Below are 288358 nucleotides of genomic sequence, written 5' to 3' on the forward strand. Positions count from 1 at the left end.
CTTTCGTTAATTTTAGTGGTGGTTTCACATGCCGAGTCCTAAGTTACTAAATGTCATGTGGCCTTATCTGACTGTGATATCACTCACTGCTCACGTGGTCTTTAATGTGGTTTGGATCAATATAAGCTTTCCAGAAAGAAACGTATATAAGGTACTGTCGTGGTTTAGGCCAAAATCCACTACTGGGGACCTGGGGGACCCCAGACGGGACCGACAGATGCTCCCCTCTACCCCTCTTCAAAGAGAGAGGCAGAGGAGGAAAAAGAGACTTATGAGTTTAGAAGGAACTCAACTACTTTAATGAAATATTAATAATAAAATAAAAAGAAATAATGAAAAAAATACAAAACCGTATCAAGCTCCCGAGATGACAATCACGTCACCGGCTGGCACTGGGGCAGTCCCAGGCTGGACTCAGTGACGGACGGGAACTGGATTCCAGATCTGCATTCAGGATGGGGATCACAGGCAGACGAACAGAGTCCTCCTCAGACGTCGGCCATTGAAGAAGGAGAGAGCTGACCCTTTGATCCCTCAGCTTTTATACTGAGCATGAGGCAGATGGGATGGAATACCCTGTTGGTCAGTTTTGGGTCACCTGTCCTGTCCGCCCCTCCCTGCAGGTGGGACCCCACTATGCTTTTCCGCTTCCGACCCTCCAACATGGCAAATAACCAAGTTGGTTGGCCTTGGGGGTTATGGCAATAAGTATAAGCAGAGCCTCTCTGCATCCCATGCCTGGGCATCAGCTCTAAACAATTATCACTCTGAGAGGGTGAACACTGTCTGCACAATATGCAGTTAATTGCAGTAGTTAGAAGAGGCCCAGCTAAGAAGCAAAGTTACTGAACAAAATTGGTTCTGTTTTACCTCAAACCAGGACAGGTACTTACGATGGTCAGGAGCAGTGGAAAAGTGGTAGATGCTAATAGATAAGGATGTGGAAGAATGGAAGGGGAGACTTACAAAGTCATGAGGAAAAATCACGTTACATGGTCATTTTCTCCTTGCCAACTGTTCTAAACCCAGAGTGTTAAAACCTTTCTAGCTGTGCTGAGTTCCTGATAATTGTCTTTAATAAAAAATGAAGAGTTGAATTGTATGCTGTCGTGACTAAGCTGTACCATTTAAACTTGAATTCTTTTCTTGGTGGGTAGCTGCAGAAACAAAAGAATCGCACACACACCCCCCCCCCCCACCCAATCTGGATAAAGCAGTAAAAGTTCAGAGGACAAAGGCTCTGTTCAGACCACAGAGATGGGAATCATTTGTTGCAGAGTGGGTTGGTCTGTACTCGCAGTGGGGGAGAACAACCCCAGCTACCTGCTGGGTTCCACCTTTCACTGGGGACTTGAACTCTGGTTCACGTTCAGCAGATGGCTTGACCCTTGCAAGGGGATTGTTGCTTGGTGAATAGTTTTGCATTAAATTCTCCCACTTTCAGAGCTGAAATTCAAAATGAAAAGCGAACTTTTGAGTCTCAGCCTTACTCTGCAGTCATGAGTGTTGTTTTTAGCTATATGCTGCCAAACAATAGGGCTGACACACCAGATATGTCAAATCCTGACTTTATCGTCTGTATCAGTGTTGTGTAAAATTTATTAAGCCCTGCAGGAAATAAAAATGCAGGTTTTTCGTTTGTATGCTTACCGTGTCCTTTGGAGCTGGAATGAGCAGAGTCAGGCAGCTGAGCAGTGTATTTGTTCCTAGGGGCTTACATGGATGGCAGGTCAAAAAGCCACTATGTCGCAGCTAATTCTGTAGATGCTTTCTGTAAATGTAAAAGTTTCATCTTGATAGGCATCCTAAGACAAAGTAATGAAAGCTAATTTCATGTTTATTACAGGTTTTTATGCTAAAATGCACCTTTGACACTTGCAGCAAAATTTTGACAGGTGGTTAAAATGGTTGAGTAATTATGTACAAATATCTCTGACTATCGCCATTTAATTTCACCGCAAAAAGCGTGCAGATATGTCAAAAAGTGTAATCCTTCAAAAGAAGCCTGTTGCAGTCACAAGAAAGGATAGCCTTGTAATTGAGGTGCCTCCTGGGATCGTAAAAGGTCTGTTTTGTCTTTTTTCCTGGCTCTGCATCCGCTTTGAGAGTGACCTTTTGGGGATGTTCCATAGTCTTTGTGCCACAGTTCTTCGCTTAAGGCTGCACGTAGTAAGTATCCTATGGAATTTTTATAGCATCCAAAATGCAGCTCATGTGGTCGTAGGGTGCAGGTCCAAAGTTTCACAACTGAAAATTGGGCTGAGTGCAGAGCAGCAGGAGGGATCGCAGGGAACGGGGAGCAATGGCTCCGCGTTCCTGCCTCGCCGTTCCTGCCTCTTCTCCCTTCCTTTCCTCCACTGCTGCTGCCCAGTTCCCTTTGTTCTTGTGCTCTGCTCTGTCAGGCCATGGATATCGCCGTTTTAGCACCCTGCGTTTTCAGGGGCATATTGACGGTCTTCAGTGGTGTTGAACCTGAACGAAGAGTCAAGAAATTCGTGCCGAGTCTTCCTAAAGCAGTTTGTAGTTCCGTGGATCAGCCTGTCTGTAGGAGAGTTGTGTAAGCAGTGTAACTGCTGCGGCTGGCTTAGAAACTGATTTCTCATCCTTAGCAACTTCTTTGCAATATGCGGTTGGGAAGCTAATTACATGAAGCTAATTACCGTTTTAAAACGGGGATGGTGGGATGTTTGTGCATTGCTAATGTAAGCAACAATTTGCAGGTATGAAGATTATCTAATCATTTAGTGATTTTGGAACTGTAAGTGTTAAAGGCTGATACAGAAACAGTAACAATTGGTTGTGCGCACAAGAATAATTTACAATAGCTCCTTTACTTGTTGTGCTACCTTAAGATGCTTTGTAATACTTCTGTGATATTTTGGATTGCACTACTGATGCAGAGCTTTTTGGCAATATCCCATATTCTGTTTCTGCCCTCACCTGAGTTCACCTGCATTTCTTTTAAGACCTGAGTGTTGGTGTGCTACTACCCAAAGGGATGTGAGACCTATCTATCTGCCTTCAAACGCTCTTTAGAGGTGGGTTTTTTTTACAGCAGTGCATGTAGTAAAAAGTTGAACTGGAAAGATTTGTCTTTACCATCATGATTAAAATCCAGAGGCCCCTGTCATTTGAGACACCTGTGGGCAGACGCAGACATCTGTCCATGTATTTAGCACTGTGTTGAAGAATGTGTTAAGGTAAAACAGAGCAGGCTCTAACGTGTGTAGCAGTGTACCAGGTGGCATCACTTCTGTGCTGCTGGGAGCAACCTCAGCCGGTGTGGTGGTCCCTCACTGTGTCCCACAACAAATCTGGGTGGAGTTCAGGACAAGAACAGTGGCAACTCCTGTCTGCTGGACACAGGCGTAGGTACTATTTAGAGACGTGTTACCCGTATGTTACTCCTGGCAGAAAGTATTATCCTTCCTATGAGGAACCTTCCTTGCAAATATTTTGTTAGTTTTGCCTGACCCTCAAAATAGTAGGAAAGAAGGAAACTCTCTCTTCTGCAAAACAAAAAATGTATTTTTCTTACAGAGCCTTTTCAGCAAGCTTTGAAGTACACTGTTTGAAGCTGGGGAAGATAAATTTGCTGAATATCAGATCTGCAAACTGGCCCTTTACTTAAAAGGTCCAGTTAATGTTGTACTATTTTTCTTTGAGGGCAGTGAATGGGCAGGAGGAAAAAGGGAGGGCTTACAAATACAGTTAAATCATGCTTGACTGATTCCATAATGGGGAAAAACGTTACTCTTTTGGGATCGGATGCATATTTACATTCTGTCTTTGATTAAATAAGCTATTTTGTAATGCCACACTCATAACCACAAGTAAATACTTCATGTTTTTGTTTTTCAAATGCTGACAGACGTGTTGGGGACCACAATTAGGAATATATAGATTGCAAAATAGTGAGAAAGACAATGAATGTTGATTTATTTTACTAGAATTTCTTCTTGGATTTATGTATGGGTTATAATTTGTGTAAGGCACTGACGTACTTTTACCTTCAAAAGGCTTCTGCTTTGGCCTGCATTAAGACAAATAGTACAAGTCTTGAATATTATTAATGCTAACAACAACAACAACAAATTAGTATGTATTGCTTGCAGAAGCTTTTCCAGTGTATTATCATTGTTGTTTAGCTCTTTTTAATGATCAGAACGATGCAACTTCTTCATTATACAGAAAATCTGTTTGTCTCTACATCAACTAATAAAGAAATGCATGGCTTTCCATCTGGTTCTAGCACCAGCCATCACCGTCTCCACCTTATGTTTCAAGCGTAAGAAAAAGTTCCCTCCGTACCTTGAAATGTGTTGCACGAGGAGAAATGACAGCCTAGTTCAGCTGCTCATAGCTAATGATTTGATTGCTTTCCTTGGATTTAGGCAGCACAACTTTGAATTTGATTCCTCAGTCAGAAGAGGGACGTATCGCTGAGTTTGCTGTTTCCTAGCAGAGCCCTCTCTTCAGCGAGGGCCAGACTTTCATGCCTTGGCAGAGGGGTATATTTACAAAGTCTTGCTCTCTTTTCAGTGTGGAATGAAATCATGTTCCCCAAACTCTAATCCTATTGTAAAAATAAGCTCTTGTTTCTAAACTGCCTTACTGCATTAAAAATTGGAGGAGAAGATTTAGCTTTTTATTGTACTTTGCAGCACAACCTTAACTGTGCCGTAGTACCAAAAGCCAATGTAGTAGGCAGATTGCCATATTATCTGGCAATGTCTCAATAATGAAATTTTCTGGTCTTCCAATATGAATCCTCAGGGCGCAAACCTGGAAATGAGCTTCATTCATACTATAGTGTTTAGACACTTTAAGCACCTATATACTGAGGCTAAAGGCTTTTTGTTCATATTTGAAAGTAAAGATATATCACAAACAAACCAACAAATATTTAAGGGTTATGTTTACATCCACTAGCTGTAAAAATGGGAAAAAAAAATCAATATCATTGTTTTCTTTTATTGAATTTTTCCTTAGGAGCTTAACAGAAGGATTTAAGGCAAACTAAATGTCTATTATTATTAAAGTCATTTAATATCCTAAGAACTAAAAGGTCTTCCACTGAGTGTGACTTTCTCATAGCTTGGTCACTGACAAAGCAAACTAGCCATCTTCTCCCTAATGTTGTGAAAGTAAATTGTCTGGCTTTCCTTTGTTCCTTTTTTTTTTTTTTTTTTTTTTTTTTTTTTTCTTCTCCTGTCCCCAGGTGAGGCTCCTTGCATAGTTGTATGTCTTAAGTTTCAACTTCTGCTGTTTCTACTACTGTGCTGGGAAACTTGCCAGTACACATAAATCAGGGTTATGTCTTCGATTGTTTCCTCATGCTGAACTCCCACAAAAGCTCTGCAATGCAAAAGCTATAAAATGTTCTAATTTCATGCCTTGTTTTTAGTAAGTTGGAATAGGGAAGCTTTAATCTGGATCATCTCTTCTTAATATGATACAACTGCTGGCATTGATGAAATTGTGGAGAATGCAGTCAGTTGTGTGTGAAGGGAAGAGAGAGGGATCTTTGTGTTGCTGTGAGTCCTATAAAATCACAAGTCCCACTGGCTGTAGTGCCATCCTTCTATAGAGATATGGGGACAGAAGAATCCATGCAGTTGAAGATTGCTCTGATACTGCCTCTGCTTTCCTTTAGTTCATCTCTTCTGGGAGGGAATCCTTGCAGAATGCTGGTGGCGGTTTCAGAGGTGACTCTTCCATGTCTTCCCTCATTTGCCCTATTCATCTTGCCCAGAAAGAAAAGGGCTGGAGCAGCCATTGGAATGGAGATAGGTGTTTATATTACTCCCTGGCGATCATGAGTCATTTACTCTAGTGCACATTTCATTCCTATTCTACCCTGAGGAGGAGAGAAAGATAAATGTTCTACTTGCCTGAGAAAACTAAAATGGAAAAAGTCACACTTACATTTCCTCATTTGTTCTGCCAGCGTGCCACCAGCTTGTGGAAGAGGGGATGAGCAGAAACATTTAGTTTTCTTACTAGGCTAATGGAAAGAGACATGAAAAAGTCAATTGACTAATTATTTACGGCCAAAAGCAAATTTAGTGACCTTGCCAGGTGAGGCTCAAAGAGCCTGAACTGTTATATATACATGACTTGGTGTATCTGCCTCTTTCTGGAGATTGCTTTGCTACAGCATTTTGAAAGAATCTATAGCAATGTTCTATCAATTTCTACCTTTAAATATCTGCATTGCCTAAATTAAAAGAAAAAAAGCCCGAACAACTGACTCTCACATGACCTGTAGCTGTAAGAAGTTAACAGTCACTGGAATTGGTTCTGGCTCGTGTAAATGCTCTTTCATCTCAAGGATTGAGACATTCAGACATTCTTTCTATTCCAAAAGACTTTTTTCTTTAGAAAAAGAATTCTTTAAGCAGCGTTTGACTGTTGGCAAAGATATTGCTTTGTTATTACTACCTTTACTCACTGGGATTTGCTGCATCTGTTTTAGCTAAAATCACATTTATATAAGTGATCTATCAGTCATGCTTCTCCCCTGTGCTCTCAGAAATGGAAATATTACTTCAAATAGTTTTGAAATAGTCTATGCCAGCCGCATTCATTTCATCAGATTATATAAAATCCAAGGATTACCCCGCTGTCAGGATATGTAATAAATACAGCAGGTCCGAAGATTTTCAGATTTTTTTTTTTTTTTTTTCCTGCTCCCCAGAGATTCCCCTCCTGAACCTAAACAGGAGAGAGAAAGGGGAAAATCATGGGCACTCTTGTGTCTGGAACTGGCAGATTAGGTGACACCAGTGGTCCATGAAGGTTATATGCACACCATATAGGCAATTTGAGGAAGTTGCAAGAAATTTGATGACCAGAACTTAACTGGGAGTCAGACTGCATAAAATTTTTGTACCTGGAGAATAATTTGTGCTCTGAACTGTAGTTTGAATGTTTGTACTGAAATTTGTCAAACTGTGGCTTTCGTATGGGTGAGAGGGGAAAACGAACGGTCTGAGTTCTGTTAAGCAGAGACAGTATTGCTTGTGTCTGGATTATGCATAGAACCCTCTATTTTATGTAAGCTGCTGATGTTGTAAGCAATATGTTACCCATATTTGCTTCAGATATTTACATCCCACTCATAATTAGGTTAATTTCATGTGTTGTGTCCAATGTAGCTCGTACTTTCTACCTATGCTTCATCTGTTTCATGAATGAAACTACACAACCCTTGCCTCGAATTGTGAGCGTAGAGCTGGATTTGAAATGCTCGTGGATACTTCGTTGTAGCTAATCTTCAGACATGGAAAGCTATTAGCACTGCTGAATAATAATTCAGAAGTGAGATCTTTCATTTTATCGGTATCCCTAATAGACTTTACTGCGGCAGAAAAAAGCATTCTCATTTTACTAGAGGAATCTTTTACAAGTTAATTTTATGAAAATGCTAATAACTGTGGGAAGGCTTGAAAGAATTTAGAGAAGTTCCTATTTTTCTTGTTAAACTCTGGAAACTACCTTTTTAGTGCTGCATTAAAAGCAATTTGTGCTAGTTGGTGTCTGTGGTTTGCTCTATTTTTATACGGCTTTCATAGTCCCAGAGCATTTTCACAATTTTTAGTGCTTTCAAAGCTACTAATGAAGAGCACTTTATTACATGTAGGTATTAATTACAATAGAGATGTAGACTATACAAAATTTACAAAGTTTATGTTGTGAAATAAACCCCAAAGGGTAAAGATAATTACCCTTCTGTATAAATTGCATATTTTCAAAGGTAAAAATAGATGTCTTAAAATGTCATAATTAAGTATTCTCTGAAATAAACCTTGAAGTGACATGCACATACTGCGCGAACAGATGTATTTACTATATAAGCAAGTGTTAAACTGTTGGAAGCAATACCTTGATATGCTGTCTTTAGTTTGCACAATTCTCATCTCAAAGTATTTAGGAATATTTAATGTAGTGCTTGTTAACGTTCCTCTGTTTTGAGAACTTGGTCTCTTGACCACCATTATTTGAGTTTTTTGGAGGTAAACAATATAGGGCGGTCTGTCATCTTCATCTCACTCACTATTTGGATTACCTCTAGTGTCTTCTTATCCTTTCGTCTTTAAATGAGATATCCTTCCTGTTGCATTCAAACGGGCTGAAGAAATGATGCAACTTCTTTATGCCAAATATTGTAAAAAAATAAGATATAACCTTTTTCAGCCTAACTACAGTATTTTGAACAATTTATCCCATGGGCTTATTTTTCTCATAGCCTCCTTGCAGGGGAAAAGGGGAAACAAGAAGAATAAGAACTTGTTAAGGGTGCTACGCCCATACCATAATCAGTTTCAGAAAGCCTAACTTGGTAGAAGGGAAATCTTTTGCTCACATAAACCTTTCTTGATTCTTAGTAAATAGAACATAATAAATTTGATATGCTCTATATAGGAAAATTTCAGATTGTGTTCTCAATATTTTCACTTCTTTCTACCTCCCAGTGGCATACAGGCACTCTGATTTGTAAGTCTTTGAAGGATCTTCTGCTACTGTCTTGGAATAGTAAATGCAATACAGCTCTTCAAAAACCCACAGAAAATTTAATGAGAAGCAGAGTGCAAAATATTTTGATTAATACTCCAATTCTCTGCCTGAGTGCCACAGTGGCATAAGACCTGATTTAGCGCTAGCAGAGAAATCCATTGTCTTGAAATATATGGATTTAACCCTAAATGTTTGTGATGATTCACTTTCTCAAATTTGAAATGCACTTGGCTGTCAGTGCTGTGTGTAACACAAATAGGCAGATTTGACTGCAAAAGATCTCATCTATTTCCTGCAAATATTCTTTCCTCTTGTTTTCCTTCCCCAAGCATGATAAAAGATCTGAGATCAGGGTTTGTATTTTCATTACAGAAGAAATGGTTATGCTGGAGGGAAAACACTGTATTCCCCTTCCCCTTCTCTCTCCCCTGTCACTCTGCAAACACCCGAATATGAGCTGTAGAGGAACTCCCTGGAGCCATGACATAGATATCTAAGTTCACATAGCTGAGGCTTCTTGCCCTCACCTTGTGTCGTTTCTCTCTAAAGGCAGTTGGAGTCTGTAGGAAATTGAGGTAAACCTGTATGGAAATCAATGATGAGATTCCGTGGAATACTGCTGGAGTTTCCTGTGGCTAAAGCCATGGGAGATATGAAGAAATGGGATTAGTAATTTTGCTGAAGGAAAAGCGCCAGCCTTGAGTTGTTTTGTAGATGCTCTGTTTATCTGTTCAGTTTTTAAACTTTGTATTCTGAATGTTTCAAAGGAACAAGAGCCCCCCCAGTACCTGTAGAAAGAAGAGTCTCTCTCCCTTATGCTTCGAAAGAGGATGTCTTTGGAGTATGCCGTTGTTTCTCCCTCGGTTTGGTGTGGAGCAATGCCCAGCTCTATCGAGAATACATTCAGGTCACTTGTTAAAGAGTCTAATCCTTTCCTAGCTTCTACATGATTGAAGTACAAAGTGCTGGGACTTTTTTCCCATTATTTCCTCTATCTCTAATGGGAGTTGCAGTTTTTTGTTTTTATATATGCTCGAGGTCCTTAAAATCATGGTGGGAATATGGATTTGTAGGATTTGACATCATTGTTTTGTTCAGTTTGACCAAAACAGACCATCTATCTCTTCCTGGAAGAGTGGAATTCTTTCCCTTGGTTGCTGTGGGCTACAAATTGAACATCTTTTTCTCTCGTGCGTTTTGTTTTGGTAAGCATTTAAAAAAAATCTTATTTTTTGCATTAATGAGGATTTGTATCATTGAAATTCCATGCTTGCTAAGGAACGATTAAAGAGATGACTAAACTTGATATTCTATATGAAGTGGAATAAATAAAAACCATAATCTTTTAATTTATCAATGCTAGAAATGTAGAGGATTATGACCTTAATTCTAGATGTTTTTTTAAAAGCAAGATAAAATGTTCACTGTTCAAATCAAATGAAAACATATTTTCATGAGATTTTTGTAAGACGGATATTATTTAAACGGTGAGTGACCTCACTGACCCCCATGTTAGCCAGGGATATCTGAAACTGTCAAATGACATGTCTTCCAAGTCCGTATTTGAAAGACAGATGCCAGCTTATATTTTAGTGTTTGTTTTATAGATCATCTCATGGAACAATTGCTATGTTGGGTTAAGCCATTTCCAGTTCTATAAATCAATTGTTTGTCAAATATTGAAGGTAAATCCTGAGGCCATAGTAAATATCTTCTTCACAGAGACACTTGTCATACTAGGTCTTTGTCTAAGAGTTTTCTTTAATAGAATAGTAAATATATAGAGAACTTCTTTGTGGGTATGTAAGAATACAACTTTGGCTTTTTAGAAGAGATGTTTCTGTGCTGGGATTCCAAATTTATGGTGTGGATCCAAGTCAACATCTGTTCAAATTGGGGAGAGTCTTTCTGTTGACTTCACTGGCATTTGAAGTGAATGTTAAAACTCTTCAATCATTGCCTAATTCAAAGTATATTTTGGAAGATATAAATATAAAACAAAAAGTGTGTTTTATAAAATATATAGATATGCCAACTACTTAACTTGCTACGTATCATATAAAGAAGTATCTCAATGTAACTATTGGGTATAAGGGGAACGGCCTTCGATTATAGTATGAAGGAGATAAGTGTAGTTATTTGATCAAGAAAATGGAATACTAAACACGCTTAAGGCTTTGAATAAGGAGAATTTTCTCATCTGTTCTATATTATAGTGGTATTGTTCTGCTGATGTCCCAAGGTTGGACTTGCAAAAGACTGTTGAATTTACAGAAGTGTGAGTTACTCCACAGTATATACTTGTTTTGTTATTAGTTATGCAAAAGTACTAAATGCTTCAGAATGCGGAGTAGATTTATTCAGAACAATTTCACGGAGTTACCAAATAGCTTGTATTTCTTTTGTGTAATTGAGCTTTGTATGAAGTAAAAAAAAAATAATTAGAAATAGTTCTGCATTTTATTCAGAAGTAGTTTATTTCTATTTTATAATATTGCAAAGTTTTCAGGGACTGGATTTTACTGCTTTCTGTAGTGACAAACTTATCATTACAAATATCTTTCTATGTTGAGTCAGAGTGCAGCTTTTCAGTGCACATATACTTAAGAACAGTGAATGCCAAAGAGGAGAAAATTCTTAATTTAAAAAATGTGAACAAATAATTGAAGAAAATCTTTTTTTTTTTTTTTCTTGAAATGTGTTGTCAGATGCGTGCACAGCTAGTTAATTGTCACCTATTAAGAGGGAAGATCTGTGTAAGAATACTCATTCTTCTATATTTTGAAGAATCCTAGTAGGGGGTGTTTGTGTATAAAGTGCCGTCAATTCACAAAAACTGTGTTTGGTGTCTTTGGGACCCAGATTGAAGTATATTTTGTTTAACCTAGCTGTCCACCAGATGGTCAAAGGCCATCCTGGTGTCTGCTGTGGTGTCTAGCATGTTGAATTGGTGGCATGGAAATCTAGGATTATTTGATTCAAATCTTAAAATTAGTGTAATAAATTAAACCTTGGCACAATGTTATATACACTTGCCAGGTCTCAGGAGTTACAATGTGGTGTGTGAGGGATGAAATCTCCTCTTCCCGTAGTGATGACAGTTATGAACTTTTCCATATTTATCTCCCTAATTTTATTTCTTATTTGTCAAGATCAGTGTTGTTGGGTTATTTTTTATTTCCTTTTACTATTAATAATTTAATTAGTCATGATAAGTCAACACAGTGATTTGTTGTGGGTTTTTTAATGTATCTTCATTTAATACCAAGACTGAATACAAATGCCTTTGAAGTATAATGTAATACTGTTCACACTGAAGGAATGGAAGGTCTGAATCAAAGGAGAAGAATTCTTTTGATCACCGGGCCAGCTGCTTTGTCACTTTGGTTAAGACTAAGATGCTGCGTTGTCCTGGTTTGAGGTATGACCTCAATTTCCATGTAAAAACTTCCATTTTAAAACTGTTTTTGCAGGTTTGCCAAATCTTGGTTTTCATTACTTTCTCCACTGTTCCAAGATTATTTCTCCATATTTCTCAGAGCTGCTCTAAAGATGTACCAAGTTTAGCCACGTTTTTGTCTTTTCTTGGAATAGAAGCTGCTGTGCACAGCAGAGATACAGGGATATTAATACAGTTTTTATTTGACAAGTGAGTGGTAGGATGAATAAAAATCCACTTACTTCATTGTGTAACAGTTATTTTAGTTGTTGTGTTGCCAGGTCTTTTCCAGGCTGATGATGTAGATATATATTTCTTTTTCCATTTGGAAGGTTTGCAGTCCTGAATATTTCCAATCTTGCTGTGGCTAAGACAGTGGTTCTGCTGTATTAGTAAATGCACAGGTCACCTTGCATGTATCTTCAGTGCTGGTGACATTATGCATTAAGGGTCAGAGATCTGTAGAACTGATCACCAACATCACTGTCAATACTGGAAATGTGCAAGGGGGTTCCTGCCTTCCATAACTCTACAGCGAGAAATGGGGATGGTGGCTTTCCTTAGTCTCATGGTTGGGCAAAATATCACAAAAACATAAAAAACATTGTCCCAGAAAAGAATCTGATCTACATGTTAACTTTGTAGTTTATGATATTTTGATGTCCTTGTTAACTTCACAGTTTGCGATACCTCGATGATACCAAACTACTCACGATGTCACTGGTGTGGCATATAGTAACTCTGGTAGTGGTCACTCTGTAGGAATGACATATTTCTTGACTGGTCAGATTTCTGACACTTTAAAAATAGCTACTGGCAGGATAAAACCTTGGTGTCTTAGTTTTATTGAATTAAAAACAACGAAGTGTATCAAAGTAAATGAGGAGCAACAAAGATTGTAATTGGCAGGTTTTTTTTTCCTGTGCCTCTTACTGTGTTCCTTAACCTTTATTTTGGGATTATTGTGATCTATTCAAGGGATAGAGAATCAGTATTTGTTCAAAGTAGAACAGAAATTCTATTAATTTTAGCACCGGAAAGAAATGACTTGGGGAAAATGTAATTTATTTGCTTTTTTTATTGAGCTTATAGATGTAGGGCTGATGTTTTAAGCAGTTACAATATGGCATTTGGGCTTAAAATTCTAACAGACAGTAACTGAAATAATAATTCTCAGCGCACATCACAGATCTTTTTGGTTTATGCTGACATGTATTGCTCCTGCCCTGGGCTTCAAATTGGTGCCCGGTAGGGAAGAAGCAGCAAGTCTTTGGGAGAAGCCAGGTCCTGTTGTTGCAGTCAATAGTAAATCACAGTTGCCTTTGATCAAGTTGAGATTTTGGCTGTTGTGTCTTAAATATTTGAGAGATGCTTCAGCACCGTGTTAGTCATCGGCTTAGCTGCTCAGCAAAGAGATCTTCATGATCTCAGCTGTTTGTGCTCTACCTTCCGCAGTGGCTTTTGGTTGAATACAGAATCTAATTTAAAATCTCTGACCATATCCTTGAAGTTCTCTATGGGACTGGCATTAGCAAAACCGATTAAATTGCTGTGTGCCAGACACGTCCAGTGACAGCAGATGTTCACTGTGAAAATGAGACTGCTATTCACAAAATAAGAATGATTTTTCATAAGTATGGGATACAAAGTCTTTATGGGAATTTAGTTAGTAATTAACGTATTATAAGACAAGTATTCATGAGGGTCTCTCTAGTTCTTTCTTTTTGAAACCCTTGAAAAATACACTTAAATTCAGCATTTTCCCAATTTTTTTTATCTGTTGGTGGGGAGATATCCACTCTTGAAACTTCATCTTCCTTAATTTCCTTGAAGTGCTACAATAGATTTTAAAAGCTGTTTCTGAAACAATTGTATTTTTTTTTCTTCTGAGAAAAAAAAAAATCAAAAAGAGAGAAGGAAGATATTTCACAAGGATTTTAGAATAGCAAGGAGACTTAATTTTTTTTGGTGAAAGGTATGAACCCATCTAGAATAAAATGTGAGGGTTTTCTTTAGATTGTCTTTGTCTCAAGCCATATGGAGGATATCACCAATGAAGCCTTCCTTTAAGCCTGAATTAGGTAATATGTAATAGAATATGGATGGGGAAAATGTTGCCAACAAAAGAGCTTTTACCCTCCTTCCTGGTCAACTGTCTGGGCTTGTTTTGTTCCTGTTACTATAGGCAAAATAGCAGTAAAACTTAATAGGAAAGCAATGACAAAATGGGAATGGGGAGGGTGTCCATAGCCAACTTCGTAAGCTGTGGGTAGCACTTGATTGACAGAGTCACTGTCCTTCTACAGCCACTGTCCCTACAAAACAGCGACAGTTCAGAACTGGTTCCAATAAAAAAAAATCACTTACAATAGCAACATAATAACACAGCTAAATGCCAAACTGTGACAGAATTTTACACAGACATAGTGAGCTCAGAAATAAATAAAATTGATCAAAGTGATTTCTTCTCCTTGCAGAACTGTAGCAAATGTGGAATTGGACTGGTTTGGGCACACCAGCATGAGATAGCACTTTAATAGCAACAATTCCTGTAAATTTGCTAGGGAAGCTTCTGTACAAGGCACGTCCGATTTCTTCTCTCTTCCTTGCAGAGACAACACTGAAAATACCAAGATTTGCTGTCTTTGAATTCACAGACAAATTTTCAAATATGAACTCACGTCAAGAAATTGGGGCCTGTGGCAATGGTTCTTCATCATGCAGTAGGAAATGTGCCATGTTGATGACACATTGCAAAGAAAACCTTGAACTGCTCTTAACTAGGATTCTTTCCATAGTGGTAGTTCATGAGAGTGAACTCGTGAATTTGGGGTTAGTCTCCAGGTGATGTAGATCAATACCAAAGAATGTTAGCTGCGGCCCCCAGGCCTTAAAATTTGGGGTGAAAGCTTCATGGATGAGACTTTTCCTTTCGACTACGTTAACATTTACAATGCACTTATTCCTTTGTTGTGAAATCATGCTTGTGCTTACTCTGCCCTTTGAATGGAAAATTGTGTGGCCCTGTGCGGTCCACATCTGAGTTCTGCTTTCCCAGTTGTTCTAAGCTGTCATCTCATGAACTGCCCGGGTTTATTTTCATGAGGAATCCTGTTCAGATTCATCATTCCTCCACCTGAGTGTATTGTTTGTGCAGGGATGACTCATTTTTGCAAATGTATCTGCAAATCTTTGGATCATTTTAGTTGCGAAAGTCAGCTTGAAGCACCAAGAAATAGCCATGAAATAATTTCTCTGATTTTTGACAACGCTACAGTGTTTTGGCTGACGCAGTATTAAGACTAAGACTAACCGATATGTGTATGGTTCACCCTTTTTTTTTTATTTTAATGGTAATGTGGTTGTGATGAGATGACTGACACACCTATTGTACATGAAAATGCAAGAATGCTATCTTAAGAAGTAGTGTTGAATGAAATTTAAGCCTTTTTTGTAACATTATGCAAGATTGACTACATATACGCAAAATAGGCTTCCACAAGGTGTTTAATCTGAGAAGGTCCTTATGTTAAAAAGGAAAGGGGCAAGAAGCATCACTTCTTTGCTAAAATATTTATAGAAATCTACAGCAAACTTCCAGAGGTTTTTGAAGATCAAGAATATATCTTATCTGCCTTTTTAGACCAAGGAATCAAAACTTAACTTTTCTATTAGTCCCTAAGAAAAGGAACATTTTCAATGTGGGAGTAAAGAAAAGAAATCGTTTCATGTCTATCAGCTCCCTGATGCACATCCACATCTGAAAGTCACCTGCATAAAGCCCATGTAATTTAACTTTTTGAAGCTCAAGTGTAAGGGGAAATTTGGCTTCAACAGAAGGCCAGATCTTGTGACACTGGTGTAACACGTGCAGTAGCTGATAGGTCTGGCTGCCACTAAATGAATATAAATAGCCTGTGAAGTGCTGCAGCGATGGATTCATTGCTCTAATAATTGGATATTTCTTCAGTGTATCTGATGACATTACATAGACAGTACATCTAATGTGCTGGGGACCTGGGAATCAGGGAAGTAAACTGGCGGCGAATGGCTAGTTTCCTTGGAGAATTTGGGCTCAGGTGAGCGATATACCCGAACTCCTTCAGCAAGCCGGAGTCTTGTTGATGACCTTCTACTGCAATGAACTGCCACCCCACCTTTACCTTGTTTACAATTTCAGCCAAACTTCACCAGAGTTTTAAATCTGTCCTACAAATTAGATAAATATAGGTGGATTGGTAGAGGAGGAAGACTTTATTAACCGTGGGTTCACATTATGTTGTACTTTAGAATATCAAGAGAAAGTAACCAATTTAAGAAAGCATCGGTTCAGTCTTGCTCTATATTAGACCCCGAAGAATCCAGCTGTGTGATACGAGCCTGTAAGAAACCAGTTTTCATCAATTCTGCTGTTTGTGGAACTGCTTGCTTTATTTGTGACACTTTAAGTACAGTCTGAAGTAATTTCCTAGTAGGACCTGGCTCTAGTAAATATGGAATGATACCTTCCAAAATAGATTATCAGTTTAACACTGTGCTTTGTGAAGCTATCACTTGATAGCTCTGAATTAGGATGCCAAGGAGTCATAGTGATACTCATATGAAGAAGAGCTCAGGGATTATTTTTCCCCTCATAACAACACTATCACTTAACGCTTCTATGTAGTGTTTGTGCACTCAGTCACAAGTTGCAGTGTACTACTCCATGAACAATTGTTTTTAGGAATTACTTATCTATCTAAATGAGAAAAAAAACTATTTATTTTCTGAAAAAAAAAAAAAAATACTACTAGCTTAACTCCTATAGTGTTAGTAAACCATGTGAATTGTGGCCCGTGTGAAAAAAGATCCTCAAATTTATGACTGAATCTGAAATTCTTTTACTATAAATGCCCAGTTTGTTAAATTTGTTCTAAGTTTGTTTTGCTATAAATGGTTGTATCTGCATATGACAGAAAGCAAGCAGATTCTTAAATTTGTCTGCCTTGTAACATGGTTTTATGGTAACCTACTGATGAATTTAATAGTCACTATGTAGTAAAAAGCCTCAGGATTAACTGCCCAGAAATAACTAACCTTGCTAGCACCGGTCTGTTGAGCCATAGGGGTACGTAATTTATTGCTGCTTGTATGGTGACATGACTATCACCTCTTCCAAAGTAGCGCTTTAGCTTGTGCGCTCCATCATTACATCACGTTGTACATGACTGTTAAGTAGCGGTGGGCTTGCAAGTATCCTACTTTGTGCGCAAAGTGGATTGACTACAAGATAGCATTTCTAAAAACAAGACAAAACAAAACAAATCTTATTAGTGACTCTTGGAGAAAATACTTGGGTTTGTGTTAGTTAGCTATGTGATACAGTTTACATAATGCTATTTGCAAAAGACTAAAAACTCTGCTGATCTTAAAATACAAAAAAGAGATACATGTTAAAACTTGCTCTGAAGCAACTGGCCTAATTAGGTATTGGTGAAAAACTGACTTGAGGAACACAAAAGCTCCTTTTAAACAATCTTACTTGTCAGGTAAAGTTCCTTGAAATACAATAATTTAAGGTTAAAATCATTTTACATTCTTGTATGCAAGTAACATGTCAAAGATGGATGTCAAAGTCCTATTGCTTTGGTAAGTCACGGAGTCATCTCTTTGGACAACCTGCTTTTTTTTTTTTTTCTGTGGAATCTCTAGGAGCTGTTCTTAAGTAAAATCCCTCAGACTCACTTTGTGCGTTTAAGGCAAAATTTTCTAGTGGGAATGAGGCATCTTCTATATCTGTTTTGTAAGCTGTGGCTTGTAACATTAGCATTGATTTTATTCGTATCTTTGGGCTAATCCAGAGCTGTTAATTCTGGCGTTCACTACTGATTTGACTTGTGGCAGAAAAAGGAGATGACAACTCACATTTTTCCTCCAGGGTTTCAAAACCAGACAATAGATATGAATATATGTAAGACGGCTATTTTTATTCTTGTGTGTTTATTACAGTCATGCATGTAGTAGAGACATCCACCAATTTCATAGCTAAATATATAGCCAAAAGCCGATCTGTCACCTTGCTTGATTAGATTTGTGTGAAGTGGCTAGGCTTTATTTTGCAATAAATGACCGAAACACACAATTGGCTTCTTTTGGAGGCGGTTATTGTCAGAACAACTGATTTGTCTCAGAGTACTTTCTTTTTTTTATGTTATCAGCAAGGATTACATTTTGTCCTTGTCTTTTTTTTGTGATCTTTTCTTCGCTTCACACAGTGGTAAACGTATACCTACCTTGATCTGAGCTTCTGACTCATTTGATTTGCTTTCAAAAAGACTTAGAAGGGAAGCAGAAATTAGGAACATATTCTTAAGCAAAACAAGCTTTCAGATAGTGAACTCATCGTCTGCTGAAGCCATAGAATGTGGCCCATAATGGATGGAGCTAGATGAAATGGGTTCTTCCCTCCCATGCCAGGCTACATCTGAACTTCATTACCTTCTCTGCCACCTACTGCCTTATGGTAGGGTCATGTCTTCCAGCTTTCCAAAATGAAAAAGGAATGGGTATATAAAAATGCTAAACAAACCTGTTCTTGTATGGCAAGGCCTTTCGCTCCATGCTTTGCACATCTTTGGCCACCGGTAAATACTGAGTGGTGGGGTAAATTTCAGTAAACCCTGTGGTGATAGTCTGGTGTTTCATGGTTTGACAATCAAGTATAATCTGTCCGCTGCTGAGTGTTCTGGTTCATTTTGGCTGACAAAGCCAAATGCGTGCTTTTAAATCAGTGGGGCAAAAGCTTCTGTCTCGAAACTCAGTAGTTACTGATGGCTGGTAGGGAATGGGTGTAGCTGAAGACGCTTAACATCAACACATTCATCTACAACAAAGGAGTCCAACAGCAGCATCAGGTACCGCTTTCCAATATATATGCACAGAAACTTTTCCCCTTCTCCTAGAATGCCTTTGATCACGAAATACAGCACAGGGCTTTGTCATGCTAGCAAAGTCTTTCTCATTACAAAGCGATCTCCATTGTGACACAAATAGGCCTGCAAATGAAAATCAGACCTGAAGATGATGATTTTTAGAGGAAGAAAGCATGTACTCCTGATCCAAATTGTCTACCTTTTCTCCTTGATACCATGTGGCAATAATAATATTGTTTTTCAAGTTGAATTACTGAGTAGCAAAACTTGAGGGGAAATTTATGTAATTTGCTTGTAAAAATAGGAACTGTTCTTTGGGAAGCCTGAAGTTTCAATTTCAGTCTGTTGCGAGCTCTGCATTTTGATATCTTGAGGCTGAAATGTCTTTGGAAGGGGTGAAGTTATGCCTGTGGGTGGGTGATTGGAGCTCATCTCTCCCAGTCTGTGGACTGACAGACCTGAGTATGTTTTTCATAACCATGATTTGCTGGATTCTGGCCCTACAGTGCCACCCTGACAGATGAAAAGGTTATGATTTTTCTAGTAAGTGTTGCCTTGCTACCGAAGGGTACGAATCCAGCAATATGAAGCATCGGAAATGACATCTCCTAGAAGGTAACCTCTAGCCAACCAGCAAATCTATCAACATTAAACACTAGAACCCATAAGACATCCATTTGTTTTTAAACTGTAAACCAAATTCCTGCGGTTGAAGGAACTGACAAGAGCAGGCGATATTTCTGACCAGTTTTTTTTTTTTTTTTCTTCTTACGTTAGGAAAAGTGGAGAGGGAGTTGTTAGCAGGGAGTGTAGCAATAGGATGAGGGGTAACAGTTTTAAACTGAAAGAGGGTAGATTTAGATCAGATGTTAGGAGGAAATTCTTTACTGTGAGGGTGGTGAGACACTGGAACTGGTTGCCCAGGGAAGTTGTGGCTGCCCCATCCCTGGAGGTGTTCAAGGCCAGGCTGGAGATGGGGCTTTGAGCAACCTGGGCTGGTGGGAGGTGTCCCTGCCCATGGCAGGGGGGTGGACTAGATGATTTTTAAGGTCCCTTCCAATTCTAACCATTTTATGATTCTGTGATTTACAGGAGACATTTTTCAATTTAAAATGTCGATTTATAACCCCTGAAAAAAAAGCCGAAAAAAAAAAAAAAGCCCGAAAAAGGTTTGGTGTGCAACACTGGGTGAAAAATCTGAAGTTAGCCATCAAAATTACTGTGGAGGTGGTTAAGAAGCATTCAATTCATGTATTGTAGGACTAGAAGGATCAACCATGCAGCCTCCAAATCTGTCTGGACTAGACCCATATCCTGAGTTTCTCAGCCAGTAGTCTATAAAATATCAGAAGGTATCTACAAAACTAATGGAAAAACACCACAGAGAGAGAGAGAAAATATTACATCCCCACAAAATTGCAGAAAATAAAATTAACACACTTTCAGGAGTTTGTACGCTATTTTTCCTTTTATAACGTCAAGACATTTGTGGATTTGATATACAGAGAGTCTGTGGATGACTTCTTCCTCTCCCACAACAAGTTGAGATATGTTTCTGCATTAAAAAAGCTTGAGAAACATGATTTTACTCCGGAGACTACAAACTTTTTGCTGCCATCTAGTTGCTACTATCCACTAACGAACTTTCACTCTGGTAAAAGAACAAATGCTGCACCCGTAGGTGACTTCTTTCCATCTACACCCTGGGTCTCAGGCAACTGAGACTCTAGAACAGAATTAGCTGACCAGTTCCACAAAATAAATCTGCACTGCTAATGCCGCTCCCAATGTCATTTGTGTCACTACCGTTGCTTTCTGCGGCAGTGCCAGCAGCAAAGGCCATGCTGTGACCGTGATGGTTTGTTGGCCCAAGCTCTAGGATCACGCTGTTTGAAAATTAGAAAACAGAATTTATTACTGGAAATGATTTAATCCTGAGCGAGAGCTTCTGATTCATGCACTCAGACGTGGTAGCCAGGCAGACCGGTGTAACCCACAGTAGTCTGCACAGATGCTGCTGCCAGCAACAGATCGTGCTTCTCTCATCCCGCTTGTTTCCTCTGCTTTAAAGTAAGAAAAATCTTGACTGTGGCTTGGGGCCAGTTTCTGCTCTGGCTCCCCCAGTTCCTCGTGTATTTGCCTCTGCTTCTCCTTCTGCAAATGTTTTAAAGTTTGGTCTGTAATTTTACAAAAGCATGGCTCTCCACACGCTTTTTGTTTATTATGATGCTGCCAGACTCAGCTGCAGAGAAGTTAGGATTTGCCACAGTGCCTGAGCTGTCCTGTGAAGTGCTCTGCTATAATAAAAATGGGATCTCAAATGACGAGATCTATGTCCATACCTTATTTTTCCTCCCTGTTCCCTTTTGCTGAAATTGATTAAACTTGTACAGCTTAATGGGATAGGATGGGGCCTACTGTCTCATTTTTAAGTGTACTTACTGAAGATAAACTAAGGGAAAGTACTCTGTTTATCTGATAAGCAATTAGGGGTTGGCACAGTGTAAGCATCAAGATCTGAAGATGGCCCATTGATCCTGTGGTTAGCTTGCAATTCAAGTGATGTGAAGTAAGAGGCTGTGTTTTTCTTTCTTCCATAAATATTTTGGTGTTACCTTAGAATTTTGCCTTCTACTCCAAACAAATAACGTGGTAATGACATCTCATTTAGGTGTGTTTGACTGGGAAGCTTTTTAATCAGAAATGAACCAGTATAGCCTGCAGAGATAGCTGCTTCCAGTATCAGTTTTCTCAGCTACCTCTCACTCTTAACGACCTCAGAAGACAACCGCATGTTAGAGATTATTCCTGTGGATTGCTTTCATCAGACCTGTAATACAGTTACTGTTTTGGTTGGTGGGCCAGTTCTTTAACAATTTAGCAAGACTTTGCCAAACCTTTCAAGATGAATTCAAGAAAGCAAGGTAGATCCTGTGAGCTATAGACCCTGTGTTTCTGATCTGATCACTGTGAGTCACGTGTGTACATCTGGTCCATAGAAGCAGCAGCTCCACTGAGGATTTGGGGTAGTCCATCTCAGAACTGGAAATCCTGGTTGCTCTGGTAAAACTGTGGAAAAACAGTTATTAATGCATTATCCAGTCTTTATGAATGAAAAAAGTTTACATAGATTGAAGGGAGACTGCAAAAGCTCAGAGAAGAGGAGTCCCAAAAAATAAAAATATATAGCTGAGTCTTTATCTGGCGTGGGGAGGTTTAGATTGGCTATCAGGAAAAACTTCTTCACCGAAAGGGTTATCAACCATTGGAACAGGCTGCCCAAGGAAGCGGTAGAATAACCATCCCTGGAGGTATTTAAAAGACAGGTAGACGTGGTGCTCGGGGATGTGGTTTAGTGGTGGTTTTGGCAGTGTTAGGTTGATGGTTGGACTTGGTGATCTTAAAGGTCCCTTCCAACCTAGACGATTCTATGTCAGTCTCCATTCTTCCATATTCTAAATGAATAGCAGTTATGCTATAATTTTATATGATGTGATTTTTTTTTTTTTTTTTAGGCTTGATTACAGTTATTTAAGAATGTGAAGTTTTAAGTAAATTGTAACTTTTTTCTGCATTGGCAGGGATTCTGAGGTTTAATCTTGCATTTTGCTCATAACCTCTATATAAGGGACTAACGCTAGGAGCTTATTTTATATTGTTTTGAATAGTAGGTCTGAGTCTGTTTGAGGTGAGCATGACAATGCAATTTTTCACATGCATTGCTATCCATAATTGTGTTCTTTGTTTTAAAGAAATGAACAGGCATTCATGTGTATGTGTGTTCTTATTTTTGCTTAAGAGAGAGGTTTAGTGTGTGTATGCCTAAAATAGAGCAGGTCCTCTCAACTTTTAGTAATATACTGTCCTACCTACCTACTTAAGAGAAACACTTTTTAAGGTCTGACTCTTTTCTGGGTAAGAACATTGTAGGCTTAATGCAGCTCTCCCACATACATCAATTGAATGGGGGTGGAGTGTGAATTAATTAAAAATAAGTCTTGTTCTATATTTTATTTTTAATCCTGTATTTTAGCTTCGGGTCATATCCATTGTAAAGTCCTCATCTTAATCAATCTCAATGAGAGGATTATTTGTGATATTATCTTTCTAAGCAGTATATGTATTTTATTTTTTTTTCTTACGGGACTATAAAGTTATGTATATATCGTTCTTTTATGGATACTTTAACAAAGTAAAATGCTTGATACAGAAAATTCCACCTCCTTCAGTATTCAGAAGGGTAGATCCATGGTATTCATTTAAAAGTTTTAAGTTTTGGCTTCATTAAAACATTCACCCCATATTGGCTTATGCTGCCCACTCCCCCCGCCCCTGCACCCCAGCCTGCCCCCAACAGGTAACTAGAGTTTAAGGAATCAGTGTAGAGGTTAGTCCTACTGTGTTCCTCTGACTAGATATCAATAATGTCCCTCACGTCTTTCCTTCTATACTCTTCTCCTTATTGCTGCTGTCAAGGCATGTAAGTTTTATTCTATATTTTGCGTTATTCTCCATTTCAGATTCGGTGAGCTGTATCTACATGTCATAAATCATGAAGATGTTACTTCAGTCTGTCTCTCTCCCCCTCCCCCCCCTCCCTCCCCCTTTCCCTTTAACTTACTCTATAATGGAAAGATTTTGGGGGTATAATTTGAAGCATCTCTTACTCATTCCACTTAATATTTTGAACATGTAAGGGAGAATAAAAACCCCTGTGTTGTCAGTCTTCCTTTCTCAGCAAGGTTGTCCCTCTTATTTTTGTACTGTAGTTCATATCTATTTGTGATAGCTGAGTTTATATTTGGTAAGACTTCAGCTGTGTTGTGTATTGTTGTGACTTTGTATTTTGCTGCGATGAGGTGAAGCTCTCACAACGAAATCTGCAGTATTTGGCTTGTTATGACTTTATTACTAGTTTTTCCTAGCAAGTAGAATATCGTCTCTTTACGACTGGAATGACTATTTTCAGATTTAGTTGTTTGCAGTGTGGTTTTTGAGGATATTCTTGTGCACTTGGGAGCAAAATGGGTAAAATCACTTTCAGAGACAAGAGTTGAGCTCCAGACCACTCCCCCACTAAAAACTGATTTAGATTTGGTCAGAAAGTTAAGCGCTTTATGCATCTGTTCGCTTACCTGGGTGGGAAAACCTGTGGTAAAAACAATTTTACATCAAAGCTAATTACATGGCAAAGACATATAGCAAAGTAAAAATTTATTAAATTATGTACTTTGAATCTATTTTATCAATCTGGTTTTGAATCGTGAAACTTGTATTAAATAGAAATTGGTGCTCAGATGGTTCTTTTTACAGAAGTTATGCTTAAAATAGAAATGAGTGGGTTGGCATTTTTTACAGAATATGGTTTCTTCCTCTCTCTCTCTCTCTCCCCCTTCCCACCCTGTTCAACAAAAGTAAGCCCACGGGACAACCTACATTCAAGCTTCTTCTTTTTATTTTATTATATAAGAAGATGAAGCTATCAAATACCTATGGGAATGCCTAATAACTGTGCTATGACATTATTTTACACGACAACTTGTCAAACTACAACCTAGGTAAGCTGCCATAGGTAAACTCTCATATCTTCTACCAAGTAATACTGTTCCTCTGTCACCTCCACTGAGTGAAGACTCTTAGGCCTCAGCTGTGGCATATGGCAGAGCTCTGTTCAGCACAGTGTGCTTTTTAGTTTCCAGAGAAAAATTACATTTTTATTTTTTGTTTAATCTGCAATAGTTGACTTGATCCCTTTACATGATTAGCGAGTAATAAGGCCTGGCAGCCAGAAGCAGCTCAGTCCTGCATTACCTCCGTCCGTCTGTTTTTTGAAAATTTCTTCAGAAGATGATTTCGGAAGGGATCATTCCTTTCCAAAGCTTTAATTTTTGTGGGGTTTTTGCTTTTTGATCTTGGCATAAGCGCTTGAGTCCTTTTTACTGTCCCCCTTCTCCTCCACCCCCCGCCCCCCCCATCTTTTGTAACTATTTAGTTGACTATCTGAAAATTAAGCTTTCATTGCCTTAAACTGAGAACCCCATACACCTGGGCTCTCCTGCAAATGTTCTTACCCTCCTGTTACTTATCTGAGCAACAAGGAAGAGCAGTCATTACTTTCTTCCTGGGGTGCTGCAAGGGTGATAATTCACTGCTTGTAAACTTCTTGGAGGGTAAAAAAGCTCCACCTTCTATTGGTCCTTCCATTTTAAAGGTCTAAGATAGAAGCAAACAGTGTGCCATAAATGAATACGTAATGTCCTCATTGGGAATTTTTCGGGAAGAAGTAAATATCCCCATAAGGAAAATGGTTCTTTTCAGTGTGTTAGTGGACTGCAGAGTGGTATTAAAACAGCTTTTTGGGTTCTGATAACTGTCACAAGCGTTGCCATTTATGAGGAGCAAACAGGAAAGTGATTTGGGAGTAAACATGAGCAGATGCTTTTCCTGTTGGGTCTGTTACGGTGAGAAGATACGCAAAAAGAACAGAATAGATCCATACTTTTGAATAGATGTCTGCTATTCGCTGTCAGCTCAATGCTGTACACGCGTTATTCGTTTATGCATTGCTTCCTCTTTAGGTTGGAAACCATATAGGTCTAGCAACCCAGTGTTGCTCCTGGAAATCTTGGTGATAAGGAAAAGCTTTGTCTTTGTTTCTTAAATGCAGAAATTGTATACTTTCTAGTGTTTCAAAGTACATCAGAACAATAAAGACTCGGTGTTTCCAGTGTTTCCATTTCCAGAGGGAAATGCACTCCAAATGGTGAATGGTAGCAAAGATGCCCGGTTCACGGAATCACGGAGTTTTCAGAGTTGGAAGGGACCTCTAGAGATCATCTAGTCCAACTCCCCTGCCAAAGCAGGATTGCCCAGAGCACATTACTCAGGACTGCATCCAGGCGGGTCTTGAAAACCTCCAGCGAAGGGGACTCCACAGCCTCCCTGGGCAGCCTGTGCCAGTGCTCTGTCACCCGGCTGGCTGTGGCACAAGTATCTGGACTCATTCTTTTTTGTTTTTTTTTTGTTTTTTTTTATTTGTTGATTTGAAAAAAAGCAAGCGTTCTTTTTCACAGTAGACAACTTGCTTGTTCAAACTGAAACCCTTCAAAACCAGAGAAAGTCAACATTCAATTACAGCTTTCGTTGACTCTTGTTTTTTTTCTTTTGAAGTAAACAACTACTTGCTGTATATCTGAAAATAAAGCAAGTGCTGTAAATGATTTTTTTTTTGTATTTTTAATATTAGCAGTTTGGTTAAATCATTGAGGCTAATTCTTTCAAGGTTTTGGTAAATATTAGCTGCATACTGCAAATTGTCCAGAAGTCCCTTTTCACCAGAATTCAAAAATCTTCTTACAGAGATCTCATCTCAGGACCTATGAGGCAGCACTTTAACAGCCCATTTTCAGCTTCCTCCTACTTCCTATATATTCATAGCAACACCAAGCAAGTCCCATGACTGTTTTTTACAGTAATTTTCTATAATGTCTCCTTTGTTGCAAAAAAAGTGTGCAAATTTTCTAATCCCTTGATAACACAGGACTGTGAGAGGCAACAGAAACTGGGTAACAACTCCTTGGCAGCTGTTTCAGCCCTGGAAATTTAATCTCTTTCTTGGTCTTTCGTATGGAGTATAAATAAAAACCTAACTAGCTGCGTTGCAACCTACCTAGACTGCCGGGATTTCCTGCATCTGTAGTCCACAGCTATTGCATCTAAATCATTTAAGGACCAACACACTGAAATATTCAAAAGTTGCCATGTACGAAGTATCTTCTGTAGGAAATCCTATTAAATACCAAGCTGCTAGAAGACATCTCTTACGCTTACTGATGTAGTGTTGTTTTTTCCCCCTCTACAATAGCTTTTATAACAAGCTGTTGACTTCATTGCATCACAAGGTTGGGGTTTTTTCTACATTAATTACATGACTTTTGAAGGTCCAAACCTTGGATGATGGAGAAAGGCCAAAAGTGATCAGTCTGCACATTATGTAGGCTCTAAGTGTTGTAACATTTAAACTGTGTAAAGCTTGACTTGAATTTGGTTTCACATACAAAATTATGAAATACAGATTTAGGAAAAAATTGAAGTTTTTGGGAAAGCTAATACCAGGTATATGTTTCTCTTTTGATGTTAAGCTGACTTATCAGTACACAGTTGTTCCCAATAGGAAAATTAATAGCAGGACTTTAACTTCACTTGGTGAATTAGATAAAAATGCATAGCAATAACTGTGTTGCTTGTGATGTCTGGCTGCAAGAAAACTACCAGTGCCAGTGGGTTGGTTTTGACTGGGTCAAGCAAGTCAAGAGCAAGTAATGGCTAGAACAGTCTAAAAATCCATTGAAGGTTATTTCAACATAAAAAAGCCCTATAAAAATTCCTTTCGGGGGGGGGGGGGGGGGGGGATCTGTATGCATCCACTTTCAGTTTTAAGTTCAAATATTCTTGTATCTTGTTATCTTTTTGTTGGCTCTATGAATAAGGGGTCTACTGTCAGAGACCATCCTCGTGTCAGTGCTCTAAGCTGTGATCAGTTCGCCTGCTGATTTCTTTGATAAATTAACTAACTTAATCTGTTTCCCATGTAATATTTCCATGTTTGAACGTACTCTTTGCTGTTCCAGAGCCTTCAGCCACTCTAAGTGTTGTGGTTTTTTTTAACCTGTAATAACAGTCTTAAGATTTTCTGTTTCAGTGATTGCTATAAACAAGATCTGTGAAGACTAGCTTAAAAAAATGCAACAAAGATGATATTCTAAGGAAAAATGTGGAGCAACTAGGATGTCAGTGATTTGGTAATACTCAGGTAGGAGTGCGCTCCTACTAACAGCTTATTGGCAATATTGCCTTACCCAACTATTGGATTCTTTGTATTGGTTGTTTTTTTCTGCCATTTGTTTTGGGATGATGGTACTTTTCTCTGTCTCACTGAATGGTTACATGGGTTACTTTGTTACCATTTGCATGATGCTGCAAGTATCAGACATTCTGTTAATTCTAGGAATTGTGATTTTTGTCGTGGCTCTCCTATTCTTAATTAGGGGATTTGGAACATGAATAAATAATTCCAGCATATGCAAAGGCTTCTGTGATGGCAGCAGATTAAGCACTTTGCGTTCAGCATGCAGACAACATGTGAATGGGTTTCAGAGGAATTTTTTCATCTTTGATGTTTGAATTAACTAAATTACAGTTAGTGCTCCGTACCACAGAGAGAAAACTTAATTTAGAAACTGAGTGCTTGCGACTCCAGGTGAGACAGTTTGTTATTCACCTATCCTCAAACAAGGAAAATGATCCCACTGTGGTAAGGGATTTAGTTGGTTACGTGTAGCTGAACATCTGTAATTGTTTGTCTTACAACCGTTGTTGAGATTGGAGTGCGGCTGAGCTAGTTTTGCTGCTATATTTAGTCATTTTGTTCAGCATTTGGGACATCGGTTCAACATCCGTAGTGCTCTGCAGCGCACAGAAGCAGCTCAGGTAGCTGTCAGCTGTACAGTTACCTGCCCACAGGCTCGGGAGTTGTGGTGTGGGAAGGCAGGCGTTTTAATACAGCGGGGGATTTTAAAGCCATCGTGTCAGGGCAGTTAGCTGATGGGTGAGGTTACGTTACTTTATTTACTTCTATGCAAGTAAATAAGGATCTACACACCCTTGATGGCATTTAAATATAAAATTATGAATTAGCTCATCCAACCAACACCCACCTGAATAACAGTGGCTGGGCAAGGAGAAAATTAACATTAACTTCTTGCAACCTTCTTCTCATTACCATAATCATGATTCTGCACCTTAAAATGCAGGAGGTGTATACGAGGCTTCTGCTGGAACAAAAGAATTGCCTCAGGAAAGTTATAGACCAGCTGAGACGTGTGCTTGTGCTTAAATATGACACTTGAGACATAGAGTAGCTGATGTTGCTTCAGTTTCCAGATAAGTTGGATGTAGTTAAATCCATTGTATGAAGTGCTGTATTGGCTTTACCTCAAGATCACAATTACACTGATGATTACAGAAGACACAGCAGATAATCTCTGGCCTCCTGCGGACAAAAAGAAAGCTGCCTTTTATATTGCTCCATCTTGATCATTCAGTAGCAGCTGGGAATCTAATGCTCAGAGCAGAAGGCCACCGCTCAAGGGAAAGTGCATCACCCTCACTGTTTCCTGTGTCGTTGCATTTGCCTTTTCGTGAAGCCTTCTAACGCCTCCTTATGCAGGCCTGGAACAGAGAGAGGTGATAAGCTGGAATTCTGCAGAATATTGAAGAGCTTCCCATCATCTCCTTTGAGGCTGTCGGTGTTAAAAGTTGAACCATCAGATATAAGGGAATGAAAAACAAATGTGCTGGTTATGGAGCTGTTGTTACTTTTTGGTAGCCTTAAGACTAGTTTGACAAGGGAGAGACTGATCTCTGTCACACAGAAGTGACTATAAATCATCAACTGTTATGGCCTACTTACTGGGTATGAGAAATGCATTCTGCCACCCAACTGGATCTATTAAGCAGCTTTCTGGTACACGTTGGATCTGACTGTCCATAAGCTAGATGAGATTCTGCTCTTCCAATCTGCAGGGTGTTGACATTTGCATTCTGAAGTGAGAAGAAACTGAGATCTTCTACATTTTTCATGAGAGTGAGTGAAAAAGCTACGCTTTAAAATAGAAGAAAACCTGGGTAAGGAACTTACAATCTCTAACCAAGCAGAGATTTGAATCTGGATCCCTCTTGTCCCAGGTAATTGATCCAGTGACAAGTCTATTGGTTAACGCAGTTGGGTTTTTTTCTTCTTTCTGCTGACAGAAAGGCTTTCTTACAAAAAAAAACCCTGCATCAGAACTAGGATGTGTCTATGAAAAGTCTGTTTCTTATCAATTCTTTGATCAAACTTCCTCTTTCTTTATTAAGTCGCCAAACTGTTCCACTGGGTTTTGCTTTACTAATACAGGCATAAGAAAAGTAGCTGCAGCCCAGTTGCTGACAAGACAGATGTTGGTGTCTTGTACTTGGAAGACCAGACTCTGAGGTTTCTTCCTCCTTCTTCAAGACGACGTGCATCTTTTCAGTCAGTGGTGCTGCTACATGTCATCGCTTTTATCACTAAATTTTGAATGAGAGAAGTAGGGTTAGAGAGTGGATGGCCCAAAAGTAGAACTGCAGCGCAAAAGAATGGTTGCTTTCGTCTCTTCCTTCTATTCCTCCCAAAGCACACTGCAATTAGGACAGGAAAATGTCTGGTCCAGCTGTCATGGAAGCCTGATTTATAAGTACAGTTTTGAAAATGAATATATTATGCTTTTTATAGCTACTGTCAACAGCTACCAGGACAGAACAACTTGTGCAGCTGGCATGGGAATCCAATGTCAAAGCTCAATTTAAGAAAACATTCTGCTTTCTTGGGCAACTGTCAGATGTAACAACTGAATTTGGCCTTGATTTAATCTTGCCTTTCCAAATTCAGAGAGACACAACTGTCTGGTTGGAACACAGGTGGAGGAAATAGATGGGGAAGAGTAAATTAAAGAGCAGCAGCACTGTGGGTTGTGTTCATGATACCGTCAGTGAGAGGCAGCGTGCTCTCCTGTGGGGGTTTTCAGCTGATAGGTTGACGTTTCTTCCCAAGCCAATTGAGAGGATAGTTTGGTAGAAAATGGTTTTCTTGACTCTTGAGATTCTTGAGACTTCAAACCCTTTTATTTGCTCTGAAAGGGAAAGATGAGACTTTTCAGCTTAAGAGAGCAAAACTAACCGAACAGAAAGAGTATAGATGCAAATATACCCAAGTGACTGGGGCACTCAGTGAAGATGTAGAAATGCATTTTATCACCTGTAATTATTTCTCTTAATATTTCAGCTAAAAGCATTGGATGCTCTGTGTGAGAGAGAAGAAAGATGGAGTAGTAACTTTTTAAGTGTTGTGGTAACTTTTTCATTAGAACAAATGTATTATCTATACCCTACGAAGTATTTGGTTAACCTGTCAGAACACATAAACAACCTGTACAGGATTCTTATTAATACATCCTTTTTCCATGGTAAATGTGAATGGGGTGTAATGTGTTGCCTTATTTTCAAACAGGATTTTCCGGCTGAAAAAGGTGAGAAATGTTAGCCTTTGGGGTGGGATGCCAGACTGAGGCTGGAAGCTGTGTGGCGTGGATTCCCTTCTTGGTGTGGTCAAAGCTCGTTGTGTGCTGGTAGCCTTACCTGGACATTTGCCCAGTATGTTGCATGTATATTGTCAGCACTGGTTTCAAATAAGTGTGAGGGTGACAACAGCCCTCAGCTTGAGGAACCACCTTTTTTAGCATAACAAATACATTTCAATTGCTAAAAATGTCTCAAGAGGCAGAGATAGACGATTTCATTAATATAGCTTATAACAGAAACTTTTCATCTGCTAGCAGGCAAGCAAATTACTGTCGTAGATGATGTGTGAGGAGATTGACAATGTGCCGCTTTGGAGCGGGAAAGGCAGGAAAATAGCCAAAATTACCATTACAGAACAAAATTGTTATGTAGTCATGTCATGCCTCCTCTCTGACCCATGGATTTTCAAAAAGAGAATCATTACTTTTATCATGGATATTTCTGACCTATAGTTCATACTAGAAAGGCACCTCATTAGATTGTTAGCAGTATGTGCTCAAAGCATGGGAAAAATATTGTCAAAAGCACTTCACCTGCCTGCCCTCTCCTTTGAAGTATATCAGGAACTTAACTTCCATTCTAAAAGTAATTATCCTTTTATTTTAGTATCCTGAAATAATAGCTATCACCGTACAAAAGCTTTTCTATTCATTTCTCCTCCTTTATGCAGTGGACATTTTTGTTGAAAATATTTTGCGTCAGTAGATGCTTAATATATCCTAAACCAAGATATATCCAAAGTACTCTGAATCCAGAAATAAAATAAAAGTATAGGTAATAGTTTCTTCTGATTTTTCCATGCTGATTTACAACAGTATTTGCAGTGAAACCTCTTTTGCTTTGCTGAAAGCTGGAAATGTCCAGCTTTTAGTGGATATTTCCCTTAATTTCAGTTATTCCAGGTTATCCAACCTGAGCATACACATACTTCAAAAGGCCTCATCCTGAAGTTGTCATACATGACCTCTGTGCCCACGTGAGCAGACATGTGGAATCGAAGCTTGCATCTCGAGAATTTGCAAGTGAAAATACTAAACAGGTGAATGTTTTGAAACTTGGAAAATTGATTTTGCATGTAATTAGGTTGTGAAATGGAATTTTTCACGAAAGGGAGATACTGGAAAAAAACACCAGTTTTTATACAACAAAATGTTTTATTGACATAATACCTAATTGAAATAAAATGTAAATGTCAACATTTCAGAAGGAAATGTCTTAAACTAGTCAAAATGGAACTATCAACATGTGTTTTGACACTTAGGATCATGTCTGTTTTGATGGCAATGAAATGTTTGTTTCGCTCTTTTAGCCAGCTCGAGAAATCACAAAAATACATCTGGTTTCATTTCATAAATTTAGAAATATCCTTTCTTTATCTTGTTTCCAGAAGGAGCAATCAGTGGCTGCTTGTCAAACCAATCCTGGGATGATTAGATTAGCTCTTAATCTTACCAGATCTAAGTCTGATTTATTTTTTTTTTCAACTTTTTTTTAAAGTGCACCTACCCCATAAATGGTATGTTTCTTATGATTTTGATTTACTGCAAACATCGAGTAGTTACTGTAACCTTTATCATTCAACACTAGGCTCTGACGATGTTTTTAATCGCTGTCTCTTTTGCTGCTGTCAGCACAATTGTTGGTATGTATGCTAAGTTGTGGCCCCCATGTGAAGTTAATTAATTTTCCTCTCTAGAAATATAGATAGCCTTGTGACTTAAAAGTCCTGTAACTTAATGAGCAAGTATACTAAGACTGCCTTCAACCCTGGGTTTAGCCGTGGGCAAAGCTTTTAACTATTCATCTGCATATTCTTTGTGATCGTGCTGCATTTGGCCTTGTTGTTGCTATTTCTGTGTCTTTGAGGTGCCCTGGTCATGGGCAGAAACTGTTGTGTTATTTAAAGAACTAAGAGATAATCCCTGCCCCAAGGAGATTAAAAATGTGTTCATGAAATGAGAGATATGAGATGATTATTGGCAGGTGGCAAGTGCAGAGATGAGTGAGGTGCTCCTGGAAAGCACAGTAGGCAGTAGGTTTGGTGGCTGCGGTCCCAGCCATTCTCAGTTGTCTTCTAGCTTCACATTGAACGTTTTAAAAAAGCCTGTAAAAGAATGATCTACTCAGGACACATTCACAAATAATGTCTACTCTAGCAGAAAAATATATGGATTTAGTTTCAGGTCATTATAGCAATGTAAATAATAAATAAGGTAACAATTAATCCATCCATATTTGAGTATGGGAAGAAGGGTGAAGCAGAAGATTGCTTACAAACATTGGCATTCTGCATTTTATATTAAGGCAATGTACATCTCCCCATTTCAACATAAGAAGGACATGGTCCTTCTGGAGCATGTCCAGAGGAGAACCACGAGGATGATCTGAGGGCTGGAGCACCTCTCCTATGAGGAGAGGCTGAGAGAGTTGGGGCTGTTCAGCCTGGAGAAGAAGAAGAAGCAGCTCTCTCTACAGGAGAGCTGGGGAAGGACTTTTTACTCAGGCATGTAGCGATAGGACGAGGGGGGAATGGCTTTAAACTGGAAGAGGGCAGGTTCAGATTGAACATTAGGAAGAAATTTTTCACTGTGAGGGTGGTGAGGCACTGGAACAGGTTGCCCAGAGAAGTTGTTGAGGCCCCATCCTTGGAGGTGTTCAAGGCCAGGCTGGACGTGGCCTTGGGCAACCTGCTCTAGTGGGAGGTGTCCCTGCCTATGGCAGGGGGATTGGAACTCGATGATCTTCAAGGTCCTTTCCAACCTAAACCATTCTATGATTTTTAACACATGTTAACTCAGATACTCTTACAGCATGTAAGAGTATGTATGTTGACAAGTAAAGTAATAACTGTAGCTGTCCGTAGTAGCTAGCACAGAGACTGCTGCTATATCTGGCTATGCAGTGTCCCATACGTACGCGTTAAGTCTTTTTCACGTTAGTGCGGTCACTGTATTATCCAGGCGGGGATGCATTGGCTACAGGTTACAGCTACCCAAGCCTATCAATTGCAGCATTTGTGTTCAGGAGTTTTTCCTGTTTTGTTTTTTACCCTGCATTTTTGAGTTGTGTGACGCTTTTCTTCCGATGTGGTCTGGCAAGCTCACAAATTTGTTCTTGGATTACGGGAGGTTCCTATTGGCACCTCGTTTTTTCCAGAGAAGGGTGCTTGGGGTTGCGAACAAAAGGAAACGTTCAATTGGTTTATGAAGCGGAGGCAGCACGTATTTCTGGGCTTTGAAGACCTGTTTTGACTGAAATCCTCAAAATAGTTGCCTTACTCTATTTAGGTAGTTTGGAATTCAAAAAGATGATTTGTGTTTTTCTTAAGCTTTTGTGTTGCCAGTTCTGCTTTTCATGCTTACTATTCTTGCAGTAGCATCTACAAAACCCTCCCACCAGCAGCCTTTCGCTGTTTAGATGCAAGGCACTCCCTGCCCCAAGGAATTTACAGTCAAAAGTCTGGGACAGACTGAAGGGAAAGAAAAGTCCCCCCCGAACTGAGGAACAGGAGCTTCTTTTCCTAGTGCAGGGCTCTATCCGTTAAGTCAGTGTGGGCCACTTGGGGGTACGTACGTGTGAACGTTACTGCACCATCAGTTAGGATGTGAATTTACAGCTCGCTGGCTCCTCTACACTGACCTCCCAGGTGGGCACTAACTGTGAAGGTTTTTATTCCGCTGGAGCAGCTAGTGAGGAGTACGCTGTAAATGACTCAGTGAAAGCTGCTTCTGGCGTAGGTTACAGCATCCCTGAGGCTGCTGTACCAGATGACCTAATTCTGTGCCCGCCTGCCGCCCTGCCGGTCCCACGGCAAGCGCTGATCGCCTGGGCACACAGCTTTAGCCCATCGTGCTCTGTGGCTCTGAGCCACAACAAAACCGCGTCCCTTTGGGGTAGTTTGTGAGGTTACGGTCCCTTCCAGTTTGCCCTTACCTGAACTGCGTGAACAGTAAAGGTGCTACTGAAAGAGCTGCTCTTCCAGCCTGATGTTTCAAAGTGAGTACTAGTTTACCTTAAAGCACTGGGCTGTACTTTGTAGTTCTCCTCAGCTGTCTGTACAGCAAGGCTGGGCATACATCTGGAGGCCATAACCCTATCAGTCATCCTTGACTTGCCAAACTTGGCATTGGAATACTTTTCTCCAGTGATGGCCTTATACAAGTCCACTCTCAAGCAATCATTTGAAAGTAGTATGCAACAATCAGAACACTGGCATTATAAATTGCCCGTAGCAATTCTTCAGCAAATAGAAGATGTATGTTCTGGAATCAAAAATGTTTTCTAATTGTGAAATTATTTGTTTTGATACTGTCTTTTCACATTTATCTGGGAGCTGTTTTCAGGAGCTTTGGTTATTTACCGCACAGCAATATGATTTATTTTCTTTCGGAAGAGTACACTAGCATTTGGGAGGAGCACCAAGAGGTGAAAATTGTGTGTGTTTATGAACACGCACATTAAGAGGGGAAAAAAATACTTTGGGCAAATTCTGGGATAATCTACAAGACTCATGCAGTTGAAATCTGTCACTCAGCTGTGCAGCAGGACAAAGCCTGCCGAGGTCCCTTTGCTTCCCTGTCCAGTGCCAAATGTCTGTCGGATGTGCCTGCTGAAGGAAAGAGGGGGAAGCATTTGGGCACGCCGCTATTTCCAACAAATGCTGAGCTACTGGTTGTATTCTGAAGGACGGGTAGTTGCGAACCACTGATATCCTCGCCTCATTGCTGCTGTCCAGTTGCCTGGGTGACCTGAGGGATTTACTGTCAGACCTGTAAAGATTTTGCATGGATCGAAGACTTTTTAGTCGGGCCTCGTTTCATTTTCCTCTGTCCAGCTCTGGGATAATTTGTGTGGAACAGATGTTGCTTGGCTATCTATGCTTGACTTTCAAGTTAGATGCTCTTTATCTATCATTATATATTGATTATATAAAGAACATCTCAACTTTCTGCACAATAAGCTGTGTCAAAATTGTTGCAAGTGGCAGTGATAGTACATTCTGTTGTCTAAGGAGTTGCTTGGTGTTCTTCCAGCTTTTATCCCCGGTATGTCCTGTTTGCATTTATCATCCTTTATGCGTTGTCTGGTCTACTACTTCTGCCTCCAGTGGCCAAACCTTCAGCTGGATGAATCAGCATAGACTTCAAACACAAGCCTTTTGGCACAATTTCCTTCCGTAAGTTCCAATTCCAGAAGTGAATTGCTATTTTAAGATAAACATTTTAACATTCTTAAATTTTACATTTGGACAGACCGTTACGAAACAAAAGCTTTGGCGGGGAGAACTGCTAGTTATGATTTCAGAACTGCTAGTTATGATTTGACTTTCTTAATGCGAGCAGCAAATGCGATTGAGGGAAAGCTCTTTCCGGGTAGAATAAAGTTGTCTGCTGTATTCTTTCAGCCTAGTTGTTCCGAGAGTACAGTCTGCCTGCCGGCACTGCTGCTTTCCTTCTCTTCATGCCAAGGCATTCCATGCTGCATTTCTTGTGCTTTGTATACCTAACGGTGAAGATGGAATCGGAACCTAAGGTTTAATGAAATGTAACGGTGCATATAATCTCCATTCTAGGAATGGACAGCTGCTCTATCTCATAGGATGGAACTCCTACCAACCCAACTTGGTGCAGCCCCAGAGCACTGCAGAAGTCGCTGCAGTGCCAAAAATGGAAGAGCCGCACTTAATTCTGTGCTGCTTCTGGGCTAATGCATTCAGGCATCTCTGCAATGCACCAGCGAGCATTTCGGCTTCGCAGCTTGATGAGTATTTGCCTGGGTGTCTCTGTGCCCAGCATGCACACGAGTACTGTTTTCCCTCTAGAAAACAGTTACTTGACGTTCCTGAAAGGTGGCTCTTAAATACTGCTTTTAATCAGACTAGTGACAAAAGATTGTACTGTTAGGTAGGGTCCTGTTTTACCACACAGTTAAAGATGGTGAAGATTGTGGGGTTTGTGAGTTCATTTAATTAATTAATTTAATAATTGAGAAAACGATCTTCAGTACCTTAAAATAATTAAAAAAAGGCAGTAATCTGGAAGTCTTTTAGCCACAGATATTTTAAAATTACTTAAGTCTTATCTAAGAAAATTGTTATATTACTTTTTCGCTGCTCTCATCCTCTCTGCAGGAAGTCTGCTGGAAATGAATCCTCCCAGCATACTGTTCAGTAACTTCCCCACGTAGACATCGCTTCTTTCAAGCAAAGCAGACACTGAGTTTTTGATTTAGCTGCTATGATTCCAGTCTTTATTGGAATTCTTAACATTTGTAATCAAGTATGCTAATAGAAATGTCTAGCTTTAGGTTGTGCATTCCCACACTGTAATACAATCCTAAGAAGATGTAGAAGTAATAGATAAATTCCAGGGCGTGTAATACAAGCTTGCCATTATCTCAAAAGAAAAAAAAACAACCACCAAACCTGACTGTTTTTCTGAGATACTGGATTCCTGATGAAAAGAGCTTTGTCACTTGTTTGTCATTTTAAATTGGAATATAAAATGAATGATCAGTCAGGTTCTTTGTTACAGTGGCAACAGAGGAATGAGCTGGTCATAGTTCCAGCCTAATTGTGAACTTTCACGGCTGAAATAAATTAGTTGGTATGTTTGGACCTGAACTGGAACCAGCCACACTACTTCCTTCGGTTTTGCTAGTGAAGGCTCTTACGCGCAGGGTCTAGTGCCTAATTGTATTGCTCTCTGTACCAGTGATGGATGAACAACAGAAAATGCTATGCTATTTGCATACATAATTGTTTGAGAATAAGTAAAGCACAAATTTGCTCTCACTGATTTATTGAAGCCATGAGCGCATCTTTTAGAAGCTTGTTCAGCTTGCTTGGCTTCCCCCTCACCCTGACACCCGGAGGTCAGGGCGCTCCGCTGGGCTGCGTGCTGCCTCATGAGCGATTTTGGGCGAAACGAGCAGGTTGGCAGTGAGCTGTGCTGGGAAAGGTGGTGTTGCCAATCCAGCCCCCGCTGAGCACTCCGAGCCGGCGCGCAGGAGCTTTAGGAAGGCAGCACAGGCTGGAGGTAGATAGTTGTTGCCCATCTTCAGATGTTCAGTAAGAGATAGTTTAACGTGTTCCACCTCCCTCTTTTTAAAGCGTGCTCATTCCATGACACTCGGTCCCAGTTAAGGTCCGTGCAGGCCCCTCTCTAAAACCCCGGCTTCATTTCCATTTTTGTGCCACTGTCCCTGCGGCAGTGCCCTCCCATCTCCCAGGCGCGTGCAGCCAGCGGGGGCACTGGAATCCTTTTTGCTGATGCAGTTGCATGCCTGTATTAAAAGGATTTGTCTGAAACTCACTTTGGAGATGGCTCTGCGCGGTTTCATTTTACACAATAAGGGGAATCTCTTTCCCTTGCATGAGGAGAAATGCATAATTCTGTAAACTCCCCTGATTCAGAATGAGAGAGGCCCATCCGCTGCATTTCTGTACTGAAGGCTGATTAAAAACTGCTTATTCGTACTTTTCGGTACAAACATTCGCTTTATCCACTGCCACGCAGGGCACGAGTGGTTGTTCCGGCTGCTACAATCATCGAAGAATGTCCCAGGATGATTTCAAAAAACTAGGTTTTACAAGAGTTTTAGTTTCTTTTATCTTATCTATCTCATGTTCTTTTTATATTCTATTCTGTCTTTTTGCGAGTTTCAGCAGAATTTTAGGCGCTGTGTCATGTCCAGCACCAAAGTAATTACACTGCGTTTTTGTTTCACTCTAGCGTTTTGCATCTTTAATTCATCGTTTGTACAGCAGGGATCTGCTGAAGACAGGACTGATACCAGTTTTGTTGGGGTTTTTGTTTGTTTGTTTGTTTTTCAGAAAAGCACCACTCCTGTGCTGGTGAAGAAATGTGCATCCCAGATATTCGTATGCTGCTCTATAAAAATCTGATTGTAAATATGATCAGGTGAATTGTAAAATATTTATAAGCACTCAGTGCTACAGGATGACTATGAATAAGGGGTGGTGGTCATTCTTCTCGGATAGAAAGATGTCTTTTTGACCAACTGTGCAAGGTGGAATGCTGAGAAAGGAGTTTTAAACATTTAATTCATTTCCTGTATATCTCTAGCATACCTGCTGTAATCCAGTATTATTGGTGAAAGGTTCCTACTATGGAGGAAGTTGTTAATAAGCTATATCTTAAAGCATTTAACCTTTGCCTTTCATTATATTTGGCAAGAAAGGAATGCCTCCAGCTCTCACCTGTCCAGTCAGGTATTATTTGTAACTTCATTGGAGAGAATGTCTAGTGGAAATTTCTCTTTTATCCCTGCATTTTCATTAATTTTACCCATGGGAAATAATTTTCATATCTGCTTGCATCCTATCTACAAACAAATGTCTTCATTTGCCCTAGATTTCATTAAAAAAACCAATTGATTTTTGGTCAGCTTCCTGTACGCTTCAGCCACCCCCCAAAACCAGCCCCATTTTAGGCTCTTTCTTAAATCGCTGCACTTCTGTCTTTGCACTACGTCTTAGACCTCTGTAGGCAAAATGCAAGCTCATGGTAAAGTGTTTCTAAATACAGTTTGTACTCTTTTCGTTTACTGATTTGACTTTTATCAGAAAGCAAATGACATATATGGATATTTTATGCTGTAAATTGAGTGAATCTTAAGGAGAAGGTTTTTGTTGTGTGTGCATTTTTCTAAAGCTTTGTGTAACCTCTTTCCCTTTGATTTCCTGCCCCCGCCATCTCTGCAATGAAAATATGAACACGCTGATAGCAACTGTAATTCGGCATTATTGACTAGTTTAAGGTAGATAATGGATGTAGAATTTGTAGACTGAAATAATAAGTGATCCTTTATGTTATTTTCATCTGAATTAGGCAATGGATTTGGGTTTACTGTAGGTTTTGAATAAGGTCCCTTTTTACTGTGATGGGAAGGGAAACAGCAAGGTACAATGCATATGCATATTCTGGTCCGTGTCTTGGGAAGAACGGGTAATGAAATGGTCAGATTTTTTTAATTGTGTTGTGTGGTGAAGTATGCCTCAGGAAAAAGATGTTTAAAAATGAATTTTCGTGGAAAATTAAAAGCAAAAGCCAAATTGAGGGGCAAGAGTTCAAACTGGTTAACGTGGTGCAGCAGGTCAGTGTTGAGCAGCCGTTAAGCCAGTTTATTCCATTAGTCCGGTCTGCTGTTATTTGACAATGCTAATGACAAGCTGCTGCTGCTTTGGTCTGTATAAAAAAAAAAAAAAAAGAGGTCTGTTTTTTGCTTACGACTATAATTTTGAAAAAACAAAACTGTCGATTTATGAACTTCATGATTATTTAACTATTTTTTCTTATACATTTTTAATAGTGCCTTTCATCCCTGATAAATGGTGGTAATACCTATGTTCTAGTTTCTTTTAGAACTTGATGGAGATACTTAAAATAGGTCACTGTTTGCACAGTCTCATATGGATTCTGCCTGGATTACGGTGAGGTAAATATAAAAATGTACTTTATTGTTTAACAGCATCACCACAAGGCTTGAAATACCTAAAATAGAATGAAGGCTTGTTAGAGAGTTCTGATACCATGAAGAACTCATTTATAAATCTTTTATCTCTGGAAAGCCTCCAAAAGAGGCTCAAATAAGACAAATAATTTTGTCTTTAGTGCAACACTAAGATATGTCACCACCTTTGTGAATTATCCAAGTGAAGATAAAAGCATTCACTGATACAATTCCAACTTACAAATAGTTTTAAAGGACTGCAGGACTGGGAACCCAGTCATCGCTGAGTTTAAAAAAAACCTGCTCCCCAGTCTTTTCAAGTTGCAGTCTGTATTGTTTTCTCAGCAAACGCTGCATCCCAGGCATACCTGGCTGGACTTTGCGAGGAGTATTTTGTTACATCCGAAATAGTATTCCTACGAAATATTGGTGAGGAACTTGGTGTTCTTGTAATCTTGGACATGTCAATAGATCTCTTTCCCTCATATTAAATATATACGGCGGCAAAGTTTATATAGGTATATGTTAATTCATCTCTATTTTAATGTTTTGCTTTGACATTAAAATTTCACACTCCTTCCATGCAACTTTAATCAGTGCTCTTTAAGTGAATACTGGCAAAGCTGCATGAGAAAAATGTCCAAGTAAGAAAGCTGAGTGGACATCTCATTTGCCTCTCCTCCAGCGCTGCAGACCCAGGCGTGCTGTTTCGGGCACAGTTAACCAGCAGTCCACCAGCTGCTGTCAGCTGTGGTGGCTGACTGGGGAATAGCGGATGCCAGTCCCCCAGGATCAGCAGTTAGACAGGCTAGCTGCAAAAAGCCAGTAAAGTACTCAAAAAAAAAAAAAAAAAAAAAAAAAAAAAAAAAAAATTGCTATAATTTCCATTGGGTATTTTGTCCAAATGGGACCAGATGTTTACCTTGTTCTGCGTAAGTGAATTTAGGGATATCCCTTTCTAAGTGAAATCAGCATGAGGAAGATTTGGAAAGCAACAGTCGTTTTTTTTTTCTGTGGAATTAATACTGGAATCTAGTGGAAATGGACTGTTATTTAATGATTTAAACCATGCAACAGTGATATGAATTATTATGAATTATTGATTACGGCAAACAGAGTTTTTCTTGCTTCATCCCAAACACTGTGCAGCGAGGCACACTAACGCAAAGAAAAAATATGGACATTTACTGAAACAAAAGTACAACAAAAGCAAGCTAATTGCTGCCTCAAAATATGTTAAAACGAGGATTTCAAGATCCTGCATAAAAGTTGAAAATGTTGGTATGGCCTCGTCTTTGCATTTCCTCCTCTCACAAGCCTTGGTACGTGCTTTTGAAGTGTGTCTGGCGTGGCACGCACAGCCCAGTTGGTCACTTCTTGTGTATGACAAGTGCTTTTGTGAGCCGTAGAACAGGGGCCGGTTCCCTGTAGATTCATGTCTCCTGTTCAGACAATCTCATGTCTAATATGTTGGAAACTTTGAAGCTTTTATTTCATTTGGGGCATTCATAATGCCTCTCTTATTTGTCAGTTTGCTGGGGCTTAATATTGTACCTGAGATCATACTTCAGACTTCTGGAGATGTGAATTTGAGTCCATTTCTTCTCCCCAGCACCTCTGTTTTGATATTGTTAGGAATTTAATGTTATCCAAGACTGTATCTTCCTGTCAAACTTTCAACCAGGACTTTTAAAAAACTTTTTAAACTCCGACAACCACGCAATCACAGCACTTTCATTGCTGGTGGAAAGAGGGTAAAAATTTGTAGTGACACTACCCTGCTATAGATACATGTTGAATAAAATTTTGCTCTCAGCTATTGTTCAATTCAATTTTAAACACTTGACACCAATGGCTATACTGTGCTTCTGTTTAATCTGTCTTTGCCATTGGGAGTTTTTATTTGCCTGGTGCTATCGTGATCATGGATCTGTTTCACCAACTCTTCTTGCTGTCCGCAGTCTTTTCATACCTGTAGACAGATGTTGGGTTCTGTTTTCAGTGATGTTAATCCGTAATCTCGAAATAGAAAGAAAGCAAAATTAAAAGAATAAAGGGGGTGATAAAAGTTTGTCGCAAATTTGAGATTAAAAAAATATATACTTGATTTGGTTTTTATGGGACGGAATTTCCAGGAAGCAAAAAAAAAAACCACACACACACACACCCGCCTCCCCCTCCCAATCCCACCCTCAATTTGCGAGCTGCCTGTCTGGCAAATGTTTTTTAATCTTCCCTTTTGCCTGCAGAAGTAAAGGATCGGATACCATTAAGTATTTGTCAAAAGAGAATGAAATGTTTCTAGTAAAACTATAACTTTCCTGTAAATTTCTATTTTGTGAAAAAGGCATTTCTGTGGGGAATCATTCTAATGAGAAATTCTTGAGTCACTTTATTCAGCATCTATGGAAGATAGGCCTATAATGCTCCATAATTTGAAACTGTGTCCTTAAGATTGAACTGTATAATCTGTATTCAAACAACTCGGAAGGGAAAGGATCAATACCGCAACAACGATTTTCACTCCTAACGCTTGTGGTCTTAGATTCCCTGTGTCTATAATTACAGCCAGAGGCTGGATGGACGGTCCATGAAGAGTCATAAATGACCATAGGAATGGTCACACATGGTTTTAGTGTTTAGCATGCTACACAGAGACTCCAGGAACTTAGGTTCAGTCCCTGCTTTTTGGTCTGTATGTATTTAAGTAAATGCAGTACTTTTGGGCTCATTTCCTACCTGTAAAATAATATTTAATCCTTTGTCTCAAAGGAGCAATGACAAGGTAAATTAAAAAAAAAAAATAAAGAAGAAGAAAAAAACATGAGGCTTTTGGCTCCTCTGGTAACGGGAGCAGCTGGAATAGTCTAAGAAAGTGAACCATGTCGGGAGGATGATATTTGCAGCAGAGTCTCTCCCCTACTTCTATTTTGCCTTTTCCTGAGCTGAATCTAATTCTGTTTCTCAACCGTGTTTCTTTCCTGATCAACTCCTTTTGCTTTCACTGTTTCTGAAGAGACAAATTCCAATTTTTCTACAGGGAAAATAAATGTGAAGTGCCAGTTCGCTCTTGTGTCACCTACCTAGTGTGTATATGAGGTGGCCAAATATATTTCTATAGTATGCCATGCAGTATTGTTTCTCCTTCAGTATCCCTCACCAGCTTGCCCTACTGCTGTTATTACTTACTGTTTGCTTCCCTTATCTGCACTGCATTCAAGACAAGTCATCCTGGATTTATATTTTCAAGTAACGTTTTGTGACAAGCTGTGTGAAGTGTGCTCCAGAAGTACAGACACAATTGCATTCATTGCTTTGTCTGTTACACTGAATTTTCTTATGCTGTTTTTTAAGGGGGAAAAATTCATCCTTCTGGGTATGATTCCACGTCCATCAGCTGAACCTGTGAACTGGATTTTTCATGCTACAGATTTTCTTTTTGCTACTGCTTTTTGTTATCTTTCTGAAAAAGATGCAGAAAGGAGCAGGGACCACTGTGCGTCATCATTGCGCTAAATGTCATTTGGTATTAATGGCAGACAAATGCAGTACACGTGTAACCATACATTACTGTTACAACACCCTATGGGCTGTGAAAAGCATCACAAAAGCAGATGTTCTAGGAAAAAAAAAAAAGAGAACGCTTAACCAATATAACTTTTTAAATGAAAATCCGATGTGTGTTTTCTGGGTGACACACAGTGAACACGGTCTCAGATTTTACAGGGCACTCCAAGCCCGTGAGAAATAGTTAAATGAGGTTGCGGACATGAGTGAGGAGGCTGCCTGAGCTATGACAGACCGTCTGGGTAGCCCTTTAAGTTCCTGTGCCTCGTAGCATCACAGGGGGTTGGGTAACGTGCTCCAGCTGATTAGTATCTTTCCCCAGGGGTTAATCCTGGACTGGCAGGGATTTAGTCTTGTCAGTGCACGGGCTGCTTGGCTGTCAAGGGCTTCTCTGCACCTCTCACTGTTGAAAGAGGGTAAATATGTGAAATCATCCATGATTTCCATCAGGTGGTTCACAAGGCTACGTACTTTGTTGGAAGCCAGGTTCTTCTTCATCTCTCTTACAGATCATGAAGTAGAAGAGAGGTTTGTATGGTCTGAAAGAGAATGTCTTCACCTATTTGAGGTGAAAACAAATGAGGCACTGGAATTGAATGCCTTCGGATAAATTATTTACTTCAGCTGTAGCACATACTATGGGATTAATTTTGTTCCAGATCTTGACTTTGTTACCCCAAACCATCAAAATTTACAGAAAACATCAAAATACTGTGTCTTTTTAAGTGATACGTAATACAAGTTTTGACTGACCTCAAATCAAAAGACTTTTTTCGTCATTGATCTCTGTTGAAAATGTTTTCCTTATTTAGAACAGAAAATGGTTAAGTCTCTTTAAAATGTTATAAGGAGGTATAGAAGTTATGTTAATCGGAGAGAATTAGTTTGTTTTAGTAAGGAGTTAGGGGAACAGAGTTGATCTATATCTCTGATACATCCCAAGTGTCAGACAGGCTGTGGCTGATACTGCAAACTGCAAGGGGGAGGCAGGAGTGGCTGAGTATATACTCAGGTCTTAATTCCTTTCCCTAACGTGGGAAAACTTCAGGTTTTAGCTTCTTTTCATAATGGAATTAAATGCATATGATTCTCTTCAGTGTGTATATGACTGTGTTCTAATAACTCTTTGACCTGTTGGCAGACTTCTGGTAAGCTTAAGCTGTTGAATGCTCTTAAAGATATTAAATACTCACGTCATACAAAATTAGTTGACTAGAAGAGGATGCCTTCTGTATTTTAATTGAGTAATGCGATAGCCCAATTTTCAGAGGGTCTAGACATTGTCTTTGACAGGAAGACTGCAATGTGAGATCACACTATATTTATTAGACATCAGAAAATCTAAATGGAAGAGAGCCACAACGTATGCCTCAACTTTTGGAAAAGTCTCACCAGAAGTCTACATATTAGTAGAGATCAGAAACCTAATCCTGGAAACCTCCAAACTGGAGACTACACAGTCTCTTGAAGACACCTATTCTAGGGCTCCATACCTTTACCGGTTTTGTAGATAGATGTTACATTTACTCTTTTATGTTTGTTTGTTTGTTTGTTTGTTTTTACTGTGTATACCCTTCACAAATTTTTAAAGGTGGTGGTGTCGGCTCTTTAAACGCTTTGGGATGGAGTTTTCCAGACCCAGGTGCTTTGAAAACTTTACAAAGAAAAAGACTGAGTAGAACTATACCTGGTTTCCTTCATGTACAACACATCGTTTATTTCTGAAGAGAGAGGTCAAATATTGGGAGACATATTAAGAAATCCAACTCTTAAAATATGGGATCCCAATGGAAAATGGTTCCTATGGGAATCGTCAAGTTAAGCTGACTAATCTTTGAGGCTTTAATTTTTTATTTTTTTTTTTTGCCCCTTGTTATAACTGGATATGGTTTAGTCAGCTTCTCTGAAGATGGAGAGCTTAAGACTTGTAGGATCATCAGTCCCTGAAGACTATAAAGGTAAATCCAGTCTGATTGAGTTAGCGAGGCAGTCAAGGATTCATAATGTCTGGGAGGAAAAAGGAGTGAACTCCTGGGATTGTTTAAGTCTCATCCAAAAGTCTGGAGCTTCACAGATATGAAGCATAGCAAAGGTAAATTGGTTCTCAAAATTCAGACCAGATCATTTTGCTCAAAGTGGAAGTGTTTAGGTTCTGCTGAAGCCTTAAGGGGAACGATGCTCACTTTGCTTGCCTTGTAGCGAGCTGCTGGTATCTGTATGTTAACATCTGCTGCACCCACCAAACTTAAGTGAGCTGTAAGTGAATGTAGAAAACACTAGAGTGATGAAGAAGTTAAGATGTTTAAATCTTCCAATGGATAGTCATTTATGCTGACAATGAAAAGTCAGATAATATGCCACAGGATATAGCATATATTCTGAATTGGCAGAATGAAATATGCCTGCTGCTCCATCCAGTTATAACATGAGAATTTCAAGTTTAAACTCAGACCAGGGTGCAAAAGAAATTAGGCTTAATGTAAAGGTAAGACATAAGAAGCGTAGTAGTTCTGAGTGGATTCCATGTTTGGCATATGTATACCTGGTGCTCTATAAGGCAGATGTTTTGCAATCAAATTATTTTTACTTAAAACATGAAAATATTTCTGTCAATGCTATGCTGTGAGGGTCATTTTGGTCTTCTACACCCAGGGAGCACAGAAGGCAGTTTTAAGCAAAATTGGTTATAATACATGAAAAGCATCCATGTAAGAGTGCATTTCCCATTACAAAGCGAGTTGCATTTTGGGGATACTAAGGTGATAATACTTGAAAGCCTCCGTACAGGGATGAAAATAATATTCTCCAATGCTTTGCACTCGTATTCATGTTGCCTTGCGTTTCAGTCCGGAGGCTGGCAGAGGAAGTGTGAGACATCATGGAGGTAGTGATCACCTTCAAAACTGGCATTGACTTTGCCTCCCCAGCAAAGGTGTGCGAGTGATGGGTAACAACAGATTTTGCTTCTTGGGAAGATCATGCAGTTGTAATACCTGCTGTTACCTTTAAGTCAGAAAAATGTAAGAATTATCAAAATGCAGTAGGCTGCTAAAAAGAAAACATTCGGTAACTTTTTCAGAATTAATTCTAATTTTATGTTTAACATGAAGTAGGAAGAACGTTTGCGGAAAGGAGCTGGACTTCTCAAAACCAAAATGGGACTGGATTCCAGGTCAGGCAAATGATGATGTTGAGGGGTGTTATTTAAAATAAGTGTCTGAAAGGCAGCTGAGAAGTGCTAGGAACATTCCGGTCAGATAATAGCAGATGTTGCTGATGTCGGTTACAGAAAGCTGGAGCTGTACCTCGAAACTGGGCCTAGATGTCACTGGGAAAGCTAGGAGGGATTTAAGCCTCCCCCCTAAATCTCTTCTGTTCTTCCCTTGCCCACAGTGCTGGCAGCTTGCAGGGTCCCTGGCTGCTGCCCAGCGCTACTGCTCCTCTGAAGCTGTGGAGATGTTTTGGCACTGCATTGTCCTCAGGCCAAAAAAAAAAAAGAAAAAAGGGTTTTCCTTGGCTGCAGTCCCATGCTGTGGGCCCACCTGCATCCCCTGGTGTGGCATGGAGGCAGGAGAGCAGGGAGAGGATGGAGAGGATGTCTGGGCAGACTGGGCAGACCCCTTTCCCTCTTCTCTGAACGCACCGGGGCTGTGCCTGCTGGAAGTAAGCCAAGCCCGAAGAGAAGCAGATGGAGTTTAGAAGCAATCTCTGGGAAGGAAGCTATTGCAAATAGCTCTTAGTCTACCACTGAAACTTAAAACTGCAAAATTTTCCTGCAAAAAGTTTAGCTTTGGCAGAAGACAAAGCAAAAGAAAACATAAAAGTCTTTTTCCACTTGGAAGTTATTTGGTTTGAGGTCTGTCAATAACTCTTGTAAAATCTTCGTGCTGCTGCTCTGGAGAACATTGTTCTTTATGCGCAGGCTGCTAAAACATCGTCCGCTACCTGGTCACTCGGGGTTCTCCTATCCTTCTTGGAAATATCTAGTATTAATTACAGTCAGAAACAGCATACTGGAGGAAACAGTACAGAGCTGTGAGATCTAGTTTAGCTGTTCTTAAATTTCACCAAATGAATAGCTGTGTCTGCAATTTGGCTAATGAGCAGCACAAGGTAAAGAATGCCCTTGCCTTTCCTTAGAGATACCGTGGGGTTTTCCAAGGAGAGCACAGAGCACTTTTTCCCAAGTGGTGAATTACCTAATTTCAGTAAATTGCCTCCTTTCCAAGTTGTACAAGCATCTCTCTTTTATAGCTCTACAAGGAGATACTGCCAGGTGTTACGCATAGTGCAGAAAAGACATTATGATGCCCGTTGCTCCCAGACTAAAAAAAAAAAAAAAACCTCGACTTTTTTCTCTTTTAAAAATAAGTAATTTCATTAATATTTTTCTAAGCTAATGAGCAAGCACAGAATATCTCCCTGCATACTGGTTTCAGGCACAGCTCATCCTTGGTATTGACTTCATACCAAAACATTAACAGCAGCTTTTAGTATTCATGTTTTCGATCTACTTTGTGGGGGCATAACAGCACTAATCACTTGATTTGGCTTCCTCTGAAGTAGCTGTTGTAAAGCTTATTTGGGAAGAAGATACGAAGTGAGATATCTTTGCATTGGAATGGGAAACAAAGAAAGGGTTGTATTGCAATAAAACACTGTTCTCTGTAATCTGTTTTATTTGGGGTTTTTTGGGTGGTGGTGGTGATATCAGTTAATAGTAAGAAAGAGGTGTAAGCTAAATTTCGTTCTTGTGCAAAAGATGGAGGGGAATGTACTCATCCAGAATGTTCCTGAGAGTTGATATTCTAGATACCTGCTCATACCTAGTGGTCTGATTCTTGAGAAATATTGCCGTCATGTGTAGGTGGTGGTTACGAGTGTTGCATATACAGAAAATGCTTTCCACCTAGTAGACAGGCTCCGGAAAAACTGGGATTGTGTAAGTAGGAGGGTAAGGCTCTGTACGGCAGCACCCGCCGGTCTAAGTCTTCCAAATACAATCTGCATCATTCTACCTCATCTCCAAATCTGTTAAACGTACAGGTATAAAGATGAGCTTTTTTGATATGAAATGATCCTGGACTTCTGTAGGAATCTGATCTGGACTCAAAGCTGTATTAGCTTCCTAAGACATTCATCACATAGTCTGTATGTCAAATAATTGCGTACCTCTGACATTCACATGATATTGCTCTTTTATTGCACTTCTGTCGTTTTCCACATTTGTTTCATGGGACTATTAAATGCTATTGGTTGTGAGATAAATAATTAATGGTTTCTGAAATATAAATAAGCGTGTGGTCATACTGTATGAAGGCATGGGTTTACCAGCTGTGTTTTAATTCATGCTTTGTTACCTTTATTATTATTGGTTGCTATTTTATTAAAAAGCTGCAGTTTGGAATCAGGATAGGTATGCTTTAATTTAAACTGAACTTGAGCTTGGTACTACCAGTATGTTTGTCCTTTCCAGAATTGCAACCCCACAAAAGGCTGCTATACAGTTAATCCATTCGTATGTTTGAATGGAAGGTAACACATGTATCGTCTTGAAAGTATTAAGTAAAATGAGTACCTGGAAGAACTGAGTAACTATTAATATGTACAGAAACCTTCCCCTTGAGTAATATACTATCTGAAGATCTCTGGAGATGATTTATTTTAATGCAGCTCGAATGTACTATTTCCATTTGCAAACAAATTTGATCAAATGCAATAAATATAGTGCTGGAGTCTTAGTGTAATTCTATTTCCTATAAGCCAGCACATAAAACAGTAATGCAGGTGCCCAACAAAAGGCAGAGTAGCTTCTTCAGCTTTGCTGATAAGTATCAGTGTAAGTCATGTAAGTCTAATAATCAAGCACAAAAGTAAGAGAAAGTAATATCCTTAGTCTTGTCAAAACATAAATGGAATATAGATTAAGGTTGATGCTTTGAGTAAAAATGCATGCTAGATTTAATGTAAGGAATAATGATGTAAAGCTGAAATTAAAAAACTCATAAAAATATCCTTTGATAGCCTGATATACAGCGTGCCTTGGGAAATACAAACTGCCCTGAAATAAAGATCAGACAAAACCAGATCTGCCATATATTTGGGTTTGGGTTTTGTCTTACCATACCTTTATTTAAACAAACTAGGGGCTGGAGGGTACTGGGGGGGCTTTTAGTACAAACAGCTACTAGGTGACAACTGCTGAAACACTGAATCTGACAGACTGAGGCAAAATTTGATTTTTTTTCCACTGATCTTTCACCTTGAGTTTAATCATGGATCTGTAAAACTTTTAATCTCTAAAATGGCAATGCTATTAGATAGCTGGGGAAAGTGTTGGAAGAGAGAAGGATTTTATCGCAGCTCTAAAGTTACCAAATGCTTTTATTTCTGCAGGGTGCTGTTGGTGGCATAACTTGTTAGCCAGTGCAGTGCAAGTCACATCTGCTGATGGCTCTGAAGGGAAGACGGGACAGCAAAGGTAAGACTGCAGTACTAATCCTGGGCTCTGTCTGCCACTGAAGGAAGCCCAATGAAGGTTGTCAGGTATGCATTGCAAGAATATTGGAATAAATAAGTGTGTGTGTGTAGGGGGAGCGTTTAGGAAAAAAAAAAAAAAAACGCCACCCAACCTGTAAAAGGAAATCGAGTCCATTGTCTCTACTGTTTCAATGAAGGGATCAGAATCTTGCTACGTTTTGATTAGAAGAAAATGAAATACTTTTCCTGTCTATCAGCTACGTGCTATTTTTGCAAACATGTCACTAAGAAGTTGTAATCAATGAGAATGAATCTATTTTGTGGAACATCTATTAAAAAAAAAAAGCAGTATTAATTTTTTTTTTTGTAATTAAAAGTGGAACACCTCCTGACTTAAAGGAATGATCTCAAATGAGCAGTATGAAGCCCGTTACTGTCACAGTAGAAATTCCTGTTGACTTTACTGACAGGAGAGTCCCACCCATTGTGAAATCAAAGGAGTAATCAAGTCAAGAGAGATTAAGTTTCTACCAGATCATGCTGGCAGGAGAGCTCCATTCTGCTTGAAGGAAACACAAATGAACAGAAACTTTTTCTCTTCTCCACCCCTCTTATCATGCACAGTTTCTCGGCTTTGGGAGCTCTTATTAGCTGCCTCTGATCAGGATGCAACAGCTCAAAGTAATTTCATGTTTATATTCTTCTTGAGGTGAGTTTTAGCAATATACTGGAATAAAAGGAAAGAGCATGAGTCTGACAAGGGTGGTGCTGGAACTTATTGCAACTTGCTTCTATCCTTCTCTATCATCTGTCTGCTTTCAAACATACCCCAGCCGTAGGTCTAACTTGGCACTGTCATGTGCCTCAGCAGCAAGGTCATTATCTTCTTCGAACGTGTATAACTACGTGTTTGTATTGTTGGGTTTGAACATTGGTACATACAAGACTAGAAAAGGGATCATCAGCTGCAGAAGTCCTATGTATAAAAATATTATTCACTTTTGGAGACATTTTTTTTCACTGTGTGTCCTTGTGGTTTTCTTTGAAGATTTTACATGCTTTGGCTCAAAAAATACCCATCTGTTCTCTAATCATCTTGGTTCTAGCTTTGGAGAAACTGCATGATATCAGCAACTAATCTGGTATGTTGTATCACAAATATTTTCAATTGAGTGTTGCAAGGTAAAGTGTACTGGTTACTTTTCAAATGAGAACTTGAGGAATGACTTACCTGGGGTAGTGCCCCAGAGTTAAGGGCATGATGTGCTACAACAGCACATAAAGCTGTTCCCCAGTCTATCCAGAATGATAATTTCTGTTATTATGTGCAAATCACCAAGTTACGCACTTTGAATAGACTGTGATTTGATAATGGATCTAGGACTCCTTGATTAGTCAAGGTCACGATACGGGAAGGGCCACTGAAAGCATACGAACTACTCAGTATTTACAAAGTGTATACGTATGAATGTGTGTATAAATGTGGGACTTGAATATGGGTAGGGATATCTTAGCCTGCTCTCAGTACAATGGAATAGATTGCGACCTACAGGCTGCCAGAAAGGAAAATCATTGCAAAGTAAAATATTCAACGGGATTACTCCCTCTGCTCAAATATCTAGCCAAACAGCCTCCCTTATGAAACAAACTTCCCCCTTTTTTTGTTGTTGTTTTTTGTTTGGGTTTTTGTTTGGGTTTTTGTTTGGGTTTTTGTTTGGGTTTTTGTTTGGGTTTTTGTTTGGGTTTTTGTTTGGGTTTTTGTTTGGGTTTTTGTTTGGGTTTTTGTTTGGGTTTTTGTTTGGGTTTTTGTTTGGGTTTTTGTTTGGGTTTTTGTTTGGGTTTTTGTTTGGGTTTTTGTTTGGGTTTTTGTTTGGGTTTTTGTTTGGGTTTTTGTTTGGGTTTTTGTTTGGGTTTTTGTTTGGGTTTTGTTTGGTTTTTGTTTGGTTTTTGTTTGGTTTTTGTTTGTTTGGTTTTTGTTTGGTTTTTGTTTGTTTGGTTTTTGTTTGGTTTTTGTTTGTTTGGTTTTTGTTTGTTTGTTGTTTGTTTGGTTTTTGTTTGTTTGTTGTTTGTTTTTTTTTTTTCAAAAGTAAAATATAACTTTACATAGCGGCTCTAGAAAATGGAGGAGCACAAATCCACATTTCAGAGAAGCATGTGATTATAGAATTTAATCTGATTAGGCCAAACCTCTCAGGAAGATTGCATCTGGGTCTGTAAGACTTGGCAAACCTCAGACTCAGAGAAATGTTTCTGCTTTTTCTATTAAAAGCAGAAATATTCTTCCATTTTTCTGTTGGCTGAGAAAATTAATCTAATTTCCAGTCAGAGAAAAATGAAAGAATAGCCTGGCCTAAAAAGATTGGTTTAGTGTGTTATATTTTATATCAAAAAAAAAAAAAAAAAAGAAGGACCTGAGAAGGTTTGTCTGTAACTCACCTTTTCCATTTTAGCCTTCTCACTGGCAAGTTTACCTGAAAATCAATATTCTACATTGAAAAAAATATGTTCTGTGTCAGGAATATTCTCAAGCAATACAAATCTTAAAGAAAAATGCCAACACTTGCCAGGTAAATATTTGTAATGAATAATCTGTCTGAACCCCAGGGGAACTGCAGATCTGGAAGCAATGGCCACCCTCTCCAGTGGAGGTCTCGAGCGGCTATTCTTCCCCTTCTCCCTTGGTTTTTTTGCTCATTGTGTTTACCCCAGGGCTGCGTCGTTACTCTTCCTTTGGCAGCTGTGGCTTTTCTCCTTGCAAATGTCAACCCTCAGCAAAAAAGCAGCTTGTAGGCAGTAATTACACAGGCTGCCCTGCAAGAACAGGGCACTTAGTACGGAGCAAAGCATGCCAGGTGCTCTGGCAGCTTTCTATTGGTCCCAGTTTGTCATGTGTAACTAGAAAGAGGTGATGGGATTTCACTCTAGCAGGGTAGGCATCCATAGAGCAGTGGGTGCTGGAGGCAGGCAATTGTTTCTCGTCTCTGCTGTCATTTTTTCTAGGGTATACGTCTTCTAAACTTTCTACGTTTCGAGCACTTCTGTCCAATAAAGGTGTTCCTATCTGCCTGTCTTGTAAAACAATTTAGGATCCATAATACATAAAGTCTTCTTGATCCTATATTCTGAGGAGGCAGCTAAATGATGACTGGATTCTTCGCGATCTTGAATAGGACTGCTGAAGGATGTAATCTTAAATAACTGGTTAGTTGTTCCCACTGCAAACCCGGACTGCCTCTTCCAGGGGCGTTGTGCCGGAAGCAAATCCTTAATTATTGTATTCTGCATCCATACCTGCCTTCTAGGTCTCAAAATATCCTGTTGTTACAGGAGTAATCTCTCCAGAGTTAGGCTGCCCACCAGTTCCCAGTATTTCAGCCCTGCATAAACCCTGGTTTGATATGAAAGTCACTGAAGTTATCATGAAGACAAAGTAGAATGATTCTCTTATGTCACGGTGGCAAATTGGAAAGTGGAAATTGGGTTTATATTTAAAATTGCAATATTCTCACTGTGTACTTAAAAACAAGTGCATTCACCTCTACGTGTAAAGTAACACAGAAGGCTTAATCTTCTGGAAAACCCGTGACAGCTATCATTTGAGAACATAAGTCAGAATCTACGTTAGTAGGGAGCTTTGCTGCAGATGCTTGAAGGTTCCAGCCAGATTTTATAAGGAGATATTATGTCTCATTTGGAAGAAAATGAAGAAAAGACAAAACCCCTGCCTCTGTCATCAGTAAGGGAAAACATTCAGGTTACATATTGCTTGTAAATGAAGTGTTTTGATTATCCTTGTGTTTTTGTGAATATTAGAGCTTTTCTGTAAAGTGTACACCTTGAGACTGATTTTTTGCATTGCAGTCTGGAAGCAAATGTTGAACAACGAGAACTTCAATACAGAGCACACCTACTTTTTTATTTGTGTATGGGTGTGTGTATATATGTGCATGTATAGTTTTAAGGGAAGCTGTTTGTAATGAAAATACTGTTCCCCCAGCCTAGTTAAATTGTCGTTGCACTCTTCAAATTCTTTTGGGATAAGGATCATCTTTTTGTACTGTGAGTTTACAGCCCCAGTGCAATACAGCCTTTATTATGACTGGTGACCATAGGGCTACCTCATCTTAAAGAATGACAATCAGGGGCCTTTTGGAATGTTAAAATAGCAGAAGGATGAGATTTATTTTTTTTAGTATGTCCAGTTTGCTCAGTGTTTTACACAGTAATGAAATTGCGAGAGGGGGCAATATGTCCTTTCACTCCCCAGTTATCCCCGTCCTTCTGCAAATCAGCCACCCCTAGCTTAATTTCTGAATTTCAGCTCTTCAGCCCTACCTGCCAGCTGCAGCTGCCGAGCCGCCGACTCTCCGTGTCGGCTCTGCGGGCGATCAGAGCAGGAGAAAAGCTGCCAGTGCCCCACAGCAGCAGTCGGAAGTGGGCGCTTTCTCTTAGCTATAATTTTTCAGCCTACCACTGCCCTTCCCCGTTCGGGCGGCCCAGTGTGAGCGCGCGTGCCTCTGTCCTTGCTGGATATCGGCAGGAAGGGGCGAGACCTGCCTGGGCCGTGTGCGATGGCTGCAGCTTGCAGTCCTACCGCTCTTCTCAGCGTGCGGTCCAAGCCACTGCTCCCCTCCCTCCTTCCTCAGGGTGTTGCAGCTCCCCCTCCCCTTATGGAAGGCTCTGATCACTGACTTCCACTTAATTAGGCCACAGGTTTTGAAACGCTTTCTTTCCTTTCCAAAAATTCACTGTGAGTCACGAGGCAAACAGAAAATTACACAGAAATGCACCGTAGCTTATCACAGCCTTATTAGAAAGCAGACTTTAAGCAGTAAACCAAGTTTGGAGTGGAAGTTGCGTGTTTTCCCAAGGAGAGAAAGAGAAGGAAGGGGACTGAGGCTGTCTGAAGCATTTTATGCACTTAATGATTCTACCATTGATAAGTAAATGTTATGAGGCATAGCGGAGATTTAGAGCTGTAATTGCTTGGCAAATAGAAGAGTCTATGCATAACAAGGACAAACAACTACATTTTACAAAATTAACATACCGTGTTTATGCTCTGTAATGATAATGCGCAGTGTATCCCGACCGACCCCGGATCGAGGGCTCAATGTCCAGGGTAGCGACCACCTTATGGTCCATTTCAGAAACAATTCAGCTTTATGCACAGATAGGAGAAGATCTGAGTTTGCCGTGGTGCTTTGCCGAGACTCCTAGTGAGGAATAAAGGAGATTTACTGGTGTCTTTAAGAAAACTCATTTTCACTTTGTGTAGCACAGAGTACTGCGTAGCTTAGTGGTTTCGTCAGTTCCCTTCAGCGCATGTTTTTCTCCCCTTTGTCAAGCAGACTGCTTACTCTAAAGAATTTAGAACCAGATTGTTTTCCAAGCAGGGACTAAATAATTTAGAAGGATACAGGAGCGAGCTTAGATACACACTTACATTGGGTAGTATTTCTCCACGTTACCAAAGGCAGTAGAGAAGGCCACCCATGCTGAAAGTCCAAGTACAGTGTCCAAAAGTCATAAACTGTCTTTACACTGCGAGGAAGTACACAAAAAGTTATTTTCATGTGTCTGTGGCACCACGGCTGCCTGTCAGGTACCTGCCACTTTATGATTTAAACTACAGCTGTGAGAAGCTGTGAAAAAAGTGTGTGTTGCCAGCAGAGCTGGTGAAAAGTGGTTTTCAGTCTGGTTAGAAAGAATTAATATATTGTGACAAGCCACTGGAGTGAAATGGTCCAGAACCAAAAGATTGGAAGGGGTTTGACAAAGTGGTTGAGTAGGTTTCCAAAGCAGATGTTCTCATCCTGATAAGCCAAGAGGCAACATGGGAGCAAAGAGAGCAGTCTTCAAAAAACAGGCTGAGAGGAATCTTGAGCATTGCAGACCTCTAGGCTTTATTTCACCAGATCGGTTGGCCAAAGCTATGACTTAAAGTAGAAAGTCTGTAAAATTGTATCTTGTGATTTCAAAGGATATGCATGCATGCATGTTTATGTACATACATAGGTATGTATGCATATACGCACACCGCCCCCTTCCAAACAAGACAAACAGCCCCCACCCACTTCTTTTCATCAAATACCAACTGTCCTTCATGGGACCTCACGTGGAGTACTCCGCCTGCTCTGATACTGGCCCTGCCACGAGCATCCATTGGAGGCAGAGCCTGGGGAGCATCTCTGCACAGGGTGAGGTCTGGGGTAGGATTGGATGGGGGAAGCAGTAAGATGACGGCGTTTGCAAGTGCAGAGGAGCATGGGTTTTTGGTTTTTGTTTTTATTTTACTGTCTTGTCCTAAAGATTCAAGATCACAGAATCACAGAATGGTCAGGGTCGGAAGGGACCTCTGGAGCTCATCTAGTCCAACCCCCCTGCCAGAGCAGGGACACCTACAACAGGTTGCACAGGACGGCGTCCGGGCGGGTTTTGAATGTTTCCAGAGTGGGAGACCCCACAACCTCTCTGGGCAGCCTGTGCCAGTGCTTTTCCTTTGTCATCCTGGTCACTTTACTGCCAGTCTGGAGAGAGAGGAACCCTGACTATTGCTGTTACAAGCTCTGAGGGTCTTCCAGCTATAATGATGGCCTTGCCTAGAACCCCAGGCAGAGCAGCCTGCTGGTCTTTGAGCTGAACCACTCTTAAAGTATGTTAAAGTATGTGGTATGGCCAGCACACCACCGAGGGAAGTACGGGAAGTAAGTTCCCACATCCACCTCGTACACAGTGACTGAGCAGTATTTTGTTGTATTCCTGAAAGGGTAGTCCTGTAATTGTGGCTGTTGCTGAACCAGCGTCCTACCTGAGCCATTCATATTTTACTGTAAACACATGCACTAAAACCAGCTCTATTTTTACTTACCTATGGTGAAGTCATCCGGGCTCCAGGCCAAGAGAAATTGAGATGGCTGGCCGTATTAAGGCAAGCAGGACTTGAATCTCTGTGATTAAATCATAGGTTTCCCTTGTCTCAGTGATTTACTGTTTCAGTGACTTGAACCACCTAATATTTCGGCAATTAAGTACTATCAGAAAAAAATGAGGAAAATATGGAAAACCACTTAGGCTATTGCTTCTGAGCTAAGTACTGATACCGCTAAAGGGACGTTATCCTTGCACAATCAGACCTGTGAATTGATAGCAGTAACAGCAATTTAAGAAGCTGTTCTATTTTTAAAGAGGTGAATCCAGACTGATTTTTACCTAATCACACTATATATAGTACAGCAGTAATTTTCTTACCTCAGTATGGCACGTTCTCCTTGCAGCACTCCTACAACTAAAGCTGAAGCAAGGGAGTTCTTTTTTTGTTTTAAAGGGACTTGTGTCATGACTGACTTCACCTTTTACCTTTTATTAAAAAGGAAAAAGAAAGATAAAAATAAAGGAGGGGACAGGCACTGATGCCCAGAGAACATAACAGGAATATTTCCTAGAGAAAAAACACCGAAATGCAGCAATCTATGTGCCAGAAGGATTTTCAAAGTGATCCACAGCTGTATGGTTGAAATCTTCTCTCATGTCTCCAGCAGAGATGGAAAAACAGACAGAGAATCCATCCTTCACGTTTTAGAGTTCTGCAACTCAAAAGGAAAGCTGCGAGATGCCCAATTCCAGCTTTCATAGCAGTCCAAGAGGGCAATTTAACATTCCTCAGTGTCATGGCAACAATAAAAAGAGCATAAGGAGAAAAGAAATAGACATTTAATACCTTAAAAAAATCATATTGACATTGGCACATACTTATTTTCCACAGTATTTTCTGAGATTCGTGCTGAAATGGAAGCCTTTTAATAAAACAGTTGATATCTTGCCATAAAAAAGGTATAAAGAAAAGCCATTTCAGAATCTGTCCAGCATGCTATGTATGTGAATGAAGGGAAGAGTGACGAACAAGTTTGCCAAGGCAAACTAGATAAAAAAATAAACAATAAAAACCAAAGCATTGTTAATAAGTAGCACAACATGCACTTTCTTTAGCTGTGTAATTCTTTTTTTGGCATAGATTCGAAAATATTTGTTGCAGCGGGAGTACGAGGCCCCTGTGCTTTCCATATAAGCCTCACACAGGTCGTTTCCAATTACTGAAGCCAAGTGCTTGGTGCTTTTCAGGAAAGGGATTGACCACTTACAGGAAGAGCAAGAATAGAATTGTGCAGCCATACAAATTGGAATTATAAAAGAGGATGTGGTTCAAAACTGTTAAAAGCCCCCATACTTCCTGTAAAAAGCCATTCTTCAACTAATTTGTGTGAGAGAGATTACCTGCAACACGTATGATTCTATTGGTTCAGGTTTATGCTGATTTTATAAGCCTTATTACTGATCTCTGTGGCTGATGCTCAGTTAAATCTATGGGCATTGTCCTAATCCAGCATATCATGTCCCATAATTCTGTCGTCTTAGATTTTCCTATCAAGCTTTTCATTAGGTCAGCTGGAGTTCACACACACAAAAAAAAACCCTCATAGGGTTGGATTGAAGGTGCTTTGTTTAATTTTGTTGGACGAATGGCTATCTCTATCACCAGGCACAACTAATCAAATATTTTGTGAGATTTCTAGTTAGGTTGTCAACTTGTGGTTCATAGCAGCTGCTGTGAATTAGTACCTTTCGCAGTAGGAAATATGGTAAATGCATAAATCAAAATATAATTACAGAGAAAATAACTTCCCTGTTTCAGTATTAATAACAAGGTGTGTGTTGGGTGGTGTTCTTGGTTTTTGGGGGCTTTTGGGGGCTTTTTTGTAACAATGTATGAGTTTTGTTATAACAAAGAAAATAAAGCTTTCCGTTCTACTCCAGAGCTGGAGCCCAGACATTTTGCTTTCAAATTGATAAAAAGCTATTATTTTAAATACCTTTTTATCTTACTCTGGCAAAGAAAACACTGTGGTTAGCATAGAAATCCTCCTCAGTGGGCAGTCTCCAAATGGACTCCATCCAAAAACCTCCTGAAGTCAATAGAAAAATGCTCATGCTCTTTATTTTATATTGGATCAAGTCTTATTTTAGCTATGACCAAGATTACTTTCACATTTCTGGTATGTATCTGGATAGTATAGATTTGTATGTAAATCCGTACTTGCTAAAATATTTGAAATCAGTAAATAAGTAGTCATGAGGTGAAGTTTCCCCCAAGTGAAGTAGAAGGAAAATTCCCACTGATTTTCAGAAGCCAACATTTCATTCTTGCTTTAGTTGATTGTGGGCAGGGTGGGATGGAGCTTTTTTTTTTTTTTTTTTTTTTTTTAAGGTTTGTCCTTTTTCTCCTCATGAACTGGCAAAATGAGCTACATTTGTATTACCACGTACAGGGAATTAAGGCACCCAGTTTCCATTAAGAATGATCTGTTACCTCGAAAAAATGTTAATGTTCTTATTTCTGCCTTATTATTCTTCATTACATTGTTAATAGTAATGGAGTTGCACGCCTAATTGCACCCTAATGAAAACTTGTCCTTTTATCTATGGTTAGGAACAGATCCATGGACTAGGTGTTAGGAAGAAAAGAACTTCCAAAGGAATGGTGGGATCTCTTCTGAGAGAGCTCTAAGGAGAGAAAACTAGAACATCTAGTTGTTTATCACAGCTTTTCTTTACTATCCTTTTCTCTAGCGACTTACAGATCAAAGTTGTTTCACAGCTTGCATTTAATGAACTAATTTGGATTGTGACTTGTATTAAAATGCTGTACAGAACAGTTTCTATTTTCTATTTGTGTTTTAGGTGTTCTGTACTGAAACCGTCCAGCAAACTTTAGATGCCTTTAATTACGTGCCGATTCCCAGCTCTGTATGCAGAATAGAACTGTATGTTCTTCAACCGTACGCACAGGACTGGCTGTCGTTTACTCCGACGTAGTTAACAAAAGAGCTAAGAGAGCTGTCATTTATTTTACAGCACTTTCAGATAACTGTCTCTTGTGGTGATAAAGTGTTGCAGGATGGAGAGATGAAACGTGTTACGTTTTTAAGAGGAAAGATGAATAGTTTCTCTTAAGGGGTGCAAGGACCAGGAAATAGAGAGTACTGCTCCTCTTGCAAAATAAAAAAATCAAGAGACTTGTAATGGTGTAGGGGAAGCTGAAGTATCAGTGCTCATGGTGGCACCTTGTAACGTGTCGCATGAAGGATGCAGGTAGCTGAAGATGTTAGTTTTGTATTTGTGAGGTTTTTTCTGTATCATGTTATGACTTCCTGTGGACTTTTAAGCGATAATCCTGTTATGTACATTCAGACAGGTTCTAAATATTCTTCCGTACAAGTAGCTATAGAAAAACTATGCATTTCAATAAGGACTGCAAAATGCTGTCCACAGTGAATGCTTCTCTGCCCCTGAAAATTGATTACTCCACTCTGTGTATTTTCCTAAGCCATTTATGTGTATCAGATAGTTATAGATATTTGACATGCTAAGTGCTGGTCTGGCTAGAGTAGCACTTGTGTGAGGTAAGTGAATTGTTTCCAGTAAACTTGGCACATCCATATTGTTAATATGCTACCACCTACCTTAAAAATGGTCAGGCAATTTGTTGCGTGACATTTTTGGACTAAGTGGGATGTATGGATTAATTGTGTTCATTCTAAATATGTGTCATTGATTAATATTTTTCTAAATGACGTGCCCTTTTATTTTTTTGCTTCTTCATAATTGATATTTAGTCTATAAAGCACTTACTGTTTAACGCTTATTGCAAAATGAAATGATAAAAAACAATAGATTGTGAAGATTTTTTTTCACTCTATCCTTCCTCATCATTCCTCATCATCAATTGTGAACAGTTGTGCCTTATCTGAAATAGTGATTATTGCCAAGCTATGTAGGAAGCCAGAAATAAGGACAACAATTTTTTTTTCCCTGGTAAATTTATTAATTAGCATTTTCAAAGCTCCAGTGGGACATCACTAAATCAGGTGGTGAGGTAATAAATATGAAATTCCTGATGAATAAGTGCTTTCCTTCTCAAAGTTGCAGTAAGCGTAGGGAAATAACTAGGAAGAGGAGTGGGGTTGACATAAAATTTTGGTTAAACTGTTGATCATATTACTCCATTTCTCTTGTTCTCATTCTGGTTCTCTTCGTTGAAAGATATTCTGGAGGCATACTGTTGTTGCAACAGATAATGGTGAGAAAAGAGTGACTTAGAAAGCTTGAAATACTTCAGCCTATCTGTCAGTGGCCAAAGATAGCTTGACAGAATTGTGTTCCTGCTTGGTCTGAGGGATAAGTCACAATTTCAAAATATCTCAAGAGCAGGACAAAGTGCTAGCGTTCGATTTTCCTGATGTAAGCCTAAAGCCTCTCAAGTCAGGTGAAGGTTGCTGAGCCTTCATGTAATAGCTAAGTGACAGGAGATTTGGGTTATCTTTTCCAGAGCTGAGAGAATATCCAAGAGGTATAAATATCTGTTCAGTCTGACAGTTTAAAGAAAATTTGTTACGTTGGAAGAGTCCTATTTTTTTTTTTTTTTTTTTTGTTTAGTTTTATACAAGTTTCTTAGCTTTTGTCATGTCTGATTCTCTCCTGTATTTAATCAGATTTGGGGTCAAAGGTTTCAGGAGCGAGCAACCTCCTGTTGACTTCCATGTAGGTTTTGCTGATGAGAAGACTCTAGGGTTTATGGCAGTACAGCTCCGTGTTGAAGGGCTAAAATCATTAGTGCTGAAGTCTATTGATCTAGCAACATGAGTTGCTGCTGCAATATAGAAATAATCAAAATATATATGACCAGAACTTTGGCATGTCCATCTGACTCACCCTGCTTTGCAGTGATATTTGACAACAGAAAACTTCTCCAATTTCTGAGGCATGTAACATTTTGTCCTGCAGCTCTGGTCCTTTATAAAAGGACTGAAGATATTTTCTTAATTTATTCTGGGTAACGGGAAGTTGCCATATCTTATGACATCTTTAAAAAGACCAGTCATACTTGTAATTGCTTAATTAATCACAGCATGAAAGGGTCACAGTCTTCAAGGACATTTACATTTTTTTCTTGCCTACAAAGTTTGGTTGGCTGCTTTCTTTATCAAAGCTAGCTGTTTAATAGTAGAGAATATACTTGAGGTGGTTGATCAAACAGCCACAAGATCATCATTGACACTCTTTAGTGTAAGATGACTGACCTTTAAAGCCTAGCTAGATATTTTAGCCCATTGGTGGGGGTGAGCGCATGCGATCTCTGCCCCAACTGTCAGAATATGCCCTTCTGTTTCAGCCAAGCACAGATTAAAAAAAAAAACCCACAAACCTAAAATATAACAGAAATCCTAAACGCAGAGATGAGTGTCTTGCCAAATGAGGGAGTGCCTCATTTGAGAACAGCCGAGAATTCAGGTTCTCTGTCCTGGTCAATGGACTCATTACTTCTCACCGCTGAGAAACATGCTGCTTTCTTTGGCACACAACCTGTCTCATCTCATTAGCACAATGACTTGAACATGTTGACAGCATGTAATGGTTTTCACTGCATATGCTAAGAAGTGATTTTAAACCAATTTGCTGTTTTCTTTGTAGACAGAGTGTGACTGCTGATTGTTGCTAAGGTCCCCTAAAAGTTATGCATTTGCCACGATTCCTATAGGTAAAATATGAAGCTGTGAAACAGATGATACAATGCACCAGCATGCTTGTTTCTTTCTCTGTATGTTAATGAACTCCCACTCATTCCCAACTGGTAGCTCCGTACATTGCGGTGAATGCATTCAGACTGAATCAATGTTCAGTGACTCAACAGACAGCTTCTACATTGGCTCACTGTTTCCCTGAATGCTATTAAAGCATAGCTAATTCTCAGAACTGAAAGTTTAAGATTTCCGAATGCGTTGTCTGCATCTGATAAACATATTTAAATGTTAGACTTCATTCTTCTCATTAAGTACCATCTACCTTACTTGATCACATTTGTATCTTTTCCCATAGCGTTAATGGGGAGATCAAAGCTTTCAAGAAAGGTCCTACCTGTCCGTTCTATGTATTTGCTATTACTAATAAGAAGCTCACCATTTAGGAACCTTAGACAATAAACTCCGTATTTAGTGGTGACCTAATGTTTGAGTTATAACCAACATTCAGAGAAGAAATGTTAAAAAAGAAATGTAAAAACATTTTTCAAATTGTCTCATCTCTGATAGCGAATTGCCTGTAAAGAGCTGCTTTAAGCAATGGTGCTGTTTTTTCACATTGTTGCTGCTAGATTTAACCTTCTGTCCCCTTTCTAGACTCTGTATGTAAGGGGAGACTGGCACATACTAGAAAGCTGTTAAAATTCTCAGGCTCATTGGTGGTGGGTGATGCTCTTTGCTCTGTTGCTCTAAGTATAAATCACGTGAGCAAAGTTAAGCAGAGACCTGCATTGATTTCAGGGAGGACTACGAATACTTGAGTTCTACCTGACTTAGCATATTTGGTTGGAGGACTGCTTGTATTTTTTTTTTTTTTCTCTGGATAACCCTAAAAAAAGATGTTCCTGTATCAGTATCCTTTTTTTAATGGAAGGTTTGGGGGGCCTTTTTGTTTGTTTGGTCGGTTGTTTTTTTGTTTAGTTTTGTGTTGGTTTTTTTTAAACAAACCGAGTTACACAAAATTTCTTCCTTCCTCACCAGTGACTTTGACTATTAGCAACTACAATGACAAATTAAATCTGTAAGTGTTCTCATGAAAATTGACATGAAGTAAGAGGAGTTTTTCAGGGCAAAGGAGAGACCAGTTGTAACTTTCTTGTATTCATTTCTGCTGGGAAAGGAATTCTTTATAAGATTCATAAGACCTTCCTTAGGTCGATGAATCCCACTTTAGTCAAACGCCTACCAGATACCTCCGGTTCTTGCTGTGGAGTTATTTTTGAGAAAGGGATTGAAGTGTTCTCCCAAAGCCTGTATTTGAAATGTTTTCATTATTCCTCTGAAGCATCTGGAAAGAGTCTGAATTTTATTTTCATTATGATGTAGGCATGTTTTTTGAGATGCAGACCTAAATGATTAACCTGCAAATAATAGGCAAGAAGTGCTTGAAAGGTTGAAAGTCCGTGCTGACAAATGATAACAGTACTTCTTATCTCCATAAAAGTTTGTGTGTATAAAATTAGACCTTTTATGTCTCTGATTTATTTTCTCATAAGTTAATTTTTTGAATTATGTTATGATCTGAGGTTGGCAAACCTACCAAGTTTGGAAAAGTAATGTTCGCTCACTTCCTTGGCAGATTGTCAAGTTCTAAAGGTAGAACGCAAATACCCCATTTGGATATGCGCACTCACAGCTCGCTCCTGTTCACTGAGCTTGCTGGAATCACAAGCACCTGCACAGCACCCGGGTAGACAAGTGGAGTCTCCTAGCTGGTGCCTGATTGCCTTGGATTTATTGGTATGCAGCCTTCAAACGTGCGTTTAAGTCTTCTGCTTAGTGCTGGTTAGAAAGCTTACAACCTTGGGTCGCAAACAGGGATTGTCATGTACGGGGACTCTGCTCTAGAGTGCCACTGGCTGCATTTTATTTTGCTGCTTCAACAGTTTTGATTCAGCTTCCTCCTGTTGTATCTAGCTCAGCTGGTAGCCTGTGGCTCCAAGCTGCTGTCATTTGATTTAACCACTCACAAATCACTTAAGTCAAAATTAATTAATGAATTCCTGTTCCCTTCCTCCTGAGCTCTCCTAAATAATTCGGTTTTAATTTACTCAAAGTACTAAAAACATTTGGCTTGGCATTATTTGTCCAAGGTGACTATGAAAATGGAATTGCTCAAAAAAACATCTGGAGAATGGTGCTTTGGAAAAACAAAAGTTGTTTTAAAATGTCTGGTTTTATTGTAGACAAGGGGAAAAATATAAGTCTTACTTTCAGAAGTGATGGAAGCTGAATAAGAAATAAATATGGCATATCTATTTTCCCATGTGGTAAAATAGCTCCTGGGACAAAAATAATTGGTAATAAAAGTTGTCTCTCCTGGAATTAAAGACACACTTGACAGCAGAAACTCATCAGAGCTGAAGTATATCGCTATACTTTTTTCTTCTGTGGCACACCATAGGTAGAGAATATGTGCGCTACACCATCATACAAAGCTAGTAATTGTAGGGTTACTACAATTTTTATTTTACTTTTATAGAATAATGTGTTTTTTTTTTTTTTTAAAGGAGAACAGAAGAAAGTCATGCAGAGCAGCAGGGGAGCCTGTAGCTGCTTGCTTCTTGGGTTTCCTAAAATGAACTTGACCTTTCAACAATGCCAGGGTGATTTCTGTGACACACCGGCAGCAGAAGAAAGAGGAACTCAAGAAATATTAAAGGAGTTTTCAACAATGAAGTAAATATGATCTTAGAGTAGCACTTGGCCCCTATTGATTTATTTTTTATTTAAGTGGTAGCTCAATCACAGTTGGTAACTGTGATTTTTCAAAGACAATTGACAGCTAAAGTTACTGAGAGATGAGTCAGATTTCCTAGGTAATTTGAAACCTGCGGGTTTTTTAAGAGGAAGGTTCCTATTCCAAGTCAGGTGAGCACTGCCAAATGCTATTGTCTGTGCAGGTTATGTTCTGCTTTGATTCTTGTCCCGTAGTTTGCTTTTTCACCTACCTGGAGGTATAGCTTTTTAATGCTCATGGTGGAAAGAAGAAAATGAGTGCAAAATATATTTAAATATGAACTAAAGGAGCACATTGTAGGATGGCGTTATTTCATAATGCTTATGTTGGAGTCCACTGGAATTCCTCTGCTGAGCTTGGTTCCCAGACATGTGGGATGATACGTATCATCAAATTTTGTGCAAGACCTTAGGAAACACCCACTTTTTGAACAATGTTTTCAGTTTTATTTCCTCTATGCCCCCCAGTGAGAGAGAGGTGGTGCGGTGAGGTACGGATTCCTGTGTCCATACGGGGAAATTCTGCAAAGCTGAATGTTAAGATTGTATGTTAGCTAAGATGCGTCAAACCTTTCCTGAATGAAGGGGAAAGATTTGCCTGTTTAGAAGTGAAGCAGCATTAGTTTGTTCCTGTTACAGTAAAAGAAAATAAGTCACTCAAATTTAAAGGATTTTTCTTAACCATCACACTTTTAGTAATGACAGCCTTTTTGTCTCTTTATTTAGACAATTCATTTAGAGGGATAACCTTGATAGATAGTTTAGATTGACCTCTTGAAATTCAGGGCACGCCACGATCATTGTTCCACATGACTTGTCAGATAGCTCGTCTAATCTTGCTTAGAAATTCTCAAAACATATTTTTGCACCTATTCACAAGCGCTTAAACATCTCTGCGTGGTTTTAGCCATGCAGACGTTTGCAGTGGAGGTGTAAATACTTGCTCTGGAGTCGTTTAAAGCACCATTGCTATAGCATAACACAGGAGATCTGTCTTCTGTAGAAGTGCTGTCAGTTTGATAGTGCTTGTAAAGAATATGTATTGATGAGAAGTGAGGCTGTATGTAATTAGCGTACAACGTCTGCAGGGAGGCATTTGACTTCGTTTCATTTTATTTTATTTTGGTTTTACGTGCAAAAAGGGTAAAGATATTCAGATAGTTGTTCAGAAGGAATAGCTTCCACTACTTCATAGGTACACTATGGCTCCTTCCCGTGAATAAGATGATCCTGTGGTTTTTCCAGATGTGGGCTCAGCCACTTTTGCTGTAGTTGTTGGCAAACCAAAAGGGAAAAAGTTAAGCTGTTCCTATCACACAATCCTATTCTGTGGTGTTTATCGTCAATAAAGAGAAGGTACGTCTGGCATCTTTGCTTTCTCAATCACTGCGGCCCAGCCCTTGAAAGAGGAGACTGGCACAGAGATGGGGATGAGAAGCCAGGCCTATGTACAAACAGTTTATCCCTCTGTAGCTACTCTAATATCCGTATGATTTCTCCCTGGAAAACAGAACATCTGCTCATTTGAAAGGCTGTAAGTCTACAAATTGCCCTCCAACCAAAGGCGTTAAAAATGACAGTTGTTTTGTAGGAAATTTCAAAAGATATACGTTTGCTTGTGTGCTAGAAGAAGAAAATTATGACACGGCAACGGAATATTTTTTGCATGTTACAGGTCTGCAAATATTGTGTTCTTTGGGTGTTTTGCAAATAGTTTTGAACAAAAATAAATATTTTTTCCCCGAAATTTTAGTTAACCTGAAACCTTTAAAAAAGTCTTGTTTTTTCCAACTGAAGATTCAGAAGGAAGGAAAATTTCATCAACATTATTAATTTCCTTCAAAAGCCTACTTCTCATGAAAAAAAAGATATAAAGAACCTTTGATCAGTTATCCGCACCCATTTTTCTTCCGCTTACGCCCATCTGAATCAAGAGTAATTTTCTCTCCCGTTTCTACTATCGAACTCGGGTTAAAAGATGGAGAATTTGACTTCTGGAACTGTGCTGAAATTGTGTTGCTTTTGTTCCGCGTGGTTAAGATGAGCTCTGCCTCCCTCTGTGTGTCTCCCGCTGCCAACCTGCCGCGTGTGTGCTGGGTTGCTTTATGAGCCACCCTTAGCGCAGAGCGGGCGCTGAGCAGGGAGGGAGCCGACTCCTAACCTCCTCCCCCGGCTGTTATATTTCTCGCCTGCCTTAGTGCTAAATGTTTTAAGGTCGGTTGCCAGACTTGGCATTCAAATGGATTTTGAGCCTGAGGCCTTGGAGCGGTTTTCTGCCGCCTTCCAGCAGCGCCCGCAGAGAGACGGCGCTCCTCGCCCCTGGCTCGCCGGAGGAGAGCTTGGTTCCGCCCCTGCGCGTCCTCCTGCCGTGACCTGGCAGCACCCCGGCGCCCGTGATGGCTCTGCTTTGCTCCCGCACTTGAGTATTTTGTGTGCAGCTGAGGTATATTCAGTATAATTTTGAGACTGCGGAAGTTTCTTAATTTTTCATTGCACATCCCTTTCCACTGTTCCGCCTGGACTTGCCAGAACAATTCTTTCCCCTCCTCGGTCCTTGCTTGCCTTCCTCAAGGAGGCCTGGAATCACCCACTGGCTTTACTACCTGAACAAGAAACGGGTAGCTCTTTGTCTTTATTCAAGAGATGCTGTTTTACTGATGCACTCATTTTTTAGAGTGGCTGCATAGGTAATATTTTAAAAACAAAATGGCAGTAATTGCGTGCGTTATTTATATTTTTGGAGTAAAAATAATTATAACTTTTACTAGGAATAGTTCTTAAATAAATATTTGTATTAATAATTAATTACTCAGTGGGAACTAATTGCCTGTCACAGTGATGTGCAGCATGAGACACTGCTTTGAGTGTAATAAATAGCAGGCTGTTCCCATAAACATATGTTGAAATCATAGGCACTGAGTAATGAAAATCGTGCATCATAAAGAGAACAGTATGGCAGAAGCGCTGCAAAACAACCTTAATGTATCACAGATTCTGACTTGGTAATTACAAAACACATAGCTGCAGTGGAGCGGATTCCCAGCTGGCATAACTTGCTGTAATGTCATCAAAGCGGATCACCACCCGTTTCGAATTTGGGTGATGATTATGAAGTTCAGGTCGCGTATGTAAAAGCGCTTTGGAGGTGCATTCTGCATTGGTTTCTAGGTTTGGATGCTCAGCTGTTTTCAGTGCTGTTGCTTTCAATGGTCACCTTTTGACTTCGCACTGAACTGGAATAGTTGCGTTATGCTCAGCTGCAGCTGGGGCGCAGTTTGGGCTTTGCTTATCAGCCCCTTTCTGCCAAGAGCAATACCTCTTTGCTTAGCACACGGGCCAAGACAGCAGTATGAATCTACCGGGAATCCCAGAACATGTTGGTGGAAGGCCTGAATTTCTTTCATAGTAGCTTGGTTATTGGCTTTGTCTGCTTCAGAACAGACTTCTCTTTACTTGGTATTTGGCATTCCTCCTGTTCTGCACAGGCAGAAATTAAGACTGAGAAGGTCCGACCGCCGGGTATTGCCATCCAGGACTGCTGCACTCAACAGAGCCTTCTTTCAATGACCGTTTGCGGAGTCAGACCTTAATTTAGACAGAACGCAGCCAGGGATGATGCAAAGAGGCGGAGGTAGCACTGAAAGACTGTGAAAAGTCATTGACGTTACTTGTTCATAATGTCTCTATATTTATAATCACAGGGTGCTGAGGGGTAGTGTGTGTATTGAGAATTTTTATGCTGAGTGAGGGCCAAAAACTTTTCTGTAGGAGGGTCATACTTGAGCAGCTATTCTTAAAACGGTGCTGGTTTAAGTGCTTACTGCTTGCACTGCACAGTTAACTGGAAGTGTGATACTTGTGGATTTAATGCTTTAGGGCTGAAAGTTCACACAGGAGTGCAGAACCAGGGGTTCGGTTATTCCAGTTAGTGTCTCTGAGCCTTTCCATGAATGGCCAGACAACCTGTGATTAATGATTTTTCTAGTCTCGTGGAGTGCTTACCAAGTTGGTTTTGGATATCAGTGAAAGATAAACCTGTAGCACAGCTCAGGTTTGAAATATATTCCCACCTGTGAAAGGGACTGGGTGCAAAGGACAAATAAATGCACGCTTAAGGATTTTATGTGTGAAAGGAGATAAAGCGGGACATGAACACTTGTAGACATATGAGTTGAGACAGCAATGAAAATATATCCGAAATCACCAAGATTAAGAAAATTGCTCAGTTACACCTTGGGGTCTGCAAACTCCCCGACTAATCGGGGACTGATGGCTCTCCCGTGCCGCAGCAGCACTCCCAGTCAGTCCTTATCTGCCTTTCAAGCCTTCCTTATGAGTTATCACTGCCGTCCTTTATTGCTTAGGCAAATGACAAATTGAGGCTTCTGTTTTTCTGCCAAACCCAATTTGTTTTGTTGTCTTTCACTTCTCCCACCCTGTCTCTCTTGAGTAGCTCTTGCTTTCAGTCTGTACTTAAGACCGTAGTGTTCTGGAGTAAAGGCTGTTGTTTCAAAGGGAATCTGGGGATGGCATTCCCAGATATGGCCATTATAGAAACCAAAAAAATTTTTTGCTTGGTTTGCATTGAGGTTAAAAGTCTATAGTCTCTTGGTTAAAATGAGCAAGGAAGACGATTTGGATAAGGGAAAAAAGCAATCAAAACCAAACCTTCTATATATGTCTGTGACTAAAACCAGGCCAAATTTCTATTCACTTTGGAAGGCAAAAGAATTTCACGCTGTGTTTGCATCTTGTATGGTGACAGCTTTCTCAGCTGTAAAGGCTGCAGCACACATTAACTTACATGGGTTCCTCTTGTATTACACCAGAAAGGACTTTATCTCTCTCCTTCACACCCCAACAGTTAATGAAGACTAGGTAGTGGATACGTGGGATTCTAACAGACTGGTCTGCATTCTGTAGGATTTTGAAATATTCCAGTTTTTCGTCCTTTCTCCTTTGAACTAATGGCTAAAAACAGTTTTGTTGGGGTTGTTTGTTTGTTTGTCTGTTTTTACATTTGAAGGTGTTTACTGGAGGAAGGCATCACTGATATGGGCCATCTTGAAAAAAATAGCTGGTTGGGTTTTTTAGATTTAAAGGATTCTAAGCACTAGTGTTTAGATTTTTTTTCCCCTAAAAATGAAAAAGGGTATTACTGAGAAGGAGCAATGTGACCAAATTTTGTATTAGCGACTCTTATTTAAACTTAATATTCGAAACTCCAAAATAACAAAAAAGTCATTTGTCAGTATTCTGTCAAGATTCAAAATTTCAAGGGATATCAATCCTAATGCTTCAGGGTATGAATGGATTTCTTGCTAGGATTATGAAGATATTCTGCAATGTAACTTAGTGCAACTGGCTAGATAAGCTGCTCTTTCCTCCTGATCATTAGAAGTTTTAAGTGCGGGCTGTTGCCAGAGGTAGGCTGCTAGATCTGATTAAGTAATTTTTTTCTCTCCGGCAAGGTAGTCTCTCAACTCTTGGAACACTAAAATTTTTACCAGATTATTAAAAACAAAGCAAGCCATTTTTTTAGGTTCTGTTCTGTAAAATAGTTTTAATTTTGAACTTTCACTTCTGCAAGCATGGGTTTATGCTTTATGAGTAAAAGATCTGTCTTTTTTGAGGAAAATGTTGAGTTATATTCAGAGCGCAGTGGGCAGAGGCCCCTGACTCTGGCCTTTGGCAGTGAGGATGCATGGGGTTGTTTCAGTTTAGACTATTTGCATCGAGTTTCTAGTTAAAATGCTTCAGTTGGGGAGCGAATGCAGGGTGGGAGTCACGTTGCCTTTTAAAGATGTCTGGAGACAGTCATTAGTGAATTCCCCAAAAAATCCTGGTAGGAATTGAAGCAAGTGGTGTTCATTAGCTAGATAAATCTCTGGTGATTTCAGCCAGAAACGACTGCTGCAGGCTGGAGGCAGAGCAGAAGCTGAACGAGGAAGGAGGGACACTCCAGAAGGGGATGGCTGGATCTGAGCCCTGCTGGTTGCCCTGGCTCTGGTCATGGACTCAGCCGGGGGGGTGGCGCCGTGGAAAAGGGCAGCACCCTAACGTGAAAGGAGACAGGGAGGCTATGGCAGCTGGAGAGCTTTGAGTGGAAAGGGAATAATATCTCAGCTATAATGAAAGAGGAGAGGAGCTGCTAAAGGAGAGAGTGGTCTCATTTGTGTGGAAAATCTACCGCATGAAAATGCCCAGGCATACCCAGAAAGCTACAGCCTATAATATATTTATGTGCATTTGTGTGTATATATACACACACACACGTACATACCTGTGTATACACCCTGTAAGCTTGAATCATTTCACTGGAAAGGAGACTAGTTCAGAAATGATACTCAGTTCATCACACCCACCTCAGTGTACGCGGATGCCCAGTTTGTACATATCGACAGGAGGAGAAAGCAGTGTTAGGTCCTCTCTGCGTGACTCATCTTTCCTCTTGAGTGCATTTAAACAACCTCTACAACTCTTTTCTGCCCCACTGGGGGAGAATTCTCTCCTTTCATTTTACAGCCACAAAAACATAGTTAAGGAACGCAGAGTGAATATGCTCAGCTGTATTAAGAACTGACATGTTGCCAATCTGTGACTTTGGTGTGTAAGCAATAATGTAATGAAATTAGTACTTCAGCTTAGTTAAAACAGCATAGTATAAGCCATGTGTCCCTCAATTTTGCTTATAATTTAGTTTTGTTTTCTGAATGAGTTGTGCACAGTGTTGTTTTCAACTTTGAAGTTTATTAACATTCTGATAAAATTCTTTCTTGAAAAACTTACATAAAAATTTAGGCTACTACAAGGGATGTTTTCTTTTAATTGTGAATTTGTAGAGCAGTATGGGGTTGTAAATGGGATTATGAAGCAACAGAGGATCTGGTAGTTTGGCAGTTAATTGGTTGTGACTTCTGATGAGCTTCCATTAAGCTCATTGGAAACACAGAGTTGCTTGTGCCTCAGTGAAGAAAGAGACCCTTACTGTGAGTTCATTCTAATATTCTACATATTTTAGCAAAAAATTAATTTTCATTAGATTTATTTTTGTTCTTGAAGATTTAAGGTTCTGGTTTCTTCAGCAGGCACCCCTGATAAATGTTTTTCAGTTGCAGCCATGTGTAAAAACAGATCTATCTGGAGTGAACTTCATCAGGGGGAGAAAGCGGGGGTTTAACTTTTTTAGTTCTCATTCCGTAAACCTGTGGTTGATTGGAAATTACTTTTCTTTGTAGGGATATTTTATTGTAATAATTCACTTTTTGAAGTAAATGGTAAATTTTTAATTTATTTTAAGGAAATGTGGTTGCACGTTCCCTATGGTTTCATTCCATTAAAATGGTCTTTTGGAATATGTAGATTTAGATCACATGAAAGAGTGAGTTATGACCTCTTCTTGTTGCCCTTAGTGTGAAGCATGCTTCAAAGTCCAAAAAATTTGTTGGGAAGGACTCTCACTGGTTTCAGACACTGAGAATGGTCTTGTGATGCTGGGCTTTTCCAGCATGCTGCTCTGCTTTAGTATTTTGTGCTAAGTATCTGGATGATATTCGCAGGGTTGGAATGTCCCGAGTTCAAATGGGTTGCGAGCTGCTTACTCAATTACTTTATTGTCAGTAGGTCAAGAGGTTAAAATCCCAAATCACAAATGAAAATACTGCGCAGGCTTAATACTTGGGGCAAACCCTTGAACTACATTCCTAAGTCTCTTTCTCTACAGAAAAATGGTAGGGACTTTGCTGGAAAAAAAAAAAAAAAAGAAAAAAGGAAAGTGCAGTTGGAACATTCAAAAATGCCCTTTATTCTATCTGCGGAGCAATATCTAGCTAGACTGAGCTCCAGAGTTCGTCTGTGCATAGTGATGCCCCATCAGAACCTTAGTGGGAACATAGATAAGCTCCTTGCTCTTGCAGTATTGTTAACTTCGTTCACCCTTGTTTAATCTTTTGTGTAAAACTACATTTTAAGCTTGACACTGAGCTAATAAAGGCATGAAAATAAACTTGTAATGCTGCATAGTAATAAGCTTTAATGGAAATATGCATCTTTTTACTTTTTAAATAAAAACCCCTATTGCCTGATGGGTGGTATAAGCTGACCTATTTAACTGTTCTGTCAGATAATGGATTTGGAATCAAAGAGAAATCATCCTCTAGGACAATCCTCTAAACTCTCTATGGGCGAAATTCTCTGCAAAACTGGGGCTTTGCAGGACTATGGCCTTAATCTTCCCATAGTTCTGTATTTTCTGACTAATGTCTGAAAGGTATTTAGATCATCTCCTGACAAATCTCATTTTTACATTAATGTATATTGCCCTTAACTGCTGTGGTCTATCTTCCATCATTGCCTGTCTCACATAAGTGTTCATATTTAATCAGAGAAAGAGCAGGAATAGGCAGGGATATTTTTTTTTTTTTTTTTTTTAAGCAGACGAGCCTAAATAATAATGCTACCTTAACTTACTTTAAAAAAATCTGTATGTCTTTTGTGACAAGCTATAAGATTATAGACTTAGAGAACAGTAGGTCTTGGCAGAATAAATGAAAGCCTAGTTAGGTTGATTTGTATTATGTTGTAAGATTGCAGAAGATACCTCCCATTTCCAGTCATATATCTGAGTTAAGTTTTAAAGGTAGGCCAAAGAAGCCACGTGGTTGTGTGTTTTTTTTTTTTTTTTTTTTTTCCTCAGACAGGATGCTTGATCCAAGCAACAAAAGCATCAGCGCCCTTTTTATCCACATGTTCAGCACTATGTCAATCACGGGAATGAAGTGCATCTTTTGTGAAGTGAGCCACAGTCTGCCTTACGGTTATCCTGTAACCTGTCCTAGCATGCTCTTGCTAAGGGCCTCTCTAATGATGGCACCCTATTCAGATACTTCCTCCAGTTCCTGATTGTGCTATGTATCAAATTCAACTTCCTTTAGAACTAAAAGCCTAACTGTATATTTGACCTTGCATCAGATCCTCCGCTGGTGAAAGTTTCCACAACTCCATTGAAATGAAAATAAAAAGAAAAAAGAAGAATAAAATTATATAAATATATATGGGGGAAAATCTGACATCCTATTAAAGAAACCACCCTAAATCTTATTTCTCAGTTACATTCAGGAAGTATAGTTCATAGCAACGATAAGAGCACTCTTCCTTGTTCTGCTGTTTGATTAAAATTCACAGAAATTTTCACGAGGAATCTCTTTGCTGTAAGCGATCCAGTAATTATTAACCACAGATTTTTTGCTTTTTCACTTTAATTTTTATCACTGAGTTATTGACTGAATCTATGGAATGCTGTTTATGGAAGTAGGTAAGTCGTAAGTAATGCAAAAACTTACTGTGCACGGGACTGGTGGTTTGTTCCGTACTGTAAGGAACTCACCCGGTGGAGGTGTGTCTAAGACACAGAGAGTCCAGGCAGTGTTTGATGGTACACAGTAGCGGGTGGGTAATCCGTAAGTGAAATACTGTAAGCTGTGTGAATACTCATATAATGTGAATACTCATATAATGGGAAAGAGGGGGGTTCTCTGTCATTATCTCCACATTTGGTTATGTAAACACTACACAAGTGCAAAAATATGATTAAACCCACCGGGCTTCTTGCCAGTACATTTACTATTTCCCTTTATGCGGTCTTGTATACCTTATTGCTCTGCCAGAACTCCCACTGTCATGTGTCTCACTGATAGGTGTTTGTGAAGGCAAGGAATATACTCTCGTGAAGGATAATTATTGTTAATACTCTGTTTTTCAGTACTCTTTCTCATAGGGTAGAATACAGTCCTGTAAAATGTTTTCACCCTTCATCATCTGAGCTTAGAAGCTGCTCAGGAAAGCTGTGTGAATTTGTCCTGTGGAACATAAAAATGGAGGTGTGTCTGTGCATTTTTTGCCGTTCTCTGTAATTTACTATTTCTGTTCAATTTGTACAAGTCACAAAATGTAAACCTAGAATAATGAAACTTCAAACATACATGATAAGAGACTGAAAGGATAGAAGTGTGTAGTTTTTCTCTATTCTTTCTCACTCCTGCTGGAGTAAAGTACTAGGAACTCCCAGGAACTGAATGTTTGTAAAGATACAGTCTTGACATATTCACATCAATAACAGAGGCAGTCATTTCCTTTCTACCAAAATCTTCAGACCATGACAAAACCAGAAGAATGCTGAGAAATACCTTGGGAGTGCAGAAGAGAACCTGGAGGAAGCTGCCTCTACTACATTGCAGGCTGAATTTAGGAGTGTCCTATTCTCTTAAAGGATATCGGATACAGTCTATTAGGTATACCTCCAGTGATTTTTTTATATATTTTTTTTTTGGTACCATATTCAAAATCATGAAATAGAGACAATATAGCACCTAATTGCAAGAGGAATTGCAGCAAAGTTATTTTTAAAAAAACGTTTTCACTGGTTTACAAGGACTTGGAATTTCACTCAAATTTGCACCTGGTGCGTTGAAGGACTACTACTGATTTCCTTCGTGTGTCGATAAAAATTTTGGTGATTTGTTTGTAGCTGTCAGGAATAACAGTGTAGACGAACACAACTGAAAATGCTTTAGTCACAAATTACCACTTTATACAGGTGCCAGTATGAAGTCACTGTCCTTTATACCAGGAGAAGGGTGGAGGGAATCTCCCGAGAGCTGTTGATGACCTTCAGTGTGAAATCATTCTTCTGTCAGTCTGCAGGAAACTGCCTAACAAAAGCTCTGAGATGTCTCTCTCAGGTCTCAAAAACCGTGTATGACTGAGTTTGTATCATTCTTGGCAATAACTTCTTTTTACAGTTTAATGGTGTAGGATGAAATGTCATTTGGAATAAACAATTTAGCCGACCGCTTTCTGCCAGAACTCGGATATAATGGAAGCTTCTCAACCTACATAGCCAGAATTCACAGCAAATAAGTAAATACTGCAAGTGGTTTTTTAAGTAACGCTTAGAAAGACTAACTTAACATTACACTCGCATGTGTTTCACACTCTCTTGAAACAATTTTTAACCGTGCTGTGATTTAAATAGTTGATATTAAACTTACACTGGGAAAATAATTTTGAAGAATAGAAGTGTGTCAATTAGAAATCCTTGATGATATGTTGGATGTTCAGAGGCTTGTAAATGGGTGGCAAGTCGCATTCTATAGCCTTACGTTATGAATAGCCCAATTGTAAGTAATCCAAATTTCAAAGCACAGACTGGCCTGAGGAGGTGTGTACAAGTGATTAGAATTTCAAAGAGCTCAGAATAAACACCAGCTCTTTGATGGGATAATTTATGCATGAAGTGGCAGGAAGAGCTGTCTGAGTTCTTGGAAAGTTCACACGGAGCAGTGTTAAGGCCTTAAAAATAAGTTTTGATATTTGATTACTGGCAATGTGAATGTGGTATGAGACCTTTACTGAATTAAGGCGCTGACCAAGGCTTCCCCGTGAAGAATGTACTGAAGGCTGTCAGTACTTTTAAGATTTGTACAAAAAGAAGAGGACGAGTAGTACCAAAGAATGCATTATTAGTTCAGTAGAATTTAAGTACGATCTTGCCCCTGAGGAAGAAAATTTCTTGTGCAACATTAAAACATTAGCTGTAAAAGGAATTTCTGTTTTTCTATTTGAATGGGGGAGAGAAAAGGTTGTGATGCTCTGTTCATCAGTCTGCTTTTGGGATATCTCCTGGTTTTCATTCATTTTCTGTCTGTATGTGATCTGAGGATACAAAAGGGTATGTCTGAGAATTACTTTCGGATCTGAGGATACAAAAGGGTATGTCTGAGAATTACAAAGCTCTGGCTAACCTGTTTTCAGCTGTTTGGTGTCTGCCTGGTATCATCCATGTTTTTATGATGTTGAACATAATATTGGAAAAGAAGTGCTTAGAAATCACTGTCATAGAAAATGTAGAACTTCAGTGAATGTGACCCCAAATTTTTAGTCAGTATGGGACTATGTTGTGTAACCAAGAGGAGAATAAGTTTTAGACAGGGCTGTATAGTGTTCTTACGGGGTTTGAAATACAATTTTGTGCTTCATCTCCCAAGAATACCAGTGATACAGGTTTGAGAGCTAAATGTACTGAGTGATGTTCACATCTTCCTTTTAAACTTTGGGGAGTAGATATTGTCAGAGACAACGCTACTTCTGCCAAAATAATGCTTTACTCCACTACTGTATCTTTTCTGTTCAGTGATTTTTAGTAAGATGGAAAGCTGCTCATTTGTCCCTGAAACACATTTACAAAACCAAGTAAAAATAATAATAACAGAATTTATCTTACTCATATATATTTATGTATTGAGCAGCATTTACACAGGTAATCTGTCAAGCCCAACCAGTGATCAAAGTACAACGGATTCAGTAGTTTAAACTGTCCTTAGAAGTGTATTTCCATTTCAAAAGGACATCATTGCTCCTGTTAGACACTACAAGCAGTATTGGAATCATTATATCTGTGTGAGCCTCAAAGCAGGTTGATATCAACGTAAGGGAACTGGTGCCCATCCAACAGAGAAGAAGAATATGTAGCCCCATAGGAAGGGATTTGAAACCATTGCCAGAGAAAGAGCAGAAAACCTGCGTTCAGAGTGACATTCATCCCTGGGAGTTACTCTGTGCTCCATTCCTGTCTCTTACAAGTTTCAGAGGATGAACAAGTGCAGTTACATCTGTGTGCTTTTTCAGTATGTTTTTTACCACAGCAAATGTGGTTTCCTGCTACCTAATGAAATTAATATACAGCGTATACATAAATATGGGTAATGGATGCAACGTGGCCAAACCCAGGACTGAAACAGCAGAGGTGGCTGTGGCTACTGTGCAGGCATCCAGTAAGATTTCTGTAGCGTAACATTTTAGAACATTTTATTTGAGAAAACTGGTGACTCTGTACGGCATCACAATTGCTGAAGAGTTGCTTTACTATGGTATCCAAGAGCGGTTACCAATCTCTCCTCCCATGGGCATTTCTGCAAGGCAAATGAATTCCAAAATGCTCTCTGGTTATATTTGATCTGTTATTTGTCACTGTAACAAAATTTTCTGAACTTTGAAATCTCATATCACTGTTCTGAACTTCAGGTTTCAACCCAGAAAAAGAGAAGTGTCATATTTTCTTTGGAGGAAGCTTGTATATCAGCACAAGCGAAAAGAAAGATTAACATTTTAGTAGGCAGTCTAAAAACTCGACTAATATACTTGCCTAATGGTGATAACGTTTTCTTATTTGTGAACCAGCCTTTGCCAGAATGCCAAAAAGAGAGCATCCATAGAAAACTAACAAGTTAAAGCAAACAAAATCTTTTCAGCTTGTGAGCTCACTGCTACAAGATATTATCCAAGTCGATAAGTTAATACTTTTATATATACATTAAACCCTAAATAACCGGAGCGCAGTAAAATAATATTTTTGAGTTTTTTCTGCTGTACTGATCTTTGTGATTTGCGATATGTGAGCAGGGCAGCCAAGAATTTTCTAGTGTAGAATTCTTTCTCTTTCCCTTTATGTTTCAAGAACCAAATCACGGAATCATTTAGGCTGGAAAAGACCTTTAAGAACATCGAGTCCAACCATAAACCTGACTCTGCCAAGTCCTCCACTGAACCATATCCTGAAGTGCCACACCTACACGTCTTTTAAATACCCCCAGGGCCTTTTTTCACCAGACACCTTTCCAGCCACGAATAATGGTCAAATAATGGGTCCATGGCCAAATAAGACTACTGATCTCATGCAATAAGACATCTGTGTTCCTGCATTAGAAGTAGGAATTTCCCTTACAGGAAAGACCAAACCTTTGAAGCCAAATTTACCATGGATATTAATCCCCTCAGTGAGGCTGACGTATGCTTTCTTACTTATAATAGGTAATTTGACCTTTTAATTTCTTATTTAGATTTCTTTCTTTTCATGCCAGTGTGTAGCAAAATTAAAACCATAAAGCTGACGAGATGACTAAGGTAGGTATCTTGGGTTTTTTAATTAATCAACATTTAAATCTAAGTATTATGCATAGACATACGTCAGAGGAATTCCAGAACACTCTTATGTTCACAAAGCAAGACCCGAGTGTCTTTGATGGAGATGAACCAACATGTGTTTTTGTCCTAATGAAATTCTTTTTGTCAGTTCACTGATGAATAATTTAGGCCTTGAAGAATACAAATCAAATGATTTCTGTGAACTGATTCAGAAAAGGGGAAACACGGTCACCCCTTCAGATACCAAGCCTGAGCAGGTGTGAGTGCAGGGGGTGGCCGTTTCAAAGACAGAAGCTGACATATTTTTACGCAAAAGGTCAGCGGGTTTTGAATCAAGGCAGGAATCATGTTGCATGTGAATTTTGAAACATCAGTTGGCTGTTTTTTAGTTTTTAGACATTTTATTTCTATGCTCCCTTGCATCCTGTTTTCTTGCAGAATGCCATTTATTAAAAGATTCTCCAGTCCGAGGGCAGATGATTTTGTTTCATCAGCTTGAACTTGCACGCTGAGAGTTTTGCCTTTCATAGTAGTCTTTGATCCCATCTGTTCAGTTTATCCATTCGCCTCCACAGGCAGAATCCATCAACTCTGTAGCATATCTGCCATGTTTGCTGACCTGACACAACTTTGCAGGTAGGTTTCTCAATTATAGTGGGGGCTTAAAAAAAGGAGTTGAGATGGGTGTATCTGCAAGAATTCCCCCGTGTCAAAAGTGCTCATAAGCAAACTCATAATCTACTCGGTTCCTACTGAATTCTCTTTGAAGCAACTAAATACTTGTGCAGTTCTGTGGGAAAAACAATTTAAGGTGGATACATACATATACATATGAAATCTGCAAGACTGAGTAGAAAGGAAAGGCCTTTTCCTGGAAATGTTATGGAGAAGTTGAGGAGGGACTGAAAAATCATTCCTAAATAGAGGCATCTGAATAGAACACTTAGAGCGTGAATTTGAATGGTTGGATTTGCAGGCGGGTATTTTCAGTCATTGTTGATGGATCTTCACTTACAGTGACAGTAACAGAAGAGAAGAATGTTCAGTGGGATTGGTACCTAATGTTTAAAGGTTCGTTTAAGCATCTAGATGTCTCATTAATAGACTACTGTTGCATATATTATAATCCCCTAACCAAGTACAAGATTTCCTCAGAGGCGTCCTACGTGGCTGCCCTCTCTATGAAGGTCTGTCTAGAAATAAATGGTTCATCAAGCAAATGGCTTTCTTGAAAGTCTCGAGACACTTGGTAGAAATGGGAGAATAAAGGCCGTGTTCGCTGACTGTTGAAAGTTACAGACCAGAAGTACTGAGATGAAGTGGGAGGATGAAGATACGCAGTCCTTACTAAGTATTCTGGATAACTTGTAACGCCTCCAGCAGTGAGGTCTGACACTGAGGTTTGAAGTCATCTTATGAATGGAAGTGCCAGGACTGTTTCCTCTTTGGAAACGTCATCCCTTTACCAGCTTCGTGGTGGTTTTTGTGGTTTTGTTTTTTGGTTTTGGTTTTTTTTTTTCTTTTTCCTTTCAATATTAGGACAAAAAATTGTTCGTAGGTGGCTATTATGGAAATACCTAATTTCTGTATGGAGCTATAACAACTGCATGTTCAAACTAGGTATATAATCATCTGACCTTTTTAAAAAAACACTGAAAATACTATATATTAGGAATCGTGCATTAAGGAGAAAATCCTGCATACTACCATCACTAGTGTCTCTCTTTGCTATTATCTTTAAAGAAAGAAATGTGAGCCTGGTAGTGGTCATGTAATGACTGGCTGTGCTTTTCACTGTGGTCGAAGTTGATGAAAATTACTCACTGATCTGTGTCTGGAATGATGTAAGGCATTACTGCAAAATACACAGTAAGTAAGCTTTTCTTTTTTTCTGGAAGTAGGCAGGAAAATTTAAAAGCTTTTGGTTTATTAAAATCAACAGCTTTTATTGCTCTTTTGTGCGACGTAGTGTAAGTATTTTACAGGAACAGAAAAGCCATGAATACTTCTTAGTTGCCAAAATTGCGTTCAATAGAACCGAAGTATCGTGATCGGTTTCATGTTTGAAAGAAGGAAGGAGTTGTCCTACTTTTGGTGGCTAGTAGAACCTCATTTAATGGACCACAGAGGCCGTTTCACGCATCTTGCAGCCCAGCAAAAAGAAAGATAACCATTTGTCTAATTTACAATGTCAGATTGTTGACACGTTGATCTTATCTCATAATCTTAAATAGATTGTTTCAAATGTCATTTGACTTTTATATCCTCTTACCTGCAGACACTGTTGCTTAAGTAGTGGCAGCATTGCCACCCTACACCGTCTGGGTGACTTGCCAAATGCTAAATGAAAATCACAACATTAAATACTCTCTTTTCTGTGTTATCATTGCATTTAATGCTACCACTCATTTAAAAAGACAATAAAACATGAAACTGCAAGGTTCAGCTATGTTTTTATACTTTAACACTACAGTGTAATTGTGGTTTAGAATGTTGTGCAGAATGTAATGAGTAAAAAGATGTATTGTATAGCAGCTCATCGTGCAGATACGATAACAAAAGTCTATTTCCTCTTGGGTTCAAGGCACTCTCTTTGGAGAAGACATTAACAGTTTATTATTGTAATGGGCCACAATTTAAACCTATACAGTGTCAAATTAATATTTTAAACATCTGTCTCAATATGTAAGATTTGGGTTTTTTTAAAGGAAAACAGTAAATCAAACAGTAAATCATTTGGTTTTGAGAGAATTATCATAGTAAGACTGAAGTATAGTGAATGAAGGCAGTAACCAGTTGTACTAAACTAGATCAATGAACAGTAAAAGTGCATTATTTTTATTTTTTTTTTAATCCCCCCCCCCCCCCAAGCTTCATTATAAAAAGATGTTAGGAAGACCTTCTCTCATGGTAGAAAAAACCACGGTGCCTAATAGCATTCCTGGACATTGAGAACAAGTGGCTGCTGAATTGATGATAGCATTACCTTAATAGCAGTTTCTGTTTTCTAGCTTTTTCCAGTGAGGTGTTTGCAAAATCCAGGGTCCTTTGCCACAGAATGTAGGTCTTTTAAAGTACTTGCTTTACACAACAGTGGAGTTAGGAGTCGATGTAGATGCATAGTGTAAGTGAACTAGGTCTGTCTCAAATTCTGGCTGGGGTGCAATATTCAGGCAGGCTTCCTTGCCGTGTTCTTCTCATCATAGAAAACCTTCAAACTGAAAATAATTAGTTACATTTTTTTTGGTAAGATCAGGGTGGAACCAAATTTGTCCTACTTTCACTTCTGTTACAAAAGAAGCAAAGTTAAGAATTCATATGTTTGATGCCTGTAAAGTCTTTAACCACACAAGACTAAGAGCGTGCAGGATGCTAATCTTTCCATACCTGTTATAGTAATAGGACCTTATACACACGCACAGCCTTTGCCTTTCATAATAGCAATGTTAGATATTAATTTGCCATCTAGTACTAGTACACACACAGAAATCAGCCTTAACTTTAACTTCTGTTAAAGAAATGCTTCCTACTGCTCCTGTTTGTTGCCTGTACTGTGTGCACTGGTGTAGAGTCACTTCAGCTGGGCTGTCAGCTGTGTGTCACCTTCTCAGCGGAACATACCTTAATTCCTTTGAGGTGTTTCCCTGGTGTTTCCCTGTTGGTTCCTATTACCTCGGGAGCCCCATTTTATTAATTAATTTTATTGGGTTTAATAAATCCTTGGATTAATTTTCATATTTAAAAAGTTGTTTCTAACATTAAAACCAATACATTTTTTAGAAAATATTTTTAACGATTTTTTTAATGATTTGACAATGTCAAAGTGAAAATGTTGCCTTCACTATAGAGGCAAATAACAAAAAATATAAACCTTCCTCTTTACACCAATTGAGTAAGGCGCTGTAATATCCCTAATATTATGTACTTCAAATAACTTTAAGTATTTTTCTAAGGAAAAGGAATTGCTTTCACTGTTTTGCCTAAGAAACCATAAAATAGCATAACCTAAGTAATATTTCTTGCACTTTTAAAGTATTTAGCTAAGAAAAGCGCTTAGCAGCATGAAGGAAAAGCGGGTGGTGGTTCTTCAAGGGGACAGTAAACTAGAACCTCACTTTAAATAATCATGGATTTTCTCAAATGAAGCCAGTTTCAGGATTAAAAATTCCAATTAATAACCTATCCCAATATTTTTTCCTCTTTTCAGTACACTTTTTGCATCTTCTGTTAAAAAGCTTCACCTTCTCTTGGTCTCCATTCTCACAGACGTGCTGTGAATTTTCCCTGGCCAGCATTTCTCTCTCTAATGATAATAAAGCTAATGAGTCATAGAATTAAAATTGTGGGTTCATAACACATTTGGGAAATGGGTTAAAAAAATAATAAATCCGATCCCCACATTCTTTCTTTATTGTAGATGATCACACTGCGGGTCTGCATACTTTGATGCGCACAAAGCACTTTTTTTTATTCTTTATGTAGAGGTGTTTCTACGTAGGTTCAGTCTTAGTGGTACCAGAGAAAAAAAAGGTTGAGAGGACATAGTAGTATTTGATAAATAAAATGCATGTTTGAGCAAGTGCTGTAGAGGAAAGGATTAGTAATTCAGAAGATGGTATTTCAGGCTTTAAGAAGGATAAAGAATAACATAACAAGGAAATATTTTATCTTCTTGAAAAAGCTGACAATCTGGAGAATCACCACAGAAGATCAAGCATGAAAATAATTGGCCTTCCAGAGTATGCTGAAGGGTCTGCCTTTATAAAATGCATTCGCTCTTTTCTTAAAGATCTGTCTGCAAGACACAATTCCTATTTTCCAAGTTACAGAAAAAGCTCACAGACCCTGGAAATGGTAAGAAAACAAGATCACTTCATGTGAAATGCTTTAGGTATTGAGATAGGAAATATGTATTAAAAATAGCCTGTGGGTGAAGGGAAGTTCTATGAGGAAAAAAAAAGGGAGACAAGCTTAAAAATTATCTGTTGAAATGTCTAGAGGGTAAAGAAATCTTTAGGTCCATAAAAGTTGAGTGCTCTGACATTCCTGGTAATATCTGCCTACAGTGAGAATGGATCATGAAGGTCTGAGGCTTTTTTCATTTACCAGAAATACAAATGAACTGAAGGCTACTTAAAAATTATTATTTAAGGTTGGATTCACCCCCTTTTTAAATTCTGCAGGAGGATTCTGTGAATATGAAAACCATAGGATCCCCTCAGGGAGTTCATTCTTGTCCTATTTTATTGCACTCTCCCAAGAGCGCATCCCTGGAGACTCTAGGACTCATTCAGATATTGCTGAATTTTAGGATTTTCACCGGGTTTTCATTAGATAAGTGTAAATATACATCATTTTGCAGGATCTTTATTTGATTTCTCTTCCAAACAGGAACCTCCTCTGCTGGTACTGCAAAATTGATTTTTCTACCCTGAGGATGAGTATAGTATTAATTTTGCCTGTATGCCTAAAGGAAAATCTTGAACCGATTCTGCCCAGTTCTTTCATTTTTGGTGGGGTAGATTGTTTGCTAAGCTAGTTCGAGGGGGGACATGGAAATGTTTTAATTATTTGGGCTCTTGGTTAGACCTTTGTTGAGTCTGGCTGGATAGCGGTATAAGTACCTCTGGCACACACAACAGAGGAGTAAACTTTTAAAAATGTGGAGCTCCCACTGTCACCCTTAAGCGAGATGGTTACTCTCTCAAACTACTGAACGTCCAATAGCTCCAAATAGAAGGATGGATAATCAAAGTTTGGGGGCTCTTGAGGACATCCGATTTTTTGATTGATCTCCTAAGTGGGCATTTGCTAAAGGCTGATTTCTGTGTGAAGATGATCTAGACTGTTTTTAGTGTGGGAAACTTTCACCCTTAAAAATTTGAGTCTTGACCTCTCAGTCAAAACTGACGTTAACATCAGCAAAAATGGATCACAAAGTAAAATGAGCAGACTGAAGTTCAAGGAGAACTTTCTAGACAAATGTGTCCCTGAAAGTGCCTTACTATTTTGCAACTGACGTGCAAATCAGTCCTATTTAATTAAGTTTTCTTCCCATGTTAAATTGTTTCATCCTCAGTGTCTAATAGCTTTTTTCGTTAAACCAAGGTAAATGTTTGGATGGAAAGCTTGTTAGAAACAGAGTGCTCTTTGAAAGGGAACCACTGTATGACTGCAGAAACTAGCTTGGAGCCACACCGAAAATCAGAAGCAGGAGTGAACAGCGACTGCAATGACAGCAATGGGCGGGTTCTTACATGGGCCTGTCCTCAGCCTATTGCTTTCATTCTTATAAGAATGGTAGACGTCTGAAGCAGACAAGTATTAGTGCTTGCAAACCCTTTCTGTTCTAATGGAAGATGTATTCTGTGCATGCATGAGTTAACCTAGCCTCTAATGCTGGAGGTGTGCCCCCCCCCGCACCCCCCCACCAAAAAAAAAGCATTATATGTGTTGAAGTCAATGCGTTGTACTGACTGCATTGCATTTTGGGTCAGCACCACAATTTCTAGTTTAAATGACATACAGCTCACAGACCAGTGACTTAAATTGCGTGCTAGAAAACTGACCAAAATGTTCTTGCTATAAGGTCAACAAAGGATATTGATGAAATGATATTAAATATACATATTTATTTTGTCTTGAGGAAAAAAACATGTTCTAAATATTATTAAATTATTTTACCAAATTGTAGTTGCTCTAGGAAAGAGTATATTTTTATTTATTTGTTACAGTGTATTTTAAAGGCAGTTTCAATAAACTGAAAACATTTTTTTTATGATAGAAATGTAAAACCTAATGAAAATGTGTCCTCTCTTAAATTGAATGGAGTGGCTTGAAAGCAGTGGGAAAAGAAAATTGTTGTTGAAAATTTTTGATGCTCAATAAATTATTATTGCTTTTTGTTGATAATGACATAATAAGGGTACGTTTTTAAGGATTGCCATATTTTTGGGTTTACGTAGCTTTGAATAATTAAAATCTGTTGCACTGAGTATTGGACACTACAGCCGTTTAGCCTGTCCCTGTAGAATCACCTTTGAAATGTCATACACTATCTTATTTTGTTGCAGATTGAGAGTAATAAGAATCTGCTGTAGCGTCGACACATAGTACCTAATATGCTGAGCCTACCAAAAAGGTAGCCCAACTACATAGAGCAAAGAATGAGATAACTGGTGAGGAAACTGGCGCGATGAATATGGTGAGCGAGTATAACAACTCAAGCATTTTGAATAGGAAAGGTAATTACTGCTACCTGGATAAACTTATATTCTCACTGAACTTTAAGTATGTGGTTAAAACAAAAAGGGCACGACATTTTGTCCCTTACAATCAGCGTGTGGTTGCAAGGATATCAGAATAAAAGTGTATTAATGATCTGGTTTTATTCATTTGGGAAGGAAATTAACTATGCTAACTAAAAGAAGATAAGCCAAGTTTATACAGGTATAATTATGTCCATGATAGGGGTGCATTGGTTAAAAAATGCAAATGCCTATATACTGCTAATTGAAAGAGTTTTTTGTCTTCTAAATTTCGCCTGTGATTCTCTAAGGTGGAATCCATCTCTGGCTCCAGTGGAATGGAATTGCGTTTTACCCATTTGAAAGCTGTGTGCACGGAGCGGTGGAAGTATATAACCTAGTTTCTTGGTTTGTGTCTATTTTTCAAAACAGACAATACAATGCTGTGTTGTAATAAGTCAGTAATATATATTTCTGTAGCTTTATCTCACCTCCATAAATATCAGTAATCATTTGATTGGTTGACTAGTGCCTTTCTAGGAAAGAAAAGTTCTATCCATGTCGCAAAAGTCCTGAGGGCTTTGTATGTGGAGGGGTCTCCAATTTTTGAGTTAATGAGAAATAACCTCCGTTCTAATACTGTGTAGCAGGTAGAGTTGTGAGTCGATTTAGCAAATAGCACAGGCAGAAATCTCATAACTGAGCATGAAATTTTGCATCAACATAATGTCCTCATTAGCATTTGGACCATCTAGCATACAGATGCTAATCCTAAAATATCTTTCACAGTGTTTGCCTCATTTCTGAGTTCTAGTAAACAGTACATCCAATGAATTCATTGTGTTTATACAGTGGAGCTTTTTAGATTCAGTATATCCAATTACCAAAGAGAATACAGTTGGGAAAATATTCTATTAAAAAAATAAAAGGCTGTTATATTGTGTTATTTCATGTCATGCCCCCATCTGTAACATCGCAGCATTGCATGCAAAGAAACCATTCTCAAATCACATTAGTAGCTTGGCTTATCCATGTCTCTGCTCCGAGAAAGCCAAGAAATAGAAAAAAGCTATGTCTAATCAAACTGCCTTATGTCTAATTAACTGTGGATAACAAATGGGTTTCTAATATTGACATTTCTGCACAAACTTGAGGACAGTTGTTTAGATCACCTCAACAGAAAAAAAGGAATATGTGGAACAAGACGGTCGGTTAGCAAGCTAGTAGCCAAACTTTAAGGCTGTGCGAAAATGGACACTTTGAAATACACCCAGGGAAAAAAAAGAAAAAAAAACAAAACCAAAAACAAAACACAACAGAAGAAGAGGAATATGTGGGTAACAAATACATGATCTTTGCAAAAGATGCTCTTCAGAAAACATATGTCTACATTGCCTTTTAGCTGAAAGCCTTTAATGCTATTGTTTCTGGGGGTTGAATTTTAGGCGGTAGGGTGCAGCAAACTGGGAGAGATTTTTCAGTCAGATTTAATTATGCAGTTGTAATATTACTGTTCTCTAACAGCAACAGTCCTCATCATCTGTCTCAACCAAGGAGAAAAATTCTTTTTGTTACAATTGTCACTTAGAATAAAAGAGCAGAGACTGTTTGTGGAAGCAGACGTACACACCAATTAAAGAGTGCACCCCTAGCTGTTATTTGTACTAGAAAACTTGCAATGCTGCTTGTTTTAAGTAAAAGTTTTACAGCTAATTTACAGCTAATTATGAGGGTATGAGAAATATTATGTTCTTAATGAAGCTTTGTGCGATGTCTTTCAAGTGCTGATTTATAGTGTACACTTGGGTCTGGGAGGCTCATTGCTTATCAGAGCATGTAGCGCTAATGAAATAAAAATTTAGCTATATTCATAGTAAAAATTAAGTGGCTGCGAGTGGCTGTGAAAGACAGCCATGCAGCCATGCTCCGATCTCTGACTAGTATATTGAGGCGTCTTTGGCTGGGAGAGGCAAGCATCCCTACCTAACAGCACATCGACTCTGTTGCTCTCTTTACGTAAGGACTGGGAAGCCGGAGACAACCGGGGATGCTGAACAGGGAGTTCCTACATCTGCAGTCTGAGCAGGGAGAGAGAGGGAACTCAATGTCTGTATCTCCTTGTCTCTCTTCCATAAATCCATCTGCGAAGGCTGATTATTTTAGACTATATGTACCTCTCCTGGAAAAGGAACAAACATGTATGGCTGGTGTACAATCTGTTTTCATTCAGGCATGACAGCCTCGCTCCCCCTGCTCATGAGCTAGGCATATTTAAGGCAAAGGAAAAACTCTCTCCTGTACTTCTGAAGCTTTCCCGAGTAAATTGTTGATATTTTTCATCTGTACTGTAGACCCAAGACAAAACCTTGATAGTGCTGAGAAAAGGAACTTGTGACTGTCGAGAGACTATCCCATGGTCTTCCATGGGTCGCGACGGGTACCACCATGTCAGATCTATACAACTAGGATGAGCCAAACAAATTGGATATAACTAGGCAGTCTGTCACACAGCTCTACCTTGCAGTTTCTGGAATAGATATAGAATGGGATATATCAGGCCAAAAGAAGGATGGAAGGTCGAGTCAGAGGTAAAGATAATTTATGATGCAGGCTTTTCTTGTCATGCGTATTAATCATGTAATTGCTGAAAAAAAAATTACTTTCTACTTTTATTGTCTAAGGGGTTAAAATTTCCTTCTGCTTTGCTCAATTCTGGCCTCATTTTTCCGCTAGAACGCAATAATTTTCAAACTATCATTTCCTTTCTGTGGTATTTTGATGAAAATGGAATGCTGTATTGTTCTTTGTTCCAACAGGTCGTCTTTTGAGCATTAAGTTGTTCTTCTCTTTCAGCCGAGGTGCCATTCTCTCATGTGATCTCACGTAATGACTAATTTAGTAACAGAGTACTTAGAATGTTTCTTACCTTGAAACTAGTAGTTAAAAAAATTATTTTCTTTGATATCCCCCCATCAATCATCCTGTAGTATATTTCCATTTTGTAGCAAATGTTATTCCACTATGAATATTTTGAGAGGAGGCAAGTATTTTATGCTTGAATTAAAAAGGTTGCAAATGAAAAGGTTCAGTATAGATTTCATTCATTTGTTTATTTTCACAAAGTAATCTTCTACTCCAGCATAATTCTGTACAGTCAATGAGTGAGATAATATTTTACGTCGGGAAGCTTATTGGATTGTGGTTTAAGTGTATCAAAGATACTGTTTCAACTCAAAATTTTGTACCAGTAGAAGTTCTGTTACACTATTTCCATATCACATTATAATTTCTATGCATAAATACATTTAATTTCCCTTTTTTCCTTGTAGAGACCCACATACATTTCCAAATACTAATGCTTTGTTATTTGTGAGTCAATATTTTTTTTGAGGCATTTCGTTAGTCCTGGTATTACAAGGCATATAGTCTTCTGGTATACAAGTTTCTGCAGGGACGTTTTTCTTTATCAGAGTAATTAGTCAAGAAATAGTAAAGCCTCAAGGGGAGAAAGACCTTGGAACAGTGCAGGGGGACCACTGCCAGGTGAAGAATTTGGAAGAAAGTCTGGAAAGACAGGCAGACAGACTTGACAGCACGTGGAACAGGCACTCTAGAGGGAGGGAGAAAGAGATACTGTTCCATTACAGAGATAGCGTATCTAGGAGATCAAACCTATGGGACAGCTCTTTTATTATCAAAACCATGCTTATAATCATAAACAGTGGGAAATGGGAAAGTACTGAAAAAAAGACCCATTCTTGTTCATTAGAAAAATGCGGTACCAAAGTCTGTGCGTTCCAATCTTTTTCGTACCTATATTGAACATAATGTTTCCCGAGTTATGAAGATCTGTACGGTTGTTTGTGAGCATTAATGCATTTATGGGGAACTCCTGAATCTGAAAGAGGAAAATGAGGCTCAAGAAAATCTGTTTCTTAAACTTTACTCATAACGGTAAACCGACAGGCTTTACGCACTGTCAGGGCTGGAGGAAGGAACTCTCAGTCTTTCTCACACAAATGCTGTACAGGAGAACTGAAGTGAAGTGGAGATTCTATCATAAAATCGAAAAAGAGTTTGGAGAGCTTTAGGAGAGGGTTATACAACCTCTACACCATTGCTGAGAGAGCTCTAAAAGCATCTCCTATCCCATCTATCAGCACTCTGCAGGATGGGGTAAATTATGGGTTTTACAGCTGGAATTTTTATGCAGTATTTGCTGCAAAGTCAGTGCTGGGATAGCAAGTCCGTGGCTGTGATTCCTCTGTGTGGCTGTGTTCACTGAGCAAATGAATCCCTTAGTAAAAGCCGTAACAAGAAGGACTACAAAATCAGTTTGTGGCTAAGAAGATGGAGTTTTGCGGCAGATTGGAGCATTAGGGATGGTATTCCTCTTTTGCTTGTCTCTAGCGAGCTGCAGCACGAGCACAGTTAGCTGAGATGGAGTGGGAGGCGCAGCATCTGGGCCAAAGAGAAAAAGCAGAACACTGACTTAGCTAAATAAACCATAGGAGGGCTGGAATAAGGAGCCACACTTCAGGAGGTGACTAATGTGTTTTTTCTCTGGATCTGACAGGATTGACTGTTCTGTCCTCTTGCTGTTTTGGTCTCTTTAAAAATTAACAACTATGAATAGAAATGGATGAGAGAATGTAAGAAGCAGTTTCCTAGTTTCAAACGAGCAGACTCATGGGTATATTTTTACCGCTCTGCAGCTGAGGAAATATTGCTGATTCCCTGTAGATATAAATTTGTTTAAGTTATATTTGTAGACTAAAAGGGAGCTTTTTTATTTCGGCTCCCAGATAGTCTTCACCCCATGCATGGATGTCAAAATAAATTTTATGAAAAAACAGGGCTGTAGGAATCACCATCTAGTTTTATTTGATCACCTAAAGATAGATGATTTAACAAACATGGAGTAGAGAGGTGCAGAGGAGCTCATGGAGACATAAAAAGGCTGTGAAAACAAGAGATTCTGGAGATTCAGTGTAATACCAGGACCATGCTTTTTGCCCCTATTCTTTACCAAAACTAGTACAGCAGCCAAGGCTTTGTAAATATTTTGGTCATGCAAGTAGCAACAGTGAACTGTGAGACTATCATCAGGTCAAGGATGATGCCCCTTCACTGTCTCTCAAGAAATGCTCCAAAAGGAGGGACAGCAGCTGTGCAGCCTCTTAGTTAGATGGGACTCGAGAACATAAAACCCCTCTGATGATGTGGTGGACACATTAGTGCAGTTCTCCTGTAGCTGGTGGTTTTCAGCTTTGCAGCTTAATGGTTTATGAGGGTTCTGGAGGTCTTTCACGATGTGCTCTTGGATAGTAGTAATCACTAGCTCAGATAATAGGTTCCTACATGCAAAGAATTTGGATTCTGGGAAAACTATTTCACTTCCTATATTTCCTTTAGAGGCTGAGTGCAGAAAATTATCTTCATCTTTACTCTTTTATAGTTTATCTTTCAGGGTTTCCTTTTCAAAATTCCCTGCTTTTTAAGCATTTGTCTTCCCACAGAAGACATTATTCTTTTTTATTGTGATATGAATATAGTTAAAAAAGAACATGTCATTTGATGGAATTCTTAACATATTTCTATCTCTAATAACACACAAGTCAGAGTTTCTTTGGAGGCTAAAGACAGGAGTGTTTATTTTCTCTTTGAGTTTGCATATAAAGGCTGTATTGACAGACTTTGGGGTTTTTTATTCGAATGTTTGTATTCAGCAGCTTGCTTTCTGAGTCTGTGCAACCATGCCATGCAGTGTGAATTGTAATGACGGAATTGCTAAAGTGAATAAACCTTAGAGTCACAGGAACCAAAGTAATGACATCAAAATCCACTGGACAAGTTTCCAAGTGCGAGTTAAGATGAGGTAGGAAGTTAAGCGTGCTTGTGCTTTGAGCTATTATCTTAGGCTTTTCAGTCAACTGAACTGGTAGAGACCCAGACCATGATTATGGCATGACTTAAATCTGACATAAGTTCAGCCCTGTCTTTCCAATTGCCACGGCTACATGATCGCCCTGACTCCCTTGTGCTGACACTAGCACTTGTGCGGCCACTCGGTGAGCTGCATCGGTCCTCTGCAGGGATGGGAACGGGGTACTTGTTTGGATGTCTGGACAGATGCGTCTCTTCAGCAGCATCCTGGGCTAATGCCAGATTAAAGCAGACATGTAACCATGGCCGTGTGTTCTTAGGGCCAAGGATCCAGAAGTCAATTGCCAAATAAGCTATTTCAACGTTCATTTTACTGTGTTCATTTGCAAACAGAGGAAAAATCTTCAGCCAAGTGGAATTTCCTTTTTTATTCAGGTGTCCCCACAGCTGTAGGCCTGAATGCGTCTCTGTAGTAAGTAGTTTGAAACACCAAAACCGGCTATATCGGCCATGGTAAGGCTGTGAAAACAGCTGTGCACTGTTTAAATGTTACTTTTTGCAGGTATTTGCAAATCTTGCTTAACTTCATTTGGTGGGAGAGGTGAAAATTATTTTTTGCCTGCTCAGCTGTTAAACTCCATTTCCTCTGTTTGTCCTGCAAAGTTATTTAAATTATTCATAGCTTAATAGATCTGAAAATCAGAAGGGACCATAATAATCTTGTAGTCCGACCTTCTGTGTAACACGGGCCGGATTTCCCCCCCAATAATTCCAATATTGTCCCTGTAACTAATGCAGTGTAGGAAGCTATTGTGATTTAGTTCACACTTGTGTTTGAAGGGCATGTCTAAAGTCAAACTGTGTTGGATAAATGATTTCCTGCCTCATCCTTTTAAAGTGCCAGGACTACATATTCGGAACTTTTTCAGTTCCGTTTGATTTTCATTTGTTCTTATTGTCATACATTTTCTTTGAACGGTAAGGCCAGATGCACGTGTTAAGTTCCTTGTTTCCATCAGATTTGAAGATCGGTGGTTTAATTATACATTTGTAGGTCTGATCCTACTTACGTTGTCTCTCAGAAACATAGATTTGCTACAATACTTGTTAGTGATTAGCCTGGAAAAAAATATATTCATGTTCAGTCTTACCTTGGACTTTCAGTGTTAGGTTGAGACCAGAGAAATCTCCTTCAAGACGGACTCGAAGGAAGAAATTATAGTCTTGGCTATTGTCTCAAAAGATGATAACTTCCTTGTACTTTAATTTCCTCAGTGGTTAGAAAGAAACGTGAAGTTTTGGCTAATCCAGTTGTATCTGAGTATCTTGGTTTGCAAGGGCTATACTAAACTGCCATCGCTTTTATCAGTGATTTAAATCATAAACGGTTATCCAGCTTTTAGACGGAAAACATTAAGCTGTTTTTTATGGAACTAAAATCTTTTCAATTGAGCTGCTTTGGACTTTTTAATGAAAAATTATAAATTGTGCAGATACACTTGGTGTATGTGTGTGCTAGAAGTGGGGCGGGGATTTAGTGGTTTAGATGGCTTCATAATTTGGAAGACATTTGGTGGCGTCGAAACCGGCATGGAAATTCAACATCTTATCAGCAAACCTGACTGTAATTCATTGGAGACAAAAATTCAGAAGACGAGTCTCAACATCAGTCAGCCACCAACTGCTGAAGTGGCAAACAGCCTATCATTAATTCTGTAAGTAAGTGCTGCCTGTCACAGGCGTATCAGAGAGACAGCTATAAAATAACTACTGTATTAAGCTAAAAAGAAACTGTAAGGACAAAGCACACTGCACAGATGAAATAAATCCACAGCTCAAATATCTTAGAGAATGACAATTAAGATAACAGCCACAATTGTAATGCATCTTATGTATATGGTGAACTTCAGACTGCAAGCTGACGTCATGCGGATGAATATGGTAGAACTGACTGACTCTTCTACTAGGTATATCTTCTTTTGCAAGGATGTGTAGGAATAATTAGAATTATTAGTGAAATTTTTGAAGATTTTTTCAGGAGGTCAAAACTTCGGTATTTATTTTGTAAAACTGTAGCACAAAGTGTGAAGTATTAAAGCTGCAGTGAGCACAATTTTGGAAATCACGTGTAGACCCAAGTCTATCGTTTTGTATAAAGTCCTGGATAACTTTGAAGAATGGAGTGATGGATTAGGTTAAAATGCAGTAATCCGTGAGCATCACACACATAGGAAAGTAATGCATTCTTCTAGAGAAGGAGGCTTTTCAGGTGCAAATGGTTCAGGAGATCAAGGAGATAATTTTGATGACAGAATGACCAGAGTTGTCAGTCTGGTATAGTTGTTGGGACATTACGTATCATTTTGGAATGCGTTAGGGAAGGTGTTTCCAGGTGAAAGAGGAAAGTATCAATATTGTTGCTCAAGAGCCTGATAAGACCTCATTATTCAAGTTATACAGCTTCAAAATGGAATGGGTCCAGAGAATAGCTGGGCCGATAGACAGAAGAGAAAAGAGGAGAAGACAGAAGGACAGAGCATGATAGAAGGGTTGTATGTGTTTGGGATTAGCTAGATGCCCAGAAATTCCAGGAACATGTGGGATCAACATGTCTAGGTAAAATGTATAGCTCATGCACAAGAAGTCCGGTATGTTTTGATCCATCTATGTGAAATGAGGGGTTGCTGCATTTATACCATTCAGCATATTTACATACCCTCTGTGAAATTCTGGGCAGGAATGTGTCAATCCTGCTTTTGCTCCAAAGCGACCTTAGTTGATCTTACCAGTGGGGTTTCTTTTTTTCCTGCTTTTTATCAAAGTACCTACAAACTGTGTACAAGAACAAATTATAGCTTGAAATTACCTCCAAGAAGAAACATATAAAAAAGAGACCAGACACGAATGAAAAAGGGACCTTTTCAAGGGAACCTTTGAATTCCACCCCAGGGTTATCTTTCTTTATCATCAAAGAAAAAAGTTCACTTTCTTCTTTCATTTTCTTTAACAGTAGAATATCAAATTACAGATCTGTTTGGAGAAATATATCAGAGCGTCTAATTTTAACAAGCTTTAAATCTTACGCTCTTTTTTTTTGGTAGAGGTTAAGGCATTTTGGTATTTCATTAGTAAATATGTCTTTTTATTCTAAATTCCTGTGCAGTCACTATTTAGTCTATGGACAATAATTATATTCTTTGTTACAAATGCCATATGTTCACTATATAATCTATACCTCTAGTAACGTGCATCTCAGCTTGAATTTTCTGGTAAGCCACAGCACGTTACAGGAGAAGACCATGGGGTATTTTGGGGTACGAGAAGCAAGTAACAGAGGACAGGTAAATTTGTCTTTATAGGTTGCATATAGAAGTATTTGATTCGCTGCTAAATTACCTATAACTTGTGAACCATTCAAGTGAAAATATAGTACTTTATCTCAATAAAATATAGTATGGATTTTCATTCATCACAGTATGCTGCAAATACAGACATCGATCATGTAATCATATACGATTTTTCAAATACAATTTTTTTTGAGTCAACAGAAAGTGCTGTTGATGTAAAATTAGACTCATGGATAGTTAAACTTAGGGTTAAGTCTCATTTGCCCTACTCATTCATATTTCTGTGGCTTTCTGAAGTCTCATTCATTCAAAGAAATACGACTTCAAGGAAGTATGGCTAGAACTGAGAGAGGAAAAGACTTCTCTATGCATTGAAGACAAGATTTCCAAAAAGGATTTTATATCTAAAACTCTGACAAAAATCACTCTTGGAATTTTCACAAGTTCCTACTGAAAAATAATACCGCATGAATCAGTCTTTGGTTGTAATGGGAAGTTTATTTCAATATCAAGTTGTAAATTACTTTTTTGAGTGTATACTAGTTTTTTAACAGAATATTGGAAAATCATGGGAAAAAAATATAAGCATCTATTTCCAGCATTTTCCAACCATCTAGATCTCAAAGTTACTTTAAACAGAAATTTAAATCAGACCTTTAAAGGGTAGCAGGCTTTTTTAATTTTTAGTTATGAGGAAGCATAAGATAGGGGAGTAGCGCTATGGATTTTGACTTGATAAGCCATAACCTGACTAATAAAGAAATTTGTCAATTAAGCTGTTTTCAATAGGGAAGCAAAGTAAGAAACGGATACCAGAATATTTAAGTGAATCGAGAAGTCACATTAATGGAAAAAAATACTATTTGGGCTCCTTTCAGAAGAGCTGATAAGAAATTAGCATGCTTGAAGTGGGGCAAAGTGCTGCGGGACCTGGGAACGGAGAGAACTGCTCACGCCGTTGAAATTCCCTTGTGTCTACTGGTGTGAAGGATCTGTACTGGTTCAGCTTTCTCTCCAGAGTTCATGCAGTTCGTGAAATAGATGGTGGAAATCAACAGGAAGATTTATATCTCACCTTTAGTTTTGTTGGTTACCAGTCTCCCATCTTGCAGCATAATAAAGACAAAGTATCCATAATTAGATAAAAACTTAAATTAGAGCTTTGAGGTAACCTTGTGTACAATAAAATAAATATGTGTAAATATTTCTAAAAGCATTTTTATAAGAAGTATTGTTCCTTCCCATATACTGAAGACCTGAAGATAAATTTTATATATCCAGTTAGGTATGAGAAATTAATTCTTACAGCAGTATTTTACAGTGAATATTATTTACTAATTTATCATAATTTTTGCTGTTATTTCTTCACCTCAGATTTTACGTTCCCTGAAAGGTACATAGCAAAATAATTTTTCTGCATTTAAATCAGGTGTTTGATTGACTGGTAAATTTTCCACTACTTATGTATCAGAAGTCCAATGTAAATTTAAAATTTATCATGTCAAAAGCAAATGTTAGTCATGCTTTAAATTTTTATTTATTATGCCGTAGCTTCATAAATTGTAATGGGTCAAAACATTTATTATTAGAAGTTATACACATTACAAAACCTAGTAATATTGTGAATATTTAACAAACAGATCAACAGAAAGTTTTGCTGTTATAAATGTTAGCTGGGATTTTAGCAAGCTGTTTGCCAGTTGAATTCATTAACAGTTCATACCAAGATTACCTGAGTGCTCAAACATATATTCATAATTTATGAGCTTTGTCGTAAACATTTTACAAATTAATTCACAGTATCAAATGAAAGCTAAATATTTAAGAATTCAGGAAGAAAACCAAGAAACAGCACTATATCTTGCTCTCTCCCTTTAAAAAGTTGGGCAGTGAGAGAACTTCATTAACACTTTTCGTAACTCTGCAAACCTCTCCCAGAGAGGAAGAGCTCTGCACATCTCCGAGCAGAGATTTTCTTGCTGTTAGAGATCTGCTCCCCATCTCTTCCACATGAGACCTTCAGTTTCTTCTCCGTACTGAACTAGTTTGGTTCCTCCCCAGTGGTTTTGCAGACCAAAGTCTGTCCTGTCCCCGTCTCCTGATTCACATGGAAGTTAACTCTGGATGTAGGACTCGCTGTTAAATTCTGCCAGCGTGTTTATATTCAAACCACTTCACCTCACGATTTTTGTCACCGAGAGCAGTAACACTCTATTTAAACTTCTCCACTGTGATCAAACAGGGACCATTCTCTACTGTTCAACTCAAACTTCAGTATTTTGAAGCTCATCACCACCTTAGAAAGGGATGAATGAAAGTTCAGTCTCAGCAAATTGTATTGTCACTTATGCACAGTGTGACATGTGTCCCCCGGTCTCCTTTAATGCTCTTTTGTTGTTTGCGGTAAATTTTCAGTGTTTCGATGTCATTTTGAGTGATCTATTTTGTTGAGGTAGTTCTGAAATTCAACTGATTCATGTGCAAATTTGTAGCTACTTATTCATAAGGGGCATTGTTTTTTCACAGGTGAAAATTATGTCTCATAGCTTTGAAGCTATTCGCTTAAGGAAGCTCAGTTAAGAGGAAAAAGTCCCGGTTTGTACTTCAATTAATATTGTGCAAAACACTTTACTGGAAACGTTTTTATAAAACATAGAAAACAAGATGTATCTTCAGAATAACGGTGCTCATATTTGCACTTCCACATAATCTGTTATTTATAAGCATTTATAATGGGAATTTTAGTAAGTTTTAAATTTAGTAGTAAATATTAAACAGTTTGGATATGGTATTAATCTTAGTTTCATGCAATTTCCATTGATAATTTGCTTGCTAAACTGCAGAAGTATTCCCATAAGCATAATTTTGCATAATCCGGTGTTTAATAGTAGCTTTTCTCTTTTAATGTGGCGAAAATTCTTTACAGTCTAAGTTGGTGTCAGAATTTATAGAGACTAAGCTGAATGCTTATTACGGCAGTGATTTGAGTTAATGCAGTAAGGCCATAGATGCAGTACCATGTTAGGGCAGAAGATGCTTCTGAGTAGGCTTTTAATGAAAAAGATGAATTCTTATGATAGCACTCTTATGCCAGCACTTCCATGACTAAATTTCACGGGTATTTTTTACCACAAACACATCTACAAATATTTGACTGTGTAATAAAGTTACAGGTCGTCTCTGTTGCGTTCTTTCTTCTGGGTAAAATGCAACACTGAAATTTTGTTTGCTTTGATTTATTTCATCTTGTAAAGGATGAAACGTCAAATTTGGTACATAATCTGAAAGTTTATGAAACAATGTACTAGATGCAGTATGGTGTGAGGTCAACTCGGCCAATAAGAGCATTTCATATTTTTCTTTTTGTTTATGTGTTTCTTCCCTATTACAGAACTTTCTTAAAGATTTCTTTAGGTGTTGTCTTTTTACATTTATCTGAATATATTTCCTGGTTATTGTAGATGTTATTTAAGGAATTAACTCAGTCACGATATGTGCTGTGATAACTCTTATCTTCTTTACTTTGGTTTTGAGGGCTAAAAGTAAAATTTTGCTTGTGTTGGTGTAACTGTAATGCCAAAGTTAGCATCTTGGTATCTCCTTCCATAATGTACTTTGTGTGAAACCTTCTCGTTGAGACTTTTGAGAACTTTACCATTTTTAGTGATGGTAACTGCACTGCTCTTTCCCACCGTAGCTGCACTGAAGACTCTGCAGCTTACCTGTTAGAAGCTGTTCCTGCTGCTTCCTTCGTTCCCTAGTGAAATCGGGATAATGACATTACCCTACATAGCTGACGCCTGATTTCTAATTGCGTCTCCTGTGACCTTTCTTCTTCCTACTTCTATAAGTGGACCTGTGTCTCTCAGAGCAAAGCAGAGTCTGTAATTTTTAAACGAAGCCTTGCTTTTTGGTTAAAGGAGCAAGAGAGATTTATGTTGAAAAACAAAACTTTTAGCCCACTAAGGCTAATGACGGGGAAGAGAAGGAAGGAAGCTTTCAGCAAGCGAACAGGTGAGTGTTTACCTCCATTTCAGTTCCTATTTATGTCTCGCTCTCCTTGACTTTGGGCATTTGGCCTCGCCTGCCGTTCCTGCAGTCTCTGATGTGTGACAAGGGAAAGGTGCAGTACTTCCAGACCTGACGTTTCTGTCTGCCTCTTCCTGGGCACGTGTCAGCCTTCCACCCAATTGGGTCAGAACTGGAGTCGGGAGCCGCAAGAGGCATTGAATTCAGACACTATTCAAATATTTAGAAACAGCTTTACACTATCTCTTCATGATAACAGTATCTCCAAACAGGTCAAAACCAGTTGTTTTTTATGTTCACATGTCTTCATCTACACAGCAGGTTAACAACTTCTTCATTGCGAATGTTGATGATGCTTTATGTGATGTAAACTCATGTCTAGGTCACTTTTTTTTCTTTTTTACGTGCACCCCCCAAACCATCAAAAGCATACATGTGCTGTAGGGAGTATTGACGCAAAGCGATGCCAGCCGTCTGTCTTACCCGGCTTGCGTAGTGGGTGGAGAGAGCTCCGGGCCCATAGCCGAGATCCTCTGAGAGACCCTTCGCTCTGCTTCAGTTCCTCCAGTGACTATATAGGGATTTGGACTCTTAGGCACCAAAATTAACATCCTGAAGTTAACCCTCGCCTCCCCACACGTTGATTTGTAATTCTGCTGAACTTTACTGAACTGTTTATTAAATCGTATCTGGAATGTCAGTGCTTTTGCCAGATGCACATATTAAGTGGAAACCGCCCATATTTAAATTCACTCACCAAGCAGAGGCTGAGCCATTTCGTACTCCAGGGATCCGCAAAAGAAAGTTTTTTGGGTTAGGAACATACTGAGAATGAGCAGTGTTTGATGTCCATTAGTCATTGTATGCCTGCTTACGTTTATCTAGTGTCTCTCTCTTTGCTGTCTACTGTACCTCTGCCATCCTACCTTGTGCATGCTCTTTAATGTAATCAGGTAGTTGCCATTTTCTTCCTGTTCTGTGAGCAATTTCTCATAAATCTTTAACATTCTCAATATACTCAGCATTTTTAGTTTTATCGGTTCTAGAAGGTGGGCAATTTCTAGGGCTCTAGTAAACTCTTTATTTTACTTTTTTTTATCCTTTTTTCATTAGGTAAATCCTTGATGTCATTGATTCCAGGGATAAAATCCTAGTTCCTTGATGAAAATAGTTTTTATCCAAGCTTTAATCTTTTTATACTTTGTATTCTGGTTTTCTCTAAGTATCACCATAATTGTTATTAATAGTAATAAAGTAGTAACTAAAGGTGCAGAACTGAAGTGCCTTTTTTTAGTAAAGGTAAAATTCAAGAAAAACATTATTTCTTGATTACAACAGCTGAACAAAAATGCTGCTGAATGAATTTCCCTGTAAGGGTTCCTTATCCCATTGACTCAGTATTTTGTAAGCCTAATATATCTGTTATTTTATACAAGTCTGTGTTCTGCGACACCCGTAATCCAATACTGTTTTTTCTCTGCCTTAGGGACCTTTTGAAAGCTTAAATACCTTGATTATGTTTTTCCTGAGCTTTTTGACTACAGCGACAGAATTGTAGCCTTTACTAGGAACCATTTTTTGTAAGAACTTTCCAAATAGCAAAGCGGGAAAGTTCTGTGCTCCAAAGAATTGTCTCTCAAAGGGAGGAAAATGCAATTCCTCTGGTTCTGGTTCTGGAGTTAGATGGAGGTCTCTATACTGTACTCCAGCATCTGTGGAGGTATAGCCTTTCAAGTAGAGCTATGTTTGGGTTTATATCTATACTGTCTTTTTTGGTCTGTGCCATTTTACGGTTGGGCTTAATTATTTTAAAGGCCTTTTCCAACCTGAATAATTTTGTGATCCTATGACCCAATGAAACTAATTAGAATTGCTGTTTTTCGTTATAATAAGCATTATGTATGTATGGCACTGGAAAGAAATATGCCCGTTTTCCCAAAGGAAAGGAGAGAGAAAATCCAGAGTAGAGACTGAATTGTCCTTTCCCACGTACAGTTGCAAAAGCAGAGGAGCGTAGTTGAAGAACCGACTTGTACGTCCTTAGTTCTGCCCTGTCAGATCTCTGCATAAGCCACAATTGCAAAAGAAGAGTTCGGAGAACAGACTGTGAAAGTGTTGTCATTGAATGAGAATTTATCAGAGAGATTCCTTAGTTAACTTAGCTCATCAAAATGGGGCTTCTTCCCTTCTTGGACAGCATTGCCGTAGTAAAATGATACGGCACTGTGGATAATACCAAAATGCTGAGCAAGTTTCTGTTATTTAGTCCCTTTTTGTTATCACAGTTACTTCCAAATGGAGCTTGTCATTTGGACATCTGAATAAGCGTAATCACAAACACAAATATAATGACTTGTTATACAGTTAGAGGCCACAAAAGTGCACTTGTAGTTGTTTTTGACCCGCAAATTACGGCTGTTAAAAGGGCAGCATTTTTTAGTGAGAGCTAAAAATCCAATCCAGTCTGATCATTGGAACAGTCATTTCTGCGTTCTGGGTTAAGACAGTGGGAATTACCCTAAATCTCTCTTCATGAGGCAATTGCCCACGACACTTGCCATGAGAGGAACCTCACTAGGCTGGGTTTACAACTGGTGAATCTAGTTAGAGGAAGGGGGAATGGACACGTATCTTCTCTTATGTACGTGCTCCACTGATGTAAGATTGACTCTGTCTCTGAGATGACAGCGGAGTTACTGAAGCTATTGAACGGCAGTATTTCAAACCAGTGAAGTTCCAAAACATGTGCTGGGAATAGTGTCTACACTATACCCTTCTTCTGTAAAGGGCTGGATATACAGGATGGACAATAGAGATTCAGATACAAATGTTCAAATGCTGTGCATTGAATGATTGAGGGGTTTGGGGTCTTTCCTCTGATGGCTTTCTCCATTTGCTTTCCAGGTTTCTGAGCCACTCAGATTATGTTTCGAGGTTGCTTTTTTTCAGTGAACACTAAAGCCAGACGTTGCTTTGAGGGAAGGAAGGTGAAAAGTGAGAGTCTTTCATGGGCCCTTGTTTGCCAGTGGTGGGTCCTTTTAAGAAAAATAACAAATAGTACAATGTCTGCTAAGTTCTACATAGCACAGGCTTGTACAGCGCAGTTTGACCCTGGGTTAAGAGTCTGACCTAACAAACAGTAAGTCAGTACTTCTGCACGAGACAGAAGGGCGCCTTACGGTGACACCCGCACCTGGAAGCAGTGTGTTTGTGCTGGCCGTGCTAATTAGCACCTCACTGCTGTATTTATCCTGTGGCAAGTTTCAGGGCTTGCTTGTTTGTAGCTGGCTCGGGCATCGCTGCACCAGTCTGCGCTGCACCGTAGAGGTACGAAGGCAACTGCAGGTCCTGAGTTAAAAGTGGAGACGAAGCAAATATCCTTTCCGAGAGCGGCACGCGTGCTTGCAGGACTTGGTTGTCACTTGACTTGGTACACAGAAGGTCAGTTGGGTACGGTGTGTTTCTTCCCACTTCCGTTTTCATTCCCTTTGTGTCTATGAAGCAATTTTATGCCCAATCTGGATTTACCGTTTGAAAACCAGAGCTTCTTAGTTACATTACTAAGCAACACAGCTTTCCTTGGTGCATTTTATTAAAGAATGCTAATAATGTTCCAGGCTTGATGCATCTGATTTGCTAGAAATGCCTGGAAAGAGTTGATGTGTTACCCTGTTGCCGACTGCAGCTGGCTTCACTCAATTAGTCTGGAGATAAAATTACGTTAATGAGACGGGCTTGCACAGACAGAAAAGCCTGTGGGTGAAGACGCAGGGGTTTAAATAGGCTGGAGCCTTCATTTGTTTTTGTTCCCTGAGAGCCCTTTTTTTTTTTTCCCTGTAAAAATGTGAGTAGAGAATTGTCCATGTATTCTGTAAAAATATGAAAATGTTCTGAAGCTATAGAAGGAATACTGAAGTGTACATCTATAGTTTATGGCTGAAAAATTATATAGAGATTGTAAATCATTTATAGAAAATCCTAATGAACTTCTGTGGGTTGTTGTTACCTTTGTTCCCCACTTAACAGCGCACTCATCCTGCCCCTTTCTCCTTGCTGGAAACACAGTTTTTCAGAAATAGAAATACCCGTTTTTTTCCTCCAGATCTGTCAGTAGAGGGATGAAATTCTATTTCCTGCTGCAGACTCGCTCAATCTTCACATTCTCTATTATCTTTAACTTTTTCCTCTTCCCCTTGGCCAATCTCTGATTTTATTTATTTATTTGGGGGGTGGATTTCCCCTGCTTTCCACAGCTGTGGTTGCCACATAATGTTCCCTTTCATCTGTACGTTTCAAGGTCATCCTCTGCTCATTTCTGAGTTCCGGTGAAAGCTTTGCAATGTGACCAAGTATTACTTGTCCATGTAAATGCCGACTCTGCCAAACAGAGGATAAACCCGCACGGATTTTACAACTCGGCAATCGTCTCCCTTTTGAATGTGACATTCACGTTGAGAAGGTGACTCTGTGTAAGCCGCAAAGGCAGAGCTGCGAGGACCAGTACTGGGGGAAAAGAAGTTATCAGCGTGGCACTTCTGCAGAAACTAAATGCAGTTGGTGTTAGAATAATAATGAGGAAGAATAAACAGAGAGAAGTCGCCACCTCAGTGCTGGGGAATTAGGCTGAATTGCCTCTTCTGGAGGGTGGTTTGTGCACACCGCTGCCGACATGCCGCGTGTTGCAGAACAGGAGAGGAGTATGTTGAGAAAAAGGTACGGAGCCGAACAGGGAGAAGTGTCTGTGTTTTGCTTAACCTCCCTGCCTTGGTCCCCCCAGAAACACAACAGATTTACACAGATTAAAAGCTGTTTGCGGAAAACTTCTTGAAAAGGTTAGCATTTGTTTTGTACAACTCCAGGCAGAGTTGTATGTGATGGTTCAAGAGGTATGGAAAGGCCTTTGCTGTGGTAAGGGGGTTGTGTTATCTGTTAGTCTCGCCACCCTCGATATGGGAGGGAAGGTTTTATTGTAAAATTCCCTTTGATATGCGAGGAAAATTAGCACAATTATTGGAAATAGGGTTGGGTAAAATATTTTTTCGATGTTGTATCTTGCTCGCATTACTAATAGTTGCCAGGGAAACCAAGAGAACTCTCAACTCTTCTGCTAGAAAGACAGCTATGGTTGTAAACAAGGTCACTGAAAACTGTGCCTGCAGATTGTGGAAGAGCTGGTGGGGACCCGCCGCGGATTCTGCTCTGTGTCCTGGTGCCCTTCTACATGCTCAGCTGCAATTAGATACAAAATGTTTATCCTGGGCAGTATTAAATGTGGAGCTTTTGCAGTAAACACAAACCCCCAAATTCTTCTGCTTTACCTCAAGAGGAATTCCTGTACGCCGAGCGTGAAGTTTGCCTCTCTGGAGTGTCACGTTGCACTGGAGGCTCCTGTTCTAACCCGGGATCCCTCAGGCCGCTCTGCGTTCCCTGGGGAACGGGATACCATGCAGTAGTTTTAGTAACCTTTTAATATGATCGCAAAGTAAATTGTAGCTCTCTTCGTACCTGAGGCGTAACTGTTTTCCAAGAGGTTAAGCCTGGCTAACTGCTTGCCTTTCATCTCCGATGTTGTTTTACAAAGTGCCCACCCCTGTCAGGCACAGCTACGAACCTTCACACATCCATCCTCAGGTGTTCGGGAAAAAATGCCAAAGTTTGTACATAAATCTTTTTAAGGAACAGATGTTTATGAACTTTCTCTCGCGTTGAATTTACAGGACTGACGTTTATTACCTTGCTGATTTCAGCTAAAGCCTACGAGGGAAATTGATTTAGGATGAATATAGGTAATAATAGCTTGATTAAAATAATTTTCAGCTTCAGAGGACCCTCATGTCCTTCTGCATTAAATAATGATCATAAAATCAATTTGTATATCTCTGATTCCCTTTTTGCCTTTTCTGAAGGTGATGTCCCTTGCAAAGGACACATTCTTCATGGTATTTTATTGCTTTGAATAGGTCTTCCATTCCTTATTTGCTTGAATTTTTTTAGTCCCAAGCCCTAATACATTCAGGCTGTTAAGACAATCAAAGGCAATTAACAACTATGAATACCGCTTCCAGAAAGCGCCACAGACCACGCACAAAGTTTTGCTCCTTAAACAAGCTGTTTCTGGCTGTCACCAATCCCACATGTAAGCCTTTACAACTTACTTTTGGATCTGATTTGCATCTTTTTAGTGCCGTAGAGGACAAATCGGATGCTGGGAGAAGCAGCAGTTGCAAGCGCCCCTGTGCCTGCTCCTGCAGATGTGACCAGAGCGTGTGCAGCTGTGTCTGGCTGCCCCACTGCTAGTTCTCCCAGGTGCTGGTACCAGCTGATCCTGGCACTGGGGAGGCGGTGTTGCCCACACAACTCCGTGCCCTTCATCCTCTGAGGAGGGCTCTGTCTAGACAAAAGACGGCGTTGGCAAAGTCTACGTGCAGCGTTTGGAATTCTCAGCATAGGGAGGTTAAAAGAATTACATGCAGGCACCAATGGGTTTTATTAATTAGAATAAAATGGTTGCGTTTGAAGTTTGTGCATTTATTAGGACAATAAAAGGATGGATTTTTAACTGTATTTCTGCTGGTGCGGCTCATCAGTGCAGTATCTCAGCATTTCCCACTTGGGAAAGATCTTCAAAAGGCAGGTAAGTGTTCTTACCTACTTACTACAGAATGGTGGAAAGTAGTTGGAGAAGATTTTGGTGTGAGCAAGATGATAGGGAGAAGCTGCAGTTCTCTGGTTCCCCGCTGTGCGGCTTTGACATTTGACCAGCAGTGAAGCAGTAGAAACTATTTCAGAGGAGAATAGTGGCTGGCAGAGGAAAAACTTTTCACAAAGATCTGAAAGCAAACAATGCTGTCGCATAAAGTTCAAATGCAGGCCTTGTGGAGCAGAATGCCCCTTTGTCTGGATTTTTGATACTTTAATTTTCAGCTATTTAATATTTCAAGAAATGTGCTCTGAAGCTTTTGCCATCATGTGTTTTGATTCTCAGCCGCATGTTCCTGTGAATGAACTAGTGCAATCTTGTCTTTTTTTCGCATGCATTTGGTTGTGCAGGTAGATCACAGACTAAAAGTTACTGATTGTGATTAGGTGATATTTAAGTCTCAATATTGTTCTCATCAATCAGTTTTCTTTTCATCATCAGACATTCACACATACAGTCGTTTTCTTTGGCATTGTTATGCAGTGATTCTTTGATTATAAGTACCCCAAGAGTAAGGCGTTATAGTAGGGAAGCACAGTTTACATTAGGGACTGACATTCTTTTTTTTCCCCCTCTAGTTTGGTTTTCTAATGTCTCACAGTTTTCTTTGTCAATAGTTACAGCTACGTGAGAACTACTGCCATAGCCCCATAGCTAAGATATATGTTCGTTACCATGTTCATTTGTCATGCAATACAGTTTACAGATCCAAGCATAATCCTTATGGGAAACACAGTAACTATTAATATATAAAAAATACACTTTGGCCTAGTTTTTGACCTCATCCTCTCAATGAACTGCCAAAATAACAGATAGTTGTCCACAAAGCATGTCTAACTGTCATATTACTTGGTGAAGAACCAAGACCAAAGGGTTCTACCTAATGTTTTTTTTAGAAAAGCAAAAAATTAAGGGGACAACTTAATTGAAAAGACATTTTGGATTAAGAAATCAATATATTTCATTCTAAAAGAATCTCAGTCCACTTCGACTGTTTCAAAACACAGAGTGGTTCTTCCACTCTGTCAACACTGAAAGGTGTTTTGTGATAAATCTTGATATATACAAAATGTATTTAAAAAATTAAAAAAAATCCATCTGTCATTTTTTGCCAAAATTACCAGGTTGTTCCACCTTGCTTATGATGTGGGGTTTTGTGAGGAGAAGGAGCTGGCTTCTTGCACTACTGCTATATCAGAATGCACTAAGATGAATTCTGCCATCTGTCTTCTTCAGTAGTAAATATATTATTTGCAATTTTTTCATTTTTTTTCTGGTGATGTTGTAGACCTGTGGAAATGTAGTTCAAACTTCTTTGCCCAGTTGGCAAGGCTGCCTGATTTTGAAGGACTGAAACATTCTATTTATACCCTAGCTGTGATATGCGGTATTCAATTGTACACTACAAAACAAAGTAAAAGAAATATGAAAACATAAATGCTAGTCCTCAAATTGGAAAATGATCACGTGCCCCTTTAAATACAAAGCTTTGATCCCAAAATTTTTATAGTTTTGCTCATACGAATTCAAGCAAGTTTGTCATCAAAAAGGACTTGCGTCTGGCTGTTCCCACCTGGAGACATGGTGACTAATTAACACGTTGGGCCACCTGTGAACTAATGCACGTTCCGACTCCATCAGGACTCGGTAGTATCCACCTTTCTGTGGAGTCCTCATTATGAGTGCCATATTGTAGTGCAATATGTCACAAATACAATATGACATATGAGATTGCTCGGAGTCTTCTTACCTGCAGGTTGTATTTTTGTCAGGTCTGTAATTATGAAGCGTGGGAGAAAGACAGGGGTTTACTGGCTTGGGGGATTTTGCATGCCTGTTTTAACCGCAGGAGAGGCATAGTCCTGTTCCTATTAACTTTTGTTTAGCCCCACACGCAGTCAGCTGCTCAGATGTACAGTGATCATGACCATACATCAGAGACATTGCCATTGCCATGCTCTTCCCTGGACATGCCCCATTGGCCACTCTTACAGCTGTTTGGCCCTTTGGCCTGACGCTGCACAGCAGTTCTTATTATAACACCGAGATTACTTTAATCTCATGTATAATGCAACTACATGTCTGATTTAATTCTGTCGCCTTTCCTGTGACCTTTCATGACTACCACATCTGCCAGTCTTAATTCTTTTCAAGGGGCCCCATTCTATCTCTTTTGCCATGTATGGAAGGATGCCCAGTTGGGTAAATCTGTCCGTTCAGGGCTGCTCGGTGCAGACTGCCCGAGGAGTATCTGGGGAACTGGTCAGGGATGTTTGGCAAGGATCATTTTGCCTGGACCTTGATTCTTTCCAGTAGGGATAAATTGCAGGCTTTAGTATGTATTTAGTGTTATTTTTATTACTTCTGCAAGTTGAGAAGGAGCAGGATTAAAATCACTGGCGTTCTAGAGTGGGTCAAATATTGTGGCTTTTTTTCCTTTTTTCTCTCTTAAAGAAAAAAGTAGGATTTAAGTACTTTGGGTACCAGAATCGTTCTGGCTGGCAAACTCCTTATAATTTATTTTTCTCACTGTTCCCTAAAAAGACAGTAATTCACTGATTTATTAGAAACTCTTGAAGCTTAAAGATGAAGATGCTGCCTTTGTGGCGTAATGGCAAAGATGTTCTCCTTTTCTCATGATGTGCCTCAATACCATTATATTCTTTCATATAAACTAGAAAGCCAAGCTCTCTGTAAAAACACAATGCTTTTTCTCATGATGTCACTTGTTCTGCCACTAGCAGCTCCCAAAATGCAGTATAGTCATATGTATCAGGTGGCATTGTAATTATACAGCCCGCATCAGAGTTCTTATTTTATCTCCTTGCAAGTATACAGCAATATTTTTTCCGAAATTAATGTCCAGAAAAGGAAGAATAATATCCTTCATCAGAAGCTGCTAAAACTTTAGCTTCTTCATTCACGGCCTGGCAGTACTTGATTTTTTTTTTTTTTTTTTTTTTTTTTTTTTGTAAACTATAGTAATTAGTTTTCACATTAGTCAGATTTTATCATGAAAAGTATACCCCTGATCAGTCCCTAGGTACACAGTTTTACCCAAATATTTGATCCTTGGAACTCTGCCAGTACTGTCAGACTTAAAGATTACTTGAAGTTTCTTTTACATAATGTATGCCAAATTGTTCTTCTCATAGAATACTTATAGAACTATTTCTGCTATTCCCACAGCACCACTGAGTCATTTCTTACTGAATTTCTTGCTGCGCTGAATATTTATGAAAACTTATGAAATATGACGTTTTTTCTAGAGATGCTTCTTCCAGTGTCTTACCCATACAGTTTTACTTTCTTATGGCTTATCTGTTGCCACTGTTACTTTCTTTCTGCCTACTTATGGTTAGATGATTCTTCAGAAAGAGGACATGATCATTGCCATGACCATTGTCAAGTCTAGTCCTCTGAAAGCACAGATGACTAATAACTAATCCTTTCCCAAGCTTAGCAGACCTCAGCTTAAACTCTTTAGATGTCTTTATTCGATGCTGTTATTAGAATATTGTCTCTGAACATCACTATTATGACAGAAGAATTTCCAAGCTAATTTTGCCCGTGGCCAGTCCATACCTGGTTCTCTTGGTGCACTAGGGTGGAGAATTGACTACCTGAGCACCAACAGAGATGGAGTTACAACTTCCATTTTAGTATCCTAAGTAAGCTCTGTTAGTTTCACCCTACATTTGTCTTCTGCAAGGTTGAATCTGATGATGGCCATATAGAATTCCATGTCCTGTGGCTATTGTGAACTTGATACAGCCGTGTACTCTTAAATAGAAGTTGTGATGTGCAAAAATGGTGATTCTTCCTCTCATATAAGCAAGTAATGCTTATGGAAGCCACTTGTACAGTAGCCTTTCTGGTGTTGCATAACTTCATTTTTTTTTAGATAGGATGCAGATTGTTGGTAGCAGCTCTTGCCTTCTGGATTGCAGTAACAACTGCAGGAAAAGATTTAAAGCTAGGATTACTTTCAGCTATACACAGGTTTGATCCGAGGTCTCTAGGACAGGAATGCAACCGCTGTTACCCTGGTTGTTTATCTCATGTCATTTGTATGTGTTTGTTCACATAAACGGAAACACTTAACATAGGAGTGGTGAAAGAAGAGGTGTCTCTGACTCAGGACTCCAAATTTATTATGCATTTTATTCAGAAGTCTCTAAAACAAGGGTGTGGGTTTTTTACTTTTCATTGGTTTGATTTTGTTTTTGTTTTAATCACAGCTTTGTAAGTTCAGTATCTGGACGTTCCTTTTCCCAGAATCAGTCTCATGACCTAGGGTCCTTTAAGAACCCCCCTTGTTATGAGATGAAGAGGAATGAGCAATAAGTACTGTTCAGTAGAGTCAGATAGAGCTATATTATTGCTCAGTGTGTATTGCTATTTTTACCAATGGTATTTAATTAGAAAATTTCAAGTAAATCTAGAGCATACACCTCTACCGTGCATTTCCTTGATAATGTGTGAGAGAGACTCCTGCAGAAGTATCCAGAATAGCGGGGGAACCTGGGCAAAGCTCGTTCTCTGGTTTACGTCTGTTTCATTTTCCCCGAGCTTCAGAATAGCTGAGTATCAGTCCTGTTTCTCTTATCTCTTTGACTTAGATCTAAGCTTGACTTAGATCAAAGAACTGTGTGTTTCCAGAGAATCTACATAATGTATATAAATACGTTGAAAATTCCTATCTTGGTAATGACTTTGGCCTCCCAGGCAATATATTAAAATTATATTGAAATAAACCAGCAGAAAACAGGAAGAAGAATAAAAAGAGTAGCAAATGGCACAAACACTGTCCTCCTGTAGAGACCAATACAGTTGTGTTTTCCTCCACACTACCAGCCCAAATATCTGACCAAGAAACGATCTAAAATAGTACTGAACAAGTGCAAGAAAGTGTCAGAGTTAAGGAGCTCCTATGGAGAACATCTCACCAAAGGCTTCCTGTCTGTAAAACGCTTGGGATAGTTTTTTGAGACTGTGTCCTTTTCAAAGGTGATGCCAGAACTCAGCCTGCTTATGGGTTTAAGGAGAAAATAGGAATAGGCTGTGCATGTGTCCAAAAAAAAAAAAAAAAAAAGGGACGTACTATATTTTGCTGCAATTCTGCAGTCATCTGACAGAGCAGCGCTGGTTTGTGCTTAAAACTGCTCAATGCTTTGCTTTCCTCAGCCAGTAACAGTTTTCCAGTCCCTATATGCGTCCAGAAAGAAAACAGACAGACAGTGGTGATAGTGTGTGCCATGAAAAGAAGTTCAATGCAGAGATGGTGAAGCTAGGTGAGATCCAAGCTTATAAATTCACATGAAACAACGCTGTATGGACTTTTCTGATCAGGACCGGATACACTCTAGCCAAATTAACTTGGTACCAAGCCTAAATTAAGAAGTGTCGGTTCTTGCCAAGAGGTTATTAGCTTTGGAACCATGCCAAACCTTTGTGACTAGATTCTGTCTGGATCTAAGGTCAGATGCCTGCAGACAGCATTGCTATCCCGACTTGTGCATTTCCAATTTTGAGACTAATATGAGTAGAATGAGGTGCTTCAGCATCTGTCAGTATAAAAATTCCCTGCGTCTTCCTTGTGAAATGCGAAGCGCACGAGCACGGGCTCTGCCTGCAGTCACAGACATATGGAGCAGAGGTGACTCAGCATTTCCAACCTCATGATTGAAAATAACCAAAAAAAAACCCCGAAAAGTTTCCCTTCTTTCTCCGATACCCCTTTTTCTCCCCAGAAAAATCATGAGTTTAAAAGATAACGAGTTTGTGTTACCTCCTCCCTCTTTTTTTTTTTTTTTTTTTTTTTTTTTTTTGTGGTGGAGGAGGGAGAGTTAATTTAGGGTAAAGTTCTTGGATAATCAGAGGAATTTAGAAACACCTTCTACAGTGATATTTGACAGCAGTGAAAACCGCTCAAGGTTATGGATCCCTCTAACCATTGACCTCCGCATTTGATAAACATGCAGTTGAAAAATGTCAGCAGCAAGGAATTTGTGAAACTCGGCCAAAGAGCATGAATTAGAAGAAATAACCCGTGCAATACTCCTCTGAAAAATCACTTTGTAAAACTGGCACCCTTACTTAAAAAAATCATCTCCTTATATGTATTCAGACATGTTATTTGGAAACAAAGTGGTGTTTGCATCTTGCTTTTGTTTAACTGATGAGCAAAAGGAGCTGGTGACTTCTTGTCCACTATTTACCTTTCATTGTGCCCCTGTTTGAAAGTGCTGATGGTAAACAGAGAAGAAAGCAGAAACAATACGGTATATCCAAACTAAACAGAGTTAGTGCATAAAAAAATCAGGTAATTCAAATGACTATGGTGTAGCATTATTTAAACCATTTGTAAAATACTTGCAAAGAACAAATACATTTGATTAAAAAAGAACAGTATGCATTTATGAAAGATTCAATAAATAAGGGACTACATGAAAAGGAATCTTATTTTTAATGAATAGTTCTGTACTGATGCGTCTTACTGGCTCCCTATACCAACCAGTCCCTTCCCTAATTGATTTTTTAATACATTTTCCTCTTTTGAAAGAAATGAAATCTGCTTTGCATATCCATCGTGCTTATTTTATACATCTTTAATAGATCAAATTGTTTTCATTAAGGTCTGCAATTATCTGTGACGGAAATGTTGACTAGATGTAAATAAAAACCCTTGTTTGCATGTTGCTCTTAATTATGTGCTTTTGATTTTCATGGCATGCATTTTAGAAAACTTTAAAAAATGTAATTACTGATGAATGACTGTGGTAGTATGCGATTATAGTTCAGTCTCTCTTATACAAGCATCTAAATTTGAATATAAATATTTTTCCTATTGCTATCACGTGAGCACTGGTGCTAAAATTCCTAAGTAATGGTAATGCATGTGTGTGTAAACTTTCCATTTGTGTCTGAAGTACGTGGACACTAAAATTAGACACACAGAAAGACTTAAAGTGAAATAGTACTACTGCTATAATGGGTGAAAGGCAGAACTACTTTGGAGGAAATTTTCATTTTCTTTCCAATAAAATCTGATAAAATCTTACTGTCTTAGAACATGTTTGGCCGTGGTGAAGTCTTAGTCATAGTCTAGTTAATGTAATCCTGCGCATGCACTTTCGTAGAGAAGATCTTCGTAAAGCCAAAAATGCACGCGAGGAAGGCATGGAACAAATCCCGAAAGGCATATTTTCGGTTTTCATTGTATGAACCATAGAGGTATATACCTTGCTATCAATGAAACCAGTGCTATATATACTACTGGCTAGTTGTCCACAGAGAGACGAAATGAAAGAAATTCTCCACTACAGCATTAGACAAGGCAGAAGAGGCAGAATCCATATTAATTCTGCTTGCTCTTTAATTTCACGAAGTCAGTTCTGAGCCTTATGGATATGTTCAGGCAGGAGCTCTGTGTGATCTCGGAGTAGCTGAAGGGCATCAGATGCCCTATTTCTGCCACTGAGATGTGCCTCGGCAGCCAAATAATAGATTATAAATCTCTGAAAGCATTTTTCAGTCATGCTTTTTTACCATATCCCTAAACCAGCCACAAGGTTTCAAGGAGCATAAAAATCACTTGTACCAGAGGATTTTGCAGCATAGATAATACTGTAGACACTCACTGTGCCTGTCATTTTGACACAAATAATTGGGTGTGGAGATGCACATATACAAAAAAAGAAAAACAAAAATCTTTATCGCATGCTACCACACAGGCTGTGTAGTATAGAGCTACAATTGTAATAATCCATCACTGTCTCTCTGTATTGAAATTGAAAACAAAAAATATAGTGTTTGGACTGCAAAAAATAAAATTGAACACCTGTGGTACAGTTACATTATTGGGTTATATTGTAGCCGGTATGTCTGAAAAATTGAGCTCTTTTTCTGTTCCACTTCAGATTTATTGCTGAGTAAATCAAAAGTCAGTTTGTGAAGACGAGGACCGGCCTTTTTGTAACTAAAATGTTGTTTTATTCTGAACAATTTGGGTGCGTATTTATCATTCCCTGCAATGTTACTTCTGACAAAATACGGGTGTTTCTTCTGTCTTGTTTTGGCTCACTTTCAACCAAAGGGATAATTGCATCGCTGATGGCTTGCAAAAATTCTTCATTGATATTTGTAAACTGTAATCTGCCCATTTGCGCAACGGAGACTGAGTTTTGCAGGCGGCACGCGGGGTTTGTACAGGTTAGGGATATGCGTGCATCCCCCCGTTGTAGCCCGCTTCTGGCTGGGCTGCAGCCAGGCGAGAGCAGGGTGTGAGCCATCAGCTGTGACGTGCCTGAAAGGTGATCTTGATGGGAAACAGTTTGCTCGTGGGCACAGGCAGTTGTAACTCGCAGGGAAAGCAGATGCTGCGTTTTCTTTTAGGGTCAGAGGGCATAAAGGATGCTTTCGCCATCGCTGTTGCTGATGTTATCACCTAATGGAGTTTGAGCTTTACCCTAAGCGATCAGTGTTACGCACTTCTGTCACATCCTGCTCGCTGCCGAGGAGCCGATTGTTTTGGAACGACAAGTCAATCTAAGACGTTATTAAACAATGTATTTTTACTTTCTGAGTATTAGCACCTTTTGCTTCAGCAACTGCGAAGAAAATTGGAAAACTTGACTTGCTTTATGAAGAAAAACAATGATCATGCGCTTTGCATAAGGTCTTAAAAAAAAAATTTAAAAAAAATGAAGTGACTGATGACCACTGAAATAATTTTCCCAAGAAAATCGGGTTATCTAAAACAGTAACCATAAATTAATCAGATTTGCCACAGTTCTCATTTTTTCTCTTCTGTTTCTTTGCTTAGTTTTGTAGTGCTTAGAAAATTTGTGGCAGTGTTGGTGTTCGTTTGCTGTTGAGAGAGTTGTACGGTATTATTTCAATAGATTACTAAATATTTTTTAATGGATATCTTCATTTGTTTTCTACTGTTTCATCCTGTGCTCCTGGTATTTGCTAAGAGGATAGCATTAATGAAATCTGTCTTTGGATTAGTGATGCGTATTTTCCTTTTTGCTGCCAGATGTGGCAATGACTTGAGGGGTTTGTCCTGTTGTGGCTGGTCAGTTGCTGTAGAAATTTAATTTTTGAGAAGGAGGGGAAACTATGAAATGAAGAAACATCTTATGATTTAGTGCTTTTTCGAAGTCCTTTGTTTTGCACAAATACTATTTATTTTTGTCAGCACTTAATATCATGTACATAATTAGTCCATCGAGCCACTTCGCAGGTAAGATATGATCTACTCCGTCTACATTTGAGTGTATTTGCATTCGTGTGTACCTCTTTTTGCAAAAGCCCTATTAGAACAGCATATGTTTCTAATCCGTGGTGGGACAGACTACTTTAGAGTATTTCAGATGCCCTTGGGCACCGTTTTTGGCCTGGCCAGTAATTTGGTTATATATCAAGAGTTCGCACTTCTGTGTCTTGAAAACGAAATATAGTCCTCATTTGTGGCAAGCCTGGAGGCTTGTTTGTCAGTTGTTTGGGATGACACTAAGCTAAGGTTTGGCTTTCTGGTATAAGTGATTTTTTTTGTTTCTTTGGTTGGTTGGGGGCTAATCACTTTCCCACTTGCTTATTTTCTCGTAGCAATATGTATTTGTTTATATATTTTTGCCATGTCCTGTTTCACTAGGCACTTTACAATGACAGAGATATTTTTGGTGGAAGGCAGTATAGCCATGACACCTGTCTTATCTAGTTTTTATTGTAGTGCTACTTCCCAAACCCCAGCCACGACAAAACATACACACGTGTAGTCCCTCCCCAAAATGCTGTCCTGTTTCATCTGAAAGTAGCTACAACCTGCAATCTCCGTGGCAGATGGGCAGGAAAGTGGCAGATGTGGAAGAGGAGGCAGGAATGCGCTCCCTGTACTGAGACCATCACCATGTGCTGCATCTGCTCTGCTGTCATCTCGGGCCTTCCCTGGCCCAGATGAGCCAAAATATTAAGGGTTTGAGTTATATGAAGTTTGAAACAGAAGATGCCCGTTACTATAGGCAAACCCAAACTTTTAAAGAAAAATCTCCATTTCATATAGATCTTCTTTAAAGTAAGAAATCTGGAAGTAAATCTTTGAACGCATTCCACTTTTCCCAAATGTTTCTTGTTCAGGCTAAAATCTTAAACCATTTATTGGAAGTATCTGTTCCATGTCTGTGGTGAGGGATCAGATTCCATCAAAATATGACTTTGAAAATCCCCTGTCCATGGCAGGCCTGCAAGGACATTTTGTATATTCATTAAAGAGCAGTTGTAAATGTTCACTGAAGTGCCTGAGTCACGCCGCAGAGCAACACATCTCTTCCTCTACCCTTGTAAAACCTCAGATTAAGTTTTGGTAAACAGGCACATAAATGTGATTTGTTTATTTTTTGATCTTCTGAAAGATAAACAGTGTCGCTACCAGGAAGTGTCAAATGTATTTGTGCCATTAAAAATACTTTCTTCTAAGCAAATAAACAACTCTTTAACACCTAAACCAGATACTTTTATTTTTAAATTGATTCCCTTGTAAACTTGGAAGAGTTCTTAGAATCACTAATGCAGATAAGTTGTTAATTCTCATTGGAAGCTCTTCAAAGCTCAGCTAGCGTATCGCCCGTGAAAATTTTGTTTGCTTTTTTCCTGAACCAGCATCTCAGTAACACCACCATTGCCCTCATAGGACTAAAGTATGTATTTACCTGAGTCTTTGCGCACTATAATAGGTGAAGTCGGTTATGTGATGTATATGGTATTTTTTGACCGTAAGTTGTGCTCCTGTTTGTGCTTTAATCTTTCTTGCAACAGAAGACCATGCAGCAAAAGATGATTATTTCCCTTCATTGAATCATTATTGAGATGGCACTCCTTAATAATGAGAAAACTTGTCAAAAGAGTATATTACATTACCACATTAAAGGGTTTGGGATGTTGAGCATCACGACCTCTACAAGGTTATCCTTGGGCTGAGCAGGACGATAGCAGCAGCAAAACAGAACAGATTTGACCACTACTACAAAGCAAACTTTGCAGCCTATTATTTCGTCCCCAGGGCTTGTTTGCAAATCAGGCAATATCTCTTTTACAAAACATCACGCTGGAATGTTGCATCTGTGCTTGATTTCTGTTGCCTTTTAATCACAACAACTAAAGGTTGCTTGTATAAACACGCTTTCCTAAGGGAGCAACAAAGAGAAACAAGAGAAGAAACCAGATATGGATGAGATCTGCCTTTACCAAGTACTGAATCTCACCCTGATCATGAAGCAAAGTGCACTAGGAGTATGACCATAGGGCTCCAGGAGTTGCCGGTGGGAGAAGAAGGTACAGCACTGAACCTTCTGTAGTTTGATGAATTGAAAGATGCATGGTGAATTGGCATTGCTCAGAGGACGGGCGTTTGTGATGTAGAGGCTGGGAAGTCACTAGGAAGTTTCTCTTGCTCTTCTCGAGTGTAAAGAAGTCACTCAAAAGAGAAATGTAGAATATATGCAGGGGTGAAGTAGCTACAGATGGAGACTGGAAGGGTAAAGCAACTGAGTGGGCAGGACTGAGTACCCGCAGTAACAGAAAATGATGGAGGAATCCAGAGCTCTGTGCATATGTGAGGAAGAGCTTGAAACTGTCCTGAAGTGAGCTCAGTTTCTATACTAGATTTCAGTGTCATTCTTTTAATAATTTTGCTCTCACTTCACTATCCATTCTATTCTTTTGCTTGGGAGTTTACAGGCTCTTGTTAAACAAGGTTTCCTTTCTGCTATGTGATGTAATTATCAGAGGAATGGAGTTCTGGCTTTCTGTCTTGGCTTGCTCTTGTGATTTACATCTCATGTATTCATTACACACTCTCCAACAGGTACGTGGAGAGTGTGGGAAACTTTTTTTTTCTCGTGGGAAGGAGTTTTAACACTCTTTAAAAAAGCCAGCTTCAAGAAGGTGGTCTACTGAAACATCAGCTCCCTGTCCCTAACAATTTGTCTTTTTAATACACAATGCTGTGCCAACAGTACAAAGAATGAATTCTTAGTGATTCCAATAGGACCCCGTTTCAAAGCTATCTTTGAAATGTTCCGGTATCTGTTGTCGTAAAGGATGTTCTGCCAAAGTAGTAACAGTCAGTCCTGTGGGAAGCCCCGGAGGAGGAATATCTGAATTACGACGTTGAGCAGGGCCAGGGAGGAGGGAGCATCAGTAGCCCACCTCCCAGGAGGTGATTCCTGGAGTTGGTTTTACTTTCCAGCTTGGGAACTAGGTACAATTTTTCCAGCTGGTTTTATTAAAGAGTACTGAAACTTTTTCCCCACATCTCCAGTTTCATGTTCTCACTGTATCAAGTACACACTGGGGGGGTGGGGGGCGTGTGTGTGGAAATCGCAGAAGAACTTTTTATATTGCATTTGTCCAAGTTTTCATCTTCTCAGAGTTGCACAGGATTCAGCTGATCTGGAGGAAGGGGGGGAAATGCTTGTGGTGTTATAGTCTAGAGTTTCTCTGGATCGGTATAGAAAGAAAAAGAGAAGAAAAAGTCACTAGAGATAGTCTCAAATGGCGGAGTCAAACCAATATTTTTCCATGTTATTACATGCTTTTTAATGTGGTGGTTGTTGTTGTTGTTTTTTTTTTTTTAATGTGCTTTCTCTTTGCCTTTTCTCCCCCTAAAAATTCATCAGACCTTAAAGTCTTTCCATCCAAAGCCCAGAGAATCAGCCAGTTTATTGTTTAAAAACATAACGTCAAAGTTGCCAAGTATTGTACCTGATGAAAGAGAAGGGTATGGCTAAATGTCTTATCATTTACGGGAAATTACATTTTTAGCAAAATTTCCTCCCTTGCTTAGAGCTCACAGTGCTTATGCTTGGTAAAGTCTCACAGCACCACAAACAAAATTTGTGCTGGATTTAATTATTAAATACACAGCAGAGCTGCCAGAAAAATTGGAGAGTGAATTGAGCTGGCTTTTTTTTGCTTTGCCTTGTTTTGGTTTTATTCCAGTGTTGTGTCGGTCCTCACTAAACCTGTAACTGTTCAGCTTAGTAGCAGAGGCTGACGGCGCGGGTGCGCAGGCGCCCCGTGCGGGATGTTAATGAACAAACAAGTTGCAGAATGAACCTTATGGGAAGATGCCCCAATATAGGAAAACCAGACGTGTTTGAAGACACAAAAAAGATCAATTTGAAAAATGAAAGTGAACCAAAAATACCCTCACAATGAGATATTTACGCAGTTATACGGAGATGTATTAGCTAGCTTCATTCGTGCATAGAATTGAATGCATTTACATTTTACTTTTTCCCACTCTCTTCTCCTCAGTGGGATATTTGCGATCAACACAATTTATGTTTGGAGTTCAGGATTTTTGTGAGATAAATCAAGTTAATTTTCATTTCACTATTTCAAGAGAATTACATCAGAGAGTGATTTTATAGCAGACAAATAAATAAATATTGGAAACCACCACAAAGAACTTGTAGAAATTATGGTACTAGGAAAGCTTGAAAGCCAGTTTATATAGATCAAAGATCTTAACAGGCGTGATTAGATTATGAGTTAGATTAAGGATGGTCACTATTTTGAATAAGATTCTTCAACGCACTGAAGAATGCCTTTTCTGGAGCTATTAGAAACTTAAGCTGGGCACGCAAGCAGGCGGCACAGGAGAACTTTGGGTTATTCTGAAACCTTTGAGAAAGGCGTTGTTCTGCAGGTGCGCCGGTGTTACACAACTGCATGACCCCTCTCATTGCACATGTTGTGAGCGGTGATGCCGGGGGGTTCTTTGAGATAATGCCTCAAAAGGCTCTTGTGTGGATTCTGGTAACGCTGATCACACTGGGTTGGTTTTCATCATGTAAAGTACTACGTGCATGGTAAGATCCCGTTTGTGAAGAATAAGAATACCAATTTATGACAAAAATGTGAATTTTATTTAGAGTCATGTACATGCCTCCATAGGTTCTAAAATAAATGTTTCAAATTGTCAAGTACTAAATGTTTCTTTCCATATTTTCAATAACTATGGCTCAGTTCATTCAGATGTGTGACTTGTGTTTCTTAGGAAAATAGGATTCTTTGTTAAGCGTTATGGGATCCTGCAATCTGAGATGAGGAAAATAATCAGTTTTAAATAGCAGTAAGTAACAAAATTAGGATGGAAAGACTAAACAGTACACAGTCAGTAAGGAAGAGTGACTTCAGATGCAATCTCAGAATTTCAAAATTGCTATGCACATACTTAGAAGTTTTGTGGCTGCAGGTAGTTATATTTTGACGCTGGAAACTTGACAGTGTATGACAGAAGGCAGATTTCTTAGAAATACCCTTGGCTAGAGTATTTCATTTTATTAGATAAGCATCTGTTGTTATTTCTCTAAGCAGCCTAAAAATAATTGTCAGTTTCTCTCAATTTCACAAAAGCTACCACTATATTTGTAATGCCATGACACCATAAAATAATTTTTAGTAACTATTACTAGTGATCATCTTTTATTAAGTCTGACTATGCCCATTCTGCAATGTCATTCTGTGCGTGTGTGCATTTCCTATGTTGTATGCATGACTATACATGATGTCTAAGTGAGGTTTCAGTAGTACGCTCACCTTGCTAAATGGTGATCAAAGGCCAAGTTACTCATATGTTCAGTTGTAGTCAGAGAGGGTTTTAATATACCTCTTCTGAATATCAGTGGGCCTCCTCTGATCCGGGACTGTTCCAGGATGGTTTCTTGTGCTGTGATCGTTGCAGAGTAGAGAGATGAATATGTGGAAGGATGGCTACCTGGAGAAAGTTGAAGGAAAGCTGTGCTACTCTTAGAGGCAGAAATTGTAGAAAGGTTCAGGTAGAACTACGTTGTCTTTGGTAACACCGGGTTAATATTCACGTTTTGCTGCTGAGTCGGGAGTTCCTGGGTGACAGTGGCGTGAGGACCTGCTGTGGCTGTGATGTGTGAGTTACTGTTCACGTCCTGTATAATGGCCAAAGCTCACACAGATGTCACCGGCCACTCTGTAGTTCATCAAGCGCTGTCAGCTCTTAATAATGTAAACTTGCTAAGCTGTAGCATTTAATTATCATTTTGCAATAGTATGTGGTCAACAGCCATGTGTGAATTACTTGATTGAGTAATTGTGCCTGACGGTGCTGCAGTTGATAACTTCAGACTAAAACACTGCCTTGTAACATGTGTTGCAAGGCGCTTTGATTTCTCTCAACCCTCCTGCGCTGTCGGCCGAGGCAAAACTGTAATTTCAGAGCCTTTCATTTTACAGCCGCAAGTTTATGCTGCTTCTCTTTTGCTGTAGAAACCGGCACTCAGCTGGGTGAGCTGGAACTAGCGCCAGGCCTTTGGATAGCATCACAGTTTAGGTCATCAGAAGCAACTTGTGAGTGTGTTGCTCTTTCTTTGCCAGCAGCTCAGAGAACGCATGTAGAAGTTGCTGGTGCAGTTACTTGCTAACGCTCCGTCCTGTGCTTGAGCCCTTAGTCTAAAATGAGTCGAATGTAGAGTAAGTTCAAGCTAAAACATGACTTCTACCTTGAAGCTAATAAGCCTATTAAGGAAATAAAAGTTTTCAGGGTCCATTATACAGTCTGATGAATCTGACACATTTTGTTTTCTCTGAGGCTGTAAAGTTACTATTTGAGCTATTCAGGAATATAAGGCTGTAAAACCATCACATTTTTTCATCTGCCATCTCAGGCATCTTCCAGAAGATGTTAAATCATAGAATCATAGAATGGTTTAGGTTGGAAAGGACCTTGAAGATCATCGAGTTCCAACCCCCCTGCCATAGGCAGGGACACCTCCCACTAGAGCAGGTTGCCCAAGGCCACGTCCAGCCTGGCCTTGAACACCTCCAGGGACGGGGCCTCAACAACTTCTCTGGGCAACCTGTTCCAGTGCCTTACCACCCTCAAAGTGAAAAATTTCTTCCTAATGTTTAATCTGAACCTGCCCTCTTCCAGCTTAAAGCCATCCCCCCTCGTCCTATCACTACATGCCCTAGTAAGAAATCCTTCCCCAGCTCTCCTGTAGGCCCCTTTTCGGTACTGGAAGGCCATAATAAGATCTCCCCCGAGCCTTCTCTTCTCCAGGCTGAAACCCAGGAAGAGAATATTCCCTCTACGACTCCTCCCTCACTACTTCTCACATATGTGTTTCCTCTCTAAATCGAGAGAACATTTTTAAAGTACACTTAGTTGAGAGGAAACATTGAGGCTTTTGCGATGCTGCAATCAAGAAAAAAATAATTTCAGTCCTGTTAAGGCTTCTGTTGTTGCTGTGCGGCACTCAGCAGTTTAACAACTTCTCGACAGAGGAAAGCAATTTATTTAAAGAAAAATAAGAAATAAGTGGTATTTGATCTTTTCCGGGGCAAGCTGTCCAGAGTAGTTATTATATAAACCTAAATTTTCAAAAAGTGGTGCTGGTGAAGAAGCTTGGCTTTTACCTAGTGCAAATCAGTGTTGTATCTTAAGACCTTAGCAGCATTGTTTATGTTAATTACAATGCAAAATAGTTTTGCAAAGAAGTGATGCAAATGTCAGACTTCCTTTCAAAACTGGGGTGGATTTTTATGTTGATGGTAACTAAGCACTGATGGAGTGGAATTACTTCTAAAGCCTCTTTTCTGTGCCTCAGTTTTGAGGTGTCTGAAGACCTTACCTTATCACCTCGTCATCTCATACAGGAGTTCCCAGAACACACAAATTACCAGTAGCGCCCCGTTGCTCTAACATACAGCTCTCATTGCGATTTGGGAGACTCTGGTCAAGAGGAAATTTCAGAGACTGCCTTCGTCCCCGTGGAGCGCTGGCTGGCACTGCCGCCTGCCTTCGCCCGCCCGCTCCCTTCCTTGCCTGGGGCTTTAGAAGTTGCCCTCAGGCTCTTCTTCCTAAAAGTAGCTCTCACCTCTCGCCTTTCGTTCCTGTTTAAATAGTAAACTCGTGGGACATGGGCTTTCGCTTTCCACAGGTATGTACAGCCAGAGATGATTTTACGGAACAGCAATCAGGAAAAAGGCCCGAGGCCGCAAGCCGAGAGCGAGCGGGACCTCCTGGACTGTTGGGTAGGGTGTGCATAAGTCGTGCTGTGTTTGGGGGGAAGAAGCAGCAGCCCAGGCTCTGTCCCAGCAACCCTCTGGGGCTAAATTGATTTTGTGTATTGCGACCAAATTGGGCTCATGCTGACGAACTTTACATTATACTGCAATGGTTAATGTAGGTGTACGTTGAACGGCCGTATCGACTGCAAAGATTGCAGCTGAGAGATCAGGAGGCTGATGTCTATGTGTGGGCTAATACCTGGGAGACCATTTTTGTGAATGATGGGATTAGTCAAGTGTTCACGTAGGATTTTAAAATTGAAAATTTTTTTCCTGCTTTTGTATTTCATTTCTTGTGTACCCCTTGCATGCAAACCTGGAGTTTCTGACAGAAAATTGCAGCCTCAGTCCCACAGATACTGACTTTTCTATTATTCATCGATTGTCCCTGGTGGGACACTGCAGGGATGCCAGGAGACTGTGATTTCTGAATTTGGAGTTCTGCCTGCGGATGGAGGACTGAGCCTCAGCTACTGCACACTCCAGGCAGCTCTCAGATGAAAAGGGTTCTCCAGCCCGCAGTGAAGAGCGAATGCGTTGTCTGTGTTAGAGACAGGCGCTTCCAGCCTGTCTACAAGGTAGATAAAATCAGATAAAATCGGGAAGAGAAGGGCGTAATGCATGCAAACAAACATAATAGAGTACAGCGGCAGCATTAGGAATGGTTGGTTAGAGCAGTTTCTAAGGAACTGAGAAGTGGGGGTGTGAATCCTCCCTCAGAGGCAGTAATTAAATACCAGATATTTACTTCCTAGGTGAATGCTACTGTAAAACACAGACCCACAGCATCTGTCGTCTTTGGCTGGGTTTGGAAAAAAACCCACCACCACAAAAACTGCTCTTCTGTCTTCTAGAGAAGGTGCTAGGTGCCGCGCTCCGAACTGGATTTTAAGCAGTGAATTTAGGCTGGAGGAGTCATTACCCGGTAGAACAACGTAAAGTGCATAAGCATCATTACTTGGTATTTTATACATCCCTGTCATTCGTGTTTCCTCTCTCAAGACCATTCCCAGACCTGATTCATGTATTTGTTTATCTCATGTTGTTGATGGATTTACTTTTTTTAAGTGAAAGAACAAAAATGGCCACTGCAGGCCAATAAAAGAGAATAAAATACATTTCCATCCAGTCTCAGGAGAATAAAATACATTTTGAAATCATACGTGGTTCAAGTAACCTGCAATACTTCTGCAATACATTTTTAGTAATGTGAGAAACAACTCCAATCACTAAAATAAACTCATCAATGTCCCTGCATCTTTTGGAATCGGGAATTTGGGCCACCATTCTCAGCATGTAGGTGGTAAAAATCTGTCATTCAATCTGGAAACTGTTAGGAATATATTCCCTCTCTGCATATGAATCCCCATTCTGTTTTGTGCCTGTCCAGAGTGCGGACAATTTCCTTTAACCAGGACTGAGGAACAGTCAGTCTCATTTACAGTCTCAAAACGCCAAAGGGTTTCCAACATTGTTTGCTGTGGCATACTTGGCACTCTAAAGGATACTGCTCTCTAGGTTCCGTAGCCAGCTCCTGTCCTTTTGCTAGGCTTTTCATTAAGAAATCTTCTAGAAGATTTATATGCATGACTTTAAATTTCCTTGATACCTAAAGCAGAAACATTAAGAGCCAAACAAGGCCTTTGCAAAGAGTATAGAATTGGCAGCCAGACAGTAAACATGAAACTTGGTTAGTGATAGAAAGGGCTCAAAAACTGCATAGTTGACAATACTCAGTTGGAAGAAAATAAATTGTCTAGACCTTGAGGACTTGTTTTCCATGGGTGTTCTGAAAGGTGTATTCTGTAGAAAAAAGGGTGGCTGTGATTGCCAAAACTGTAACTGTTAATTTGCTAAAAGACAAAGTAAATGAATGGTTTGAAAAAAACATTTTGGAATTTTTTCATCTGTGATGTCTGACACCAGGGAGCAATGTCTGGTGTTTTGCATATTCATAATAGCATTGAAGCGATGAGGAAAGATGCATTGGTGGAAGGAGTGTGATTAAAACCAAAGTCCTGAAAAAAAGTTTTCATTGATCAGAAAATATCTGAAACTTAAATGAGCAATTTTTCATTTCCCCTGCAAGTTCTGTTCTAACCACTGGATCATGCACAGAAATTGCTGTGAAATGAACAGGAATTTCTTGTAAATATCCATGCCAAGAAATGATGAGATGAAAGTAGATATTTCTCATTATTTACAAAAAATGTTTCTGCATAATTACTTCTGCCAACATTTCATTGCTTTGGTGTCCCCTTGAAGGATTGCCTTTCAAAGTGCGTTTTATTGCAGTCTTTAAAGATAATGCAAGGTTGTATTTCTGCTGCTTCAAGTCAAAAGGAATTTAAACTGCAGACTCCTGTTTTGCTTTTTACCTGACCAGGGTGTGCATGCAGTGTCTTTGAGAGGGTTTCAATGTTTACGTAATGTTTTCTCTAATAGCTTTCATTTCAGCAGAATGCATATTCCAGAAGGTACACCAAAGGTACCGGTTAGCAAATATTGTCATGATCTGCACGGCCTCAATCTGAAAGTCTATTTAAAACTTTGTGTGAATTTTTGAATACAAGCTGTGCTTCTAAAATTTCCCTTAGCAGGTCACTTTCTGCTTTCTGCCTTCTCATCGTATCCCCAGCAGTAATGGATCTTGGTTTTCCAGGATCCTATTACATTGCACAGGGCTCTCTGGAAGATATGGATACAGGCTAGTAAACTGCATATTTGAATCAACTTTCCATATAGAGCTGTTGGACCTCTGAGTCTCCTTTCATTTGCATGAAGCACTCAATTCTGCATCACTAGGTGTTGTTGAAGGCTAGAGCTGTCTCAGGCTCGACTGAGTAGTTAGCATGAGACTATGCATAGGCCCTAATAGGTGCAAAAGAAAGGTTTTCTGCCACCTCTGTTCCAGGAGGACCCCGGTCTTTTAGGCAGTGTAGGAGGAGCCTTTGTAGGATTTGTCATCTTGCAGAGGATACCACTGCTTTCTTTCAGGAATGGGTAGCAGAAGAGCAGAGAGTTGTACTACTTCCCTACAGCCCGGTGATCAGAGCGTTCTCGGAGAAGCGGAATAGCCAGCTGTGTCTTGTACAGCAACCACCTTGGATTAAACATTCATGTTGCCTTTTAGGAGACGTCCCTGCAGTTTTGGTGCTTTTGAATTCATTGATTCAAGAAGTATGTGTGACTTTAGCACTTCAGTGGAGCACAGGAAAGTTTCTGGATGCTCATCCTTAATTCCTACAGGTTTTTTTCCACATTGTGTTATTAAGGAGCTGTTAAATAGAAACATTAAAAAAAACCCAAACAACAAAATCCCAAACCCAACAACTCTCCATCCCACAAAAAAAAAAAAAAAAAAAGACATTGAAACAGCTTCCCATATTCTTGTCCTATGGAATCTCCTTCTTCCTTCTTAACCCCATGGAAATCCTAAATTCTTTTTTGCTTTACTGTAGATTCAGTTACAATTGGAGCTCTACTTTTTGTTCACCTGAATGACCAAGGGAATGGGATAAGAATGTATTGTGATGTGATAAATAATAACCATTTAGTTTCAAGGAAGAAGCAATGTTAGAATTAAAGTTTTGGAGAGGGTGTCCACAGCAGAATACCTTTCCACTTGGGTGTCATCTGTTCATGGAGATTAATGCAAATCTCAACCTTTGGCCTTCAGTTTATGTAATGTTTCATGGGAGGTGGTTTCTGATCTGCTAAGTTTTGATTCATATTTTCCTATCCTCATCTGAGTAGATTTTAGATCTGGAGCATGGGATCAAGGTTTTCCACTTTTCACACACAATACTCTGAGGGAGAAAAAAAAATTGTGAGGGAAGGGAAGAGGAAGGAATCATAGAATGGTTTAGGTTGGAAAGGACCTTGAAGATCATCGAGTTCCAACCCCCCTGCCATGGGCAGGGACACCTCCCACTAGACCAGGTTGCCCAAGGCCATGTCCAGCCTGGCCAGGAAGGAAGGAAGGAAATTCCTCTGTTGTCAGCGTAGACCAGAGAAACTACGTAGCTCTGTTTCATCCTATCAGTTTGTCTCAAAGGTAGATTTAGCTCGAGATTTTGTTTGATCTCTACATGTTTCTGATTTCTTGAACATGTTCTTTCTCTGCAGAGCATTGCTCACTGTGCAGGAAATTTTAAGTTGTAATTTCCTTTCAAGCTGCCACCAATTTTTCTCAGCAGAAAAGAACACTTTGTGTCAATTTTAACTGGTGATGGATGCAGGGACATTTTTTCTACTTGCAGAAAAAAGGCCACAGTAACTCTCAGAGCTCCTTCCTATGTACATTTTCTGTGAATTAAACAAAAATAAAATAAATAAAGCACTGCCAATTCTGAAAACTGATGCCTGTCAGGAGCAGCTGAAAGTTAATTTAAAAGGGGAAAAAAAAGTTAGCTAGAGTTCGGTGCTCTCCCCATTTTTAGCTTAACTCTGCAGTAATTGGAGACTAAGAGCTTTCTATATGCTCCTGGGAAGATGTCAATGTCTTCTATTTTGTTATGACATTTGAAAACTCTGACAAATGAATACATATGTGTAACCCACTTACTAGCAGTCATTATGCCTGTCCTCCCCGTTTTGCCCACTCTGTTGTATATCTGAAACGGTTTCAGTTCTCAGGTGTAGATACTGTCTATTTAGTTCAAACAATAATGGTTCATGCATTAATTCTGATCGCTGTCAACAAGGATCAGTTGTGACAGTGCCTGATGCTGTTTTCAATTACAGTGCTGCAAATTTGGAGGCAGCGTAACTGAACTTCAGGGCTGGTGAAGTGTGGTGAGCAGGAACTCCCACATAGTGGGGTTTGATGCCAATTTTTGCCATTTGTTCATATTACTGCTTGCTTGCAGAAGCACAGTGGCATTGGATACTCCAGTTGATGCACCTGTGGCTAAAGTAAGGCAGTCCTCATAGTGGCACTTACCTGCCAGGTAGATGGCTCTTGACATGTTGTGCTACCTCAAACATTCCCATATGTTTTTGGGCAAAGTCATGTGATGAAGGTCAAAACCGGATTGCCTAGAATGATTCAGAGTAAGTCCTAGCCATCCACAAAGGTGAATTCAGGTAGATCGGAGGCTTTCCACGGTGGGAGTAGGGACATTGGCTACAGGCTCTTATGCTTATCCTGGACTTTGGGATGTAGTCAAGATGCGAACGCAGCTTTTGTACCACTCTTTGGAGAAGCAAGCTCTTGACATGTGCAGGTAGAGCTGTCTGCAGACAGCTGATCCACCTAGTGCTTGTACTGGCCAGGCATTGCTTTTAATTAGTAGCAGGATTGATTTGGAGAGATGTGTTTCCAGACTGGAGGCAGAGGCAGATCATTTTCTATTCTGCCTTTCCTCTGCTTCTTTCAAAAATTCCGCTCCTCCGTCCCTGGGTTATTTGTAGCATTAGATATGGTCCAGATATATGTTATCTATAGCACAGAAGATACTCCGTGTGCCTGGTGCTTTGTGCAGGGGGATAAGCGTGCAGTAGGCCAGCTCCAGGTTTAGCAGTATGTGCAGTCGTTGTCGGATACAGCCCAGCCCACCACTGCAGCCCACTTGCATGAGCAGCTGAAGTTACGTACCCTTAAAGGCAGTGGGAACAGGAATACGTAGGGCTGAGGTCAGGACTTAACCAAGTCCAAACCATGCAGTCATTGCAGATTGAAGTAATTCCGTCTTGCGATGGAGGTAATCGCTTCTTTACAGAACAGGGAATACTTCAGTTAATGGAAGGCTCAGACTAAAGACCAAACTGTGGTCTTGAACAAACCTGAGTGCGTTAGATGAGCCTGCAGGAGCTAGAGGGTGGAACGTTAGCACACTTACATGCATCTTCACATTTACTGAGCTACTGCAAATCTGGAACCAGTTCTTGTGTAGGATGGAAATAAGGGTGTGATATTAGCAAGAATTCAAAGCGTCCGTTGTTCCTCCTTACCTTAGTGTAGGCAATGAAATTTAATGAAGTTATGGGTGCTTGGCTAAAGGCTTTGTTTAACTTTTGATTTCCTTCTCTGTGACACATCCCTATTTGGAAAGAGGTAATACAGAAGTTAAACCATAGTAAGATTAAAATCAAGATTAAAATGAGAGTTGTGTGCTGACATCTGAGAGCAAAATTTGACCTTCTGAATTTTGAGGAAGCTGCAAAGAGCCTGGGTGTTGCAGTACATGTGTCAGAGAGGTAGTGTAAAGGAAGGCCTGTCAGATTTTGGCTCGGAGCCTTCAGACGTGATTTGCAGCATCCTTGCAAAGAGCAAGCTTAGGTAGCTGTGTGATGAGCGTGGAATAGACAGAGATTTCAATATCCACATACAAATTCATTTTTTCTCTTCAGCTTGGGAACTACCAACGTATCACATCCACAATGCCCCAAAGCGTCCTCCCAGCCAGTTGGCTCTTAGCAAGAATAGAACGAATTTCTTAATCCTTACTACCACCTCCTGCCAACACACTATGGAAATAGAAGATGTATCTGCTTCAAAAAGCATTTGTCTGCTTTCCCAGCCAGGCGTATGCTTCAGAGGTGACAGCTGGTGCAGGAAAGGAGCACTTATTTATACATACATATATATAGAAATATATCTATATATATGAATATATACATGGAGATATATATACGTACATATGGGCATACAGCAAATGCTTTATGTGTGCATGTTTGTATATGCAAAGGAAGAAACCAAGGGAACTGATTGAGATGCCAAGTTTTCCAGTTCCATTTTATGTCTTAGTGCTTTAGAAGAGTAGGGACAATGTCTGTGTCCCCAGTGAGTGAGCAGCAGACAGAGTAGACCTTGTGACGATTTCTATGCTTGGCAAAGTACGCTTTTATTCTTAATTTGACATCAAATAAATTCTTAAATATGCAAAAGATCAACTGTCTTGGTTCTCCTCTTCATAAAAAAATAATCTTGCGCTCACCATTTACTGAGAGTGACGCGGTAAAGTCTCAGTAATGACAATTCTCTGTAGTGAAGAGAAGTATCAAGAGAAACCTAAGGCAGGCAGCTGAGTTTTAAGTTGTCTGAAAACTGCGTCACCTCAAAGAGAAAAGTAACTCATAATCCTTCTGAAAGAAAAAAAATTCACCATGTTGACATAATTGTAGCAGAGTTAACAGATGCTTCATGCCATAGCCTGAGTTCTGTGCAAATGAAAACTGGAATAAAAGACATTTTTAAGAATATAGATTTTTTTGGCAAAAAAAAAATTATCATTTTTCTTGTTAAATCTTTCTCAAATACATGTTATAAAATGCCCTTGCCTTGGCACTGGATAGATGCAAATATTCTCAAGCTAAAATTTTGGTTCCTCTCTAAGAGAATAAGCATCCATTGGATGCCAAGTGCGGGTTTGAAATGCATTTATTCATTCCCAATTTAGCACCTACTCATAGCATAAAATTCAATGAATTATAAAGAAGGATACAGAAGAACACCGCCCCCCCTCATTTTAATAGCACATACTTACCACCATTCTTATGCTAATGAAGTGTTTGTACAGCTGCTACAGTGGGCACAGGAAGATTAAAATCTGCCGTCACTGTGCTTAAAGAACCTAAGGGAGACCAACACATCTGGTCTAGGGGGAAAATAAGTCTGTCAAAACAATTATTTCACATCATTCGCAGTGGCTTAGAACAAGGGTGGGAAGGAGAGAAGGCAATGTATTGACCTTTAAGGTGGCCGTATGGCTGTTGCTTTATCCTACCTGCCGGTTCCTCATTTCATTTCATGATCAGTAGCCTTGACACTCGCGTGCCATCTTTAGTATCCTCATAACTTTTATTCTTCATTGCTCTCTTTTGCTGGATTAGTTATAGCTCAGCTACTGGAAACCAAAACTGGTTCATGTCGGAGACGGCGAGTACTGATGAATATTTCCCAGGCCAAACTCCAGTGGTGTGTGGCGATGCTACAGAAACTGGGTCTGTTTGCATGGATTGACTGGTGTTTCCTAGATAAGATATTAGATATCAAAAGGACGCCTTTTATAGCAAAAGTGGATGGATGGGATGGACAGGCAGACAGACAGATTTTAATGGTGATCCCGAGGAACTGTAGCTTTAGTCTCATTGCGCTTAGTGAAGCCAGTGGGCTTGTCTTAGCTCATAGCTCCACAGCTCTTCCACGCAACGGTGACGTTTCCCTTAGAGTTTTGGTCAATTACTGCAAGAAATATTATGAAAATCAGTAATACTTTGTCTGTAGTTCTGTTACTTGGGGAGAGTGATGATATATGCATGAGAGATGGTGGTTGGTTGGGTATAAGAAGATATTGCAGATGGAAAAGGAAAGGTGTTTTTCAAAGCAGTTAGAACTATTTTAATCCACTTTGTTACAGTGACATTGCCTCTAATCCTTTCCTGATATTTTATTGATAAGCTTTTCACAATGTGCATCATAGTAGGATTCATCAGACTTGACACTTTATCCTCACAGTGCATTTGGGAAGCTCAGAAGTCTTCTATTTCCCGTTTTACATTTACATTTATTTCTCATTTTCCTGACATTGAGAGAAAAGAGAGTGTAACGCAAATTGTTTGAACTTGAGTTTCTGCAGTTAGGCAAGAAATGCTCGCCTTGTTAAAAATCAGGCCAAAGATTTTGGTCTCTAAATATAGATTTGAAAATCTAATATTAGGTACGTCATATGGGAGAGATTGACCTCTGTGATTGACCAGTACTGTGCAAAGGCCCTACAGTAAATCTCAGAGACAGATTTTTGATCTCCTAAAGTTTCATTGCTAAAAAGTTGCTTTCCAAGTGTTTTTCATGCAAATCAATCTTTGGATACATCTTAACAATGTGACATAAATTGGCTAAAACTGTGTGGAAAAACTGGATTTCTTTTCAGAAGCTGAACCAAAAATAAGACAAGATAACTTTTGGTCAGTTGGAATGAAAAATATTAACTGCTTGTTTAGGGATTTTGTTCTGAAACAATAAACCAAAAAAAAAAAAAAAAACAACGTTTTGGCAAGACATGCAATGTTTTAACTCAGCAAAACCCACTTGATTTCTTTTTTGTGCTTGTAGCTCTTTTTAAAAAATAGCGAGTCCACTTGTTTTTCCAGTTGAATTGATCTTAGCTTAAAAAAAAGGTACGAAAGTTTAAATTCAAAATTTTTTACTTGTGCCTTATTGTAAAGTACTGCTTCTGGTTAGTTCACTGTTCTGAGAGTTTTTGTATACACCTTTGTTTTAAATTTATAAGAGCTTTGATTATGAAGCACAGTACTGTAACTTGGAATCAACCTACCTCTGTATAAGCGCTCCAGGTTGAACCTCCTGTTACAAGTGAATTCTTCCTTCTCTCTGTTTTTGGTTGTTCTTTTTTTTGGTCAGTTGGGTTTTTTTGGATGCATGATTTTCCTAAGGACTGTCATAATACAGTATCAGAAAGGAAAGGCATACTGCTGCAAATTAATTCACAGCCTTGGACAAAAGACTCTGCAGCTGTATTCACAGGAATCAATAACTTTGTGCTGGATCCAATATGGGCTTTTAACAGGTTTTACTGTAGTTAGAAATAGTGTTCACGTTGAGTATATGAAAGTATTCATTGCTTTCATGCTCCAGTATATGATTATTGGTGATCTCTTGCATTAGAAGGATCGGTTCAGACGCATGCATTTTATTTTCTATTCGAGAGAGGCTGAGAAAGATGATGTGATTAGGTGTAGGGCTTTATAAGCAATGGAGTTAGAGCTGGAATATACAACTTCCCTATTTTTGCCTGACTCTTGATTCGCCGTGGCTGGGACTGGATGGCAGGAAGTTTATGTATCATCATCGAGTTCTAGGCATATTATCTATAATATGCTATCTTGAGAATCGGCTTGCTGCGTAGCTATCAAATTTGTTTTTTCCTGGGGCACTGGGAGTAGCATTAGTTTATGGTACGCGAGGGCACGTGTGTGCTGAGCTGGTTAGGAGCCCTGCTTGGCCAGAAGCAGAACCTGCAGACTGTTTGGGGACTTTGAGTTACAAATTATGATTAGGAAGTGTCTGAGTAAAGATGATAAGAATTGTAATTCAGGACAAGAGGAATCAAATCGGTGGATCTACATTATTGCATCAAAATTTGTAAAGTAGTCAGTGAACGTTTAACCTGTGGAAAAATAGCCTAATGATGTTTAGGTGTCAAATGGACAATCTGTTCTTTATATCCAGTTATTACATGCTTTCCATCCAATATTTTCCTCAAAGAATACAGTTATGAAACCACATGTAGAATAAACTGTATGTAGCAAAAGAAATCCTTAATTACACATACTCCTCAGAGTAGCTGAAGTTTTTCTAGGGAAGAGAAAAAGCCATGTCGCTTCTGAGATATGTGCTGCATAAATATGTAACTGGCATTTCATTAACTGTCATTCCAGTGCCTTGGAAACATTGGGGAAGAATTTATATCTAAATGAAGCTTCACTGATTTTGTGCCTTAGTATTCCATTTATGTTATTTGAGGGACATACTCTACTTCAGAATAATTTTCGATAATGATTTTTTTTCCACTGAGTTAGCTTCTAAATTTATAAAATTAAACAAATGTTCCTGATGTGTTGTTATACACTAGACTTTGTTTGATAACTGTTTTTTTTTTTTTTTTTTAAAAGAGAGCTGTCATTTTTGCGTTTGTCATACTAATGAATTCATTTGTCTTAAATATTGTGTTTAATCATGCCATAGGAAAATACAGGCTTATATTACAGTGACTGCAAACAGTATGATAGCAAAGGTAATGAAGCAGTCCCTTCTGAGACTATGAAGTAAGTAAATTTTCAAAACCTCTTCAGAAAGTTTTACAAGTAAATAGCAAAATTTGGCTAACTGTTGCTTTTCTCAGAGGCTGAGTTCATCACCCCAAGATCTTTCCTGACACAGTTTTAATAATTTTGTCATTTTTCTGACTCAATTTATCACCGAATCATATGAAAAAGAGATTTCAGCAGTTATACGTGGATTTTATCTAGCAAAATCATAAAAGAACCGTTATGGGACTAAGGAGCAGAATGATAGAAAATAAGTCTATTTTCTCTTACTCAAATGGGTTCTGTAACTCTGGTAACTGATCTCCGTGAAATTTCTTACTTCCTATTTTGCCCCAGTGCCAATGATAGAAAAGGTAGGTCTTAAAGGCTTACTCTATGCAATCTGAATACTAAAACAAACCAACCAGCAAGCCCCCTGCCAGCCCAAAATTCACTTTAGTATTGTTTAATGAGAATCTCAACCTGAAAGTACATTCGTATCACAAAGGCAGTATTTAAGTCAATAGAATTATCTCCTTACCTGATCCAATTGTCCTGGAGTGTGGTTGTTGCTTAACGATACTGAAGGTGATAAAAATCATCATTTTCAAAAGTGGAAGAATTTTCAACTCCTTCCCAAACCAGTGTGATTTGATTTTAAGCACCTGCTTGCTTCTAGCCAGTGCCTACCTGTGAACATCTGGGTTCCTCAGTTCTGTCCTCAAAGGGCAGATTGATGAGAGCTTACCAGAAACGTTACGATCCTAGTTTAGGAATAAATAAAAGGAATTTATTTAGGAATAAATAAATCAACGTGTCATCATCTCTTCATCCTAAAACTGTTCTTCAGTAAGGCCCTACAGTACTTCTGTGGGGATAAGTGCAAGGTCTGCGGGGTCCCCTGGGAAATACTGTACATAACCATGCTGTTGACTCTTGTGCCTTTGAGAAGAAACACTTTGTCAAGTTCGAGTATGCAGCTATGCTTCCAGTGATGGCCACACAGGGCGTCGCTCCTGTTAGCAACATCACTGTGCATTTACTGTGGAGTTCTCATCAAAATACACTAAGTGGATTCAAGTCTGTCTTGATTTATGTCCAGCAATTTCCTCAGAGCTTCACTGTAGATTTATTTCAAAATAGAGTTTGAAACTTTTATCTTTGCCAATATGACTGTTTTGAAGGAAAAGGCTACGTTGCTTTAAAACTTTTCGTATCAAGGCCAAGAAACTTATTGAAGGTCACGTGATCTTCTGTTATTAACCATTGATTTGGCCATTGAAATAAAGAAAAAAAATAATCCTGTCATTTGCAAAAGTGCAGAGCCTAAGACCTGCAGCTTCCGTCAAATGGTAGGTGTTGACTTTCCGCTGGTTTCCAAAGGCCAGATAGTAATCTTTAGAATAAAGGGAAGATCTTACTTGCTTTGAAAATTACTTGCTGCGTTTACTGAGAAATCAGTGGAGTGTCAAGGATTTATGAGAACGGGATAGAATGCAGTTTTTGTGGTTGATGCAACTTGCCGTTAGAGCCAGTGTTTGCTGCCTCTTCTCTCTTTCTGCAGGGTTCGTTCAGCTTGTTGTCTCTTTCACCGCAAACTGCTCTGGGCAGGGCTGATTCAGGGGCTGTTGCACGAGACAAGATGGCAGTCATCACAAGTGGGGGAAAAATCAGAAAAATCGTATGCTAGGCGAGGAAATCCAAAAATGACAAAACGTCACATTCTACTGAGAGAATGTCAGATACAGCATCAACGTTAATTCAGTGTAATCCTACCTTTGCAAATCTTTTTTTATCTAACCAGATGGATTAGTCAGGGAAAACCTGAACCATATTTAAAAAAAATACATATTTGGAAATCAGCTTCTGGCTGCTTACGGTCTTGATGAATTTTGTCACTTTGTTCTGCAAAGATTGATGAGAGATTCTGTAAACTCCAATGAGGATGTTCACAAACAGGCTGCATGTAAAAGGTTTTTTATTTAATTTCATTTTAATATGGAAGATTTGATGAATGACCTTTTTAATCTGTCTTTTCCATTTCCTAGGTTTAAATGTGGATGATATGATCATCTGATTGTCAAAGCATTTTTTTTCCCCTCAAAAAACACATAGAAGCGTCCATTGGTTAGGCAGGCGCCCGCCCATCCCAGCTGATAGGTAGTCTGTTGCTTACTTTAACACAACACATTGTGCATCTTAAATATCTGTGTTTATCTCTGTCACAAACTTAGGCCAGTATAGACACTATAATCTAACTTATTAAATAAGCTGATTTTTATTTAATTGGATAAATAAGAAGGAAATAGCACAGAAAGCTGAAGCGCCGTAGTAGTGGAGTCTGACAGGAGCAACAGATAAGAAAATCACTAGTATGGGGAATTGGGTCTCCATTTTTAGATGAAATTATACAAATCCATTCAGTTACCTTGAATTAATTCCTAAGTGTGCACATGCAAATTTGTGAAACATCATCAAGATCCATCACTGTCATGTTGATTTGAATTAATTGTCTGCAACAGCAGAGATCCACTTTGGAAGCTAAATAAGCTTTTCAAGAGCTCTATTCTCAAGTAGTGCAACACGGAAAAGCAGGGGAAGACCGAGAAACAGCACCCAAAGTCAAACCGGTGCCCCTGGTGTGATACACCAAGCTCAGGCATTCTGAAGCCGCACCAAGCTCACTGCAGAATGCAAAAACCTGGCCAGAAGCAGGTTAAATTAGACTCTCTTTTTCTGCAGGACTGAGAGCTCTTAGTATCTAAGCTGGTTAGTTTAAAAGAAACCTGAATTTCTGTACAAAGCCCTCTGTCATTTGTTTTGACTGCACAGTAGGTACCCTCAGAATGACTTCACATCTCGCTTATCAAATCATCTAATACTAGAGGAATACGGTGTGCTTTGTGACTTGAAGAGTATTGTGTGTTAAAAGGCAATTTTTCCTTTTGAAAAATGCTAGCACAAAGCACCGCTTCCAATCTTCCTTGGAGTGACCTGATGTTACTTGTTGTCAAATTCTGATGCCTTACAGGTATACGGAATAATTGTTTTTCCTTGAAAGGGCAGAGGACTCGTGGAGTTTTTGGCTGCTTCTGTTCAAGGCCATTACTCCTTTTGTTGGGGCTAGCACTTTAGCATTGCAGGCTCTGGTTCGCAAACTCATAACCCACTCTCGCTGTGATTGAAAAAGTCTATATAACATATTTTTAATACAAAATTACAAAAGGACCTTTCAAATAAATTTAAATACTGGTAGTATTAGTAAAACAGAATTCTACATGCTCACAGTGAAGTGGCTCTATGGGACTCAATATTTATTACAACAAATAAGCTGCAGTTTTGAGAAAAAAATCATTATTAGAAAAAAAATCAAAAAAAATTTCACAAGAAAATGTCACAAATTGATTTAGACTCTGAATGATAAACTGGTTTGAGACCATGCTTTTTGCTGCTTTCCTTATTGTTATAAAATCCCATGTAGGACACTGCGCACCAAATACAGAAGTCGCTTTTTTGTAGGACAAATTTAACCAAAGCTTTTAATAGCTTTCTGAGTTTTTAGTAGTTTTTAAGCCGTAAACCGTAGTGCCTTCTATAACCATATATATGCACACGTGTACACACTTTACATGTAGCCATCCAGGAAAAGGCAGAAGGCAAATAATACATTAACTTGATTGAGTTACCAACCAGTTATGTTTAAAGAGGAAACAAAATATTAAGATTTATAGTGTGCAGAAATGAGCACACTATCTAGTCAGTGACTATAGGAGCTACTTTTTGTAGAATCATTTGTACAATGAACTGGAGCATTACTACTTAGTACTGATAGAGGATGTAGAGGTTCTTTTTCATAGTCAGTGGGTCGTTGACAAAACGGACCTTACCTGCCCCTGTTGTGAAGCCACTTTCAGGAGAACTATTGAATGTTCATATTACTCACAGAAAATTTAGAGGAATGATGTAGCCGAGTAGTATTTCTGTTAGGAAAACATCTATTTTCTGCACAAGGTAATTAGTGAGATGTAAGAGTCAAGTGAGGACAAAACAGGCTCTTGTGTTGATGTACGTGAGGTCAATGCAAAGAGCTTGTGGGAGCTCAGGTTCTACATTTACTTGTTGTGCACGGGAAGACTTTAAGATGCCTCTGGTACCCTGGGATGCGCTCTCGTTAGGTACAATGAATTAGGCAATGTTCTGCTGGACATCAAAAGCTGGCTCCCAGCCTTTCCTTCCTAGATCTTTGAGTGAGCACGAGACAGGAGGAGCTCACTGTAAACATCCGTCCAAACACTTCACTAGCTCCTTAAAATCTCCTTTGTCTCTTGACAAATTAGGCTGCTGCTGCTGAGTTGTGTTGTACTGTGTGGTCCTGATCGATAACATCCCCTTGGCTCTCCTTGGGCTCTACCATCTCTTCTCCAGCCTTGCCTTGTGCTTTCATGTCAGAGTCTTGGAGAAGACGCCGTGTGTTTTGTTCCCTGTCTGCACCGTGCCTGTTACTGCAGCAGCCTAGCCCGTGACTGCGCTTGCTGGGTGTCATTATGGTAAAATAATAGTTGGCGCAAACTAGATTTCTTCATCTATCATACTGTTAAATGGCTTCAAAATGATGGTTAAGGATTACTGAGAGCTTAATACCAAATATCAGTATCATGACTTAATTTAAGTTAATGATAGAGGTGTGTAATTAAATCCACAGAACGGAAAATGTGGAGGTGATTTTTTTTTTTTTTTTTTCCCCTAGTTGTTGTCCCCCTTATCTCTGGCTACCTCCTCTTTTCTGATACCAGCTACACCAAGGGAGAGAACATAGAACACATACATTATTTAAGTATGCATAAATTAAATTGAATACCAAATAAAAAGAGTTCACATCGTAAACAGACATTAACCTGCTGAATTGGGAGAATTTATGAGAACAGTTATTTCAATTTTCCAGATAGATTGTGCCGGAAAGTCCCTCTTAAAATTCTTAATTCGCCTGCAGCCCAGCTCTATGCGGGACTCCCCATCATTGTGAGTTACCGCAGTACTTGTGATCGGTGCGTTCCAGCTCAGTCTCCTGGGCTGTATTTCTGGTGGTACAAAAGAGTGCTTTTCCAGCAAAGACTACCTGTCATGTACCCTACGAGTCTCTTTCTTTGACAGCCCTGAAATGTTTGTCTGAAATGTTACACTGCGTGTCCACTGCGCTATTGTAAAGTGAAGTGATCAGATCTGCAGCTGTTGCAAAACCAACTTATGATCCCTGCCACCAGCCTGCTGCACACCGTGTGAAAACCCGCTCTGCTACCTTTCGCTTAACTTCTAAATTATTTTCTTTCAAGTTATTTCTTAGAGTTGCCCGAGACCCTTATTTATTTTCTGCAGTAGAAATGGCTGCAGGCTCAGATTTTTAGATTGGGATCAGAAAGAGTAACATTGTTCCCTGGGACACCGGTGATGCATCCAAGTTAAAATAGTGAATTTATTCAAGGTGTACTTCTTTTACAGGGAAGACAATTCAGCGTACTTTATTCTGGTTTTCACTATGGGAAAATTGTTTCCGTAAAAGTTACAAGAACGTAAAATAAGGGGGTTGTAATGAATGTTGAAAGGCTGAGAGAGCTGGGACTCTTTAGCCTGGAGAAGAGAAGGCTGAGGGGAGACCTTATTATGGCGTACAAGTATCTAAAGGGTGGGTTGAAGGAGGATGGAGCCAGGCTCTTTTCAGTGGTTCCCAGTGACAGGACGAGGGGCAATGGGCACAAGTTAGAACACAGGAAGTTCCGTTCAAATACACGGAAACACTTCTTTATGGTGAGAGTGAAGGAGCACTGGCACAGGCTGCCCAGGGAGGTTGTGGAGTCCCCTTCTCTGGAGATTTTCAGGACCCGCCTGGATGCAGTCCTGAGTAATGTGCTCTGGGCAATCCTGCTTTGGCAGGGGAGTTGGGCTGGATGATCTCTAGAGGTCCCTTCCAACTCTGATGATTCTGTGATTCTGTAATGTTGCTTTCTATTCTTGTGTTGTTATGAACAACTCTATGACAGTGGCATTGAATGATCCATCTGTATCAATTACGGCAGTGCTGCGCCTCAGTGTCATGGTTATCTTTGAGAACGCTGTGGGGCTGTTACCGCCTAGTGCCGGAAACTTTCTGAGAGGGATGTTTTAATTCGGTGTATATTGGTATAATAGAGTGGGCTGGCCAGCTTGAAACTGCCCCGTTCTTTTCAGGGGAGTTTTTTTGTTTTGAGGTGGCTATGTTTGTACTTAGAATATATTCGCTGCTTAGAAGCTAAATCTATAGTCAGTGGGAAATCTGGTAGATTAAATGGCTTTTCTTCCTTAAAAAAAAAAACCAAAGCGTATGTCCTTACTGTATAATATCAGAAATCCAGCCCTGTCACTGTAAAACGCAGAATAGGTCTAAATGTTTCCAGCCTGAAAAATCTTTTAAAATGTCAATAAATGATCTAAATTTACAAGGTTGAATACTTATCTGAAATGGAAGGGGAGAAAAGCACCTAACGTATATTTAAGCAAAGAAAAACCACTACTCTAGTCTACAAGAAAATAATTTACTGAAATCTTACAGAATGTACTGAAAAGGATAATGTCATATTATTAGGAAAACTTGCAATTAGGATTCAAGTAGGCTGTTAAATTGGCTTATTAAATTCAATCTGCAATCTGAATGGCACTGAAGGTTTGGAGGAAAAAATTGTGTCAACTAGTTATGTCCACTGTTGCTGTGACAACAGGATCGGAGAACAGTCTGATTAAAACAAAACAACCTCTCCTAAAAATAACTACCAAAACCAACAAAAGAACATTCTGCTGCTCCTACTGAACCCAAATAAGCAGACAATAAGAACACGATGGCATTCCAACTTAATGAAAATCAACCATGTAAGTATTGAAATTGTGCCTGCTGCTGTTGTCTAGAAAAGTGTTAAAGCCAGAAATGGATAACCAAAATTAAAGGCAGCGTTGCTGAGGTTTTGCTGATTTAGATGAAATGTTGTGTAACACTCAGTGCGTGTTTTATTAAATTTTATGGAGGAATGTGTTTGACCTACTGTTCCACGAGGCGTGGGTGCCTTGCAAAGCGAGCAGTAGACGCCTGCCGACAAGCCCTGTGCTTCTTAACCACGGCTTGTGCGGAGCTGTGTTACAGGCTGAGCGCTCCCGAAAAATCTGTTGGCTATTTGGGTGTCTTAAATGGAAGTGGACCTTTGTGTCTCGCCCGTAGCTGCTGCATGAATTATTGTTATCTGCATTTTTCGTATGAGATTTTATCTCAGCTTTGTAGACCAAACCGGCTAATTTACCTGTTGTTTTGGTGCAGTGACCTCCCTATTTTTAGCTCTGTACATGTAGCTGGATATTCCCAGTGGATAGTAACTGTTATATCCAACAGCAGGATCACGAGCCACAGCATGGTACCAATGGCAGGCAAGGGTCGTTATTTTCTTAAAATTAATTTCATTTCCTTAAGCCAAATTACAGAGGGAATCTACAAGTTGTGAGGCTGTGGGCAAAGATGGACTATTATTCTAATTTGAATTGAATGAATTTGCTGATTGGGGAAGCTCTGGATTTTGGAAGCAGAGGCAAAAGGGAGAGATAGAAAAGGCTAAATTTTATACCTGCCACTTAAAATACGTCTACTGAACTGTAATTCAACTAAACAGCAGCAAGTAACTTTAATTAATCTCTAATTAGGCCCATGAGTTTTAGCTAAGAGAGGGTTTGGTTTCTCAAAAATAATAATAAAAAAAATCCCTCCACCGCCAAAGACCGTTTTTCCAGACTCTCCTAGCCTTAATTGCAGTCCCAAATACCTCAAGCAATTTTCTGGGCCAATTAAATCAGGGCAGTGGCTAGATTAACACATTGCTGTGCCTTACCTTGGGTCTAACTCCAGCTTGCTTGCTAGAGTTAAGTGGCTCGAAAAGTGGGGGACAGGCTGGCTTCCAGAGCTAGGTCTTGCAGCTGGCATTGCTGTGGCCACTTCGGATCTTCGTGGGTAGTATTTTTTTCTACTGATGCCTAAGGAGACTTAAAAAGTCGGAGGAACAAGAGCAAATAAAGAGAACAAAAGATAAGGGGAGAAAAATGGAGCCCTTCTGTATTAATAGAGTTTTTACATGCTGAGAACACATTCCGCTGCAGAAGTAAGAGTTCTTCCTTCTGTGCTCCCACTGTTACACTGCAGTGTGTTCAGCGTTGTTTGTGTTGCATATATAAAGGAATGAAGTTTTGCAATGACAGTTTTTAATATACATCTACCCTAATGCTACTTTGGAGGATGATTCACTCTGTAGAAACAGATATCAATAATTAACACAAGGCAATATTTTCCCTGTGTTTTGGGAAGTATTTATACGGCCCAAAAGATGGTGAAATTTGGCAATGCTTTTCCCAGTGCATCTGCAAACTTTGACGGTCTCTAGATAGTTCTGTTTCTGAGACCTACATCTGCCGAGTATGTGATTTATGTAATGCAATTGTCTGTTTCTAAAGGGTTAATTAAGAAAGACCACTGAAATAAGCTAAACGTGCTGTTTATATGAGCTGCTCCATTTCATGTGTTTCATACAGTCTTAAAAAATATTGTTACACTACCTGCTTCTCTGTTGACCTTAGATTACTTCTTATTTGCTGCTGCATTTATATTTCATGCAATGGAAATTGAACCAAAGAAGTTTCATGCTGTAAATATAAAGGGAGAGGACACAGTAACCTCAAGCACTGATGACAGATGAGAAACCAATGTCAGAAAATTCGGATGGAAATTATCTTTGAAATTGGGGGGTATCTTCTACAGCAGTAGAGTGAAATGAAGGTCACAGAAATACACAAGATGTATTTTAAGTTCACGAGGGGAAGGGAACTTGCCGACTCTAAAGCATATTTAGGTCACTTAAGTACCACGATGGGCACCAGCCTCTTGGTCTAAGTTGTACGCATATAGGGACTAAGTACCTGTGCAGCCTTCTAGGCACCTACATTTCTGCTGCGGTGTAATTGCAGGGATCTTAGACTTTGACAGCTTAGCATCTACCTTACACACATGTCCTGGGGAGGGTTCGCAGACTGGGTGTTTCCCTGTGTACTACTTCACTTAGGAAATGTGATCCGGTATATGTGCTCAGAAATAACCCCAACAACCATCTAGGGGTACTGAAAGTTTTCAATCCCTTCATCTTCCTGATTTAGAAGAAAAACTTCCTCATCATCTGCTCCGTTAATAGGGCACTGTAATACTGGATAAGGTAATATTCAGGGCTGATGTTCTCTAAAATCATCCTGAGTTTCTGTACTTAATTTAAAATACCTTAAAATTATTTGGGAAATAGATAGCTAAACACAGTTGATGATCTGGGACTTAGTCTTTGATGGCTTTAGCACTGTAAAGTCAGCGTCTTACAAACATCACTGGATAAAACTTCCAAAGTGTAAATAAGTCAGACCTATTCTAAAATAAAAAGAGAGGACAAGTACATGATTAAATCACTAAGTATTGCCCAGAAATTAGTTTATTTTAATGGCGTCTCTATAAGCTTACAAAGTGTTAGGTAAGATTATTCTTGTTTATAAGGTTTGAATAGAGGCACCGATGCATTAAGAAGTGGTTTGCCCTCAGTCTTACTCATCTGCACAAGGAATTACGTTCCTGGTACCCCATTGCTAAAAACTCTGTGGATTGTCTGTAGGTAAGACAGACACACTGTATTTGTGCAAGCGAATAAGTGGGAGAGACCCACTTTAGACAATGGGAACCTTCCAGGCCATTGGCCAGCGCAAGCTCGGACGTTAGATGCTGTCTGCAAAAGGACAGGGTCATTCACAATTTATCACAGAACAAGTCCTGAGAAGAACTGTGAATTTTTAAGAAAGAACAGGTCTTCTGGCCTCCTTGCAGTCCAGGGCAGCAGCACGCTGACCGTTGCTTAGGGCTGGCGCTCCAGCAGATGTGTGTCAGGTTACGCAGCAATCCTGTGACTTGGATTGCGCATTTGATGCACTGGGGCTCCAACTGTGGAATGTCTGTTTCCACTTCACAAGGTCAGTCTTTGATGAGGATGCTGAAGACCAAGGTGAAGAAGATTGTAAGACCTACGGGTAAAAGTGTTCAGCATTTCAGAAGACACTGAAAGAGAAGGGACTGCGCTGAAGGAGGTCGGGAACCAGACGGCTAGCCCTTTGGAGACAGCTATGATTTCTGGCCATAATGAGTTGTCTTAAAGGCAATGACTCAAATCCCTAAATATCCCTGACTTCAGCCTGTGTTTAGTAATTCCTGCCTTTCTGAATTCTTACTCTTGTAGCGTTTTGCTGTTTGTGTCTACATGAAGTCTCTGAGGATTTTGTCTCTTTGTTTTACCTCTAAATTATTGACTCTTCTAAATCTCTGACCTCTTCTTTAAAAAAAAAAAAAAAAAGGCAAACAAAACCCCACTTTTCTTTGTCTTTAATTTACATTCTCTACCGTGAATGATCAGCCAGAGGTACCAAGGCGGTCATGCTTATCTGCCAATGATCAGTAAAAAGGCCACGTCAGAGACATCGTGTACTAATGCCTTCAAAGAGGCTCTGGGCTGCGACAAGGCTGCCCCCGGAGTTCACAGCCCATCATGTTGGGTCCAGGGAACCTGCTCTGGTACCACCTCCTGCACAGATAAAGTACGCAATATAATGGGGGAAAGCATAAAAAACAAATGACAATGCCCTTTTTTTTTTGAAGAAGAGGAACTCTTTGCTGCTCCGTGCTGTCCACCAATTGCCAGTTACAATGTCAAGGGTATAGAAGGTGCTGCTGCCCAGGGCTGCCCAGCTGCAGGGACCAGTGGTTTTTTCTATCTGCAGCTGTACCACAGCAGTCTTGTCCTACTTTTCATTTCTTCTCATGATGACATCTCATTTTTTCTTGCAAACATCGCTGCTTTTTGGAGATAGTTGCAAGATTTTTGAATGCAAGCTTGATAACGTTTTAAGTAGTGTTTAAGACAGGACACTTTGTGATAATACAAATGACAGCTAAGGATTTTAAAATAATGTGGTTTGGTCTCCTTGTCTTAAAGCAATGGTACTACTAAAAGAACTGAGGTAATTTGAAAGTAGAAAGAACATGACTGATGACATTTGCCAAGATATGAAACTGGCACTCCAGTGTCAGAATATTTCAAAAAATGCATATCTGTTGAAGCATTAACTAGCAGGGGTGCATCTGTCTTTGTAGTATTATTAATGCAAATTCCTTTTGAACTGCAAGATTTATAAAGTTTGTGTCACTAAATCAAACAATAATACATGAGAGATGTGAAAAGTGGACTGAGTCAAGAGTAGTGCGACCCGTTTGGATAGCCTCAGATTTTATATGCTTGATTTCTTACCTTAATTCTCATAAATAGATCTGGATTCTCTTGTCCATTAATAAGCATTTAAGTAAATTACATGTTCTGATCAAAGTTGGTGGCAGTGAACTTAGCAACATTGAAATGGCATTTAAAGAGAGAGAAGAGCAGCCTTTCACGGCTGCCCCGATAGAAAAGGAGTGTCAAATCCATCTGGTATTATCTCCCTTTATTTTGCTCCAGTTGTTATTTTCCCCAATATTGAAAAGCACAAACCGGCTGTAACGGGGTCTGCAGTGGGTCTTGCTTTGACTTCTGCTGCTGGCTACTTTATTTCTTTGACCAGGACAGCCACTGACTTCTTCGAACAGGAGGTGCTTTGGAATTTCCGAACTTGGCTTCTACCTGGCTTCCGATCTACCCACTAACCAGTGCTTCCTCCCTAGAGTTCATTGCAGAACTGATACCTATCAGAAGTTTGTCAAAAATCTGTACTTTGGCTACTTGTTCCATCGTATAAGCAAAACTTAAAATATTAAGCAGCTGCCCTTGAAAACTAAACTTTGTCATGAGAATGGCAAGAATACTGGTCCCCGGGAAAGGCTGTAGAAAATAAGCAGTAAATCTGTTAAGACGAGTGAAAAGTAGCATAAATGTTACTATCTTCACTGACAAAGATGTATCTTGGTTTAAGCGAGATTAACCTTCAGAGCCTGGTTGTTCTCTGTGCCGCACTAAATTCTGCAGCTTTGCTTCTGAGGTGAACTTAATTATGCAAAAGAAATTAATGGAACATCAACATCGCATGGTGTAGGTCAGCTCGATAGCTTAGATTATGTGCGAGTTCGTGATTTGAGGTGTAACCTCAAAATCGGTAAGTGCCCTCAGAATAGGAATAGGAATAGGATAGTGACTTAGCATCACACACATGCTGTGCTTTTAGCACCTGGTTTAGAGACTAGCAAAGTCCCAAACACATTGCTGTTTGTGTCCCCAGCGGCGAGTAATGCACATTTTGGGAAGAGAGTTCTACTTCAGAAGTTTTTTTTAAATAACGGTGCCCTGCAGTTTTACACCAGCTAGAGCTTTGGCCCAAACTGTTTGATCTGTCTTTCATGAGGTGAGCGCAGGATTTCTGTGCCCGAGCGACTGCAGGAACGCTATGTAGGTTAGAACCCTTGGGCAGAGCTTCGCTGGAAAGGTTCTAATGAGTGACAAGGTAAGCCCTTAAAAAATGCAACGACAAAAAAAAAAAAAAACCCACAACAGAAGATAATTTGAATAGGGCTTACAAGAGGAAAAGGTAGATATAGAATATCAAAAACTGTAAAATAAGTAGTTCCATCCAAATGGATACCTGTTGTTCTCTGCTGGGTTAATGGGCGTATCTGGGGGCGGGGGGGGGGGGGTGTGTTAAAAAAAAGAAGCATGATGCATTTGGTAAATATCGCATAATTTGTAGGATGAGTTTCCTAAGTGTTAACAAGCTGAGTTCTTTTGTTTAAAAGAAAAAAAATCCCTCAAATCCCAGAAGATATTTACAGCAAGAGTTTCAAAAATCTCAGCCTAAAAAGTAACCTGATCTTTTATCAGTGCTAAATCCTCAGTATCTCCTGTTACGGGCAGCTTGAAGTGCCTGGCCAATTCAGACGCTGGAATCATACAATTTAACATCAGGCTTCCTCTCTGTGAAAGCTCATAGCCTCTTTGCTTAACATCCACATTAATTTTCTTCAGCTCAGAAACCTGAGAAGTCGTAATTAACAATAACCTAGCTCCCTAACATAGATTCGGTGTTATGAGCAAACCTGCTCAGTTTGAAAGGCATATGAAGGCTGTTACTCTGTTGGCTTACAGAGACTGAGAGCACTGTAGAGATGACACATTTGATTTCTGTAGGGAAGGGGAAAACTGACTGCTCTAACTAATGACATTCCCTGTTGGCCGGAGGTAGTGTAGAGAAAACGGCAAGTCTGGTACTGCAGTAGAAAATGTTTAAGCAATGAAGTTGGGCTAAAGAAAAAAGTGTCATGAAAAGCCCCCCACTCACGTACGTTTTAACTTGTTAGACTTTGAGATGTTGCAAGCGAGTAAGAAAGCTCATCCGAGTGATCGATGGTGAAAGAAGAAAGTTAAACAAATCAATTTGTGGAAACAATTTCCTTATATAAGTTCCTTATGATATTTCTCCTTTTTTGCTGAAGCAGGTCTGAGCTGTATAGGTAGAGTCAAGTCAACAGGGCCCCTTGTGCTCAGCACTCCTGCAAATTGCATCGCTCGGTGATGTGGCTGCGTATGAACTAATTTGTTCTTAGAGCACCTGTTTTTTTTAGGGTTGCTATCCTGATTTGAACAGATAATTTGTGTGTGTGTGTGTGTGTGTGTTAATCAAGCCGGTAAGAATCAGGGCTTTTATTTTTAGTGCTACGTTAGCACTTGGTCAAGCCTTAAAGCTGTCTAGGTTTTGACACAGTGGTGAAAGAAATACGTTGATTCTTACAGTTGTTGTCTGCCTGGAGTTCAGCTGTTATGATCCATCTAATTATTTGAATTCAACAGATTTGGGAATGAAATTATGCTCATTTTTCAGAATGATTCAAATAAAGGACTGTGGCAAGTGTGAAATTTCACTGCTTGCAACATAGAAGCTACGTCATAAGAGAACCACTGAAATCAGTGTTTGGAATAATTATTCCATTATTCTGGTGCATCAGTGCTTGTGTGGTCACATAGAGCTTACCCTCCACACTGTGATACAAATCAGTGGAGAGACTGAGCCTGGCTGAGGGTCACAGAGGAAAATACAAAATATACTCAGACCCCCTAGGAAAATTGAAACTACTTTGAAATAAACTTTACGGCTGCTGTAGGTGTTGCTCGCGCCTACCCCGCAGAAGGAGAGGCAAAGGTAAGGTTGACAGGTTGATCCCTGAGGTAGCATCTGCTTCCCCCTCTGCTATTGCTGCTGAGCAAAAAGCTGGTTCTCTTTGCATCCTTTCCTTACTTTCTTTTAAATCGTCGGGGAAGATATCAGTGGACAGTAAATGAAGAAGCAGATGAGGAAATCTTTTATTGTTGCTGCACAACCTGTTGCTGGGGATGGGACTGAGGGATGGAATAATTCACTTTATGCAGTTGACTCCACAGGTTTGTTCATTGAAGAGGTTTGTTTTTTATGAGTCCTTGAGGATTTTTCTGCCTGGTCTGAGATTCTCTCCTCAGTTGTTCACATTTCTTGTGTTTTCCTTTCGTTTCTCTATTTTATTTGCACTGCTGTATATATTAAAAGACAAAGAGATTTGATTTTACTAATCTCCTTGTGCCTGTGCGTGTAGTGTACCCAATGTGGAATAAAGAGTGATTAAAGTTTCTTTTTAGAGGATAAGAGTGAAGGACGTACGGCTTGACTTTGCTGTTAAACCTACACAAGTAGATGAGGAAAGAGCTGATTATCAGGATGTCAAGTAACTAAAAGCACCTGAAGTATTTTTAGATTATATTTTCTTTTGTCAGAGCCGGAACTTTATGGTTGTGTTTCCTATTTTTTTTTATGTTCCTAGTGAATCTGCGTTCTATTTAGTGGCTCAGTAAGGAATGTCCAAGGCCTCTCCAAGTTGCTATTGTCAGAAGATGATCATGAAAACTCATTTATATTCAGCAGTATCTCCTAGTTTGTCAAGAACCCTAGTTTTTATTTTTATTTTTTACTGATTGGAGAAAGAGTGCCATTTTTGCCACTTTCCAGGGTAAGTCTGAGCAGAGCTTAATTGGTATTACTAGTTTGCTGTGAAATGAGTGAGCAGCCTGTGTATTGCTCATTCTTCTTTCCTTAGATCACCTGCAGGACTTCAGAGAGGCATTACACAGCTGCTCTCTCTGTCAGGAATTATGAGAGCCACTCATCCTGCAAACACCAAGAGAGTTCAGAAGGTATTCAGGAGATGTTGGTCCTATTTCTGACTCTGACTGTGACGTGTTGGGTGAGCTGAGGAAAGTCACTGCCCTTGTCTTTTCTTTTTTGTCTGACTTACTTAGATTACCAAACGGCACGTTTTGCTGCTTCTGTGGGCCAAGCGGCACCTTTACAGCAAGTATTATACTCAACTGGTAGAGATAATACGTGTCCCCAAAAGTAGCTGGTGCCAGGGCACTTGTCCTTCAGCAGTACGCGATGCTGTTCGCATGGACCCAGAACTACTCTGGAGGTGTTACAACTGGATAGACGCAGTGCTCATAAATTAGTGCATTATAGGCACAGAACCAGGTCTGTAAAAAGGAGTGGTTTGTGTTACATGTTGGCTTCATACCAAATGAAAACCCTGCTGTGACTTGCAAACCTTAGGAAAAGCTTCAGTCCTGAGAAAGAACTCAAAACGATACAGTGAATATCAAAGTAATTGGAATCCAGCAGAAGATATTCGAAATAGATTTAACTGTCCCATTTTGTCTAAACTGGTGATAAGAAGGAGAAAATTTTCTTAGGAGAAAATAGTGCGAAAGTGTGCTGTAGGAGGGAGAGTCTTAAGAGGCTGCTGATCATGGCTAGTGATGCAGATAGCAGTAGTGTCCCCTTCTTCTTTGTGTCATCGTGGTACCTCTGGGGAATATGGGACAGAGGGTCAGGGAAAAAAATGTGCTATCCACATATACATGTGGTTTTATGCGTTCTTCCAATACATCTGGAGTCATTCTAGAGTCATTTTCTCTTTAGAGTTCACTACATAGGCACTGTAGTAGAAGTTGGGGGTGGGGGGTTCTCTACAGATACGTAATGAATTCTGGTAACATAATTTTTTGCACCATTAAAACTAATAGCTTTTCATTAGCGTATCCATTGATGTCAGCATTTTAGTGTCATATAATTTTATTTACTTTTTCACCACACAAATACACCCTGGGTTTCGGCGTGCCATCTGCTGCAGTAGTGTGAGCTGGAGGATTGATGGTGCAATAACAGGCTCAGAAACTGCTGCTGTTAGAGAAGGAACGTCGAGCGCTGCAGCCGTCGGCTCCCAGTATAACACCGATGTCAGGACTGGCAAAGAAGGCAAATCAGAGAGTCGTCCCAGCATAGCCCGTGTGGTTTTTTAGATACAAAAGAACAGTCTGAATTTCTCAATTAGGCTGTGGCACGTGCTTTGTGGTACGTAATTCTTCCTGTTGACTGAGCGCACCACGTTGCGTGCCCTGACAAGCTCTCCCTGTGCATCCTGACATTCAGAAGTTGTGGTGGAATCCAACGAGCAATTTCCAGTTTCCACGCTGGGTGGGTGAATATAAATAGAAAGAAAATGCAGCGAGGAAAGTATTCTCTTATAAGTGGTTCCAGTGACTGTTACACAAAGGTCAATTCCATGAAATCCGGTTAAGTCTGTAATAGTAACTGTGGAAATCTAAGTAGATGTTTCAAACGCTGACCACTTCCTTCTGTCTGTCTACGGCTGCGAAGTCAGTGCCTAACGTAGTGATGGTACACACTGTAAAAAAGAGGCAGTTCTTTTTACCTTGGTGTCTGATGTACCTCACGAGGAAAAAACCAGGGCATCTTTTCTTCTGTCCTTATATTTAAAGAGAGCAAAGGATGCAAAATTTAATTAGGAGTCTTTTCTTACGAGCTTGAAATGCATGGACTCCTTCCTAGATCCCCTGGATCTTTGAAAATCTGGTGAATGTTGTAGAATATACCACTGGTGAAAAGAATCTGAGCTTCATATTGCTGTAAGAATTTTTGGGTTTCAACAAACCATTTAAAGAAGACTTTTCCCTCAAGGCCTGTTAATCACTGAAATTGCTATAAGCCAAATTTTAATGAATCAAGGATCTCTTTAATAGCTTTATTTGTTCTTCAAATATTCATTGTATACAACAGGTTGAAAAAGCAGTTACAAAGTCTAAATTAATTGTAACTCTTCAGAAAAGAAAAGCGGACAATCAAATATACATTTGCAGTTTAAAATCAGGATGGTTTTTGGGTAAATCAAGCTTGTTTTCTGCTTTTGACGGAAGATAGTGAGAACAATGTTCTTCTGTTTGCATAGCGCTGATTGCAGACGGTGGTAATGCTGACGATGATTGCTGGAATATTCAGAAAACTGCGTAGTAAGAACCCATTTACACTTGGACATCTGACTGCATATCCAACGTCTCTTTAACAATGCCTTTTCTGAGGGTACAAATTCTTAACTTCTGTCTTTTCAATATGGAAAACTGAGATGACCCTTTAGGAGGTCACTGTCCAAAAGCCCCATGTCACAGCTAGCAGAAGGAATTTAAAGACTTGACTTTAATGCCATTCCTGTTTCATCTGACATCAGTTAAGCTGTTGATGTGAAGAAACCGCTTTCTTCCATTCTGACCAATACAGTCACATTATTTCCTTAGAATGTAGTTTCTGTACGGCTGTCAGTTTTCTCTTACTTCTTCAGTAGAAGTTGTTGACACCAGACACTTGGTCATTTGCACTGCACTTAGCACAGTAAGGTCTTGGTCTATGGTTAGTGCTTCCAGGCTACATAATAAGCAGTTGGAGGAGATTTCTGAAACGATATAAAGGTATTAAAGGAAGCATTGGCTTCTCCGAGGGGAATGCTTTGTTGGGTGTCTAACAGGAGGTTGTGTGCATTCCTGCTCTGCAGTTCTTTTTTTTTTTTTTTTTTTTTTTGGAGGTAAAACTCTTTTTTTTTTTTTTTAATTTTTATTTTTTATTGGCAGTTTAGATAAGAGGCATGAGGCTGTAAGTGGTTTGGGGTCAAAACTTCCCTGTCTTGTAGAATCACAGACTCATCGAGGTTCTTATGTAACTGAAGAGCGTTCAGCACCCACTGCCTCAAATAATACTGCAATAAATGTGACGTACAAATGCATTAGCAGTGATGATCCAACTGATACCAGGAGTATTGGGCACAGACATTTTTGCAATCTTCCACCTCCTTACTCACATGACAGAAGCTAATTTTAAAGAAAAAAAAAACCAAAAACTTAGAGAATTCCAGTAGAATAAAGAAAGTGAAAAATGTTGGTACTATTTTATGGTAGTACTGAGCAGTATCAAACAGTAAGTCTTAGCTGGAATGAATCGCAGTAAAAGTTGTTTTTTAAAGTGCAATAAAATTCTAATATCCTCTGAAAGGTTATTATCTGAGTAAAGAAGGCATTTATGTATAAAGCTATGCCAATTTGTCTCGTCAGGATGGGGCTTTTCATGACACCAAATGCGAACTAATTCTCTTTTCACTTACCTTGTGAGTAGCTTTATTCCAATACCACTGAAGTCAGTGACAGAGCTGCCATTAAATTCTTCTCAAATAATAGCACGGAACTAATGGCAAAATGGCCATGAGATGGCAATTCCAGCTGGCAGCACTTACAAAGGAGACTTTATGAGGAAGTTGGATAAATTCAAAGCCAAAGAGCAGTAGAAGGCAGCAAATTCTCCATCATTAGACTGGATTTGCAGCAACAGAAAAATTTACTGTACCGAATGAAAAAACTGACAGAAGTTTGTATTAGTGCCATGACATTTAATTGGTGGAATGTAGCAGAACTATGGAGTTATGAGCTGGTAAAGAGGCTTAAGGAAACCAATTAAAGTATAAACATTTAGAATGGCTGCACTGAGTGGCTGAGAACAATTGCTAGGCATTTCCTGAGGTTGCCTTCTTTCATAGAGATGTTTTAATTGCTAAGGGTAGCGCTCTGAAAAGCAAGGAGCTTCTTTTATTGCTTTCTGTTGTTTCTGTAGCTGCCCACTTACCGCTGTAGGTTGCAAATAGTTTGTTTCTGCTGATTTGGTTGTGTCTTTAATTTGAAGTTATTTGGGGTTATTTTCTTTCTCTCTGTATATTCCTTCCATGGCGAAGATGGACATTCAGCTGCCACCAGAAATCCACCTGTCTTACTGCGGCTAGCTCTTAAAGAAGTAGTATCATCCAAAGAGGATGCTTGCATGGTAGTTCTGGCGCAATCTGCCCCTAGCTACCAGTAATAAGCAGCTGCAGAGAAGGCAAAGCTAGCGACTGGATTAATATCCAGTAACTAGCATTTCTGTCACCGAGTGAGGTGTCGTATCGAATGAGTCCCTCCGGTGGGACTGAAATATTTTTGTATCTGGACCTTTGTCTATCCTCATACTTCAGCTCTCCACTTGTAAATTGGGAATAATAAGCATGTTCCTCTTCACAGGCACGTAACTCAATCTCAGAAGCGTATAAGGAGGACAAATATTTCAAAGATGGAGAGACTTATTTATATGACCCTCCTTATCATAATATCTATCTAGAGTGGGTAAATATTATCAAAATTTCTTTTCGGGCATGACGATGCCAAAGAACCCATACAGTACTTAAAAAAAGAATGCTGATTTCCTAGACTGGAAAATAGAAAGGTGGGGGAGATGCACAATATATATTTAACTTATATACGTCTGTGGTTCAGGGAAAGGTGCAAAATCGAATAAAAAAAGCTATACACAGCCTCTTCAAATTAAAAACGGTACTTTTCTCCTCCTTAAAAAATGATGCTGAACAAAGACCTAGGCAAACCTGGCAAGTTGCTGTAGGACTATGTGCACTCATTAGTTCCTGTGTAGTTATATCTTCCTATGACTTTGTTTTATATGTGCCACTTCTGAGTTCCACCCCACGATCCTTGTGCTTCTGTGGGAGTGATGGAAAGAGTTCCTAATCCTGCTGCTCCAGATCTGTTGGCATTTTCATTCTTTATTCAAGTTTCTCCCCATTCAGGTCTATTTTCAGGTAAACAAGTCTTTTCTGCAGTCTCCCTGTGCATGAGAATTTTCCCATGCCCTTAATCAGGTTTAACTAAGTCCTTAATTGTCTCATTATATTCAGTCAGATTTTCTAATCCGATCATTTGCATCGCTTAGATGACGTAGAGTGGTCATAATCTGGCTGCAAATTCCCTGTGGCAGAAACTGATGGCTGCACAGAATTTGACAGCTTTGAGTTCCCCCTTCTCTCCAACATAGTTGATTTGTTGGAGGGGAATGACAGACTCTGGGAGGGGGTGGATGAGATCAGCTGTGCTACATCAGTCCAAGACAGGGAAAGGGGATGGCCCAGTGGGTTTCAACCACTTGTAAGATGCAGTGTTGCAAGAGTATCTCAGTGGTTGTGTTTATTTATGGAATGTGAATGCAGTAAAATTTGACCACAGAAGTTTGGATAATAATTTATGTGTCTCAAATGGGTGAAATATTTAAGTGTCACACTCTGCAAATCCCAATGGCTGTGCTATTTAAGGCAAGTTCTGTTTTTATCAATAGATCATTTGTGACATATGACAAAAAAGAAAGAGAGCCTGCGGCAAAATAGATTTTAGCTAGGTCTGAATTAGATTTTATAGGTCAGCTATTCTCAGTTAATTCAATACCATCTGATTGCTAAAAAGGTACTTAATGAGGCTTAATTAGAAGGGATGTCTTTTATCGTCATTTAATGCAGTGGCATTTATATGAGCGCAAGGATTGGCAGTAGGTTTTTCTCTTTGTGATTCTTGGGTCTCAATCTAAGCAAGACCAACAAATGATCCCATCTGCTCCGGGGTCTCCTGTCTGATGCTTGTAGTGTAGGCAGCGTAAGGACGAGCTTTGGAGAACGTCTGACCACTGCACAGAAAAAGTCTCAACCTTGGGTTGCTTGCTAGCTTATTAAACAAAGAAAATAAAGCAGTAAATGCCATAGTAAGTGGAAAACTGAATTTTGCATTTCAAGGAAATCAGTATTTTATGGGGAAATCTACTGTTTGAAAATTCTTCCGTGTTTTTTATCTCATTCTATACTCCAGTTTTTAAATTCCCTCAAAATATGCTCCATTAATGCTATAATGTGGCATAACAGCGCAAAAAAGCTGTTATCTTTCTAAAGAAGATTTAAGGGTAGTTGCTTTTTGGTATTTAGTCTATCATCAAACTTTTTCTAAAGATTTTTCCTGTTTGTCATAACAAGTTTACCTCTTTTATATTGTGCAGTAGTTCCTAAATATGTTGTGAATATAAAGACGACAGGTATTATAAAAAAAAAAAGTAAATCAGGAAGTAATCTTTAAGCAAAATCACAGCACTTTACAATAAATTGCTGGTATTTGAGAGAGAAATTAATCCTTGAGAGTTTGGGAAGTAGTTTTTTAGAACAAAGGCAATACCATCAAATGCAAAACCTTTCAAAAATATCTTGGTCTTGAAAAAACGCCAGGATTTTCAATGTTTTTTTAAAAGAAAAAGTGTGTGAAATTTACAAAATTATTTCTGCTGACCAGCCAGATGGAAAAAGTTTTGTGATCAGACTCCAAAGAGGCTGCTGCATTATTTTCTCTGACATATGCCCGGTTCTGACCACCAATACTCTCTGGTCTTTTAAGTGAAGCATCAGTGGTGTATACATAGAACTAGGCACTGTGCAAGCCGCAAATTACCCAATGCACAAATGTGGTTTTACTCAACTGATATTGGAAATACTAAGGGCAGCCAGACTTGGCTGTCAAAAAAAAAAAAAAGTAAAGGATGTTGACATGACAATAAATGAACTGGGTTTGAATTATAGTAAATGTGTCTTTATCAAGCTCCCAGATGTGCTTCTCTCACAGTTCAGTGCTATTACATTCTATACAATAACAGCCTTGTTAAATTAAAATTAAATGCTAATTTAACACATCTAAAGGCATTATCACATTTTATGCTGAATTGTGTTTTTTAATGGCTTCAAACCGTGTGTGATGTATTTATTACAAATTTCTGCTGCAGTTGTTCTGGAGAATTTGTTATTTTTATTTATTAAATTATATCCTGTTCCGTGTCGAGCTTTTACGGTAAGCAAAGAAGTCACAGAGGTCAGTGAAGCACAAACTGAAGGCATAAACAAGGAAGTGGTTCCCACAAAACCCAGAAATTTAATGACAAAAAGAGGGAGACATAAAATTGTAATAAAGAAGATGCAATTAAGATTTACAGGAGGAATTTCAAGTTACGCTTTCAGCCATCAAAATCAACTGCCGAATGAAACGCTAGATGAGTCCTGGTGTGCTCATCTGTTGTGTGGAAGAAAAGGTGTGTGTCTTCTTTAATGAAATTAGGATATACTTCTTTTCGATACGCCATGCTGCTTGAGCAACTAACCTTTAACTAATGCAGTAATGCCACTTCCAATTGATGTACCTATTTAAAATGAGCAATGCTAGTGACAGAATACTGAAAACAATTAAGCTGAACTTGTCAAAATTAATAGAAGAGATGGCATCTTCATCTTAGCCAGCAAAGGCTATTAGAATCAAATGTTTTTCATAAGCAGACTTTGTGCTGTTTGTGTGTGGTTTAGAAAAGATGCGCATTTCACATTCTTGTCTTACAGAAGCTTACAGAAGCTAAGTGATCCAAGTAGATCCCAGCTGGGCTGAGGTAAGAGTTTCCTTCAGGAAACTCATAGTCTTGAATTCTTTCCTTTCTCTGGTGTTGCTAGTAAAAGGTACCCCCAACTAGCCCTCAGGAAGTTAACGGGCCTCCCTCAGATGCTAGCCGGTATCGCTAGCCAGTCTGACCTTTCAAGTGCTGATGGTCTTTGTAGGTATCCCCTCAGATTTGGTCATGTCAAAGGATACTCCATGAAAAATACCTGTTCACCAGGAAAACGAAAGGACATAATGTAATATGTAACATACCGTTCCACCAGCGACAGAGCGAAGCAAGTTTAGTTTAGTTTCCTGTAGATTTTTCTCCCATGATCTTATATCCAGCTTCACATTAAGTGCCTTCTGTGATCTGATACCTTACCACAGTACCATTTCAATCCCTTAAATCCCTCCATACTTGAAATCTGCCCACACTTGCTCTGGATCTCTCCCATGGATGTTCTTATTCTCTTTGATAAAATATGATCACCTGTGCAACTTGGCAATTAAACCAGACTTCCTGGACATTGCCTGCTAGCAGCATCTTCTCTCCAGTGTTTGTATTATTATTGTATTGGAAGAGATGAATGGCCGTTGTAATTACGGTCTTTTTTCAAAATAAAAGCTGAAGTCATTATGCTAATACGCGCTAACCAAACAAAGGTTACAGTATATAGTTTAAGGATACGCTGACTTGCTGTGTTTTGCTTGGCGCTTGCATAATGTTTCTGGACTTAATCAATAACTTACCTATCCTTTGGTAAAACAACTTAGATTTGCTATGTCTCTCCCATCTACTGAATTAAAGACAAGATGCTAATTTCAGTAACGTATATTGAGCTCTTCCTATCTTCCATGTGTTCTGGCTAAGTCTTTGTAGTATTAAAAGTAAATCTTTGGAGTGTATTTCCACAGAGTGAGAGTACATTGCTTTTACTTTTGGAACCATATTTGATGCTGTATAATTACTAATGGAAGCTCTGTGCTACCAGAAGCCTTCATTAATCACAAATATTTTGCTCTTCTAGTTACAACTCTTCCTTCCCTTGTTCCACTGACTTCCGCTTTCTTTCTTATTTTGTTTGAATCACTGGCCCAGAGCAGCTGTAAAGCATAGACGTTTATGGCAGAAACAAAGAACAGCAAATTCCACGCTGAGCAATGTAGGCAGTCATTTGTTTGTTTGCATGCTGAGAGACCTGCCAACGGTACCAGAACTTCTCTCTGGTGAATAATGTAATAAATTAGATTTCATCACCATGTAATCACAGATCCATGAAAATTGGATATAAAAATCTTCCTTCAAATATTTCTCAATGGAGCCCATCATGCTATACACACAGACTCGGCTTGAAAACGTACTTGCTTATTAGATGGCTGTGTTTTCTTTTCAAAAAAAAACCAGTCTTTTTTACCTCAAAAGCTGCATGGAAGCCCTGCTTGTTACTAACTAATAAAAATGCATAAAGAAAAGATGGCTGTAAAAGTAGGGCATATTTGTAAGCATCTGCTACATGTATATTTTCTAAATGTGTTCGTTTGAGTAGGCAGATCCACAATTGAGCTGAATGAAAACAAGACCAAACAAGACTTTACAAATATTCTCATTTTCTTTTGAAAATTTCACATTTTTAATAAATAAGTGAGGAGGACTGGAAATCTTCAAGAAGAGGCAACGAAGCTGATATGGTCTGGGAACCTGAAAGCTACTTCTATCGTGTTTATTGACATATTTTTATCTTTAAGTTTGCAAGCTAGCTGATGGAGGGCCAGATGCGCTGGGATGCATCAGCCAGTTAAAGTACATAAGTCCAACGTTGCTGAAGAGCATACTAAAGCCACAGCAAACGCAGAATGTGGCCTCTAGCTTATGAGCTGATTGTCTGAAGTATTAGTTCCTCAAGAGCTACGTCAAAACTGTTAGTAGGGTTTGAAAACGATGAACAAAGGAAGGTATATCTGGTGAATCCACTGGTGTCCTGCTCTTCTGCATGGAAGATTTAAGGCATCCTAAATGAGGTTATTTGACCCTGTCCCTCATGACATCCTTTTCCCTAAATTGGAGAGACAAGGATTTGACAGATGGACCACTTGGTGGATAAGGAATTGGCTGGATAGCCACACTCAAAGAGTTGCGGTCAATGGCTCGATCTCCAAGTGGCGACTAGTGACAAGTGGCATTCCTCAGGGATCAGTACTGTGACCAGTGCTGTTTAACATCTTTGTCGGTAACATGGACAGTGGGACTGAGTGCATCATCAGCAAGTTTGCTGAAGACGCCAAGCTATGTGGTGCGGTTGACACGCCTGAGGGACAGGATGCCATCCAGAGGGACCTGGAGAGGTGGGCCTGTGCGAACCTCATGAAATTCAACAGGGCCAAGTGCAAGGTCCTGCACGTGGGTCAGCGCAATCCCAAGCACAAATACAGGCAGGGCAGAGAATGGATTGAGAACAGCCCTGAGGAGAAGGACTTGGGGGCGTTGGTTGATGAGCAACTCAACATGACCCAGCGATGTGTGCTCACAGCCCAGAAAGCCAACCACATCCTGGGCGGCATCAAAAGAAGCGTGGCCAGCAGGTCAAGGGAGGCGATTCTGCCCCTCTACTCCACTCTGGTGAGACCCCACCTGGAGTACTGCATCCATCTCTGGAGCCCCTCAACATAAGATGGACATGGACCTGTTGGAGTGAGTCCAGAGGAGGGCCACGAAGATGATCATAGGGCTGGAGCCCCTCTGCTATGAAGACAATCTGAGAGAGTTGGTGTTGTTCAGCCCAGAGAAGAGAAGACTCCGGGAAGACCACCTAGCAGCCTTCCAGTACTTAAGGGGGGCCTGCAGGAAAGCTGGGGAGGGACTCTTTATCGGGGAGTGTAGCAATAGGACGAGGGGTAATGGTTTTAAACTGAAAGAGGGTAGATGTAGGTTATATATTAGGATGAGATTCTTTACTGTGAGGGTGGTGAGACACTGGCACAGGTTGCCCAGAGAAGCTGTGGAACCTCCATCCCTGGAGGTGTTCAAGGCCAGGCTGGATAGGGCTTTGAGCAACCTGGTCTAGTGGAAGATGTCCCTGCCCATGGCAGGGGAGTGGAACTAGATGATCTTTAAGGTCCCTTCCAACTCTAACCATTCTATGATTCTGTGATTATAAGGTGATAGTCTTTAAGTGTTTTTTAATACATAGTGCCAGGTATACATTGCATTTTGGTGATAACAATGAACTGGCAGGAAGACACAGGAATGGATAGAATCAAGGGAAGGTGCCTGTAGACACCCTGTCCAAGAAAATGTTGTGCTTGACAGAAGGATCCCGTATTGTACCCTTTTCTTTTGTGGCATCAGCTCCCTGTTTACAGCTCTGGGATCTGTGGACCCTAAAGTTTTTTTGGTGTGTCCCTTTTGATATGTTTCAGAAAGTGGGTTTTTCTCTGTGTGTGTTCATTTTTGTATGTAGACAGCATTCTAAGTCTCAGAATCCTGTTTTATTGTTTTAAATATAGCTCGTTAGGATTATTCCCCTCTTTTTATTTTTAATTAAGTGATAACTACAGCTTTGTGCAAGAGGCTTTTCACTTCTAATAGTCTCTTTTATTCTGCAGTTTAAAAGCAACATCTTTTTTCCCCCTTCCTTTAATATAGTCTTGAAAATTTTTATATTCTTACTGTAAGCTTCAAATAATGGTGTCTTTTAATAGTCTTCCTATCACAGATAAGCGTTTTTACCCTTTTAGCTGCTGCTTTTTTTTTTTTTGCTTTCAGAAAGCTGCTTCTTTTTCATATAATCCTCTCCTTGGAATTGAGAGTTATTGTGGTGAATTTGTGTGTGTGTGTATGTGTGGCCGAAGACACTGAAATCAATTTTGAATTGAAGAGTTGTTGTTATTTAGGAAGTGGGTGTTCAGTAGTTGCAGCTTGTGCTGCGTCCTATGTGCTACTAAGGGAGTAATGAAGAATTGCTTTTGCGTTTCTGGATTCTCCTTTTTTTCAACTAATAAATTAAGGTCTTTTACTTTTCTGTCTCTTTGTCTTTCATCTTACCACAGGTGTAAGAAAGACAATGTGGAAAGTATTGTGTAGGGATGTTGCAATTCTTTGGACAGCTTTACTTTTTAAAATTATTATTATCTTATCTGAACTCTGCTTTCAAAGGATGAAGAGGGAGGAAAAGAATTCTGCCTGAACCTTCATCCGTTTACCTATCATCGTTTCCCTAAACTGTAACTATACAAGGTGTTATAAGGTGGTATATTAATCATCACTCAAAGGGGAAAAAAACTATTAGCATTTAAAATTAATAACGTGATCGAATTTTTGTTTACTGAGAATTTTGCCTCGAGTCTTTCATTGCAGTATAGTAAAGAATATGCAGAAACAATCTTTCATGCAAGATGTATATGTTACATTGAAAATCCTTGTTTTCTTCAAAAAATAATACAGGAATTTCCTTTTAAATTAAGGAGTTAATATTTTATGTGAATAGAAATAGCTTTGGGAACATTTATCTCATCATATTTGAACACTGAAGTCCATGATGTATTTTCAGCAAGTTTGGGGGAGATTCATTAGGGAAAAAATGTGTTGTTATTAATAGTAATTTGCAGGAACTTTTGTTGAAGTTTAAGTTCCTGTTAGACAAGTAAGTGATAAATTTAGTAACAGCCTTGCATTGAGATGGTATAAAATCTGAGACTTCAGTTAGTAAAAAGTTGCGTTGTTGTTAGCTTCTCATCTTCCAATATTTACTAAGGTGGTTATCCTGATACAGTCAACTTTGGTAACACTGTTTTCCATTTTATTACATTTTCACAATAGATTGGGGGGGGGGGGGGGGGGGGGAGAAAAACCTCTTGTACTCTTAGTATTCAATTCAAACGTTCTGTACTCTCTTTCCAAAGTCTCCTTGGTCTAACACTGAACATCCAGAAGAAAGGTAGCTCTGTTTTTCAGAAACAGGGATATGGATTTGATATCAGTGCATAACAAGTTTAGAAATAATAGTTTTATTTTTCTAATTCTTTAAAGCACGTGGACTGTGCTGGGCCAGAGCTTTCAGTGAGAGTAATACCTTGGCTTAACCTCGTTAGCATCTGAGCTATGTTGTTTCACTGCAGTCATCTTTTTTACAGTCTCGTGGAAAAACAAGAACTCAGTTTAGTAAGTCCTCCTTCACCAGATCACACCAAACCACTCTTACAGGAGCTTTGACGAACATTTCATCCATATTTATGATGTAAATTATGATCAGGTTGGGAACGCCCCTAAATAAAACACCGTGATAATTTTTTGCTTTTAAACCATGTGATGTTTTCAAAATTAATTCGAACATGTTTTGTCTGTCATAAAACATGATTATGTTTAGATTGCTCATTTTAGAAAATAGCGCTTTCAGTTTAAAGTAATGGAGAATTGCCATGTAATTTTTCTCTAACTATTTCTAATGACTAATGCAGTTAAAATTACCTAGTCTACTATTCATTGTTTTGGGATGGATACTATTAACTGGAGAGGAAATTTTTTGGACATAATATAATATAAACAAGAAGTCTGTACACATACTAAAGAGAATGATACCAAAAAAAAAAAAAAAAAGATGGATTTCATCCATTCTGCACGTATTACTCCTTGGAGTTAGGTCTGATATTATTTCAAAGGCACTTCTTTTAAAATGGCATAGACAAAGTTACTTTGATTAGACAAATGATGGTACAGTAAACAGACTTTAAAGTCTATAAAAGAGCATTTGTTTTGATAGCTGGTTCAGTGCATTGTCTAATACGGGGGCAGTAAAGAAAACAGTTAAAAGGAGGACAGTTAAAAATAAAGCTCCATGCAGGTCATCCATTCTTATTTTATAATTTTCATCATCAATTGCAAGGTTTCTTTTTTTTTTTTTTTTTAAATGAGGCAGTCCATTTAAGTAGAGTATCATTTATTCTAATAGATAGCTAATTGGACTAATCGGCTACTGTAATTAGCTACAGATCTAGTACATCTTTATTTTAAATGTTGAAGGCCTCATTAAAATTTCTCCTTGTGGAGAGGGGAAGAAGAAGGTACCATTAACCTAATTGTTTATGCGAAGTGAAAATGTTCTGCTCTTTTATGTGTTAGCAAATATTTGAGCACTTAAGGATGCATCTTGGGAACCCTCGTCCGTCCAGAAGGACTTGCCTTGGGATGCGCTGTGAGTAGTGAGGATGTGATAACCGCATTCCAGCCACTTCCGAGCACCACAGCACCGTGCAGAAGCCAGAGTGGGGCAAGTGTCCAGCTTGAAAGTGTTAATGCCTTGTCAAGAGGTGTAAAAGAGAAGCGGAACAGACGCACAAGATTTCTGTCAAGAGAACCTTGGTTATAGAATCTAAGATTTGGCTCAGCAGAAATTTACATTAATATCTATGAGAAAACCTAAAGTTAATGTACATACGGTAAAATGTTACGTTTTAGTTATCTGCTAATTTCAATTAGAACTTGAATTTTCAGTAAGAATAATGTGTACTACACTTCGGTTTATTAATTTTGCTAATCTGAAGAAATTGCACTGGAATTGCAGTTTTCTGTTGTACAGTGGGAGGTTGGTGTTTGTTCTCATAGCTCACAACTAAGAAATCAGCTCCTCCTTTTTCAAAATAACACTGAGGTCAAACTTCTGAAACTGGCAGTGTAGGTGAGAACGATTACCTGAATATTTTTATGATAGAGAATTAGTTTTTTCTACTTAGTAGCAAATGTTTTCTGAATTGCTTGAAACATCTATTTGTGTTTAGTGAAATTTCTTGGGATCAGTATCTTACACCCTCTTTTCTTTAGAAGATAGAAAATTGAGCTAAAAACGTGATAACGCTCTTACATATTTCTCTAGTCCTTTTCAAAGGTAGATACAGTTAGAATTACATCGGAGTAGCTGCATGTTGTCTTCACTGAAGAGACTATCTATTGCCAGGCTTGGCGGGGCAGATTAGAGACGAGAGGTCTGAAATGTACCATGCACGGACTCAAGCGTTTATGAACGATGAAAATTCTGCATTACACACGCAGCAGAGTGTCATCGCAGGACAAAGTGTTACAAAATAGGCGTTATCCTAAAAGAGAGCGTTTGGTCATTTCTGTTTCAGCATCTGGAACATTTTTGACATGTGAACCAGCAGTGTGGCTGCTGGGACCTATTGGGAATGTTATGCACAGCTGTCATCTGTCATGCAGTGTTTATCAGGAAGAAGTAGGGACTTCGTTTCCATCAGCTTTTGGCTGTACAGGTTACAGCTATCTTTTTCTTTAGGGACCACTATTATTTTTATCATTAAAGGAAATAATTCCTATATTCTAACAGCGGAAAGCCGATGGCTGCAGGAGTTTCACCGTGAATGCTAATACTCTCCTGAGACTAACTGCCACACAGCAACAAAGACGAACAAGTGCATCCTGAAGTGCTCTTAATTCAGCTGGGTGCTGTGCAAGCCCTCAGTTTATTTCTGTTTTCTAAGGTTTATATTTCTAAATGTTCAGGAAGCAATAATCAGGGAAAGAAAAGCCTATATAACTGTGGTCCTTTTCTCTCAAGCTATCTTCATCCCAACACAAACCGTGGGAAAGCTGGTCTCTTTCTCTTGGGAATTGGGTGGTATTGTTTCCTGCAACAGCTCTGCCTTTAGCCCCCTCTGAGCAAACCATATGTAGCGCTGAAATCTGGATTCAGACAGTCCGCTAATCCACCAGGATCCTGCACTGAGTTTTACTAAAGTGATTATTTGCTAAAGAAAAGGAGTACTTCAGTTATTTAAAGATGGCTGTTGGGCAATGGAAGATGCACGTCCTCTCCCAGTTTCTTTAGAATTAGATCGATTTTTAAAAATCCTAAAAGTACAGAATGTGAAATTGCAATTAGTTAAGAATGTTGTTCTGTCAATTGTTTGTTACACACACAGCTGGCTGGTGTGTTGATCTTGTATGTTGTAAGTTTGCAAACTTTTTTTGTAACAAAAATGGTTAGTAAAGTGATTCAGACTTGATAAGCTAATTAGCTTGATCTAAAATGACCTACTCGTATGCCTTATCCTTGAAACTTTATTTGCTTTATATATATGTTTAAATGGACAGTATTAAACGGGGTTTCTTATGACTAAAGGATATTTGACTTATTCCCGGAAGCTTAGAAATTCTCTCAGATGGCAATTTAAATGCGGGTTAAAATATCATAAGGCAAAAACGAAATTATAAAAGTTCATCTGAGACAATATTAGATTTCATGCAGGAAAATTTTGTCTTGCAGCCATTTTTTGATTTCTTCTCCTGTCACAAGTATCATAAATAAATCAACTCTGTTTGGAACAGTTTTAATTTGGGAGTTTTCACATTCTGCTTCAGTATCTTGAAACGGTAGTATAAATCCATTCATTCTTCCTCTCTCGTGCGCAGTCTGACCTCACATAAACTGGTGTAAACAGAGAAATTACTTGTGCCAGCAAACATACTGTAATTTGAGGCTGTTAAAGTAGAGGTTAGAATCTGGTCATGAGTATAAATAGAATATAATCTACTTCCCTGAGGTCTGCAGATTCAGTAACTTTTGATATTTATGAATTCAAACCCTAGCAATGGTTTATGCTGACATGCAGCTCCTTGATGCAGCTTAAAATTGGGCGAAGGCAAATTTATGAGAGGAATGTATGTCCAACTTAAGACGGAGTCTGGAGGTAGGGCTGTGAAAGTGAATCTTCATTCCTAATATACTCCATCCCATCCCTTGCATACACGCCTCTGCTCCTATTTTCTGTGCATATAGTCTAGATATTTTTATGCATGACTTAGCAAGAAACTGTGAAACTTAACTTGTTAAAGAACATTTTTGCCTTTTGAAAAAAGCGTCAAAACCACAATATCCACCAAAATCCTCCCCTTTGTAGATTTCTGCCGGGCGGTTTCGCAGGAATGACTTCTAGGTTCATTGTAGTATGGCATTTTCTGAGATGTACATTTTTGCTTTCCTCAGATTCCTCACTGCTGCAGTGATCCCAAAGACGTTTGTGTTGGGGAAAGCATCACTGGTCAGGTAGAACAGGTGACTGTAATTTTCATCTCTTTGTCCCTGGGTACGATGACTCGGCCGTATAAGCAGCAAGAGTGCAGGGGAGTGTCAGGGTTAGCCCTCTCATCGCAGCAGACATCACCAGGGCTGAACTAATGCAGATGTAATGGTGAGAGAGTGGAAGAAAAACGAGGGAGTCTGTGGTTTGGGCTTCAGGCTGTGAAATAAGGACTATCTCGTCTCTGTCACAGTGGTCCTTCCATCAGTTCATTGACAGCCTGCAATATCTTTAACTGGCCAAATGCCTTGCAGTTATTTCTATTTGTTGAATCAGCCATGCAGAATACAAAAATATTCATCTCTTACAGGAATTAAATTACAGACAACTCTCAAGTGTCTGTGCTGTCAGTTAATGACAGTAGTGTTAAAAAAAGATAACCATTTTCATTATAGTCATGATTGCATTTTATGCCTTACCTTCATTTTCAAAGGGAAACACTCTTAGAAGCTTTTCATCTATTTTATATATGTATGGGTCTGTAGATTTTCTGCTGTAGTTGTTTGCATACAATCATCAAACTTGCTATCGTAGAGCTATGTTGTTGTAATTCTCATTCAAAATGAAGGGAGCGTAAATTGTTGACTTGAGCAATGTAGTGTTTCTGAAGTTTGAAGTAAATCCGACTTGTATAATTACCTGTCACTGTAGTAGGACCAACTAAATCATGACCCTGCCACACCAGGCGTGATGTGTGAGATAGCGTTCGTTTCGCCTGGTGCTGTGGAAAGACTAAAAGCTTCTACAACTTGTATCGTGGAGCTGGGCGCTCTGTCGAGCTGCTGTAACTCACACCCTTGAAGGTCAGAGATGGTGCGGACAGGATTCGTGTATACACCACGGTCCAGAAATTTTGGGAATGCCTGCTTGCATATAACCTAAACTTTTTCAGTCCGTAGTGGCTCAGACAACAAATGAATCCCATCTGGTGACAGAAGCCGGCCTGGATGAAATAGCAAGCGTGAAACCCAAGGACATTGGAGCTAACCTTTAGCGATTTCCAAGAAGTCAACTAAAATATGGTAAAAGAGACAGTCGTCGTCTTTAGATTAAGGCTAGGTAGTATATGTGGGAGGGTTAAATATGTCCACGTTAGGAGAGTGTGTATGTAAAAAATAACTGGTGTTTCTAAGAGACAAAGTAGACATACAAATTATGAGAAATGAGGAAGTATCATTTGCAGATGTGAACTGAGTTATAGGAAAATACCTTACATGCAAAAATAACATCGTCCTAAGTTTTCAGACAACCAATAAGAGTAGTTCTGAGAGTTGTGACTTGCCATACTTCTGGCAATGAATCCACATCTAGTTTTATCCAAACATCACTGTTCATTAAAGTATTTAAGTGAATAGAAGAATTACTCTGCTTTGAAACCTCTAGACTATGCTTTCCAAATTTCATTGAGATTAATTTTTAAGTAAAATTGAATAACTGTGATCTCCTAGGCTTTACATAAAAGTGAAATTATGAGAGTGGTCTTGATTGAGTACAGAAACTGTTGTAAAACTCTATTACTATGTAGGACAAACCGTGTATTCCAAAATTCTCCTACTCTGAATTATAAGCGTTCCAGCAGTCAAAGGTACCTCAGTTTGGAGTGAGAGACCCCGAGCAGTGGGACAGCGAGTTCACTTTAATAAGGAGGTAATGGTGAATCAATTTGGTGTTTTCTTTATTGACTTTCTTGGTAGCACGAAGCATTACTATTTGGGTTTGCCAAAAGCATAGGAACAAAATGCTCCTGTGCCTATTACTATACAGCTTTGGCATGTGATACAGCTTATTGGAACAACTTATGTTTCTGTTTGAGTAACTGGAGTATGAAGAGCTCCTGTGAATGAAATGGTGCGATCTGAGCAACTGCTGCTCAGTTTGAAATTGTGTTTCAGTTTTCATTTATAGACATGCATTGGAGAGTGGAAGTTCCTAACTGGCAGTGTTGAGATGTGCTGCACTGACTGCCTCCTGGTCCCATAAACATTAAAAGTGTCAGATGACAAATGTGACTATCTTCAGGGCGAAGAGGTAAGGGCACAGATGAGGGTGCTCAGTCATTTTATGTGTCTTCAGCTGAGCTAGACTTGACGTAAGACAGCTCTGTGTTCCTTGGATAACTGTCTGAAGCAACTGCAGATACTTTATAATGGAAAAGCCAGTTGAAGTTCCTATACCTAAAAGAGACTACACACAGGGCTTTTTTTTTTTTTTTTTTTTTTTAAAAAAAAAAAAGAGTAATAGATCTAGGAAATTTTACATCAGTCAGCTTAACTTCAGTTCCCAGAAAAACACGGGAATACAGAAAGGTAGCTGTATGGCTTACTTTGCTTACCTAATTCTGTATAGTCAACAGAGAAGGGTTTCAGCAGAGAATAATTCAGAGCAGCAAAGCAAGGGCTTCTCTGAATCAGTCTCTGGAAAAGGCTTTCTTTCCTTTGATGCACAGAGCCTAAGGTGACTGGCCTTTTAAATGGGCTACCTGAATTTGTGCATTACAGATACTCATCCAGTTATATATCAACAAAAATGATTCTTGATTGTAGGTACTTGAATAAAGAGCATATCTACTTATCTTTAGACTTCTTTATTAGCGATGAAAAATAAGTACCGGTAGGGACAATGTTAGACCATAAATGGGTCATGGGAATCAAATGTAAACGGGAAATTTCAGATTACATATCTAGAATTTTCTAACTGTAGAAATAGTTAAGTATTGGAATAAATGGACTGTGGAATGGATAGTTCTAAAGAATATATTAATTAAAAAGTTGTTAGGAATGGTTTAGGATAAGATGATCACTTTGGATTAGGGCAGGAATACAGCAACTTCTCACAGTACTGGCCCACATGGTTGCTGTGGTGGTTGTTTGCTAATTGTACCTTCCATTAGACTGTGGACAGGCAAGTTGTGACTGAGTCTGAATGTTTTCCCCAGCAGAAGCAAGTACCTCATTAATGGGCTCCAAGGTTGCCTGATGAGTTCATTTTTTCTTGCACTTTTGTTTAACTCTGTTAACTTCAGTGGTTTCCTGTGGCGTGGAGGGATATAAATAATAATAGAGGTAGTCCTGTTATAAACAGGGGAGAACTGTACCACTGCACGGTTAAAGTTGTGGTCCTTTAGGATCTTTTGGAAGATTTACCTATTCTACAGTGGTTTACTAAAGGGCACAATTGATCTTACAAGTGCTGTTAACGTAGCCATAAGAAGTGGAGTTTCATACACGTATTTCCCATATTTAAGATGTCTATTTACTTTCTGCTGAAGCAGTAATGATGCTTGAAGAAAAAGGTGCTATTCTCTCTTCCTGATCTCATAATCAAAGCTGGAGTTTTTGATAGAGGACCAATCACACTAAGTGTCAGCCACTTGGGATTCAGAGGTAGCAATGTCTCTATGACGGGTCACAGTGGGGAAAATAGTAGTTACTAATATGAAAAGAGATGAAATGTAGGACTGAAACAGTCACTTTTCTAAATTTCTTTCATTTTCTAGCCCCATGAGATAGACAGACACTTAGATAGATAGTATTTTATTTCATTCCTTTAAGTGCAGAAGAGTGTTAATTTTAATTGTAAGAGAGTAATGCTGCTCCTCTCAGTCAAGCGTGTGAATATCTGAGTCATGTTCTGCGTGACTAGGGGACAAAATCTGAAGTACCTAATATCTGAAAACAGCAGCCGTGCCGTAAACTAGGGTGAAAGACTGGGTTGGGGGTGCTTTTCTGGAAGCATAGATCTGAGTGTTAGATCTATGACTATCACTAACACAGAGATAAAGCTACAGTTTGGGACTCTATTAAGTCAAATGTGCCATTTATGCACGGATGAATCAGAAGTCAGATCTGAATGTGCCAAACTTCTATCAACTATCATTAAGCTTTTACAACTTCATTTTTTGGGTTTCTTTTTCAAAAGTTTTCCACCTTTTTGTTCATATTTCTTCAGCATAAGAACAATGGGCCCTCAATAGCATATGTTTGGATTGTTTCGGCTCAGTTATCAGCTTCCTGAGCAGAGAGTCTTTTATAGGCTGTGACACAATTGTTAATTATGAGTATTGCTCTGCGCATGCTTTGGAATACTAGTGGAAGATTAGGTGATTCAGAGAGGCATAAAATTGGCCCACCTTGCATCAATGTGGCACGAAAAAAGGTCTGTTTTGGGAAGTCAACCTCTTGAATTCAGTGATATTTGGAGGAGTCCAAGTTTGTATTTCTGCCTCATGTATAATGGAGTTGCAAAGACAGGCTTGATTTTGCAAGGTGCTCACCAACATCCTGAACTTTTCTACAAGTGGATTTTTGTTTCCACAAATTTTATTTCCATACCTCTCTCTCATCAAGGAAGCCCCGCGGATTCAGTTCCTCTGTGCAGAGATACTGTGGAAAAAGCTGAGAGAGTCTGTTCCCAAAGTCCTCCCTAGAGACGGGTTGTAATGAAATGGCAAAGACACTCAGTGGTTGGAAATGAGAAGGGCCGCTCAGATGATACCACCAGCTGGCAAGAGGCATGGGGAAGCAACTAAGAGCAGGAGGAGGAGCACCATGGTCGGTGCAGCTCTGTATATGGAGGTAACCCTGGTGCTGAGCGCCAGTCACTCTTGTTGCCTAAAAAACCCATACCTGGTGCATTATTTAGTTCTTCCTGACAGAGCTACCACGGCCTGTGGGTGACCAATGCCTCTCAAGCAAAATCTGGTGCCCTGCCATTTTTCTATGCAAAACCTATCAGTAAGTGTAAAATAAACACAAACAAATAAGCAGACATTGTGTGTTGTGTGCAGCGTAAGGAAAACTATTTCTGTCTTGGATTTCAGTTCTCAGATAAACACAACTTTCCATTCAGAGGCAGTATTTAGCATAGCTTGAAAAGTGGGCTTGTTTATTTTTAATGCTTAGAAGGATCAGCTCCAAAACAATTCATTTTTCATGCTAAACCAACTTATAAGTTACCAGGATGCTATGTCAGTCACATCCCAAATATGCCAAATAAATGGAGGTCACATAATGTAAATTGAAGCTGTCCAAGTTCTACTGTTTTTTGTTTTGTATGCAATGGAAGGGAAAGATCCATATACTCTTTTTTTTTTCTTGAGTTTCTTTTCCACTCCAACTGCAACCTTTAAACCACTGTGGGAATACTATTTCCCTGGTGAATAACTGGTGTTGGTGAGTAATGCCAGTTTAGTCTGAATTGGGAAGGGGAGTCAGGCTAGGCCAGTTCTTCCTACACAATAACTTTGTAAGAAATGCAATTTGCATGGGATTTCCATTGTCAAAAAACTTGGCCTTCAATTGCTTTATTTATGTTGGAAAAATTAAGGAAAAAAAAAAACACAAAAAACAAAAAAACAACTAAACAACAAAAAAGCCAACAACTCAGCAATTGAAAATCCACAGTAGTTTTGGAAAAATGACAATGTACATTTTCTTTTTCTGCCAACAATGAGTCTATGTCATTGCCAACCACAAACTCGGCTACTAATGACAGCCTTGGCTAGTCTATTCAAATTCCTAAACCCACTAAGTGATAAGAATGTCTTCTATTGACTGCTTAAATCATGCAGCAGCTCTTAAAACAGATTAAATAATCAATTACATCAGAAATTTCTTGCAATAAATTGACATACAACTAATAGCTTACAAATTACAAGCTTCCTAAAAACGCACACTTACTAAGCAGTTAGACTTTACACAGAATTCAAGTTTTAAATTTTAAAATACCTCTTTTTGCTAAGTACTGGAGTACTGTGTACAGCTGGGGGCTCTCCAGCTCAAGAGAGGTAGGGAGCTACTGGAGAGAGTCCGCTGAGGGGTCACCAAGATGATGAAGAGATTGGAGCACCTCTCCTATGAGGAAAGGCTGAGAGAGATGGGACTGTTGAGCCTAAAGAAGGCTCAGGTGGGAACTCATGAATGTGGACAAATATCTGAAGGGAGGGTGTAAAGAAGACAGAGCCAGGCTCTTTTCAGTCATTTCTAGTGAGACACAAGAGGCCGTGGGCACAAATTGAAACATGGCAGGTTCCCTCTGAACATAAGCAAACACTTTTTACTGTGAGGGTGACTGAGCACTGGCACAAGTTGCCCAGAGGGATTGTGGAGTCTCTCTCCTTGGAAGTATTCAAAAGCTGTCTGGACATAGTCCTGGGCAACCTGCTCTAGGTGGCCCGGCTTGAGCAGGGGGTTGGGCAAGGTGACCTCCAAAGGTCCCTTCGAACCTCAACCATTCTGTGATTCTGTGAAAACTTGTAGCAAACTTGACAATAAGAGAAACCACAAGAGGGAATGCACATAAGACTAAATTATTTCTTCAAAGACCTTATTTACTGTGCAATGAAACTGAATGTTGAGAGACAGATTGTCTAAATAGGGACTGTAGAGTTGTACAGCCAAGGACAGCCGTTAGTCCCTGTTACAAGACGCCGTACCTCATAATCTCCTCAGTGCATGAGAGAGGGAAACAATATTCCTTAAACCTCTTTAACAGATGCTGCGTGTTTTGTGTCCCCACACGCCCAGGGCGCGGGCAGGAAGAGCTGCTATCTCCTCGCTCAAGCCAGCTCTTCCCCTCATGGAATGTTTTGGCAGCAAAGTTTGTTGTGTGCAAGGTCTGAAATATTGGCTAGCCCTTAGGCGCGCTATCAAAAGTAGATAACAAAAATGAAGGCTGTAGTCAGGTTACTATCTTATGGCCGCCTTCATTTCACCTGTAGTCTAATATTAACCGATTTTTTTCCTGGTTTTACAGGCTTTCGTTTTGCTGTGTGGGAATTTTTTTATTATCTGAGCTACATTTGTGGACACATGTGGGATAGTTAAATAACAATTTTTTTCCACCTTACTTATATTTAACATATATTACTTCCATTGGTTGTTCCATACATAGTTGTAAATGAGTACTTTTTGGTAGCTTTTAGAGTATCAGGAATTTCCACTTTCCAGTTACACCATAGGGACACTCATGTCTGAAAAATCTAAGGATGAAAGGTTGGTTCTGGAAAATGGTCGTACTGTTCACAGAGCTAGGGCTTGATCAAAACTTTACAACTTTGGACGTAATGGATTCTTTCAAACAACAATATTACTTTTTCAGTTGTTTAAAGGATTTCTTAGTCTCTAAAATGACACTTTGATTTATGCCCCTACGTTCTGGTGGCTTACTGCAAAATATTTATCTAATCAATTGTGAGACTGTCACAGAGGAAAAGTCAAGTGCCTATTTAGAATGCAAATTGGTATATCCTGAAAGCTGTAGTGTTTGTGTGTCTGCTAGAGCATTCTGCCCCCTTTTGTGTTACTAACATCCGATGATGCTGAGTGTTTCATTACATACTGAGCTCACGGACTGAGGCCTTTGTATGTTGAACGTTAATAATATGGGGCGAGAATCTATTTTTCAGCCCCAGGTGCATGCAGGACTCGGTGATCTGAAGTTTAGTCTAAACCTGATCTTAATACAGTTGCCAGTGTGCATTTTTTTTTTACTCTCCAAAGTATTTTGGGGCAAACTCGAAGTGTCAGATCCTATATTTGTGTTAGGCAGTTCCAAGTATGACTTTCCAATACTTGGGCTCGTACCAGTGGAGACAGTTGTGATTTCTTTTCTCGTTACTTTCGTGTAGTAGCCTTTCTCTCTTTGTGATTGCTAGCTGTCCTGATTTTCTGTTAACCAGAGCTATAAGTGAATACAATCCATCCCTTAAAATGTCTGCCTGAGAAAGTGTGTCCTCTGCACCAGCCATTCTCTTCCAGTTCACAAAACTTTCAAAGTCGTGAGGCAAGATGAGCCCTTTTCAGAATCCCCAGGTCTGAGGATAACTGAAAGAATTCAGACATGTTTTTATACCCTTGGTAAGACTAAACTGTACTTTAATGTAGCTCAGAAAGTGAAGCTCCGTTAGGAAAAAGTAGTGAAGCTGCATACAAGAAATAATTTTAAAACTGTTGTTTCTACTTTTTTCTCTGTAATATTGCACAGACTCTTTTTGTCAGGCTTTGGGGGGAAAAATCTGGCTTTTGCTATGGCAACACAGAGGACTTAGAAAATGATCTCTCAGCATGGAAGAATGATGACTCCTAAAAATAGTGTAGAAGCACTGAAAAAGAGTGAGATTGTCTCTTGTGCCAAGGTCTTTTCAGCTCAGGAACGGGGGTTCTCCCAAAGAATTGGCTGTCATTCTCTCATCATTAAACTGCTTTAAACGTAGAGTAATTTAGAGCAACCTATACACTGGTCTAATTTATGACGGTCTGACTGTTGTTTGCAAGGACCCATGTATATATTGTGAGCTGTCAGAGCGCGACAACACTTTGCCCAACTTTAACGCATCCCCAGTCTTGAAGCGAGGAGGAGGGATAAATAACAGAGGATGAGGATCCACAAATGTTATACTACTGATTAGCTCCAAATAGCCGAGAGAAGTCTTAAGCTAATTAATGTTTTTAGACAGATTTAGGTCCTTTGTACTGTTCAAAGAACTTTCTACGCAGGTAGAAAATTGATCACAAACTGTTTGAGGAGCTGGCTGTTTGGCTTCATTAATCCAAGCAGCCAATAATTTATGAACAAAACAATGTCACAAATCTGTAAGGTGATGTTTACAGCACTGTGGTTGCCATCTTTGAATAAATTTGGAGGAAAGAAGAGCTGGCTGTAAAGTTCTACAAAGTTCAATCTAATTACTTCAATGATTTTAAAAATGACTCTGAAATAACTCTCAGTAATGTTTCCAGTAAATGAGAGTGAATAAAAATAACCCACATGCCAGATTTTTTTTTTATTGCTGACTTGTGAATTCTTTAAGCAAAAATTAAAATAAAAATAAATAAACCCCCCAAATTATGCAAAACAGAAGTACCAAGAAGCTTTTTGTAAGGCTTTTTAAAGGCTATCCTCTGCCACCTTCTGTGAGGTTCATACAGGATTTTCCCCATTTGGAACCAAAACCTTGCAAAAGCCACTTGCAGGATTTCTGCGTCATCCAGGCCAGTCCCTAACCTAGTTGTTCCCTTCGTTCTTCTGTACAGTACATCTTACACAACTAAGCAGTCACATATGAGAGAAAATAAAAAATAATATATTGAGACAATAAGATCTATTTCATACGCCCCACTGGTTCTAATCTTCTCCTTTTGTAATTGCGTGTTGTACAGTATTATCTCACAGCTTTCTCGACTGTAATAGTTTATAGTCCACTACCCAACTGTAGAGCGTTCTTCAGCTAAATTTGCATCTCTGGCTGATATGTGTTTAATGGGACATAATTTCTGCCGCCATTCATGACATTTCTGTTTCTAGCCCAACATGCCGAAGTGAAGAATGGTGTCTCATAGCCATCTTCTAACTGGGAGTACTGTGAGCATTCCTTATTGGGAGTCTTTCACGTCGTGTATTTCTGAGGTCAGTGAGCTGTCAGCCGTCTCCCTAGAACCCTGTAGACTGCTGCAAGTGAAAACCATTTGTGTGTCTTGTTTCTCACAAGCTGCTGATCAGCCTCATAGGCAAATGTAAGTATTGAAAGGCGTCCGCTGGCCCATGCACATATACGATACACTGAGCTTTTTGTGCTCACAGTGATGTTACTCCAAAGCACGTGGGTAAACATCCTTTGCCTACAGGAAAGGTTTTTGGAATTGGTAGATTTCGCTCTGCCTTTGCTCTGTGCCTGTGTTCATATTATCTGAAGTTATTCAGACTTACACCTACTGTTCATATAATTCACCTGACAGTTGACATAACCCACAGGACGGTCATTATCTAGACTCAGGGATTCAATCAATGGCCTTTCAGCCTACATCCTTAAATGAATGAATGCTTCATTCTGTGGCAACAGTCTCCCTCTGAACAAATCTCTCCAAACACAAATATCCCATGTGGAGTTTATAAATCCTTCTGTTCTTACGCAACACGGCTTTATGAGCTTTCTGTGTTACGAACTTTCTGTGTTCTGCAAACAATTATGTTTAGTGTGCTTGAGAGGCTTAGGACTGGTCTACCAGTTTTGTTCTTTGATGAGGGTTGTGATTTGTTTTCTTCTTTACTGCTGTATTTGTGTTAGTACTGTCCCTTGAGTGGTTGCACTTATTTTGCCATCAGGGTGCCAGGGTATTTTATTTACCTTTTAGTAAAGGTATAATCTGCACACGTATAAACTCCTTTATGCTATTATCACTAAAATGCTGACAGTAGAGGGAGTTATTTTGTTCTAACTATTGCATTGCGTTAAAAAGACAACAATTTTTATTTGTAGGCAATTTTTATTTGTGGGTATCAGTAAAAGTCAACATTATTAAAAGCTGTGTGCTAGAAATGGTTTACCATTAGGGAGGTGTGTGTTGTGTGTTTTTTCTCCATCTATCTACAATTAAGCTATCTATTTGTATTTTATAGCGTGTGAGTGTGAAATGCCTCTCTTGCTATCAAGTTCTGCTGCTATCACAGGGCCGGTTCTCCCTCTGCAGTCTTTCCTAAACCAGAATCTATTAATCCACTTATCCTTTGTCTTCAGTGTGGTTCTCATATTATCAGCCCCGGCTGAAGTGTCAGTCTACCATAGGATTCTCTTGATATTTTTGATCTTTTCCTTTCCCAGCTCAAGGGGCTCATTCCCTTTCATATTCTTTTCATGTAAATGGGACATTTATGATCTCAGACCCTGTGGAACTGGGATTAAATCTGCTTTGTTTTACGATGCCAAAGCTGCCTTTCCTTGTTGCTTATCATCACCCCCGTTGTATTCTTTCACTGACATTGCTTATCCACGGGGAGGTAGTGTCTGGCACGCAAAGTGCATTGCAGTGCTAACTTGGACTGGTGGCAGCTGTAGTTAACTCTAAGCACATTAAAAAGAGCTGCCTTCACATTTAAAAGGCTGATTTTGTAGTCATGGGAATATTTGCACCCCTGACACTTAAATATGGAAGACCCTTGTCGAGATGCCTCACATGCTGCATCCAGAATGTATGAGATTTTCAGTGAGAAATACAACCAAATCTTGTAACTAATTTGGGAAACTGAATGAAAGAAAAGTCATCTACGAAACTGACTGCAAAACATCTTTGGTAATACAAAGAGGTGCTTGTGCAGTCTAGAGAGATTGCTAAGCATGCTCCGTAGGACTGGAGTGCGATGGTTCTGTTACATCAGGAGTTTATGGAAAACAGTATTTTACAAATACGAGTATCACAAAGAGTACGTATTTGAGCGTTTAGAGTGTGGAAGGTCCCGGTGTAGGTGGTCCTGGGAGAAAACTCTGTCGTGTTATGTGAAAACATGGACTGTGGGGGAAAGGGAGAAGAGTATGTCAACATCTTGTAATGTAAATGCAGTGTTTTAATCTGCAAGAGACAGCTGTTGATACGATTCCTGGCAGCCTTCCCCCACCCTTCCTGCCCGCATCTGGGGCTGCGGTGCCTTTCTCCTGGTGGTAGATCCAAGAGCATTTCCACACCCTGGTGTTGAAGAATCAAAGTTGCAGATTGCCACACCTCTCAGGCTGGGGATAGAGCCTCCTGAGAAGCTTGTTTTCTCCCAGTTGCCGTCTTCATTAGGAATATATTTCTTTATAACCAAAGGACACCTGAACGGTGCCTGCATAGAGTTTTGCTGGGACTCTTTTGCCACAGAGGAGAGGTAGTGAGACTTCAATGGGGAGCACTCCTGGAGCTTTGTTGTGTGCTTAGATCCTGCCTTTCCTCCTTTCAGTAGGTCTCTCGGTGTAACAGGCCATGGTCATCTCAGGTTTGAGTGTCAGGCTAGCTTAGGGCACTGCTGTGAATTTAAGCTTCTAATATTAACCGATTACAGTGCTCTCTGCACTGTATGTTTATTAAAGATCTTTTTCCACGTGTGAAATGTATAGCTGCTTTAAAAGAGAACTTCCCACTCAACTTTTGGGCGTTTTATGTAGGAACTTTCTTTGATGTACTGTTTAGCTCAGCTTGCTGACATGAGGCAGTCTCACGCTGTTACGGAAGCAGAATCTTCTCAGACACCCACAGAGTAGAAGCTGAGTGAAGCTGCAGAAAAATTAAGTGGGCTCTTCTCAGCTTTGAAACAACCCTAAAACCAGAGAATGAAGGCTAGTGAGGTCTGGAGAGACCCAGATGATGTACCCCTGGGCTGGACTATGAGGAATATCTACAATTATGGAAAGCAATTCTATACACAGTACAGAAATAGAATATGTATTTGTACTCATAAAAATTTCTCTGTGTACAATTATGAATGTGAACATGAGGAATATGTTTCCTGTACAAGCAAGAAGCTCTGTCAGAAGTCAGGAACTTGGGCTTAAAATGAGTGCTAAGTGACTGTGTGACCACCATATGTGTTGACTACTTGCATTTTTATTCTCAGAGATATAATACATTTATTTCAGTTATAAAAAGAAAATTAAGGAATACATAAAGTAGATATGCACATAACCTCCTCAAAGTGTTGTCTGCATCTGTAAGATTTCTAGGATCATATATCAAATGTTTTTGTAGTTAGAGAACCACTGAAGCTTTCTCTAAGCATGTATTGCATATAATGTAATATTATTTCTGAAGAAACAGTCTAAATGTAGATTTCTAGGTGTTCAGACAGCTGGTTTGAGTCATTCTTCATGTTGCTGCTAAGCAAACAATCTATTAAGGCTGATGCATAAAATACTGTAATTGAAAACACAACAACAGATCTGAGGATTATTACAAAGAATGGTGTTTCTCCTTGGGGTCAGGAGAAAATTAAAGTTCATATTTTTACATTTCTACAAGTCTTTTGTTTCTCTTCAGAAATGGAAATCGATCCATCAAAATGAACAGGAAATGTGGGAAGCACTCACTGCTGATTTTTTTTTTTTGTGTTTGGTGTTGTTAAGCCGTTACCTAGGTGGTGAGCTCTTTCCTTCCAGTTAATGGTGGTCACTGGCCAGCAGCTTTACATGATGTCTCTTCCTCATGATTACTGTACTAATATTGAAAAAGCTATAATGTAACAATGGGGGGAGAGGACATGTTTGTTTTGTCATACACCCATTAAGGACGATAGTATCTGAGAAGAGGATCAGCAATTCACATTGTTCTTTCCAATGAATGTGAAGGATTGTGTAGACTTCTGATTGCACATAGAACTGGTGAAACTACAGGCTACTGCCAAACAGGTCTCCCTGCCTTCAAAAAGGGGTTGTGCCCTCGTTATCTGGCTGCAAATCTGTATTTGAATATGTTCAAACTTTGTGGCCTGATGGATGAGGAAGAAAGGCAAGCGTGCTGGTAATATTATTAAGTAACTAAATGGCAGAGCTGTGATTCCCCTGCACAGCCACTGCTTGTTCAAATTTGAAGGAACTCAGCGTCTTTAAGACCTTTCCTCTTTTTGCTGATTTTCTTGAAATTAGCCACGTTATTGGAAGTTACTGCTGACAGAAGGACAGACACAAAATAATGCAATTGCATAAACCTCATTTTATTAGAAAATCAGCCTCATGATCTGAGTTTTTAGAAGGGACTAGTGCTTGATTCTTTCATAGATTTTGTGCCTTCTGACTAGATAAAGCACATCAGAAAACTGCTTATTTAAAAAAACAACTATTATGGAGTGTTGAGGGCTAACCATTCCTGGTGGCTGCGACCAGGATATGTTAAGAAATGTAGATTGCTGACTCTCAACTCTGCTTTCCCACCCTTGGAGTTTTCATAGTGTGTGTGGTTACTTTTTCCAGTTCTGTCGGATGTAGGCATGCGGAACCCCCCATTTTCTGCAGGGTTCTATGCTGAAGCTTATTACTGGCACTGAGGTTAATGCAATTTTGATGATACTGGTTTCTAATGGCTGTTGGGCCACGTCTATGGCTGGGCCTTTAAAGATTAAGGTAGTGAAATGAAAGCTATTATTGACTGTCTTGGGTCTCGAAGAAGGTATGGTTAGGTCCTCATCCCAGCTCTGAGAAGGTGGTGTTTTGTTTTTCTTTTCACTATAGAAATTTTATAACACCTACCTTTTGGTACTGTTTTTTAGAAAAACATCTTTGGTATCTAAACCTATAAACTCACTAATAAGGAAATGCCTCAGTGAAGCAATCACAAAAACATGTAGAGTGAATTTGGTGGTACTTTGAGGAAGATTACTTTCCTTGGTACATCCTCTGAATGGCTGATTCTTGCTTCCAGGAAAGGTACTGACAGAGAAAGCGTAAAGACAATTTTTTTCAGTGATACATCAGCAACTCAGAAGTGGAGAGAAGAGGAAAAATTCTAAGTTACAGTTATCAGTAGACTTCTCTTTTACCTGACAAGCCCTGGTTTTTTTTTTTTACTAGAAAAATTTATAATGAAAAAATAGAAAGCGAGCTATGGTTCGAAAAGTTCCTTATGCTATTAGAAAGAAAGGACAAGGGTATTTATATGCTCTTTAGAAACTAAGGAATAATGACACATGAAAGGCTCAAATGAATGGAACAAGGGGTGATTTGCTGAAGTGTTTCACAGAAATCTCTTCCCCTAGAAGCATCACTAAATAGATTAACTTATTAGGAAAGCACACATTTTCACTGAAGGAGAAGGCTTTTTATCCTTATTTCTGTCATTTATGTGTTCTGGTTGATTTCCACATTTTTTAATCAAAAGAAATAGTTTAATATCTTGACTACATAGAATAAAATATGTTGTTAAACTCCAAGTCAGCTAACAAATACAAATTGTGCTGGCCATCTTTAATTAGAATATATTTTTCTTTTTAATTTCTCCTGTCAGGCTCCAAGGAATCTGTCCTTATAATCAAAATGTTCTCGGGGGGGGGGAGGGGAAGAGAAACCCAAACCACCAAAATTCAAATGAAAATGCAAGAAGTGAAATGGAGTGAGCATTACCATTTGAGATAAAGTGCTAATAAAACATTCAGGTGTTAGCTTCTGGAGGAGATTTTTATTTTCAGACAGTTAGAAATCCCTCGCAGCACTGCAAAGACGTGTATAATATTGTAATTGGTATCCCTGACCTGTTTTATGTATACTGCAAGAAGTTTTTTTCCTACTCCTTTGGGAATGGCAATTTATAGCTTGCAGAATGCCGCCTCTTGCTCGCAAAGTTCATGATAAAACAGAGCTCCCAGAATTCCCTGGTCTTTCTCTTTGAAGGTCTAAAGTTATTAAAAATACTTATTTAGCCTTTTTATTGAAGTATCTGTGGAGATACTGTGATGCTTACAGGTTTGGGTTTGTTTTTTTTTTTTGTTATGGCATAGAGAAAAATGAACGGGTTTACCTGTGATACAGAGAGCATAATCATCAGGTGTTCTTCCCTGCACACTCTTAGATAGTATTTTTTGCGATAGCTTTGAAGAGGATTCCACTCAGCAGACTGTGAAAGCTTCAGAGTTATGATATGTTATAATAATGTTTACGGTGCCCTGTAACCAAATCTCAAAGCTCATGCATTGCGTGTTTGGGCGTCATTTTTCAAAACACTTTTATTGCTCATCGAGGCCTGGAAACTGTGTTAAAATCAAATCAAGCATTCATTCCTGCAAAAGAGGCAAAAGTACGGCCTTATTAGCTGTGACAAAATCAGCATCAGCTCTGCCATGAGGGGGATTACCAAAGGCAAAACGCAGAAAAGTATTCAGGAGCTGCAATATTTGATTGAGATATTGAAGGTGCATTACAAGTATTCGCAATTTTTTGCGGGTAGGTGGTGTAATTACGGTGTTGAGGGAAAGATTTTCAGGTCAGGTCCTTAATTTAGATAATTCTGTCTTAATATTCAAGGATAATAAAGCAAAAGATTAACATTCTGAGTGCTGAAAAGATTTTTGTGCCTTGCATCGTTTCGCTCCAGCCAGCGCTGTTGTGGATACGCTTAATATCTTTCTCGCTTTATGACATGTACTATGCTCTACACAAATGGAATTCACGTTTTGCTTGTTTCCTTCCTTCCTGACCATCACTCTGAAGGTGGCAGCCTTCCTCAGCTGCAGGTGGTTAGTTCAGCAGTGCGAGTCTTTCCCATTGCGCCAGAAAATACAGGTACAAAAATGGTAACCATTGAGACATTCCCAATCTTAAAACATACTTTCCTCTGGGTGAAATGACTGTTATTGAACAGTCAAAGAATAGGCTTTGCTTTGCTTCGCTTCTATTCATCAAAATCTCCTCCCCTTTCCCAGAAACTTGCTCCAACTTGACAAAATATATGGTTTTCTGAGTAACAGCCTGTATTAACAAATACAAAGGTTAATAGAATTTGAGCGTCTTGAAATGTGATTTAATTTGGAAGACTGTAGTCTCTGAATATTAACTACTAACAAATTAAATTATTCAATGACAAATCACATCAGGCACCTATGTAATATCAATAGGTGTTGTCATTATAATAATTCTTCCAAACAGTAGGACGAAGGCAAACTCTGCATTAGTATTTTGGCTCAAGGTGTTCATTTGCAAATGAACAATTCATCAGGTATTGGAAAAGGGAAATAGCTCCAGGCTTGTGTCAGATCGCCCCGGTGTTAACTGCCGCTCTTTGATGTGACATTGTCTAGACCTAATGCCGGTGGGAGGAATAGAGGGCAAGAGTGGCCATTCCGTTATTTTGGATGAATTAAACTATCGGCTGCCACTACCCAAGTATAATGCTTCTAGTGATCCATATCCGCAATTTGCATTAATGAAAAAATAGATATGCTCAGTGTTTGCTTCCAAACTTTAAAAATATATCCTCTGTATACATACACGGTTATAAAATAAGTACCTAGGCAGTATCTTCTAGTTATATCTTTTTTTCCATCTCAAAAAAAAATTAAAGAAAATAGAGCTGGTCTGAGCCAGAGCCTGCTGAAATTTACAGGAGTCATTCTTTTGGTTTCTATTGCCTGTATATTAGCTTTTATAGGAATGCATTACTGAACTGCCATCAGGGAGATAATTTATTCTGGCAACTATAGAATAAAATTAACAATTGGAGCGTTATTGCATAGTGCAGCATATGGGAAAGAGGTGCATCCTTAGTCACATATTCTATATAACGGTATACCTTACTGCCGGGACTTATGCAGACAGAATCTAGATAGAACCAAGGCACAAGTTTGTGTCCCAGCTCACAAAAAATGAGGAGAACAGACTTTAGTAATTCTGTTGTAAAGAACTAGATTTTAGGATATGTTACTGTTTGTTTGAAATCTTTTGTAATTGACTATACAAGAGAAGAAAAACCTTCTTATAAAATGTAGTTTGTCTGTATATGGTAAGAGACTAGAATATCAGGATTGTTAAGAATATTCCATTTCTATCACAGAATATGCAGCACATGCTGTGAATTAACATCTAACAGAGTCAAAGATGTATTTTGAATGTCTCTGAATTCAGTCAATACTCTGATTTTGTTAAAAAGAACCCTGAGTATTTCTTAATATTGTTAAATTCATGTCTGTTGCAGGGCTACAAACCAGGAATTAGATATAATTCCTTCATCTTATTTTAAAAATAATGCTGTATGGTTATGAAACAAGACAGAGCTTCTTTCTTTGACCTTTTTATGTTTTTAATAGGCATTCTGCTTCGGTTCTCAGGCAGTCTCTTTTGAGATACGCTTTATCCTTTTTACAGATATTAACAGCCTAAATATAAGAAAACTAAATCCAACCAGAAACCTCTGCAAGGCCCCGAAGGTTCGTCTTCTCCATTGGGTTTCATAAATTTAGAAGTAGTTTGTCTCAGCTGAAAACCAACAACACAATCTGCTCAAGTTACAAGGTGTCTTAGAGTAATATCTTCGATACTTTAACAGAATATTGATGTTACATGGAGAAGACGTGCTAGGTTACCTTGACCTGCCAATATGGGATTACAGCTGTATTAGTATATATGTCGTCTTTGTCTACTCTCAAATGATCAAAAAGACTTTTGTTTCTTCTCCCAGGAGCCATCAGCACAGCACAATAGCCTCAGGTTAGGCTTTTTTCCTCATTTACTGTGGCGTCTTTTGAAAATTGCAATTGTTTTTCTTTATTATCATAAAGAAGTCTTCTCCCTCCATAGTATTCATTGTCCTGTGATGTGCCTCTCTTTTTTTCCTTGGGATAGTTTGAACACATTTAGGTGCTTTTCACAGTCTCTCCATTTTAACCAGAACAATGTGGAAAGTCAGAGCAAAATTCAGCTCCTGCTTTCTCAGCTGTGTCAGTCTTGTCGGTACTTGGTCTACAGCAGAGCCATGCCAATGAGAAGCACTTCACATCACAACAGTATGACATAAACCTGGAGCTATTTCCTTTCTATTTCACATGATGAATTGCTCATTTGTAAATGAGCACCTAGAGCCAAAATATGAGTCCTGACTTGGACTACACTGTAGTGTTCGGAAAACTCTCCTAGTTTCCAATTCACTGCAAACTTGAAAAGTCATACAGTGTTTACTGACAGGTTAATAAAACCTTTCTAGTCAACAAGGGCACAGTCTACAGAATTGCACAGACCCACTGGAGAAATTGAAGCTTGCCCTAATGTTGAGAGAAAGGCAAATGAAACTCCTAATAGCTCAACTACACTTTGTTTTAAGGTCTAGGGTTTGGTCTAGCGCAAATGTGAGGCCACCTAGATCAAAACTTTTTTTTTTAAAGTACAAAGGCCCACTTCCGTGATTGCAGAATTCATCTTTTCCAGTACATACATTCATTTTACTACACTTTTTAAATTTATATAAAGGACTTAATCATATTTCAGGGTCCAGAGCTTTATGTTGTCTTGTAGTTATCGAATCCCTGGTGTTAAATACCACCTAATTACTTTGCTAATTACTTTGATTTTCTTTTAATTTTCAGGCCTCTGACTGCTGATATGACATAAAACATCAAAGCACTGTAGAATATTTTAGTTAATATCAAACCATCAAAACCAGGAAGAGAAATTGTTTTACCCTAAGCCCTGGAAGTTTAAGAATTTAGGTGTAGTAGAAGCAGATTTGCTGATAGAACAGCGTGTGTCAGTGTACTAATAATGGTTTCTCCTTGTTTTCATGAACGGGCAATGTGACTGTATGTATAAAAACTTAATTGCTTAAAATTTTCTGAGTAGGATTTGTGTGTTTCTAATGTTACAGCCATTTCAAGATGCTCAAGTCAGCTCCCGTGGGAAGCCAGCATGGCAGAAATGGTAACAAAACAAATTCACAGAGATACCCAGCTTCTTAAAGATTGAGAGAGTTTTGTAAATGCAACTGTAATTACTGATGTTAGCCTAACTACCATTGTAACAGGGATTACATAACTAACATGTTTTATGCTTAGCAATCCCACTAAGTACATAATTCCAGATTCAGAACGTAAACAGTTTTTAGGCATCCTTTGTCCTACCATTCACAATCTCACCATTATGTTGGCTACGCCGTTCATTTTAATACCCTCTACCCAACAGCAGAACGGAGAGCTGTTCGTGGAACTTGCCATCAGGATTACTAAAATGCTACACAACTAGGGTCAAGGACTTCAAAATATCAGAGAGTTTAAAATAACTGGCAGGGTGATTGTTTCTTTACAAGTCTCCCCCATTTCTGTTTCACTATTAAGTCAAAATTCCTATACTCATGAAGTAGTTATGAAGGAATCCCAAATTTGTCATTTTGCAACTGCTTCCTGTACATATAACCATACAAAATAGCACCAAACACTATGTGCAGATATGATTGAACTACAGTAGCAATACACTCAAGCTAAGTAATTTAAGACCAACTTTCATTCCACTACAAGGCTGTATTTTACCCAACCTCAAGCTTCTGTGGTATCATTATCGATATGTTTCTGATATAAACCAGACCAACTCACAAATATTGCTAGGTAAGGAAAAAAAAAGTTGTAACATATTCACTAAGAGCATAAACTGTTCTTTCTTAATTAGTGTAGTTTAGTAGTGTCCTTCTGAACCATACCATGGCCGTTATTGTAGGTCAAGGTAACTCTCCCGGCACTCTGAGAGAAATTCTTTTCCTCACTCCTCTGAGATTTATATTTCTCATTAATGAAATGTCAAAGTCATTTAGGAACCATATAAGTCAATGAGCTCCTTGTACATATGAAAATTGAGAAGATAGTACAAAAAATCTGTTTCATTTTTTATTTTTTATATTAGAAGTTTTTGTGTTATAGAAGAGAAATGGTTTAAATTATTCAGCTTTTACATCGATGGCATTATGAAATATTTTGGGATGCTCTCAATTTTCTTCTTTTTACTTACAACACAAGTAATATCTAGATTTTGTTATAGTAAGGAAAAGGAACCCAAGGTAACCCGGCATGGCTCCCCTACAGAAAATCGTTATTAAAGCTGAAGAAGTTGTGTGTCAGTAAAAAATAAAATTCCATCCTAAGGAATAAAGAAACATTAATGATTTATATGACACCATACTGTGTACAGCTCTGGTCATCTGACTTCAAGAAAAATGAACTCAGAACAGCACAGGTTTACAGGATGATAACTAGGATGCTTAGAGGAACAAAGTACTTGTCTTAAGGGAAGACACTAGACTAGTCTGGCTTGTTGTGCCTTACAAAAAGAGGGCTGGGAGGAGAAGGGAGAAAAACTGCAACCTATGAATATCTACAAAAGTAAAGGGAGGAGACATGAAGGGTGTTGTGAAACACCCTGGCAGAGAGATAGCCAATTAAACACATATCGGGTAAAGAAAAAGAGGATATAAACTAGCCATTAAAAAAAAATTAGGAAGAAGTTCTGAACTATAGAAGCAATCAGGTTCTGGAACAACCTTCCAGGGAAAGTTGTAGGGAAAAACACAACCACATTCAAAATAAAGCTTGAGAAATTAATGAAAATGATGATATGAAAAAATGTTTGCGATAGCTGGGAATCTGAATCGATAATCAACTTCCTTTCTTCTTTCTTCCCTAATACTTTCTGACTTCACTGAAGAGTCAGGGAGAGAAATTGAGGGGCAATCAAGTCGCCGTGCCCATTGGGAAAAGAACAATTCTGCATTCAGGGCTTGTGTTTGATGGCATATAGTAAATCAACTGTATTGGCTACTTGCTGAATAATGGGGATATAATGTAATATTGACTAGTTCATCTGGGGAGTATGAACCACCCCAAGCCTGAATAAGGCTGGAGGCATTTGGAAAAAGTAGTACAGAGTACAAGAGGGCAGAAATACGGTTATGAGGGCATCCTGAACGCTGCTGTTTCATAACTTTCAGGTGCTTGATTTTGCAATATTAATATGATCTGTTTTTAAAGATTTTTTCAGAACTACAGTAGCTAATAATTCGGTGGTCTATAGCGAGTATCGGTTAGCAGCGGATATATAGGGATGAGAGTAACAGTGGACATATGCAGAGTGATGCTTCTCTTCTTCCAGCAGTCATAAATTTCGAGAGTTCAGGAGCAGAAGGAGGCAGACCAGACGACTGCAAACCTCTGAGTTTAATTTGTTCTTCAATACTGCTTAGAGACAGCCGTACTTGTGGCCTCCACGATACTGTGTGGCACTCTGGAATTTTAAATTTATTTTGAATCTGCTGCCTGATCGTTTATATGGGTAGGCACTACTTCTTGTATCATATAAACTAGCAAACCCTGGCTTTCAGGATTTTATTGTGGCCTGTCATAGATCATCTCTTTTCAAACCTGAAGTCACAGACTTTATTCTCTCAAAGTGAAGGCTGTTCCATACTTCTGACCATCTTCCTAAATCTTTTTCTGTATCTTTTCTAGTTCTGCTGTGTTCCTCTTTAAGTTGGTGTTACCAGAAATTCACTTAACATTCAAAATAGAAGGAACACCAGGGATGTACTATGTTTTCTTATTTGTTCTCATTTTTTTCTCTAGTATTTAACATTACTTGCCTTTCTGGACTTATAACAGATATTTTCAGAGAACTGTCTGAAATGGCTTAAATATTTTTTTCTTCTGGTAAAAAAAATGGAATCCCATATTGTTAATGGTAGTATTGTTAGTATTGACTGCAATAATCAGCATCGCGTTTCATCTGCTATTTTACCCTGAATAATTTGTATCACGTGGAAATGTTTTATCTCACTGTTCACTGTCTTTTCCAATTCATTCATAAATATGCTGAGTAGCATGCGTTTACAAGACAGACCCCACTGGACCTCTGTGGCAACCATCCCCCATTGTGAATACTGGCTATTTCTTTTTATCCTTGTTTCTTAGTTTTTAATGTGTCACTGAGAGAGAGAGAACTGTTCTCTTGTATTGTGCGAAAGCTTTCCTGCTTCAAGAACTCCGTCAAAAGCTCTTTTAAAAATCCAAGGACAATGCATTGGCCACACTACACCTAGCCACATGCTCGTTGACTCCTTCAAAGAACTGTAAAAGACTTGAAGGACATACCTTCCACCTACAGAAACTGCATGACTTCTTCCCTTATGGTTATCCGAGTATCTGCCGGTTCTAGTTTTCATTCTGGTTTTTAGCTATTTGCTTGAAAGTCACAATTACTTATCTATAGTTTCTTGTATACCCAGTGGAGTCCTTCTCAAAGGCTAGGGTTGCGTTTGTGCCTTCCATTCCTCAGGTGCTCATAAGGATTTAAGTGACAGGTTGTATGACACCACAGTTAATATATATTTTGCTTCCTAGTTACGTATATTCAAGTTCTCTCTAAGGACTCGAGTGCACAGGGGAGTACAAAACAGTAGTTTAAAAGCTGCATTTTATTCAGCTGCTTCGCTGAGATGAGAGCGAGACACTAATTTTTCGTTATGGTGTAAATCAAATAGATTTTTCAGCCAACGTGACCTTGCTAGCAGATTCTAAATATCTTCCAGTCCTTGAGATTTTGTTTAGTACAAATAGATCATATTTAGTATTAGCTGGAAGAAGATGAAATATAAATGCTGCTTTACTGGTTATAAAAAAACATGAATGATTTATTAGGTATCAGTAAGATATTTAGCATTTACCGATCACTGCATTCACAACAGATAACTAAGAGCACAGAATAATCAATACAAGGGAAAGTCATACTTTATTGCTTATTTCCATCTGATGTAATCAAAAAAGCATGAGAGCTTTATACTTTCATTAACATATTTTCTTCAGAGCAAGCAACTGTCCACAGGGGCCTTCACTTTTATTTTACAACGCACGTCTTGTCAGGAGAAGCAGGTGGCTTGAATTTTACTAGCAGCACAATTCTCTTTATCAAAAATTTCTTCTTTGTCTGGCAATAATTCTCAGTCCATTTTAGCCTGCTCTCGCACGAGCCACATTGGCTCAGTGATTTGAAACCCAGAGGCTTTTCAGCCCTTTTTGTATATTTTTTCTAAGTCACAACTGTCTGCCTTTTAATTTTTATGCACATTGGTGATTGCTAGCTGGCCAATCCACTAAAAATCAACTACAAGAGATTTGCAAAATTCCTTTTTTTTTTTTTTTTTTTTCCAGCCAGGCCAAGGTACCGTTGAAGTGACTCGAGCATTTTCCTGCATAGAAATGTGCCTGTGCTAAGATGAGCTTGATTTCTTCCTTTAAAAAGAAAAATCAGGTATATAGAACATCAGCCTATTTTGTTCGCATTTTTTTTTTTCTCTTCCCAGTGGAATGCCTCATGTGGCTAGAACCATAGCATGGGTGGCAGCAGAAGAACTCAGCCTGCATTTTCCTGCCTCTGTAGCTGGAGACGGACATTTTTCAGCAAGAACAGTTCCCACCAGCAGCTTTTTGACACCTTGCATTCTTTCTTTTACCAAGGGACAAGCTAAGTGCTGTACATTCGTGTCCGCCAAAGCTGAGCTAGTCAGGAAACGGAACAAGTCCTTCACTGGTGTGACTAAGCTGTGTCTCTTGCTGGAAAGAAAATGCTATTTAAATACTATTAAATCACACTTCATTTAAGAGAAATCAGAATAACTTTCGTCTAAAACTGCCTGCTGCCAGGAAATGTTTTTAATGCCAATATTAAATACACACAATAGGCAGTATTTTTAGAAAGTGTCTACCGTACTGTTTAGGGTCACAGTGAAGTTGCCAATCCAGAAAGCTACCAATTGTGCTAGATTATATTCTCAGCTTTTGGAAAACATCTCAGACTTTACAGTGCACATAGTTTACTCCTTTAATATTCTAGAAATGGCTTTCAGTGCATTCCTGCAGTGCTAATCCAGCCTTTCTGCCAGTTACGGGACCCTTGATCATCCAGGTCTTCAAATTGCATCTATCTACCCCTAGTGTCCTTGGAGTTAGCACCTGAGTAACCCAAGAGTTTTCTAGTGTGGCAGCAAAATCCATGAGATTCTGCAAGAAAAGCTTATTTTTCTTCATTACCTGGAAGATCTGGCTGTGTGTCTAATTTCTACTCTTCTCGGCCACCTCCTCATCTCTGCTTATGCTGAAGGGTCCTTCCTAGCTGGAACTGTTCCTCTGTGTCCCAATTTGCCCTTGTGAGCTTCTTTCCTTGAGCATGATCAGTTGCCCTCTGGAAAGGGACAATCTCCCTGATTCTTCATTTAGCCCACATGCCAGCTCTAGATCTTTCATGGTAGCACTTGTATCTAAGAGTGTATTATTTTAATAGAGTAATTAAAAAACTTCTGACTCACCTCATCTCTGAACGGTAAGTGGGGTTAGAAGAAGAAAGGAATGGATCATCATGCTTTAATATTTCAGATCTGTTATTAAACAGTTGTTGTTAAAACATCATGAAGAAAATGAACTTGCTACTGGATAATCTGTTTTATTGTGAGGGATTAAGAAACACTAAATATAAATGGAATGTCATCTGTAGAGGTCTGGTAGCAAAACCCCTATATTCCCAGAACATCACTGGTGTAAGCAGGAAGACCTGGATTTACACTCAGCTGCAAATACATGCTCATAGGGAAATCTATTCTACATTCAGTACAATCTAAGTGAAACCTTACCAGGTATGGTAGCGTGACTGTCTGCTATCTGGGATAAACGTCTTCCTTAATACCTTGGGGGAATGCTTACATGGGATCTCTGGTGTAATTAGGAATACCTCTTCCTCAAATCTATGCTCTCTGTTGTTGTTCCGCATCTGACTATAATTTCCATCCTCTGCAGTTTATCCACAGTTAGATGAAATTTTTATTTTCTGGGAAGACTTCTGCTTTAAGTAGTGGAAAAGTCTAACTGAGCTGTTTTATGAATATCCAGCAGAAATCCACGAGGGCTAGGGTATACTGATGCTTTGGAGGATACCAGCACAAGACTTTGAAGGAAAGATGGAATATGACAAAACATCTAAAGATTGCAACCAAAAACATTACAGGAGCTCACCTTTGCCTCACGGTCTATCCTAATAGAGTATTTTGAGGTTCCTTTCCTGTTGCTTTCAGAGAAGTCAGTTGTTCTCCGCTGATTTGTATTAGATCTATTAAGAAAGCTGAGTGAGGACAAGACCATAAGAATGGATACTAAACATTTGACTTCTAGATTCCATATTCTAGACACCAGAATGATCCAAGAGGAAAAACTAAACCTCTGCCTTATTTTGTAGTAAGCACAAACCTCCAGGCTGCAAAATCAAAACTTATCTTGAGTCTAGACTACAGACTTCTAGACTTCAGAGACTCTGTTGCAACAGGCTGGAAATGCCCTACAAATGCGTTGGTGTATTGTACGATATTGGACGAGGTACATCATACTTAAAACTTATCTAGCTAGAAATCTACCAGGAATTAACTTACATCTGCAATGATACCACTCATTGCGGGGGTAGGACAAAAGGCTGTGTTTCCAAGCGAATTAAAAGAATGAAACAGAACAAGAAAACAGAGAAAGGCATTACAAAAGCTAACACGGGTATTTTATTTCAAAAAGGGGGAAAAAAGTTCAGCACAAAAAGCCTCAAAGAAAGATCTATTATGATGAAAATACTTAGCTTTAAAAGCAAATCTAAGCCAAAAATAAAATTACCTGTTCCTTTTGGCATGTGCCTCATGGAAATGCTGTTCTGAAATTGTTTTTCGAAGTGTAGAACAAAGACTACAAAGACTTTATTGTCAAGCTTTTGCTATACATTAATAACCCATTTCCTTTCCCCTTCAAATTGTATGTCCTGCTGTGCACGGTACTTTCTATGTTAATAATATTAAAATGAAAATAGCACAAACTAGATATAACTGGGTTACGGCTCTCGCCCACTGTTGGAGTCTTCACTTCTAACCGTTCCCCGTGCCCTGCCTACCGAATCTGGTCGCAGCAGCAAACGCACTTTGTGCATTGCAGCGGAACTTCTTTGTTTTCAAGCAACATGATTTTTTAGCAGTTTGTGGTGTTGCAATGTTGATAATACGTAGGCCTGTAGGAACATGAAATAGAGAGGAACTTCTCCAAATAAGAAGCAATCTGATACATTTTATGCATAAACCAGATGGCTCCACACAGCCTGTGAAAAGCAAGGAGGGAGAGACCAGAGGAGCTGGGTATCGTAGCTGGTTTCAGCACAGTAGCACCTGATAAGTTTCCTGAAGTGCTTGAAATGTTTGTACTTATATTTAAGCCAAAGTCCAAACTTGAGTAGAAAGAGTGAAGAGATTAGTTCTGGTCAATGGCACGGAGTAGGCGGTTCTTTGGCTTTTACTCCCTCTTTTGGCTTAGTTACTTCTCTGTATAAAACAAAAATCTCAAATGGGATTAAATGCAAATAACAACAACCTGTCTGTTTGAGTTGAAAATCCAAATGCCCTGTAATGTTTTTTTCAAACTCAGTTTGTAAGTAAAATCATACTAAGACTTGAATTCTCCACCCGATTAGATATTCTACAACAGCGTAGAGAGGAAATCTAAACCTTTCATTTAGAAAGCAAATGTAATAAAGCCATTCCCTGGAAAACCATTCCTGTGTAAGCACAGGAAAGAAGAGCTGTTACAATTCACTGGTGTGAATGTTCAGACAACGCTGAGTCCAGCTGCCAGCAATTGAGAGGAGCTGATCCTTGTTTCTGGAGAAAAGAATCGTGTTCCTTACAGATGGTGTGAAATTGGAAGCTCTCATAACTGACTTCGATGGATTCTTCTCTCCGACATTTTTGTTTGTTTCTCATGGTCTAATTAATGAAGAAAAACTTAAGGTATGAAAATGAAAAATTCAGCAATAAGGTCTTTTCCTAAAGACGTACACATCAATTCAGTGACAGAGCTGGATGTGTGACGATTGACGGGTCTTGTTCAAACGAGCAAAGCTTATAAAACTGTTGGGAAAATGCAGCACCTTTGGCCCTTTGCAGTGGTGGTTTGAATACATGTTGGTTTACACACTTTGGGCACTGTAATTAGCGGATAAGGTGAGTAGTTATTAATATTTCTGTAGTGTAAACATCATGGCTTTCTGCCCAATGTCAGTTCCCCCCAACATATTCAGCCGCTGTTTCCAACCTGACTTATGCCATTTTCGCAGCATTGACCTTGACTTTTCTGTTGTGCTTCACTAACGTTGCTTATTAGTCTGTGGTTCCCTTTGCTCATCCCTGTTGACCTCAATGTTTCAGTTGATATTACTGCCTGTAGCATTCTGGCACAGCCTATGGGAGTCAGTGATTTTTGTTTCTATTTTCTACAACCAACTCCACTGCCGTTACATTTACATTAATGACCCTCTGTTGAATTATGGGGGAGGTTGTCCTGCATTTCTTATCAGACCTAGTTCTGGAAGTCACCACCTTTCTGTCTTTGTGGCTTAGGAAAACTCAGATACAAATTTTTGGATGCTGATACAATATTTTGAGGAAGTATCACAGTAATGTTGATTTTTCATATGATCCTCTAGACGTCTATTCTCAGTGGTTTGAGAGAAGGGATGCGAGGAAATTGTGGTCTTTGTTCTGACGGAAGAGGCCATTTTAAATATTCAACCTGTGATGCTTCTTGCAGTAGTCTTCATGCTTACTGATGTCTTTCTCCTCTATGAATCCCTTCAATTCTACTTAATAAGAGGATTCAGTCTCTAATTGTGCCATCCAGGAGGGATAGGAATACCCCTTCTGCGTTCCCCGGATTTGAAATGGTAGTATAGCTAATGTCAACTAGCAATGAGTGTGGCAGAGGTACGCTGAACTAGTGTCACCTTAAGTGCTTCTTTTTAACTAATTTCTCTTTTTAACACACCGGCTAGCATAAAGGGAAAGCAACTGAATAATGAAGTTATTAATGGACAGAAATATGTGTTAACATATGGTGACAGTTAATGGTGGTTTACTTCTTATAAAAGAGTTCCATCATCTGTCTGTCCAAAGGATCTCACCACAGAAGCACAGCAACATTTAGTGGGATACATCTTTCTTTCAGGTTTTGTTTGGTTTGTTTTTTTTTTTTTTTTACATGATAGCTAGAGTTGCATGTTAACTAACTCCATTTTCTGTGGCTTAGCAGTAAATCTGATCTTTGGTCATACATGTCATTTGCACCACACTTGTCTTTTAGTGATTTAGTGCAGTTTAGTTTACATGTGGAAACTAAACATGGTTTGCTGGCTACTAAACCAAAACACGTGTCTTTTTCCCACCTACCAATCTTCACATTTGCAATTAGCATTGTGCATAGCAAAACAGAGGCTGTGGAACATGGGTGAGGACTCAGCATTACTGGCAGAAGGAAAGCTTTTTAAGTGTGAAGCACACCCACTGGGCAGTCCAGAATCTAGGGCAAAAATTGCTATTTCGCTCACTCGTTCCCTATATTTACAAAGCTTTTATATAAAAGTCAGTAGTGCTTATTTGAAAGCAATCCTGTAGCTGGGTGTTTTTAGCAGGTAGGCAGAGCATTTTAAAATTTTCATCCTTAAAAAAAACAGTTGATGCTCGATAATGGATAGTGGCAAACATTTCGATGGAAATGGGAAAAAGTATACAATGTGGATGGCCACTTGTCTCTAAAGGGTGGCTTAATTTCCTTACAGGTGGTTTGAGTTTGCACTGTTCCTGTCCGCCACTCTGAATTTTGCAGACTGAAGCAAATTCTACACCTCAGCAAAACCAGGTACACACACCTGGGGTTACTAGCAGTCTTTATAGAGTTTAATTCATCAACAAAGGCATTTCACTTTACAAACAGAATCACAGAATCACAGAATTATCAGAGTTGGAAGGGACCTCCAGAGATCATCTAGTCCCACTCCCCTGCCAAAGCAGGATTGCCCAGAGCACATTACTCAGGACTGCATCCAGGCGGGTGCCGTAGGTCTGCTTTGTCAACTTACATAAAGCTTATTTGAATTATCCTCTTACAAATTAAGGAAAGTTATAGCCTATATATGGATTCTTTTGTCTGCAGACAGCACCATTGTGCGTTTTCCTCAGACTGTGTATGAACCGGAGTCACAACTACATGGAGGGCAGGGAAGAATAAGGGCATTTTTAACTGCACACTGTGCAGGGTCATTTTTAAAAATTTCTAAAAAATCCATGTTCAGCTGTAAATTACCTGTCATTCTAGCGAGGTCTGGTGGTGCCCCCACCAATAACTCCGCACAATACCTTTGTGAGTGGCCTGTTGAGTGCCGGGTGGCTACTGCTCAAGCATGGCTCTCAACCGCAGGATGCGAGGAGGCTTCTAGCGAAGGGACTGGGGCGCAGACTAGCCCTTGGCATTTGGGCAATGGAAAGTATGGCTTAGTAGTGAAAAATGAATGTTTTTTTACTGTTCCCAGAACTCTGCGAATTATTCACATCTCATCAACTCAACAAGCTGTAAATAGCAGGCAATCATGCATTATTTGTGAATGGCCCCCCTGCATTTTTACTTAGTCTTATAATAGCAATATACACAGTTAATATGGAAACCTGTGAATCATTCCCAGGGAAGCATCGCCATGCCCTGTAGACTCCTGGATTAAACATTCTCTTACACATACGTACAGATACATTCTTTACTTTTTTTCATGGAAACCAGATAATAAATCTTTCTCAAGTCCTGTAAGTGGTTGATATCTCTGTAAATGAAATAATCTGATTTCCTTGGTTGTCAAGTATGGTAAGGGAAATCTTATCTTTCTATTGATTAATATTTTACTGTAGTGTTATTCTTCCTGTTCCAAATGCCATCTCATCTGTGGGAGTTGCACACGGAAGCTGTAGGAAGTCTCAGGTTCCACAGGCGTGTTTAGTCAGATGGTAGAGTTTCGAAATATTGTGAAGGTGTTCAGACTTCTCACCAGATTTTAAACTGAGTTTACAAAAACTTTTTATTACTGTTCTCACGTTTGATGCAGCCTGCCTGAGATTCCCTTTCCTCAGTTGCATGATGTATGTTGTCTTCTCCTTGTAGCAATGTTGGACAAGGGATCTCGGAAGCTCGAAGGGTAAGGAACAACCACTTGATTTTCTTCTGCAATGCTGGCAGGGCCTAGAAATGTGTATGGTATGAAATATGGATGAGTTGAGTCTCCCGTTTTGCCTCGGTATATGCCAAAGTGCCAGAAACTTTTACAGATACAAGTCAAGTGAATAGGCTTCTAGGAATGAAAGAAATGGTGAAGAAGTGCTGAAGAAGTACCACTTTTCTGTGGGGGATTCTCTGTTCTGCTCTTCTAGCTTCAGGTTATTATTGCTAAAAGGAGCCTAAATTATTAAAGTTCATATCTGAAGATCAGATTCCCTCCTTATTACCCATAATGACAATTTAATCTTTTTTTTTTCCTAAAGCTGGAAAAAAGGAAAACCAGTGGAGAGTTAAAACAAGTTCAGAGCGCAATGAAATAGTGAGTCCTCAGCGCCTTAATACTGAACTGTAACCCACTGTATTCTATTTCTGAAAGCATTTGAATTGTTCCGTACTGCATTTCAGTGCATTTTATAATACCTTAGTCTAAATTTATTCTTTACAGGAACATATTGTCTTACTGGGGAAAAAAATGAATTCATAAATTCCTCATGATCCTGATTCATCTTTTATGAGAATCAAGAAAAAAATGTATATGAAGATTCTAGAACACATTTTCCTTTACTTTCATAGCATTTAGATTTTGATAAGGTGGCTTCTAGGTTATGTAAACATTGAGGTTGGTTGTCCATATGAGAAGAGACAGGAAATCAAGAGTTTCTTCCTGACAAGATATAAACCCAGTAATTTAACTTTTTGTATTGGGTGATACATTGCTTTATATGTTTAGTAATTTCAGAAAAAGATGATGAATAGGAAGGCAGCAGAATTTGCAGAGGGTACAGGCATATTGTTGAGTCATCACTAAGGAGGACTGATTTATGGTGTGCGGGAATGGAAAGAAGATGTTCGTATTCTTTTTTCCAGTTTAAACATCAATTATGTGGTGAAGTGCTTCCAGACTTAGCGGCCCCGTGGTCTTACTCCATACGGCGTGCTGATGGATGAGCTTCACCAGCATCATGACAGCAAATGAGACTCGCCATCAATACATGCAAAGTATTAAAACATCTATGAAAGTGGAAAGGATTTGGAATTAATTATTCAGTTCAGGAAAGAGATTTGGTTGTTGTTACAGACAGCTTAATGAAGACTTTAGCTATGGCCAGAAGTCGAAAAAGACATTAAGGAGCATACGGAATAGGATGGGGAATAACATGTACATTATTATAATTAGACCTGATTGGGAAATGTTCCCTCAGCAATGGCTAATTTTGATAACTCTGAACAAAACCCACACATATTTGCGAACCCCCCCCAACCATTGAGACCTTCATAAGCAGTCTAGTCAATTAATAAAGAATGTTCAAAATTATTTTTGAAAGAGGTAATAGACTGGGTGTTTCATTTCTATGCTTATCCCAGTAAGGAAATATTTAATGGTGAGGATAGATTACACCACAAATTGTAAAAAATGTTGTGCTGGCCACTATTAGAGAAAGATATAGGATTATAAGGCTAAGTGAACCACAGCGTCAATCTGGTGTTGCGTTCCTATTTTCTTGCTGTTTGCCTATGCTAGGTGAAAATTAAACCATTTATACATGGGGCAGTATTTAGACATGAGCTCTTCTGATGGAACTAGGGTCTGGGTTAAAAGGTGTCTCATAGATGAAAGTAAAATGCTACAAAAATAAGAAAGAAACTGAAGAAGAACGTTATTAAACTACAGGAAATTTGCTGTGTGCTCTTAAATGGAATATATAAACAGTTTTGAAATTTGGTTTAAAATGCGAAGTACACTGAAGTTAATAATTAGTACAAAGCAATATAGGACCTTGTTAATATAACTGCACTCCATTGGCCTCAGTACAGTACGATACGCTCACTTCAATAAAGTGATGTCACTTTTAATTTTGATAGTTTTATTAGGTACCTGCTTTAGGCTGTACTTGAACGGACACAGTCCAAATTCCCCGCCGGTGTAAATTAGCGTAGCTCCATAGGGATCTTAATAATTTTAGCATTAATGATCTGATCCAAGCTAGCTTGAACAGAGAATTTCCCTTTGACCTTGTGACAATTTTTTTATTAATTTCATAAAGAAAGTAAACATAACTGAGCAGAGAGTAGAACATACTACGTTTGTAACAGTATTTTCCGCAGGACAATGTAGGAGCTGAAAGATCACAACCTCCATGAATGAGTAAAGGATACTGTAAAAGGCTTGGAATGGAAATAATCACTCCTTAGCTCTAAGGGCAAAATAATGCATTGGTGTTTGTCTTATCCCCTCAGCTAAAGACAATGAAATACGCAGGGCTTTGCCTTCCCTCTGTCAGTCTCAGTAAATTCTCGTTTTCTTTTCTTGTTAACCAGGAACATTTGTTTCCCCCTCCCATCTTTTGGCATATCTCCCCCCTCCTTTTTTTTAAATCCTAGCAATTCTGTGTTCTTTACGGCTCTTATATCCCATCTCCGGCTTCTTTTTATTTCCTATGCCTTTCTTTCAGGCTTCTCTTCGCTTTTTTCTCCCTTATCTTTTTCTTCTCTCTGTCTTTGGAAAGTTCAGCGTGCAAGTTAATCTAACAGCATGAAGCTAACTGATATGATCAGGACTTGTGAAATAGAAACTAAGCTCTCACTGACTTTTAGAGCCTACCTGTGGCAAATCTCACATGAACAAATTGGTTCTTGACATTTGATCGAGTCTGCTTCCTTCTTAAAATATACTTTAAAAACAACCTGTAAGCCTGATTCTCCTTTTATTCTGGGATTGTTGTACATTTGTTTCACAAAACTTACTTCTCTGTAGAACAGTTCTTGATATGATAAGCATAATCAAAGTCAGTCATAGGAAACTTGCTTTATTATCATCCCATATATTAATGAGAAGTTATAGTGTCCTTGTGTGTACCTATAAGGATTCAGGCTTTGTAGGGAAAAAAAATCTCTCTTTTACATCCTTAATATATATGGAAAAAGCAGACAAACTTTCGGTCTTAGAAAAACCTGGAGGGCGCTAGGAGGGGAAGGTGGTCAGCTCACCCCAGTCTTATTCCCCGGGTGACTTCCCTTTCTCTGTGGCTTTGGACTAAGACAACTCAACACTGCTGCCATTCTGATGACCCTGAATACCTCTGCCAACCTGTTGTCTGCACAGATTAATTAAATAACTGCTGCCCCTTTAAGGACATACAATAGGCCTTATCAAATACATCATAATAATTAGGTTCTTAATTAAAAGAACTAATTAGGTTCAAACTTAGCCTGTTGGGAAATGGCTATAAAAAGAGTCAGATCAGCATAAGCTAACCTCTGTAACCCATGGTAGGACACAGCATTGCAGCTCTTACATCGGTTCCGGATCCGGACACATGCAGCATCCCCCTTCAGGCCTGTGCTAGGTGTGAGATGTGACTTCAGAGAGTCTTTTCTCAGGCACAGCAACTCGGCTCTGCATTTCCCATCTCTCTTCTGTGTAGAGAGGTTCAGAGACAGCAGCCAGGTCCAAAGGCTGTTCAAGTGAGTGTGCAGGTGCTCAGGAAAGCTGGATAAGGCCCTTAGCATATAGACGAGCAGAAGCTTTCATGCCGTTTCAAGGACGCAGGAGAGTAGCATTAAGTTTCACTTAACACCTCGTGTAAGAAGTTCACGGAGTATGTTAAAGTGTGGGTCCCGTCGTGCAGCTGTATAAACCACTGTTCCGTGTGAGGCACCGGGGGGGTACACAGCCCCGACGCTGCGAAGGCCGGGTTTTCACTGCAGCTGATTGGGAATCTGAATCGTACATCCATTTTCCAGAGGGTGTCCCACTCCTGATTTTGTCTTTAGCTAACAAGTGATTCCTGCTCTTTCCTCTCTTACTCAGAGGATGGCATTGACCGTATGTCAGTGCAGCAGCCCTACTAAATTTACCCGCAGTTCCAAATATACACAGAGTATCGTAACCATAATGCCCTCATTCTGTCATATTTGCTTGAAATGTGTGTAGTTGCGCATTAGGTTGACTAGAAAATTATAAAAAGCAGAATTAACTGTTTCTCAGTGTTCAGACAATAATTTTTACTTTCTTCGTGTAATGAATATGAAAAAATTACTGATCGTAGCAAATGCTAAAGAAACTGTGAAAGCATATTATAAAAGCAATAATTGTGTTGAGATCAGAGATAATTATCTCAGAGGCATATTGATATTGTTTTCCCTATCATTTTGTTTAATACAAATTTTGTTGTTGTATTGTATTGGCTCAGCAGTACTTTTTAAACCTCCTAGTCCAATGGAAATCTTGTAATAAGAGTAAAGGCTTTAAAAGAAGCCTAAATAAATGGGAAACAACTGGACTTGCTGAATGGCAAACTTCATATGTCTATTTTGCCACAATGAAGTCAGTCAATGCCAAAAAAGGCTTTGTATATTTCCCACAAGTACAGACACAAGATACTATGTTGGTGCCATGACCACCAAAATGCAGATTCTTGACTAGCCATGGCATAAAATGGGATGTTATGGCTTCCATTTCAGAGGGAAATTATTCAAGCTTCATTGTGCAGTATAGTCTCTACTAATACAGAAGCAGCTATATGTCATTTGAGCAATTTCCTTTGCAATAAAAGCTACAGTGGCTTTTATGTTGATTATCTTATGGGATAATGAATGGATATAAGCATTTGATAGCAACGGGTTAATAAAGAGAGAGTCACTTTTTTTACATAGTTAAAGCTCTTGTTCAGCCCCAAGCCTCTACAGAAGAAGGAGTGATTCCTCTACTTGAAAGAGGGCAGAAGGACAGAGACACTGAGTGCTCTTCCAGTCTGTGTGATACGTGCATTAAAGTTCTGTGGTGGAAATCTCTGGGAGCTATGCATGGTGGGAATGATGTCCATCTTGCTGTGTCCAATGGCAAAATTTCCACTTATAACATTGCTGTTAAAATAGGCTCTTACTAAGTACATTTTTTCTTTGGAAAAGTAGGAAATGTGCGTGTATCTCCTGAAACTTTTGTGTATTCACTTAATCTAGCTCTAAGATTTAAGGAGCTTCTTAAAAAGCACTTGTAAACTCAACTGTCTTTAGGTTCCTGAACTGAACGGCAAAATCTTTCAGCGGCAGAGATTTGCTGAGCGGCAGAGGAAGGTCTGCGGTAACGTGTCATATCTAGGACACTTGTGAGGATTGCTAGTTTTTGCAGGTGGGATGTGATCTCACTGCGAAGCTGTTCATAGCAAGAAGGAGAGGAAAGGCAGTTATTCGCAGGCTGAGAAATACGGCAGTGCTGAGCAGTCTTCCTCCACGGGAAAGATGCAGGACCAGAAACTAGTGGCTTGATGCATGCTGCGTAGTTTAAAATTCTCCTTTCAGCCACAAACTCAGTGTCTCCTTACAAATCACTTTGTTGCTGGGAGGATTTTCAATTATGTGAAAGCTTCCTATAATACGCCGCTGCTGTTCCAGTAAAGTCTTTAATCCCGCTCCTACTGAATTTACATGGACTTCAGTGATACAGGATTGCGTCAAAAGGGTGCAACTGGCTTATAATATCTTTGATGGGTGTATTTCATCCTTTCTCAATAAGAAAGAAAAGAAAAAAAAAAGTAGATAACGGGCTGATATTTTTAGAAGAGTTGTCCCTACAGCCTGAATTTTCCTTTATACTTATCATGCCTTAGAGTGGAAAGTGAAGGGTATCAAATAACAATGAGCAACAATAACAATACGTATTTAACACTTCAGTAGAACTCTAAATACTAGCTGATGGAATCTAATGACTTGTGAAAAAAATACATACCCCCTTTTTGCAAATTCTGTAATTAATATGACTCATCGGTATGACTTTTAAAGAACCGGTTTAAGTTACTTGATTTCTCAGTTTGAGATTCTTGCCATAGAAGGAAATGAATGACATGCATTTTTGTGCATTTACTAAATTTACATTCTCCTTGTGTTTGAATTTCCCATGGGGGAATCCTCACCTTCCTTACAGTTCTTCCGGATAAGCCCACAATAATGCAATTATTGCATGGATGAATTGCCATATTTGATCAGTTGATATCTGAATATTTTTTTAGTGGAGCCAACGTAAATGAATAAGAGAGGTGGTTATTACTGTTTTATTTACTTTATGAAGGAGAGAAGTGTGGATATGTATAAACTGGGAGACAAGAAGGGCTCAGCTAAAACAGGAGTACAGCCTGCATTGTCTTTCTGTCTCCTCAGTAAGTACCAAAGAGAAGAGTAAAATATGCATCTTTATTATTACAGAGTGAGTAATAAAAAAGAATAATTATTTACTTGCTATAGAAAGTAATATCCATGGCTTTCCAAACAAAGATTAATGATGTTGCATCTGTGAGTAAGATGTTAAAAAGCCCAGTCAGGAAAGTCTGTTTTATGCATTGCATTACGCATTTTGTCAGTACGGCTCACAAGAGGTGGATGGAGGCAAGCCTGTTTGGGGAGGGGAGTCTAGACATCTCCAGCTACTCGATCATTTATCTTTTCTTGACTTCTGCAAAAGGGATGACTAGAATTCGTACAGTACAAAGCGGGGTGGCTGCAGGGGCACCTTTTTCCTGATGTGAGCGCCTTGGAAAGGCTGCAGCAGCTCCTCAGGCTTGGGATTTACCTTGGGAGCTGGGACAGAGGCCTCAGGGGTTGATGAGGATTGTGTGTCCTTCCAGAACTGAGTGTTCCTTAATTGCCTGAGGTGCTGTTTATCTGGACAAATGAGCTTGGTGACAAAATGCCAGCAACTGAAAAAAGAGATAAAACACCAAATTTTATAAACTGACGTGACTTGTCTGGGTAACAAGTTCTTCATGTTTGCACTGCTAGAGTAAAGTGGGCATTTAGGCGTCTTCTACAACTGCTCAGAGCTCGAGAAACGAATGAGCATTAGCTGCTTAAAAATACTTTGTATTTCTTTTATGACTGGCTGTTCAAGAGGTAATTTATGGTTCGGCTCAACCCTTAGACACCAATAAGCCTTTGAAAATGCTGCCTTTTCCTCCCAAGCATTTTCATTCACAAAAGGACATGGAAAAAAGATGGAGTGATTTGTCTCAGTGAGTAATAGCAAAGTGAGGTCACTCTCTACAAGCAGCAACTGTTATGATAGACGGCAGATCATGAAGCCATGGTTGGCTAAGCAGGATAATTTAAAATACTTCGCTAGATACTCACAGCAACTGTATGTGGCTGGAGCTGCCTCAGAGTGACCAACATGAAGATTCACAGCACTTGGTGGAATCTCTTGGTTCCTCACTCTTCAGTACACAACTGCTCCCAGTCCCCTCATGGTAGTAACTCCTGGGCATCTTCCAAATTACTTTCTCCCTCGCATGTACTTCTCTTAAATCTAGCTGAATACATGAGATGCACGAGTATCTTTCCTACTCCTAAAACTGCTGGATCTTTCTCTGTGTAAATATATCCAAATGTGGCCTTTAATAGATGGAGAGGATGTGATTTTCCTGCTGTTGTGACATGAGATGCCACTGAAGGATTTATCTGCTACAAAACCTCATTTGTGGTTAGGGCACCTGTGTTTTAAAAGGACTACAAATCTCAAGTCACATGTCTGAAAAAGCCCTATTGCATGTAATAGGTTAGGAGGGAGATGAGGACCCGTATCTTGGGTATCTGTGTGGGATTGCAGGATTAGCTAAGTGTTGCTAAAAATGCGGTTTTCACAGGAGGAACCAGAGCACAGGCACAGAAGATTTGGTACAGCATTATCTGAGCCAGGTGTCTTCAAGAAGGGAGGTGAGTGGAAGAAATTAAAGGCTCAGGGAGCCCTGAGTGTTTGTGGCTGTGGCCATGAAGGAAAGAGGTGTAGGGGGCTACATACCACTAAGTGTATGCCCTTCTCATAAAAATGATTTTATATAGCAGAACATTTGTTTCTTCTTTGCCTTGATTCTTTTTTCCCTTGTTCAAGAGTTTCACCTTGCCTTTAAAGCATGGACAATTCATTTGTTTCTACAAGAAGCTTGAAGATCCCTATGGGTGTGACTTGAAAATAGAAACTGCTTTGGAGGTTTCATCTGTTTCTTATTCAATAGGACTTTTAGCTCTTAATTTAACTGGGGGAGAAGACTAGTCTAACTAACTCAAAAAGGCATAAATAGTGTGCAGACAATGACAATTTGCTGAGGTGGGTGAGATGAATCAACTTGTGGTGGGGCTGATTTATTCTGTTAACTATAAAAAGAACACAGATGATTAAACTAGACAAGACACCTCATGCTTAGGCAGCTACCGTTAAATTACATGAATCCCACATGAATGACAAAATCAAACAGCAAAAAAAGTAACTTTTATTATAGAGAACCATCTGTGGAGGCAATAATGCTTATGGTTCATCTGTCAAAGGACTCCTGTTATCACTGGAGTCTAAATCTCTTGCCGCACTGGACTAGAGAGTAGCGTGCTGCCCTGTTTGGTGTAGAGATCATCGCTTCTCTACATTAAAAGGATAGATCAGTGCAAAAATTTTAAGAACAAGTCAAGCACCGATTCCAAGGGAGCAGCTTTGCTTAAAAATTGATGGTGCGGTGTGACCCACTTTATTCCAAGGGCAGAGAGAGTCCAGTGTTCTTTCTGTCATCCGTGCTATCAGAAAGCACTTGGTGCTAGTGTCAGTTAATAAAGAAGACAGAGCTCATCTGTTCTTTCACTTCTGAGGTCACCAGGGAGTCCCATCTTCTTAAGTCTCCTGTTCAGGATGGTCCTGTTCATATATTTGGGACAGAAAAAAATTTATCTCAGTCTAGAAACACAAGGCTGGTTCTGTAGCATTTGCCATCTTTTCTACCTCCCCTCACCCATTTAAAAACAGGTTGATATTGTTTATCATAGAGGAGACAAAACCTATTGGAATACAGTACCATGTGTTGGCCTATGAACAGAGGAGGAGAGAGAAATTATTTAAAGCAGTCGTGCCCAACGTTTGCCATTCCCGGGAAACAGTACGTAGCTAATAGCATGGTATTGGCAACGTGTTTTCCTCCAGAGGGGTTGGGGACTGCATTCAGAATAACGTCTGTTCATCCAGTAGAAATTCACCCTATGCCTCCTCCCATCTTCAAATGCTGTGGCAAAGTGGCAGTCTTATTTGGTTGGCCAGTCAGGTCCCTTAAAAAGAAGGCAGTGACAGATTTTGCCTCCCATGTTTAGATGTACTCTATGACAGTGTTACTGTGTGGAGCAATGGGCACGCTGGAGGAAAGGGGTGCCATCCAGAGGGACCTGGAGAGGCTGGAGAGGTGGGCTCGTGCAAACCTCATGAAATTCCACAAGGCCAAGTGCAGCGTCCTGCACATGGGTCAGGGCAATCCCAAGCACAAATCACGCTGGGCGGAGAATGGATTGGGAACGGCCCTGAGGAGAAGGACTTGAGGGTGTTGGTTGATGAGCAACTCAACATGGCCCAGCAATGTGTGCTTGCAGCCCAGAAAGCCAACCACATCCTGGGCTGCATCATGGCCAGCAGGTTGAGGGAGGTGATTCTGCCCCTCCACTCTAGTGAGACCCCACCTGGAGTACTGCATCCAGCTCTGGAGCCCTCGACATAAGAAGAACGTGGACCTGTTGGAGTGAGTCCAGAGGAGGGCCACAAAGATGATCAGAGGGCTGAAGCACCTCTCCTACGAAGACAGGCTGAGAGAGTTGGGATTGTTCAGCTTGCAGAAGAGAAGGCTCCGGGGAGACCTTCTAGCAGCCTTCCAGTATTTAAAGGGGGCTTGCAGGAAAGCTGGGGAGAGAGCCTTTATCAGGGAGTGTAGCGATAAGATGAAGGGTAATGGTTTTAACCTGAAAGAGGGTAGATTTAGATTAGATGTTAGGAAGAGATTCTTTACTGTGAGGGTGGTGAGACACTGGAATGGGTTGCCCAGAGAAGCTGTGGCTGCCCCATCCCTGGAAGTGTTCAAGGCCAGGCTGGATGGGGCTTTGAGCAACCTGGTCTAGTGGAAGGTGTCCTTGCCCATGGGAGGGAGTTGGATTTAAGGTCCCTTCCAACCCAAACCATTCTACGATTCTATGATTTTAGTGGGTAAAATTGGGAGAACTCCAACAAAGCATGGATAATGATGAAAAAAAAAAAAACCAAACAAAAAACCTTTGGAAACTGTGGGAAACCTCTGATCTGTCCTCTTCTGGTGGCAGCAGTGTCTGTTGTCCCAGACAGAGCAGCAATATGTACCATTCAAGACACTGTACTGTGGGATGCCAGTTTGTATCTTAGCAGCTCCACCATTGGATTCCTGTTTGGCCTCCAACACCAAGTATTTCCTCTTATATAACCATTTAAATATTTATCTTCCTCTGTGCCTTCGTTGAGACATCTTACTTGTATTTTATCTTTAATAATAGTGACTGCTTGTTCAGTTCAATGAGATTAGGAGGGTTGGGCAGACTCCTAGGACTCTCTCAATGAGACTTGTGTGTGCTGGTCACACTCTTCCAGTCAGCTGAAACACGGGGCACTCCAGACTGAATTCCTTAGCCCTGCGATTTCCACCGGCCCGTTGGATTTCTTGCCAAATTTAAGGGAACGTAGACAGCTTGGAGTGGGTAGACCTCAACCCAGTGCAAATGGCTGAACGTGTATGCCCTGCGAGCAGTCCTTGAGGAAGCAAAAAGGCCAGGTGCCTGCTGTCTGGTTCGGTTATGCCAAAGCCCACCAAAGCCTGACTGTGGAATCGGGGATGGCATGTCGTGCTGGAGGAGCCTGTCTCTGTGTGTGAGTGAGGGGGTCCCTCCTGGGAGGGCAGTGCTCTCCTTGGTGGCCTTGAGCTTCTCTTCGGGGCTGTGCTTTTCTGTCTCTGTTGCAGTTCCACTTCTGTCCCTTATTTCCCCTTTGCAGAAGCAGCCTGGCCCTTACCCGGCCTGACTGCTCAGCCCAGAGGCAGCGAAATACAATTTACCAATTAAATTAATTCAATTAATAAGCAAAATTCAGTAGATCACATCACTAGCATTGCAATCAACAGTGCAATCCATGTTGCTAAATGGAGTTACTTGAGCTAAGGGTATAGCCCCTGTGTCCACATTCATATTTTATTACCTTGGGAGAAACTGTTATGGGTATTATTAAATTGGAATGTCATATAATGGCAATAGTTCTGGAAAAATGCTGGCAAGGCTTGCGAAGTTTTGTTAATTGTGCTCAAAGCTTTCACAGCTTTCAGCGTGGCTTTTTTACAAAGCTAAACTTAGAGGATTAACATCGCTCTCCTCATGGTACTCTGTTTACCAAGGGAATGTTGGTCAAAGGGAGAAAAGTGGACAACTTCAGACTTTTCATGTCAGTGCTACTTACAGAATAAATATCCATTGGCAGGGTAAGAGCCTGAAGAAGAAGAAAAGAAGCTTTCTACCTATTGTGCGATAAATCAAAAGGTTCCAGTGAATTTCTTTGAGTGTTAGCAAAACTGCTTAATCTAGGATTTCAAAGGGTGATCAAAACTATTTTCAATTATTCCTGACTTGCACTTGTATCATTCCAGACCGAGCTTTTTCCCTAGTACATTCCTTTATTTAAAGGCAAGAGAAAGAAGAGAAAGAAGTGAATTTCAATGATCAGAATCCCAATGTGTGGGAAATATGACTTCAGTTCTTCCTCTGGAAAGTCTGAATAAGACCAAATAATTACAAGTTCTTCACTAATAAAAAGCAGAGCAAAAAAGAAACAATAACAGAACATTTTCAGAAATTGGATTTTCGTTATCTGTAATAATACAGGAAGCTTATCTATTGTGAAAAGAGCAAGCCTGATTCTAATGTGGCATAAATATTTGCATGACAATAAGGTTATGTATTTTAGATGAAGACAATGTCTTGCTCACAAAGAGGAAGAAACAGCTGTGGCCATTCTCGGGAACACATGACTTTCTAAATGTGACTTTGTGCATGCCCCAAGAGTCTACAGCTAGTTTTCTTTGAAAGTACACTTACTGTTACAGTGCAGTTGCCATTGATTACAGACTCGCATCCAAACTCTGAGGGTGGTGAATGGGTACGTCAGAGTTGGTAAGTAGCTTTGATCTTTCAGAATAAGTAAGGAGTCCCAAATGGAGAACTCAAAAATCCACCTTTCTGTCTCGCTACTTTGTATTACTAACTGTAAGACTTAAGAATTGAATGCGTTTCTAAAGCACCAAATGTATGAATGTATCCACCAAAGAGTTTAATTGCAGAAATTACTCATTTGCATCCCAAAATGAACTAGGTGGTGAACTTTCAAAGATCTCTTTTTTTAAAATGTGACTAAAAATTCCAAAACAGAGGGAAATTGTATTGGGTCTAAAGCAGTGAAATTAAAGTGAACAACATACTGCATTGCTTATAGTGCTGATCCATTATCGGTATAGATGTTGATTGCTTAGGTTAAGAAGTCTACAAAACAAAGTGGCTGCATCCTCAGCTACTATAAACCATTACCGGGATGTTCATGGAGCTAAAGACTATTTACAGCAGCTGAGGATCTGGATAGCATTACTTAAATAATAACCTCTGTTACTCTTAGGATAGAAAAGGTAACACTTAAAATCTCTAAGATGAGCACATTAAAAGGATCATGGAATGTTTACATTCCTTGACCTAGATTTTTCCCAGAACGGAACATGTCTTTCGAAGGACTATTTGAACTACTGCTTTTGATGTACTTCTGCTGGTCCAGGATAGATGGTTTACACTGCACTGCTAGAAATATTTTGTGGTGTACTGTGTATCTTATGTTCCATACAAATAGCCTCTAAACAACTGCCAATTATCCAGAAATATAAAATTGTGCACGGGATCAGAGCACTTACCACATCCAGCCAGAAACCCCCCATGTCATTTACAGTCTAGAAACTGGGAACAATTGTTCACATGTCCCATTTTATGAATCGGCAATGACAGCGAGAGCATCAGTCTTAGCAGTCCCAAATTTAGATGGGGCACAAAATCTAAACCTAAAGCAGAATAACATGCCTTGCCAGTGAATCAATTTTATTCAGTTAATCAAAAGCCAATTTAAAAGTGGAGGTGAAATTGAGGTTCCGTTGCACTGAATGGATATGCTGCCACAGATTCTTGCAGCATGTCGTCCTACATTTACAAATCAGCCCCCTGTTGCATAGAAGCATCCTCCGACTGCCAGGCATGACTTGTCCACATACATTCTGGAAGACTGTCTGGAAAATGGTGGGCTTTCCAACACAAACAGTTGGATTTTACGGTATGTAGCTGGGCTGTAATATGGGAAAATATGCCCACACTCTGCATTCTCTGGGCAAGAGAATTATTACAGTAACTATGCAGTAGAAAAAAGGAAAGGTTACAGAGTACAGGGAAGAGACAGAAAAGGGAAGTTGGATGAATTTCTTTCTCTCCCCAGAGTGCCAGGTTCTTATTTCAGCAGCTGTCTGCCACTCAGAGCCTCTTTTGGCTCGCTTACTAGCATGAAAGCTGCCTGCAATAACCAAACTGACTTCATGCAGAAAAAAGGTGAATAAAAAAAAACTGGTATGCTGAGAACTATTGCTGAAAGGATTCTATAGGGCAGAAGAAGACAAAGTGATTCAACTCAACCAGAGGGGTTAAATTTGGGAGATGGGATACCGTGCATTTTCAACAGTTTAAAAACAAACTGTAGGGTTTGGGGTTTTTTCCATTTCATTCCATGTATGTCTTCTCCTTTGACAAGGAGATAGTATTTTTCCCCTGTACAAGGTAATCTTCAGTCTGTTTTTAACTGTAAAACCAGAAAACCAAACTAAATCTGAAACGTACACAACACTTTCTTAGATCAGAATAACATATGCCAGGGAAAAAAGCAGAAGGCTATTGCTGTATTTGGATGAAGCTATAAAGCCGTAAGCACTGGCTTTGAAAAACAATTATACTTAACATTTCTCATCCGTAAATCTCAGTAGACTAAGGCAGAAAGTATCATCCTCATTTAATGATGCAGAAATTAAAGCATGGGGACACAGGTATGGCTTATGCAAGGTCGCTGGCAGAACTAAAAAGAGAACAGTAATTTCTCAATTCCCAGCAAATGAGCTCCTAACTAGGCCCACTGCCTCCCTACCTAGAGCAAATAAATAAATAAATACCATAGTAGAAGCAAAGTCCTCGGTGGTTCAATTTTAGGCATTCACTATGAATTATCCATTAGGACTCTACAGCTAGGAATTATTCCCACGCATTATTTGGAGAACAACGAGAAGCCATGGAAAACATAAACCACCAACAAACAAATTTGTAAACATTGTGTTATGCAAAAGAAGGCCACACTAATAAATAAGAATTATCCACTCAGTTCTGGTAAGTAGCTTATGAGTTAGATGGGATGGTAAATATGGTCTCAGAAAACACAAGCTAAAAACTACACCGCTAATTAAAGTGTGAACTGTAGCATTAAGCATTTTCCCCACTATCATTGTCTTTTCACATGAGCCACGCTTATGTCTGAATTGCAGTAAATCTGGCATAACTTTAAGGCTGGGATTTCTCAACTGTCCAAGAGAACTGTCTGTCCAGTTCCCTTAGCCGTTAGAAAAGCTGCCTGTATATCATTTCCCTTTGGAAGTTCCACAAAAAAAATAGGCATTTGTGTAAGCTCTTTGAATTATGAGCACTGAAGTCCTTAGCTTTCTGGTAGTCTCCTTTTAACATCTTGACAGTTAAAACAATTATAATCTACACCCCCCAGCCCCCCATTGCATAAAAAGGCAAAAAAACCCACACAAGTGTTGTTAGGTTTCCTTCTGATTCAATAGTAATCATAATAAGCCCCTCTGAAAGCTTCAGAAAAAAAGCCCAGAAAATTTGGAAGGCTTTTCCCAGCCTCTATCCCCCTCTCTTTTTTTTTCTATTATAAGTAAGAATGTAAGCTGAATATTGTAAGGTTTTCCACAGATACTTATTAGTGTGTATGTGTTTCAAGTTGGAATACACCTGAATAGAAGCAACAGCTCAGCAGAACAGAGCAGTGATGGGAGCAGTAAAACTTTGGTAAAGCTTTGCTCACTTGAGTGGATCACTGAGTTTCTAAAACTCTTCTGAGCGGTTCAAGTCTCAGCTGATCAGGTACTCGAGGAACTTGGCTACTTGTGAAAGAAGATGAAGGAAAACCAAAGGCTTAGCTGAACATATTCCATTTGCCCTCCCTAGCAAGAATATAGGCAGGAATTATCAAGAACTTCAATTTAGCAGAGATATAATAAACTTCAGCTTCCAAGCAAAACCTCACCCTCCCAGGCGCAGGAGAGGTAATAGCAGTTAAGATTTTGGCCACACTTTAAGCCAAGAGGCGACGTCATGGAGTACTCAAACATTACTGAAAATCTGACAGTTAGTGACTCGGGTATAATCTTGGAGAATGCTGACTTCAGATTTATGTGAATGAGCACTCAGTCTGAAAAACTCCCAAATGGCATTTTAAGTGATGGTAAGAGGATATAACCATTTTTCTCTCTCCTCTGCCACTCACACTTCAGTGAGTTCAGCGACTGCCCGCATTTGGTGAGATTCTTGACACTGGTGCCAATCCCAGGGGACTCCACTGGAGCCACTCAGCGTAAAGCGAACAAAGGTACTCTGCATCCACACCTGAGTTGCTCAGATTTGACTGTGCCCTGAAACCTGTAAAAGCCTCTGTGACAGCTTTGCTTCAGTATTATGTTGTTTTTTCTTTTGTGATTAGAAGAGAATTACGTGTAGTCATAATGTAGTCATTACTTTGTCACGGTTCTCTCAAAATTTTCTGTTCATTGTAGCTGTCCAGCTAAGATACTGGCATGTACCAAGTCAGTAACAACCTCCTGGGGAGAAGGAAAAAACTTCATAGCTTGGGAAAAAACTGCCTCAACTCCAATTCCTCTGCCTCTCAGACGAGAGGCTCTCAGAACAAAAATCAAGATGTCTTAAAATAGACTCTGTCATATTATCAGTGATCTCAAGGGGATTTTTTTCCAGGCTTTTATATGGAAATGGGTCTTATCTCAAGAGGAGATAACTGCAACAGGTCTATATACATTAGCTGTGCCTTTTGCAATGCAGACAGCATCCTTAAAATGGCTGTGCTGCCTCCTACTCTGAAGATAATTGGTGCCTGACGCTTCTGGCTCTGGGGAGCAATGCACAAGCAGGGTGAGAAAAGAAGATGCAAGGGATCTGTGTTGCTAAGACGCAACTCTATACTTGTTCTGTCGCCATAAAGGATCCCGATGTCGTATTGCAGACACTTCATAATTTTGGTGTAATTTTTGTTATACTGCAGATGTGCGTTTACGTTATCTTGATTTCTAAATGGTAGTGCCACCTTCCTGTTCAAGGTCAGCAACAATGCTTTGCGTTGCTCTTGTTTTGTAACTAGCCCCATATATTGATCTGAACAGTTAGTTCTTATAAAGGATCTTAGAAGTTAAAAGACTATGGCGTTATTTACACAAACGGTTAATTCATTGTATTTTTAAAAATAGAGATAAAAGAGATTCGGAAATCCTGCAACTAGCTCTACTCTTCCAAACTTCATCTTGATTATTTTTTCAAGCATAGCACATTACCAGTGGCAATTCAGATGCATGCGCAAACAGGGTAACAATCAGAGATGAGAACCAAATTCTGAACACTTCAGTTACCTGAACACCCTTAAAGATAATGGAGGTGCATCTGGCCTCTAATTTCATTCCTGCAAATGTTTAACAGCATGTAAAAAAAGCTGCTGCTGTACTTAGATGAGAGCCCTCTGTGCTTATAATCTCAGGAAGAAAAACAGTTTTATGAGTCTTGTTTTTCAGACTTCACTCATATTCTTATTTGGTCTTTAGAATGACTGCATCTCCGATTGCAGCTCCAGCATTTCTTTCATTCAAAATGATCTATTCATCTGTATTCATAAACATGTCAATCTACTAGTTCAAAAAATCCAAGCAACCCTCCAATAACAAAAAACAACAAAAAACTTCTCATTAATCCACCTCCCTCATTAGCTAGGATTAAAAACCTTAGTCAAAATGATTGGCCTTGTGCCCAGAAAAGCTATGAGATCAATAATCCAAACAGACTTAATGATCCTCTTACAAAAGAATAACTTTTGTACTTCTCCGACAGAACACTTTGAAAAAGTGAAGGGAAAAATACAAGAAATGTCACATCATCTGAATAAGTTAATTTGTCTGTTGGTTTGGAGTTGTACAGTTGGGGGAGGGACTTTTAGAAATAAGAGTTTTTTTCTTCTCTCTCTGTTAAATGACATTTACTGTCTGCAAAAACAGTAATAGGAAAAATCACAAACTGTATCAGTGATTAGCCTGTAAGAGCCTAAGAAGTTTCATTAACATTTCCAGTATCTCATTTCACTCATGAGCAGTTTAAAATTATGGCATTTGTATTCCTATGCAAGATCAGTAGTCTTTAAGACTTTTACTTAGGCAATTTAACTTGCTGGTATCCTTATTTTGACACTACTAATTACAGCTTCTAACTTTAAAAAGTTTGATTTTTATTTTACAAACTCAAGCGTTGATGGGAAGGAAAAGAAAACCAAACTAAACCCTACTGTATAGTTCTCTATCAGCACAAGAAGGTGTTGTAAAAAGCCGGTGCCCTTGACTGGAGCAGGCTATAAACTCCACGGGGAGCATTTCTCTCATGGACAGAACGGAAATGTCTTGGGGTGGAGACTGGCAGATACTCAGCAGAGCATCGCTGCGACCCGTGTTGCACGTGGGTGTGCTAGAAAATGATCAGGCTGGGCCGACTGCCGCTATGTGGGCATTAGCTATCTAATCGGTGCTCGTTATCTATCTTCTCTGCAGTTACTGGAAAAATGCAGGCATATCTCTTGCCCAATTCATGCCATATATTTTGGGAGGGAAGAAATCACCTTTGAATGGCCTGTTTTTTCCTATTTAGCCTAGAGACCCTACACAAGCAGTTTGAGTCTTAAATTTTAGTAGCTAATTTTGGAAGGATTAACCCATGCTGAAGACAACTTGGTGAAACCACGGCAAAGTGTGATGTGATGCCAATAGCTTCAGATAGCTCATCCATTCGTTCTTACTCAGAAATGCTGCTTACATAGCCAGGGTCGGCACACGGGAAATCCTGCCTGGAAGCTGAAACACTATTCGATCCTTCTGTCCTCTGCTCAACGAGTGGAAGAGGGAACAGCTATGCAGACCTTCCTCCAGCGTGGCCCCCAGGAATACCTCTGGGATCTGGTGTCTCATTTCACATGGGGCTACTCAGCCACGTCACGGGAGGAGGTAAGGGCTGAGCTCTCAGTGGAGAAGGGACATCAGTTCCCTTCAAGGCTGAAATAGATCCTCTAGAGCTAGCTAGGGAAGAAAAGGAGAGCCTAGGGGGACAGATATGAGGGGAGAGGTTGGGACATTACACGGTGAGGACTTGGGAAGCAGATAGTGGCGGTGAGGCGGGAACTGAGCAAATGCTGGAACCCGAAAGGATGACATCTGATGGAGGAGAGAGATTGCAGAAAGGAGGACAGTCAACCAGCATCTGGAGTGGCTCTGCAGCAGACTTGAGAACCCAGAGAGAAAGTACGGACCCTTTTGCAAAAAGGCGGCGTTTGTTTTGTGGGGAGAAAAAGAGAAGGCAACCTGTCATCTTCTGGGTGTGTTCTGTTGCTAGCAAAGCCACAGCATCGTCCCAGGAGACAGATGTCTGCCTAGGAACTGCAGGGCAAGCTGGGCACAGCAGTGTAAGGTTAGCATCTCTCTCCATTTTGCCATTGAAGTTACTTATTGAAATCCAGTTTCTAAAATCCTTGCTAAACTTTACTTCACGCTTACTCAGAAAGATCTCTTAAAAAACGTATCCACTGGAAGTGTACTGTCCCTCATTTTCACGGGAGATAACGGCGTAGTTTTAACAGTGCTTCAGTCTGCACCATTACTCTTTCTGTAAAGGTCATTATGTCCATTTTCACAAAAGAAAACTCGTGAAGAAAGAAAACTATTTGCATCCCATTTTCCTGAGGAAAAAAATAATTTGCTAACCTGGTTATGTAATTTTCACAGTTCAACTTTTCAAACTATGAAGGAAAATTTTTTCAGACTCATTATCAAGCCATAACTCAGGCAAGCAGCTCTCCCTTAACAAGCAGCAGCTTCCAGGGCTGCACAGCTGAAGAAACGTAGAGACCTTCTACACAGCAGCTGCCGACACACTTTCCCTATTAAACAAATCTCTTTAAGTGTAACTGAAAAAAAATCTCCTTCTCTCTCACCTAGGACACACTATGAAAAGGATTTCTTAATAGATGTCAGCTGAAGGATATCAAAACAAACCTAGAAGGTCTACAGCAATAATGGTTTTTAAGTTGGTAGCAGTGATGCAAAATAAAATCTAGTCACCAAATAAATTCCACTAGGAAAGCTAAGAAAATCTAAAGGAACAGCAACCTCTGTAAAATATGGCTGTGCTACCAAAGCAAACATGTTAAGACAGTCTGAGACTGAAACAGTAAAAGTAAACAAGATAAAATTACTAAAAGAATCGATTCCCTATCTCTGTTGTTTGCAAACACTAGAAAATTGAAAACATTTTTGTAGGAAAAATCAGCGTTTTTTCTGAGCAAAAAAAACGTAATGGGTTCTGGTTCACTAGAGAATAATAAATAATAATATCCTAGCCACTGGAGTGCCAGATATAACATGGTACTTGTTTTGTAGGCAATACTAAAATCATACCTGGAGAGAATTGATAACTTTACTTTAAAATAATACTTATACTTTTCTTAAGGTTTCAGTAATAGATGCTTTTAATTGCCCAGGGAAAGGAGCCATAATAAGACAATCACTACTGGAAGCTTTCAAACAAGTACCTCACTCAAAAATGGATGCTATTCCAGTCAAACGTTCCAAGTTCAACTAACGCGGGGTACCATTTCGCCTCCTTCTTGAAGCGAGACCATTTTGAAGACTGATTCTTCAGGAGTTCATTGTAGCACTTCAGTTTTAAACCTGATCTAATGAACAGCCATAGATGCTATGGACTCTAAACATAAAGAATTGACATGTTAGCGTATTAATAATGTACTCAGATGTCACACAAATCATTAGAGGACAATTTACTGAATGACTCGGATATCTGGCAAGATACATGCAAAGCCTCGTTAGCTCTTAAATATAAAGCAACTTCCTTTTGGCAAAGTCCTGATTAGAACAACATTGCCTGTAGTTATTTATAGCTCAAATGCTATTGCTGAAAATTTCTCAAAGTTGTAGATACTGTATTATTAACTATAGTAAAGCTCTAAAAAATCAGTCAGCAGAGGCCACTTCAATCTCCGCATGATAATAAAGGATTATTATGTGCAGTAACCTATTTATGAAAAGGAAACAGTGTGCTTCTTTCAGACTCCATCAATTGCTTTAATAAGGAATTGAAAAGCCTGCCCTACTTTATATGCAGATCACCATCCCAGTTGCATAAGGATTTACAATAGACAAAACAAAACTGGTTTTGTTGTAAATAAGGGCTGTTTGTTTAAATCCCACACTAATGTTTGCATCTAAAAATTATTTAGAAGCTAATAAGGCTTAATAAAGTTTGACTGTATACTTGTTAATAAAAATGGTTTCAATATTCTCCAGGAAGGAAACGTAAATTGAAGGTGATATAACCTAAAGCTTGAAGTAAAACAGGCCTGAGTTAATGGGAAAGGAGAAGACTTACTGCGTTTGTTCACTGATGGGCTTAAGAAAACCAATGCTGAGAATGGAATTCAGTTAACTTAAACCATTTTCTAAAATTTAAGGTAATGAACTTAATAGTAGTTTGGTAGATTAGAATTATTGCAATATTACTTTTGCTTTAGAGACTGAAAACTTGACATAGTTAAGAGTACTGAAAGTTAGTGTGATGCACATACTGATTTCTGCTACCTTGATCTGGAGGACTCCAGAAACTCGGGTTCAAATTCTACCTTTGGCATGGGTTCATTTGCCTGTATGTTAATAAATTTAATGAGGTGTGGGATGACCCCTGCTGGTGTCCCTGCTTATAAAAAAAAAATATGTATCTAGCAGGAAAAGGACATGTTAATTGCAGTCCAAAAAAGTTACAAATATAAACTCTTGTCATAAAATGTATAAAAATGCCTAATTTAATGCATAAAATATCATGAGTAATGTTCTCTTAAGTATGAAAATAATCTTAAATCACTGAACATTACTACTGTGTTAGCACTGCAATGCCATGTATTAAGAAGGACATTAATTGTTCAGTTCACTATGATATTGTGTTAAACGTCTTTTATTAATGAGCTGTTACTCCCAGCTGAGGCATTTGATAACCTCTAGTCCATTGCTAAATCCTCTCAGTGAATCACTCTAAACAAACCTAGAGGGAAAAACTACCCCAATAATTTACATTTGAGTCTGTAATGTCCTAGAACTAGATTCATTTAAAGAAGGGCAGCTTTCCTATAAATCAAACCTTCTGATTTAATGCAGCTGACATATAGATCTATTTTACAATTTTTTTTAATTTCAAAAATACAACACATTAAAATAGGTTCAATTTATCAAAGCTAAGAGCAACAATTAAGTAATAATGTACTTAAAGTGCAAAGGCACTTTAACACAAAAAAGTGACGCCCAGTGGCTATACTCGGTAATTGAAACAGCAGTACTGTATATTATTATTTACAAAAGAAAGTCATAGTCCAGGAAAAAAAGATCTTTGGAGATCTTCTACATAATACATTAAGTTTCCACTTTGAAATGAAAAGAAAAGCAACAGAAAACCCAAAGACCCCCTTCCTTATTTCCTTCCAAATTAAAAAGAATTATGCAAGATCTATTACAGAAACATACATTTGCAGTGACAGTTCCTACAGAAGGGTCAGTAGGAGAGAGATATAGAAATAACTTAAAGGGAACGTTGCAAAAGCAACACCATATCCCTGCTATGCTGTAAGGGTTCCATTTCTCTCTCACTCCCTCTCTAATGTAAAAAGTAGAAATGCTGGGAACGGGACAGATGACATCAGCACTGAGTTCAGACTCAATCAAATGTGACGCTGAGCTCATTTAAAAATTTTGTCTCCCACCTCCCCCCTCACAGCTGACTGATTGCAGTTTGTTTTTCCAGAACTTCGAGGTAGTCTGGTTCTGTTTGTAGCTTTCCTTGGAGTAAAGGATGCTCAGGTTTAGACTGTTCTGCAAAATATTTCCTGGGAGTTCCATATAAAACAGTTTTATTTATCCTGTCCTGGTTTTGGCGTCTTGATTCGTACGAAGGGGCAAACTGCCTTTTGGGTAAGGTGCAAAAGTTATAATGAACTAATCCTCCGGCGGGGAGTTCCTTGACCCTTTCTGCAATATTTTGATACAGAAGCTCTGGTTCCCTTGGCGAGGATTGCTTTTCCAGTAATTCTGCTGCACTGATTGTAAATGCGAGACTGGTGGGGTCTTCCTTTTTGTGGTCAAGATTGCTATAGCTAAACTCATGGAGATTCCTGTAATAGGCAACTGGATCCCCTTCCTTTTGCATGTAGATTGGGTTTTGGCACATCTGTCCAACAGGAGGGGGAATGTAGTTATAAACGTGTCCTTCCGTTTTATCGTGGGTCTCGGTGTTGTAAGACCCGTACTGGAGCTGAAATGAACTTATATCTAAGTTGTTTGCGCTGCTGGGCATGCTTTGCACCCCCTTCCGGCGCTTAAGGACAAAGACAAATAGGCCTGCCCCAAAACAGACCGACAAAATAAACACAACCAGCAAGCCTAAAATTAAGACAGACAGCGGAACTTCAGTGTGTATCTCTGGGTAGGAGCTGGGCGAGACACCAAGGAGATGGGGTGTATCTGTGTTCTGATTCATGGAGAGGAGAGAAGAATCTGACAAGTTGGGGTTCTCCGGGCAGATGGCTTCTTTGCTCAGGAATTTCAGATGCTCTCCAGAGTGCTTGGTGGGAGACTCACATATGACTTCGTTGATAACTACGGGGGGGTTTGAGTGCTGGTTGTTCTGGTTCGTGACTTGCTCTATCCAGTTCCTCAGCCCCAGGATGTCACACGTGCAGTCCCAAGGGTTCTCCTGGAGGTCTATCTGAATTAGAGCCGAGAGCTGGTCCAAGACCCCTCTCACAGGCAGGTGTGAGAAATGGTTGTTTCTAAGGTTGAGTCTGGTGAGGGAAGTGCCACCAAAGACGTTGTCAGGCAAGGATCTGAGCAGGTTGTTATTGAGAAATAACAGATGAAGGTTACTCAGGGCATCAAAGGTGCGCGGCAGGATCTCCTTAATGACATTGTACTCTAGGTAGAGATATTGCAGGCTGTGCAGCCCGTCAAACATCGATGGGTACAGAATCTCAAGGTAGTTGCCATTAAGATAAAGTCTACGTAAACTTGTGAGGTTTGTAAAGGCACCTTCTTGTATCACTGCAATTCTGTTATTTCCTAGATGTAACAAATCCAGAGAGCTGTACTCTGTGAGATCGGTTCTATAAATGACTTGCAGATAGTTACTGGTAAGGTAAAGTTTCTTTGGACTGGTCGGCCTCGGGTGGAGATCGGAGATGTTACTTATCTTTTTCTCTTGGCAGTTCACATTTAAGCCGTTGTCTGAGCTCTGCGAAGTACAGATGCAGCCAGCTGGGCAGGTGATGGGCACGGGAGACTTTGTCTGGTAAACCATGATAGGTCCAAATATTTGTCTGTCTTTCGACACAGTGACACGGGGTGTGGGGCGGTTCCTGGTTTTGGGTGGCCGGCTGGCTTTTGGGGCTCTGGTAGGATTGATGGCAGAGTTGGCTGTGGGCGATAGTCTTGAGATGTGTGGGTCTGAGAGGACAGGGTGTTTTTCCCTCTGGTTGGAATCACTGGAGCTTTTCCTAGGGCAGAGATCTTGCCTGGTGAGCTGGGTCACATCTTTCCCATGAAGCCTGAAGGGGGTTTCGCAGACTATCTCACCCACAAACACGGTGATGGTGTCTAGCCAGGCCTTGAGTGGCAGCAAGTCGCAGGTGCAGTTCCAAGGGTTTTCCTCCAGCTGGATTTCCATGATGCCTCCAATGTGCTCCAGCACACCAGCAAAAGGCATCATCTTCAGCCGGTTCCCCCGCAGGTCCAGGTGAGTGAGGAGCACGAAGCGGAAGACGTTGCTGGGCAGGGACAGCAGGAGGTTGTCATTGAGAATCAGCACCTTGAGCTTGTTTAGCTTGCTGAAGGCCCCCGCCTCAATGGCACTGATGTAATTGTAATCGGCCTGCAGGTACTCCAGGCTCTCCAAGCCCAGGAACGTGTCCTCCTTCAGCACTTCCAGCTTGTTGTTATTGAGGTGCAGCCTCTTGAGGGTGCGGAGGCCGCTGAAGGCCCCTGTGCGGATCTCCTGCATGTCGTTGTTGCCCAAGTGGAGGGTCACAGCGTTGGAGTAGTTGACGAACTCATTGGGGAACAGGCGGGTCAGCGCGTTCCCGTTGAGGAACAGCTGGTAGATCTTGGAGGGTGGCGGCAGGAGGAGGCTGACGGTTGTAAATCCTTTGTTTTCGCAATTAATGTTCAGCACGTTCTCCTTCTCCTCACAAGGGCAGCGGCTCTTGCTGCAAATGTCTTTGGCAGGTTTGCGGCTCTCCGTCGGCGAGATCCCAGCCACTGTTAACAAACTGAGCAACCAAACACCCTTCAGCATCTTTATGCGCCGTCGATCCCCGCTTCAGTACCTACAGTCAAACCTTTTGAGACAGGTAAGGAGAGAAAGAAGAAATGCCCAGTGAAAACGGCCGGGAGCGGAGCGGCGGCTCCGAGGGGAGGGCGAAGCGGGCTGCGGGGCCGGGGGGCGGCACGGCAGCCGCCTCACATCTCCTCTGAAATCCCCCCTCCTCCGCCCCTCCTTTCCCTCTCGGAAAGCGCCTGCGGAGCTGCCGGTCGGGGAAGCCCCGTCGGGGAGCGCTCCCAAAGCCGGAGCCTCCGGCGCCCGCCGGCGCGGCGCAGCGCCCCCCCCCCCGGCCCGGGGCAGCCCCCGCTCCCGCTCCCCGTCAGCCTTTAAAACCGGGTGGGGGAGAATAAACGATCGCAACCCGTCCCTGCCCCCCTCCCGGCAGCAGGGCGCCTCCGAACCGCTCTCCCCGTCGTCGTGTCGTGTCCCCCCCCCACCCCCCCCGCGCTCCTCGGCCCGTACCTGCTCTCGGGGCGCCCGAGGGGGCAGCAGGGGCAGGGGCCGAGCGCCGCCGCCGCGCCCCGGGAGCCAGGCGCCCGGCGGCGAGAGGCATCGCCCGCCTCACGCCTCAGGAGGAGCCCGGCGAGGAGACGCCGTCCCGTCCCGTCCCGTCCCGGCCGCGGTTCGGCGGGAAGTTGGGCCGGGCGGGGGGCGAGGAGCGGCGGCGGCGCCGCTGGGGGAGCGCGGGCGGCTCTGCGCGGGGCGCGGCGCGGCGCGGGGCTTTTGCCGGCTGCCCCGCGCGGAGCCGCGCTGACGTCACGCCGGGGGCGGGGGGGGATGGGGGGGGGGGAACGACACACGTTTTTCCCAGCCCCCCTTCCCTCGTCCGTCCGCCCGTCCCCGTCCGTCCCCCCCCGCTCCCGGTGGCTCTGGCTGCCGGCTCCGCTGCCGCCTGGGCTGCTCATCGCCGGGGCGCTCCGACAGCACCTGCGGCCGCGCCGCGCCGGGACAGCGCGGGGACTCGGAGCCGGGGGAGTGGAATAAGGTAACGAGCGGATTTACCTGGGTCCGGAGGATTTTTGGCTCCGAGTCCCTAAATCCGTGCCCTCCAAATCGAGAGCAAGTCAAAGCAGCTTCTTCGGCAGCAGCCAGCCGGCAAGCGCGCGCACACACCACACACACACCACACACACACCCCCCACACACACGCACGCACAGCACACACCACACACACACACACACACACACGCACCGCACACGCACAATCTGGCGCTCGGAGCAGGGGTGCTGCAAACCCCGGCTCTGGCATCAGCATCTCTCCCCCATTCCGGCTGCGGCAACTCCTTCCCCCAGATCGCCGCGCAGCGCGGTGGCGTTTTCTACACGTTCCGGAGAGTTCAGCCCCTTCCCCCAAAGCGGGCTGGCAGGTCACGGCCGTCCTGTGCCCCCATCCCTACGCGCCCCGGAGCGCTCACCCGAGTGAGACCACATCTGCCGTGGTTAAGACGAGTCCCACGGCCACATCGCAGTGTTGTTGCGGTGTGGCAATTGGCAGCGTTTAGAGAGAACGAGATGTTGGATGTGGGTTACTGTGACTTCGCTTAAGCACCACGCACTGGGCGCAGGTCCGTTTGCTGGGAAAGGATCGCTGCTCGTGGTCTCTGTCTGGAAGGTAAAACTTTGGGTTCACAGTGGGGGAAAAAGAAAAAAGACACAACAATTTTTTAAGTGCTAATGTGGCAGGGTGCATTATTACCAGATTTTTACAGGGAACGTTACGCACTTCACTTACTCTTTAGAATGTAGAGGTTTGCTGCCAAAAGTGCTGGACTTGGCAAAAGTGGTACTGTCATTTTGTGTTATTCTTTAGCCATTAAGTATCAGAGCCCCCATTTTAGGAGCAGCAGAAATTTATTGTCTATTCTTACGGGGGACTTGAGATCGGAAAAGGTAGCGCACTACAGCAGCCAGCACGGATGCCTTTGCAGTGCTGCCTGGCAGGAATAGCGCTGGAGTTTGCATTCGGCAACTTCCCTACCTAAAATTTGGAGAGGGTGTGGAAAAAGCAGAAGCATCCCGCTCTGGAGCATCCCGCGCTGGAGCATGCTTTTGGTGCTGCCTGAAATCTTATTTTTAGATCTTTCTAACACAGTCTAAGGGCACGGGCCTCAAAAGAAAAGGTAAAAGTAGGTAAAAGGTTGATTTTTTTGTCTTGCTTTTCTGAAGGGAGCACGCCCATGCACACACCTGCCCAGGCTGACACACACAGGGAGGCACACGCGCTCCTATAACCCGCCTTCGGCGCCTCTCGCCTGAGCAGCCCTGCGCAGCGTTGCCCGCGCTCGCAGGGCTCGCTCCAACACAGCAGCAGCAGCTGAAGGCAGAAGTAAGTCCAGTGCATTTTTCTGTCATCTCACAGCATACATTTGTCTCACGTCCGTGAGTTTCAGTGCTGTGTTCAGTTGCTGGCGAGCAAGGATCGTGTCCGGGAATTGGCTCATGGGGCAACATACGCTGTCCCACTGCCTGTGTTTACTCGTACGTAGGAAATGTGTTGTGGTAAGTGCTGATGCTGCCTGGGAAGGGAAAGTGTACGCATGGCATGCCTCAGCAGTAATTACCAGATTCATGTGGGATGGAAGGAACAGCATGTTAGGGGATTGCAACAGTAATACGACACAGAGATGATACTGATTCTATTACACTGTAAATGCATGCATATAATAACCACGGTTGTAGGAGGAGGAACAAGGATTTAGAAAAAAAAAAAAAGTAGCTGCAGCTTTTTATTTAGGAACAAAGTCATGATTTCTCAGCATGCCCGAAGTGTTTTATAATCCCTTCAATTAAAAATGCAGAGTATAAAAGAACAGCTTTTTCCCCCCCCACACCTGTTTTACTGCCTTTTTATTCTGCATGTTGAATGCAGGAACATTTTTGGGCTGTGACTATCTGGGAGCCTGCAGGAATGGGAGGCCAGGAGGCAGGTTGGTACGGCAGCCTATGAGGGTTTGGGAAAACTCAGTGTTACGCCCGGTTTGTAAGCATTGTGAAGGTTTCTTTTTTTTTTCCCCCCAAATAGTGTTCTGTGTTCCCTCATCCTCCTTTTTGGAGCAAGGTTATGAAGACTGAGTACATTCATGAACTTATTCTAAACATAGATTATAAGGCTTAATGGAACCATTGTGGCTTTTGGATCTTGCATAACCCAGGCCATCAGCTAAATTGGAATTAATTCCTCTTTAAACTAGATCATACTTCCTAGGAAAAAGAAAAACAGAAACCTGAAAAAAAGAGTAACATATCCAGACGTATTTTAGCGATTGTCTATGATGAAAATCTGCCGTAATGCTTGGTAAATTGTTCCAGTAGCTTTCATCTCCCACAGGTAAAAAATTGTGCTTTCTCTACAACTCTGCATCTGGCTACCTTCAGTTTGAAATTGTTATCCTTGCAGTATCCTTGTCTGCTGGCTTAAGAGCCCTTAATTATCCCATACCTGTTTCCCACGGGGACACTCCCAGACTGCTGCAGAGCAAGTGTGAACTAAACGCTTGCCTGGTACCGGCCTTAACCAGCTTCAAATAGTCTGTGTTAGTCCTGTGCTGGTACAGACACCAGAGCAGCTCTTGGCTCCTGCATGGTCCTAAAGCCACCACTTTATCTGTCTGCTGGCAGGAGAAAATAAAAGTCAGAGCATGGCATGAAGCATGAGCACATAAAATTTGGCACAGATCATTACCCTTCCTGCCTAGCGCACATCACGCTGTTGTCCTTCTGTGAGAGTAAACATCAAGGAGCAGAATAAGTCTGGAAATGCAAAGATCGTTTTCTTTCTCCACGTTGTATCTGCAGATGGATGCTAAATGCTACTTACGCATCTTTACCTATCGGTTTATTGGTTTCTGTTTTTCTGTATATAAATGAAGACGGAACAAACATGTCCACCAAGTCTCATGGAGTAAAGAAAAGAATCCAGTGAGAAACTGAGCAAAAATCTCTGCAAATTGGATGGAAGGCAGGATTTAAGTTTTACTGATCATTAGAAACTATCGAGGTAGCGTGGGTGCTGGTGGTGGGTTAGGAGGCATTTATTCATGTGGTAGAAATAGATGCCAGTATTGATTTTTGAGAACAAAACATGATGACTGATGTGGTGAAACAATGGGAATTTGTAAATGTAGGTACTTAGTGATCTCATGTGTTCCTCATCCTGTGATCCTGAACTGCATAATACGAGATGCCTACTCCATGTCAGCTTTTAGGGTTTTGAGATAATCATCGTTACTATTCAAAAAGTACCCTATATTCTTGCTTTCCAAGGGGACATTTCTCTCTATGCCCGTGTGTGTGTATGTGTGCCTATTTGTAGCTGGAGACATTCTCCCTCCTCGAGCATGTGCATTTTTGGAATCTTTCCTGTACTGTAAGTGGGATATTTTTGTGCCTCACTTAAAAGTGATTATTAAGGAAATAAACAGTTTCCAGATTTAGCAGTGAGCAGTATTGCAAAATAATTGTTACTTGTAATCCAAGGTTTTATCTCATCCAGCAGCACTGGGAAGTATGCTGTAAAGGAGAGGGTGGAAGAGGAGGCTCTGGCTCTCACTTTGTTTCTTTGGGCAAGGGATGGGCAAGGGATGAGTTGAGGAGGGCGACCAAGGCAGACAGGGAGGAAGGAATTGGCAGGCTCTGCTCCCCGTGGCCCCGGCGTCCATCCCCGCTCACCCGTGCTGCCCAGCAACAGCGACCCGGTGCGATGCGTGCCGCAGGGAGGCAGAGGAGAGAGACGCTTGTGATGAAGTCTCCGTGGAAGGAGAGCTGGTGGATGCGCCAGTCTGTGGGCAGAGGGGCACTCCTGAGTGACAGTGGCTTCTGAATGTGTGGTGTCTACTGAGCTGCTGTTTTCTGGCAGTCAGCGATGGCCTTTGCTGTTACCTGTAATGAATTCCCTTGATTTCCAGAAGCGTTTTGTAGCTCCATTTCCCCCACTCATTCAAGCATCTGGAGAGCCATGGGCTATTTCAGAGTATTGTTTACTGACACTTCGTGACTACCTACTGTATAAATAAAAGTATTTCATGAACTATGACTTAAAATCAACAGGCTTTGTAATTCTTCCCTCAGTTGCTGCTTACTGCAAGGACTCAGATCCTGGCCAAGGATACACGCTCTTGGGACCCATTGTCTAATTTCAAGATAATTTTTTTGCAAAGAGCCTTCTCTGTGATTGGTTTCAGTGTACCTGGGGTGATGTGTTTTGTAACGGCACAGCATGATTTTACACTGGTGGTGCAAAACACAGCAGTAAAACTATCAGTGTCTGATTTTTTGTGTCATTAATGTGGAATCCTAACTTTCTTAAAAACAAGAAGTTAATGTTGTGAGTTATAACACCAGTAATACTGGTTCTAGCAGGAAATGTGATACATAAGCTGTCTGTCAAAAAGCATCCCAGGCAGCAAGTGCACTGGGGATAATGACAGACTTACCACTAGGCAATTAAGACTGCACTTTATTTTAACTTTAGCCCGATTTTTTTTCTTTTTTTGCATGGAAAAACAAATCTCCCCTCCCCTTGTGCACACCCCCACACCCCACCACCCCTTTTAGCATTGGACCCAGCAAAGGACTGTAAGACAGCTGATATTTATGAATGTGTCATCCTATTCAGCAAAGTAGTATGTCTGATCCAAAGCCCTTTGGTGTCAGTGGAAGGACGTCTACTGATTTCAGTGGGATTTGGATCAGATCTTTTGAACAAATGTTTAACTTAAAAGCATGCACTTAGGTCTTATTGAGTGTTAAATATTTTCGGAAGTGCTTTGTTTCATCATGTCAATGGGTCTTTTTCTGTGATGGGAACAGCAAGATGAATCTTCCCGATGATAGATATTCTGTGATGACATTGCTGAGCGTCAAGAACAAAAAAAATATTTTTTTCCATCCTTAAAACAGCGGAGGATTTATTGGTCCTTCCATTTCAAACGGGTGAATGTCTACAGTAATATTTACCACTACCGTTTATAAGTGCAATTTTTCAAATTTCCTCAGAGTCATAATCTACGTGTTGACATACCGTGAATGTTTTAACTGGAAAAGTCCCATCATGCAAGCACAAGTGCGCACAAGTGTTTTTAGCCATTCAGAGAGTCTTGTCAAAATTATCAGGTCTTCTTGCTTTTCTGAATGGACGTGCCTTAGTAATGGGGCTCACATTTGCATAACGCAGTTGATGTGTGCGTATGATGAATGTTCACTATTGAAAGTCTGGTGGGTTGATGTGAGGAGTTTCTTCCCTTTATTTATTAGTGGTAAAAGAAACATAATGGAATCTCTCCATATCATTATTTTTATGGCAGTAAAGTTGAACGAATCCAAATCCCGCTGTGCTAATGACATATGTAGCAATATGTGAGGAACAGGAGCAATGGGTGAAATTCAGTCCTGGGCAGAGGGCCAGCCCAGAGTGATTCATCATGAGAGCCCCCAATTAAGACCTCAAAACAGGGCTTAAGTGGGACTCCAGTGCCCTACGCCTTGAGCTGGCTTTCTGCAATGGTGTGGGGGCTAAAGTTCCTCCGAATGAATTATTCAGCATAAATAAAACATTCTATTAGTTTAGCCTCTTTTTCTTGATTCCTTGAATTTATTTAATTGAAATTACTCACCAAATAATTTCTATGAATAATCATGGCCTGAGGATTATTTTTGAGCAGTTCACGGTGAGCATTTCATATTCTACATTCAGAGTGAGAGCCGTGTCATTGAGTTGTCATTATGCACAGAGGTCACATATTTCTGGGTTTGCCCCAGAAAAAAATGAGATGAGTAGAAAAAAAGACAGTATTTTTTCAGACTCCATGTGTTCCCAAAAATTCCTTCCATTAAGTTCATTTCATGAGATGTTTGTGAACAATTGCTGACTGAAGAAAAATTTCTGCAGTCATTGGCTTTTGTGTTTTTCACCTGGTTTCTAACAGAAATGTAATTATGCTTAATGTATGTGCACAGTATGTGTATATGTCTGGCTGTCAGCCAAGGAGTCCTCCCTTCACAAATAGTTTGAGCCAGATTTGATGAAAGGCGGTGGCCATTAGAGATTTTAGTTTTCCACTTTTTCAGCGGAAGTAAGTGACCGAGAATTATCCCAACTAGAAGAAAGGTTGCAGCCTGGCCTCATCCACTGCTGCCTATCAGAAAAATCCACATCAGGGTTTGCCTTGAAACTGAAAATTGGTGTTTTGGCTGCTCACCCCACTGCCTGTCGGGAGCAGGGCGGGGGACGTGTTCTTAAGCATTTGACTTGTTGTTTGCAGGCTCCTGCAATATCAAGTAATAATAGACTGGAATAACCCTATGGGTTGAAAATCTTTTAATTTCAGACTGGACACTCACCGTTATTTGTAGGGCTGTTTCAAGGTCTTGTTTCTGCATAGGGTCAGTGTGAGTACTTCACTCTGTAAAGTTACGTAGGCGCAAAAGAGGTTGCGGGACTGAGACGGTGGTTCCTGATGTCAGAGGTGAAGCCGGTTTACGGCTGGTTGCTCAACACAGGGCAGGTCGAGCAGCTACCTTGAATCGATGGGAAAGAAGAAATTAACTGAAAAAGCAACCGGTTTATCTCTGAAAAAGGGGTATAATAAATCAGAACAAAAAACCCCAAACCAAAACTAAAAAGAACAGTGATGTAGCTTTTAGGAAGAAATAGTTTCTGTGCTGGTTTTCCAAGGATAGAAAAATTAAGTGTATAAGAAATATGGATGTCTTTTTTTTTACTAAAGAAGAATACTCCCGGCTTTCCTGCAGTCTTTCCCATATCACTTTAGCCAGAAACTTTGCTGTCTCTGAGCCATAATCATTTACCTGAAAAATACCCTGTAATATTTCTGTTTGTGGAGGCCGGTCGGTTACAAATGATGACTTTGAAGGGTCATGTATAACTCAAAGTGGCATGAAAAGAAATTGATGAGACAATTGGAACTTATGAGAATGGTGGTTGCATTAATATGTTGGGGAGAATCACTTAGAATAAAGAATTCCAAACTCCAGGGAAACATTAAAATTTATTTGGCATCTGAAGCAGCTCCCTGAGTTGTTACTGCACAAAGCACAATACAAACATCCATAAAATCCTGACCTAGACTTCAGCTGCTGACAGATCTCTCTTTGACTTCACGGGGTGAGGATTTCAGCTGACTTCTACTCTGGGGAGTTCCGCACAAACACACACAAATTTTGAGTCTCAAATACGACGTTTTATCGTGAGATTCAAGTGTTTTGGTAGACAATAGGCATACTCAGGTTCTCCTCCCCTATTGACAGTGATCAAATTCTGATGGTGTTTAAAATCCCTTCATCTCTGAGTTTTTAACATTACAGTTTGCCTGGGCTTGAAGTTGTTTTCCTGGGCATCCTCAGAGCCGTCGCTGTCTCGATAGACTCATTTGAAAGCAGAGCAGGGATGCGCCAAACACGGCGCATTAACTGAAAGGACAACAGGAAGGGAGGAAGTTACCATAATATTTCTTCTTATTATTGAAGTCATTGTGGTCCAGGATGCTGAAGATATTTATCTCCCTTCTAGCCTAAATGCCAGGGGATGCCAGGGGGTATCTGAATCTGTTGAACAGTCAGTGGATATGTATGTGTCCTATCTGCTACACATGGGGGATCTTGTTTCTTGTGTGTGTCTTTCTAGTCCGTTAGATTCATTGCAGAGTGGAACAGCTTTGGCAAGAGGGAGCAAGCATTTGGCCTTGATCTACAATGTGTGTATGTATTCCATAACACTGGTGGCATTTCTTTCCATTACAAAGCATATAATTTATTAATAACTGCCCATCCTTTATATGGCATCTTTTTTTACCATCCAGCAGTCTTTTTCCTGTAGAGCAATAAAATCCTTTGCTCAGCAGGAGATTTTAATGACCACTTAATGACTGAGCAGCAAGTGAAGCTGGAAGGAGAAGAGGGCAGCTTAGTCAGCTTTGGTAATCAACTCCGGCTTGGAATCTTGAAAACTGTGGGCAAAACCAGTTATTTGCACACATATTTGCTCCAGAGTATTTTTGCTTTGCAACCACTACACTGGTTAGCATTTGAGCTTTCTAACTAGAACTCTTGTTGTTGCTTTTGCAGATAGAAGTGTTTAGCTTTATTATTTCTAGCTGGTGATACTGACACACTTGGAATTATATAGGGGTGAGATCATTCCTTTATAGCTATTTGGCTATGGACTGGTAAGTGGTCCTGATCATCTGAAGAATAAGCATTGCAATACTTTGTTTTCTAGAGCCGTCTTTCCTTATGACAACTTCTTGTTTGCTTTGGATAACATTTTTTTTTACTAATACAAATATCTGTTCTTTTGACAGAACACTAACATCAGCAGCCTATGGGTGTTATTTTGCAAATCACAACTTACACTGTATCTGTAGTAGAATTGTGCTCAAAGGCAGATGCATTGCACCTACAAATTTCTCCCCCAAAAAGCATTTTTGGTTGGTTTCTTTTTACCCTTTTTATCATTAACTTTTGTATTCACTATTATTAGTGTTTTGTACTGCGGGAACATCTAATAACATGAGTCACGGACCAAGCCCTCATTGTTGTATTGTTGCCTGATGTTTTGCTTATCTGTTTCTTTCTTCGGTAGAGTGTGAGTATACCTGTGAGAAAGTGGCCGTATCATTTTTGTTCCATACCTTAAAAGCTTTTGTAATTTTAAGGTTTAGATCTAGAATTATAATTGTGTGGGATGCTGTATGCACAGGCAGAATGATAGCACTTGCCAGGTAGTTTACAATGATGTACTGAGAATTTCACTATTTTTTAAACTGAATGTGGAGGTGAAAGATGCACCTATCTCTGAAAGATAGATGCCATTAGATTGACAACTTGTATGTCAGGGTTCTTGCTGGTGTCATTTAAAATAGCTGAAATAGAGTGTTGCCACTTCCTCCCTCCATCCCCTGAAATGAGGCTTATACTGGAAATGCTGACAAGACCCTTATCTTTTGAGATGGCACCATGCACAGCTTTAAATACTGGTTATGAATGTTAATGTGTTATCTGAAAGATTTTTTTTCCACATGTAGGCAGCTCAGGATAGAGTCTCAGTAATAAATTTAACGAGTTCAGGGGGAAGACACAGTATGCTTATGTGAGTATTATAATGATTGGCATTTTTGCAAACAGCATATGATAAGTGGTGCAATTTTATTTTCAAAGTTTAATCAATAGAGAGTTCTTTGATATTGCCGTGTACTTTGCAAATAGATGCTTCCTTGGGATGACAACAAAACAACTTCTCTGTCGTGGTGTGTTTATGCTTAGCGTTTAATCAATCTGCTTTAGCGATTGTCATAAATTTTGATAGTCCAAAAAATAAATAGAAGCTGCAGAAGAATTACGCTTCAGGGTGGCATCCTGCTGCCGCTAGCCTGGGTCATTGGGCTTTACTAAGAGTTAAAAGGGTGGGAAGTCCATCACTGTGCCAAGCACAAGAGCATGGACTAGGTACCAGCTTACTCCCATGTATTGGAATCCCACACCAGCTGTTGCACAGGAAATTGAGATGGATCTTTGAGGGCTTAAGAAGGACTTTGTCAATGTCTTGTGTTAGCTTTTGGGAGTGAATTTCCTCTCGACCAAGAGGAGTCAGAAATTACCTTCACCCCCACTACTGGGAGGCCACAGCACTGCAGTGAGGCCCCCCCAGTAATTTTGATCCACATGGGTGGGCAGACTCTGTGTGCATGAACATCCAGCTAGTCCAAAAGCCCTGGCATGGTTCCTTCAGTGGGCCCCAGCACCAAAACTAATGCTCTTCAGGGCGGCTGAGAGGAGCGGAGCGTACCTGGCCTCATACCTCACCTCCTCTGAGGCCTTTCAAGCCAGCACGGAGGAGTTTGGTGAGGTGCCCGCTGGCTGAGCTTTGTTCTTGCCGAGCAGGCGCCGATTGCCTGTGTCTCTTTTGTTCTTGAAAACAACAGTAGCGGTTGAAAGCTGAACTTCGAAAGATCATTTCGCAAACAGTTGAAGGCTGGCCATGTCCATAAAAAGCCGCGGTGCCAGCTCAGCTTGTCCTCCGTATTGCAGCAGCCTGCACAAATTCGTCCTGGCCCCACAGAACCAGTCCCAGGGAAGCCTGCTTGGAACAGATGGCGTTAACGATTTATTGGATGTGGCAGCGTAAGGCCACACAGTATGAACTTGGAGATAACCTTTGGCAGGGAACTCTCTCTGTCTCTCTCGTTCTCTCCGATAAAAATATAGTAACTGGTAGGCATTTGGGAAACAAGGAAGCTGGAGCATTTCAGGTGACTTGACCTGAATTTAGCGGACTGCCACTGGCACTGATGCAAAACCTCCGGAGATGTCAGTAGGAGATCTGTGCCTGGCACCACTGCAGGCGCTGACCCGCTCGGCAGCGGGCTGGATCCTGATCTCAGCGCAGAAATTCCTTCAGAGGCATGAGAGGTTACTCCAGGCTGACATCAGCATAAGATCAGGGTTTCTGTGTGCTGTGCATATTAGATGAGTTGTTATAGACACCCGTGAAAAAAAATGGTCTTTGAAAATTTATTTATATTTAACACTTTTTACTTCCAGCAAGAAGATGGTGTTTCAACAGCCAAATGCTGCAGCTTCAGCTGTAGTTCTGCTTATTTTCGTACAGACAAAAGATTCAAGAGAATGACCTAAAGAGCAAAGACGCTTTTTTTCCTCCTTTTTATATAACTTTATTGTGTGCTATATGGGGGGGGGGGGGGGGGATATAGCTTTGTAGGTGTAAATATATACATATATGTAGGTACATGTGTTTGTTTAAATAGCGTGTGTTTTCCTTTGCTGTCCCTAGCCAACGTGAATTTCTGTGCTGCCTTTGTAAATATGCCGTAATGGCTGATTCTTTTGGATTCTTTGTGCTATTTTGCTTATGCTGAATAGCAGCCGACACTTTAATTGGGATGACTGAGCTGAGTGCATTTGCCTTTGGAATTGGACACTTTTCAGTGCGAAGAGAGGGTACCACAGACTGACTCTTCTGTCTTTATCCTCAATCAAAACTCCATTAAATCAGACCTGTAGTTTGTAGCAAGGGACATTCTCCATTGCATTGAAATGCATGGGAAAGCTGGAGACTCATAGCTTTTAAGGTTAATTAGATCCTGAAAAGGAAAATTAACTGAAGTTGTTTTCCCCATCTTTTTTTCTATTTTTTTAAGAGCCTTTTTCATTACCTTCACCTCTGTTGGTGTATTCATATACACTTTAACCTTTATAGGAAAAATACCGTGTACTTTTGAGTTTACTAAAAACCTTTTTGATAGACAGTTTCTACTAATTCTTATTTTAAACCAAAATGAACATGGTGCTGGTACATTGTGTTAAAATTTATGCGTCAGATCTTCCTATATATTAAAATGAGCCAGGCAGTTAATCTTTATTTATGTTTAACTGAGCATTAATATTATTCACTCACTGCTTAGACACTAAACGAGAATTTGATTTTCAGTTGGCTACATCGTGTTTGGAAAATAAAGGAAGGAATGGTTTAAGGTATGACCATTCAAAAATTCTTTGGTGGGGGTGGTGGTTTCAACAACAAAGTTTTTTTTCAGGGTCCCATTACATACCTGCCATGAACCCTATTGTTGATTCAGAAGGGTAAATAGTCTTCGTTTCAACTCTGTTTGGAAGGTTGCCTTTGTCTGCATGAAAACATGCTCTTGTATCGATATAGGAACAATAGTTAAGCAACCTGCCCGTGTGCCAATAGAAAAATCACTTCTATGCCCTTGAAGAGGGGTCTGAAAGCCCATCTAACACTGGCAGCAGAGCCAGTCCCCTTCCAGGAGACCAGGCAAGGTTTGAGGCAGTAGAAGACTGTTGGCTGCAGTCAGCCTTATGACTTCTTTCGCATATATCCCCAAACTTCTTTCATCTTTGCGTGGCTGAAAATAGAGCTATTTTTCATGCTTACCCTTCTTATGTCAGTATACATGGAGAATGGAATGTAATGTAAGAGGGAGACATCATCTTGTTCTTTACTCAATTTTAGTTGAATGGGTTTGGCAGATGAGGAAAATTGCAGTCATGGTCCCCCTCCCCATTCCAGGTTTCCTTGTGTTACATGCAATTCCAGCCCTTTCCCCCACATCCTTTTAAAGAGTACCGTGTATTCAGTTCTCTAAAGCTTCGGCAGTAATCCAGGCATGCGGCGACCTGAGCAGGTTCGAGAAAGGCACTGTAATTTCAGCTATCATATGGCTCTTCTCATTCTGATGAAGTTCCTTGCTCCATGTTAGATGAAAGCAGTTTTCTGTGGCTTCTTTACTGTTGCTATACAACACACTTCAGTCATGAAAGAGCAATGTTCTCAATGGATTGCCGGATTTTTTTCTTGATCCTCTTTTTCTGTTCCTACGATCTCTTCTCATCTCAGCTCTAGGTTTTAGATCTGTTGTACTGAATGTAAAATGCCTGGCAAGAGCAGGACTGAACAGAGACTGACAAGACAGACTTCAAATCAATCACGTTGCCAAGAGAAAGTAGTCAAACTGGAAGAGGCACGGAGGAGAGACTGCTGTGGGAATGCAAAAGAAAAATGGGGTGAACTCCATTTTAAGAGCCGAGTTTGGAGATCCCAGGGCTATCAGAAATAGTCAAACACTGGAACTGGAAGACATGCCAGTGTAAAACAGTGCTGAAACGAACTGTCTTTTGTGTTGATGAGGTGAGCTGGTATCTCCGTGGTGTTTAGGAGCTCGTGCATGCTGCACTTTGCTTTGTTTCTTGGAATAGGTTGAGGATGTCTGCGGCATATGGCAGAAGGGCAGTCACAGAATTGTTCTCTCTTTTGTATGTATTGGGCTGTTGAAAACCAGGAGATACCAATGCTTCTTTTGTTCTACTCGTTTGGCCCTAGTGACAGTGTGACACAGTATTCTGCCATGACTAAGCCCCATGTACTCTCCTGTTAAAGACCCTTGAAGGCACAATGTGATTCCCAACTGGGCAAAGGCAAGCGAGGGGAAGCTAATGTAAAAGCACAGGTCCCTGCATTTTTCTTGATATTCTAGTGCTCTATTTACAGGATCACCCTTAGGTGTCAGAGCTAATAACCTACTTGAGGTGCTGAATTAATGTCATACGGTCAATCAGGCTTAGCTTCAAAAATTATCTTGACCAGTACTAGAGCTGGGAGTGTCACTTTTCCATTCCAGCCTGTGTTTTGCAAGCATAGACTTGGTGTGCCAGAGGCAGACTGAAAGGCTCTTCTGAGCATCTAAGACTTCAGTTCCCTATACTGTGTTTTGATCAACTTTGCTGTGGATTCTTAGAGTTGAATGCCAAGTAGCTACAAAGAGCTTGCAAACAGGGTCAACGTGTGCTTCTGCTGCAGTGTTTTCTTCACACTTAGACATTTCACACCTGATGTCATCTAAGAGTTCTTCAACACAGCCTCATTTGACACATCCTCAGGCATCCAGGAGCATCTCGGAAGTTACTGATTGCAGGTTAACTTACAGTGCACTCTCAAATCTTGTCATTCTTGTTTGCATAGCTTTGGGGTTCTGCCATGTCAAAGCAAACAGGCATCAGTTGTCGTGAACAGATACAAACAGATTAACTGGAGGTACAAAGGAGGGAGGTAGGGATGTTTATAATTAACTAGTGGCTTTTAATGGAAGCTGAGTCATGGATTCCCCCTGTGGCTTTGAAACTGCCAACAAAACAAAATGCCGGGCTTATCTGACATTTAGTGCAGTACTACAGTTGATATCAGCTCAGTGCCTGGGAACCTTGACTATGGCTCAGACGCCCCTTGCTCTAGACATGGGAAAACACAGAATAAGATGCCCCAAGTGTAGCTATGGAGCGAAACAGAGATTCCTTGACATCATCAATATCAAAACAACCTCCAAAGAGCACAGAAACAATCTCCTTTGAAATATGTACTTGTTTTTGCTGATGTTGGAAAACAAATTGTTTGGATTCCATACAAGGGAGTGTCTGATAATGAGTCACTCTTATACAGAGAAAGTCAAGATGCTTTATGTAATTGCTCAGTGTCAGAAGAAAGCTATTTTAACAGACCTTAGCAAGTTACGGATGTAAACTCATCCTTTTCTGGCATCTCCTGAAAGTAGTTTATTACCTTGCTAACAGGCAAAATGCCATCCAAGCAGATGAGCTGAGGTAGGCAGCCAAAATAGCATGACCGGGTTCATCAAGTGTGTTTGTTGAGGTCAAAGCTCCTGGAAGGCAGAGTTACAGAGGCGCTGTGTCCTGAGCTTCTGGGGCTGCCACCTGCTAATTGGGTAGACTGTCTCTGCCTTCGCACTGATCAGAGTTAAAGCCCAAAATCAAAAGTTAGCTCAATGAAGATAAATTTGCAGCATGAGAGAATTCCTTGTGTAATTAAGAGTTACTGAAATACTGAATAAGCAAAGCATTGATACCGTGTAGGTGCGTGTAAGAGTGTAGCGAGGCAAGATCCTGAGGCACTCACTGAATCTGAACAGTTTGCCGTACAGTTTAAAGAAAATTAAGGGTCCTGATTTCTATTTGAAGTTATAGGCTATAAAGAGCAGAGGAGGGAAGACTCTTGCAGCTAAATTGCATCCTTGCTAGCTCTTCCAGATATATTAAAATTTCTCCCTCAAATTCTCTGGAAATGGTCCGACGTCCCTAGAACATACCACAGGACTTTCTGATTGCTGCATGATCTTTTCAGAGATCCTGAGGGAATTAGCACATCACCATAATATCACATAGACTATTCCTATACTGAGGCAAAACTGGCTCTGCCTGCCATCTTCTGTGATATAGAGGACTCTGGCTGTAACAAAATCAGAGGAATTCCTACGACAGAGGTAGGAATGGGGAAGCACAGTGCTGGGGGTACTACTCTTTCCCATTAAGCTTCAGCATTGTCTTTCATCATCAGTGAAAATCTGTTGTCTTACAGCTGAGTACCGCTTATCTCCGTCCTGAAGCCTCCTTCACTCAATAAGGGTGCAAACTTATGAGTCATGTAAAAGCTGCTGAAACACCTATGTTACAGTAATTTTTCCTTTTACAGTAGTCAGCAAAGTTTTCCAATCCCCTTCCTTTCTATTCAGACGCTTTGGGATATATGGCAGGTGAGGCTTTTGAAATAGACTGCAATCTAACCTGGAAACATGGGGGAGCTTTATTTGAAGCAGGTGTATGCACACACACCTCCTACGCATACGACCTCCTTTTTGCCCATATGAAAAGACACTCTTTCCCAGAATTTGCAGCCGGTGCGTCCTGTTTGCATGCGTTACACAGTCAGGGCGTCAAACTGTGATCAGTGGGGTAAGGCCAGAGAGGCCAGAAACTGTTGCTTTCTGCTGCAGAACATCCTGGCAGGATGTAAGACAACAAAGAAACCTTCTTGGGGACTGCTGAGGAGGTCTGTGCTCTACAGGTAGCGTGCACCATCCTCTGAAAGGCAGCAGCATGCTTACACAGAGGATGAGAGCCACCTTTTAAGGTGGATAGAGCTGAGCTAGGATCTACGAAGGTAATTCTGTGGTGTGTGTGTGTTCTGCTACTTCACTAGCAATGCTCTGTGTAGCTTCAGTGCTCTGCCCCTCGATGATCTGCAAGCATGAGGCTTCTTCCAGTTCTTCCAGCTACTTCCTCCTGACCCATAAGCTGTCAGCTGGCTCGTCGTCTGTCCCAAGGCACAGCCCTGTGCACCCCACCTAGTCTTTCGCATCAAGGGCAGCTCTCCCTCCTCGCCATCCTGGCCTGTCCTTCCGGAAGAGCTGGATCCATCCATGGCAGCCCTCCATGGCAGCTGACCGTCCCCCCTACGCTGCCCGAGCTAGTGCACCGCATCGCTGTGATCCCAGCGAGATCACAGCCCAGCCCAGGACCTCTAATGCCTCCAGTTTGTCCCCATGCTGTGGGCCGTAATGTACAGGCACTTACTGGGAACCATTATGAACCGCTATGAACCAGCACTAAGGCATTGCATCCAGCCCAGAGACTCTTGCCCCAGTAGAGCAGGTACAATGGGGGCCTACCAGCCCCATAAAGATGTTGTTTTAAGTTGCACGGCACTTTCCAGCCCTAACAAACCACTTGACATTGAGGGGCAGATGTCTCACCGATGGCTGCGAGACACCTGCCCTGGCACCTCGGCTACAACGTGCTGCGCTCGGAGGGCTGCGTGGGCCGCGCTGCGTTTTGGCGTTGTGTTTCACAGGTGTACCGTGTACACAGAATTTAACAAGACCGTGACCCTCTGCATAGCACTCATTAGCAGCGGGCTCAGCCTTTGGCGCTGTGTGGTGCATACTAACTACTTGTTTTCATCGTTCCAGGGCATGGGAGATGCCTCCGAGCGCGCCGGCATCCGCAGCGGCTCCTCGCGTGGCGTTTGGGCCTGCGCTGCAGCAGCTTCGCCTGACGCGCCTGCTGCCAGCGCTCGGGGCTCCGGGGCAGCCCTCAAGGGACCCGCGGAGGTTTGGGTATGTTACAGGTGATCACATTTACCAGGGGAAAAAAAAGGAAGCCATCACTCATTCATAAGACTGTGGTCAGGATTGGTGATAAGTAAGATTTTGCTTTTTTTTTTCTTTCCTAGCGCGCAGACATCTTTTTCATAACTTCTCTTCTGCCTTGAGGCGAGACGGGCAGTCCACTCCGCTGGCAATGTGATGCTACGGCGCTGGCAGCCTTTCTTTTTCACAGCCCCACACTAAATGCAGGGTAAAAAAGGGAGAAAGGGAGAAAATTGTGCCATTCTGTTTTCCCTTCCCCCATTTCCTTCCTGCTCCTTTCCCCAGGTCTCTTGCCCTAGTACAAATGCAGGTAAAACCCTCCGAGTCTCAACTGGCAAAATCAAGAGAGCCGCAGGCTCAGTCAGTACATAGCAGCTCTAATTTCTCTTTTATCTCTCCTTGTAATCCAGACAAGTCTTCCATGTCTTCTGCTCCATTCTTTGGGTCAAGAACACACTGGTTAATAGCCAATTATTTCATACCCTAAGGAAGTTTTGGGAAAGCAGTTCCTGGGAAGAGTCAACTTGTTTCAGGAAATGAGACTAATATTCGGTAGGTGAGATGTTTCCCTTTGCTCTCCTTCTTAATACCGTCCCATCCCAGCACAAGGCTGAAATTATTGCTGTAATAGGTATGGTTCACATGCAGCATAATAGTTTCCCTGAGTTTTTTTTTGCTTCTTCACAAAAAGTGAAGGTTTAGCTAGGGCATCATGGCAAAATTCCAGTTAGGTAATTAAATTCTGCTTACTGAAAATTCCCTTTTTAAAATCTATCCCAGAATACAATCTGCTTTTCCTGTGAGCACTTTCAAAGGACTGATTCATTTTAACTTCACAGCTCTCTGAATTCTGAAGCCTGCTGAAATTATCCTTGACTGCCTGAACCAGAACGTGCAGTTCTACCTGAGGTATCTAAAGCTACATTTTTACATGCTTAATTGTTGTTGTCTGAATTCTTGTTTAGATACAATTCATGTAGACTCAACCTGTTCACCAAATAGGTCAGATTCTGCTGACGAGCATGAGTAAACAAAATTATTTGCACGGGAAAAGCAAGCACTGTTTGAAAGTATATTTTTATTAACAAGTAGAGTAGACCGTGAATAAACTCAATTTGTGCATCGAGGGCCATTTTGCGTGTGCAAAAATACAGTCGTGAAGAAACCAGGCTGAAAGATAATCTGAGGTGTGCGGTCTGGAGAAGCAATCCAGAACAGATGATCCACGGTATAAATTACTGCGGTTTATTTTTTTAATTTACTTGTGCTGCTTTAATTTATTATTGTTTATTCATTTGATAGATTGCATTTAATTTCAGTATGGGAGCTTCAGGATGAGCGTTTGATGCTAATGGTTGGAATTTATTCCTGGGCAGAAAGCCAATGTGCCGCAGCCACGTTCCCCTTCTGCCCTCCGAGCTGTATTTAAGTGGCCTTCTGCTGCCCTTGGGGTGCGTTTTACACTGGAAGCTTAAAGCCTGATGCAGGCCTGCAGCTTGCTCGCTGGAGCGAGGGAAAGATAGCTTTCCCACTCTTCTCTGCAGCAAGAAAATCAAGTAATTGGATTACTGGCCTTTCGATTGTGCTCAGCGCAAATGGTTCAAAATCCTGTTGTATCGGACCTCTGAGATGAAACGTAAAGTGATAAAGAAAACAAATGCATTGAGTTGGTCTAATATGTCCATAGTATGCTACTACCTGATGAAGTGGAATGGCTATGACTGGTCTTCTAAACAGCTAAATACATGTAAGACGTCCGCTGCTGGACTGGCCACGTGAAGAAAAAAACAATAAACCAAAAAAGGCTCACCCACAGGAGACTACTAAAGGCATAATTTAATGCAGGTTTTCCTTCCTTGCTTATTTTTATATCTGTAATAGAAAATCAAAGCAAACAGATCAATCCATTGCAGAGTTAAAATTAAAATTACCCAAGGATATACGCAGCACATGAAATACTGGGGCTGATAGAGTAGAACCTGACTGCTTTTTTCTACTTAGACCTTTGTATGCATTGACTTGAACTTCGAATTTCCTACTCTCTGTCATTTTTGATACTTGCACGTGTTTTATGTATTTATTTAGGGCTAAATTCTATTTGTTGCGTTGTGGTTTTAAGACATAATATCAGCTAAAACTGGGAGAAGCGTCATAACAGGTATTAGACTACTTTATTGTTGTCATTATTCTGCATATTCATACATGCGTATCACGATCCAAAATATTTTGAGGCAAATCATTGAGTTGTGCAAAATGAATAAGTCCATGTGAAAGTGTAGCTGAGGTAAATCCCTATACTTTGCACAGTGGAGAAAACTTATTTAACAACGAAGGATTTTATTCTTACATTTTATGTTAGACTGGTTTCTCTACGTGTTCCTTGTTAAAAGCGTTATCTTACTGTCCTTTTGTATTTATATGTCTACATAGCAATAAAGAGCTATTGAAATGAGGCTGTCATCATGATTATGTCTGCATTTATTTTACTCCACAATTTTGATGAACACAGTCTGTACAGGGAGCAGAGGGCTGTAACCTCAGATGATGTAAGTTGGTAGCGCCTGTGTTCACGTGAATTTTTTGCTGGCCAAATATCTGAGTAGAAATTCTAATTACTTGGGTTTAGAATAGAGCCTCCAAAAGTGACTAATAAAATACACATTAAATTAGAAGCGGAGATATATTTTTGTTGCTTGTTGAGATTCTAGCACATATTTGTATTAATAAGATAATAAATGCATAATGGATGTGACACTTACCACCCTGAACATTTTCAAGTTAAAAAAAAGGACTGATAGACAACGCATTCCATTAGTTCTCTCTTTTACAACTAATAAACTTCCAGTTCATTAAGTTATTACATGCCATTCCTCATCTCACAAATAGAACCCATAATTCAGTTTTTCCCAGAGCTGCACATTCTTTAAGTCTACAGACTAAATTACCAGAGCACATTTTGTCAATAAAGCTTCTGTTTGGTGGGGGAAGGAGGGGGCAGTTAAGTAAAGTAATATGAAATGAAGCCATTTTTTTGTGTCAGAGGTCATTTATTTGCTTCAATATTGCTTTTATTCTATTTATACGTTTGCTAAATGATGATTATTATGGAAAGCCCATGGTTAATCACTGCATTACATTTAAAATGTTTTATATTTTCTCGCAGACTCTTACACTTGCGAATCTTTAGAGTTATCTTGAACAGTAAACTGTCCTTTTGCAATGAATCCCTGACAATCTACTAGTTCAGCTGTGCATTTACTGAAAGATAAAGGCTTTCTTCTGTGAGCAGTGGGAAAGCCACAGAGGCAAACAAAAATCATCCATATTCTGCAGTCCTAAACCAAAAGACTTGTCGCTTCCTGAGCCAGAATTGCCCAGTGCAGATGCAGGCAGCCGGTGAAACCTTCTGCGTGGGAAGTTACATGGGACTATTTGTGTCCTACACCAAATTTCCAACACTGCTCTTCTCACCAGGGCTTGAAGTGGGATTACTGTGCTCTGTGTTGAGTATAATATATAGTATCTATTTGTAAAAAATACAACCTAGTGATAAAATGCTTGCCTAGAGAGTGAGATAGAGAGGTCTGGGCTCTTCACAGCTTGCAGTGATTTAAAACCACTTCTGCTGTCCAGAAAAACAGACAATCATGATGGGGGAAAAAACCAGTCTATCCTTTGCTCTCCCAGCCCCATCATTTAGTTGGATGCTCAGATGAGGGTCCCAATAGGTTGTAACTAACCTCCCCCATGAGACTCCACTCTGCGAGAAGGAGGTGAGCGTGAGAGCCGGGAGGGGAGCCGGGCAAAGGGGCCACACTGCAGCATGTCTAGCTCTGCTTTGGGGTTAGGGGGGTAGACCCTGGAAAGTATTACAGCGCCTTCCTTGTGGAGGAGTTGCTATAACCCTGGGAAGGCTCAGAGCCTGCCTTCTTCCCTCATCTCCCTCTCCTCTGATTAAAACCTGCCTGCTTTTTTTCCCCTTTTGGTGGAAATTAACAGCTGTGAGCAGTCATAATTTCCACCAGGGGGAGAAGAATTCGTTCCCCACCCCAAACTGTCCCGGGAGGTATATGCTTCAATTTGCTGCAAGCATGCGAGCAATTAGCATCACCTATATAGGGAAACAGGCGCTAAGTCAGTGTTAGTCTGAGTAAGGAGAGGAATGAAAAATGTTACTACGGAACAGGAATATTCAAGCCGGGACGCTACCGAGGGTGTGTGTGAATAAAATTTTAACTGGTCCGAAACTGTCCAAAACACTGTCACATTGTATTGTGGTACTTTAATATCAGCTAGTACTTCTTCTCATTAAATTTGCAGTTAACAAACACACAGGTGATTGTTGTCAACTGAAGAAATAACGGTGTCATTTGAAAGCACTTTCTTAAAATGAAGAGTTGTAAAATGGTGCTATGACAACAATATAATGGGGTTACTGTTAATGACAATTACAGACTGTGAGTTATAAATGAGAGAAAAATGGAAAATATATATATTTTTTTTAAATGGAAGATGTAATAAATGAAAGGGGAGCAAAAAGTTTCTAATTGATCCATCTCCCAGAGATCACTCAGAGCAGATCTCATGCAGAACAACCTATCTTTGATGAAGATGCAATTAGCATATGTTCAGTCTCTGCAACAGTCCCTCACAGCTACAGCAGAGTATACGTCTGTAGATCCATATTGTTGCTCGCTCTTGGGCTTGTCTCCATCCAGGCTTGAAACCCCACTTAGAATATATCCTGACTTCACAGTATGGGAATCATTCTGCCTTGCCTTTATTATTGCCTTAAGCTAACCTCTGAAATGATGGCTCTCTAAACCATCGTGGAAGTGAGTTGATAATGCTTTTGCCTTATCAAAGCATTTATAAAATCAGATTTATCTAGATAGCTAGATAGTGAAATATTCAGTATTCTAATGGAGTTTCTTAATCTACTGTCACTCTTTACCATGATTGTAGCCTCTGTAATTTGATTAGCCATTTATAGCTTTATTATATACTATATTGTCATGGTTTAACCCCAGCCAGCAGCTAAGCACCACACAGCCGCTCGCTCACTCCCAGCCCCAGTGGAATGGGGGAGAGAATCAGAAGAGTAAAAGTGAGAAAACTCGTGGGTTGAGATAAAGACAATTTAATAGGTAAAGCAAAAGCCACGCACACAAGCAAAGCAAAACAAGGAATTAATTGACTACTTCCCATGGGCAGGCAGGTGTTCAGCCATCCCCAGGAAAGCAGGGATCCATCACATGCAACAGTTACTTGGGAAGACAAATACCATCACTCCAAACATCCCCCCTTCATTCTTCTTCCCCCAGTTTTATATACTGAGCATGACATCACATGATATGGTTTGGTCAGTTGGGGTCAGCTGTACCGTCTGTGTCCCCTCCCAACTTTTTGTGCCCCCCTGGCCCTCGCTGGTGGGGTGGAGTGAGGAGCAGAAAAGTCCTTGAATCAGTGCAAGCACTGCTCAGCAGTAACAAGAACATCTCTGCATTATCAACACTGTTTTCAGCACAAATCCAAAACATACCCCCATACTAGCTACTATGAAGAAAATTAACTCTATTGCAGCCAAAACCAGCACATATATAAAAATTACCAGTGAGCTCAAAACACTGGAAATGTTCCCAAGAACCAGAAAAGCAGACTGGGAGCTGTGGGGCTTCTGTCCACAGAAATGAGAAAGCGGTGGCAGTTGGAGTCTGCCCTCCAAACTTCTAGCACAGAGCAACTTCATTTACATGAGCTGACACCTCCTGAGAGGCCCTTGCACCGAATTTATCCAATGCTTTTGAACTCTTGCTTTATGTTAAAAAAACCAAACGGTATTATCTTTAGGCTTGCTGCTTTTTTATCAGGGAAAGTTTTAATGAGAAAGTTTAAATCACCAGTGTTAAGTTTTCTACTAATTAGGTGAAAGTGTTTTTTACTCTGCAAGCAGTTTCTGTTACCTGGCACTCCTGAACTGGTGGGGAGCATCCATGAATAGTGCTATCCTGCTTTAGTATTTTTTTAAAAAGAATTTAAGAAGTTATTGGCTACTATAGCATTTATATCCTGTGGGCACAGTTAAAATAGACACTTAAGAGCTGCATGTTGTTTCTCTAAGTCCAAAATTGGAATAGCTCAGCCTTCCTGCTATAACATATGCTGTTTCAGTGGCAAGACGATTTATTATTCAAAGTAATACATTTGACAACATAAGTGAGTGGTCGAGGTCACATCTAGTAACTTAAGCATGCGTTCTTGCTCATTGTTATAAAAAACCCCAAAGCTAATTAAGAGATCAGCATTCATTCCTGGCTTGCTGGCTGTTTTTACATGGTGGCTGTTTTTATTTTACAGGCCTATCACGAGCTGCTATGGTAGTCGCTTTTTTTCCTACTGTGTGAATAAATTACAAGTCCCGGAGCAGTGTCGGTACGCTGTAGTTCTTGGCCATAAGATCTATGAGATATGTTTAAAATGAATGATCCACTACTCGGAGCAGCGATGGCTTCTTTTATAGCCCTCTTGTTCTTGTAGACAGTAAACCATTGATATAGACTGTGAAGACAAGGGCACGTTCGCCATATTCGGGGCTTTTCCTGAGGCTTGCATGTACTTTTGTCTGTGCTGTGGGACTCCTCACACCTCACACATTCAGGACCAACTAGGTCCTGTGATTAATAGTGGTATTTTTCCTCCAGTCTATATTCCGAATATTAAAACTCTGATAATTTCTGGTAATGTTTGTGCCTCTCTTTAAAGCAAATATAAATACGTATTTCACTCTCAAACCCATTTTTAAAGATGTTATTGTTCCTCCTGGTATTTCTTTCTCTTTCTGCCCAGAAAATGATTTTCTTCTTCCAGACAGACTCTGCTCTTCCTACCTCCTATTTACTCAGCCACCTTGTAAATGTAGAGCATCACTGTACAGAGAAAGCACAGCTTTTTCACTGACTCTGTGACTTTGACAATTGCTCCTGTTGTAATTTTTCTTCTCTCCTGTCCATCTTGAAAGATCCAGCAATATTACTTTATCCATTATGTCACCTTCTTACTTGACGTTCCTCTGTCTTTGCTCTAAAGCCAGGCATGAAGAACTGAACAAGACTGGGATATGTGGGAAGGGAGAGGACTGTTACACGTAGATCACAAAGCAGATGTGTCTGGGAAGTTCTGGTCTGTAACACTGCTTTAAAGACAATTGTATTGCATGTCTGTCTAAACGCTAAAGAATAACACACATGCTGGTGACTTCTTCATACCTAAAACTATCTTTCATTCATCAAAGCAAGGCGACATATAACATTTTTTGATACTCATGCTGGATATTGTGATTGCAAACCCCTCACCCTCAATACCACCAACCCCCACCACAGACTTTACCGGGTTTCTACTACTGAGCAGTATGCTTTAAAGTTTTGTGTGACAAACTGGTTTTGTGTATTTAAATATAATGTCTATGTACTGATTTTATTTTCCTGTTTAATTTATTCTCCAGATTCTCTGGCCTTCAGTCAATGCACTGGCTGATTAAATTATTATCCCAATAATGAGATTTGACACAATCTATGCCAGTTACCTATGTGACCTGCTAAGTAGGTTAATTGGCAACCCTGAATAATTATCAGCCACCTCATCTTGCTGACTGAGAGGTTGACAAAAAATGAAGCATAAAGATTCTGAAAAAGACACACAGTTTTCCATTTCAACTTCTGTATTGTTTCAAAGAAACCTTATAACTAGTGGCTTATTCATAAAATGCAGCAATTAAAAATATATCTTCTGAAAATTTTGGTCGTATAAAAGTATAGATGTTTGCTCTTCTGCATCGTCATGCTTTCCTAGGAGAAAAAGAAATCTGTGGCATATTAGATAAACAGGTCCCTCTATTCTGCAAATTGCTTGTATAAGTGAATTGTTATATCCTCAGAGAGCAAGCTCAGAAGCAAGGAAAATTCAAAAAGTCCAAGTGATATTTGTGGTGACATTGCAAGAATCATGTTTTAATGCTTTTCTGTGAAATCTTGAGAGCTAGAAATTAACATTATTGTTCAATGAAAGCTGTGATTCTTCTATTCCCATTTCTCAGGAGACAGAGTTAAGAAAAATATATATTATGCTACCTGGTGACACTGACAGGTATTGTATATCTATCTGTCTTTTCTACATTGTTCATTTCTGAAAAGCCAAAATGATATTTATTTCTGCCCTAGAAAATAGAAGATTGGAACTTAGAGAGGAAGCAGAACGGACTCTTAGGGATGAGAAGATGGGGAAAAATCCGTAACATTTAAACTTGTGGTCTTTTCACAGACTGATCAGCCCAAATGTGTGGTGGTTCAGAACCACGGAATTAGGCAGAGCTGTCCCAAAGTTATTCCTCTGCCCTGGCCAGAAATCCCACCAAAACTTGGCGTAGAAAGAACAATCAAAGCATCAATTTCTTGTTATCAGTAGTTAGCGACTGCAACATAAAGTGTCTTTGCAGAGACACTTTGGAGAGCCCCACTTGTCTCCCAGGGTGAGATGAGGAGCGGCTCTGCCTCATCCCAGGCATGCGTGTGGCGCAACTGCCTGCCTGGAGCGGGTCCTGCTCCACTGTGACCCTGCAGCCTGAAAGCACAGGCACATGCCGTAATGGAAAGCAGAGTGTGCCCTTTTCCGTGTCCAGAAAAAGGATTTTCCAAGGAGATACCCAATCCAATGCCATTCGATCTTTCAGTTAGTCAGCTTATGAGCTTTGGAGGTATAATTCAAGAGAGGATCCCAGCTATGACGAAATCACTTAAACCTAAGCCTGAGCAAGTGAGCAGAGCTCAGATTTTGAGCAAGGGACCCACATGTTAAAACCAGACGTATGCTCAAACGTCTTTCTGGATCGTGGCCATATTGAGCTATAATGACCTAAACTCCCCAGACAAATTTACCCCTCCCTTTCCTCCTACCCACACATACATTTGCACCTCAACCAATCACTTATGTCTCTTTCCATTTCCTACATGCTACTTTTATTGAAAACTGTTTAATCTCGTCTAAGCACAAGTTTAATTCCTCTCTTAATTTCCTCTATGATTCATCAACAGGGCTTTTTTACCCCTCCTTCATCATGCCCCCCTCCCTATGAAAAGATGAAGAAGGTGCTGAAGGTGCCCATCGGGTGAAACTACTGTCTACAAGTGGCAAAAATAATATCTTTTAGCTCTCTGCCTGTGGATTTTTTTTGCCCATCTGTGGTCCTGATGTCTGAAATTACAGACATTTAGATGTCAGGTAGCAGGCGAGAAAAAAAAAAAGAGGTATTATAGTAAAATAGAACTGATGTCTTTGTGATAGTTATAAGGTCTTTTATGCCTTAAAAATAGCACAGCTTTATAAAGTTTCTATCATACCTGATAGAAAATTAAGGGCTGCTGATATTTTGCAACTCGTTGCTGGTTGATTACATAAGTGTTTTTGAATGAAGGAGCACTGTAAGGTCCTGTCAGTAGCTAAGCTGACATGACTTCTGCCTTTCCTTTTTATTACGATGGTCAATAGCTCAGTTGTAAGGAATATAATTGCTCTTTGTGACTGTATTAGACATTCTTTTGGGAGAGCTAGCTAAAATTTGAAAGCAGAAAAGCATTTCTGGAAAAAAAAAACAACCCAGCATGCCTGGCAAATCAATAATAAGTGGACGGAGCTGAATCTGAGAATTTAGGGTTGGGTTAGAACCTAAATCAAGACAGTATTGACTCTGTAAAGCCTGTATTTTTAGGGGTGGCTGTACCAAAATCAATATTACCTACTTGCTTTATTTGAAATCTTCCACGTGTTTGTGCAAGCAAATCCATTTTGCAGTTATAGTTCTTTTCTTGAGCTAAAGTGTCCTATTTGGTATGTGTGACCTGTGTACTGTGGCTCTATGTAAATTAACAAAAGGTGGATTGTATGAGATATCTCTCTACTAATGACATTTATGAAGGAAATGAAATAGCTATGCAAATTCTTCAGTGCATAAATTATGTACAACTCGTATATATAAATGCTTTACCAGCTGTTCACCATTACCTCAGAAATAATTCTTTTATTTTCTGGAAAAAGGATACAAGCATACACTGATCATCAGAATGTGAAAGCATAAACTGTGGGCATTCATGATCTAACGCTTGGCCTTTATGCAGTTTCCCATCCAAGATCTTCATATTGTATCCAATGTATCCAATATTACATTATTTAAACATAGCACACCTTTGTGAAAGGTAGGTGTTTGTATACCCATTTTGCACATAAAGTTGCAAGAGCAAACGCAAATTTTACCTGTCTGTGCTCTGAGTTAGGCATGAATCCTGTGATCTGGCACTTGGCTAAAGCACTTGGGCTGTTAGGAGAGCTCAGCGGGGGTAATAGCGTAGTCATAGTTATATGGTTCCTGTTCAGAACTACTTTATGTTGGCCCTTTCAGAGTGCGCCTAGTGAAAGCCAGTCTCTCTGTGCACCTGCCTATATCGACTTGCCTTAAATAAATTTGAAAATGAGACTTCTGTGTCTTCGGACATTTAGAGTGAAGACGGTGCAGTATTAGCTCGCTATAAAGCCGCTCAAAAATCTGAACCTAGTCACCAAAGTTAAACCGTTGAGCACACCGTCCCAAGGTCCCCGTCTTCTGCAGGCTTTAGAATGATAAAGCATTGCTAATACTTTGACTAACGGTTTTTGTAGAGCAAACCCACTGCATTCACAGTATGCTCATTATGCTGGAAAAATGCATCTATCACAGGTAACATTTCCTAACTCCTAATGCCTCTGATTTTTGCTTGTGCTACCAGTCTTCCCTTATCTATCTCATAAGTACTCAGTGTGTGGTATTTATGAGATAATATCCAGGTATGATGGTTAATCTCTTAGCAGGAAAGAAAAAACACAATGCACTTACTCAGCAATTCCTTCTGAATAGTGCTTTGACGATCTGATTTCCACCCCTTGATATGACCAAATTATTACTTCAGCAAAACTGGTATCCTGCTGTGCCAACACACACACAGCTGAAGTGATAATAATAGTTCATTTTACACATACATACGCACATCCTCCAAATTGCATTCCTAAGAATAGAGGTTAGAAAACCTATTTGATAACATGAGTGCGAAAGGGGTTTTTTTGTACGGCCAATATACACATGCTATTTGATGCTTTGTATTGATTGCCTCTGCTTCTATGGGACATAATGTATGTTTAAGTGCATAAAATAAGTATGTTAAATACTAGCCCTGTGTTTCCAATAAAATAAAAGTTCTGAATTAATAGTCGTTTTCCATTTTGTTTTCGGTACATTTTCATGTCTCAAAATTCTTCCTGAGTTAGAAGAAATAAATTCACCCTTCTGGGTAAAACATTCCCTGTAGAACTGGTGAAATTCAAGCTTTAAATTTGTATGCATTGTAAAATATGGTTCACTGCAGCATAATAAAATGTTTAACGAAAGATAGGTAGAATACACCAATGCTTGAGGGACTGGAGACCACCTCAGTAAAGTGTGCTTGTAATTATGGTTTAGGTAAGTTGTAAACATAGAAAAAAAAAAAAAAAGTGGTTTACAGGTACGTAATAATGAAGTTCAATAATGAAGCATTCATTGCAGGTAGAGGAGGTCAGAAATGTAATGACCACATCTTTTCCTGATGGATTGCTTTATCAACGTTTCTGAGAATATGTCATATCATGGGATGTTTCCACCAGGGTACTGAAAGGGCAGAAACTCTCTTCATACAGAAAAACTGCATGGGCAGTCACCGTGGTTTCCCTCCAGCTTGCCCTCTAAGACTTAACTTTGCTTAAGGAAAAGTTCAACACAAAGGCAGATTGGGTGTCTGAGTGCCTCAGAGCAAGGGGCCGGGCAGAAGGCGCTCCTCCGCTCCCCACTGCCTCCTCTGCCCCGCACTGGATACCGGTTACTGCCCCTGCGCCCTCTCTGCCGTTTGAGACAGATCAATGGATTGATCCCTGTTAAGAGTAACCAGTCAGAAAGATCAATTAACACACTGAAAGTAAGCCATTTCATAAAATAAAATAAATCAATTTGTACCACCAAAGGAACTATTAAAATCTGATGGGCAATCTCGCAGTTTGGGCTTGAAAAAAATAGACCTTAAGAGGTCTGATACTAAACAGCAATGATTTCATTAAATAACACTAAGCAATTGCTATGTCTTTGCAATTTAGGCATCCCATTGGTTCCTGGGAATACAAAACAAGCCCGATAGCTAGCAAGGTACATTTACTATGCTTTACATATACATAAACAATCTGGACTGAATAGGGCGCTGTCTTGCTTTACATAACAACCGATAAGAGTAGCAAATAGCTGTAATCATAATGAACACGTTTTGACAACAATCAATTTCTTCTTGCGAAGTCTGCATGGCAGATGAAGATCAAATTACTGGTACATGTAACAACCTGAGAAGCAAAGAGGCCCATTAAAATATTTTGCCAACGTTCATAAACCAATGCTTCCCAGAACTCCATCCCTGTCAAGTAAATAACTTTTTGTTTCCTATTAAATACGGAGAGTACGGGTTACTATGGTGATCGACAGAACACAGAATAAACTCTGATTCATCATAATTGCCACATGCTGGAGGGAGAAAATATCTGAACTTCATCTTGCAGTTTTGAGCTGAATCTCTGAAAAATATTTTGAGAATATAAAATGATTTGAAGATGTCCAAGTAACACTGGGTGAAGTACCACAAAAATGATAGTGTTGCAGCAGTGTGCCCCTTCCAATGGAGGTGTTTCAGGTCTGAAGCATTTTAAAGCTCACGATCACAAACCTCAGGGGGTTTTGTCCTTTTATACCGATCAATGAAACATATAGAACTGTGACAACTGCAGAGACCTGTAGAGAAATACTATGGGCCACACTGTCACGCACGTACGTCTTTGTCTGGGTCATGGGCACCCTCCCCTTTGCCTGTCATGTACTTTCAGTGCCCAGTTGTTTTCAATCCCATTTTATGTTCCAAGGGCTGAATTGTTGACACTGGGTAGCCACCGAGCAGGGACTGCTTTGATGCCATAGCTTTGGAGGTTTCAGTCTTTTGATAAGAAAGACATCTGTGCTTTTACTTGCACTTATTTGCATTCACTGTTGACTTTGCATTACTGAGGCTTAAGAAAATAATGAATTAGCTTTCTCAGTAATCTACTCTTTAATATATGTAATCAACACACTAGTCTTTCAAATACGTATGATGAATTTCGCACCATAAAATTAAATGCAATGTTATAGTTATTTCTAGTCGTTCCCGGGGTTAGTTTCTAGTAATGAAAAAGAACTTTGGTTAATTTATTGCTTTATTGCAGTACAAGTCAGACCTTCCTGTTGGTCTTCACAGTGTCATTGAAATGGTTTAGAAGCAAGGAAGGCAGCGGTAGAGCTAACAACTGGGTGGACTTAGGAAAGAGCCAATTGTTGTTGCATGGCTTTAAATCGTATGCTGTTTGTTTTTAAATATTTCAACTTCTTTTAGCTTCGGTGCTACATCAGAACTACAAAATATCCAAATGAATTAAAACAGAAAGATCACCTAGTAGTTTGTATACTGACCTTCAGAACTCAACTCTGCCAAGTCACCAAAATCTCTATTCACGTTTACTAACACCTGAAGAGCAGCTTTGAGACATGTGTCTGTTTTTTCCTGCTGTATCCATTCCGTCTGCTAAGTAATAGTATCTCTTCCTGCTCCCCCTGTGTTGAAAACTCAAGTTTTGCTTAGCAAAAGTAGGTAGATTGGTGAAGCCTTCTTTAGGCAGCAAGTGGTAACCTAGCAACATTAGTGAACTTAGGCTGAACTCCTCCTTAGTCCAAGAAGAATGGTGAGTAGTCTTGTATGGCTTTGATACCTTGTAACTTAACTAACATAAGGAACTTGTATAAGTAATATTGAAGAAGATTATATGATGGAGCAATATAACCGTTATATAACCGCAACATAACTGACCCTCCCACACCCTTCTTCAACACCCTGATTGGTTCTTGAAAGGGGTAATAATTACTTTTTAATTGTAAGGCTGCACAGTGGGCTTGGTGAAAGTGATTTAAAAAATGACAGTCCGTTGAAAGAAACTTCTAACTACTGCTGTCCTGGTTCCGGCAAGGATGGGGTTAATTTCCCCAAGGAGCCGGCGGGGGAGGCAGGTAGTCCATCCCACGTGACCCATGCCCGGCTATAAGAGGCGCTCGCCGGGGCGAGGGAGGCAGTCGCCACTCGGGGCGGACGGGCTGCGGCGGTGCGGGTCCGGTCGGTGCGGTACTGTAATCGCGTTTTTATACTCCTTTATCGGTGTTATTGTTTTTCTTTCTTCTTCCCTTTGGCTGTTCTGTTAAATTACGCTATTTCGACTCACGAGTTTTGCCTTTTTCTGCCGGTTTTTCCCACGGCTGTGGGAGTCGGGCGAGTGGCTGCGTGGCTCTTTGTTGCTGGCTGAGGGCAAACCACGACAACTGCCCACTCTGGGGGTTTGGAGCCCCGCAAGGTTATTATCTACCTGCTCCCTTTCTATCAGTTTTCTCTCTAGTCCCAAGCATGCTCTCCCCACACAGTCCTGGTGGTGAATTTAAGTCACACAACTTGTGTGGTGTGAAAGTCTTCTACAGTCTTTACAGTTCAAAAGGACATGCCTGTATGTTTACAAATATATGAAGCCTTTCCCTCCAAAGGATTAAAAGCAGGAGATTCAAAGGCTAGTAAAATCCAGAGCGCACAGCTTTTATCATTTGATGATGTTACAGAGGACCTTTCCTTCCCAGCTGAATCTTGCTTACCACTAGTTTACAGATTCTCAGCTGTGGTAGCTCCACTTTGATACCTGTGAGAGAATTGCAGACTCTCTGACGTGGTGTCCCTTCCATATATCTGAGGGGAGAGAGAGACAAAGACAGAGGGAAAGAGATAATCTTTCACATTTCATGTTATTGGCAGCCTTTCCTAAATTTCTTCAGGACAATGTAAGAATGGAGTTGGGTGTGTGTTTTTTTTCTTAGAAGACATGTTGTAATTCAAACAAAAAAAAATTCAGCAAAACCCTCTGATTTATGCCATAGATCAGACTTCATAATCTAGCTGTATAATCTATGAACCCGGTAATTCAGAAGGTAACAAGTATCCTTCCTGTTCTACACATGTCCATTGCAAAGTAGCTCTTATTTCATAACCTTTAACTAATTGGTGTCACTCTGGTGTCATTCTCTTAACCCATCACTTCTCCCTACTATGTGTGCCTTTTGTCTTTAAAATGCCATATTAAATATCATCTGCATTTGCAATCTTCTGGACAGAACCTTTAAAATCAAAATACTTGAGGCAAATATATATAGACACTAAAATGGAACTTATTCAATGAAAATCTATATGGATGAACAATTACTGCAGTACCGGCTGTTCTGTAACCCAGATGTCATTGTACAGTATGGCCTGGCTGATGTGACTGCATCGCAATTGAGGCATAGCCTCTAAAAGCAACAGCCATTTCAATTCATTTCATTTAAAAAAAAAAAAAATATCCAACAAACTCCCCAAAACTTAGTTGCCCACTAACAGCTTTTAGTAAAGAGCTCTGGTTTTTACATGTGTGACTAATATCTGTGTGTGGCTAATAACTTCTGTGGCAACAGTGCCATCATTCCTGCTAACTGTGCTTTTTGAATTGAAGAAACACCTGGATAACGGGGACCTGAAGAACTTCTGAGGCTCAATTTCCTCTTGTGGCTCACGAGCATCAGCCTTTTATGGGATGAATATGCCCCAGATGCATGCAGATACAAATGCCTGTGTAATGCTCTGGCTGTGCCTCCCTAAGCTCTGTTCTGCGTAAATATTTATGCCTTCCTGTTTTTACCTGGCATGGTCGCAGAAATCAAATGTAGTAAGAATATGGGGCATTCCCACAAACGACTCAGTTTTCATCTCAGAAAGCAATCTAGTAATTTTTCCCATGTTAATGCAACATTAGTAAAAGTTCAGGCAATCAACACCTGCCACTTGTACCAAACTGTAGACAGAACACGTACTTAAAACCCTGGGTTAAATTTTAAATCCAGTTATTATATTTTCTACAAAGTTTTGTTCTCTGTGAATTTGTCCAAGAGATCTGTTCTTCCAGCTCTGCCACTCTAAACAAGTATGAGATTTCCCAGCCATACAAGCAGCAGAGACGACACGCATAAATGACGGGAAGCCAGTCAGGCACATTGGTACGTCAGATGTGAGAGCCATTAGCAAAAATCTGGATCAGTTTGACCACACTGTCTTCAGGGGCTGCTGTTATTAATTTTTGTTCTGAATTACATTCTCCGGTATAAATTATAGGGGAAGAAAATCATAAAGAATACTTATAAAGAACATTTGATGAGACTAGTCGGTGCCCCGGTGAGAGATTTCAATAAGAGTGATTTCTTACCAGGGATAAGCTTCAAAGCAAGGGCTGTGCACGCTCTTTCAGGTGGAGAAACTGACACTTTTTGGAAAGAACAAAAATCTACCAACTGCTGAGACTGGCGCTCAAGGTGGGTTTGCTATGAATGGAGACAAAGGTAGAGGGACCAAAGTGTTGAAGCTGACCCGCACAGCCTTTGTAGCTTTCCATGTCAAAGCAGGCACCGACACAGGTCCAGGATGAAGGTGGTTTAACAGTGACTTTCCATGCAGGAACTTCAGCTTAAAAGTCCCACGTGCACCCAGATAGCTGTGAGGATAAAATGCCGGTGCTGGTGCATCAGCCCATGGGGTTTAGCTGTGCTACCCAGAACGCTGGATCTGTTCAGCATAAACACCCGGTGGGTGAGGATGAGGAGCACCTACCTCTTGCAGCCCTCTGGCTCCAAAGGCCGTCCAAGAGAGCGGAGCAGCCTGAGGGAGTGCTTACTTGTCTTGCCACGCTGTCAGCCTTTCTGTCCAGCCGCCTTCTCCCTTTTCCTAGCTTGAAGGTCACCGGCTGCAATTCTGTCAGTACTTCCCTGGCTCAGGAAAGCCTGTAGCATGAAAACAAAAGGAAGGGGGTTTTGTTTGCGTGGTTGTTCAGTGTTGCTTCCTTGGTGCTCTTGGAAATGGGTGTTATTCTGAAAGGCAACTTTGCTCCCTGGCTGTGCGCTGGTGGGACTTCAGCAATCAGTTAGTGACGGCTGTCTCACTACTGTCAGTCTCTTGAGGAGACACGTTTTTAATTTGAGTGGTAGGAATGCCTTTTTTGCTCTGCCTTGCTTGTAAGTCCCTGGAAACGTACATAAATTTTATTCCGTATTTCCAGCAGCATCTCTTTCAATGAGCACTTGAACTTTTTCCTACCTTATGAATCCAAAATCGTGCCTGAAGTTGTTGTTAAGGCTCAGTTTGGCCTGAAGCAAGGGGCGTCGCACCGATCAGCATCGGTATTCTCCTGAATCTGGTAGCTCAGGTATAACACACACACACACACAGAGCCTTTACAGCTCTCCTTCCTTTCGTCTTTGATTGTTCTGTACCAAACATGTTTTTAGATAGCAAAGGAATATTTTTTTCTTTCCTTTCAGCATTCCTAAGGTGCTTGAGCCTCTGTTCATGAGGAGCTCGGTAGATGCTATCAAGCTTCTACACTGCATATAGATACAGAAGTCAGCATTTCCTAGAAAGTGAGAGCCCTGAAACACAGATGATTCAGAAACATCTGCCCGTGCCCACTCTTTTTACCTATCAGCACCCACACATAAATATTATAATAAAGTGCCTTTCCTAGGACAGGGGGGAGCTGGGATGTGGCCACACAGCACACTTGCTCCTCTGCAGGCAGCGTCCCAGAGTAAACCCAAAGAGTTCACTCCTCCTTCCTGCCTTCCCCACCATGCAGGAACCACCGAGCACCCCAAGGGGCCGCTTCATGGAGCCCTTGATACGCTTCAAGCTTATTCCTTAGCAACTCCTCAGCACTGTAGCGGAATGAATGCACTTAGGCCAGTTTCCTTTGGAGTGTCCTGCGGCCTCGTTTTTGTGCCTTGCAAAGGCATGGAGTATTTAGCCAAGTAAAGCAGAAAAGTGTCCGCTTTGATTTTTCTCAGAGCAACTCTCCTGGCACGGAAACACCTGTAGTAAAGTGGCTCGAAACAGCTGGATGGTTTGAAACTAGCCCTTTCATCCCACTGCTAACATTTCCGAAAGAAGAAAAAAAAATCCTGTTTTCCTTCTGACAAACAAATAACTGTTGTTGTATTTCACATTGTCTTAATCAAGAATGAATGTTAATTCTCTAAAATGTAATTTAGATGCAATTAGAGAGAAATGCTATTAAAAATCCTATTAAAAATGACAGAAGTTCCAATTTTACATTACCAATTTTAGAATGCTAAAATAAAAAAAAAATGCAAGTGCAAAAAACTGTGCCCAAATAAATTACATTTTAATAGTAGAACGAATAATAAAGTTTTTAACATTAATTCACTAAGGATGAATTTCACCATGAGTGAAACATTCTGCAGTCATGATGTTTTGTTTTAAACTCCAGTGAATACCATCTTCCTACTTTGTAACAACTGATGTTGGTGCAGGAGGAGGAAAAAAAAGCAGCAGTTTCTGGAGTGATCTGTCTATATGGAGGGCTGCATTTAATTAATTGGAAGCTCATTTATTACTGAGCTCCTGTAACACTTTGGATAGGATTATAGGGAATGTTCCAATAAACACACCATTGTGCTTGAAGCAGGAAATAATTACCTTTCAGTTTGCTTCAGTTTTGACCAAAATAAAGTAAAGCAGTCCTGGTAGAAGGAGGATCTGAATTTCTACTTCAAAACACCATGATATGCTTAGCAAAAACTGAAAGAAAGCGAGGCGGGTGGGCTCAGAACTTGAGACCTCCTCAAACTGTGCAAAACCAGAGTTTTTTTGTTGATTTGTTGCAACTTCTTAACCAGATGATCTAAGCAGGATGTCTAGAGCTCAGCTGTGTATGTTCACAAGGCACTAAGCAGCTCCTGTAAGGTCCTGAATAGGTGGACCTCATTGCTGGAGGCCCTGGGGGCAGGGAGGCAGCCATTCCAACCTCCTCTGCTCTCCTGGCTGAGGGTCATTTTCACTCCGTTTTCCCAAATTTCTTGGCAAACAGCTCAGAATTCACCACTGAGGAGGCACGTACCCACAAAAATACCAGTTCTGTTGCCTCCTGCTTGGTACCAAAGGCAAGCCTCAGACCGCAAGTCTCAGACTAGTTCCGGCCTTGCCCTGCTTCTCTCTTAGGCAAGACAGTAGAATAATAGCCAGGATTATTTTTAATGAAGACTTGGCAGGAGATGACTGATCCACCATAACGTCTATGATTTATGTGATATCGAGGAAAGTAATCTATATGAAGATACCCATTTTATATTCCATTGTCGCATATCTGTCATTTATTTATGCGGGTCCTGTAAAATACACAAAAGCCTACCTAAAAATATAGATCCATACAAAATTAGAGATCATCAATAACTGCCTTTAATCAGAAAAATTGTAATTTTTGAAATTGCTACTTACTTCTCTTCTAGTTTTGGCATATTTTCCATTTGGTAAGGAAGAAGTTCCCAAAAAGGTCCTGTACGTATTTCCTAAGAGTAACTTTTCTTCAGTACCTGTCTTGGTTTTATTATGCATTATATCATTTCAGGACAGCTGGGTTGCAGTAGAGCAATTCCACAGCCCTGCGCCGGATCAGCCCGGTGCGTGTCACACACTTGGCTGTAGCTCATTGCTGCGACGTTCTGACACAGCCCCGCAGGATTTAGTGCTTCGAGGACCCTGTTGGCGAAGGATATTTATGCCCAGAGGAGTGGGAAGGTTTTAGATGAGAAGGTTTCTAATGCGTGGCTTGCACTCATAACCATAATCTGCTAGTATTTAATGCCCCTTGGTGGAAATGTTCCAGTGGAGGCATCTTCTTTCACCTGAGGGTGACAGTGCTGGAATTACTCTGAGCAGCCAGGAGTTCAGGAGGGAGGTCTTCATTTCAGAAAGGGAAATATGATTATACTCCTCGTTGGACTACGACTTTGATTTCTTCTGCAGGAGGTCCCCTGATGCCAGGATCCTTCAGATGCCATCACTCATCTGCTTTCCCAGCTTTCTCTAAGGCAGTGGAGTTCTGGTGGGATCACAGCTCCAGGTTCAGCTTCTCCTGTGTAAATGGGATTTCAACACACACCATTTGTTAAAGTATAACTCAGCATTCCCTAGGCATACCTTTCACCTAACATTGAATGGACAAGACAGAATCCCTATTCAGAGGAGGAAATGTTGACTTTTTGTTCAAGCGTTTAATCAAGAAGTATCTGATTTGGCAATAAATCTGCTAACTAGTCTCTTTACTCCACAAGCACTTCAACTAAATTTAATCAACCTGACACCAGACTATCCTGCGTGCTCTTTGCATGATTGGTAGTACAGAAAGAATTGATTTGCCATAGGTTGGTAGTTGAGATTTCGTTTTTCATTGAGTAATCTCAATTTTTGCAGAGGCATGCCTTTTCCCAGACCGGACAAGTGCTGGGCATACTTAAAAGTAGCCTGGCTTTAATTTGTCCTAAGACATCTATTGGACCACCATCCGATGAGATGTCAACAGAACCTGAACAGCAGCACCATGGGTTGGCCGTAAATAGCTGCAGAAATTTTTACACCTGTCAGAGGCTCTTGGCTGGAAACGCCGCCTTCCAAATTTTTTTCCAGTTCTCACTTAACTTCCCCTGAAAACTCAGTGCAGTTGTACTTAACCTAGTTTATAGTGCTGAGATTGTGAAATTCATGAGAATTCATGTGTTCTGGATAAAAGAAAATTGTGCATTAAAAACTCTCACACTACCCATTTTTAAGGTCTTTCCTCATCCTTCTGCGCCCCAGGAACTTCCAAGCATCCTACCACGGCTACAGCCTGCAGCTCCTCTTCCTCAGGCTGCGAAGCGACTGACACAGCTTGGAACGTGTCCCGTGCTCCTCTGGGAGGGCTGGTCTCTGTTGTGGCCCTTCCAGCTTGGGGCAGTGCTCCCTCTGCCCTTTCCTTTCCTCTGGATTTGCAGGGACGGAGTTACAGTGGCGACAGCCGTGTCTTCCATAGCTCATCCATACATGAGAAATGCAGGGAGCCAGGCGCCAGGGTTTCTATGTCATTTAGTATATATGTGCAAGGAAGTTTTTTCTTTGTAGCATTACTGCTGGCAGAGTGGAAGAGTGAAGTAGGATTAGTATTCTTGGCCTGCACTTGAGTAGAGATGGAATAATTCTTCATAAAATATAAGGGATGGGATTTAGTGGACGGTTGAGGGTATATCTTAATTAATCTCTCTGCCAATTAAAAGATGGAAGTTTTAATTAAGATGACCCCATAGCAATTATTCAGACTTGTGTATTTACATTAATTAGACTACCAAATCATTAAGAATAAGACTATGACTTTGCAGAAGGCACAAAGTCCATTTTCCATGTTGAAGCACCTTACTACCTAATTTGTAATGAGGGAAGATGTCACAATACTTGCACCATTTCCACCACACCATTTATTTTGTCCCTCAGGACTTCAGCTCTAAAATAAAATTAAGAGGAGGATGTTTGTGTTCAAGTGATGGGTCACAACCTTCTCACTGATGATGAGGAGGATTGATGTAGGAATGTTTATTTGTCATGCGAAGTGTAGGTCCTCTCCCTGGAGACAACTGCTTCTTTTCACTCCCACTTAGTATTCACCAAACTAACATCAAATCAAGTATGATATCACTACTGCTATTTAGCATATGCATTTGTGGTGTATTCTTTTCTACAGCAAATCTAATCTACTCATAAAACACTTAATTACCTTGGTGATTAACCAGTGGAACTTAACACCATAAATAATATTTAAAAAAAAAAGAGAAACACCCAATAGCCCATGGGCCATGATTCAGTAAGATATTAAAGCACATGCTCTCTGCAGAACAGCTTATGTGATTCAAGAAAGGCAAATGGTTCAGGAGAGGGCTTCCCTCAGCAGGCACTTTGTTGAACTAAGGTTGAACAGCCCTAAATTGAGGAAATAAGGTTCTAATGGTCTCTGTCATGAACAGGTGATTTAGACCTCTTCGGGAACTACTGTCAAAGGTATTAGCCAAAGTAGTTTTATTGAAATATGATGTAAAAATGTGACTTAACAAAGTTCAATGGCAAGGTCAATGGCAAAGTTCACTCCGTTACTGTACTGCACAATCATTTGAACAATGAGTCAAAACTACCAAGGCAGAGTCAAAGTTACCGAGGCAAAAATCACAAAAATCAAAGTTACCAAGACACAAGGTTATGTGTGGTATCTGTCACTTACCAAAGATCTGCCGTCGGTGAAAGGTCTCTCTGCCTTGAGGAGCACCCTTGAGAGGCATCCCAGCTCAAGGGCAAATCACCGCCACGTAGCCAGGCTGCTTAGCAGGGAGAGCTCAAAGAAGGTTCACTGAAGCTGTCCTCTTTAAGGAATAAAGTGGTTGGATTGTAGTCAAATTACATGCAATGGAAAAGGTATGCATGAGACTCCTTGTACCCACAACTTTGTTCCTTGATAAATGAGGTTTGGAAAAGCCGTCTGATATTGATGTGTTAATTGCACGATCGGTGTTCCAAGCTCATATGCATTGGTGCTCACTGTGTCACTCTGCTCCTTTGTGGGTTTTCAAAGAACAGATTGGAACTAGATAATTTCTTGGCCCAGTCATGGCATAGGCCTTTACCTCCTTTGAAGGCTGTACCAAACTACCACTAGTTTGGTTAAGGAGTTGAGTGCATCCATCACAGTCTCAAAGTTCATTGACAAAAAAGAAACAGGACCAGGTATTTCCATATCAGTCTGAAACAGTCGTTTCAAAAAATTATGCTTCTTCTATGTGGATGAACATTTCTAAACCATCAAATTACTTGAAAACCTTTCAGAGCGTTTGGAGTTGGTGTTTATAATTGCTGACAGTGTTGTGTGATGCAGCAGAGGTGAACGGTATTTTTTTTAAATATTTTTGCCTGTCAAATTTATATTTTACCTGCTATAATGCTTTCAGTATTTTAGCAGAAAGACAGTCAAAACACTCTGTAACTGAATTATTGAGGGAATGAAAAAATATTGTAGATAATAAAATTATTTTCTACAGAAGCACCTGAGACAACATCATCATAAAAGAATTTAAAGAATATATTATTGCTCTTGAAAAAGAACAGGGTGAAAATCAGAAAGGACTTGGAGCTCTTGATATGTCCACTGGCATTTTTGCGCTCAGGAGTGCCCAGCTGACATCCAGGGGGGAGGCAGGGAAGGAATTACATAGACATTTCTCCTCAAAAAAGTGGAATCTACCTTAGCTGCAGGCTCCACACAAATACCAATTTGCCTTTGCTTCACACACCTCTTAAAGTCTCTGCTACATAACTTCTCTTCCACAAAATTTCATCAACCCATACAAAACCATGTCCACTTTTCATCTTCCAGTCACTCTAAGCACTAACATACATTCTCTTTGCTGTCAGTCCTGTGTCCTGGCCTAAAAAGTTGGTTTTATATAAGGTAAAATAAAAGTAGCTGGAGTTAGGAACAGCCTTACTAATTAATCTCTGTGTGGTTCACTGTAAAGTGTTCTGAAAAACAATCTAAATCTGTTCACATTTTAAATGTCAGAATTGGACGATGTTCAAGATATTATTAGGCTATGGGTATTGTATCAACAGCAGAGCAGGAGGAGGAGATGTAATTTTAGCTAGAGAATGCCTGGAAGGATATGGGCTGTAGTATCTCTTTTGACCCCAGTAGCAGAATCAATATGTAATGTTTTGGGGAGTATTCTGGTTAAGTAGGAAAAAATGGTGGAACTGTTACATTTCTGTTTATTTATAAAAATGTAGAAAATCATGCCTTCTTGAGAATAGAGGGAATCAAATGAGACTGGTTTTTATGTTCATAGCTCCAAACTTTGTTCAGCTACCATGTTACCTCAAAAGCCTACTTCTTTAATCTGTTGTTAAAATCAAACCCAGGTGTTGCTCAGGCTGCACAAAAACATCTGCTGCCCCGCTCGTCCATGTGAGCAGCCTGTCATCCACACACATTCACACATACCCCTTCCCAAAACAGTACAACACACAGAAGAAATCCTGAAGCACAGTACATTGAAATTTTTGTGATATCCTACAGTTGCCTTCGGCTATGGAAAGGACCACATATATCCTGCAAATGTCTTAAATGAAAATTAAACCCAAACATCGAGTGCACTCTCAGTAAGTTTGCAGATGACACTAAGTTAGGCAGCAGTGTCGATCTGCTTGAAGGTTGGATACCTCTACAGAGATCTGGCCAGGCTGGATTGGTGGGCCAAGGACAATGGTATGAAGTTCAACAAGGCCAAGTGCCGGGTCCTGCACTTGGGTCACAACAACCCCATGCAGCGCTACAGGATTGGGGAAGAATGGTTGGAAAGATGCCGTGCAGAAAAGACCTGGGGGTGTTGGTCAACAGCTGGCTGAATATGAGCCAGCAGTGTGCCCAGGTGGCCAAGGCGGCCAACACCATCCTGGCTTGTGTCAGGAATAGTGTGATGAGCAAGACTAGGCAAGTGATTGCCCCCCTGTATTCGGCACAGGTGAGGCCCCACGTCAAGTACTGTGTTGAGTTTTGGGCTCTTCCCTACAAGAAAGACATCGAGGTGTTGGAGCGTGTCCAGAGAAGGGCAACAAAGCTGGTGAGGGGTCTGGAGAACAAGAACAAGGAGCGGCTGAGGGAACTGAGGTTGTTTATTCTGGAGAAAAGGAGGCTGAGGGGAGACCTTGTTGCCCTCTACAGCTACCTGAAAGGAGGTTGTAGCGAGGTGGGGATCGGTCTATTCTTTCTAGTAACAAGTGATAGGACAAGAGGAAATGGCCTCAAGTTGCACCAGGGGAGATTTAGATTGGGTGTTAGGAAAAAGTTCTTCACAGAAAGGGTTCTCAAGCATTGGAACAGGCTGCCCAGGGAAGTGGGGGAGTTGCCATCCCTGGAGGTATTTAAAAGACGGGTAGACGTGGTGCTTAGGGACGTGGTTTAGTGGTGGTTTTGGCAGTGCTCGGTTAACAGTTGGACTTGATGACCTTAAAGGTCCCTTCCAACATAGACAATTCTATGACTATATGATTTTGAAAGTTTTCATCTAACCTGTAAATATAGAACAAGCAAGAGAAGGAGGAGATTTTCTTTGCAAACCAGTAAGTTATTTACCAAAAAAAAAGCCAGAATTAACTTTTCTTCTAAAGAGTTAGATTGTCAATGCTGGATACCAAATTCAGTCACTGACGTATGAAGAAAAAAATCAGGTTTGCAATAATTCACTATAGAAAAGAATATTACCAAAGAGTTACCAAAATTAGTGTACAATCACTCTAATTTTATGGTGTGGAATAGCTTAGATCACATTGAAATCTAGTAAGCTTTACCAGTGTTTTTCTTTCACACTCTGGAGACAAAGACTGGCAATGGCTTTATGGAAAAAGTACGTTGGAACACTGCATTCTGTAAAGAAAACTGTGCAGCTATATAGCAAGAGTGCAAAATATATTCACCTAGATTTTCTTTCTAGTAAATGAATGCAAGTCTTTGATTTTAATTCAGTTGTGTTGTAATACATCAGATGAGTCTGTCTAGGTATGGTAAAGAAATCCAGGACTGGTGACTCAGCTTCCGGAATGGCTGTTACCCACATAACGTCCAGAGACAGAAGACTGAAAGCAAGTCAAGGGTCAGACGAAAGGCTTGGCACAGTAGTCAGAGACTTCAGTTTTAAAGAAGGTCGTGAGCTGCTACGGACGTTGTCTTGAATAGAAGTAGTTGACTTAGAGTTCATAGTTCTTTGAACAAGAATAAGGCAACCACATGCCTGGCACCACAGCCCCCCGGAACGAACTTACATGCTCAGTGGTGGCTGGAAGGAGATGGTTCCAGACCCAGCAGCCCTGTCACATTCTGTACAAACACACCAGCAATGGGGTCTAACCCAAGCAACTTATTTTCTCAGATGACTTCTCATATTGTGGTATCTTCAGGTTTAAAGGAAAACACAAAGAATGAAATATGGAACACTCTCCTGCCCCACCCCCCCCACACCCCCCCAGTAATGTCATGAGTATTTTCAACAAGCAAAAAATATCCAAACTGACCTGTGCGTTGCACTCATAGCTAATCATCATAATGGGAACTACAGTGCGTTTGTCATTTTCCTTGAAGTTTGCAGCACATAAGTATCACTTATATCTGTGCTCTTTCATATACCAGCTCTCAAACAACCACTCACCGCTGAGATATTCCATTAGTGTCATGCAGAGAATGGAATATGTTTCTGGGTTTTATAACTTGACTTTGAACCGGAGCCTCGTAGCTAGCGTTACTCTCAAGATTACAGTTCATCTCACAGTCAGAAGGAAAAGTGGATGTGATGCATTTCAGCGCTGCCCCTGCCTATGCAGTTAAGCTCGCCGCTGGCTGACGTCCGGCTGCTTTGACCCCGAGTGCGTGTTGAAATAGTCAATACAGTCAGACCAGGGTACGAATTGTGACGCGGTCAGTGTTTTTTTGCCGCTCCTTGCTTGCATAAGGAGCAAATAACTTCACACCTGTTTGTTAAATAGCTTACTCCCTGTCGTGGGTACAAAGAAGGAATTATCCAGCCCTTTGCTTCTCTGACCTGCCTCCTCTCTGAGCCCGGGGATGTTCCATGGGCTCCGTGACAGCATGTCTGAGCAGCAGCCTAAGGAAAGGCGATTTCTCTCCCATAAACACCTCTTTGTTCTACCCAATGGGTTATAACAACACAATCCAAAATGAATATTAAGTAGCTGTAATAATTATTATTTGAATGTTTATCTGTTCTTATTTGGGGGGTGAAGATTCTCTTTTCAAATATTGAAGCACAGAAGGGCAGGATCGGTGACTGGTTCATCTCTACAGTGCTCCACATCCCTTTTAGAGCTCATCTGGCGTTTTCAGAGACTTTAGCAAAGTGTAGGACTACTAATCTCTGATCAAAAGTGTGAGAGTGAAATCAGAATCTGGATTTGTCTTAGTTCTTCATTTTTACACATGGAAGATCTTGCATTTGTTATTCATTGCTCTGTGGTCAATCTTAGAGGAGAATGTTGACCTTACATCATTTGATTAATGCTCTGGTTGTTAAACGTTTACAGATCAGCATTTATCTCCATTGCCTTTGACCGCTGAGTCATACAGATTATATTTTTTGAACTTTGTACCTTTTTTTTTTTTCATTTTCAGTAGAATCTTCTTTCAGGAGTGGGGTAATTAACTTCAAAGGGACTGGTTGTGGAGAGCAGTGATTGACTGTCTGGGGAGGGAGAGATGTAGCTGGTACGGAAACAGGGAGAGCAGCAGGGCCATGGGGCTGTGATGTGATGTAGGCAGGAAAGCTGAACTGACTGCTGATAGCAGGAAGGAGGCACTAACGCTCACTAACCCACTTAGTAAATCTGTGCTGATGACCTGAATAAGATGAGTAAAGAGCAATGCCTTTATTGACATTTTTCTTTTATTTAACATGCACTCACTTGCTCTTACTCACACAACAATACAATGGATCACAGTGCCAGGACTGAAAGGAAAAGCAGTAGCACTGCAGGCTGTCATTAGCAGCCATTGTTTCCAAAGACTTTGTGTATATTCTGGTAAGCAACAGATCGAGCTGCCTACCCTCAGAAATGGCTTCCTGAAAAGGAGACAATTCAGACATCCTCAGTCATATCAGATAACACCCTGCAATGAGCTTCACTGACCTTATGTGGGAGGAAGGTATTATTCAATGAGGTTAATGGTAGCAGAATGTTGCCCATAGTAAATCAGAAGGCAGTCTACTCATTAATAATGAGGAGTAAGGACATGACTAGAATTTGTGTCAAGTTTATCTGGTCCTTCAACGACAGATGTAGCAGCCCTACTACAATACAACATTCCTTCCACGTTCCTGCAGAGGACTTCCTCTTGGTCACCATTGAGACTTACCTCCCATCCCCTTCACTTGTCATGTATGTGCCTAACAAAATGGGAATAAAAAGTGGTGAAATCTAAAATGCAGCCTCTTTGCATTACTGTAAATCATTATAGAGAATAAGGGCAAGGTTGAGTTGGGTCCAAATTAACTCAGAAAACATTGTCAAAACATTTTCTGCAGTAATAAGGACAGAAAACAAAAAAAGGACTTTTTGTTAGTTCACATTTATTTAATGATGATATAAACTCTAAGCTAGATATTTTGTGTGTCAGAAAGCAATTGTGCATGACCAATTTTTGCTCTTGGAAGAATTTAACCTTGTGGCTACAGTCTGAGACGATTTCAAGGAATACCTTTATCACCTACGGGCTTTTCAATGGTTTGTTCACTTATTGAACAAGTTGGGGGGAAAGAGACAAGAGCCTTTGTTAATATATAAAGTAACCTTGCAAGAAAGTCAGGATTCATATAGGGCATTTAAAGGCTGTGCAGGCCTTGAAAAGGCCTCACTGGAAGTGACTACGATGGCATCCCATGCTTCCCAGTAATCCACCGAAGAGCTCCCAAGCTCCTGAATTACACTTCTGCCTCAGACACTTCCATTATTAGTTTTCAAATCAACTCATGAAGCCAAGTGAAGAGACAGCCTGCTACTTTTTGCATATCCTAGAGAAATGGACTGGAATGTCCTTGCCCATGTTACAAGGACTATCAAACACAAAAGCGTGAGAAGCCTAGACTTAAGCCAGGTCTTTGCAATCATCCTCAACTCAAACAGGCTAAGTTAAGACTAAATAGCCCCATATTTAAGGTGGTTTCTAGCAGTTTCTGATGAACTAGTACTGCTTTTATTTTTATGCCTCTGTTGGACATTGTATTTCCTCCTCACTTCTGCAAAGATTGCCATATTTGCTTTGCACGGTGCTAGTTACTGAAGGTCATGAGACTCAAAGTATGTACAACCAAACGCTTGCTTAAAAAATTTACAAGCTTAGATATTACCTGTAGTTGCACAGGCTGTTCAGGCCTGAAGAGCAGAGGTGAGGCACTAGTCTGTTTTCAACTGCAGAGATTTTTTCTAGGATAGAAATGTACGACGGATGTAGTTTTCTTATGCATGCTTGAGACTCCGCTTTTATTAATCATCAGGGTAGAAATTCATGACATATAAAATACTCAATGTAAACAATGGAATTAATAGTTGTTCCCAGTAATAACCAAGAACAACGTTCATATAAATATCTTGAAAACTAGCCCAGGTTTCCCACAATGGCAAATTCTGTAGGGGGGGAACCCCAAGGGTATGCATTTGCTATTTTATGTTTACTAGTTTCCTGTACTGTACATCTGATTCAGTAGATAATTGACATTTCAGAATTAAGCCCTCTGTAAAGCAGGAAACACAATAATTGTACCTACACCCACAAACCCATGTGGTACGTGGATTACATCTCACAAAATTAAAAAAAAATCTATTAATCTCATGTATTACTTCTTTAACTGTGCAGACCAAATTAAGGCAGACTGGGAATCTGTAATATATTATTTGTGGGGCATTGAAGCCCAGGGTGATGCTTTAAAAATTTATTTGTAAGATACAATTTGGTAACGCACGACTTTTTCATTATACATTTTAGTAGCACTCAGATAATACGATATGGTACCTTTTGTGCTTTGCAGCACTGACCATGTAATACTTAGGATGTGAAAAACATGTCAGAGTGAAAACCACGCTGATCAAAATTACAGAAACATGACCCAGGATTTTAAATAATACAGCAAGTACCTAGCAGCCTTGCAATTACTGCCGACAATTACCAGGCTAGTTCTAAGGAAATACTTTCCGTTCAAGATAGATAACAATAGGGTGATTTTATCTTTTCTTTTCACTCCTGCCGCTCAAAAATATCATAATATTCGAAATATCTCAAGATCTAAACAAAAATGAAATATTTCAACTGTGTTGTACTGAATTGATGGGAATTTTAGACGTTTAGCAAAACCAATAGGCCTAGGTACCACCACTCGGTGCTACATACTGTGACTACTGTGTTACTAACACGTATGTCCAAACAGTTGGTTTATATTTAGGCATTCGATCACCTGAAAGCTCAACCTTTTACTAAGACTGAAGTTTTCATTAAAACTGTTTCAAAATAAGCCTTTAAAATGCATATCATTACCTGCCTTGCTCCCATTCCTTTTCCAGAGATTAATCAGAGGAGAGGAAGAGCGGGCATACAAAGAGAAAGGTGAATAAAACTGAAAATAAATGAAAAACATGAATTTCTATTTTCTTATCACCAAAATTACTTGTATATTTTGCAAACCACATATGAAGGCTGAAAATGAGAGTTCACCTGAAAATGCAAAAAAAGGAATAACTTTTTTTATAATAAGTTCTACATTTTTTTTGTAATTGTAAGGGGGGAGCAAAAGAATTGAGAAACACTAAAGGGAGGAAGGGATGCTGTGGGTTTCCGTGATCCTTGCAGCGGGGTGTAGCACCAGTTCTTGTCCTTCCCTTGTCTCTATCCACATCTCCATGAGCTCTGAGGACTCCGCAAGCCGCCATTTATTTCTTTTAAACCAGGAGAACTGACCACAATTTCTATTTCAGCTCACCTTCAGCCTCTGCCAAGGGAATGAACACGGGAATACAACAAATCCTATCCATACTAATGTAAAATTCCTTATATATATGTTTTAAAAATGGAACCATAAACATCTCAAAATCCCTGCTCTGCCAACACATTCGCGCATCTTATACTGACTGACATCACCTCTGACAAAAGCCAGTTAGTAGGAAAGGCTTCAGAAACCCTCCTGAGTAATATTCCTCACAAAACTTCTGTAAGACGATGCAAAATAAACCAAAACAGAGTTGAAGTGAACAGGGCACATACCTCAGCATAATTTTTTTTCATGTGGCTATAGAAATCCTGTTAGGTTGGCCATTGGGGGACACTTCTTTCAGCAACTTGGAGCATTTCTCGGGGGAAATACCATTCTGGCTTTTTCCCCGCTATTTTACTATGAGACTCAAGAAATTGCTCTGAGGTATTTCCTTTCCCACAGGCAAATGGAAAGTTAATATTTTATATGAAGATGAGCACAGTCTTCTGGTGCAGCTTAATGTATTTTTTACAATTTAAATGTCATTGTATTACCAGCATAATGAGTCAAATTTGCCAAAGGGGAGTTGATGGTGACAGTGAGAGCAGGGCCGTGACAGGCTCAGAGCAAGGTAAATAACGTTGAACAAATGGGAACTGAGGGAATGGCTTCTCCAGAGGAAGTAAACACATCTCGGACCCTCCTTTAATATTTTAACGTTTAATCTGGCTAAGCAAATGGTGAAATCGGCTACGAATTGCGTAACACGTTTAATGTAGGGACAATGACAAGCAAAGCTTGAAGGATCCGAGCCTCGCTGACCACACAAGCAACCACCGTTCCCATTCTCGCCCGTGCCCGCCAGTACAGTCAGCTACATTTCTTTCCCCTTTTTTATTTGCAGCCAGCTCAATCCAGGGGCAGCAAGTGGATGAGAAACAACCAGGAAAGTGCACAGAAAAAAATGAAAATACAAAGGAGAAGCACATATAGTCTTTTATTTCTTCCAGAACGAGAGTGTAAACTGTATATTCATACACTTTGCTGAATGTACGTGAATATGCAAGGTGCTAAGCAACAGTAAATTCTTCCTGAAATCTTTAATCTGCGCAGATATAGTATTTAGGGTATACAGAAGGCAAATTAGAGCTGGGTACAGACTGCAATTAACAATCTCCTCAAATTCTGATTTCTGTTTCATTGATCCTTTCCAGCCTGTCCCCTACGACAGGATAGTACCATATTTTGACTTTAGAGACTGACTTTTTCTGTAGGGCTGTGCGTTTTAAGTAATAATTTATTTTGTGTCAGGGCATTCACTGATTTGATAGCCATCGCAAAGAAAGTGTAAGAACTGTTTCTGGGCTGAGAGGAGATGAATTTGAAGCAATCACTGCTTGTTTTTCCTCAGGAATGTAATTGTATAAATGTGGATTTATAGAAACATACAGTTGAGGTGTGGAGGTGGGAAAGAATATGTTCTCGCCTAGGGGAATAGATGAGGTATAAACATTTTTCTCATGAATACACCTATTCCTGTACCATTGTGTCATATTTATCCTTTTAAACGTATGCATTCTTTGGAAACTGAAGTAAATAGTGTACCTAATTTTCCTGAGGGAAATATTAACTCCTTATTATTCTATTTGTATTTTGAAGTCAGGAGATAAGAGAGTGCTGGGTTAGTACACTGGAGTTTAAAAACATTTTACAACCAGCACTTCATTCAATCAAAGCAAAAGTAGTGCTGCAGGCTATTAATCTGAATTTTCTTCAGAAAATTAAGTCAAATTTTTTATTTCAATTTTATAATTTATAATCAGCTGGAGATGCAGGGGGAGGAAGAATAAAATTTCTGGGCTGGACAATGACATGCCTGAGGATCCCCGGACATCTGCGGTCAAGGGCTAGTTCTGTGAATTGTTGCAAATGCTGGTAATGGTTCCTGGTAGGCACAGTCCTGCCCCCGTGGCATTGTGAGTGGTACCGGTCTAGCATGGTAGGGGTAAGCATCCAGCTTCTCACCCAGATAATGAGGATAAGACATTCTGTTTGTCTATATCAGTCCTCCCTGTAAGAAAGTGGGAATAAGACTGCTCAGCCATAGGGAAGCTGTGAGGCTGGAGGGGTACTCGGAGGACTGTCTATGTACTTAGCTAGATGAATAGTGAGTCACTGGGGCATGGGAAAGTGGCTGTCACATTTATCTTCTTCACGTTAGCAACTGGGAGTCATTACCAGGATCCTAATGCACCAAAGGATACTTTGAACAGAGATGATCCTCATTTATTTGTCTACACATACTTAAAGTGTTGCTTTGTGGTGTAAGCTACTGGCACAGAAGGAAGAGTTTGGGCTTAAATTATTTTAGGGACTATTTAAGTGCAAGAGATTAAAGCTGATTTGTTCGTTTCCAGTACTCTCTTTCTCATTGTACCATAGGGAACCTGTTTTTGTGAGCCAATCATCATTTTTCTTAAACATATAGAGAAATTACAAAGGATAATTATATCTCAGGGGCACCTTAATTGTCCCAATTACTTGGCCAGTTTTGACAGTCAGATCTGATGAAGAGAGGGAGGAAGGGAGTTCTGCAGACATAAGAAAACATTTCATGTGGTACTTGGACGATACGCATGGTACAGCTATAATAATCAAAGTATCTGCGTTTAAAAGTATATTATATGCAATATAAAACTGGAGGAGAAAAAGAGCTTCGGTGGATTTAAAAAAATCCTTTACCCAGTCAGCCTTCTGCATGAGATATACAGCGTTAGCACTAAATCAATTATAATTAAGCTGCACGTAACCAAAATTGGCAAATTCAATTTCTCCCACATTTCATTATAGCTTAGCTTCTGTAATGATAGATTGAATTAAGCCACCTTCCACAATATCTTCCAGGTATAGTCATTATGAAATGTAATTTTACTTTTCACTTTTTTGGATGAAAATTAAACAATATATAATTGTCCTTAGATCGCTGATGAGGTTACTGGTTCTGGTACAATAGGCAACATAAAATCCCTGCCATCATACCAGGGTGCACAGATGTTGAAGAGCCATTTCAGTTTTTTTTTAGGATAATGGACATTCTTCAGTGTTAAAAGATGAAAGCCGAATATTTGAACTCACAATGCTAACGCTAGCTTAAATAAATAAATAAAAAAAAACAACGAGGAAAGTGCAGAAACCTCCACTTCCTGCATCTTCTGAAAATGAAGCAATTAGCCTCTTCTGTCGGAAGGCTCTGGCATTAGTATGATTTCAAGAACATGGTTAGTGCTGAGCACATTCTTAAATTCTGTCTCGTAGAGGTGCTTTCTTAAACTGAGATCATGGTTAACTGTATAAATATAAATAGAATAGAGGCCTTCCACTTTTTCTGTCTGGAATTCTGTTACACCTGTAACAAGGTTTTAACATCCTACCCAAATCTGTAGGACATTATTCTCATCATTAATCTGGCAGTTGCATAAAAGTAATTGGATCACATGTAAAATTGATGCTCTTCCACAAGGTTATACTTTGGGGTAATCAGGGAGGAAGCAACCGTAAATTAAAGCAAAACTTTAATCAAATTCCCTGGTCCCTAAACCTCCAAATCAGTTTTTTTTAAAAATTCACCTTTTACAAGAAAGGTAGATCAGGAGTTAGTAATAATATCTATTTGTAAAATACACGTATTTTGCATAGCTCCGTAAGATAGAAGTATCCAGCCTAGAGTTCTTAGTAAAAAGTAACCAGAAAAAAAAAAAAATAGATTACATATGATAAAAATAAGGAGCAGTATTCAGTGTCTCTGAAATCATCAGGGGCGTATCTAGGCCTATATTGAAACGCAGCACAAAACACATCTCCATGATGAACTACTAGTACTAGGCATAATCTATAGCCCCTGTTCCTAATAAAAATTTATTCATCGTGTGAAACAAATGTGGTAATACAAAGGCTTGCTTCTGAGCTGTTCTTGCCAGTGCACGTCATCTATCACACTGAGACCCACTGGCAGATTAGCTCTTGAAGAAAAGATCATCTTCGTGCAAACCCTTACATTATTATAAGCCGCCCTAGGCAAGCAGTGGGGTGCCTGTCCAATCCTTTTCTAACAGATTTGTTTTACTGGAAAACAAAAATTATTAAAAGCACGGAACATAACAATCAGGTTCAAGGTCCATCTCATCTCTGGTTTCTGCTCTGATTCCAGAGATTAGCCACTTTATTTTCTACAGAGAGATTAGCAATCGAAACTAAGTTATATTTTCATTGGATAAATAATTTACAAGTAGTTTGTCTTTGGTCTTAAAACTTCTGCGTGGCTGAACAAAACTCTTCTCCCATTTCAAGGGCATTCAAGTGGAATCTATGTGTCAGCTGGTCCTACCACCTACAAATTCCAGTCCATTGGAAACTATCACAGACATGTAAAAACTGTTATCAGCCAGAGAATTGTGTAGTGCATATAATTCTTAGGGAGGATGACGTATTTTACAGTTTCTTTGGACTCAGGCTACATGGCTACTGCGTGGGAGACTGCACCACAAAAATTACAGGGCCAAAGTATTTAGTTAAGGCAAAGATGTCCAATCATCTTGATGCTGCAGACTGCATGCTTGATAAAGCTAAAAACCACTGGATATAAATCACATACCCGAAGGATGAGTGAACTCCTGGAAAATTCATAGGCAAAGCTTGAGAGCCACGGTTCATCTATTTGTGAGCCATATGTGCTCCAAGAGCCACATGGTAGTCATTATTCTGCAAATAAAACCAAAATCAGGTCATCATACCTATTCAAGCACCTTTCATAGATTTTGCTAGCCTAGCCTTAGTATCAAGGCTGTTGTTAGTTAGAATTGCAAACATTGCATTCCAGCCAAAAAACTTGATAATCACTTAGCAGCATCCAGCTTATTTCCTGTGGGTCATTAGGATTCACGTTCATCATACTCTTGGTGGAGGACAATGGATCAAAGGGACAACATATGCGCTTGTGCCAGGACACAAATCCATCCATTTTAATTTTTTACCAAAGATTGAAACCTGCACTATTTAAATCCTGTAGATGTCAGCCAAGCATAGATCTTCTAGAGGATGAAATAGTAATGCCCAGATACTAATTCTATTCTCCTAGTTGCTCAGATTGCTTCCTTCTTGGCATTTTAAAATCTCAAAGTACAATATTTTTCCAGCATAAAGAAAATCATTCAAACAAATATAACAAGTGCCCACGGGCTCCACTACAACCAGGAAAGTAGTAGTAGGCTCCTGCTCCTTCATTTGTGCCCCTGCTCACAAACATACAGCTCTTCATGTTCCTAGAGCTCATTTTGTCCGAAATGATTCATGGTACTCTGCAGAGCTTACTCTGGTACCTGGTTGGGTAACACAACCGAAAGCACGCTTGGATGACATTGATATTCACAGCCATGGATGCTTGCTGCAGAAAGCCTATTGGAAATGGACAGTTCATGCTAATGAGCTCTTCTCTGCTGTCCCTTAAGGGAACTTTAAGTCTGATTTAAGTGTGCTGTACATTTCGGAGATAGAACAGATAGCACATGTCCTAACCTCAAGTGCTCAGCTACCTTTGGCCATCAGTTTTCTAATTCACATTAGTTAGCACTTAATGCCAATGACAGTGATGTTTTAAGTATTGATTCACATACGAATACAGTATTTCATTTTCCGTGGTACCCAGGATGTCTCAGATAGTGGGTGGTATAATTTAGTACTCTTTCGAATCGATGAGAATGTCGCTGCTTTCATAGATATGTAGTAGAGTACAATTGATCAGGTATCCTTATTACATTCTGCTAACAGGATTGAAAATCCCAAAGATAATTTCACTGTAATGCTTGCCTTGCATTGGCAAAGTACACATGGAAATTTCATAGCCTTCCTGATTTTTAATCATTACAAGCAAAATTCATCCATCTTCAGGGAACCTAACAAAAATTTATCAGCCAGTCAAGCTAAAAAAGGACTTAAAAAGGGCTGATTAATACGGCTGAATTTCACCCCAGGTTGCTGTGATTTCATGGACATCTGTAAAGTCAAATAAGCCATATAAACCTCAAGTTGTTAGTTTTTGGTATGTATTTTAACATGTGCTTTGGGTGTTTCTGAATAGATGATTGCAGATTGCTGGAAGCAAAGGGACACAATGCTAAATCCAGCAAAAAAGTACTTTTAAAATAGGGGCAGTTTATGAAGCAAAACTTAAGCACTGTGATGGTTAAATATGTTTTTTATGTCTCCATCCCTCTTATACAATCCACCTCATGCCTTAACTATATTTTAACTGTACTTTTCTTACCCCTTCCTTTTTGTTTCCTTTTTCCTACCCACCCGTATCCTCAGGTAGCAATAAAGATGAGCTGTACTTTTTACTCAAGATTACACGTGGAAGCAGCGCACAGGTACTGATCGTGCTGTAATATTGCAGTAATCCAAGCTCACAGTCTCTGCTTCGCAAGCTCCCACTTTCCTGTTATATCTCGGTGTCTGTGAGCAACAACTAATGACACATACCTGCAAGGACTACGATGAAATGTGGTTGGCTCTACTACATTTTTGTCTTCAGCCAGTTCATACGGATTTTTCTGAGAGTAGGGGTAAGGTGACCTCCCATGACCCTGATGGCAGGTTATATTCACGTAATACACAAGGAGAAGGAGAAATGTTGAAGGAAAACCAGGGAAGTACATGGAGGGCAGGCTAGCAATGAAAGTATCAAAGGAAAGCTGACAAGGCCAGTGCCTCCTCCCAGACTGGGAACTGTTGGAACAAGAGGAGCCGTTTCCTCTGTCCCATGAATTGCAATAAGGAAGACTTGCTCCTATTTCTATGGTCCTCCACAAATAAAATTTTATGGCTTGTCTTAACAAGACTTTAGAAATAATTACTTATATATACTTAGGTTTATGTTCAGTAGAAGCTGCATAAAACACACAAGGTTATACAACAAGACAGCGGATAGGGCAGGTAAAACTACTTAATTACAAAAACTCTCGCAAGTAAATGTTGGTATTCTGGAAAATTTACCTTTTAAACACCAGCTGTATCACTGCTCCCACTATTAATTTCATCTCTGAAAGCACGTAGGGGTACTGGGCACTTCATGCTAGACAGTGGATGAACATACACTGAAGAAAGTTAGTTTCAGACTTTATCCTGTAACACAAGAGAAAATAGATAAGTACAGTGCAGAAAGTAGAATAACATATTAACGGCAGGCTAAAAATGATCTGTCAGAAATATTCTCCAAGGAAAATCAAGTTTTATAAAGTCTATTTTTTTTAAATGACAAATACATTTTTGTTAGACAACAACTGAATTTGAAATTGGCCTAAAATAAAAAGGGGCCAGAAGCAGGCTTAGCTACAGCTCCCAGGAAGCATCATCTGAAAGTAAACAAAACCTACTTTACTTTTGTCAATCTTTTGATAGCTTTACCACCATGATAGTCCTAAAAGATAGATCAGAAAAAGCTTGTGCGGTAGTTATAAGGTTTCATGAGTTGTTTCCTTGCTTATGAGGCAACTCATGTAAATGTAGCTGTAGGAAAATCGACCAGCTTACATCATTACCAAACAATGCTGCAAAACTAATTGATTTTAAGCAAATGAGTCAGCTCAGAGAGTCACAGGATGGCCTGAGGTGAGAAGGCCCTTCTGGAGACCATCCAGTCCAAGCCCTGCTCAGAGCAGAAGGAGCTAGAACAGGCTGCCCAGGGACAAGCCCAGCTGGGTTTTGAATGTCTCCAAGAATGAAGACTCCACAGCCTCTCTGGGCATCCGGTTCCAGTGTGTGAGGATCCTCACAGTGGGAAAGTGTTTTCTTATGTTTAAATGGAATTTCCTGTGTTTCAGTTTGTGCCCGTTGCCTCTTGTCCTCTCACCAGGCAACACTGAAAAGAGTCTGGCTCTGTCTTCTTTTCTCCTTCCATCAGATATTTATACACCTCGAGAAGATCCCCGTGACCCTCTTCTTCTCCAGACTGAGCAGTCCCACCTCTCTCAGACTCTTCTTCTATGACAGATGCTCCAATCCCTTAATCATCTTAATGGCTCTTTGCTACTCTGTGCCATCCACTGTTAAATTCAAAATCAATCCATTTTCTCTATCATGTTTATCATGTTTTTATTGTTCTATTATCCCCAAGGGTGAACTAACACTGTCCCTGTCGGCGCTTTCTATCCTCATTGCCATCATGTAGTGTTTTGCCTCTTCTTAATCACGCATTCCCAATTGCACAGTTTTGATTGCATCAGGCTCCCTAGTTTCAGGGTCACTGATGAACAAGGCTAAAACAGTTCCAGCTGCCTAAAAAATTAATGGAGGAAGGACATTTCCCTCTCTTTATTTTAATAGCAATCAAACTTAGACTGCACCTTTGTAATATTTTTGGGAGATTAAATGCGATTGACCTGCTCTCTTAGAGTGATTGCTCATGGTGTGTTTGATCATGTGAAGATGTTGTCTTTTACTTTTTTTAAGCATACAATCTCAGAACATGAATCCCATGGAGCATAATGGACTGCGCAGCCTGAAAAATATGCAACCAATTAGGCTAAAATATCGAAGGAAAAGAATTCATTAATAAGTCTCTTGAGATTTCATGCCCGTACGGGCCTGTAGACTTCTTTCAGAATAAATACTTTGATGAGCTGGTCATGTCTGTTCTTTATTTTAATATCTTTTTATTTAATCTTATCATTGAAATTCAATTGCTTTCTCCTGGGATTGCAGGAGTTCTCATACCCTGCGAATTACACAATCCACTGGGAACTTCCTTTACTTATACTTTTGTATACGGGTAGCTTGAGGGAGGATGTCTTCCCTTTTAAGTCATTAAGCTTTGAGATCTATTCATTCAGCTGGGTGTACCTTTTTGTCTCTCCCTCAGGAATATTACTACTCTCTGTCTGTCTCTCTCTGTCTTCTGGTCTTCACTTGAGCAGGGAAGGCTACTCCAGAAAAGTCTTTGCTTCCACAGATTTAGGGAGTAGACTACTGGTGACTGGGTGGTGGTGGGTCAATGAGGAAAAGCATGTCTTTGCCTTGTGTCACAGTAAAATATTTTACTGTGTGCAGCATAATATAACAACAACTACAGTTCTAGCTGCAGATTAGAAAGCCACTGTGGGGAATATACTACAACCAAAGAACAAAACCTACTTCATGCCCCGGTAGAGCTTACGATTCCAGTATAAGGAAAGAAACTACAGATGGATATAGATTGAAGGGAGCACAGGAGTCATCTGTGACTTACTATGATGAATTGCCGTTCCTACCTCAAAGACACTGTTGAGGTAATTTGTCCATCTCTTCATCTTTCAAAAGTAAGCTGGACAAAGTGCCAAGACACAGAGCTGAAAGATTTGGCTGTTTCAACTTTTTTTTAGTAAAAGAAATTTTATCTTCCAGTTTCTGATTTCTCTTTCCCCAAGGAAGAGCTTCTGGCGCATGTTGCTTTATCTTGCTTGATAAAAGGCATACATTAGCACTCTCTTGCACATAGGTGGATGTATGCACACAAAATGGGCATATACACACATCAGAATTTGTGCTTTGATATATTAATTTTAATTCCTAATAACACTTATTTAATCTTAGAGGAAACGAATACGTACAGTTTAACGTTAAACAATTCACTTTGCTACAAGAAATATGGGTAAATGACTGAAGAAATAAGAACTAGATCTTGTGTTTCCCTTTATCTCCCCAAACCATCTGCAATTGTTTTATGGCTTACTATACCCAAGTTCCTTCCATGAAATGTCTGTGACGTGCTGAAGCAGTAGGTTACCTGAAAATGACTCAGTAACTCAAATTCTGTCTCATCAGACAGAATACAGAAAGATGAAATGAAATTAAATGCCAGTTCCAAAACAGAAGCAAGAAAAATAAACAATAGAAAAACCCATTATATGCAAATTATATGTAAATTCTCTGAATAGATCTTCTTTCTATTGCCAGTCACTGTTCTACTTTCTTGCAGATTAGGAATAATACATGCCCGTGCAATAAAGGTCAGCCTTTTCCTATCAAATGTAAACATTCATTTTGAAAACGGGTATTTTCTGGTTGGCTCTTTACCCTGTTCTATGCAGGGAATACGCTTTTGTCTGTCTTGCTTCTACCTGTTTTTTTCTCTTGCCTCAGAAACAAATGAGAATGGCATCTGCGTTGTTGCTGAGATATGAAGTCAACACAACCTGATACAAAATGGGGACGGTAATGAAAGAACAGGTGACATTTCAGTCTAACATTTTAGTGACATTTACTAGCATTTTAGCTTAAAAATGCGTTGAATAAAGATTTTTCAGACTTGGGTCCAAGCCTGAGCTTATTTATACTGGATTTAACCAAGTATAACTTACCTTAGTTTCTGGACTAACTGTCCAGAGCTGAGTTCCTACACAATGTTTCTCAAACTGTGGCTTACAGCCCTTTAGTGGTCATAAATGAGTCATAAAAATCACACTAGCTTAGACTTGCTGGGCACAGCTCTGTCCTCCTACAACTGGCTTCAGTAATTTTAACTAGTTCTCGACCCTCTGCCCTAGATGAACAGAGGAGCTGCCAGGAATAAAAGGTGCAGGTGCTGCAGGAGTTTTCAGAGCAGAAAAGAGGGAGAGAAAAGGAGAGTTATGAGAAGAGACTGGAGCCCATAAATGGGCATCCTGGGTTCAGTTGGGATAGAGTTAATAGTCTGCCTAATAGCTGCTGTGGTTTGGATTTAGTATGAGAATAATGTTGGTTTAGTCGTTGTTAAGTAATGTTTACAGGAAGTCAAGGACTTTTTCAGCTTCCCATAGAAGGTGAGAGGGAGCTTAGACAGGACAAGCTGGGCAGTGAAATATTCCACACCATAGACGTCGTGCTCAGTGTATAAATGGGGGTTGGCCAGGGGGCAGGGATCGGCGATTGCTGCTCAGGATGGGCTGGGCAACTGATCAGCGGGTGGTGAGAGCAATTCGTGTTGAATCACTTTATTTTGTAGATTCTTTTACCATGAATATCTTTTTTTTTTTTTTCTCTTTCATTGCTGTTCTATTAAACTGTCTTTATCTCAATCCACAAGTATTTGGGGGGTTTGTTTTGTTTTCTTTTGTTTTCCTTTTTACCCCCTCCTTTTTCTCCTTCTTCTCCCTGGTCTACGGGGTGGGGGGGGGGGGAGGCATGTCACGCCCCACTCACAAGAGAGGGGGGCCAAATAAATGCCTCAGATTCGCAAATCCCCAACAGTGTGGACTAAGGTGAGGCAACTTTCAAGGTCCATACAAAGCATTTATTAGATTCCCACAGTGATTAATATATGTCTTAACTACGTCCACGATAATTGGTTAGGTATATAACAAATTATGGCAAACGGTAAAACACAGTACGGCAAGTGGTTAAGTACGCTTTGCGTTACTTCACAACAGATACACAACAAATTATACCGTGAATTATAGCGAGTGGTAAGATATGCCTTGAGTTACATAGTTAACTTTAAAAGAAGAAGAGAGAAGAAAGAGAAACAGAGGGATAGAGAAAAAGAGAGAGAGAGAGAGATAAAAAGATCACCGGTCCGGGTTCCAGCGTTGGTCCAGCCAACGGGGGTTTCTGGTTAGTAGGAGCGCTCCTCTGTGGATGTCCAGGGAAAAAAGTCTCTGTCCAGGGAAAAAAGAGGTCTCTAGGGGCACTTATTTTCCCCTTTTATGTTCGCAGTATCAGTACGACCCACCCCACTGTTACCATGCTCAGGTTTCTCTTCCCTCCAGGTGACGTGTAGCATGATTTGGGTGGACAGATGAGTCCTATAGTCATGTATGTTTAGCATGATCTGGATAATCTTCATTAGCATATACAGGGGTGTGAACGTTAATATGCATTCCATGGCTAATGAAGCAAAGGTCATTATCGGACATGATGGCCCTGAAAACAAAGAAACTAACAAGTTTCACAAGTTGAGCAGAAAGCCTTGTCTTCACAAGATTTCCTCCCCCCCAGACGCACCCTGTGCTGTCCAGATGAGTTTTCTCTCCTGGGTCACACCTGAGATAAGAAGGTGTCAGCCTTGTCAGTTCTTTGAGCACAAGGCCTACATTGTCCAGACTCCACGTTACCCACCCCTTGGCTACAGCCATATCTCAAAGTCTTTGCTAGTGTTTGAGACATTCCTCAGTGAGGCTCAGAGGGCCTCCCCCGTCTTTTGGCTCTCACCATTTGTTTCAGGGAATTTAGAAGTCGTCTCCTACAAGGCGTGTGGAGTGAGTGAACGGCTGCGTGGTCCTAGTTGCTGGCTGGGGTTAAACCATGACAACGGGTCACGCTTACAGCAGTTCAAGAAATACTGTTGCAAAGAAAAGAAAATTGCTTTATTTTCTGCTGTATTAGTGCAAACATTAATGGAAGGGCTCCCAGTTACGGCATCTCTACTGCAAGAAAGCAGAATAATACTAGGACCTGAGACCAGAAACAGTACGAACACCATCTTGCATCCCCCTCCATTCACCCAGCCACTGCAGTGCACCAGCGGTCAGGGAACAAACCCCGGCAGCCTACTTTAGCTCTGGAGAAATACTGCCCAATGGTATACTTTGTAAGTAGGTGGGGAAGTCAGGTAAAGTTTTGATAGAAGAATAGAATCTGTGTGGCCGCGTGCAGATGAAGACTAGATCCTGCAACTGAAACAAATCCATAGGCACTGACGAAGGACACTCTCGCCTGAAAATGCAGGAGGCAGAAATTGAATGTTAATGCTTACTTCCCACAGCTCTTCAACTGAGTTCAAGGTCTTGGTCCTAATCTTTGTGGGCTCTGTTACTCTCCCATATCCTGGAATCTTTTCAGCCCCTTTGCAGAATGACATGGCGTTACAACGGGGAAAGCACAGCCGTGCCAAAAGAAGTCATATGGGAGCAGTAGTAAATCTGTCGTGTGAAATTCTCCCCGGAACTCAGATCCTCACAAATCTTCCCATCTTTTCCTTGAACAGATACCTGCATTTCATTGACTTGGCCTTCTCTAAAGTAAATGCATTATAACAGATAAATTAATAGCTGCTCAATCACTGCTACCCCTCCACAAAATGACAAGGAGAGTGAGTAAACAAGGTGTGATGGTGTTTCATCAATGATAAGCATTTTAGGAAGGAACTCCACTTTTATTGTAATGATTGGGGCATAACATCTCACATGGAACAGACCTACGTTTTCCAGCTGACTCTAGAATGTAGCTCGTCCTGCCTGAGAACACAGTATTTACCTACCTAGGTCTTTGCTGTTCATATAAGAGACATAAAATTACCTCTTCCTGCAGTCACCAGCACCTCCAATAGCAGCCCTAGAAAATTAAATTTCATATGCAATATAAATGAAGTATGAATGTTCTGCAGAGCTTGTTACACTACCCAAGGTATTCTATGCTCTCATCCAAAGCCTTTGGAGACAAATATCCAGCTAGATAAACACAGCTTCTATCCCAGAAAGACAAATACCTCAGGTTATTTAGATGTACCCAAACCACTGAAATCAGGACAGCAACTCGGGGCAGCAAAGCTTGGCATAAATCTAAATCCAAACAAAAATCTTTTCAAAATCAGAGCTCAGGAAAGTGCTGAGGATAACTATAAAGAGAATACATGAATAATCTTTTATACTTTTATAGTTAGCTGTATTTTTATTTTCCTTCCCACTCTATCTCAAAACTGACTCTCTGTAGGCTCCAGATAGCAAAAGCCTGCAGAGAACGCAATCCCAATGACACCCCCGCCCTCTCTAATCTACTTTTATTATAATTAAAGTATAAATCATACAAATTAAATTTTCACAAAAGCCTCTGTTGTTTTACATTTACTTCCATTTTTATTCTGACATTGCAGATATGTTGGTTCCTTATTCATCATCAGAGACATCGTTAAAATGTAGGAAATGACATGATGGGGTAAATGTATGAAGGAACAAAAGACAAATCTTTTGGCTGGCTTGTATTAGCGACTATCCTGTAAGCACATGGAAGAGAAGGCAGATTTTAGAAAAGCGTTAAATTTCCTGCACCATGCTGCCTGTAAAACATTTGATGGCAATTATGGTTAAAGGAATAACAGCCACGGAGAGGGTGCCATTGGCTAATTGCAATCACTTGATGTTAGCATGTTATAAATAGAGCATTTCAACCTTCAATTTTAGAACTGTTTCAATTAGAAAATGAAAATATTTTAATTACAAATTGAGCTTAAAAACACCCCAAACAGAAGAAATAAAAGTTTTAATTTGATTTTCAGCAAAATATTTTTGGAGGGGACACTTCCAAAGGATTTTTCCCATAATTTTTTGGATCAGACACTCAACTGAAAAGTCCAGAAAGAACACAATGGTGCTCTTTAACTACAAACGTTGCACTGTTACTCCACATTCAGGTATATTACTAAGTCTATTTCTTATGCTTGTATAACTAGAAGTTATTTGTATAACTAGAAGTTATTTAAGACAATGTTTTTCTCTCATATGTTTTCAGAAGACTGGAGAGCTGATCCCTGCCCATGCCTGTCCATGATTACCTTATAGAAATAATTAATCTAATAGGAAGAAAAGGGGTTTAAAGTTCCTAACTGCTGTTCATAGCTATTGGAAAGATTCTCCGAGACACTGTTAAACTGCAGAAGGAAATATTTACCTGCTGGAATGGCCATTTCCAAACTACAAACCGCTCCCTTTTTCACACTCTCTGTAAAGGAGGAGTAAGAACAAATGCTGAGTTTGCACCACAGGACGTTCGTGTCTGTTGCGGCTTGTCAAAAGACTCCTTCTGAATTAGCTAACAAATCGGTGCAAACCCTGCTCGCTACGTTCTGTTGGTGTTACAACATTCCCAGTCCCACATCTCAGTTACAGCTTAGTTGGTTCATTTTGTGGAACACCAAAACTTTCTAATTTGCCTTCTCTCAGACATAAATACAACATGCATGAAACAGTAGAGATGATTTTGTTAGGGGAGATCCTTAGAAGTGGCTTTTCTTGCTCAGATGTATAAATTTTACAGAATAATTGAAATTGGAAAGGACATCTGAAGGTCATCTTGTCCAACCCCCTTTTTACAACGGGTAAATAACTCTGTTGTATTTACAGGAAACGGATTCTTTCTGTGCTCTGATCTAAGATGCTATGAAAGTTTGTATATTGTTAGATTTATATTCAGGAGACAAAAAGTATTTTTTTAAACCTAGCCGCAGAACTTGGGTCTTCTGAGACTCAATTTAAAGTTCCTAATTAGCTCTTTTACCTATATATCCACTTTCTGCATATTAGCATGAAATACAAATTGGCCATGAGGGAGAAGGCTGCTGATAAAGAACAGAAAATGCAAAGATAAATGCTGAGATGCCAACTGACAACTAGGCGAAAGGTGAAAACACATAATCTAGAAGAAGGTAGGGAAGGGCAAAGAGCAACACGGGCTAGCGGTTGTGTGTGAAACGATACAGTGGCTGGAGGACCCTGGGGCTGACAAAACCAAGGTGCAGAGTGTGAAGACCGGGACAAGTGGCTGCTTCTAGAAAGCGGCATTTGTGCATACGTAGCTCTTAAACATGTGTTGATTTGCACATGTGCACTTGGCCCCTGATCCATGACTTGGGATGTGCTATCAGACCTCAGCTATTTATTTTGCCTTTCTGTTTGACAGCCTTTGTGTTTGCCTTTAAACAAGTATTTTTGCCGCCCAGTGAGACAGAAGCAAACGGAGAAGGTTGTTAATAGGGTATCTGCACTACCATGGCAATCTCCTTGGGAGATAGCACGGAGGTTCAGCCAGCATGGCTTTGTCTTGCAGCCAAATCACTTTTCAAACAGCTTGTCCAGACCCAGAAGCTTTTCCAGCAGCCTGCGTGCTGCAGAAGGCCACACGGTTATTCTGCTAGAGAGTGGGAACCTGCCGAGCCAGAACTCTGTCACTTTGTTAAGTACGAGTTTTTGAGGAAGCTGTGTGAATTAATCAGGGAGTCAGACAGCAACTTGACTAAATCACTGAGCAAGAGCCCTACAGTAGTAATGAGTTATTGTGCCCCCTGCTCTAGGGGGAGAAGAACATATGTGTCGGGAGCTATGCTGACTCTATAAAATGACCTGGAAAAATTACTCGGGGATCTTTTGCAGAACAGGGGAAAAAAAGCGCGTGTATCTCTCTTTCCCCAGAGAGCCATTGTCACAGAGCAGTGCCTGGATGTTTATTTTCTTCTCAGCTGAATATCCAAGGATAAACCCAGGGTATTTCAATTTCTTCTATCCATTACACAGAGAGCAACAGAATTAGGTAAAAAGGAGAATATTGCCTTTTAAAAATCGCTGCTCGGATAGAGAAATCTGATTTGCAACTGTGAAACGTTCAAGCTGTTCTATTCTGCAAGCGTCAGGCTTGTGCTGCCAATGGGGACTGCACAAAGCCTGCCCGGAGTCTCTGGTGTGTAACTGGGCAAACAGAAAAATGGATGTATTCAAACTCGAGTACTGAATGGTTATTAATGGAGCATCTATGGTACAGCGTGTTGATTGTTAATATGTGTGCCATTTTCTCGCATCGCACAGCTATAACAGCGGTTCACCCAACACTCTAACACACAGGAAGGCCACAGTTAGATATTTAAAAGCGTAACATTCACAAAGGCACCCAGGGAGGCCTTCTAAAAGAGATATCAGCAGACGTAATTGGGAAATTTTGAGTCAAAACCTTTAGAGGATTTGCCTAATTACTTACACTTTTGTAAATACAAGTATTCGCATTTTTAGGTACCTAAATACTTGTATAGGTTTGGCTCAAGATAATTAGCACTGCGCAGACTGCCCCAGAAGAGAAAGTTGGGAGTGAGGAGGGATTAGATAAGGACTAGTGCAAGATAAGGCACTTTCATGTAACACACATTCATTTTCACGTTCATATAACGACCAAGCATCCCCACCTTTCCCCCAGACCGAGGCTGCACCTATCAGTGTTGTGAAGCAAAAGATGCACTACTAGAGATGTCACCACTTTATGGGGGTTAAAAAAGAGGGGGAAAGTTGTATGACCATTGCAAAATGTGGATATATACAAACTCTGATAAAAGTCAGGAATATTCTGATCTACCACTTTTGGGTATTTAAAAGGAAGAATCTGTTATAAAACTTCTCCCTAAAATAAACAGTATGCAGATTGCAACTCCCAACACAAACATCTAAATCTGCGTTTGCCGAGAACAAAATACTCTGGGGGGAAAAAATATCTCCATTTTAAGAGATGCTCAAGAGTATTTGCTTCTTCATTGTTTCACAGAATCTCAGATTTCTCTTCAATTATCACACAACTACCAGTGGCTCTAAGGGTGAATCACGGTCTCTATAAAACCTAGGAAATTTGAGAATACTGCTGCATTCTCTATTCATCAGATATGGGGAGCTGGAGCTATAGCTTCAACTTACAAGAACTTCAGGGAGAACTGAAGCTTTATTTTTGTTTTGTTATTGATGTTGCCACATAAGCAGCTCTAGAGGAGAACTTTCCAGTAATCTTCCTAAGAGAATTAGAAAGTTTATGAAAGCTGTAATCTTATGCTTCTTTATCAGCAATACAAACTGAGTTTGTTTGTTTTTTTTTTTTTTTTTAAATCTTTGCGCATCTGATATTTCTTCCGTGTTTGTCTGATCTGCAATATGTTCCTCACAACATATCTGAGTATATTCCTGGGCAAGAGATGGGTTTAACCCTATCTGGCAAACAGGGACAGAGACACAGTGACAATTGCCTGTGTTTCATAGCAACCGCCCAGAATACGTGATCTGTTGAGAGTTCAAAAGAGAATCTGTGGCAGGGAGCGGGGCTGGCCTGTTCTCCTTCCTTCTGAAACTCCCAAGGGGGTATACCCGTGGGCACTAGAGCCAAGCAGACACCTGGGAGAACATAAAGTAATTCCAGTGACTATTTCTACAAGAAGAGGATTGTTACTATTAGTTAGGCTAGTTTAATCTCTCTGGGTCTGGTTCAAGGCTCTGGTGTGACCCTGGTCCAGAAAGTATCCAGCTGTGTTCCCAAGATAGTCTGTATTTCACATTGAGTGCGGCACGTTACTCCGTCAAGCTGAATTAGGTCCTGCTACATTTGCTGGTGCATTAACTTCTTTTAAACCCTATTCTGTATTAGCTGACTCACTGCAGCATACAGCTTAAGCTAAAGGACATAGCTTGCGTAAATTTATAGTTAAAATAGCATTGTGATCTCCAGTTGTGTGTGATAGCAGTTCTCTCCTTTAGCACAGGAGGTAAACTGCTGCTTGAGGAATGTGGCAGCCTTTAACATTTAATTGCCTTTCTAGACTTCCAGCAAAATTTCAAGAAAGAAACAATCACCCATCACTGATCACTTTTTCCCATTGAAATCTCTTCCCTCAATGTGCATCAAATGG

General features: G+C 40.1%; 1 protein-coding gene across 1 annotated transcript; it reads right to left on the reverse strand.

The window, feature by feature from the left end:
* Positions 1-219213: 219213 nt before the first annotated feature.
* On the reverse strand, positions 219214-221787 carry SLITRK2 (SLIT and NTRK like family member 2; the record flags this gene model as incomplete). Its single annotated transcript, XM_082488279.1, has 1 exon — positions 219214-221787. One exon carries the CDS (start codon positions 221785-221787, stop codon positions 219214-219216), a length of 2574 nt encoding a protein of 857 aa, XP_082344405.1.
* Between the last annotated feature and the right edge of the window lie 66571 nt (positions 221788-288358).

The sequence above is a fragment of the Vanellus vanellus genome (assembly GCF_965231255.1).
Source record: "Vanellus vanellus genome assembly, chromosome: 10".
Classification (NCBI taxonomy): Eukaryota; Metazoa; Chordata; class Aves; order Charadriiformes; family Charadriidae; genus Vanellus; species Vanellus vanellus.